Here is a 288,358-nt window from a genome sequence, read left to right as displayed (position 1 = left end):
AGTATTTTCAATATGTAAGAGGAATCGAGGGTTAGTTGATACACATTTTGTATTTTTGTTTCCCATTCTATTTTCCTTCAAAATTATATATTGTTGACAGCCACTGTTGTGAAATAATTGCTTCCCGATGTTTGCCAAATCGATTGCAATATTATTACCTATTTTAGGATAAAGGCTTTGGATATATAATAAATAACAATGTATTGAAGATTATCTAACATTTTGTAACTATGACCTTCTTTTTCTCAGCTCAGGTTTTTTAGCGTAATAGAAAAATATAGGGAATAAGAAAAAAATGGGTCTGTCTATTGTCAACTCTGAGGGATGGCTTCTGTGCTGATTCAATAGCAAATATAACTCTCAAGACCTATTGAATCTCTCAAAACAGTTAAAGTAGTAAAACTTTCGAGGCATCTAAAACTTCCAAGACTTTTAAAACTTTCAGGACTTAAGGCCATTCAAGATTCAAAACTTATCAAGACATACAAGGCTTAAGATTTTTCAAAATACAAAACTGATCAATACTTTCAAGAGTTTTAAGCTTCGAAACATATTCGAAGCGATTCGAAGCTTTCGTCATATAAGTACATGTACATACAGATTCAAAGCTATTCGATACGCTTCAGCTGCCATCACTAGATATGCATAAAATAGAGTTACTAAACGTTCTGATCTTTTGGAATCTGTCCCTATTTTGGGTTTAACGTTCTACTGTCTCAGAGATACATTTTTGGAGCTATTGTTTGTACCAAATTTGAAATATTCATAAGTTTATAACTATAAGCGACTTTTCCATTAATAATTACTGGGCTAAAGTACGAAATCGTTTAAATTTCGAAACTGCGAATGCAATAATTTTGTACAATTTTAATATGGATACGATAATTATTTGAAGGAGAAAAACATATAATTGCAACTTCTTTTATCAATAAGAACTTGGTTTTTTGTGTATAATTTCGAAATTGTAAAGCATATAATGTGATATTATAGTTTAAAATATAAATTTAAAAATTCCTTTAACTGATATTTATTTAGAAGATACGATTTTGTATTTGCAATGTTGTATAGAAAACTGTGTGTTTGTTTATTGCAAATATTAAATATACGTGCTCTTAAAGAAAAAGAATTATTTTTTTTACAGTCGTGATATCCTAATACAGACTGTAGTCTGACTAGAATATATAAATTAGGTATAAAGTATAAAAATAAAAACTTTTCTGTAATAAAAATACATATTTCGTTCGTCAATATTAAATATATTATAAAAAGATATGTTATATCGGTATTATTTTTTATAAGTTCCTTTTTGTCTTCAATACTTCTTATGAAAGTATTAGACAATTACTTATGTTCTGATTTTCATATTTCTTATCATAATTAAACATACTAATATATGTATTACATCACATTGATAAATAAAACTAGAATTTATATAATAACTTAGTAACTTTATTTATCTTATAGAACCTTTTCTAATAAATGTTCTCAAATAAATTGTTTCCAGAGAAATTTTATCATATGTATTCTAAACTATCTGTTCCATAAGAACACTTTTTATGAGTTTCTAATAGTACCACTTTCTTTCATCAAAATTTCGTACCAACAAATATTCTCTTAAACGAAACATATTGTTTTCATTTTCATTTTTTTCAAAAACGAAAGGTGACTGTTTATTTCAATTCCTGTTTCTAATCTCTGGTTAGCTACCCTGTTCCTCACTAACCTCTCCTTACATTCTCATCGGTAGGACGCATGCGTCGTCGATGCCGGTTTTTCCAGAGAAAACTCTTTTTTTCAAAAAAATCGGAGTAGAGTTGGAAAAATTTTGTTTGTAAGAATTAAGTATTCGAAATAATATTCAAATAGGGAAAAGATTGATCTATTTGAGAAAATACCGATATTCGAAAAATAGTTTTTATAAAAACCCTTGATTTTATGCAAATACGAGGTATCACGTGAAAACTAAAAAGTTAAGTCGAAAGTTATAATATTTTCTGCTTTTGAATGTCAACGAATGACTGTTAAAGTTTAAAAAAATGCCAAAGTACAGAACACATCAATTTATGGACTTTCACAATCGAACGTCGCAATCCAACTGTTTTACCGATCTAGTTAAGTTAAGGCTGATTTTAGCGACCTCTGTTCGTAAATGGCGGTTAATTTAAAAGCTATTCCATTCACCAAAATAGGTATTACTACAGAAAAGTATACAGGAAGGGCTGGACAGCTTATGGACTTATAGACTTTCATGTCTCGTGTTCTGAAATGCCGACTTCTTGAAAAAGTAGTAACTACAAAAAAGTAGTAACTTTCTGAGTGCCTTGTACAATTTTTGAGAGGTGGATGTAGAAAATACATTGTGTTTTCGTTACTAACGTTGGTAATGCCAGTAAGCATTACTGGAGAAAATAATTCTATCATACCACTCAATACATGTACAAGGATTCCCACTAAACTATCCTCATTCATCCTTGTAATTTCAAGTGATAAGCGAAAGTGTTATTTACAAAAGATATATTGTACCAGAGTAGCAATATATATTGTAAATAAGATGCTTAATTTTTTATGGTTAAATTCAGTGAAATAAGGAATTCTAAGTAAAAGTATTAAGGTACATACATACACTTATTCCGAAATTCATAACTTCTGAAATATTCAGGTGTATCTATGCTCTACTAATCAAGATATGCTTCGAATTAGTTAGTACATCCGAAAAATACATAACGAATGCCAACAGATACGTAAATAATAAATTCTAGCAATGAATACGAATGTGAAAACGTATACCACATATCGCTTAGTACATGTGGTACATAAAGAGAAATGATTAAGAATAATAATAAATAGTCTAATAAACAGTTAATATTTTAGCATAACTCAAAAATGATAATGGGAATCAAAGTCCCATCGATCTTCTTTCACAAAAGTCTTAAAGTCTAAAACTTAAACTAAGGTAGGTGACCCTAATTTCGCTATGCTGACATCTAAACTTATAATATTTCTAAATGTAGTGAAATTATTGAATGTTTCATAAAGTTTAAGGTCTTACCTGATAGCTATAACACTTATCCATAAAAGAGAGTTTTAATTGTAGTTTAGAACAAAATAATAAAAGGCTACAACTGGCAGAATACCATACTCGAGGTACGCAATTTCGCCATATCGTAGCAGAAAAAGTTGTCAACTTAGCCTAAGAACTTTTTTCAGCGTTTACTAATCAAACTGAAAGAATTATCTGCCTAATATCAAATTTGCTTACAAGACTTACTAAATAAACAGCTTTATGTAAGTCATCTTAAACCCCTTATGCGACCATGTCACGTTTCACAAAAATGTTTATTATTAATCAGCATATTACAATTTTTGGTTAAAACGCTGTTAAACAAAGGTCATTCTCTTTACAAACCTTATATTAATGTTATTTTCCGATTATAATTATGGATTAATGAATTTTTCATAGGTAGTGAATTTGAAAATACTGATGACATTGGGGTCACCTATTTTAGTAAACTAAAAACACCTGACCACAGGTCAAGTTGTTCACTATCCAGGATAGTCCAGAATAGCCCACAGGAGTTCAGGATAATCTAGGCCCTAGACTCTAGAGAGTTTCTCCAGATAATCGTCAGGACGATCTACACCATTTGGAGACGATTCAGACCGAGTGATCGGAAGAGTGAGAACCAATCACTGAATTGTGAGATTACCAAGTGATGATCAAGCTTCTACTAAACCCCCAGACATGCTATCCGTTTTATTCCCAAACCAAAAGTCCAAATTAACGTGCTTATACTACAAGTTAACTCGTGTTTGAAATAGGAGGTCGGTAATCGACACACAATTATACTCGCCGTTGGTTTGTGAGGCTCATATACCAACTATACACGTAGTAGTTAATGAAACGAAGAATATTTCAGGAAAATTAATACTTCCCATTAAATAAACATCGCAACAACAATTGCTGCTATATACATGTTGTTAATAACAATCGCACGCAGTGATTAGTGCAAATTATTAACACTAATTAATCGTTAGGTAACGAAACGTCAAAGAATTTGTCAAAAATTACGAGATTAATGAAACGAAGAATAATTTCCAAAAATTGATATTTCTCATAAAATAATCATTGCAGCAACAATTCTTGCCACATATTATTAATAGCGATCACTTACACAGTTATGCTAGTCACTTACACAATACACAGTGACTCATGTTAATTATCAAGATTTATAATTGTTAGTTAATGAGATACAAAGTAATTTGCAACTTTGTAGTATCTGAATAATTTTTCTGCTCAGGGAAAATGTAACAAATTTCATTGTATCTCGTTAAGTAATAATTATACATGTTAATAATTTGGACAAGTTACGGTATTCAGTAGTTATTAACACTACATGTAGCAGAAATTGTTGCTACGATAATTATTTTATGGAAAATAGTAAAATTTTGCAAATTATTCATCATTCGATTAATCTAGCAATACCCATCATCGAAGAACTTTTCTCATTGGTTTCCTTCTTCTGGTTAGAATGTATAAATATACCTGGAGACCACGAGTGTCTCACTCATCGCGGATTCTTCAGCGGATGCGGATCCTCCTGGGGATCTATTAGAGGGACTCCTAGTCCTCAGATCACCCTGACTAATGAGCAGATTGACTACTGAAAAGTTTTGTTTAAACTTTAAGTTTATTTTTTCTGTTTCTCCTATTATATATGTACCTTGGTCCACCCCGACCCTTAACGTCAATTTTTCCTTCACTCATTCCCACCGATAGATTTCATTAATATTTCTAATTCTTACACTTATCTTCCATCCATGTCTCTGACTTACTAGTCTTAAGTTAAGATTTTTATAAAGGGAGGTCAATGGAACTTTGATTGCATTTGTGATCTCCCTATGGGTCTCCACTCTCCAGCACAACAACCTCTATGTGGTGAGACCTGGGCAACTGGTTCTGTCCGGGCCAATGTCTGTGCATTTTGGCTAGGTGTAAGGGTAGATAGCTAGGCTCATGTTATTAATTTGTTCGCTCCAATTTACCGATCTTCAAGGTGGCAGGTCTCGCACCATCGATTGTCAATTTTGTGGTTGCAGTGTACTGCAACGTACACGCGTTTAAGCTTCAAACTTTTCTTTAATGGTAACTTGGTGATTTCTTACTCTTTAAAGTCTAAGTTGAAGACATGAATGGAACTTGACATCCATGTATGTTTTTGGCTTACTAGTTCAAAGTTAAATTTTGAAATTTTTATAAAAGGAGATCTTACTGTAAAATTCACAGTTGAAATCAGTACAAGCTATTAGTTTATCCTTTATTATTTATACTATGTAGTTTATCCATGTTGTTATTAATCTTTTTATTACTATAGTTCCTATTACTGCTATTATTGCTATTATTAATTATTTATTCAGTTCATCAATTTTCTGAGTTATCGCTTTGAAAATACATGTATCCATAATTCTAGTTATTTTAAATTTTCTATTCACCTCTGTGACAATTTTGGACTTATTTCTGTATTTTTTTGTATTTATGTCACCATTATCTATTAAAGAAACAAGCGTCGAAATAATCATATAAAATTAGGTAAAATTGCCTCCACTGAGGCAACAACGAGTAACATTTTGTTGCCGTTCCATCATGGAAAAAACTTTCTATGTCCCCAGAAAATAACATTTTCAACCGAGCAGTGAGCCAAGCATACACTGCTTCCTTCACTTTTGATGACAGCTCTTTGATGCTTCTTTGAGTGGTCTACACATGTGATAGTCAAAAGGGGCAAAGCGACTCCACAGGTGTGACTTCTCCTTGTTAGACAGAATGATCGTTATTGAGGAAACATGAACCTGTTATTACAAGCCCAAGAGTAAATGGCAGAGCATGTAATAGAAATGTCCATAATCACCTAGCAAGAAAATGTTTAAAAGGCAATTAACCGCAAAAAATTGATGTTTACAATTTTTGGGACTCATATGGCCCAGTACTGCCTCATTTTGCCCCTTTTGACTATCACATGTTTAGACTACTCAAAGAAATATCAAGGAGTTGTTGATTCACCTTATTACTATATCAAAAAGAGAAGGAAGTGGTGCATGCGTGGCTCACAGCTCTGTCAAAAATTTTCTGAGGGCATAAGAAAGCTTTTTGAACGATGGACAAGGTGAGTTTAAAACCAAAAGCATTATGTCAAAAAATGATGTTAATGTCGATTTTTTATTTGTATTGAAATAAAAATTATAATTACATTGAGGATAATTATTGACTCTCCTTCGTACATCGAAAACAAACTAAAGTTCTCAAGTTCAGGTACAGCACAAGAACACGGTCAGCAGTTGCGTGGGAGTCTAGAACTTCCAGGAAATGTCTGTTCGTATTCGCGTGCAGAATCTCGGGCATAACGTTCGAACCTATCCTTCCGACTGCGGTTCAGCGACCCTAATACAATATCGCTGAATTTGGAAAGCCAATAAACAAAACTAAGGTGATGGCATGCTCCTGTCGCGCTAGCTTTACTTCCAGCTCTTCAAATGGTTTGACCTCAGAGACAAGTCATCACGCGAGAGCGTGTCTACCCGATACAAGAAACTGTGATGACCTGTCCTGGCCCTGCCTATTTACATCTAGCATTTGCGTAAGAAACTAAGCTACTTATCTACCTAAACCTATATTTAAAAATGGTAAACAAACAAACGTTCTAGGACAGTTCCATCACCCGAGGTTGGTATACAACAATCACGCTCTAAAGTACGTACCATTTTTCTGAAATCGACAGAGAAGGATTAGTGACAATTGCGTGTATGTTTAGACTATAGACAAAGAAACACTGATGTATGACATGAAGATTTCAATTGAACGGCAATACACATAATTACTTCAGGTACATTACATAGCACTGATGGTCAAAGCCTAGCGTGATAGGAGCCATATTTCGTTTATCAGAAATGCTCGAAAGCCACATCCTCTATTGGAACAGTATTTTATATATATGAGTATTAATTCGCTTAGGCATATACAACCGACAATTTTGTCGGTCTAATTAAAAACCGATTACAGACTGATCAACTCTTCTTTTCCAATCCAATGAATAAAAAGACAGTCATATAAAATTCTCTTCAGGCTGTAATTGGTCTTTAGTTAGACCGATAATTTTGTGTTGAATCCGCTTAGGATTATTATACAGGTTGAGTCATACAATTGTATTATCTGAACCTTCTTTTAACCTATTTATTGTATGAAAAAAGGTTCCAAATGAAGGTTATTTGGTATGTAGAATATGCTCCTTCTTGATATGCTCCTCTCGATATCAAACAACTGTCGATTGAAACATTTTTTCATATAATAAATAGTTTAAAAGGAGATTCAGGTGATACCGTTGCGTGACTCACCCTGCACATATATTTCGTAGTAAAATTAAATAATCGCTAATTTTGTGCAAAAAAAATTATCGACCTTTAACTTACCGTATCTTTGTGAAATTTATTTTCAACCTTTGTTACATGTTCATTTGCACTAACGTACGTTCGCTTAATGCACTTTTTAAAAGACGAAGATAGGCTCGTTTTAAAAGGTAAAGTCTCTACTTTCTTATCTTTGAATTGAATTTTTGTAAAAATGTTTTTGTGCTGAGCTGTAGTATGAGAATGAGATGCTAGTTTTTCTCGAACTTTTTCGAATTGAAGTAACTTTGACCAACTTCATAAACTTTTTTGCGAATTGTTTTGCAATAGATCTCAAGGTGGAAGACTCCCCTTTCGAACAACACCTTAAAAATTGATGCACGATTTTTTGTCACCAATTTCTCGCACTTTGAATGGAAAGTATATCGCCGGCATAAGAATAATGCAACGATCCATAGATGGAAAAAAATTATGTATTTTTGAACCGTTATAACTTTATAATAAAAATCGTACAGCAGTGAGCCTGAGCTTATTTTTAATAAAGGGAAAAGTTTCTATTTTTTTATCCCTGAATTGAATATTCTTGGAGATATTTTGTACTCGGACGCGGGGCGAGAAAGTGAAGGTGGTTTTTCCCTTGAAAATTTTTCTACGAAAATTTCCAAAACATAGGATCCACAATATGTATCTAGAAGAACCATATACGGCTCACGAGCCATGGTTTGGCCATCGTTGTTATAGTATAGAATCGATGTGAGTATAATACACCGTATGTGATTCAAATTTAATGCACATACTCCACAATGAGTTTATCATACATATGATCACATATAGCAAAGAAATATTGTAATAGACGTAATTCCACGATCTAACTACATACATGCATACACACACAAAGTGCAATATACGTCGTGCACAATATACAGGGTGTCTCACCTGATTTTGACATCTTGATTTTCTCGCTATTGTTACTCGTAGCAAAAAATGTTTCAGGGGAGGCTTGAATGGTATCGAGTGGAGCATATTCTGATGTTATTAGTTTTTTCGTGAGTGGACGCGTAAAGGTCGCATAAAGGTCAACTTTGTTTTTTTAAATGGAATGATGTATTTTTTAATATATCAATCGATGCAGCTGGACATTCGTTATAAAAAAGTACTAACCTATGTATGTCGAAAAGTTAGTAGTTCAGCAGATATTTCAAAAAAAAAAATTGACCATCAACATCGATGGAGTTTGAACGTATGGGTTGGCATTATCGACACTCATATTATTGGTCCATATTTTATCGATGGGCCACTGACTGGACCGAAGTACAAACACTTCATAATGGAAATTTTACCCACATTATTGGAAGATGTGCCGCTACATGTTCGTTTAGGAATGTGGATGCAGCAAGACGGATGCCCTGCACATTATTCTTCAGTAGCAAGAAATGCTTTAAATCGACAATTTTCGAATCGCTGGATTGGAAGAGGTGGTCCCATTCATTTTCCAGCACGGTCACCTGATTTAACGCCCCTCGACTTTTTCTTATGGGGCGATTTAAAGAATAAAGTTTATGCTAAAGCTCCAACTACAGTAGCCGATATGAAGCAGCGTATTATCGCTGAGTGTCGTAAAATATCAGCCGATACATTAAACAATGTAAGCCAGTCATTACTTGATCGATTTAAAAAATGCCGTGATGTAAATGGTCGTTACATTGAACCATTCCTGTAAATAAACGCTAACGTCTTAGTACGACAGTAATGGTGTTTTAGAATTATTTAAATTGAAATATCTCCTGAACTACTAACTTTTCGACATACACAGGTTAGTACTTTTTTATAACGAATGTCCAGCTGCATCGATTGATGTATTAAAAAATACATCATTCCATTTAAAAAAACAAAGTTGACCTTTATGTGACCTTTACGCGTCCACTCACGAAAAAACTAATAACATCAGAATATGCTCCACTCGATATCATTCAAGCCTCCCCTGAAACATTTTTTGCTACGAGTAACAATAGCGAGAAAATCAAGATGTCAAAATCAAGTGAGACACCCTGTACTAGCACCATGGCAGTTACGAATAAATAATTATTAAAATCCTATGAACTAGGTCATCGAAGCTCATTGCCTGTACCCACCCAAGTAGCATCTGAGCATATGAATAAGTCAGAGGCAATACCTATGGCATTGTTATCTGAAAAGTCTCTGCTAAAAAGAATCATTAATGCAATAAATCTAGTGGTCTAGTATCCTGTTTCATTTTCGATTCAAGGGACTTGCTTTATGAAAATTCTTTGGTAAAAAAAATGTCGATTCTTCGTTGCATTCGGTAAGAAGAGTGACTATTTTTTATGATATTCAATAAGATAAAGGTTCGACTCGAAATTCTCTTTATGTACATATTAAAAAAACGAATTACTTGAAATTCTCTTCATCAAAAAAAGACTACTCAATATTCTAATCAAAATTCATTCGTTTCATATCAAATGAATATATTGTATATTTTTAATTTACAGTTTTTACTATACTGAAGTTGGAAGAAATTTCACTTCATTTTATTACCTTCTATTAATTGTGTATATGTATACATAAATCCAGATTAATACTTTTTCAATTTTGCAAGAGATATTAATGTTGTTAAAAAACATAATTTATGAGAAGATTCTAGTCTAAGCTAATAAATGTATAAAAATGGTTTTATTACTCACGGATACAAAATTATTCCCATGGTCACTATACTCGCAAAACTATAAAAAATACAATCAGTTACCCACGTCGTATTGCTTCGGACCTTTGTGTCCTATATGATTGTGTGACTGGAGGGATCAAAAACATGGTTACCCTCACACCCACAAAATGAAGGCAGCTCGACGAATTACTCACGGAGTGTCTGCTGGACTTGAAGCGAAAAAAATAAAAAGTAGTAGAAAAATATTTTCTAAAGTTCTAATCATACTTCTTCAGTTTTATTAAGGATTTTAACACAATAATACTTACATTATTCTTCACGTTTCGGCACTCAAATTTTTCAAGACAGAAACTCCTTTTCCTTGACATCGGTACATGTATATTAATCCCAATAAAAAATCTATAATAGAAGAGAACCACAAATGAAATGTAAATATGTGATTAATAAAGTATAATAAAATACAATAAAACAATTTTAAAAAGATATGGAAACTCAAAAAAGAAAACAATACGGTCACAAAAGCTGATTAAAATTTTATGGAAACATTGAACGAATTTGTAATAGAAAGTATACTACTGTTAGTTAAAAAAGATAATTAAGAGTAAACAAAAGTATTAGCAGTAAGTAGAAATAATCAGATGTCAATAAATATGTTATGCTTATACCAATACTCTTAGAGTTATAAGAACATCTTATCTTCCCGCTGTCCATTGAATAACTGACGAATTTTACGTCTGCATCAGGTACCTTATAAAATTGTTCTTGGGTGGAGAAATTCTAACCATCACTGTAAATTATACTACTTTGAAACTCCTGAAGAACATTTTTTAATATTTAGAATGCACGAGAGGTTCTAGTTTAGCAACAAACGTCATTGTGCAAACAAACAGTGCAAACAGAGCCATTAAAGCAACTCAAGAATAATAATCAGTTCATTTATCACAGGTTAAATGTACCAATTATTGCGCCATTAATATTAACTTTCCTAGATTTGATTAAATTAAACAGATATTTGACTACAATCTTAACGTATTAAAATTGTATTTTAATATTTTTACTACTAACAGGAATTTTGTTGTGTCTCATAATTTATTTGAATAAAATAATAAAATTAAATAAAATTAAATTTATTAATATTTAAAATTTTAAATATTTAAAATTTTTAATGCAGAACGGAATGAATTACCGTGTATTAATTACTGTACAGTTATTGTATTTTCAGTATGTTAGAAGTGTAAATATGTTATGTTTTCAATTCGAATACATAACTTAAAGGTTCGAGTTTATGAAAAAAAAGAGAATATTTTGAGTTTAGTAGTATTACATTTTGTTAGAAGTGATAATTAATAAAGGGTGGGACTTTTATTATACATATATTTGCCAGCATTTTTCCAATAATTTTGATACATTTGCGTTTTTAACGGTTGAAAGCCAAATCCAAACGTTTTATGCAATACAGAAATATGTATTTATCGTATATGTGCAATTCACAATGTAAATATAACTTATGAGTTGTATCATGTATCAATAGATTCTATTTATTTCTATAAAAGAAGCGAGATTGTTATTCGAATTTTTGTATCATTATTTATTTTACTCGCTTTGGGGTCTTTTATCATGGTCTTTTAGCAATTTGCTCCAAGCGATATAACAAGACGCGAAAAATAATAGACAGACAATATATCAGCTACACTTTAAAATTACTTAAGGTAGAAGAAAATATTGAAGCATGGTTGGATACTTGTATTATCAAGGTATAGAGTACAAATTTTTCAAGTACAAATTAATCATTATATATATCGAAATTAAGATAAATCTTCCGTTCAATACGTAATATTGTGTTAAAATTAAGGACACATACTTTTACAAATAGTTGGAAACTACCACGAACAAGATTAGGCATGTTCGACTCGACGAATGGTAGACACGTCTTACCCTCAGTGTGTCCAGGCGTGGAATGACGTCGCGCGCAATTTGAACTCAAAGATGGCTGCCGAATTCACCAATAATAGCGGGAAAAGATACGTGACAGATGTGTGACAAATATAAAACTAACGTTGCAGCATTCTCAATATAATATATTTTTGATATACTTAATCTATTACTTTAATTATTATGTTTCTTAAATGTTTAAGTAATTATCTTATGATAATTATTAGAAATATTAGAAAGTTTAAATATCATTTAAAATATTGCATAAGAGTTAGAAATTTTTCCGAATTCTTATAGTGTATAAAATAAATTATAAGTTTATATAGATTTGTATCGAAAAACGTAGTTGTTTAGTAAGCTCGCAGGCTATAGATATACGTAATTTTTAATTTTCTATTTTCCTATTTTACTTTTAATAGAATATTAAAGTAATTTAAAATTCTAAACTCCGATTGTGCTGATACATTTTACCACTTACATTCCAATTATTTAGAAAATATGTTTATTCAAAAATATCATCAATATGTTTATAAAAAAATATTTTCAAATAATTGGAAATACTTATGTCAATAATTGGCAGCAATTAATCAACAAAAATTCTATAATATTAATATACTGTACATTATTATAATGTATAGGTATTTCAATATTATATAAAAAGTTTGTTTAGAGCTATAGCTTTAATGAAAACATTAGATTTCGTAGATGTTTTATGAAATATTTACAAGTTGTTTAAACTTTTTGTTTAATTAGTTGAATATAATAACTATTTATATATCAGTTATGTAAAATATGTTAAAGAATTCCTAAACTTTAAAATGAATCATAATTCTATTCTCATTGAATCAGATTATACATGTTTCATCAAATATTGTATTTTCAACCCTATTATGTACTTATAGAGTTGCACTCTCATTTCAGATTGAATCAATAACGTTGGTTATGACACAATAATGAAAATCGTCTTACCCTCAGCGAGTGAAAAAAGTTGTAAGGTAATATAGGATGCAATAATCCATGACACTGTCGAAGTTGAAGTGCATTTTCAATGAATAACAGTAACAGTTGTGTATCGCACAGATGTTAAATTAGTCAACTTCTATTTTAAAACAGAAAGCAGAGAAAAGGAACAATATAATAAAGGATATATTTTAAAATGCAGCTTTCAGTAACTAACCACAGTCATCTACTATAATGAATTGTTAAAAAGATAATTAATTTTGTTTCTACGATCTTAAATTCTCGACTCAGAACTAAAAATTTGTCAAAATGGCTTCGAAAATGTACAAAATATTATTTACCACGCATATATACCTGCTTTTATTACTTTATGATAACAGATATAATTATGCAGATCAGTTTTTCGATTTCTGAACAGTTGATTACTAGTCACATGGTTTGGCGACAAAAATGAAATTAGTACAAAAGGTTGAGTTAATCAATTTGACTTCTGAAACGATTGTTACAGGAGATTACATAAATAGTACTTTATCATAATCTTACGGTTTGCACATGTGTATGTAACAGAAATTCTTAACACAAGTTATCGTATTTGTACATATGCTAAGAACAGTATGAAGCAATATTGCTTGCAACTCTTGATTACCCTAATCGTATAAGAATCTTTGCTCCATAACTTTTGAGAAACGTGTTCACGAGCTTTATCAGTAGCCAATTTCATGAGCTTTGCTTTTCAAGGAATCAACTATTTTCTTTGTTTTACAGATATCCTTCAACGACACGATATGCTCAAGGTCGTAGTAGGGTAGATATTCTAATTACTGCCAGTGTCCCTATAACTGCCACTCCAATTGCTTTACTTAATAGTGAAGTAATATGTAGAGAATTACGATTAACAAAATTTTAATACAAAATCTGGACTTCGTTTTAGGTAACAACAGAAAAACATTGCATATTTATTTATGTCTGTATTTAAAAATAAATATCAGAAGGCACACGTGCTGTTTGAGTGTCAGAAACACAACTGACTTAAATAGAAAGTAAAGAAAAAGTCATAACGCAAAAAGGGCAATAATTTTACTACTTGTCTTATATCTGTTCTACAAAATGAATTTCTAATATCTGTAAGAATGATTTCAATAATACAGCGAAGAAAAGAGTGATTTTTATCTGTTAACTTATAATAATTAACGATGATAGCAATGGAGACATTTCTTCGTTTGTTCATATCACTGCCTTCAGCAGTTGGTACAGCATATGTCTCGTACATGGTTCTGTACGCATATCTGTCACGTGCAATTTTAATCTTTATCTGCCTTTATTTAACGTTTGATTTGGCAATTTTTTTATCTTGTAAGTACCATTTTATAACTACCTAGTTCTTGTATTCGTAAGCTTCTTAAATTTATTAATTGTTTTTGTTATTTCATATTTACTTACCTGTAATAAAGATTGTCTATAATTGGGTCTCTGTATCAATAGTAGGGATTGTCAGTCATATAGTTAGTGGGACTGACAGTTATTGGGTGGTAGGTACACCGACACGACGATTTTTTAACTGACAGTAATAGAGACATTACCCTTCTTTGTACATTTTCAATTATTTAATTATTGATTTTTTTATAATTAAAATTTATTAATTAAAATTTTTTTTATAAAAGAAATATTAAGCAATATTATGCTTCAAATTGCAACGATTTATAGGTTAAACAACTACTAAAATAATTAAAGAGAGTTACGTGATAAGCTTAACGTGGCACTAATTGGGACACCTACTCTAGTTAGGGAGGGTCATATGAAGATCGCATCTTATTGATAGCGTGCTAAACGTTAGGCTAAGACATACCTAGAGATCTCCACGAAATTGTTATTTAGATAAAGCGCACCAACTCAACAATTAAGTGACTTCCAATTTTCTATTTTCTATTATTAATAGTATTTCTATTATGATAATGCCAGATCAAATCATAACGCTGCAACTACGTGAATAAGTAACTATCTAAATATTCTTAAATAAGAGTAAGTCAAAAATTGCTTTCCTTTGCAAAAAAGCACGTAATAGGCGAAAAAACTAATACATCTTTTTACTGAATAATTTAAGTAATGAATAATTAAATGTAATGAGGAAGAAAAGTTGAATTCAGACAGATTTGATACTTCAAAACAGAAAACTCACTCTTGAATTGACGATAAGTAGAGGTTCTGTCATAATACAGAAGCAGATATTTAATTTATTGTAAGCTAAATGAACAGTTGTAAATATAAGAATCTTAGTAATTAACAAATAGACAATCGTATCGCAACAATTTCTAGAAATGGTTTTACATTTCCGCAAGATTACGTTTTTGTGAATTTAATTTCTTATTTTATAATTAGGATAAAATAAAAATTCTGAAAACCATACAACTTATCTCTTGTACGAATATGAAAAAATAATTTAGTTTGACATAACTTCAATTAATTGCTTGTAAGAACAGAAAAACAAAAACTGGTAGAGATAAAATGTTAACACACTCCTTTAAAAAAACAGCAAAAATAAAAGAATCTATTAGTTTTATTTCAATTCGGATGTTTCATTGAGTATGTTTCATTTTTTATAACAGCAATATAAATCTGTTCCCATAGAGATTTAAAATACAACTTTGTATGGTTTCCTAACAACATTGTTGCGAAAGATACAAATCTTGCAGGTTTTTAGAGTATTAAATACATATTAAATACAGTATAAAATACGTATTTTTCTTTTTAAAATATTAATGTTCAAATTTTGAATCTCAATTTTGTATTTACACTTGCATGTTTCTAGAGACTCATTTTTAAAAGAAAAAAGTTCCTTTTGTTCCCTTTTTTCTGCTGAAAATATAAATTTAATTTTGTAAACTTCAATTAAGCTATAAATTCAAATCTTTTGAATGTTGAGTTATTTCATTTTGTATTATAGTCACAGATGTGTGATGGAAACAAAATGTCATCGCTAGTAATCTAGAAATCGATATGATATTATATTCTTATTGGAAAAATATTGCGTCTAAGTTTTATTTAACCTGAGTATGTAGTTTTGCGTCATAGAAATTGCATTTATACTGTACTTGACATCCTTTGAGTTCTGACTTTTACCTTCTATTTCTGAATTCATTGCCCTAATTGTCTTCAATCATACCGCAAGCTACAACACCACCTTTCACCTATACCCGACACGTATATTACTTAATGCTTCTTACTCGTTATCTCTTCGTTCCTTCGATTTTTGCGGTCACGCTACCCGCCACGGGCCACCCTTTTCAATCACTCATTCTTCCACCGTTTCTTGAATCCCACTGTACTCTCATCAACTGTGTCTTGTTCCAAATATAACGTTTAATCCCATTTTCTAACGGTTTCCTTACAAAATTGAAGGTCACTGGCAACCATTATTTTGAACCAAAGGGAAATTGAATTGATACTGATTGGATGGAAATCTCAAGAATAGGAAGAGGTCATGCTTTATGAAATCAAAAGTTACGAATCTCAGAAAAGTCAAAGTAAATAACTTTGAAAAGTTGATACGATTTAATTTGAAAAGTAGTTTGTTAGTATCACAAATTATCATTTGAAAATTGTACTTAATTAAAACTTATTTAATCACGAAAATTCTTTTAGACAACTCGTTTGGGACTCTCTATTTAAAAAAAATATAATATTTAGTTAAAACTTGATTAGGTAGACCTAATTTATCTAAGATTTCTACTAGAGGCGGAGTATATCCCCAGTCTCCGCACACCTGCTGATGCTATTGGTAATAGAAACGTAGTGAGGGATTCGCTCCGCCCCCAGTTCAATTCTTTCTATCCCTATTGGTCCATATCTGAATAATTTCTCCCAAGAAGACAGATCCTTCGCGATAATCATTCGAATCTTTTCTCTCTCAGCGAATATAACTCAAAAGTAACTCATCCAATCCCACAGATTATTTTCAGACAACATCTCTGCGTATTCAATCCAAGCGATTCAAATCAATTTACCCTATAAAATAGTATTTCTCTGAACTTCTGACCCCTCGGCATGTCGTTTCCACCTCCCACTGCGTTCACGACCTCACCGCGTTTCTCCACCCTCTGCACGCTTCCGTAAGGGCAAGTTTACCGGCGTGCGGGCCACGAGGAACACAAGGGAGCGCTTGCGAGAGGTCCGTGTCAGAAGGGGGCGAAGAAAGGCAGGGCGAAAGAGCGCAGGCCTCGACCTCCACCGCGTCGTTTCGAAGCCGAGGAGGTGAACCTGGCCGAGTCACGCAACCGGCGAGAACCGAGTGCTCCGGGTGAGGCCGCCTCGGGGAACCGCCGATTGTTTCCGAAGCAAATCAGTCAGTCTGCAGAATGGGGTGCCCAACGTGGCTGTTCTTCGCTCTGTTCCTCCGTTTTTTCCAAGGCATACCGGTCGCCGAATCGCAGAGGAGGACCTACGCGAGGCAAGGCCTGGGCCGCGAGCAGCCCGTCGTTCAGATCCAGGACCAGGGATCGGTTGCAGGCAAGGAGGTGCGACAATTCCACAGAGATCCCAACCATTCGCTCCCTCCTGCCTTGGCCTCGTGCCGTCGCGTACATCGGTTGCTACGCGATGAAACGAAAACGCTTTTTTTTAGAGTGCGTCAGTGTCACTGGATTCTATGTCGCTTGTCTGAGGGAATGGTTTTGGAGGGCAAGTGATTGGGATTGTGGATGGAGAACGTGCTTCTCAGATTTCAATTCGTTTTCGTAATGGACAGTGATAATGATAATTTAGAAAGTTGGATTGCATTGCATGTAGGAAAGGCTTGCTCCATTTAATATTTCACATTGAGAAACAATTTCGCTGTAAGAACTTGTTTAAAAAAGAGCGCCATTTCAATATTATTCCTTCGAACGTTCAATTTCAATCTTCGATGTTATTTCTTAGAAGAGTTTAAGTCAAATACAATTTCTGCACTTTTAATCATAATACTACAAAGTATAAGAAGTATACGCAAGGATTAAAACAGCTCAAATGCTAGGGATACATAAGGGTTAAAACGGCTCAAATGCTAGGGACTGAATAAAGTATTTGACATTTTGTTCACGCCAGGAGCAAAAACATGCAAGCACCGTAAGTTTCAATTGTTTGAATGAAATGCATGCAGATAACATGCAAAATGAATGCATAATCGGGGCAGTGGAAGGGGCATTTATGAATTTTAATACTATAGATTATTTTTTCTTCTTCTCTAACCATGAAGTTGAATCCACTAACGCATTCACGATCCGAAAGTATAACGAAAATCCTTCGAACATTACAGCGCTTGTGCCCTTCATTTTAAAGTATAATCGCAACCTTTACGTACCCTATATTTCCAAGAAAATTTTTTTATTGAAAACTTAATCCTCATTATAACAATTTCATTTTCCGAATCTTTCCTAGATTCCATGAATTATTCTCTATTACTGTATTAGACATGTTTTCAAGTTTTTTAATACACGATTCGTGAGAAATTACATGAAGAACGTTTCACTTTTTGCTGCCGCACATGTTGCCACGATAACAAATGAGAAAGTAATTTAGATAGATATCGCCATGAATTACATAGTGTATAAGTAATGTTATTTTAATTGCATCTGAGAATATAAAGGAACTGGCAATTGTTACAAAATGTTCAAACCTAGGTTTAAGTGTAAATGTTTTAGAACTACGATTGCAAGTCACTTTAAAGTATTACCGTTAATCATACTCGAGAACAATTCCATTAATGCTAAGCTTGCATTTTGTCGGGAAAAGTTTTTCAGAAGCTCAACCTTTTGCTGATCAACTAATTTGGTTTTGTTTTTTTCTTTTTCTAATGAACACTCACTTTAATTGCAAACCTTGAAAAGTTAAAAATCAAGAATTTCAGTTTTCTGTTAACTCCTGACTGATACAGTGAGATCATAGTACTTATATAAATTTAGGTTTTTATTTTTTGCATGAAAAATGTCCAAAAATAATACAAAGTGTCCCACCTAAATCGAATTTCTTATCTCACTCTTTTTTAATGGTATGAAAAAATGTTTCGGACAAAAGTGGAATGGTTTCGAAGTAGGCATAATTTAACCTAATTATGTAGTTCTTCGTAAGTGGATGTGCAGAAAACGTACGAAGGTCAACTTCGTTTTTCAAAAATAGAATCATATCTTTTTTGTACTATAATTAATGCGGTTTATCATTTCCCCTAAAAAAGCAGTAAGTCACCTATAGTAAAAAAATGTTAACTTAGAAGATATTCTAACTTCAATATTACAAAACGGCATTAGAACACTTACTTATGGGTACTTATATTCCTGATTGACATTTTACAAGTTACATAAGCTTCTATTTGTCTCATAAACATACCTCTTGAAAAGACGAATAAAATTAAATCATTCAGTTTTCATCTCAAACATTTTCCATTATCACCAAATACAAATGAAATATTTAAGGTATTCAAGTTGGGGCCTTCCTATACACAGTACTATGAGCTATTTTTTATGATAGAAATTCGATGATTCTATCGTATTATGATTTAATACGAAATGAATTTACCATTATTTGACTATTTTCATCAAAAATTTGAAGATGAATAATTTAAAGTTTTTTTGTTAATAATCTTCCCTAATAGCGTTAAAATTTTGTCTGTGTCCTACTTTAATAGTTTTTCTCTTAAGTTGAAAATGAAACATATAAAAGTCCTTTCAGAAATTTCTTGTTTTTTTTCCTGACCCACTTCCTAACAACCCCTTGCTTAATAATAACTCGTCACACTCGTAATACAAATTATGTGACCAAATATTGGTACAGAAACTGCTATATCATCGAACTTAAGGAGGAAAGCGAAATTGTAGGATCCGTGAATAATTAACGATTTGTGTATTTATCTTGCAGTAATGGTTTACCCACTAATTAGTCGTTTGATTTATTTACTTATTAGTCATTTATGTTTATATTTTCGTTTTGTATAAATTAACACTGATATGTACTCGTTAAGAAAAGTCATATTTGCAAAGGGTTATTTTGTTTAAGTAATATTTGAAGTAGGACGCCTTTTACTTTTTTGCAAACAGAAATCTTCGGAAAACTTTTTCTCGGTCTTTTCTGATGGCCAACAATTAAATTTGTGGTTATAAGGCAAAGTGACCTAAAGGTACGTTTTTACGTGACAGTAAAAGCCACGACTTCTGTTGTCATGACACTGTACGACAAATGTCATGATAACAAAAGACGTGACAGTTTTTTGCAACTCACGAAATTTAATGTCAAGAAATTGAGTTACTTTCAATCGTGGCATCTATTGTAATCAGTCTGGCTACTGTCCGCGTTATTGGCGAAAGTATAAATTTTGAAGCTAATAGAATGAATGGGAAATGGAGGAAGAAAGTTTAAATATGCAAATAAATGTTGCGACAGTTAAATTTAATGTCATGGCAACGCAATATCTAGCTTTCATGACGATAAAGTCATGACATTTAGGGTGCAAACACATTACTACCACGTCACGTCAAATCACGTTATATATTACATGTAGCAAATTAGTTTCATATTATAGCAAAATAGTTTTAAAACATGGGAAAAACGTTGACTCACACTATGGACGTGCTATACAGGGTGAGTCACCTAACGTTTGCACATCAAATAACTTTGCTATTTTTAAAGATACGTCAAATGTCTTAAAGATGAAGTTGAATGATTCAATGGAGCCAATAAAATTTTTGTTAACTTGTCATTTTTTTTTAGAGATATCAAGGTCATCTCCATTTTTTTAAATGAAACCACCTCTTTTTAAACACCTACAATGATAGTCCCTTTCATTAGGAATTTATTGCCTATTATTATTCAAGGTCATTCAAGGTCACGAACAGAGAAATATGTCGGATTTAAAATATAAAAGCGGAATGTTTCATAAATGTTCATAAATGTTCGAAATGATGGCTGTTTACGTCGATACATTACTGTAAACGGGCTCTGAAGGAATGTCGAACTGTGATAAGTACATATATCCGAGGTGATATTTGCACATGCTGCGATGACACGCTGATGCATATCTTCTACTGTTGTTGGAGCATTCGCGTACACGGTCTCTTTTAGCAGACCCCACAAAAAGAAATCCAGTGGATTTAAATCAAGCGAACGTGCTGGCCATGAAACAGTTCCACCTCGTCCAATCCATCAGTTTGGAAACATTGAATCTAACGTTTCTCTTGCTACTCGTGCATAATGAACAGAACAGCCGTCATGTTGGTACCACATATAACGGTTTCGTAAAGAGACATCTTCCAACAAAATTGGCAGATCCAATAACATTTAATAATATTGAATATGATCTTAATATGTTTACAAGTCTCACTCGTGATAAACGTATTTTGCTTTCATATTTTAAATCATGTACGTTTTTTCTGTCCGTGACCTTGAATGACCTTGAGTAATTATAGTCACTGAACTTCTAATAAAAGAAACTACCATTGTTGGTGTTTAGAAAGGGATGATCTGATTTAAAAAAAAATTGACCTGACCTTGATATCTCTAAAAAAATAACAAAAAAACAAAAATTCTTTTAGTATTTTATGAGCTCGATTGAACCATTCAACTTTTTTCTTTAGACATTTGATGTATTTTAAAAAATAATAAACATATTTCAGCTGCAAACGTTAGGCGACTCACCCTGTATATGTAACGTGATTTTACATGACGTGACAGTAACGTTTCGCATCATAACTGTCATGATCGTAAAAGTCATGATTTACACGTGAAATCATACTTCATGGATGTGAACGCGATCGTATTACACGTTAGTGCCACGTAACATATTATAATAAATCCTTAGTGTGAGTCAATGTTTTTCCTTTATTTTAAATCTATTTTACTATAATATGAAACAAATTTGCTATAATATGTGGCATGATAATAACGTGTTCACACCTTAAGTCACATGTTTTCGTTTCCAAGATACTGTTTAAAGTTTCCAATTTCAAGACCTACTATCTTATGAACTTATGTCTTCCTGAACCCTTATTTTTAAGTGAAACAATTTTTTTAATGCTCTTTTTTGCATCTGAAAGTATCAATTCTATATTCTAGATCTCAATTAAGACTTTAACCCGAATTTTTTGAAAATGTGAGGTAGATCGTTTTGTTTTACAATCACAGAACTATAACATTTTTGTTAAATACCTTTGCCATCAGCAATTTAATTTTCTCATTTGCGTATTTCATGCCCCCAGATATTCGTAAGCTCTATTCAAAAGGTGACACAGTACCTCGGGATACCTTACGCTCAACCGCCGCTGGGTAAACTACGTTTCTCTGCCCCTGTTACTGACACCCTTCCTTCCTGGAGTGGAATACGAAATGCAACGCAATTCGCGCCCTCCTGCCAGCAAGTGACCAACCGATTGAAGCTGCACGAGAAACTTTACAAAAGACTCCTGCCACCCGATCTGCCTGACCCTGGAGTCAGTGAGGACTGTCTTTACCTAAACATCTTCGTCCCAGACGGTGAGTTAAAGTAATACTTGCTGACTGAGAATTATAAACATTACACAGGGTGTCTAAGCTAAAACAGGTCATCCAAATCTAAAATCTAAAAAACTAAAAAAAATATGATCCTACGCAAAAGATTGTTTTTCCATGATATTCCTTCTTTGAAATCGTTCAAATTATATTATGAACAATTTTCGCGTTACTAAAAATAGAGGAAATATTTAGGTGATCTGTTTCAGCTTGGACACTCTGTAGAAAAATGTTTAAACATATACTTTCCAGAAGTTAACACTTTAAGTATTCAAAAAAATGACTTATTGCACTTGCAGTGTAGTTTTGATACAAGCTGTTTGACACATCCAATCAAAGCAATTTGTTCAAAATATATTAAAATGCTAGATATGTAAATTGTTTGCAAAGTGCATGATGACAATTTCGCAAGAGAAAGAACAAAATATTTAACATAATTTTTCGTATCTACTTGTGTACCTATCTATTTAATATAGTTTCTTAATTATGTGCAATCTTTTTGTTGCACCGATTTTGTGATACAGGGTGTTTGCCAAAAGATGTCAGAAATTGAGTATTCGTCTTAGAATTATGTATTAATTGTTGGAAAACCGTCTAAAATTCGAAATGTGTGTTTGAAATGTATCTGACTTGGAACTTATTCTAGTGCTGGTGCGCCCTAGTCAGGCCAGACACAGCAAAGTCAGTGGAATAAATCCCAAATCAGACATTTCACGCGTATTTCAAGCGTTTTTTCAAGAATTACCTAATAACTCAGAAACGAAGCTTAAACTGCAATTTTGTCTACATTTATTTGTGTTTTCTTGTAGCACTTTGCTAGGATCATCCCTTGAAATTTCTGACACCTGTTGTCAAACACCCTGTATGCTTGCATACCATAAATAAATAACTTTCGGTAATATGTATCTTCAAAATAAAATGTATACCTTATTGCTAATACCATTCCTGAAAATCAGGACTTTCTATGTGAATCATATTTTGAATTGCTATAGAATAGGTGCACTTTTTTCATTTTATTACAGGTCAACGACTTGATATGTTTTTTTATTTTTTTACCTACTTCGTTTTAACTATTTAAGATAGCTTAACCCATTAAGGTTCAAAGTTGCATAAACGCAACATTATTGAAAAACGTAAATGTATACATCTTATTTGTTATACACCTTATATAATATTTTACACTTATACACTAAATGAAATAGGTCTACAAAAAAAGTCTATGACTTACCAAAAATTGGTGTACTCTGCTGTTATAAATATTTCAATTCTTTCAATCATTAAAACGTTACAGAATCTAGATCAGATTGGACAAATAAAGAATGTCAAATTTGAGCATTTCTCAGGAAACTAAAATTTAGTTTTCAATATAATCAATATGAGTTTATAATATTTTCTCGTATATTAAAATAACACATAATTTGAAGTAATATATAAGATGTCTCAGTAAAAATGACCACGTTGATTATATTTTAAACTGTAGGAGTTATCCAGAAATTTTGTAAATAGAAATTGTTTGATAATAAAGGTGTCATCATATGGTTATGTCCACTTCGTTGTAGGTGGAGCCGCTGAAAACATGTGAAGATCACTTCTGTTTTTCTAAATGACATCCTACATGTTTTTGTTTAGTATCTGATAATAGCTCTCAAGACGAATACAAATACCTATAACACAAAATCATACAAGATCATGCAAGAGGGATTATGAATAATAAATAAACTCACTTTTTTTAGATGTAATGTTCGAAATGTCGACCATTAACATTAGTACAATGCTGCACACGTGTTGTTGGTGATGTAACTACTCTATGACATATTTGGAGACACATTTACACTTACTTCTTATGAAAAATATTGATGAACATGTACACAATCGCGATTTATTATACCATGTATTATTTTGAAAATTACATCTAAAAAAAGTGAATTTATTTATAATTCACAATCTCTCTTGCGTGACCTTGAATGACCTTATGTTATAGATGCTTGTATTCGTCTCAAAAGCTATTATCAGATACTAAACAGAAAAATGTAGGATGCTATTTAGAAAGACAAGAGTAACCTTCACATGTCTTCAGCAACTCCACCTACAAAAAAGTGGACATGACCACATGTCAACTTTAATATCAAACAATTTCTGTTTAAAAAATGTTTTTATTACTCTCACAGTTTAAAATATAATCAATGTGGTCATTTTTACTGGGACACCCTGTATAACACTGTAAACTTTAAAGAATGAAAACTATTCCAGCAATATTGTATGAAAAAGAGGATATGTCTGAAAAAATTGTTTTTATTACTTTCTCGTTTATTTTATCCCTTTTTTCTAACTTTGTATCGAAATTTTGATTAGAAATACTTAGAAAAATAGACTTAGGTTATTGTTAAAAAGATATATTTTCAAAAGTTAAGCAAGCTTATCTGCCGCTACTCTTTTTGGAGAGTGGTTTTGAAAACGCCAGTACTGAACATGTTAACAACTATTTAGGGCTCAAGACAATTTTTAAAATTCTAAAAAATAAATGAAAGGTTAAAAAAATTCAATTATTTCAAAAGAAAACTCAACTTTCTTTCTGTAGAACTAAAAGACGAGTAAAAATGCCTTCGTTGCCAGATGCACAATTTTATAATAAACTTGCATACAAAGTTTGAAATCGATTAGTCGAACGTAGCCTAAAATACCAGAGCCACCGTACTAAAAAATATGGTTTTAAGAAAAACGTGTTGGAATTCCTTGAACATGTTGCTAGGCTATTCGCATTTCATTCAAAACTCTATAATTTCACTAATTCTTCGAATTTTTTCATCATATTTAAAATATTCTTAAAATACCAGTTTATGTGAACACGTAAGAAAAGCGAATTCATTTTTTGAAACTTTAAACAGTTGTCCCCTTAAAGATAAAAATTACGTTTCGGGCAAAATTTACCCAAAGAGTACATTAATTAGTAATCATAAAACATGCACTTACATTTATTTTTAATAATACACATTTACATAAATTAAGGGGAATGAACATAGAAGTTACAAATGGCAGTCGAGGGATTAACTTTTCTCGAACCTATAATGTCTAGGTTTAACTGTAGTAACTCTAACCGCTTTGAAAGTAATATTGATTAGAGAAGATGATTAATTTTTTAGCAGAGAGCAAGTGGTAAGAGAATTCGATGAGTTAGATTACTTATTGACGCATTGTTAGCAATCGATTGATTTCAACGTAGTTGCACGTACAGAGTAACCTCGAACAATTCTAAGAACAGCATCGAACATAACGGTCATTTCTTTTTCAAAAAAATCTCACCAAAACATTTTTTTATATGAAAATGAGCGATATCAATCATTAGTTTAAAACGATAACAAATTGCAAGTTCTTTTGTCGAACTAGTTGACATTCCTGTGACTTTCATCAACTACTTAGCGTATCTGCGTCATTAGGGAGCGCCAGAAAATGCTAGGATTGTGTTCACCAGCGAAAGGTGCTTGTTTGACACAAAGACCAGCGGGTAGTCGTAATTTTCGCTTCCAACTGATAGTACTGCCGATGAAAATCCTCGATACACGTCACGACACAGCTTTCTAGCTAACTAATATTTAACTTTAAAAAACACGCAACCACCGAGTGATGATCGTTACTTCTGTTCCTTTTCTTCAATATTTTAAGGGGCTACGTGGCGCGACATGATCGCAATCTCATAGCAAAGAAACGGCTGCGATTATAACGTCGTCAGTTCGAGAAAAGTGGAGTTTTTTTTTATCGGACCAGAGGCTCGTGCGACGAATTAATAACCGTGGCTGCGCGAACGAATTGCAGAGACGATATTTTTGACAGAATCGTTTGAAGAACACATTAGACGTGGCAGATGACGTCGACTTTAATGTTCACTCGAAAGCGTGGAGTAGGTTTTAGGTATCATTTCAAAGTTTGAGTTGATTGATTTTGCAAATAAATGAAAAATAAAAATAAGCTTCTGCGTATTCATTAAACTTTTAAGAAAATTACATAATGATGCTTACTAGGCAATTGAAACGCTTGTATGCAGTCGATGGCGTCTACTTTAAATAATTTTAGGATATAGAAGATATGGTAACGAGCTTATAACAAAAGAAAATTATAGACATGAAAAACATATTACCTTAATACCAAGCCACAGGAAGTTCAATCGCTACGAAATTCATTATACTGGGATTAAATCATATAGCAGAGTTTCCTTCATCTGAATCAATAGAGAGAGAGATAACTTTGTCTGTGTGTGTATTCAAAAAAAGAAATTTTCGGAAAATAGAACTGTTAATTTTCTAACATCAAACTTCAGTTATTACAATAGGAATCAACAACGATGACAATTTTTATAATATTAAAGGAACTCATATCTCTTGCTTGCTATATTATATAGGGTTTTCAAGATAAATAATTGTTACATTTTTTTCTGCCTCAAAGCGTTGAAATCCCTTTTCAAATTCTCGAACGTTCCAACGTTAAAAAGCACACAAGGAATATGATTTTCAAATTAAGGCTATAAAACAGTTTAGTATAAAGTATATTTTGTCACTTTTTGTGGGCCCATATGTTTTCACTATTATTATATTTTCAGATTTAGCGAGTTTATTGCATATGGTACTTGGAAGAAAGAGTTCATATCGACGTCTGTTAAGAAAAGAAGCACGTCTTATTTGTTATTTGTCTTGCGAAACACATTTGTCTTCGGTGGGATTCAAAATATCACGTTCTGTTTCTCTTCGTAAAGAAAAGCACGTTTGTATGATTTATAGTGAAAAAAAGTATGATATTGTATATCATCAAATGTCCAAATGTGATCTTTTTCGTGGCAAGATGAGGAAATATATTGCTTCTCGTGGTAAAGTCGAAACATGCTCTTATTCGTAAGAAGAGATAAAATATATTCTTTTTGGTAGATAATCAAAATAGGTTACTTTTTGTAAGACAAATGAGATTTGCTACTTTTCTTAATGCAAGTAGCGATATTATTCATATGTAGTATTTATTAATTAAGAATTTAATTAAGAAGTGTCCTTTTATCTCTGAATCTCAATTTTGCAATTCTTCTAAAACATTTTGGGTGGGTAGGTGTCATGTTATTATCTAATCTTATTTGCATTCTGTCTGAAGACCTAATGAGGAGACTTAATGTCTCATGGGTATAGGAAAATATGATTCAGTTTTTCCTTCGATTACAGTTTATCAATGTAGAAGTATTTCCCCTTTTTTTCATGATGAATTTTAGAGTGACTGTGTATTAACCATCATAGCATCTCATCGTTAAGGAGTTACATGTACCTCAATGCATAAAAAAGCAATTTTTTGTTTTTTACGTATTTTGAAAGCTTCAGGTTCCAAGAATGTACGCAAGTATATAAAAAATATATGAAAATTTCATATCGATATCTCAAAAATTAATGAAATTATACAGCTTTCAACGACAAAGGGTTGCACGGTTGAGCACTGCTGTACTTATATGTATACAAAAAACTACAGGCTGATCTGTTTATCTATAAATTCTCCGAGTGTTAGCAGCATTTATTGTAATTGTTGTTAGCATTATAAGTGCTATCATACTCATAAGAGGGTTTCCAAATAAACTGTTCACTCTGTAGATGTAACCCTTTAAGAGCTTGCAGCTATCCTTACTTTTTTTTTAATTATTCCATAACTACTTTTTTCTTTAACTACACAAAATAAATGGTCTGTGTATATCCTACTTTTAGGAATTATGTCTTTGTTTATAATTCAAGTTGGTTGCTGATAATAAACCATAAATATATGAATTGAAGTATCTATTACTTTTTGTAAATAAATTAATGCATAAGTAAAGTATGCATGATGGAATCTTAAGTGAAACTCTGAGAAACCAACAAAATTGAGTAACAACTTAGATAACTTCTTCCAAACCGTAATGGGAGATCCGTCAATAGAAGAAACTAAGTCATCCTAACCAAAATTCGAATTGGCCATATTAGAATTGTACACGAACAAATAGTTTCTTACTGAAGAAATCACCTCTAACTTAATTTAACATATGTCAATATTCCCTATGCCTCGAATACATATTGATATCTTGTAAAGAATATAAAACTACTCAAAATAGGCTAAACTTCCTAATTCCGTAATACAAAAAATGTTAAGAATATTGTGGTTAAGAATACTAGGAATATTCTGGTTAAGAATGCTAGGAATGTTCTGGTTAAGAATATTAAGAATGTTCTCGTTAAGAATATTTAAGAATATTCTGGTTAAGAATATCAAGAATATTCAAAGTAGCAAACCCCTTTACGATTTCATTTAAATATTGTTAATTAACAATCCATGTCACCAATTACCTAGTTGTCGATGCGACGCTAATATTCTAATTACAAAAGAATATATGAATTTAAGAAAATATTAAACGTATACACACAGTGTTTCAATATTCTTGATAGTTAAGGCATAAGTACATGAAAATAAATACATAGTTCTTTTCAATATGTATCCTTCAAAATCATCTTGAGTCCACGTGAATATCCACGTGTAGAGACGCTGAGATATTTTGCCTTCCTCTCAATTTCATTTGACTCAAAAACAAGCTATAAGAAATCGTGCTAAAGCAATTTTTATGCAGTGATTCAAATGATATTTAGGCATTAATTCAAATGATATGTCATACTTTCACTGTGGAACATCTTTTCGAATAAAAAAGGATCCTGCAACTCCATCAGGAAACACGCTCTGCAGCATACCAATTTCACGTGTTTTATTTGGAATCCCTAATAACATTTGCCGACTCTTGTGTGATTAATAATAATTTCATATTTGCGTAATTTCCTGTCCCAATTTCTCGATTGACAATAAACGCGACCTCTGCGTGTCGACTGTACGTAAATCTCGTTGTTTAAGGATGTCGGTTAAGGACTAGGTTAACAGCGGCATTACCAGTATCATTTCGAACTAATTTTGGATGTCTCATGCATCGTCGCGATCGTAAACCCGCAGAACGAAGGAATCGTAAAAACTGCATTAGCAACCATTTCGATAATCAATACGAAAAGATATCGCAGTGACCGTGGTCGAAGGATATTCTATTATATAAAACCTTTGTATTGATTTCTGTTCCCGTTTCTTTAATCTTAATGTCTCAATTCGCCAACTCAGAAAAGTGCCCTTTACTGGTCTCACTCTGATAGTCCTAGCATAAAACGATTATCAAGATCAATGGTATAGCGCTACCAAGCGAACAGCTATCAGCAAGAAGTTTGACGTTATAATTTGTAGTACTTTAGGGAAATCCCTGATAACCTTCGACGAGGTGATTATGATATCATAATTTTTCTGAATCTTTAATATAGGTCAGGGACATAGCTCATTATGGGCTACCAGCAATTGCTTCAGTAACACCCGTTTTTTCCTGGGAAATTGCATCGATAAACGTAAATTAAAGCGATCGAAGTACTTGAATAACCCTTTCGTTGACTGCTAAAATATCGAAAAACGGTAGAAAAAAAGTTCAACCTTTTTCATGATTAAAAGGACTTCTATTTGCGTTGGTAATACCAAAAAACATCTTTTACCTGTGTCTCTTAAACAAAGAAAATGCTAAAAAAAATATTGGCTTTGCTCCGCCGCATGGACTAAACAGCAAAAGGATTAAATCTACAGCTGTAAGACAAAATGACCTGTCACATTTTCAAAAAATTTGAGTTGAAGCGTTTATTGAGATCTAGAAAATAGAATTGATATTTTCAAAAAGAGAAAAGAGTATTAAATAGGTCTTTTTCACTGAAAAATAAGGGTTGAAGAAGAGACAAGTCCATGGGATAGTATTGAATTTGAAAACTTTAAACAACAATATCTCGAAAACAATAACATATAAATTACAAGGAACATCACTCTAGTGTCATCTTCCAATTTTTATGAAACTTGGTATACCAGTAGAGCGTCGAAAAATGTTAGACACGTGTTTTTTTTGTAGCTGCTGATATTCATGTTTAGGGAATAAAAATCACTCTCAAAGTTAGAGTGGAAAATATATTTTCGTAAATATCTCGAAAACCAATGCAAGTAGAAAAAAATGACAAATGTACAAAATACGTGCTTTTTTCATAAGCAATAAGATGACGTAAACGAAATTCGGGATATTTACGAAAATGTAGTTTTCATCCCCTAAACACAAATATCAGTAACTAAAAAAAACTCTACTCGTATACCAGGTTTCATCAAACTCAGAAGATGACACTAAAGTGAGGTAATTTTGCCTTACAACCACAGAAATATCCCATTTGTGTTTTACAAACTGTGTTCTATATCTTATTCCTTACCTAGATTCTTCAGCTACGCTGTCGTTTGGTGGCCATTTTGAAGACGTACAGATGCACCCATAGTAGTACGTAATTAACAGATGGACATCGTTGATTAAACTATGTAAACGTTTCCTCTTCCCCGTTTCTGTCTATTCTTAGTTAAAACAGAGCTCAGGTTAGTTCCAGTTTTTAGAAGCACCCTGTAGAGACAGCAAGGAATAAGAGTAACAGTAACTGGCGCACGTCGTTGCACGCGATCTTTTAGGGTCGGTCGAGATGTTAAGATACTGGTGAGGCCGGTCACGAAACCACCCCTTTTACTCTGCCCAGTGCCACCCCTTTGTTTCTTTCACGTATGAGTGCCGAATTTGCTGGAATCAACTGTTCGAATACTTCGGCGAGTTTTCGCGAACCCTTCGTCCGCAGACGCACGCTATACACTTGAAGGAAGTCTGGCTTCCTGCGGATGAAGTATCGTAAACTTCGGGTTTGTTTTGGGGGGTGTACACCTCGTCCTCTGTGATTGCAAAACGAAGCAATAGAAGCCATAATATGTCAACAAATATGTGCCTATTGACGTTTAAAGTTTTGAATATTAATACTGTATTATGAAGTATATTTTATTATGCAAGGGTAGAATAGTTATTATTTTTTCTATATACATTGTTTACAGGCCAAGGTTTGTAGATCATTTTGAATTTTCGGTGAAGTAGCACCCTATATTTTCTTTTAGAAGCATTAGAAGAGCACTAACAACTAGATAGGTAAATATTTAAGCACGATAGATCAAAATGGGATATTTATGGCGACATTAACCCCTTTGAGTACAATAAGGAGTCTCATTGACTACAAGGAGTGGTCAAGATTTCAGGCCAAACATGAATATTTTCATGGTATTTTTCCACCATTTTGAACGCGCATTTTACCGAGCTAATCTGTACTGCAATGGATTAATAATAGAAATTTGTTGTAAAAGCTGTTACAACAGAGGAACATTATTTCCCTATTTGATCCAAGGACATCTTAACCTATGAGCAAACCTGGCGTTCGTCAGGGACCTCAAAATGATATTATAACATAATAATGATTATGAAGATGATAATAATAATAACAGCCTGTGAGAGAAGGTGATTTTTATCATCAACCTATATTTTACTAGTGATATTATTACTATAGCTTCTTTCATAGGGTTCAGAACTCATAAAGTCCAACCATGTCTTAATTTGTTTTTAATTCGAACGTATTCGAATTTGAATTTGAAAATTCGTTCATAACGAATTATTGAATTCACATATTCAAATTCTAACGATATTTAATATGTTAACAGAGGTAAATAACAGAAGAAAATAACTATAACCATTTTCATAATTAACCCTTACTCTGGAAACAGAAGCCATTCTTGTACCGCCATTACAGTACACTGTTGGTTTTCAATTTTACATATTATATTTACCATAATCACGTATTTAAACAAATTACTGCATAAGTTTTTTCATTCGAATCTTAATTTGGAATGTTTAAAGATGTTATATAAAACTTTTCAGATTTTTCTAACGAATCTTACCCACTCAAAAGCATGTCGGATACAAATGACTTATGTTTATAGAGTGAGGGTGAAGCAACCGAAAAACCATTTAATAATACACTACCAAAATTAATACAATAAACTGGAATGTCAGAAAGGTATTTCAGGAGCGAGTTGCGTGATAAGCCGGTTAATGAAACGTTTAGAAAGGCTTCTTTGAAAGCTACGTTTATTGCTAATATTTTAATAAATATCCACTTTAGATCTATTATGACTTCACATTTATTTACCGAGTTTTTCAGTATCTTTCTCTTTTCGCTGAAACATTCAGTACGTTTCATTAAAAAAATTGAAAGATTCTCTTTAAATTTATAATAAAAAAATTATACATAAAAAATAATTTGTTCTAACTTATGTCCCTCTTAAAATTGCGCAATCAGTGTTTTATGCACATTTTTTTCGTATAATAAATGACTGTCAGGCGTAAGGTAAATCCTATTTCATTTTTGTTTTAAAAAAAAGTAAACATTTGTTAAATTCCATCGCCATCGCTAGAGGTACAAGTTTTATTTTCTGGGCTTCGATTGAGGCATAATTTAAATTCGTTAAAAATTTGACTTACGTATGTATAGAATTCAATTTTAAACCTACAAATAGAAGATAGTGAATAATAATTCTAATGGAATTTTCTTGTCTTTTCTTCTATGAGAATAATTGAGTGCCATGGAAAAAAAGGAAGAAAAGAAAAATATAGAAATAGTGGAGAGCTCTTTTAATTCGAAGGTAGAGAAAAGTATTTTATTCAAGACCAAAATGGAATCCATTAAAATGGATTGACCCCAGCGGGAAGTCGTGAATTAATGAGATTTTTAAGTATTCGCATAATATTCTCATTCGTATCACATAATTTTTATAAAACCAATGTTTACATATCTTGCATTTTTTCCAGATAAATTAAATATGCTATAGAGTATTTTTTTATCATATTAGAACAATGCCTCTTTCTTTCTCTATAATAATGAGTAAATACTATTCATTACATATAGCTCAAGCTTTCTGTTCCGACTTGATGCTATCCAATATTTGGCAGATACCATCAGTAAGGGTAAAAATAAATCATTAATTCTTTTTTATCAAATTCGAATAATACTTTTTCAGGAAATTGTATTTCGTTTGCAATTCATATATTTAAGAAGACCAGAGAACTATTTAAAAATTATGTTTGAAAAATTTATATTTTAAAATGTATGAAAGTAGTAGAAATAATTATCAAAAAACTTGGGTTTATTTGTTACTTTTTAGCGTAAGTCACCATGGTGTGGATATCTTCCTTTTCTTTTCTGGAAACTTATAGTTTAACGATGAGACGTATTTCATAACATATCCTCTTGTTCCTAAAACCTCGCAGAAAAAGTGACCGTCACAATCGATGACTCACTTTATGAATCTACTAATCTATAAAAGCTGCATGTAAAACAGTTATTCAATAATTTTATGTGAGCCCAACACAGGTCAAAGTGATTAACTCTGCTTTTTCAATTTGTTTAAATTTTACTGCCCAAACGCTTAACTTTTTACATTTAAAAAAAAAATACATATACCTAACTATCTTTGTTTTGCGGAGTTAATCTGTTTGGCAAATGGACGGCTCATTTTATGATATCACGAGGCTTTTACTTCCCAATGAACTTGTACAAGGATCTTGAAACGTTTTAAAAAACACGTTACTCGTTAATATTACTTTTTATTCTTTCTTTTAAAAAATGTACACTAACATCTATAACGAAACGAAATCGGAGACAAGACCTAAATCCAGCGGAAGTCCATTATGCAAGGAACACCCATATGTAGTAGCTTAAAACTATTTGTCGTTCGCGAGGAGCGTACCGGAGAAAATCCGTGCTGGGTGCAATCACGATAAACTGGCTAATGAATTGTCCTGGCGGGGGTGTATCCCCAGGCAGCTATCCCTGGACGTTTCCAGACACCGTCGTGACCGATAACGAAGACCAGGCCGAATTTCCTGTTAGCTCACCGGTCTCTACCGTGTTTTCGCTATCGTGCCATCTAAAGCATCCCAACGACCTAAATTTCTATAACCTTGGCACGCTTCAAAAATCAACCTAGAGGACGCCGGATATGTCGAAGAAATCGCCGAAATTAATTATTCAAACTCTAATCAAGAGTAAAATTGGAGATACCATTCAGCGTATCTCATAAAATTTTCATCCTTTGAGGAAGGACAACGAGGAAGCGTTTAACAGTTTAATCCTTCTGAAATTGGAGCAATTTGTGTTTGAGTGAGAAATAAACGATTACTCGAGGATGAAATTTCTGAAGGTTATTTGACGAGATATCAATGTTCTGTTGTAATCGCTAATTTGATGTTAAATAGTAAGCAATTTGAATATTTGAATAGCTGTAGCTGTACTTGTTACTGTACGAGTTTTCCATAAACGGATAAAAGTTCAAAACTTCTTAGAGTCTTCGGGAACTTCTGAGTTAGAGTAATGTTTAGAGTGACTCGCGATCGTCATGAGTTCTAAGTGATTCCAGTGGTCTAGGGAGCTCATCGCCAGCAAGGGATAACGCTATGCAAATTCTGTCACGATCGATTCACCGGTTCAGCCGGAACCGGGGATGCATACTCGCGAGCACGCAGACTCATTTAGGTTGAATGCGAGTCCGTTAATTCCATGAATTCCACCTACGTGTGCTTCTTCAGTGACAAGTTTACTGTAAATCAAAGGAGACGAATAAATTTCCAAAAATTGTACGTTAGTGTATTTAAATTGATTTCTTCATTTTTACTAGAATAACAAATACTAGAACAGTTATTTCGAGTGGTATTGTTAAGTAGTTTAAATGGTACAGTTTAAATCCTTGAGTTTGGAAAGAGTCAAACATTTCAGATTTCAAAATTTAACCGTTGTAAATTGATTTTTTCATTCCTCTACTTTTTAACCATTCTTCTACAACAACAAACAATGAAACTACTATTCCAAGTGATATTATTAAGTAATATAATTCAACAGGCATGGTTTAAATTCTTAAGTTAAAAAGTGGTCAAGTATCCTGAGATACAAATACAAATGTTGTAAATGCACTTAAACCTACAATGATGGCCAAAAGAAAGCTTAAATGTTTAATAATAACAAAAATATTATAATCTGTCGGGAAGGAACTATATCCCTCACTTCGAGAAATTTTCATAAATTAGAGTAGTAACACCAACATTAATAAATAAACACTGTTACTAAACTTATATCTATAATACATACACATGCATTAGTATAGTTTTTAAACTTCCTTTTAACCACTATCGTATATCATAACGTGAACGTATAAACTTTTGTCTAGGAAATCGACCAGATGATGGATGGCCAGTGATGGTATGGTTCCATGGAGGAGATTTCAATACTGGTACTCCAGCAATTTGGGATGCATCCATCTTTGTCAGTAAGCAAAAGGTAAATTATCAAATATATTGTCAAAGAGCTGTTGAAATTACAATTTTTTAAATTCCACAAAAAGTATCTTGAAGAACTACAAATACGACAAGTTATCGCTAACTTACAAATGTTCAAGTTTCAAGTACTGTCTTGACTCGAGTTTCTATACTAAAAAAAAAATACTGCATATGATAACAAATGAATTCAAATATTTTACCTTTAACACATACTCTCAAAAAGAATTCATAATAGCAAATCAACGAAGCAAGTGTCAAAAATTAGACAGGAAATAGAACAAAATTAGAATACGACTCGAGTGCCATTTCCTTTCTTCAAGGTAAGTTCGACTTTTGGAATTACACGAATATTATTCGTTCGTAACATGTACTTCAGGCAACGCAATATGTAAATGCTCACTGAAAACTTTTATGAGTTCTTACTGACCATTACGGGTTCTATATTTAACATCAATAAAATAAAGGTAACGAATTCATCTCTCTTATCGAAAATGTTAACTTCTACCAAAAGAAACACACAGTAGTGGTCAAAAGAAACTTTAAAAATATGGATAACTAACTTTCGTATTAAACTTTATTTATTGTGTTGGTATTACTGGCCTGTATATTAGATTCTATTGTGTTGATACTAATAGTGTTTTTAGGAATCCCCTAATTGTGTATGACATAAAATAGGGATATAATTCCTGAACTTTCTTTTGACCACAAATGTACAACAATTCACCTATCGCTGACCTATCGTCTCAAAGAAGAACATCAAAAATTTTTTACAAAACTCTATTAGTATCTGACGTACATTTAGTAACAACTATTTAATTATTTCTCATAGGTCCTAGTGGTCACAGTAGCCTATCGCCTTAACATTCTTGGCTTCTTTACAACAACAGACGCCGAAGCGCCAGGAAACTACGGCATGTTCGATCAAATTGCAGCCCTAGACTGGGTGCAGAGTAAGATCCACCATTTCAACGGTTCCCCATCAAATGTGGTAATTTATGGTCACAGTTCTGGCGCCATCAGCGTTGGTCTGCACCTGATTAGCCCTCTGAGCAGAGGCAAGTTCTCCAAGGCGATCGCTATGAGCGGCGACGCAGTGACTTCAGTGGGCTCTCCTCAAAATGAACTCCCGGTGGTAGACATCATAGCTGAGAAATTCGGTTGCTACCGACGTCCCACATCAGCTCTGATGGAGTGTTTGCGTCGCGTTGACGTGAACATCCTTGTTCGCGAGTCTTCAGACATAGAAACCTGGGGACCAATAGTTGACTTTGAGACCAACAATTCTACAGATCCATTCCTACCCATGCTTCCTAGAGATGCTTTAGAGAGTGGCAACATAAACAGTGTTCCTCTGCTTGTTGGATACACAAATAATGAACAAGCGTTGGCCTATATGGAGTCTCTTGGCAAAGGAAATGCGGATGGCAAATTGTCGTTTGGGAAATTCGAGATGCTCATCACAGACGAGTTTGTTTCACTTGTACAGACCCCTGACAAAAATAGCACGTGCGAGATAAAGCCGGAGATGGTAGCTAACGCGGTGTTGTTCTTCTATAAACCACATCCACCGAGTAAGGATCAAGGAGTTCTTCGAGATAGATACTTGGACCTTCAAACGGAGAAGAACTTTGCTGCAGGGTTGACTCTGTTGGCTGGTAAAATATCCAAAGATAAGCTAGCCTTCGTTTACAGATTTGACTATAGGCCCAAGACACAATCCATTAATAAGGATGTGCCCGAATGGGCTGGTGTTCCGCATATGTTCGAGCTTCCATTTGTCTGGGGACTTCCTTTCGCTACTACTAGTAATTCTATTCAATGGAACTCCGCTGACAAGAAGATGGCTGAGGTGATCATGGCGATGCTGGCAAGTTTCGCCAGAGTTGGAAACCCTTCCTTGAACAACGTCAAGTGGGAACCTTACACCGAGGGACAGCCTGGAATCTTGATCATCGACAGGAACATTGATATGGGCAATGCTAACGCTGTTGATTACAAGGCACTCGCTTTCTGGAATGAGTACTATCCCATGGTTCTTGAGGAATCGATGGATAATTGTTGCAATGTAACCAGTTACTCCACTACGTGGAGTGAGGCTTCTCAGGGTGTTGTTCTGAGCAGCTTGGTCGCGGCTGTGGCAATAAAGTGCCTTCAATTGTAGTGAATGTTTGAAGACTCTTTAGATGTGCTCAATGAGGCCTTCTTTGTTTCATATTGTTGAGCGTACAATAGAATAAGGTATTTTGGTACACGAAGGAATGGGCCTTTTTGTGTAAACTATCTAGTTTCATTTAATGTCTGAAGATTTCCAAACGTATCTCAAGCCGATTTATTTCAAATTATTTAATAAACATACTCTGTATTGCTTGAATAATTTTGGTACATTTTTCCAACTTAGAATTTGAGGAGAACACTGCACAAAATGGACCATGTCCCAAACACAAATGACGTCTAAATAGATACAAAATATTGATAGGTACAAACATTTTACAAAAAAGAATTGAATAAATTTGACTTTATGGAAAGAAGCTTAAGATTATTAAGAATAACATACAATTAAACTGAAAGTCACTAAGCAGTTCGAAGACTACTTAGCATTCCTCGAATTTAGCCAACGAAGGAGAAAAAGGGACGCCTTGGTAGAGCAAGGAGGAGAACCACACAGCCTGGGCTTTTCGTTCCGTTTTTTTAACATTCGCTGAGAGATTTTTTATTATTTGCTTTAATACGGAGAGATATAGAAAAAACATATATTGTTCGAGAAACAAACGGTTGATATAACTTATGAATATTTTGATGCTTCGATAATAATTAATAATTAATAATAATAGTAATAATAATCATCGTGTGTGTGTGTGTCTGTGTGTGGCGTGTACCGTCTATGTATAATTATTATATTTATATTTATATATATATATACATATACATATATATATATAATATACATAAGAGAAAGGTGCGCGATGGTGATACACGCAAGATGAGAATCTGCGCACACGCACATTCAAAACATTGTTTTTTGCCTTTCTTCGTCATCCTTTTCTCCTAAATATATTTATATATTTATATATATATATATATATTTATTTATATATTTATATACTATCATTAATCATATTTTTTTTCTTTCCCTTCTTCGTTTTCTTCTTTAATGCAAAACTCCTACAATGATAACCGACGCCACGGGGTCTCGTTAACACTAAAAACTCTCTTTGTGCGCCTGTGTTTGCGCGTGCACACGAGCCACCCCGGGACCAACGTATATACAACATTATTAGTTTTCTTCGCTGTTTCTCTCCCACGTCTCTCTTTCTTTTTTTCTCCACCGTCCTCTTATGTATTTTTTTCCTTTCTCGTCCAGTGTCTCATTGTCACGTTCCTTCCAGTGTTTTATGTATTCCACTATGTTGCCTTTATTTAACTTGTGATTCCGTCAGCCCCCTCCTTGTCACCAGTATTTGCTCCCTAGTCGCCTGAACTTTTGTGTCCTTCCACTGGTATATCCTGGATTTTTTTAATATTTTTGTTCATGCAGGAGAGTAACGGGCTTCTAGTAGATATTTCTACCTTACAGAAGTAGGCACAGCGATTTCTTTTTCTGCTTCATCTTTTTCTCTGGTGATTTTTTATTGATTTGTCGCACCAGATCGTAGAAGATCTGAAACAGAAACGTTTTACATAGTTACTAAAGCTATGCGAGAGAAAATTCGGAATAATTAAATACCTCAGAGCATTGACGACACATGTATTTCAATACGTGTAAAGTTAGAAAATGCAAATAGAATTTATTTAATATAGTCATTAAGTAGGGCGCTGGTAACCGTTAAATTCTCTACTTGTTCTACCACTAAAGTTCAACTTCGTTTTCTCATTAGACCTTCTAGAAAATTGCCATAAAGTAACAAGATAGTACATATCCTATTTCTGCTTTAGCTGTGATAGTAAACATCCTTAACGATCTTTCAGCAGAAGAAATTTAATTGGATAATAAGAAGTGAAAATTTTATATAAAAAAAAAGAAAGATGAAGAAGGTAATCAATAGAAGATCGCAAAGTTAAACATTTTCTAGATACGCGTTTCAGAGTGAAAGTTGATATATAAATGTAAATAAAATTTATTTAAAATAATTGTTCTCTGTTGCTCTTTTAACAATCTCTTCGTATTTTTTAAAAACTTAATATTGTTTATCCCCCTTCATTTTCGTTGTTTCTTATGAATTGTTCTCATGTTCTCATGTTACACTGATGAATGGAATTTTAGTCATAGTCGATGCAACATTTACTTGGTTAATGCACAATATTTACCGTAATGCTCTTCTGACAAAAGCTAAAATCGTAAAGAAAACCGTGCTCCAATTATGCAATTGAATTACAATTCAGTACGAGTAGATTAACAGAAGCAATCAAATGTGGGAACGAGAGATAAATTCGCAATAGTACTTATACAAAATCGCTCGCAGTACGTTTCAGAAACCTTTAGACATGGGATTTTAGAAAGGCAGGCTATCATGAAAAAATAAAATGGAAAATGATCATTATATTGAAGTTATATTTTTTCATTTGGAGACTATACAAAATAAATCAGGTCCAAAAGGGTAATTCCCAACAGCTTTAGGATAAAAATCTACAAAATCCCACTCAAAGAACTCTCGTTGCAGGAATCCTTTCAGAATTGAAGATAAACATGTAGAAGGATTTCGAGCAGAGGAGTCTGTTTAGTGATGCAGGGGAAACAGGGATTCAAAAATAACAGAAACATTTTCTTTTGAGAGGAACGTAACTTCATTCCTTATTTCTGGTTTTTATAAGCACGTTATGATTTAAACCTTTCAGGAGCCAAATTATTCAACTAAATTTTTTGTAAAAAATAAAAAAAATTAAATTTTATCACCGAAGCACGTGATTGATAATCAAATTTCCACAATCTGACAAATTTACCTGCATAATTATTATATTTATTGTCATAGAATAGTATTACGTATAATTTCTAAATAACATTTAATATAGGTACCATTTTCGTAGCTATTTTGACCATTTCAAGTTCTTACAAGAATTTAATACTGCAGAAGTAAAACTTTGAAACAGTTAAGTGTATTATACAGAGTATTCAACAACATGATGTCAGAAATTTGAAGGAGCGATTCTATGTACCAAAATAGGATTTTTGCAGCTTCGTTGCAAAGTTATTAATTGTTGTAAATACGTCTCAAATTCACGTGAAATGTGTCTGACTTGGGACATATTCTACTACCGACGCGCACTAGCCAGGTCAGACGCAGCAAAATCAGTAGAATGAGTCTCAACTCCGGCACATTTTACGTGTATTTTAAGCGTTTCCTCAACAATTAATAACTCGAAAACGAAGTCTGAAACACAATTTCGTCTATCTTTATTTTCGTCTTATTTTAGCATTTTGAGTCAACCTTTAAAATTTATAACACTGATCGAACACCCTATATTACAACGTGGCTTGCGAGCCACGAGTGATTATCAGTATTGAACTTAATTTATAATAATGTTATTCTCTCAAGGAAGTATTTTCTTGATGGACTTCTTTTACATACATAATACATAAAATGTATATGTATACATGCGTTTTACATTTCAAAAACTATAATATTTTTAAGTAATTTCGTATTGTTGCATTCGATCAAAAAAATTTTGTTAAAGGTTGTAGTGGTATCTGTTATAACATTTTAACTGTACTCCAACTATATTGACTATATTCCAATAGAGGATGTGGCTTTCCAGTATTTTTGATAGGAGAAATATGACTCCTGTCATGGCAAGGTTTAGCTACCAGTGCTGTTTGTTTTTTTTTTAAGCTTAATTTTAAAATACATTATTTATTGTATCATCACTTTTCTCTGCTTCTTGTTTTATGGAGTTGATCAGTTTGCCATCTGAACGGCTCATTTATGAGTTGCAATCTATGCGTTAAAAGTTGCGTGTGCAAGTGTGAATGGTAAATGGTAGGTAGCAATGAATGCAAGTTACACTCCCACACACTTAACAGTCGCATTCCCACATTCAATTAGAATATCTCGGCCTTCGTAACGGTCTTGAACTCCCACACGTTACGTTAATTACTAGCCAACAATAGTCTCTTCAACGAACTACTGTTATTTTACAACAACGTGCAAACTGTCTTGAGGAATATGCGAGATTCAATGTTAACGTGCCACCGCCACTGAATAAGCAACATTTTAACACCTGAAGATTGGAAACTGTTGCAGTAGGTGCAAGTAATTTGCAACGGCTAAAATCCTTCTTTGCTGGTATGTTTTGTGTGACGCCAATGCACTGCATTAACTTACTTTTGAATGAACTATTCCTGCTAGTAACAAATATTCCATTCAAGTTTACTATATTTTATATTACTCTCGTTCGTGCGTGACTTGACTTTCCTTTATTTCTATCGATAGTATTCAAGAAACAAAAGACTATTCTACCCTATTGTGTGCTTCGCCACTACCCTCCACTATCTGAGTAATAAAAGCCTCTTTTTACTCTGTTCTACACTCTCAAGACACTCATGTACAAGAATCAGCTTCTACTGTCAACCAGAAGAGCCACTTTATATAAAAATGGAATTTTTTTAAAACAAGTACTCTTAGTGTATTCTTTTCTAATTAATGAATAAGAAGACAGTCGATATATGTACAAAATTTCTAACCATTGTATTCCAGTCTGCAACAGTCTAGACATACCATAAGACAAGTGCTCACAACCAAAGGATAAATGGGTTAATAAAAGGAAGTGACTTTTACTCACATCATAAACATTAATTTTGGCTTTGGCAGAGGTCTCCATGAACGCGCAGTTAAACTGCCGGGCAAGGTTGACACCATGCTCTTTGCCCACTACCCTCTCGTCCTCCAAGTCGCACTTGTTACCCACCAGCACCATTGGCACGTCATCTGTGTCCTTTACCCGCAGGATCTGTTCCCTGAGGTCTTGCAGGTCGTTGAACGTTGACTGCGCCGTTATCGAGTACACTAACACAAATCCCTGGCCATTCTTCATGTAAAGGTCCCTCATGGCTGTGAATTGTTCCTACAATAAAGGAGAATGATTTATTACTTCTCTATGCAACGATAATAAGTTCTATTATTAACCTTAGGAAATCCAAGGTGTTAGATATATCAGCCCTAATAGCTGATTTTAAAGAAATATCTAATAGAAAATATTCATTCCTTTATTTACGATTATTAAGTACAGGGATCATTCAATAAGTGAACAGACAAACTACTGCTGTTTTAATATGGTTTATTAAATGAATTCCATTATTTACCTATTTTTTAATATAACCCCTACTACAATAATGCACTTGTTCCACTATTCTACTAGCTTTTTTATTCCAGTAGTAAAAAATTGTTTATTATATTGTGTAGTCCAGTTTTGCACATTCGTTTTCATCTCTTCGCTTCTGCAAAACTTAACTTCACTTAATGATGGCTTCAGGGGGCCAAACACAAAGAAATCTATACAGCAGATGTAATAGAATCTCTCCCAGTTTAATTTTTCGGTAGTTTCAAGTGACGATTGTGCAGTAAGGTAAAGCAAGAAGAAAAAGCAATCTTTTTGTTTGGAAACGTCATCATTTTTTTTGTATTGTAGACTATACATTATTTTCAAGCATTACATAACATTATGACAATTTTTAACAATTTTTTTTGCCGTTAGTCGCATGTTGCCAAGAATAAGTTTATAAATGCAAGTTTCCAGAGCTGGAACTGACACTTCGATTCGTCAGTAAAATATCTGCTCTATCACCCTTAAAGAGATTTACCTCTGCAAAAATTTACACAATTTACGCAACTTATACCATACTGTTTAAATATTCTGGAATAAATTTCAAGTGACTCGGAAGGATTTGCCATCCTTAACTGACTGATAGAGATTAAGTATATTAAAATAATTGACAAATAACTATTCTAAACAAATTGCAAGGATACCCACTTATGATTTCGAAAGTACTACATTTCAGGAAATTCGGTAGAATCTCCTGCAAATACTTAAGTAAAAATGATTTAGATATTATTTGAACAAGAATGTTTGTTTATTTACTGATTGAATGATCCCCCTATAATTATTATTTATACATGAAATAAAATGAAATTCATAACATCGTGACCATTTTCGGACCCTTCTTTAAGCTTCGTAGGGTTAAAATATAATAGCACGCAATGGAATTAAATTCAATACTTCAGAAACTAAGAGATTGTGTTTTCTGGATAGAATATTCAAAAACATTGCAAAGAATGGTCCTGAATGGGGGCGGGCTGGAAAAATTACTACATTTAGTGACCTTGGAAAAAAAAACAACCACCCCAGTGTTGGGAGAACCCTATGTATATATTTTAATAAAATAACAAAAGATATATCAATTTCGTGCTGTGTCGGTTAATTTCTTGTTTTAGTGATAAAATTAAACCCTTAAACTAAAAGTTGAAATGAAATATTCAAAACTGAGAAAAGTCACTAAACTGCAGAAACACCCAAAATAACTTTGATTATAATTCTTAGATTTGAATAATCTTATTACATGGGTAGTTAAAGTTGAAATAAAGGATTGAGGAAATTGCGTAGATTGATCAAAAGAAAACTTTTGATTAATCAAAGAAAAAGAAGAAAAATATCATTTTTATGAGTACTAATAAAGCAAACTACCACAATAGACCAGAAATACCAATATGTTAAACAAAGTTTTGTATAAAACTCAAATATTCACTTATATCCTTGCAAATAGGGATGTGAATTACCTTTAGAAAATTAGTAAGAGGAACAGGTATATTTGAGAAATGAAAACTAGTGATTAATTAAGAAAAAAGCATTGTAGGATAAGAGGAAAGAGTCGGTGGAAATGTAAGAACTCACCGTTCCGGCTGTGTCTAGGATTTCTAACATACATTGTTGACCGTCGACCTCGACCTGTTTGCGGTAGCTGTCCTCGATCGTCGGATCGTACTTCTCTACGAAGATCCCCTGTACGAACTGGACAGTGAGGGCGGACTTGCCTACACCTCCACTGCCCAACACCACTATTTTATATTCACGCATCTCCTTGCCCTAATTCTCTGTGCGCCTGGTCACAGCCGAGGGGTCACCGAATCCGCCACGTTTTTGCTCCTCTTTGCTTTCTATCAAGCAGACCTAAAACATGAGAAACCCATCTTTGATTAAGCAGTTCGTTCTTCTACAATTTCAAATTACGCAGAATAGTTCTTAATGTCGATTTCAAATTCAATTTGAATATCAAGCTTAGTCGTAATTTCAAAATATGGAAACCAGTGTTTAGGTGCGTCCCGAAACGCTAAATTACGAATATAAAAAAATTTATTCCTGGCGAATAATAAAACCGAGAAGTGTCCGTGAACTATCGCGTAATTTTTCTCCATCTCTATTGTCTTCGCCACGAGAAACTTTTCTGCCCCCCCTAGAACCTTTGTTGTGAATGAAAGATAGCCGCCCGGAGGGGGGCTTCACCCACTTTTTCCCGCTAAAACCACGGCACAATATGTATAGTGATTGCGGTTACGTTTTCTCTTTCCAAAATGAATGCGTTATAATAGTCCCTGTAAATCACCGGAAATTACTTTTTTTAGACTTATTATTTTTCTTCTTTTTTCATGTATTAATTGCAACATCGAAGGTTATTCGGTATGTCTTGTATCATATATATCTTTTCTACTAAGATTTTATAATTCTCTGTTCTTACATTTTTAAATTTGTAGGTACTTATTGGGAATACTAATTTTCAACCGTTTTATACTGCATACTTTTGCTTACTTATTTGAAACCTTTAATGGAAAATGAGTATACCGACAAACAGAAATGTAGGAACTGTATTATAAGAAAAATGCAATAGTGTTACAGAAAGAGACTGTTGAAGTGTTTCGATACGTGCTGGAGGGTATATTTTTTCCTTGAAATTATTTTTTTTTATTTCGTCTCGTTTTCACCTTCATAAATTCAAATTCCTGGTTGATAAGTCATCTCTTAATTTATTCTAGCCAGCGAGCTTATATCGAAGCAGTAATAGTTTTAATTCACCTTTGTATACAAGTTACAGTGCTTCCCTTCATCTAAAAGGTTTTATTATAATTTTTAATTACTTACAAGGGAACTTTTTATTACTTGTTACTTCATCTGCTATTATCTATGTTAGAGGGGTGAGAACCACACCCCAAAATTGGGGGTGGGAAACACATTTTGAAACAACGAATCAATCTGTGTAAAGTTTTCAAAAATATCTATTTGTTCAACAAATATATTGAAAAATGACACGTTTAGGGTGATTTTTCAGATAAAATACAGACTTAAATACAGAACATATAGATTTTGAAATGTTTGCATTGTAAAAAAATTTATTTAATTACATTTTTCAATATATTTTTTAAATAAACAGATATTTTTAAAAACTGCTTACACAGATTGATTTATCGTTTCAAAATACGTAATTCTCCAATTTGCACTTTGCGTCTATATTGAATAGTTTCTAAAATATTAGGCGAAATTTGTTTTCCACTTCCAATATTAGGGATGGTTTTTACTTCTTTAACATGGATAATAGCAAATTAAAAAACATGTGTCTAATACTTTCTGGCTACTTTACGAATTTGCAAAATTTCACAAAAATCGGAAATTTACACTTTGAATAGTTCATTTGTTAGTATCATGCTAACCATGTAAATCAATGTTATTTATAATTACACAAAAAATCACAGCCACGTATGGGTGAATGTAGGTGTAAGTTTACATTGTAAGTTTAAACTTCTATGTCCACAGATAATTTAAAGATTTGCATTATTTTGGGGGATATTATTGCCGCAATCCATGCAGGATTTTCTAGTTTTTTGAAGATGAATGGCGCATTGCGTGCATGAAGCACAGGCGCAGTGCGCTAGTTGAACGACGAAAGGAAATATCGAATATACGATTTTAACACTATGAAATTCTACAAACTGTCGATACACAAGACGTGTGAATTTCAACTAGACATTATCCCAGTTGTCCAGAGATTTCCAACATACAACTGAAAATTGATTATCTCTTCAGCACTTTCTCGATTAATCAACGAAGAGGTCGTAATTAATGAGATCTGTTGATCGACTAATTATCGTTTGGATTAATTACTATTTGTATAAGGTACAATTCCCCAATATGCGTTGTTTCTGTGATGTCTGATCAGTAATACGGAGTGCCAAACGTGAACTTAAAATTGGTTGATCGATGGTTGGTTGATTCCTGAATCAAAATAAATTGCCACAGAAACATAACAGTAGAATTAAAATTGGAGAATTGGAATATTGCAACCGGTAAATGACGTTAATAATATTTTCTATTATTTGTTAAATTAATTATGAAACGGAATTTCAAACGTTAGTTTCCACGCATTTTTCAGGTAGAAATCCATCTCGCTAATAAGTCGTCAGAATTTTTCATCGCATTAACGCTGGCGATCTCGTAGGAATTCATGAAATATTCGTTACGAGTATGTCTATGTGCTTGGCTAGGCAATCTGTGCCGAAATTAAAATTGAATCATTCAGTTTGAATATACGAGCCGATAGGTTCGTATGTTGCTGTATGGTAAAAAATGATTGCGAAGAAAATTTTTATTTCAAAAATGTGAGACAGAGAAACAGAGAGACAGAGAGGAATTGGCCACGAGTACAGGAGTACACAAGAGAAAACAAGATGGGCACGCCGATTGGCCAGCGATGCCATCATGGCGACGGAACGCGACCAATCCACGGCCACGGATTTCTTTCCACCAATTCGTCATTGATTTTAGGTTTATGAATGGGACCAGCTTTACGCTACCGCGTCTCTTTCAAGATACTACGAGCACCATTGGGAAAAAGGATCGACTTAAAGAGAATCTTACGTTACGAGTAATTAATGCTTACATTTTCAGGAAAAATCTTTAAAGTTGGTGAACAAAATTCATTCATAATATATAGGAAAAGAAAGTGGAAACAATAAGTTACAAGTAAAAATTTTGGTTGTATAATTTTAATTTATCAATTTTTTAAAATTTGTATTTATTACTGAGGAGAAAAGTGCCGCCATTTTGTGCTAATTTTAAAAGTCACTTTTATGGTAATATAAATTGGGTTCTAAATAAGTAAGTAGAAATTGCGCTTTAAATGAAGTTATACTTGCACTAAAATTTTTATTAGAATATCTATAATGTTGTTTCACGTTTATTTTTCATTCCTTTCAATTGCCACCAGTAATAATAATATATGAAAATATGCTTGAAAATATATGATCATGTGAAATATTAAAAGACATAACAATTTTTTAGTTAATACCTACCAACGATTTAAAATATGAAAATAATCGCCATTCGCGCATAAAAAAGATACTAACCCTTTATGATCTTAACGTACTTTAAAACATTACTTTCATTAAGATGTTACTATAAATAAACTATGGTTTGAATCTTAAAATAATAACTGCTTAGAGATTCCACAATATTTTGTAAAACTAAATATTTTGAACTGTCTATCTAAAGATAACAGTAATAAACAAGAATGACACAATTTAAGATACAAGGGATTAATTAATAATCAAGAAAGCCCCAATAAAAAAAAAAAAAACTTCAAAAAAGTAAAAAAATTACGCTATGTACATAAGCAAGTCCAGGACGAAAAAATACCATAAAATAAATCTTGCTTCTTTATGAATCACAAAAAATTAAATGAAAATAATAATTAAAAGAGAAGTATTCATTTTCTTCAAAGTCATTTGTAACCCAACAATACACGCACAAAAAAAAGGTATGAAATAAAAATGAGGTACAAGTACATTTAATCATCCAAATTTGAAAGAGTATTTTCGTTAATAATCAAGACAAATACAACATTTTATATTTAATACTGTTTTTTCTTGCCAGATTTTTGTAGCAACATCAACAAGAGCTACGAAAACCCCAATTTTTACGAACGACAATTCACAAGTTAGCACAAATTTTCTACCTCTCTATCAATTTTTTATTTTTACACCCTCTGATTGTACTCTGGAGCAGTTCGTAATACAAGCAATAAAAGTACAGATATTTCGATGATTTTTCGGTTCGACCAACCCTCTTGATAAAAACACGCAGCCAATAGCCGTGGGGTTAAGCCTAAATCTCCAACCTCGAAGGGGTTTGTATCGACAGAGCTACTATCATCCGGGGAGGAAGACAGCTTCTATAGGTTCAACGATTCCATTTGCACGAGTCTGTACCGGAAGGGTGACGAGAATCGAATGTTAGGGTGATCATATTGAAGAACGAGATGGAACAATCTGGGGGAAAACTCGCGTTGAAATTCACGTGAAACTCACCATGGCACTCTGTAGATTTTCTTCCGATTCTAAATTAAAAAGGTTTTTCTTCGCGGAATGTGTCCGTTAGTCGTTACGGAGATTATAATTAAGGGATTGCATTAATCTAGAAATGCACCAGGGAATTTCTTGCGAAAAGTATGCGTAGAGAAAAAAGTAACAGATAAAATAAGAAAGCAAATATAGAAAAGTATAATACATGTAGATATGTTCATCGATCGTGTTTTCAATGTTTAGGTTAAAAAATATCAATAAATAAAAAAGATAATACTGCCAATAGAAGATATGTGCTTTTTAGTTGTTAGGCATTTTTTAGTTCAAAATGATTTATCTGAAAACGCACCATTAAATTGAAATAAAAAATGAAAAATGGATTTAAATTAAAAATTTTATATTCCATTTTGAAGATAAATTGAATGTTGAAGATCACTAGAGTTTTTGAAATTACATTTTTTACGAGAGGGCTGAACAAAGAATGAAAGTGCTATTATACAGACTTTATTATGTTGTGACTGTAAAAAAAAACTTAAGACAGAAATTACCTAAAAAAAAGACAAAATTGTGAAATATTCTTAGTCTTAATTCATTTTTTATCCTAAGACCAAATCATTTCTTTTTTAAATCAAGAATAACTTTGCCATAAATTAATATTTTTTAAATAAGATATTTGGGAAACCTAATTGAATCCATGCATTTTTTAGTGAAAAATGGCGAGAAAAGTCAGATCTTTTACATGAAAATGTAAACTGTACTTATTTTGGACTTTTAGCTAAGCAATTATTTTGAGTCCATTTCTTTGTTGAAATGTGAAAAATGAAAAGTAGATAAAGTAGAATAAGTCTTAGATGAACACTATTGTTTTATGTTCCACCATGAGCATGTAGGTGTATGTATGTTTCTATTTAGTAAACTGATTTATCAAATCGTGACAGGGATATAAAACTATAATTTCAGTCTAATAAAACTTATACCACTACGAATGTCACATAGTTCAATTGAATTTGCAGTTGAGAGACAAATGTACAAATTACCCGTCAGAAAATATAGGTAAATATATAGAATTTGTAAATCGTAAATCAAATCGTTATATTCCTTATTATTAAAAATAAAATTCTTGTCTAAAATCCTAAAATATACCAAATTAATATAAAAAGGTATTTATTCACTCGAAATTTCAATCCTTTGTAAGCAATCATATCGTCTGATAAACTCGGATAATCGAGATTGTACTATAACTTGACTTCCTGAATTTTAAAAGTAGAAACTGTCCAAAGAAAATTCAAGATGCGGCTGTAGGAAAATATCATAGTATTACGAGAGGAAATTTCACCCCAGAGTTTGTATTATATAGAGCAGGGGGATTACTCAGAATAGACTTGAGCGTGTATAAAAATATGAATGTTAAACTTTCTTTCCATCACAATGCCTTACTACAGATAAAACTGGAAAGAAAAGAATCGTGTCCCAAAATACCTACAGCATATCATTTGTATTTTAAACCCAAATATAAATAAAAACAAACACGGAAAATACAAATAAGAACCATCTCGTATAAAAGATTTCTGAAAAAGTAAAAGAAATTAGAAAAAAAATCGATGCAGCGAGTCTTTAGAGAAGATTGTCTCTAAAAAAAGTCTTGAACCGTGGGAACAGAGACCTACTTCGAGCGCTCCTTCCATGAAAACACTATTTTTAAAGAGATTGCTCCTTCACAGTCACGTGAATTTGTTTTTGAAAAAAGGAAGAAAGAATGAAAAGATGTTGGAAGACCCGAGGCTAATAAAAAATTCTTCTCTTTATGCTTCTTCTTATTTTACTGAATTTTAAATACCAACAAATTCCTTAATTGTAGAAATATTTCTTCTGGTTAAAACAAAAAGAAGAAAGTATATTATATAACATCTACCATATGGTAAGTATAACTCCCAATAAACCTTCTCGAAGCTTTATAAATAAATCCTGAATAATAAATACACTATTCATATAATGCCTTTTTGTTGTGGATATGACACCTTTTTATGTTACGCAATTTGTAATATACAGTTGTATAACAAATACAGCCTTGAATACTTTAAGGGGTGCTAGGGGACATAAATTACAGCACAAAATGTCCTACTACGTAATGTCCAATTTGCTTTCATTTTGCAATAATAATACCTTAAAGTGAACATACCTCTACGTTAAACTAATAGTAAAAAGAATTAATTTTACAGATGCATTGAAGGACAGGAATAAAGTAAAAAAGTCTTAATTCATTTTGTTGTATCTCTCACAGATTCACTTTCATGAAACTTTAAAAATCCGCAATCCATTTTGTACAACCACCTCGGATTTGGATAAAAATTAAAGAAGAGAAGTTGATAAAAATTAAAGTGTAAGACATGCAACAAAATGTATTAATACTTTTACTATTTCTGTCCTTCAATGTATCTGTGAAATTATTTTTTTTTATTGTTAGTTTAGCATATAGGTATGTTAACTACAAGGCATTATAGCAAATTGAAGACAGATCAGGAACTATGTCGTAGAATATTTTTTGCTCAAACTTCAACCTCCTGCTACTCCCTTAAAATATTCAAGATAAATATAAGTAAAAATTAAGTCAAAATTTACAACCCCTGCTACTGCAATATATTTCTAGTGATCTATATGTAGACCAAATCGAACGAAATAGTCTCGAGCTTACGCAGAAGACGCGTTATACAACAGGGAGGGTTGTATTAGATGGTGCAGTGAGGGACGATGCTTGCCAAACGACTTTGAGCGGTCAATTGAGCTAGTCCTTTCTCACAAAATAACGTTATTGGAACGAAAGCTTCGTGAACAGACACAGAGATCATGCAAATCAACCCAGAAAGCTTAAACAAAATACAGTATTGTCTATATATAGTCTAACAAAATTCTCTGTGCACTGTCACTGACAGTTTTTTGATAACGTCAAAGTGGGAGGTCATCAACGTTATGTGCTGGAATTGATTTTAAAAACGTGCTATATGTTATAAACTCGCTAGTGAGCAGTGAACCTATTTCGAGAAAATACTGTAGCCACAAGCTTGCGCAGAAGACGAGGTACACAATAATGGGAGTGGCCAGATAGATCAAACGACGTAGTGGGGGTTACACTCGCTAAATGACCTTGAGCGGTTATTTGCTCTCGTTCTCTTTGGAGAGCGCTACTCTGTCAAATGCTTTCTGAACAAACTCAAACTCAGATTAGTTATTTATTTATATACGGGAAACAAACCCATTACTTACTAATAAGAAAGATACACGCAAACGGAGCGTAGAAACATAGAAAAAAAAATGCTTGCAGACGAAAAATATGAGTAAACAATAAAAGACAATGAAATTAATATGTACATGCACTTAAAATAGCTTATAGATATCTAGCGCTCTTAAAGAAATGTATAGATAATATCTACAATAATTGTTTATGACCATACAATTAATAATATCCACAATAAATATCCACGAGGGAGAAATTTACGAGCAAACCGAAAAGACCTTGACAGAGCGTATGTTATAGTTCCAGATTATAGACTCTGGTTATTGAGTTTGGACCACATGTAGACATTATTTTCTCCTAACTATAATTATAAGTTATGAGATGAGTAGGGAGACTGTCAATGGTCGTTAGAAAAGCGAGGCAAATTCGAAGGAGCGTTCCTAGCGGTTAACTGTCGAACTATACGCACAATAGAAAGAGATCGTCCATGAAAAATAGAGAAATGTGTGTACGAAATTGTTTAAAAAGTCCCCACCATAATTTATCTTCCACTCGTACACATGTTTCTTTATTTTCACGTGCGGTTTCTTTTTAATATGCGTACAGTTCGACAATTAATCACTAGGAACGTCTCTATCGAATCTGCTTCGTTTTTCTAACAACACTTGTTCAAATTAGTCAAGTTACTAGAATTCAAGCAGCTTGAATGTAAGTGATTTGAAGGAACTTGACCAATGTGAACCTGTTATTTTACTTGACTTGAAACATCTCTTCAAGTTTTTATTTTGTCTAGGCGCGTTCAGATCAGTCATGTTAGTTGAATTCAAGTGATTTGGGGTAGTTTGACCAATGTGAACGTGTTATATTACTTGACTTGAAATATTTTTTCAAACTTCAGATGAAGTTGATGTCCTTTCAACTTTTCCTTGCCTTGAAATACACGTTAATTGATGATATACCATGACGAATGCCGTGCCAGACAGGACAAACTTCAAGTAAATCGACAAACGTATGAACGTCAAAGAAGCTGTCAAAGAAGCTGTCAAAATAGCATGTCTCATTTGGAAAATGCATAACCAAATAACCAGCATGCACCACCTCTTTCGAGGTCATTTTTGTTATTTTTGTATCACCGCTTAAATTCAAGTTACATTAAAATACAAATCACTTGAATTCAAGTAATTTGATTGTGTGAACAGAAACTTGACATCAAGCTACTTCAATCCAAGTGACTTGAATTCAAGTAACCCGACTACCCTGAGCGAAGCATACTCATCTGCGTTATTACTTGCCTTTGAAGCACTCAATCCTTAGTACTAATGTACACGAGCGATATTTTGACGCACGATTTTGTTGCAATCATAATATTTTTCTTTGTTTTCCGAATTACAATCAAGGAAAACATATACAATCGCAACGAAATCGTGTGTCAGAACATCGCTCGTGTGCATCGAGTCTAACAAAAAGTACAATGAAAACTCTTGGACGCATTCAGATATTCCCTAGGGAATTTCCTATTGTCTCTTACCTTTTCCTTGTTTAAATATATGTTAAATGAATAGATTAACAAAATAAAATACACTTATCCTATTTAGTCTTGAAAAAAATCTTCAAGAGGTTAAAGAGAAATTTATTATGAATTATATAAAACATAACTAAAATAATATCTTCTTTCGTTGTGGATTAAATACTAGACTTCTGTTATGAATGATTTCATGAACCAAAAATTAATATAGCGAATCAACGAAACATTTTGAATGAAAAAGTCATTTTAAATTTAAGAAACTGTGAATTCTATAAAGGTGAACACTTCACTGAAATCGAGAATACACTGGAAGGTTAAGCTAAGCTATTATCTGCTAACAACGGAGCTTTCCAAAGTGATAATTTCCCATTTTGCTGAAATATGACAGGTTTGTAGAGTAACTGAAAATATTCTACACGTATTTCTTTATATCCACGTTACGAAAGTGAAAATCGCTCCTAAACCTGAAATTCGAAATCTTACTTTACCAAATATTTCGAAAGCTATTTTATGTAGAAAAACGCTTTAAATTATGCATTTTGATTCTACATTTTTAAACGCTCAATCCATCTGTGTAAAGGGCTTTTGAAAATCTTAAACAATCTTTTTACAACATTATGTATATTGTTATGACATAGTACTGTTGACCAAAACACAAAATACGGATATTTTGGAATTTTGAATCTTTACGTTGCAAAGGAAATAATTGTGTTTATAGTTTGTCCGCATTTTGTGTAAAACTGTTCTGGAACGAATAATTTGAGGAAAATTAGCTTTCGAGAAAACAAAGCAAACCTTAGCTTAACCTTCGGTGAAAACAGTTCCATATATAGAGTGATCAGTTTATCTGGAAACCCTCCGAGTGTGGGCAGCATTTATTGTAATTGCTGTTAGCATTGTAAGTGCTGCCAACACTCGGAGGGTTTCCAGATAAACTGATCACCCTGTACATATGCACATACGTTATATTGAAGCAAAGATTTTTAAACTTAGCATAGCATAGCTTAGTTTGCCAGTGGACTCCCAGGTTAATACAGAAACATGTAACAATCCTAATTCAATAGCGAAGGTACAAGTATAGGTCGACTCAATAAACAATACCTGCTCCAAAACAGTGAAACGAAGCAAAAATCTAGAACAGAGAGTATTCTAGCGTCTCAGTCTCCCAATATCAGCAGAAAATGAAGACACACAACTTAGAAACCCGCAATAGGTAGTAGAATCGATTTCCAAATTTCATTCCATTGTTGCAGCGACGAAGGAGCTCCGACCCGTGAGTTTTCGTCATCGGCGAGGTCAATCGGAGGCTAATTAGATCAGGGCAGGGCATATCACAGCATATCAGCAACAAGTCGACGGGCCTTCGTGACACGGATCGAAGGCCCCCGACTGGCCAGCGTCCAAAAAACTTTTCCCGAGCCGAAAGGAAGGGGGAAATATATCGGTATCCGCATACGTCCGCAGAGGGAGAGAAGGCTCGGTGGGTGACCCAGTTATGGCGGCGAAGGGAGCTCGGCCTGCCGCCCTTCCTCGTCTTTTCCCGGCCGAATTTCCCCGTGGCTCCGCCCGCGGGAGTTGAAACATTCAGAATTCGACGCGCACACAGAGACACACAAATCACCCCCCGTCCTCGCGATCGAACCAACCACGGAGCATATAAATACGCGCTACGAGCTTTTTTTCGCATTATCGGCGCACGTTTCTGATGTAGACTAGAGCGTGAACGGTGGAAAAATGGAGCGCGATCGAAGCTCGCCTGGCAGTGGCGAATAGATGGGGGTAGGATTCGAGGGATGAACCTAATGGACGAGAGATCCTTGGTCTTTAAACTAAGCACTAACTTTAGCTCCTCTGAGTCCTTAACTATGTCATTCCAGTTTTTCAGTGACACCTTTGTAATAGATCATTTAAGACTGCTTAAGTAGTATGCCGTAATCGGAGTAACATTGGCATATCGTGTACCTAAATAGTAGTGTTTAATAGATGAAATCATACAAATTTGAGACAATATTAACACTCAAATTTGCTTTTTTTCCTTGTGTTTTCATTTATTAATTTTTTAAGTTTACTCTAATGCTCACTAAATAGTTTACTAATGAACTGAAAGATATGAAATGTCTAGCTTTATCAGTGGTTAACCTTTTATTCGTTTATTTACATCTTAATTAGCAAAATTGAATTATTCTCTAGCGTCTATCTACTTTCTTTAGTTTCATAATAGCCTATTCTCCAACTCCAATAAAGACACGTCATACACAAAAATTCAAATTTTTGAATCACTAAATTTTCAAATCTGTAAAACTTCAAATTTTTAAGTTCTTAAGTATTCAAATATTTAAATCTACAAATTTTCTGTACTTCAGATCTTTAAAAATATAAAAACCTAATATTGAAATTCATAAATCTTTCAACATTTAAATCTTCAAAAATTAGACGTAACCACATTAGAAACTATGCCAATGTTAAATAATTAGTAATGTTCTCCCAAATTATAGTATGCTAACTATCTGTTATTAATTATTAACACTATGAGTATTTCACAAATTATTGCATGGAAGCAGGAATTATAAGCTCCACCAGGGATCTTAGCATATTTGGTTCAGGGTAGCTATTAAGAGGGAATTTAACTCTTAAGTGATATAGTGCTAATATTATAACATAATACAATAGGTTCACTATGCTTTTATTAGAAAATATTAATAGTAACGTCATCAATGTTCCCTTCGTCAATTATTTTTTGTATGTCATCCACGACTACTTTTCATATCAAACATTAAAATTTGAGTTAGTATACGGTGACTCATACATTTGCTCAAAAGGTGTTATAAAATTGAAATATTTGTATTCTAGAAGTATTTTATTTTCAAGGGAACTGAATAAAGTCTGTCTATGGCATAATTGAAAAAAGCTGAATTCAGACCTAGTTCTATTGATCAGAACAATATTTTGGGTAGGGCAGTTTTGATGAAGAATATGTTCTCTTCCTTCTTTCTTTCCAAATCTTAATATATGCATACGTAACTAATGTAACACAGTATTTAGATTCATGGAAACTGCATATATTTTACATGTATTAATATAAATAGTATATTCAATATTTTTAGAAGAGGAGGTCAGATGAACCAGTAGTTTATGTGTTTTTCTGCAGAACTAATCAGATCTACTGACTACTTCTGAGCTCCCAACAGTACTTTATTTAGTATACTTTTTGTATATTTTTGTACTTTTTTAGTATAGTTTTTGCAGACTGCATGAACGACAGGGTTGTAAAAGCTAATAAAGCTATCACGAATATACTTACTAAATAGCTACATCAAAAACAGGCTAAACGTGTTGTACGTTATCTAATATTAAATAAACTACGCTAAGTTTTTTTTTTCGCTACTGCTAAACAATATTATATTATTCTGTTTTCTCGATTCTTTAATCGTGTATAAAAGTGCTGTAATATAGATACGCAGCTGTATGTTTATTTTCTTTTTGTAACTCAAAAGAAAAATAGTACTTGGTTAACAACGAAACTGTGTTCACTAGTGATCCTTTTTTAACGTTCTTCATAATTTTTCATGTTCAAGCTTTTTATGAAACACGTTTCTACTAATGGAAAAGAGAACCTTGATCTTTAAATTACTTTAAGGGGATATTCTACCTCAGATTTGTCAGACAAATGGAAGTCTCTTTTTCTGTTTTTCCAATATATTGTCAGACGCTCGAATTACTAATAAATTACAAGTACTAATGCTTATCTATGTTTGTTGTACTTTTAGGCGTACCTGAATTATACAACGCATTGTCACAACATTGTTGACATTACAGGCTAAAGCAAAGCAAATTTATCAATTCAATCATGTATTAATGTGCTAATGAAATGAACAGATCATCCCATTCTAGCAATTGGCAATATGTTAACACGCAAACTGTCACTGATTAATATATCTCTATTTTATTGGTTTTAAGTGGCTAATTCATATTATAATAAAATTACTTCTTTGATTCACTTATAAGAAACAGTAACTTTAACTGTATAAACCGTACCAGGAATTAGGAAAAGAAGCCACAAAGGAAAAACGAAAAAAGGTAAGTGAAAATGGTTACTTTGTAACAAACATTAAAGAAAAATTATTGATATGTTGCACTTGTACTCATTTGCCACCAACTAAATTTTTCACGATCAATTTTTTGTGAGAAAAATAAAAAGAAATATAAAATATATTTACTGTAAGGTCATGTTCGTGTAAACGTATTTATTATGAATACCAATAGTTAAAATTACAACTATATTGTAATAATATTCATCGTTATCTACGATAGTTTCGACAATACCACCTGTGTTGTGTGCGTAAATTGGTATTTATATTGCAGCATATGAGATAATAAATCACTTGCATCCCTCTTCCATTAACTTATTCTAATAATTTGCTTAGCAGCTAATCTTTCTGGCCTTTAAATGATACCTTTACGAAACAGGGAATTACTTACATTATTCACAACATATATTTTTAACGATTTAACCAACTATTTCTGTTCTTAACTCAAAAATTTCAAAAATGTCACTTGCATTCCTTGGGGTTTAATAGCCTCATATATTAGTAGAGCTAATAGTGAATATTGCAGTAAGTACATTACAAACGGAAGCCATTATTATTTGGCAGCTCGTTTGTTAATTAAATTCATTCTTCACAGTTATTATTCCAATTCTCAACATTTTGTGCACTGAAACGTATCTACTTTTTTTATCAGCTATCTTCCATACCGAAGTGATGAAAACGGTCCTTAAAGTTGAGAAATTGAAACCTTTTTGAAACAGGAAAAAATAAATGTACTCCTCTGCAGAAATTTTAAAATAATTTCTTTTCAACGCTATATTAGAAATTAAGATTTTTTATTTCTTGCAAACTGTCAACCAATTTTTACGTAAACTATAATTCGAAGTCGAAAATATGGGAATTTTGGATGTTAGATTTCTGGTCTTGCAATAATATTCAATAATTATTTACATATATACTTGCAGGACATTTTGCAGAAGATATTAAATACTTTCATCAGGGTTTGTGTTATAAATACCTACTATTCGAGTTAGTTTTGTTATTATATTCGTTATTATATTAATGTCACTTTACTAGATATACCTATCTACTATTGCTCTTCTATTTTACCAAATGTATGTATGTAACTCAGTACTATAATAATAAACTTAAAAATAAAAGTATAAATATTAAAACACTAAATTACAGATACAACCAATGCCACAAATTATTTGTGCAGATACTGAAAAATATTTTTTTGCAAAGCAACTGATTAATTAAAAATATCTAAATATTTATGGAACTCATATGGTATACTATTAGCAGAGCTCTTGTGCCTCTTAATGGAAGTTAATAGAAAAAAACTGTTCGAGTTATACAGGTTTACATATTAAAATATTCTTTTAGTAGTTTCAATAAAAAAGTTTCATCTTTTTCTTAATAATTTTTATAAAATGTACAGTTATTTTCCCCAATCTCAGTCATTTTGCAACTTTAACCAGGTCAATATACTATATGAAAATTCGGTGTGACCAGTCATGTTTTTGGTGAAATTGAAACTATGAACAATAGTTCGACGGGCAATTAACGAACGGCCTCTCCTTCGGCTATTCTCGAAACCAATTAACGGTTCATTGATTCGGGAACCGTGGGCATTATGAGCTCCTAAAGCTCTGATGAGGAGCTTCGATACTCTTCATGTTGAAGCTGCCATTATTGCAGTAAAAAATCGAACACGCAACAAAAAATCACCAATGTACCACGAAATTCGCTAGAGAAACTATTGTTGAGAGTGGATGAATTTTAATCTGGAAGGTACCATGAGACATGGGGAATATTTTTTAAATTTGTTACAAAGGGTACCTACTATACGCATAACTCATTGTTATTACTCATCAAAACCACCCAATTCGCTATTTGATTGTCCACTGTCTGGCTACTAATAATATTTCAATATTCAATATTTTTATTGAACTAAATAGTCTTTTTTGTGTTTTGATTGACGTATATTCAATGCTGCCTTACTAAAAGTATTCAAAATGCTCCCTGGTTCCTATGTATGTGTGTCTTCTTATTTGTGCTGTCATTACCTTATGTCCAACATACATATACGGGTGACCATCCTAAAAAATAATGTAGCATAATATATGCAGCACCGCGTTCAACACTTAGCCACTAGAAGAATTATCAAACTCACTCACACACATACTTCTTGAAAGTGGTCATTTAGTCGTTCGTTTCTACGAATATGCCCTATGACCTCACTTATTTCCGTCTGCTATACAGGGTGTTCGACAACAAGTGTCAACAATTTTAAAGGGTGATTCTATATATTAAAATAGGACAAAAATCAAGAATGACAAAATTGCTTTTGGGTCTTCATTTCAGACTTACTGATTCTTGAAGAAACGTTTAAAATCGAGAGAAATGTGACTTAGGAGTTATTCTACTGTCGGCGTGCATTAGGCCACCTGCAGCGAAGTCAGTAGACGAAGTTCCAAGTCAGATACATTTCACGTGTATTTTAGATGTTTTCTCAGCAATTAATAATTGGGGAACGAAGTCTGAGAAGCAATTTCGTCTTACGAGGAGAGGTTGCAATCTGAACAAGCGCTTTCTGGATGAGACACGAGTCAAGATGTAGAGGTTAATAAGTATAAACAAACTGTAGAACATTAGCCATATCTGGTCAGCCATTTTTATAAAAGAATTACTCTAAACATTTGGACGTCAATGTTGCTTACTCGTACTCCGGAGGTCGCTAGTTTGAATCCCGGTTGATCAAAGAATACTTTTCTTTTACTCTTTTTAAGTGGAGGAACAAAATTACAAAATTAAAAATAGTAAAAGAAAAATATTCTTTGATGAATCAGGATTCGAACCGACGACCTTCGAATTACGAGTCCATGGCGTTGACCTCTAAATGTTTAATCATTTTTATAGAAATAGCTGACCATAAACGACTAATATTCTACAGTTTATCTATGTTTATTGGTCTCTACATCTTAATTCATGTCTCATACAAAAAGCGCTCGTCCAGATCGTGACCTCTCCTTGTTACTTTAGCATATAGAATTACCCCATAAAATTTCTGATACCTGTCGTCGAACACTCTGTGTAGGTAGCTTTATTGACAAGTTTACTAGCAGACTCAGAACGGAATACTCTCTCTCCATTTCTCCTAGCATCATTTGTACATCTTTAGCTATCGTGTATAAATATATTAAAAACTGATTGCTATAATTATGACTTTTAAGAACAGCACTTTTCATACAATTTGGGCAAAAAGTCTGCAAGATGTATAGGTTCACGGTTGAAAATAATAAACACGCGCACAAATACGATGTTAAAACAAATCACGAATTGATTAATATTTCTCAGACAGACGATATTATGTATACACTTTTCCAAGATCTCAATTTTTACGTTTTATGTGTATATCAGTAAATATGTACAGTCGAACTTCTTTAACTCAAAAATCTGTATAAGACGAAATTTTGCTCATTCCCTTCCGCTCCGCTGTGAAAACCTCTATAAATCGAGAGAAAACTTACTTTAACTCGAATTATTTACCACATATTTAGGTATATTTTTTACCGAAGTTTACCTTTATAAGTCAAACTTTTATCGTTGCTGCCTCTATAATTCAAACTTATGGACTGTGACCTAATTCGTCAAACAAATAAATTCCGGAAAACAAGATGACACAGGTCGTGACCCTACCCCTCCATCTATGCATATCCATGTAAGTTGATTATCATTAATCGAACACATTATTCACATCATCGCCTTAAATTCTCGCCATCGTGACTATGTTGAACAAAATTCAGAGTAAAATGAGTAAAATGAATTCTAAGAAAAAACCTAAGACACTAACATTTTCTAAGTTAAAATTGAATTTTTCTTGTTTAAGTTATTACAATCAGCAAATTATTAATTTTAGTACAAACCCTCTGTAAATTGAATTTTCGTATGTTAAACATCCCTTACTCGAAAACTTTTTAGCTCTTTTAGCTAATCTTTATCTTTATAATCTTTAGCTAATTTTAGCTCTTCTCTTAACATTCGGGTTACCAAGGTTCAACTGTATTTTTTTAATCATAATGGAAAATCCTTAAATTTCAACAGTTAGGTACCTACAACTTTTAATCATGAAACTGTTCCTTCATCTGAGTCTGGTTAGATACGACACCACCATTCGTTTTCCTGTTGAGAATGATTTTATTTTTGATTTCTGAGTAGACATTATTAGGTGTCTTTACCCTATTTCAAGAGAGTAAAGCACACAGGAACAGATTTGAGTCAACTGCAGCGAGACCTTCCATCGATTTGGTCAGATTCAAACGATCAAGGTCCCTTCTTTGGACATTTCCAGTGACTCGAAGACATTTTTACGAGTGTGGAGATGTTGGCACACGTCCCGAACGTTTCTCGACCTCCCGCGACTCCTTTTCAGCACCGAACGAACCAAAAATAAATCGGACGAATCGCGAAAAGAACGATGATCGAGATTAAAGACAACGTTAAAGGATTTTAGTCTTGGTTCGACGACTTTGCTCGCATCTGAGAACATCTGTTGGCTATATTTATGTCGAATTCAGAGGTTTTGCCGTTTTTTCGTTCTTGGTTGCGAGATGCTTGGGCCGACAGCGAATAATCGATAAAACGACGACCTCATTGTGATTCTCTGCATTGTATCTATTTATTGAGGATATTGTTTATGGGATTATAGAATTCAATCGTATATTTATATTCTTGCGAATATTTGTCGAATATTTCCATTCTGCCAGTATTCATTACTTTTTCATTGTCCGAATTTACATTAATAACATTCTATTTTGAAATATTCGGTTTAAAACCGATGTGCAACGCTAACCCAATAAATATTTTCTTTCCTGACATTTTTCGAATGTTCTATACTTTAAAAGTAGATTTTTTAATAAAGATGGTATTGACAATTTAATAGAAAGATGAAACAAAAATATTATATTCCAAAACGCAGTAATCCATAATTATTAAACTGAATTATTATTAAAAACTATTTTTCGCTAAATTACATGTTAAAAACCAATGTCTTGAACAAAAATTTTCCATCGGAAATTGTACTTTTTATTTGTCAAGCTACTCTATTTTTCTTGCCTCTGTAATATTTATTTTGTAATTTTATTTGTAATGTTTGTAATTTTATTTTCTATTTAGTTATATTTGCAAAAGCATTTATTTATTCATTTTGTAACAATTACTTGCTTTATAATCAGTTACTTTATGTATTTATCTTTTTGTTTAATTAATTTTGACATGTACAGCCCAACAAAAACGCAAAGTAGGTTAATCTTTTACTACAGTTAAAATACTCAAAATGCACACAAGTGGTTGGTTGGACCATAAAAAGTAGAAACAAAAGAGAAAGTTCATTGTCCTATGCATGTTAAATTCGTTTATAGTGAGAAAAAATTCCAGCAGTGATAAAATACATATTGAAAAAAGTGGAGATAATATGTAAGTACTTATATAATCTCAAACAGCCATTTAATTGCATTTTGACTATAGCAGCGACAAAACTTTAAAAGTAACTAGACAAAACAGAAACTCTTACATTTTTCAAGTATCACTTAACCCATTGGTTGCCAACTAAAATTCTGCAATTTCATTGGTATTGCCATTTCGGTATGGCGTGTTACTTGTTGAGAGAAGACAAAATGGTAGAAGTTTTAAAGTTTACAACTACAAAATGGTTGAATATTCAAAACATATTTTCCAGGCAAAATATATTTTCCGTGATCCTCTACCACTGTCTATTCAATTAGTCTATAATTTTAAACTACCCTTCATATTTAATTTTCAACCACGTCGATTAAAAACAAAAAGACAGTACTTCCTTCTCATAAATTTGTTGCCATTTCTCTTATTTCTTAAAAATACCTTTTCATCTTCCTTTATTTTCACATTTGATAAGACAGAAACAGAAATCAATTGTCAACATAGAAATTGACCTGGGAAACATATTTCCTATTTTCCTCAAACTCGTTACCTGTACCAAATCCTCGAGCGTCTAGCGAGTAAATGCTTTATAGTGCGACAAAGAAGAGTGGTCGTTGTTCGTCACTGAAAATTACATAGTAATCTGGGAATCGAAGGCACAAGACTCTTTTGGGGCGAAGACATGCACCGTGCACAACGACACGACGCAGAAATCATTCGGAGATGAAAAATGGACGGCGAGAGCTCTCCTCGCGGCTCTTAGCGAGTACACCGAGCCCCTGTGACACAGTTTCGCACAATAGAGCGGTCTACTGCTTTTACCGAGCTACCAACGGCATTCTTTTCGTCATTCTTAAAGGCTGGTGTTCATTTTTAATCGTCGCGCTCTCCAACTGGACAACAATCCTCGATATTCCCCGACGCGTTGACTTTACACCGCATTCTTCAGAGCTGATCAACATTGAGAGGCAGTTGTTCAGAGTTCGAGTGGAAACCGCAGTTCAACGCTGTCGAAAAAGGTGCAGAAGTGAAATACAGGGTTTTCGTCTTCGCCATAGGTAAAAGTTAACCCTTTGTAGATCGAAGTCCTAAAACTCTTTCAGAAGTTGCCGTGCATCTACAGCTGTGTCTTTATTAGCAAACAAATGAAGAACATTGTTTGCTAACAATGTTCGCTCGTTAGTCAAATTTAATTTAATTTCTTATAGTGCGTTTAGACCAAGCCAGCGACTGCTCGTTCTTCTCCCATTTTCGGCAAAACCAAAGTTATTATGAATGAAAAAAGTCGACGAATGAATGAAAGAATGCTCGTGTCACTCGAATTTTGCTAAAGTGAAGAAAAACGAATATTGGCACCATTAGGAATCGTTTGTTCACGTACCTCTTCATATATTGTTTTCAAAAGTTCTTAAAAAGGAGGTTCGTAAAAGATCAAGTAATGGTTATAAAAAGTTTGTAAACTGTTGCAAAACATTGTGAACTGTTTGCTAGTGGAGACACTTTAACAAATACGGTAGGTACTTTAATATCCAACGAAGCAAACATTAAGCACTATCCCAGCAAGCTCAAGGGACAAACAATTATGGGTGTAAAAAAGATTAAAGGAAGAATATCAAACTTTGATTAAGTCGAGATTTCTAGATATCATGGAGATGCTATGAGCAAGGATTTACTCTGAAGGATGGCCTAAACCCGAGGTAACCTTATCATTGGACCATGAAAGGAACGAAAAACGAAAGCAAAAGAAACAGCAACCTTTGTAGTTAACATCACGCATTTCAACGGGCAAAGTTGTTGTTTCTAACAGGAAATTTTATAATTACTATTTTATATCAATGAAACAATAAACATTGGATTAACAAGACTTTCCTGATAAAAATAGGCTTAAGCACAGCTTAATATAGCTTAATAAAAAATTCACTATAGTGTTTTCGTATGACAGTCGTCAATTTTAGAAGGAATGTAGAAAAGGATGAATTAATTTCTTCCAATTAGATATACTTTTCATTGCGATATCACTCAAAATAATTCGCTTGAGGTTTGTCGTGTTTGAACTGATTTTTGCTAGCAAAGTCTTGCCAACCTAATAAGAATCTTCTCGTTGACACAAAATAGAAATTACAAAGAGTTTATTAGCCATAACTGGCTCGTCATCTGACCCAGTATACTTCGAATTGGCGAGGGGGTTGTCTAGTGCAAAGTGCAAGTGACCTGAACGATCCTTCAGTTGGTGTTCGCCCGCGACTGTTCGATACGATTGTTGAGTAATCACGGCGTTCGCGAACTGTCATCCACCTAATTAAATTTAGGTGTCTGAATAAAATAACAAGGATGGACCTCGGATGAATGAAGTAAATCGATGAATTATAAGTTGACGCTCCGAATGCCGAGCTGTGTTTTCAAGAGTTTACAATGCTCCGAAACGATGAGCGATTTTCTCTAATTGATCTTGTACGAACGTTGGATCGATTCTGGCTTCTCGCGTGTTCGAAGATAGTCATCCTCTGTCGCGACGTTGGAATTGTTTTTGTCCACGATTGGTCAGTGTCCCGAGGAAGAAGAACGCCTTCAGATTTTCACCCTTCGAATGGTGGTGGAAATTCCCCCCTCAGAACAGCTGACTCACGTGGGCCCGCTTGACCGCAATCAACTCGACAGTCTCCCAACGGAAGGGGCCTTTTTATTGCTCTATTGTTCCTAGCGTATACGTATAAGACTATATAGAACGTCGGAACTGTGTGCTGAAGATAAGATTGAAGGATAGAAATATATGAGAAACAGATAGCTCCATCTCTTTTATGTTCGTTTGAACGCCATGCGCATGTGTTATGAAAGCATGGAAATTTATGAGAAGTATTCAGGGTGTTACCTCTAACGCTACCTCTAATGCTATCTCTAAAATATGTATGTGGAAACCAACGAAGACTAACGAAGGAACCGAAATAACAAACTAACAATTGCTTCAAGCAACATTCCGTGTTTACATTCAGTAATCTCTTTAGTGTCAAATAATGTTTACACTGTCTTAAAGTTAAATACGACGAAAAGCTAAACATTTCACATTTCAACTACCGCAAATCGAGAAATATGTTAGTTAGTAAAAATATATAATATGTGGTCTGAATTCGTCTCTATGTCTTCTACAATATGATTAAAAAAAATGTATTCCTATTTATAAAACCCAAGGTGACCTTGATTTCATCATGAAAACGAACTGTTTTCGAGATTTTTTACTGATATCTATTGTACACCTCATACCTTGTAACTTTTGTTCTAAATTTTGTTTGTCAAGTGGCTGCAAATGGGTGAAACATCATGAGTTGCGTTAGAGGTAACACCCTGTATAGCTCCATCTCTTTTACGTTCTCTGGAGCGTAATGCGCATGCATCAGAAAGGTGACGAGAAGAGACAGAGATATGTATCTGTACTTTGATGTTGACTTCATTAGTCCCCTATTGGAAGTACACCCAATGTCCCATATAGTCTTATACATGTATAATCGCGGCAGGAACCACCTTAAGAGATTTTCGGGCCTGGTGCGGGACGAGCTCGAATGGCAACCAAATGTTAGGAAAATCCAAATGACAATCGGCCTCCAGACCTCTGGTCATAGCTCTTGTGCCACGACGGAACAGTTGGATACTAAGATTACAGTAAAACATAAATGAAGACTTAAACAGTGAAATAATAGTAGTTTACTGAAAAAAGTAAAACTATCAAGAGGATGCTTCAGGCTTCAATCTTGTTGTACTTGGGATAATCAAGGTCTTACTGTACTTTCGGGAATCTAATCCAACCCTGAGAAAGATTTTTAAATGGAGATCCAATTCAGAATCAAGTGGCCCGACCTGACCCGATATTATTAGGTTCCTATACACCCCTACTCCCACTTTCACGTGACTTTCCCATTAGGCCCCATGGACAAGTGGGACCTGGATTAGCCACATTATTGTATATATTTTCTTATACGAAATTACCAAGATGACTTTGTCACAAAGATCGATGGTCCAGCATTTAATACTTAAAATATTTTCTTCCTCCACCTTTAGTTAATCATCCTGTATATAAAATTTGCAACTGTTTATGCTTACTGTGTTTAGTGCTTATGTTAATGAAGAGTGGAGGAGAAACGTGGAACGACGTGGAAACATTGTTTCAGACACTCCAAGACGCAATTGGCCGCACTGCAGCGCTTTTCCCAAGGTAAAACGGAATTAATTCGAGGCCCCCTCGCGCTCTTCGCGAGGCGAGAACTCACTCGAACTTCTAACGAACCAGAATTAATGACAGAACTATATCGACTTTTCGCGACTTCGACGTATCCTTTCACGAGCCTGCTAAACCTTACACGGTCCTAGAGAACATCGATGCTCCTCCCGCCGTGTTTCGCCCCTTTTAATAGCGTCGACACCGTATTCCCGTTAGCTTTTAGCGCAGACGAGCTCTATACTCGTAAAAAAGAAAAAGAGTGAATGTGGAGGCAGAAGAACACTAGAAAAGAAAATCGTGCGATTTTGGTCGAGAGAGGTAAAGCATTTTGAGAAAAAGTAATTACAATTTTACGTAGCAATCAGGATCCGAGGATTGAAGCAAATGGAGAGTCTGGAAATTTGAAAGTGAAGAAACCATTCGAAAACTTGGATAAGTTTGGTGTATACCCAGCTCAAATGAATCTGGCTGCATCGATGAATCGATGCATCGAAAAGTTAAGTGTCAAGTGCTTTGCACACAAATTTCCAAAATTCAACATATGAAAGTAATTATTTTAGGCTGTGAACGGCTGGCTATCTTATAATGGCTATCTTACTAACAGCGTAACTATGCAAAATGGTAATGTATTTACATGCACCTAGGTAAGTTTGTTATGCTAATTTTGAACAGTGTACTGGGATTTGTTGTAGACATCTATTTAGTATATCATTAGCATGTGATGTAAATTAGAATATATATTAGTACCTAAATAATAAGTTAGTAGCTCAAAACTGATGTTAAGGTAAGTTGGAACAAAGATAGTAAAAATGTGTAATTATGTAATTAAATTGTCATATACGATGTATGCAGCTTCCGTATATTGCAAAATAGCATACAAAATTCGCTGCGAATGTACTAGCAAGTTATATTCCACAGAAAAAATATATACTATATAAAATAAGATGTAATAAAATGTAAACAAAATATGTTTATACACATACTGATACATTCAATTTTTTAGGTTGGATATAGAAGTATCTTTAGTATCATCTTCTACTACAGATTTTCTTTCGGAGATTATTTAAAAATTACTTTTATAGATATTCATATATTCCATGTATTAAACAAACACCTAAAAAGTATCGTATATAAAATATTCAATAAATTCATTAAATAATTATTTAGAAAAATAATACTCTAAAAATTAAAATCACAAACTGATGTGCGCATATTTTATCTGATATAAAAGAAACACATTCAGATTTTCCGTCTTGTCCGTGGAAAAAATGAAATCCATTGATTTCTCTGAACTCGTAATGAAAAGGTATAGATGCATGAAATCCAGCAGTACCTACAAGAGTTCAACAAATTGAATTTTGAGAAACAGAAGATTGAAGTCATGCAATTTTTTCAAAAGGCTCACATTTCTTTGTGAAGCATATTTTTCCTAGTAACTTTGTGTCGCGGCAAAAAATGATAGCCATATTTCCGAGCAAAGATTACTTCCGTGGGGGCTTACAGAGCGCAATCTATTTCAGCGACACAGAAAAAAAAGGAGAAAGAAAAATGTTGGATCAGCTGAGCGAATAAGTTGCTCTCTGGCTGTAATGCGAATGGTAATTCGAGTTCCGCAGCATGATAGAAATTGCTCCCAGGATTAAGTGATTTCTTCCGAGCTTAAGAGACTTGCAGACTTTCTTTTGATACATGGATGGAAGTGTTCGATGAAATAGATATTATTGATATAGTTGATAAAACTATATCGATAGGTGGATTTTGTTAACAAATTTCGTGCTGAGTAATTTTTATTTCAGATTTTCAACCTTGTCTATGTATGATTTCATCATTCTACTGTCTTTTACGAAACTATAATTACAACGGAGAACTGTGATCTACTATAACTACAACTCTAGTAATTATAAAATAATTAAACTATAGAAAAAACAGTAATTCTAAATGAACTTTCATAGATCACTAATATGCACTATCAATTCATTATCAATCCTGTAATACCAATATGCAAATATACTTAATTGATTTTGAATTATTAGTCCTTATTGCCAGCAGTGAAATAGTGACTTTGACAAAGCCTCTCAGTTATACTGTATATATTAGTATTTAACATCGATGTTAATTAATTCAATTGATTTTAATAAAATTGAACTAATGATTAGATTTAATGTACAAATATATTTGAACATTTAATTATGTTGACTATTTGCAAATAAGTTCTGATACAACTTTTGTCGAGATCAACATAAATTCAAGTTGTAATATCAGTAAATAATACGTTTGTCATATTAAAAATTAGGCTAAGTATGGGAGAGATGCAGCACTTTTTGAGAAACTGACATTGTCCTCGAAGTTCGTAACGAACTTTTAGGTAGATAGTTAATAGGACATTTTGTGCTATTATTTTCACTGAAATAAATTGAAGTTTCGGTACATACCATTTTTAAACAAATGAAAATTCAAATTGTCTTTATCTCATTTCCGACAGAGATGCCCTATTTCGAAAAATTTCTAGTTTGGCATTTAAACTCCTTAATTGAAAAATGAGTAAAAACAAAGTAATTGCAATTTCGTCTGGGAAATATTTTTCCTTTTGTAAAATATTTTCTGGAAACATGGAACGTAAACTTTTCGTATTTCTTTTTTTACCAACAAACTATACAATTTTTCGCTGCCACTATTCGTGCAGGTATATATTTATATGTCGACAGTTTCTACATTTTTAAGGGGAAAAACATTGAAATCAAAAGCAGTATGTACGAAATATCTTAGGACTTCTCTAACAGATTGACTCGAAATTTTACAGCGTCATGGTATGTCATTATAGCTCGTAGTCCATGAAAGAAACAAAAATGGAAAAAAAATATTAAATACCTATTCTAAAGTTTAAAGTATCGCTGTCTTTTTAATTATTCATTTTATTTCCTTTTATGCTATTATCTGTAATAATCAAATACATCTAATTTAAGAATCTTTTTACTTTGTTGTATTTCTAATGAACAGAATGGCTAGAACTACAGTAGCCATTAAAAGCTTTAATTTTGAATATTATCCTCTAAAAAATGATTGAATATTACTGAAATACAAAGTATAAACCTAAATATTGACAGGAGGAAAAACAGAAACCTAATAAGCACAATCTATAGGAAAAGAATTCCTTTAATAGGTGTTATTTCGATTGAAGCCCTAATAACATCATTGAAGAGTTTCTCCTCAAACAGTATTAAGGCCTTCTACGATAAAATTAATTTCACGTGACATTCTAAAGAACTCATTTCCAATGTTCACAAATCTGTTTATGGATATCTCTTAATATTTCTCATTAAAATATGCATATCATTTTTATCAAAATATGCATTAAAACCACTGCCTGCTAATATACATAGAACTTTATTATCTAATCATTTTAAATCCTTAAAAGTATTTTATGAAAAAAAAACTACACAAAACTGTTTTACAGCTTGTGGAAATAGTTACCTACCCAACAATGAGTCAAATTAATCAGAATTTCTAAAGGAGTCGAAGGAAACAAATTTAGCAATATAACAATAACTTTCTTTAACGAATAAAATAATTGGTGAGTAGTATGTGTGTTTTAAACTAGTTTACACTAATTAAACTTGTTATATTTGGTATGAAATTAAATTATTGTTTATAATAAACCCACACTTGCCCCTCTGCAATAACTACTTACGTATACATATCATGATACTGCTCCTACACTACATTGATATGCTGAGACTGCAATTAAAATTCAATGCTTTACAACTTCAATTTACTACGATTTCGATTTTTAGATATTGCAACTTGATGCAACTTTGTGCAGTTGCAATTTGTTTAAATCGCGATTCGTTGTGAGATGAAGTCTCTCCCAAATACACCTCATAACGCAGACGATTCAGATGAGTCGCTAAAAATTTAAGGGAGAACTCACCCTCAAGGAAAACGTTATCGATGAACCACTAAAGGAGTATTCGAGTCGAGTACCGCCACCACTCAACCTTTGCACCCTCTTTTCGTTAATCCACGCAACGCCACTTCTCTGAAAGAAAGATTACAAACACATGATAGAATTTGGCGATACAATTTTTTAGTTAAGAATATTATATTTAAATGAAAAGTGTTATTTAAATAAAGAGAATCGAAGATATATTGATTCGTAGAACTGCGATACGAGTAGAGCAATTATTGTACAATTACTACACTTTGCATACGTTCCAGACATGTTTGCGGAAGCAGATCACTGACGAGCAAATGTTTGCATAATCGAGATTTTATTTGATGTTCATATTCCTCTCGTTTGATAAAATTTTCGTTTTTATTCGTATTTTCCAACAATTTTTACAATTAAACTTCGTGATAAAGAGTAATGTTACATATGACGATATTAATTGGAAAGGATTGCTTAAACTAACTACCCTTATGTTACGAAAACTCAAAGAATTCAATATATTTTATTATTTAAATACTAATATTATAAATACCTCGAAATAATTCATATCGCGGAGGCATATCTGAAATACTTTAGAATCTCAAATACGTTTTTTGGTATTTGAATATCTTGATAAATAGTATGTATTAACTACCACATCAAGTGTTATACATTATAATGTGAGGTAGTCTCATACTTCTGTTCAGTGATTTTCATACTCATGGTCTCAAAGATTTCAATTGCATACCATTATACCTATCTTAACTATACTAATATCTCAGATATAGTAACATGAAAAAATATTCTATACCCTAAATACTTAATGTAGCTGTAGAAGGGAATTAAAAAAACTAGTACTCATATAACCGTATACTCTCTATTCGTCGACGGTCCAAGAGGGAATGTCTGCGCTTCGTCGTCGCACTCGATTCCTTTGTTCTGTTCAACGTTAGACGCACTTCTCGAAAAACCGTCGTCTGAGACGAACCAACCTTCAGCCGAAAGCAAGAACAGACATGCATCACACAATGCTGCCCTTACATTAAATACCTTGATTTTTTATTCAGTTACATGATTTATTCATGTACGAAATGTCAAAAAGAAGTACCTATGAAAAAGTACCTATGTGTACAAATGCCTAACAACTTTTAATATGCCAATACCTTAACATTATGACAATATTATTACCGATATACGAATACGCATCTCAGATACCAAAAATATTTCAAAATCATAAGATAGATATCAAATATTCTAATATGTGGCTACATAAATACGTAAATATATGTATCACATATTTGCATTACACACATCCTATTATCAGGGCTACTAGTCTCACTGATGTGTCACTTAATAATCCCAGAAGGACAAACCAAATTTGTTAGCTTTGGATCGCTGTTTCTGAACTAACTTTTTCAGAACCTGATTGCTCTTCTACAGGTAGTCTTCTTGATGAATTCTGACTTCTGATTGCTTCAATGTTTCATTAAATCTCTGAAGCCTCATTACTTCTTAAACTGACCACTGGTTGGTTAGTTTCGTTAATAATTATTAACCAATCAGTGGTTCAGAGGTCATCGCCTCCTTTCTTTCTGCTCGCCCTTTGATGCGCTTTTCTTGATTAAGGCGGGGACCGACACCTACGTCCTCAGAGGACACAGACGGAAGTATAACACCAATGGCAATTTCCTCAAGGTGAGATACCGATTTTTCACGTGTCTAAGACCGACACTCTAACTTACCCTTTGGAAATCCCGCGATTTATGACATGCCTTTGTTGCTGAGAAGGAGAAACGAAGGAACTAGATTATCTTTTATAATCTTTAATTTTTTTCACTTAAACGTGTTTTAAAGGAGTAAAAAAAGTCCAATCAGCATAAATACAAAGGTCAATCCTTTCGACAAAAAATCGTCTTTTAATATCTCTAAGAATATTCGATAACGTGAAAGAAATTTCCCGCGACGCATTGAATGTAGAGATGTCAATTGATTCAGAAATAAGTCCAAAGTTATTAATACAAGATTATTAGACTAGCATCAAGTAGGATTAGTTCATAAATAAATACAAATTTAGCATAAACCTTTTTTGTTACAGTAAATGTCCGATATGACTTCCTATTGTTGCAATGCAAAGGTCACATTTACTAGGCTCACTACTTCGCTCACAACTACGGCCAATACTAAATGAAAACTGAAAATTTATACTACATTTGAAGCTATGAAGCAATCTTTGTTGGTGCTAGTTTAGTAATCTTATTTTGACAACCTAAAAGATACTTCTGAATCAATTCTTCTATTTACATTCAATGCATTATGGAAAAACTCATTCGCGGTATCAAATATACATAGATAATAAAAGTCAATTTTTCGTCGAAAGGATTGTCTTTAGGACCTATGTTGATTGGACATTTTTTAATCCTCTCGCTGAATACTGAGTCCTTAAAGTCTTGATACTTTTTCTTTTTAACACCCTATATAATACTTAAAACATCCCGATACCTATTCAAATATATGATGCCTGAATGTCTCAGAAACTCTAGAATTTTAATATTACAGCACCGTTTTTTATGATACCCTAAATATAGGTATCCAAGTTTCATCATTTAAAATATCCAAATACATAGTACAGTTGAAAATGATTGAATTTTTTTCTAATTCTATTGCTCAGATTTCACGATCTGAGAAACAGTATCATTTATTCACTGATGCATTATCTAATATCACACGCATGAATGACTAATAGTATCACGTTGTACAGATACTTCCTAAAGATAAAAGAGAAATATTTTCCTTACGTCGTTTTACTTTTTAAATTCAAAGTCATCCCATCCTAGGTATACCTCATATATTCCACTACCTTTGTGTTTTAAATACTCCGATACGCCAATAGCCCAATAGTTCGGTCATCTGAAATACGTCAATATCTCGATGACCCGATATCCCAAGCATTTCAATACCCCATTATTCGAGCAAATTCGTACCAGAAACTAAATATAAAGGAAATAGTATATGCAGCTAAAAATGCAATGCAGTTCAACTGAAAACTCATTATTGTGCCTTTCCAAATACCCACGTTAACCATCGGAACAGTAATAAAAATAAATACGTACATCTAAAAAATAGCATCGAGAGCTACGTTTAGACATCTTCTGTAATTGCAATTCATTCTGTAATAGACACCTGTCTTCTGTTTGAATCTATATACAGGGTGTTCCAAAGCTGACGGTATAAGCGGAAAGATGGAGTGATTCTTCGTTAAAAATATAAGTTGAAAATATAGAATGCCATTTTTCCACATCCTACTTCGTTTTTTGAGAAAATCGAATTTGAAGAGTGCACAAGGTAAGGGAAATATTCGCGATCTGACCACTGACTTTCTCTACTGTAAGCTACAAATATTATCCTCTTCTCGTTCACCCCTGAAATGCTTAAAACTGTATGTTGGTCTTCGGCTAAAATTCGAAGTCGATTTTTTCAAAAACGAAGTATGACAGCAAAACACTTTATATTCTATATTTTCGACTTTGTTTATCATGTAAAATCACCAATTTTCTGTTTGTATCAGTTTGGGACACCTTGTATATTTACAATGTTTCCATGATACAATCTTCACAACTAACTGATAAGTTTCTAACGAAGGATAGATTGTAGATAAATTATTCACGTATTAACAGTATTCTCAAGAAACAAATTCATTCATTGCAACAATGATACGACTAAAAATTTATGATTTCCAGAAAAATATCATAATTTCGTTATTTAAAGCAAGAATCATTTTATCACGTTTTATGGTCATAACATAAAAATGATACATTTTTTAGTTATGTCATTACTGAAGCAAATGCACCATATGAGTAACACTGTATTGCAAGAAACACTTGTTTGCTTTAGATACTATACTTCCAAGTTAAAATGTATAGATACAGGGTGAACCACGAAACGTGATCAGATGTTGTACACTTTCCAGAGCTAAGAAAGAACTCAGCGGTCATTTCATTTTGAACATTGTTTCAATTAAGATAAATGATATTTTTTTAATATTTCTTTGATTTAGATGAAGAAAAAACATTTGTTATGATGCTTGCCGAATTCGTTTCAGTAACCTCTAAAAGATGGATGTAAAAAAAATTATAGGTTTGCCTAAAAAACTGAAAGTGACTTTGAAAACTCTGGAAATAAGGGTTGACAAAAAATTTGATACAATCATCTTAACACGCTCTTTGAAACATGTTATATTAGTCAAAAAAATGTTCCAATTGGACCAGCATCACAGTAATCTAATCTACGTTTCGTAGACCACCCTACATAATAAGAATCTTATAAGAAAAATACTGTAAAAGTGTTACTCGAGTACACGAACCAAAAATGCAATTTTAGTAACAATAAAAAATTATATTAATTCATTCTGTTACACTAGAAGGAAAATTGTAATAATCGTTGGAAGTACTCACTTCTATTTACAAGTATCTACTTTATCATAAAGTAGAATTTTAATAAGAATTACAAACTAATTCAAAACTTTTGACAGATATTTATAAATCTACAGATAACTCTTACCAAAGACAACAATAAGAAAAAAAGATTGAGTTTGTTGTAACCAAATACACGCAAGCTTATACTCAAAAAGATATGTGGGACATATATTTTTCACTTGTTTAGTGCGTAGATTCAGTGCCTGGAGTATTGACATGTATTTCTAACACTCTGTACAACAATTTTTTATTCTATATGTATCCTATACGCTAATATATGAAACCACATTTTAGTAAAAGTGTAAACATTGCTTGCAAATAAATGAATTAAAAAAATTGATAATAAACCCCATCTAAAAATTAAATTGTAGGATAAATTCACAATGACCAACATTATAAAAAGTAAATCAAGTAATCCCACTTTAGGTCAATAACGCAAGTCATTCGTAACGAAGGGATTAATTCCTGCAATGTACACATTGTACACTACTACCTAATTTTATTACAGCCTCCTATTAAAACTACTGAAACAGAAATAGGCTTTAAAAATTCATTATAAAAATGATAGATTAGGACAAATTTATAACGATTTCCGTAGGAATCGTATCGCGCTCAAGTGTGTACGTTCAGACCGGATAACAAGTTCACAGGATATGATGTAACGCCTTGATAACGAAAGCGGGCGACACAATTTCGCGCGTAACGCGCTCGTGGGCTCGCATTAATTTCTTTGAACTCTCGTTTCCCCACTCGTACGTCACACCTTCTCGCTTCTTATGGTTAACTGTACAATCGCTCATTACCGCGGTGAATAATTTCAAAGCAATTACGTCGTCCATCCTAAAAATACAGGGTACATGATTCTTAATACAGACGATTCGTATTACTCATTACTGGACAGGCAAAGATCATTTCACACTTTTAACATGATCTTTATTTAAATTAGTTTGAAATTACAGCTTTACTGTTTTTTCTACATTTGTTGAATGATTTATGGTGCTTTTACTGTGTTTTTAGGGTCCTTAATTATATTAATCATCTTATAAGCGTTTAAATAATTAGATACTCATTATCGTGAGACAATATACGATTTAATTTTTTCCACACAAATTTTTTCGCATGCAAAGGAATGCTTCTGAAAATATTTACCAATGTTGGCATTATGAACACAATACGAAAGTGAATAAGATAAACAAAACAACACTGTTAAGTAAGATTATAGCGAATGTAACGTGCACAGAAGCATATTCGAATCCCTGCTCAAATTGTTGCTAAAAAAACAAATGAAATATTTTCGCGATCCAATTTACTGCTTTCACTACATTCACATTAACATATTTATCGCGCAATAAAGTGCCATAGTGGAATTCGCTATTCCATGCATGGATGAAAAATTACTAACGCCATATTTCATTTTTTACGTAACAATAGCGCATACAATTCGCTTTTACGAAACCTGAAGCAGTGGGAAGTTGTGTTTAACATTTAATTATATCGACATTAAACATTAATTCTTTGCGGACAATTGACATCATTTTATTCTGAGACCAACATAAATGAAAAATATCAATTAAGTTACAATATCAATAAGTACTTATCTGTTGTAGATTTGTCATATCAAAGATTATGTGCAGTCTAATATATTACAGCACTAGTGTATTTAATGTCTTTAATATAGCTAAAGTGATTTCAAGGACTATTCATATGCATATAAGTATAAACATAATACTATTACAAACAGTAAAGTAATTTTCTAATATAGAACAATCTTTGTTAGCTTTTCCTATGCATTTATTTACCAACAAACTACGGAACTTTTTTCCACCAGAATTTGTGTAGATATCTGTACAGGATGTTCTACTTTAATGTTATAAATTACTCGTAAACTACTTGCTGTACAAATAAATGATTAAGGTAGGGTTGAATCATTACGAGGGGGACATATTTTAATTAATTTTCTGTAGATGTGTGCGTACAGGACATATAAAGGTCACACACACATGTTTTTCTAAATGAAAGCGTGTAATTTTTAATTCATCAATCGATACCATTTTTTATTTCCTATAAGAAAATATTAACCTTTCAGGGCTTAGACTCTCGAGGATATTTTTGCAATATGTCAAAGTTATAGATACTAGTTCAAGTTCAATTTAGTCTGTGATGCTTCAGAATAGTAAGAATGAGTACCAGTATCACTTTGAAATGTTACAGTTAAATTATCTCGTAGTCTAATGGTTTCTTACCATACATAGGTTAATACTTCTTTATAAGCAATTGCGTAGATAGGCACATTAACATTATGTCTTTCCATTTATAAAGGCATATATGACCTGTGGATGTCTTCTAATATGTGTCTCCCTTCGAAACTTTTCAACTCTACCTGAAGTTCTTCTTTCGTACATTCAGTCATTCGCGAATAATTACCAATACTAGATTAAAATGGATTATCCAATATACTGCATGTTCGACAAAGGTGTCAGAAAATGTGCAGGGTGATTTTTCACTCTAAAATAAGGGACAAATGAAGAATGATAAAAATACGTTTAATGTTTTGCAGTAGAGTTGTCAATTGCTGAGAAAACGCTTAAAACTCGCTTAAAATGTGTCTGACTTGGGACCTATACTACTGATTTTGTTTTATCTAATTTAGGACTTATTCTACTGATTTCACTGTATCTGACATGGGACTTATTCTAGCTATGCTAAGTCTGACTCGAAAGTTATTCTACTGATTTCAAGGTGTCTGGCTGTAGACTCATTCTACTGACTTTGGTTTGCCAGTCTTGAGACTTGTTCTACTGAGTTCGCTATGTCTGGCTTGGAACTTATTCTCCTGATTCCTTCGTGTCTTATCTGGCTAATGCACGTCAGCAGTAGAGTACATCCTAAGTCAGACAAATTGCACACATATTTTAGGTGTTTTCTCAACCATTAATAACTCGGAAACGAACCTTTCAACGCAATTTTATCATTCTTGATTTTCGTCCTATTTTGTCAAGTAGAGTTACTCTATAAAATTGCTGACACCTGTATGTATATTTCACAAAATAATATTCACACACCTTTCGCATGAGAAACAATCAAGATCGAAGGCAGAGTGATATTTTACGATTTATCTAACCGACTGATACCATTTTCTGTGTACACCTTTATGCTTGTGTTATCATATCAGATCACCAATCTGATATCACAATATCAGAAGTAATTCAGAATCATGATTTTTCTCCTTTTCTTATGAAGCACCTTGGCTCAATGCGTTACACTATGAAAGGGCAAAAAATTACAAACGTTATATTTCACCTTTTGCTCAACAATAACGCATAAAATTCGCTTTATGGAAACGTGAAGTAGTGAGAAATTATGTTAACGAAAATGATGCCGAACATTTTTCCTTCAAACGAATCGAAAAAAAAAATCTTGCTAGAGGCCCTAAAAAATTCAGTAAGGCCTTTGTAGCTGAATTACGAGCTACGAAATCTCGTGGGTAGAGTGCAAATATTTGCACGGGCCTTCGCAAATTGAGTGGCGCGTGCATACATTTTCCCGCGTAGCCGCAGAAAAAGAAAGAGAAAAAATCCTCGTCGACATTCATTTCTGTGCTCCTTGAAAACGCACGCTCTTTCGCTTATTTGTGTTAACTCTAAACAATGAGAAAGAAAAAACTGTTCAAATTCAGGAAAGCTTTAGTTCTAAAACGATGCCCTGCAAATGCTGAGAAGAGATTCTTGCATTTGAAATCTCTTGGACGGCCAGATATTTGTTCTTTCAACAGATGATTGCATCATTATGGCACATATTGAATTCGCTAAAGTATCTAATAAGAGTAAGGATAACAATTATATTCCCTCTCTTCCCCCCTCAATTTCACATACAACAACATGCAGAACTATTAACCTAAAACTTAAACTATATTTTCAGTTAATAAAAATATTTTCAATTTGATGAAGGTATCTTTTTACATGGCAGCAGTAGTTGCATAACATTTTTTATAGCAAGGCACATGCAATAACATTTTTTCCATTATCTTCCAAATATTAAAAATATTTTATTACGAAGGTAGAGTAAAGATGTTTTAGAGGTTTATATTCAGCAACACTCTTCTATTGTAAAGTGAATAGGCGTACAAATATTTTAAAAATCTTATTGTTAGTTCACTTAAAGAACATACTTATTTTTTGCAAAATCATGTCAACCAACTTATTTCGAGAAAGTGTTTACCATTTGGATTATCTTCGTTGTAGTTAATTAACTTTTTCTATTTATAAAAATTTGAATGATAGGTATTTAACCGCTTACAACATAGACTCATCTACAAACAGACCTCATTAAAATAATTTGAAAATGAAATTCTATAAATTGAGTAAATAACCATTAAGACCCCACATGAGTGATTAAGAAATCATTCAAGAAAGAATTACGTGCATCAATATTCTTAGCAATACATGATATAAATATAAAATAAAATCAAATGGTACCTAATAAAGAAACTAAAGAAATTACAAAAATCTTTACCACAATGGTTTAAAACTTAAATTTTCAAAATTGAATAAAGAACCATTAAGATACCTGTCAGTGATTGCGGCATCAAGAAAAAATACCATCAGTTTTCCTCATTTTTGATAACATCTATCTTAAAAAATGTCGATTTGAATTCCCGATTTCAAGAAGGAATTTATTCAAAGCATCGTCGAAGGTGCGTCCTTAATCAATATCGATATATCCACGGTCATAGCGGTTCGACCAACCATCCGGCTTCCGCACAATCTTACTGACACGGCTTCCGGTTCCAGACGGCAGCTTCCGGCACCGATTGGCCGCGGGGCCTCCACTACTCGCTTCTGGGACACGGATTGACCCAGTTCTCCGCGGAATCCAGAGATTCACGGGCGCACGAACGCACCGACAGTGAAATAATGTATTTCTCTGACATTTCGCGGATCGCTGGCAGGCAGCCGGTTTAATTTACTGAAACCTGGCGTTTTATTTCTATTCCCTGCGACGAGCAAAATGAATTCGTGCTGTGTCACAGTGATCAGCGAGTACGTATCAGTTCATCCTCTTGAGGGGAGAACTCGATGATTCTTTCAAGAAGAGTCTTTGGATTTACCATGGTGATTGAAAGTCATTTCGAACTTTCTTTTGAGCTTTACTTAATCGAGTGACTGATGTAAGTTCCCTCAGTATGAAATACTTTCCTTTTTATTTCATTACATTTTTCTTTTGATATTTATTAATACTTTTTTCAGAATTTCTTTTAGAAATACGAGCTGATGTATGTGTCATGGAATTTCTTGAAATACTTTTTAATTAATATAAATGCAAAATTCTAGTTAATTACATTATTCAATAGATAACACTGCCTTCCCCTAATACATATAGGTATCTAAACAAGTTTATTATTATAAGCAGCTTATAAGTTTGAACAATAACGATAGTAGAGTTGTATGCTTTTAAAAACAAAATAACAAGTAAAAAGAAGAAACACATACTTCAAATAAAATCGCAAGTTTATTTGAAAATAAAGGTACACAATAAATTCTGAAATCTTATTTCCAAATAAACTATTTTAAGCTACTTATTCTGCAAATATTTAGTTACTACAAATAATAATATAAAGTAACAAAAAGAGCCGTGGTAGCGTTCGTCAATTTTGTTGAATCTCGTACGATACTGATATGAAAGAGTATTCTAAGTTTCTAAGTAGCTAAAAATACCCTTCCTGGTGGGTCCTTATTTGTTTAAAGTGTTTTAACCCTTTCAGCCCTAGTAAAGTATACACACCCTCGTCCAAAAGTATTAGAACATCTACTATTTTCAATAAACCTACTATTCCAATTATTATTCTACGATATAAATTGTTAATATCGCCACTTATTCTTCGTAAATTCCATTTCGAATATACATTTAATATACTCTAATTGCATAAATGTAAATCATTTATAGGATGTGTCCTCACTGCATTTTGTTCTATGATATCCAGTTAGTTATTACAAATTCATGTGATACAAAACAAAATACTATACAACGATCGCAAGTTAATACTTGGAAGGAATGCGGGTCTGATTGGTCGGATCTTTGTGTAGGGTCACACGCATTTTCGCTATTGGCCCAATTGGTTATACTGCTGTAATCCGTGCCTGTAGTAGCATCGCATGCTCTTGTCCCTGTGTCGCCCAGGGTCTGAACTTATGATCAAACTTACGATCGTAGTACCTACTTAACATGAAGTAGAATTCACTACTGGTTTTATACATTTTTTTAAATACATATAATCTGAGCAAGCAAATGCATTTGGATGGTAATGTATAGGCCAAAACAACATACAAACAGAAAAAAGATTGAAAAGCTTGAAATATCCCTTTTTACTTAAGTGTTAAATGTCTTGAATTGTGAATAAAAGAGACAGGTAGGTTTTAAATATTTGGTAATAATTAACAAAGTAGGTACAAATAAATCGAGATTAAAAACCTAGACTAAACCTTTGATATAATGAAAAAACTAATAATTCATCTATCTGTCTGCGATTTGTGATTCAAATTTCGCGTATCTCGGATATCATGTTAGAACAGTACCAGCCATACTGATTGTGAAAAACGAAATTTTCGTCGACTTCATATCCAACTAGACGTTCTTCGATCGTTTCCACAGGATCATTCGCACATACAAGTATATAAGTTAATATTTAGAGTTTATTAACACGTCGCCCAGCGCGATTCGGTTGAGCTTCTCACCGAGCCCAACTGAAAATCCTATAAACTTCAACAAGAACAGCGTCAGCCATATTTGGGTAATGGAGCCCCCACGGAAGCATACCCCTCACCCAGATATGGGTGACGTGGCGACGAACGTGTTAAGGTAATTTCATCGTCTCACAAATTCAACTGGTTTTTATATCAGTCTGTTATTAATCTAGGTTTATCGACCGCGAAATGCTGATACGTCTGTCAGCAATTTTGATTGTTCGACTTGCACGGCTTACGGAATTTGAGTTTACGTAACATAAATGTACTCATTTTTGCAATGTAACATTATTCGTTTTTTCAATATGTTTATTTTATGAATTATCAGCATTCGTCGCTACACAAACTATCACACTTGTTAATGAAATTTTACATACTATAGGTACTGCATATACGTACATATTACAACTGACGAATAGAAACTGAATAAAGTCGAAAGACTAACTACACTAATCGTAAGATCTCAAAATATAACCATTGCGATAAAAGTAAACATTGCTGATGATACACATCAGAAGCCTGGTATTAGAATAGAAGCTCAACACATACAATAAAACATTTTTACTATTCTGGTACAATTAAATAGCAAAAATTAGTTTTTAAATCAAATAGATAATAGAATGTTATTTGTCAAAAAGATTATTGTTCAAATAACATTAACTTAGATAAATAAATAGTGCAAATAATGAATAAAATAATTTGATTTCAATAATTATCTGTATAATAATTTATTTCCATAACACTCAATCTTGGCTGACAATTACTTGGACAATTAGAGCTATGGAGGAACTCTGTTAAATGTTAACGAGCTGTTCATCATGTTAAAATTACAAGTATCTATGTATTATCACGTACATTCTTAGCTACCTATAATGGTAGTCATATTTATGTACCGATGAAGGGTTAAGTTAGTCTAAGAACATGAAGACAGTTTAAGTAGAAGTACTATGAAAAAGATTGAACTTAATCCTAGTTTTTCTTCAGATCCTAACCTACTATAATTAACATTAATAATTAGGTATAATCGCAAGTAACTATCTCTATATTGCATTTAAACTATTTAAGTTTTAGGTCATTTTGAAGAAAGCAAATTCTTTGAAAGATTTGACACAGAGTAAGATAATCTTTAACACATTTTCGATACAAACACTAGTTAAAAAACTCCATGACGTTTATAACGTAAAAATAAAAGTGACTAACGCTCCACGTAAGCCTACTCAACGTGAATCATAATAGTTTTTCAAAATACACCCACCTTGGGACTATTTTCTAAGTTTCTAAAAATGTATCATTTCAAATCAATTTCGACAACTGAGAATCTCTGATAAAGTAGACATTAAGATTCTGAGATTACTGTTACATATTGCAAACTCTGCACTAATTTCTAAAATGTCAATCAGACATCAGTGATTAATCAACGAGCGTCCAAATCAGCTGCTTAAATAATCTTCGTGTTCCTGATTATGACCAGGAAGTCCCTTCCGCGTGTTCTAGGTTAAATAAAACGAGATTTAACACAGTCGCGCCGGACACGATCTAATTCTCGTATTCTCAAAATATCTACGCGAGATGGACGAACAGACGTGAATTCATCTATGTTAAAACCGAGAAGACGTGTGAATATCCACTGCCATCTAAACATACAAAGCGTATGTTGAAACCGAGAAAACGAATGAATATTCATTGACATCTAGCAACATATATGGGAAAAGATTTTAGAATATACAAAATACAAATCGAGGAATTCTTTTTCAGAATTACAGTATGTACATAGTCAACCTTTCCAGGGATTTTTATGCAAGCCTGTACTTTCATAAACATAGCTAAAAAAAAAATGGAACTTAAATAAAAATGTGTTTCACCCTTCAAATATGTACTATAATCAATACTTTATCTTTTATATTCTGTATATTTCTTTCATATTTAATGTATCTTATTATTTTTGTCTATTTTTTGTTTTTTAAATTCCCATAACTGCATGCAAATTCACAGTTTAAGTACTTACACATCACGTTAGAAAAGAAAGAAGAGATACGTATAAAAAGATTACACGATCAAAGGAAAGACGTAACTGAACAAAATTTGAATTCCAGTTACAAATTTTCCTACTGGAGTGACGTTTCCGCATAAAAAACTTTACTTAGTCAAGAATTCGAGACTCATTCATTATTCCGAGGTTGTATAGCAAGTTTCAAGGGAACAGCCGCGCTTGTGTTTAGCGATGGTTTTGCCCGCCGTGCAAAAAGTAAACACGTTTGAAAAGTAGCCTTTATCCGACTGTCGCGCGGCTGTGCAACACTTTTTAAGTTAAACATGTAACTTTCGCGCGGGTCAACGTCACAGTAAATAGAAAAATTTGTAAAGGATGAGGCACATAAAGCGTGACAATGGAATATGTACTTTAAAGTGTCACTGTATGTACAAAGTTTAAACTTTTTCTGGTTGCTTCATTGAAAAGGTTTCAGGGGTTCAAGGACATTATTTATTGCTTAAGTGAAGTTATTTTAGTGCGCATATGTGTGGTATATCTTCAGAAAAATTTAATTAAAATTGCCACTTGTCTAAGGTCAATCAAAACCATAGGTAAATCAGAGGAAAAATTTAAAATTGATAATTTGTGAAATTTTTAGCTTAGAAAATGTAATTTTTGTTTTCGCTAACTTTCAATAATGTTTATCTTAAAAAAATAAAATTTTGAGAAATTCACAAAGTGGGATATGGTAAAATACTGATTGGAAAATAACTTTAATACGTAAGTAAATAATGATGGCGGTAAAAATCGGTTAAAAATATTCAGTTGATACATTGCTTCATATTTTTCATCTGTTTTTTTTCATTATTAATTTTAAATCTTTTTTTTTTGTCTTTGTTATTTTAATTATCCAACTGTGTAAATGGAAAGAAAATGTTCTTTTATCGTGTAAATTATAGATAATACAGAAACAAAATCAATTATCTACTTCAAGTAATATGATCTTCAGATGACTTCAGAAGACGAGTTAACTGGTTAAATCGTCATGTAAAAATTTCTTTACGTGAACCAACTAAATTCGTTCGTCTCTAATATGTTATACTAACATTCGCACGAAAATAGAAGACAGTGTCAGATTGCATATCATTCTTACTGTGATCAAAATTAGTTAATTCGTCTTTGATTATTTTGAAATACTTTGAAAGAGTTTGGACGACTCGGTTAACGAACTAAATAAAGCGTAGGTAATGCATACATATGTTGAAATCCAATTGACTTAGAACAACAAATAGACAACTGTAGAAATAACAGAAGCGTCAATTTTTTAAAATTATTTGAAGGTCATATAATTGAATCATATGTATAATTGAAGTCTAGAATGTTCCTGGTGAAAAATTCGATTTTTTTCTTTAATAAAAATTGTAACTGAATTTGAAATAGCGATACTGAGTAAAGCCAAATAAAGCAAAGAAATCTTTTAAAGCGTTCATTTTTAGTAAATTATGTATTTAAATTATTCACTTATTTCGAGCATGCATTTGATTTTTACAAAATTAATTAACATGGAGTCAAAGTCGACATATTTTTTATGTCCACAAATTCTTTCCAAACTCTGACTTCCGTTTCAAACCATGTACACGTATCTAAACCAATTTTCTTTAAAATTATTAGGTATTTACGGAGTTATGTTATATAAGTGATTTCAAGCTCACATAGAATCTACGTCAGAGATTTTGAATCCCAGCTCAAAATTATCGAGTTACTACAAGCTATATTCTACTTTCAATACGAAACCGTTTTTAGCCAGTGCAGAGACTGAACATAATCTGACACATTCTTGCACAGTATTATCGTCGTTCACGCGGAGGACCAGTTACTATTATTGACTTTTTCATCTGGCTGGTAATTAAGAACGCTGTCAGTGGTCCATTAAAGCATTACGAACCGCTTTGGCGATGTTAAGAAGCAAGTTTCAGTTCGTGTCGCGGCCTGTTAAGCTTCTGAGGACTTTTAACAGTGATGACAGCATCGTAGACACTTGTAGACATACTTATTGAGTTACGTTACAATAGATTACCCCAAGGAAAAATCAAGGAACGTGATATTAATTATGTTCGTAGTCGAAACAATTTGTATCAAGCGTTTATGAACCTCTTACCTCTGATATGTACCTTTATTAACCTTTAAAAAGTAAGCTCGTGCACATGTGTATGTTTAGATTTTCTTAAATCTATGCGGAATTACAAAAGATACAATGAAAACTCTTGGGGGTATATATTCCTCAAGAAATTCCATATGTATTTGTTTTTTTCCTTGTTTGAACGTAATGTAAGGCAGTTTGGGCCGAAATCGAGTTTCTTAAGAATGTCTTGCAATTTTAATCACATGTTAATATATTATAAGTCTCATTTACGTTTGGTTAAAATTTTAAAGAACTTCATTAATTTTTTAAAGAGTTTGACATGTGATCGTTACTGCCAAGAATTCGCTAAATTGACATTTTTAGCTCTATCGCCGACAATTTCCACAGGAATTTGATAAAAAAACTAATATATGATGCAAAGCATCCATAAGAATTTAATAAAAGAAGAAACAGAACACTGTACCATTATTTACTGAATTATAGCAATGTGAAGTTCATAATTTAATGAAATTCCGAAGAATTTCCAAAACATGGTGTCATAGCAACGTTACCATATCGTCAGTTTTTCCTGTCCGTGTCAATATTTCTTTGTATGTATAGAGAGTAAATATGTGTGTAGGTGTAAACGATAGGCAAAAAGCGTACAGACAGATTGAGAAGTTTTGTCATACACTGAGAAATAAAATACTCTTGAATCATGAATAATGAAGTCATGAATTTTCTTTCAAAGCCAAATGCTGTAGGATTAAAAATAAAGAGTAAATCTATGTACTGGAAGATTTTTTGGCAATTAAGAAAAAATTAAAGATATTTGATTTGTAACAGTTTCCTTTGGCGGGGTGCAATATGCAATGACTACCATGAATCTTCGAAAACCCTGATATAATTTCGATTTCCAGGATTAATGCCTTGAATAAATATAATAGTGGCAATGAAAATATATTACATCACATTATAGCACAATAGTATTATACAGAATATTCAACGACAGTTCACAACAGAACGAAAATCAAGAATAACAAAATTGCGTTTATGGCTTCGTTTCCGAGTTACTAACTGTTGAGAAAACAAAAAATACGCGTGAAGTGTGTCTGACTTGGGACTTATTCTACGAACTTTACTGTGTCTAGTGTGACTAATTCACATCGACATTCGAGTAAGTTCCAAGTGAGAGATATTTGACGCGAATTATAGACATTTTTGCAATAATTAATAATTCTGAAACGAAACATACTTTTGTCACTTTTTATTTTCGGTTTATTTTAGCGTGTAAAATCACCTTTTAAAATTTCTCATACTTGTCGTCGAACACTGTTTACGATTGTTTAAATGTTAGAACGAAGACTATAAAGAAGAGCGAATTTTGAAGTGATAAAAATATTCGAACATACTGCGTTTAAGTAGACTAAAATAATAATATTTTTACAAATATTTAAGATTTAATTAAATACCACTTTTATTCGATGACACGTTTTAGACAGTTTGGCATGTCAAAAACTATTGTTTGGAAATAATCAATAGCTCATTTTATTTCATATAACAGAAGTGAACACACCTTTATAGAAAGACCCATTAATTTAACTTCAAGATTTAAATTTCTGAAGTATTTGAATATTTGTGTACCTAATATTAGAACCAGTACATGTCTTCTTCTATCTATTTATTTTTCTTCTAATATTTAAGTAATAGCAACTACAATAAACAACAAGCTAATACTATTTTTCCTTCTAGGTACCTGTGTGTTGTATTGTAATGTGGTGCAATATATTTTCCTAATCAACTTATACTAATGCCTGAATACTAACAAAAATCATTGTGGTTGAAATCTTTGAAGAAAATTTCTTTTCTTACCATGAAATTTTACAAATTGTCCAATCCTTCGAACACAGTCTCAGCTACAAACTAGTTCCTTTCACTAATGACTAATAATAACCTGTATACGCTGAGGCACGCGATAAATCTATGGTTATCTCGACTCTAAACGGAACCACACCGCCCCCATAAATCGTTGACAATGAATTTTCGTTCGACTAGAACGCTAGGATTTTTCTCATAAATAAAACATTAGCTGTGATAAATTCGAGCAAGAAAAATATAGGCAGCATTTACGACGCTTAAGACGGAACAACCGAACTGCAAGCACGCTTGTTCAGCGATGATTAAACGCTGAGAGAATCAGCTTGCTCTTGGTGTCGCATCATAATACGGGGAATATGGTGTCCTTCAGACAGACGATTATTCTCGAGAAATTCTATTCAGAGAAACTGAAGAGAATCTGAAGAAAAGTATTTATCAGTTTTACAGACATATTTATACGTTTAAAAGAATTGGGAAAAAGATCACATGAAAATTTAGAAAATATTATTATTTCTTTATTGCGGTATGTTCCGTTTGAAGAAAAAGTAAGAAGGTTAGGAAGAATCATATCTTTAAAATCCAGAACTAGTTCGCTCATAATAAAGTTTTAAAGTTTTGATCAGTTAGATTGCGTCGTTTACGGACAGAGATGGAAGAGGGAAAAAGCTCTTCAAAAATTCAAATAATGCAAATATTAACACGTTTTTATGAGAAAGTTAAGTACGTGTGACGGATGTAGTTTCTTTTATGTGTTTGTGAATAAGAACATGTAAACACAACGCAATTGATATTAAGAGTTAAATGCTCATGTCCGTTTTTAACAAGATTTATGGATCCAACTTACTGAATATTTTTCTACACTACGTAGGAACATTTTTACTTCACTTGTTACCATTTTCCACTACATAAATATTAGACATTGTCAAGCCAAACAATGGCAATGCACGTACACGATATTCAATATCACTACATATTACTAATTTTCATAATTTCAAAATCTCCTCTAAAATAAGCTGAATATGTATTCTTTCCTTTTTATTTTATCAACGTAAAGCACTTGAAAATATCACCTGCTGTTGGAGTTCTCTCTATCGTTCAAGAGCAGCTGAGGCAACGCGTAGAAATTTGGAAAGCCTGCTGTGAACAGTTGCCCGTGGAAAAAGGTACACAAAGTAGGGTGGTTTTACCCTCCTATTGGCTAGAGATTACTCGACCCTCTTAAGAGAACATTAGTCCGCGATTAACGTCTTCCGCAATGGCGAAGTAGGAGTACAGAACTGTTTGTACACACTTAACCCAGTTAATGTGTACATAGACCGTGGAAAATCGACGTATCTGACGAAAATAGAACTTTCATAACTTTAATTTCAGTATTGTTGATCGTACAATTCTCAGGTCTGGCAATTTTACTAGAATGGCTAGCCAACAAGTAGAATAATTTTTGGAAACTTGTCTGGTAACGAGAACGTTATGTTACCAGTAACACATACTACGTAAAGTTGGTCAAATGAAAATCCATTAATTAAGTGCTGACAGATACACCACAATTTAATAATGAAGTTCTGTATTCTCTATTTTCTGTTACATAGAGCCAAGAAATATCACACAAAGAAGAGTAGACTGTTTTCTAAATTTTTGCTTATACACATTACATTTTTCCTAAAATGTATAAAATAATGTCGATATTATTTTTTTATTGAATTTATTCAAATGAATATTTTACTTCATTTATTTTTACACTAATAAACATTGCTTCTACAGAGAAATTATAAAATTTTCAATTTTTACACCAATAAAAATTTGTATATTACTATACTATTATTCCATCATATGTTATTCAGGTTATGATTTGTATAAAAATTATTTCTAATTGGTCATAACGTAATATCTCGATAAAAGTCTAATTGGCTGCTAAAAAATATTGTATTAACATCTTTTTAGATTAGTAACTAAATTAAATCTTAAAGGTTACTTAAGAACGCTAAAATTAATTTCAGATTTCTAAATTAATAAAGCACTCAACTTAGGTTATGTTAATAAATCTATTCTTACAACTAATCTAGCTATTATTGCAAAATAGAATCTTATTAAAAATTACAGAATACATATTTTGCATCACCTGAATTCACCTACCCACCCCGTAAATAAATCAAATTAATTATTACTATCTCATTTTCTCTCACAATCAGTTAACTAAATAAGGTCGAATTATCATTGTATGGAAGTGACCTTGAAAACATAGATACATATTTGTTATACTCTACACTCTACAAGCTCTTTGCTGGTAAAAAGACAGATTATAGCGTGATGTCTGTAGCTAAGAAACGTGATAGTATTCTAAAATCAGAAATTGAACATCCCAGCGTATTTTTTCGACCTGAATGTAAAAATGCAACAGTCGAGGCGAAAAGAATTCAATTTGCCATATCCTAACTTCGCCATTTGTACAGCATAAAAGTGGCGCGGCTTTTAATTAAAATAGTTTACGGAAAACCGAGTCCACCGAAGTCTGATCGAGCAAAGTTTACAGGTGCACAATGTGTTAATTACTCCCAGCTCTCCTGCGAGTTCCCATCGAGTCGATTCGCTCCCTCGAGAACACCCTGCCCGACGCAGCTCCCTCCAAATTTGTTTCCACCTAGCGAACAATCAAATTAGAGGATATTTCCCATCCACTGTAACGAACGTTTTAGCCAAAGGCGTACTTCGATTACAGCAGTTCAAGAAAAATCGAGAGTGTTCCGAAAGTTGATCGAGTAATCTAGTACTCTGCTAAGCAGAGCAAAGTAACAAAAAGCTATTTGGAGCAATTAACCCTCCTTAGTACTGAAATTTGATGCTTAGAGAACATGTACCGCGTGTGGGAATTCTGTAATCGTAGTGGAGACTGGGGCTAACAAGGGAACTCTGCGATGAATCCTTCTAGGTTATGTTAAAATGTTATAGAATGTATCTAGAAGATATATGATGACATCGTATAGAATATTTTGCGCCAATGTGCATTTCTTACAAACAATTAAAGCATACACAGTAAGTTGAAGATGTGATTACACAAATTCGGTAGACGAGTGAAGAATTAGCATGATATATAAGCAAAAAATCTTGACTACAAAATCCCTCTACTACATTTTGCGTATTTCATTCAAATTTTATTTCGTATATTTTAATTTAAGATATACTTACGTACCTATGTGTTTTATTTGTATATTTATTTTAAAATATCGTTCCTATAATCTTCCACGTATTACTAGCAAAGTAAACTGGCGCATTGTCATGCCAAAAGCATATTTTTCTTGTGTCATCTTATGTCCCATAGAATATTTTCCAAAATATAGAAAATTTCTCGTCGTAACTCTTTAACTATAATAAATGAAATTGTTCAAGCAAATATTGTTCAGTTTATTAAAAACTATTCAAATAAAAAAAATTAAAACCACTTTTCACTTTAAAAAATCTAAGGTACTCTCGCCCAACACTCGTTCGCCCAAAAGAAATTTGTCACACACTAACAGATTAGTTCCCCTGAATCATTTAATTAAAAAAGAGGAAGTCCATTTTTCACTCGTTTTCGAGAAAATAGCTTGTAACATTTTATTCGGACCACTCATAACATATTCTGCGAGATGCTCATAAATTATGGTTACTAATACTGCGGATCTTCATGCATTTACAGAAAATTTAAATGCGTAAGAAAGTACAAAATGCACACTCTACACAAAAATATATAAAATATCAAAAACAAAGTAGACATCACGAATGAAACAGATTTTTATTCAGATTCTGTTTTTTTAAAATGTATCTATAAAAGCGTGATCTTGCATAAAAATCCGCTATCTAATTAGTAAATCAGTTATTCACAAACAATCAGCTATGTACAGGTATTTGTGTGGTCGAACTTGTGTACATGCTTGTATTAGAACATTAACGTGCATCACTTCGATATATTGTGTGTATTGTCTAAATATCTGGTTACTATCGCCAGTTAACGGCAATTTTTTGGCTTCGGTCTCTGTTAGCCCACGACAACAAAGGACGTCTAACAATAGCCCATTACACGACAGATAAAAGTAAGAATAGGATGTAAAATATTACACAAGAAGCAATAAGAAATAAAAAAGGTATTTGGTAGTTGTAACTGAACCCTACTCCACCACTTTTATATCGATTCATATTTTAACTTCTCAAGCAATTACATCATCCCAGTAGCCTACCATGCCCCAGCCCTACATCATCCCAAAGCCATCGTTAATTTTAGTTAATTTTCAGTTTCAATTCTAATATACCTAATAAAAAAACGAGAAATAGTTTCATGAAATAGTAAGGCCCGTTTTAGAGTTGCTCCCGTTACGGGCACGGAGGAAATTATTTATATTCCATAGAAGTATTCACAGTTTCGCGGATGATAACACAGCGCGCGTGATAACATAAGACATAGGGCATAAGGTAACATCATCCGCGCAGAAATGGGCCTAAGTATATTCAGCTACTGACAAGGGGAGGCCGCCAAAATGATGTCTCAGATTTTTATGAAAGTTTGCGTGATACAAGAAAATCCGCCTTTTTCTCCCATAAGCTTTCGTTAATGAGAAAAACAATAAAAAAAATTTGAAAGCTTGTTATAACAGATAGTATCAAGCATCATTTCAGGTAAGACTGTGACTGAAGACGGTAAGGCAGATGTTTCACGTGGCTAAGGTTTTTGGAGTTCATTTTCAGTTGCGGATCATTTTTAATTCTTTTCCTATTTTTTTATTTTCGCATGCTGCTTCTTTCTTTTAAATGTAAATTACAAAAATAGTAATTTATAAAACATTTTTAAAATTTAACTATTTTATTTGTACTAATAGTATATGCTTCCTATAAATTTAATAGACATTTTTGCAAGATTTTTTGCTTTTATTCGTCTAACCTTGAAATAAGAAACAAGTACTTACTCTAAGAATAATATCCTATAGGCTCCTTGAATATTTCCATTCAATATTTTTCTTTATATGAACCGTTCAAATGCAACAGAAACTAAATAAATTTTTTAATTCATATAACGATAGGGTAACTTCTAAAATAAGCAAATGTCAACAAAAGTATTCTGTTCGTGCGTATAAAATTACAGCTTTGAGCTTAAAAGTTCAAATATGTAGATAATAAAATGTTTGCCCTTAACTTTTTTATGTAATCGTTTGACTGAAAATGACAAATCTCACCTACATTTGTATAACTACAATTAATAAAGACTAAATAGTGTAAAAAATTAACTATATATTCCAAGAATCACTTTGAACACTACCTGAAACTGGTAATTTTATGTGCAGTCAACCAGTAATAAAATATAAATTAATCTAAAATTGTCACCAAATTATGAGAAATTATTAAACGATTTCACATATTTATATATATTAAACGTAACCGTGTATTATTTCATGTTTATTTTAGTACAGGTGTATTAACGTATCCGTAAAATGATCTTTTCGTTCCAAAAATCACTTCAGTAAATGTATTTACATACTCCTATATTCATGTATTAAAATTACACAAATTATAATCTACACTACCTTACTACCGAATTATGTGTGAAATATTATACGTTCATTTTTTGGTATTTAAATACATGTAACATATTACATGGATATTCATGTGTATATTTAACACACTTGTACGCGTGTCTTTCTAATACACGTTCCAGATCCTTGACCTCTAGGGACTATCGGCTTCATTCAATATCAGTTCCATTCACGTTTTTCCTTTGTCACACCTTGAGTTCCTATCATAAATTCATAACTCTCTCAAAAGGTGAAACAACCTCGCCTTCAGGACTCCTCGAAAATAAACTGCCGCTAACATGCTGACTTGCGATACTGTAGATATTGGCTAGATTTTTACAAAATTGCAAAATCTAGATTAGCAATGAAAAATTCGTGTGACTGCGGACTTTGGTGAACCATAATGCTCGTAGACTTAAGAAACTATTGGGATGGTGATCTTGATCACACCTTCCCTATGCATCGCTCAAACTCGGTTCTAGTTAGAGAAGAGATTTTTGGTTTTTTTTCCAGCAGAGCAAAAAGAGCTTTTGTATCTTTAATTCTTGTTAAATAGATTACTTAAGTTTTTCTTAACAATGTATTCGTTATATTACACGTGTGTATTAAGTTTCTGATGGTATACATTACGCTATGTTGCGAGCCTCCTTTCTGATCATTAAAATATAGCATTTTTGTAAAAACAACTGTAAAATCTGCGGAACACAGTTTTCGTTATGAGCCACAATTTCTATATTTCAGAGCTGAACTATGACTAAAATAGAAAAATTGCACATAAACTCAAATTGATAAGAACACGATTTTTGTCTCAAATAAGATATTTCATTAGTTCTGAAAACGGGAACTTGATCATTGATTGATGTTCATTATGACTTCAGACAAGAAGGCATTCAAGCATTAATTGGTCAGACCTGATTGCACGGGAAGTGAATCGCCCCCATGTGGCTAGCATCTAGGACACATTCAATGTAATCATCACCAGGAATGGTTTGAAAGTATCTTCAACGATGTACAAACGTCATTGCACAGGTCTATATTTCAGTTTCCTTTGCTCATCGAAAAAAAGTATAATAAAAAGAAAAAATTGACCATCTAATTTCAAATTAAATGCTTAGCAAATATTTCGCTCGCTCCTAACTTTGTTGTTCGGATTGCATTAATGGAAGATCAAACGTTGTATGCAAATAAAGATCCTTAGAAGCAGAAGTCCTTGAGTCTAGTGATTCTTTCATCTACAATCTACAATATTTATGGGCGCTTGGACCTATTATCCCTTGATTTGTTCTACGATTTGGGCTATTAGCGTTGAAATAAATGAAATAAACGCGACTGAAAAATAATTGAATGAACAACGGCACAAAAAATAGCCTACTGAAATTGATAGACTAAAATATGTATAGCTTCCGTGTGTCAAATCATTTTGTATAATGAGATTAAAGTGGCTCCACTAAAATGCTTCCGTTACAATGACACTGCCCCAATTGGGAGCTAAGATTCTCATAGACAGTAGATTTAAAACTATACACTTTCACGTATCGAATAAGCTGTTATTTATGAAACTGTCAAATTCTTTATGTTCCATAAAAGTTAAATTACCCTACAATATACAACTTCCTCTCAATTATAAGTTTCTCGATAAATGTGAGAAATTATAGGGCTTCCCAACTTCACTACCGGCCAAATGTTGGGAAGTACTTGCTAATTTCTATTAGGGTCGCTCTACACAGCAAAGTATTTGCGACTTGAAGTTAGTACTTTCAGTAATATTCACTTCACGATACTCTTTATTTAATTACAATGGGGAAAACTCATAGAATGATTGTTACTTGAATTATGTGCTTAATAAGGGAACATTTGATCTCTTAAGTTAGAAAGTGCTTTCAAACTTTTTGCCAGTAATGTGTTAGTATAGTATGTTAACTTCAAGACATTAGAGTACCAAAACGAAGGCAGATCAAATATTTTTCATTACGTTTATATTCCTCTAAAATTCCTATAAAAATTTTAGCGTATACTGAAGACAACTTGCCTTTTTGTATCCAGAACATCATCCCAAAACTAAAGTCGTTTTTTGTTTCATATTACAGCATGGAAGAGTAGAACGTCTATAAATAGAATGTTGAAAAGTTAATTAAACGATGGAAAAAGTTTCGAACAAAAATCTATTGTGGTTGTAGAGTAACCTCAGATTTTCACGATACTGATGTATGTACGTATCAAATATCTTTACTTCAAATAAGTACAATTCTTCGGTATAGACTCCCTGACAACGAATTTATATCAAAGGTTATGAAGTTAATTAATATGATAGCAATGTACTTTATATTGTCAAACACTTGAAAATGTATAAAAGTAAATTTTGTCTGTAGTAAATATTTTCAAAATGTGATGAAGGTAGCAAGGAGCTTATAAAGAAGAAACACTGTACTCTATGATTTTAGCTATCCAAGACTAAAGATCCCTTGAAATGGAGGACGATTCAGCCTTAGTCGCCACGACACCATGCCAACGGATATAATTAACGTCTAATTAACATCGTGACAATGATTGTCACTCGTTCAAACTCGCAGTTCAAACGGAGAAGAATAATCTTAATTAGAATTTTGAACTTCTGCGTCGGAACAGGGACAGATATTGATCCTCCAACGACATGGAAAGCAGAACAGATTCATTAATGGAAATTCATTGTGATAATAAGATTAATGAACTAATAAAATGATTCGAGGGTAGTCAATAAATAATAACAATAAGTGGGAGTTTAATTAATAAATAACAAGTTTAATTAATGAATCGACATTTTACGAATAATTAGGAAATACGAGATATTATAATAATGTACTTGTTGAATCATTAATGCCACGAAACAGATAGACGCGCTTCGACGTTCCACTATATTTTTTTACGAAGAGATGAATCGACTCTCCAATAATTTCTAATTCAGCCAATAAAGTCGACAGCACCATGCTGGATCTATCACAGCAACGAATACTGTATTTGGTTGTTCTGTTTGATTTATTGCTATTATTTTGTGTTTTTGATAACAGCTAAACTGTATTTTGTAACCCTCATTTATCACTCTGGGTCGAGACGATCCATATCTACATTAAAAATAAAAAAAGTGTGGTACTGCTTCTGCCAATAATTGTTGTGAATATAATTACAACACTTTTCACATTCAAAAATTTCTCTTTTTCAATATGCCAAATAAATATTTTCTTTGAAACATGCACTAAAAAAAAAAAACTACTTTTTTTTCTTAACCTACACTACATTATAATAGCATCTACCTAAATTGTTAGTTACACCGATTAAAATATGAAAACGTTACAATTTTTTTTATAAAACTGTTTTTCCTCGGAACTTACAGTCCTAAGACTTTTCTTTTAGCATGTCACTTGATTTGTTCATTTTTTATCGCCAGAATATATTCCACAATATTTAAACTACAGTTCAAAATTGTTTCGTTTCAATATCACTGTTACTTTTTTAACAGCAGCTGTGTGAAAATTGAACCGGACCTAGATAATCCAGTGTGACAACCGTACGCTGCGCCACAGAATAAGTGCGACAACCGAGAGTTAATTAAAAGTATCAGGGTAAAAAAACTGATACTCTATATCTTGATGAAAATTCATATAATTGGTCTTTAGTTTCAATTATTTTGACTGGACTGACAAATTTTTTACAAATAAAAATATCAACTTACAAATGTGCTCAGTTAGTTACGATTTTTATTCTAGACTGTGTTCAGTTACATTTGGCATACCCGCATATGGATCTCACACGCTGGTTATATTCGATATCAATTGACTTGTTACTTAACCAGATTTATTATTATTCGATAATCGGTTATTAATATTCGATAACCGTTTAATTCCCTTTCTTTCGTAAATACGGAACCGAAACTGAAATCATTGATTCGATGGCTCGGATACCAAACCGATCAACTGCATGAAACAGAAAGCAGAGAAAAGAGACAGCACGATAAATAGTATATTTTAAAATTCAATTTAAAGTAAATACCCTTCCATAGTGAATTATTTATGAAATGACTGACTTTGTTCCGAATTTATTGAACTCTTAACTGAGAATTTAAAGTTTGTGAAAATGGCTCTGAAAATATGTTAACGTTATTTACCTACTACACAGTGGTAAAAAGTGGAATTAATCAATGGAGTCCTATTAAAAGACTTATTTATTATGTATATTATGTGAGAATTTGACTGCGTGAAATTTGATTTTCAAAAAATAAGAAATGCGCCTTCGACTAGTTAACTGACGTAATTATTTATAGGTAAACAAATGTGACTTTTAAAAAAAACTTTTACTTGCTTTTGTACATTAGTTATATTACCAATTGGTTAAAATTACTTATGTTATTGATAGAAACATTGCAATTAATCGAGTAAGCGCGATTTTATTATACTATTTTCTATAAGTCAATAAATTCATCAGTCAACCGATCATTTAATACAAAATATTCGAAAAATCGAAGTGATTTCTGGTTTACAAGTTTTTACGTGTTCCAATATCTCGATTGTTAAATATTCTAATGTTTAAATATTTCGATATTCAAATTTTCCCATGTTCCAATAATTGTATAATATTTAAACTTTCTAATATTCCAATATTAAAAGTTTCTAGTATTCAAATATTGCAACATAAAAGTTTTTGGATAGAGGGAGTTCCCCTAGCGTCGCGAGCCGCGTCAGACAGCATCTAAAACCAAACATTAACTATATCTTTAAAAAATGAAACGTGACAAATCGACCAAACTACAAAAGTGATAAAGAGAAATCTCCTCTTCACCGTTGCAATTTGGTCGCCTTGACGCATTTCATTTTTTAAAGATATAGCTAAAGTCTGATATTAGGTGTCCGGTGCTAGGGGAACTTCCCTTACTTTAATCTTCAAGCTTGTCCACAATTTAATATTCACATTTTCTACTATTTAAGTTTCCCAGTATTTCAGTATTCAATATTCGAATTTCTGAATATTCTAATATTCACATTTACTAATATTTAAATATTTAAGTTTTCGAGGCCTTTGTTTGTTCCAATTTACAAAGTCTCATTTCTGAGATGAGATCTAAGCTTTCTGGGTGTTTTCTGAATATTTTATAAGGTATTACATTTTAGTAAAATTAAATGAGTAAAATATGAGAGAAATCTGGAACATTCGTGAGTAATTTGATGGAGAAGTACGGCAGTATCGGCTTAATTAAGTACGTATTCTGCAACCTGATCACTTTAGGATACAAAATCGATAGGGCCTACCCGCTAACCGCATTAAGCTTTGCATTATCAAAATTGCTGTCTCCATACCACGTTTAATATTGTCATAGCACAGCATCTACTTACTGCGGGTATTATACAGGATGGGCAGAATTTGCTCGATGAAATTACATTGAGAAAACTTCGCATGACGTCGCGTACATACTGTGCAGAGTTGGAAAGAAGTCTCATAAAGCGTGATAGTAGTCTCATTGACAAATACTGACTATGTAAATCGAGGCACGCTCAAGTGTTTTACTGTATGATAGCTTTAAACACACACAAGTCATTGAATGTGTCATTTACTACTTGATACTGAGGTTGTACACTTCTTTTATTTTATTATACGCTTGGCAAATTTTTCACACTCTTCAAATTCGACTTTTCCTTTCTCGCTAACGATGTAAAATATATGTATAGTCCTGCAGGGGTTAAGATCCTAGAAATTCTTTTTGAGGTCTTAATGTATCTGACAGATACAGTAATTTGAAATCTGTTTTGTACAACTCATTTTTGTAAACAGAATATGATTATTTAATTGTATTAAAGTAAGTACAATTTATAATTATTAAATAAAGTGTAGTATTAAATAAAGTAAAAATGTTCTTTTAGCACAAGGAAGGAAATACACTGTGAAGGAACGTATACATGTACTATGTTGACAAGTTTTGGGATTTGGCTAATTATTTAGCGAATAAACTATTATACTAAATAAATAATACTGATAAAAAATAAAATTATCTAAAGAAAGTTATCTTACTTAAATAATTCGTCTGAAGAATAGTTACTCGTCATTAGCAAATAATTTCTTTGAATAGATTACAAACTGTTCAAAGTTCAGCAGATAGTCCCTGGAAATAATGCAAATCTAATTAGGTCTAGGGACCATCTCCTGAGCTCTGAACAATACTTATAGTCTAACTCAAAAATTGTTTTTTCTTCTTTTATTTGCATTACTTATGAAATATCTACATGTGCAATATATTTATTCATCTTTTGGCGTTTAATTTATAATCGAAACTTCAAAGCCGTGAAAGATTTAAATCCTTCTTGCTTTTATGAAGTCAGTATTTCTCGTCGAGACACTATGTATACTTCGCTGACTCTGCATGGCCCAGTCCGTGACATTCAGCATACAAATTAGTGACGATTCTCTTATCTCTTAAGAATACATATATGCTTGATCACACTGACAAGACAAAAGAACATGCTGAGGTATCCAATTTAAGAAAAGATGAGTTATCAAAAGATTACAGTGTTTCCTTAATAAATGTTCATGATACACTGACGAATTTACACCTGAATCTCTTTTTACGGATTCATGTAAGATCACCGACAATGTTTTTATCAACACATTTGACCGATACTAATTTCGCCGACTCTATTTAAGGTAAATGTCCCAGTAGTCGACCATGTCCAATACCTAAACACTAACGTTAATTTTATCCAATTTTAGGCTTAAATTCTAGTGTATTAGGTAATCTAATCAAAAATAAAAACTAGTGTCATAAAATGGTATCCACAGTTTCTGGAACCTCATAATTACAATATCAGGACATACAGTTTTAGGTTATTTACTTGCTGGGACATTTGACGTCTTAAGCATTTAGGTATTGGGACATTTACCTTATTCAGTGACAATGTGTTCATCAACATTCATATCATTGACTTCAACTTTGTATTTACCTATAATGATAACAATATACCTATATAAATGAGATATAACCCTTTATTTACAAGGAAATTCGCGTGTCTTTGAAAAATCACCGTTGATAATTACATTATACATGTACCTATACATGAGTAAGTAAACACAAAGTTAATGCCTGTGACATAAATGTCAATGAAAACTGTCGGTGATTTCACAGCAACCCCTTCTAACACAGTAAATGTATATCATATAAAAAATCATATAAACAGTTATTTGTAAACTGTGAAGTGGCAAGTAGCAATATGTAAATCAATTCTGATACGACTCTAGATGATCTTTTTACAGATCCATTGTATAAAAAGGGACCCAGGTGTATAACAAAAGACGTTTCTGAGCTCAGTTGTTCGTAGCAGTGTACGTAATCTTACAAAAGCTGCGAGTGTCAGTACATAAACCTAAAACTTTATCATTTTAAATAATTCCACATAGCACTAAGGACTCAGTTCCTGATCACTTTGATGTATTTGAAGAGTAAAGAGCATGGTTTTCCTAAGGTATTCACGGAAAAATTAACCAAATCAAAAAAATTGTTTGTTATTCATATAAATCTATGTCATTTTCAATTTATTATTGAAAAAATGCGAAAATAATTAAATCATAGTTCAATTCTTAAGTAAAACATATAAAGGGAACAATATCTGATTGATCATAAAGTATGTCTTACTGCCAGTTATTAAATTTCGTGTATAAATATAAAAATAGGTAACAATTACTTGCTAATTTTTTGCAACAAATTTTTATCAAAATATATATTATGTACATATGTATTTAACTACTAAACTGATCAGGACCTGAGTTCTGATCAGCAAGTGGATCCTTGACACTACTATACTATAACCAATCAAACCCATATTCCTCTAAACTTCTTCCCAGCTCTGCATAGAATTCTCGTACAATTCTTTAAAAGGTACACGTTCACTGACGCAAATTAAAAAATAATTCGTAGACCTCGACTTTGTCGAAATAATCAGTGGAGTCAATGGACTCCACGAAGGAACAAACAAACGTGGAATCCTATTTTCTTCGACAATCGGGCAAGGTTGCGAGAATAAAAACCGAGGAGAGGCAAGTGCTTCTGTTCTCACAGAACCATCAACCGATTAAGGGGTTATCGCCACGAAAAGTCCAAATGAAAAACATAAGAGAAGAAGGGAACGACGATATCGTCGGTTTCTTGGAAGCACCGTCGATGCATTACACGGTTAGTAAGTAGGAAAATTGTGGGGCTTACATGCTTGGTGTCACTGCGTGATGCGAAATGAGTCATGGGTTCGTGAACCTTATGGCGAGCAATGGGGCCTCCCTTCGGTCCCCACCCTTTTCGATAACTCGACGTTGTCGAACATTTACTTTTGCATTTTTCATTTCCGCCAAGGTTCGAGACGTTCACTGCCTTCAACTCGCCTTGATAAAGTTTTTTTTTATATAATGTAGTCAAATGCATCACCCTCTAGATATAGCAGCAACTATGTTTCGACAGAAAGCTTCGTAAGCAATGAACTGTAGATGGTTTATTTTTGTTTGGAATTATAAGTGAATAAAAATAAAATAGTGTCTACTGTGTTTGAGTTATAATTTTAAAATGGTGTTTAATTAAAATTAGCATTTCATTTGAACAGTATTCAAGGGGATACAGGTTTATTTTGAAACATTTTACTCATTTAAATTTATTTTCAATGAGTTTGTAAATAAAATATTTGATTTTAGACAGTCTGAAATATAAAATAAAACGTTTTACTTTGATATTTTCAATATGTAAATAAATACCCTTTGAATATAAGAAAAAGTAGGAATTGATATATGAATTGTCATGTTTATGTTATTTTGATATGTCATGGTTTCTTGGATTTTCGCTGTCAAGCTATGTTGAAGGCAGCAGCTTAAACTATTTTACTTTATTTGATCCCTGTATAACCTCTGTTCTTTGAGATAATGTTTCACATGCGTATCTTCTCTTGAATTTTATTTAGCTTTACTTCAACATCTCAATAAATCCCGCTTTAAACGATTTTTTAGCTTTAGATTTAAAGAAAAATTGTCTTCTATATATTTTTGAAATGTTCGGTGTGGAATCTTGTGTTTTAATTAAAAGTTTAAAAAGATAAAGTGCTAATAGCCAAGCACAAAAGTCAGAAAGTTTAGCCTGTTTTAAAATTACTTTCCCTGAAAGCTCTAATATGCGATATTAATAAATAAATCTTTAAGTTTGATACCCACATTTTGATTTCGTTTGATTTCCATATCTTTAATAGATAAATAACCATACTAATCATGAATACAAAATTTCAGCATTTATTTATTTTGAATGGAAAAGATTTTAATTTAATCCTTATGCACTGTTCATTTAAATTTGATTCATAACTTAATTTTAATCTTTAATGCTTTTTCAATTAAAATTTCATTACCACAAAATTGGTAAAATTTTAATAATAACATATAGGGTACATACATGTACCTACATAAAAACACAATTTACATTGTTTTATGTGATAGAAATTAATTGTGTCTGTTTAATTCGCACTTAGCTTCTATGTAATAACACATACACCTCAAATTCCATATTAAGTACATATATCGTTCGATGAATAAAAAAATCTAATCCAACTGATCGTTTACACACTATCTTTCTTCCGTTTATTCCTTCCTACACCTCACATTCGTGCTATCACGAAGATTTTGAGATGATTACTTTCGAACCCATTTCTAAACAGGAGCCACGATAAGGCACTCCTTGATCGAAACTCGATTATAAAATTTCTCGACATAGTCTCCTCGCCCCTTGACATAGGGAAAATTCGCATCCTTCGATCGCTGAAAGGCCTTCCATTCAAACGTGCCGATTAAAAATTAAATACCCCTCGAGGGAAACTCGCGTGTTCGTTTTCCCATTAGCGGAGGAGGACGGAGGTCAAGGGTTGCGTAACGTTATTCCTTCAATTTTAATTACTCGCGTTCTGGCTCGACAATGAAACTATCGAGAGCGGTGGTAACTTTTCCAACGTAACCCCTGTTTCTTCGTTAAAAATCACGCGACTCTGTTCGGAAAACGAGTTTCCTTTGAACTGGCCGCGCTTCAAACGCGACGTGAAAGGATAGCTATTAAAATTTTGATTGCTTCCATTCCGCTTTTAATTTTAACGCGGCGTCAGCGATTCGTGGTGGGAAAATTCTGATACACCCTTAAAATGTCGAAGTATTCACTGCGTAGTCGATCCATTTCTAAACGTTCACGTGTTATGTAAATAAAGGCGTCTTGTCGGTGTGTATCGTCGTCTTACACGCCTAGTTAGTTACGTAAATCAAACTTTAGCACAGAAGATTCTGACAGATAAATGTATTAGGGGATTAGGCCACCCTGGCAACGTCAAAACGAAGGCTCTTTTACTAATTTATACTAGGGAAACTAAACATGAAATTTTTACAATGAATAGGATACATAATAAGCTGCACAAAGATATAGTTTCGATTGCAAATATAAGAAATGAAAATAGTTGAAGTTGAAGTCAACATGTTGAAGTCAATGTTTTCGCTAATGCTAGTAGGTATATTAGCATAAAAAATGAATTAATATTTGTGAAAAGTATACATTTCAATCAATATTCTCTTTTTAACATTTCGAAAATTAATTACGATGTTTGTAGAATCGTATTTTACATTATAAAGAATTTACTTGAGAATGTTACATAGTACGAAATTTTATGAAAATGAATGAAGCAGTACGTAGTTGAAATATTCTTGACACTGCGACAAAAAGTACAGTTTCGGGAAACAGATGTTTAAACCCTTATGTTAATCATTATACATATTCTTACTACTATGAGTATTATCATTTCGTAAAAAAATCAGGAAAATGTAACTCCTTTAAAAAGTCGATTTCTCGTCCAATAATAAAGTAATAAATTAGAAACAGATTTCTTTCTTAGAAAACCCTTAATTTCCCGAAATATCAGGACTAAAATTGCAGCAGTCGCGCGCATACTTAACTTCATTTTTGAAGTCATTTTTCACGAAAATGAATCTTCCAACGAAAAAATTTCACTGTACACTTTCGCCTCGTTTCATCAACAATTTTAAATGCACTCGTTCACGAGCATTTTCACAATTCAGAATCACTTTTGTTAGACTATAACCGCATAATCTGTATCCACTTTCTAAGGTAGATGACCACAATTCTGCCTGTACTTTCAAATTCGCCACCCATGAAAAATTCATGAATTAATAATTAAAGTCGTAAAATAACATTAGTGTTTTAAGCCTCAAATAAGACCCTAAACCAAATGAGATGTTTAATAACTTCACTAAATAGGTATTTAGAAACATTATTAAAACGCTTTAAATGTTAGCATTTCGAAATTATGGACACCTATTCGAATTACTATTTCCATAAATTCTGTTTTGCGCCTTCGTTCTTTTAAATGTGCCACTGGATGGGGCACACAGGCGAGCGGCAGTGTATCAAAGAAAATTCAATGATGTGGGGAGGGAAGAAGCGCTCGGTGACCTTGAGCGGCCAGCACTTCTTGCGCAGAGTATAATTACCATGAAAGAATCGACCGAGATCTACGCGCAACGTGATATCAGATTTCCACGCCAAGACAAATCGATACTTGCCGCTGTATCATCATTGCGCGGAACGTAACGAAGGAATCGTATGGATTTTAACCTGCAGTCTGCGGTGTTGGGTTCAAAGTCGCGCCTGGTATCGTTTTCAGAGTTGAGTCATTCCCGCTGGTTAAAGGCGTCATTGACTGGAAACTAAATATACGATGCTTTTTACAGCGATTTAGACAGATATTTACGCACGTTTTAGCTATACGATGCACTGGGTGATCAAATACTATAGATTAGATTTAACCTTTCCAGGATGGTGTCTTTACATCACACTCACTCACATTTTTCATGTGTTACTATTGACTTCTTGAAAGAAGAATTCTTTTCAAAACCAAATAGAACAGATAATTGTATTTTATTTTGTAAATGTGTTCATTTAAGATATATTCAAACAAATAAATAGTAACAGACAATAGAGAAGTTTCTAGAGAATATTTACTCCCAAGAGGTTTCATTGTATTCTTTGTAACTATGCAGGAATTTAAAAAAAAATAAATGTACACATATGCACCAGTCTCTTTCAAGTTAAATGTAACAATGGTCAGAAAGCCGTGATTTTTCTAGACACGTACTACATCTTGGCTCACACTATTAAAATTAGTATATAATAAACTTATTCTTCAGAAAGGTTATTTTTTTTATAAATTTTATTATTGAAATATGATTTATATTTTAATTATATGTATAAAATATTGTTTTAACAGAAGACATGAATGTCAAGTATTTCTGATAGACGCAATATGGCTCCTACAATGACAACGTTTGGCTACCACTGACATGAACTTAGATTCATGTTTAAGAAAATCTTTCTAATAATTCTGCAATGATTTTTAAATGTATACATATCATTTAATTTTAGAAACACAATCTTTCTAAATTTCTATTTGTACCGTGCATTTGCAGCTGAAAATGCTCCAGTCCTGTAAGACTGAAGAACAATTGCTTAAGTGTAGCTCACGTTTCATACTTTAATTGTAATTGTAATACAGTGCGTTTGCCTCAGCAATAAAGGCAATACATTTCGTTGAACCTGCAGATTAGTCAAGCCACAGCTGATTTCGATGATCTTTGGACATATTATAGACGACAACAAACTTTTTTAACAACTTTTTCCTATTCATATAATAGGAGATCAGCCTTAGTTTTAAAGTTATAAGCAAAAATCGAAATCGGTGATGATGTGAATAAGTTGACCCAGTGAACAAGTCCAAAGAAATCTCCCAGGCAATCCAACACCCAAGGACCCAGTGGGTCTAAGTTGACCCAGTGGACAAGTACTATAGCCATCCCATGAGTAGTCCCTTGGAAGGAATGCAGCTCGTATTGGCCAAAGTAGCAGAAGCACGTCTCGTCTCACACGCATTTTTAGCTGTAGCATGTTCTTGGACAAAATGGTCACACATGCTTAACTGGATTGAGGGACAGGCGAGGCAAGTGAGAGACCCGTCTTGCCCCTGTGTCGTCTCGAGGGACTAACTCATTGGAAGGCTACAATACACACAAAAAAGAATCTCCTGGGCGACCTAACACTTTATAAAGTCCCAGTGGGTCTAAGTTGACCCAGTGGAAAAGGGTAACGCACACTGAACTATCCTGGAAACATCGAAAACAAGATAGATTTAGGTTACCTTTGTTCACTTGGTCAACTTAGACCCACTGGGTCAACTTAATCCACTAAGTAAAGGTTTCGAAAACAATGCTCGAGATCGATAATTAAAGCTAAGTACTCCACCCCTTATGATATTAGTTGTCGGGCACGTGTTATATTTGTAGAAAAAGCAGAAGAGCGAGCGCCACGTCGCATAGCGCTGCCACGGGCGTGTAATAATTTTTTCAAATATCTCAGATACTAAACCCTACCGCCTAATACGAATAGGAAAAAGTTCAGAGTGATGAACTTAACAATATATCCAAAAATCATCGAAAACGGTGGTAGTATGACTAATTTGCAGGTTCACCTAAATTTGTCACTGCATATAAAGCAAAACAGCATAAGCCACATTTTCGAACAAATCGAATTTATATTTTGAGATTTACGAAATAAAATTTGTATTATTAGGGCTAAAGACTAAATTGAAAGCGTGAATACAATAAAATTTAAATTCATAATATAGAATAGAAATTCAAAGCTTTTAATGTAAATTCCTTAAAATAAACATGAGATTTCTATTATTTTCCATTACAACCACAGTATTGTTATCGCGACAATCAGCTTTATGTCTGTTTTGAATACGTTCTAGATTTCTGTAATTTTCGGAATAGAAATTAGACATCTCTTTAAAGTTGCTTTTATCTGAAATCTACAGTTAATAACACGATGAAATAATCTGTTGAGAGCAAATGTACGTGTTCGCGTTGAAACTGAGTAAAATCATAACGGTAAGGTAAATTGAAACTTTCAAAACTATCGATTACAGGGCATAATACCGTGTATCTATATCAACCCTTTTGGTGGAGAACAGCGATATATCGCCCTGTGAAACGTAGCAGAAGTGTAACGGACAATATCTATCGTCGTTTCCGCAACTGTTTAAACCGTAGGTCTCTTGTAATTTACTGCCCTTTATTGGATCATTCGCCAACGAGGCCTTGGATTCGAGAAACGAAAGGATTGCAATTTCCTCTCTTGTCATAGATCTTCAACTTTTTTTTGTCTCTCTTTTTGCACAATACCTGCAGAACGTCAGTTCTGCCACTAGATTCTTGCTTTTTCAATTACAAAGTAATTACACCTGCGTCTCTCTTTACACGATGGATCTGTATAGGAAAGATCGTGTAAAGATTGATTTGAAATTGATTCTACAAATTGCAAATCAATTTTTACATGCATCTATTTATATGATCTTTTTTACATGATACAAATCCACCGTGTGAAGACTCAGGTGTAGCAATACTTCTGTGCTGAATATGGAAAAACGATGTACGGTTGAAATCGTTATAAACGTGCGCGTGTAAAAATGAAATTAATTTAAATTTGCGTCTGAACGTGGAATTTTTTCCTCGTGACGCTATGGTATGCAAGCTAATTAAGAAATAAAATTAACGGAATCGCGGTTGGTAAAGTGTAAATTGTACAGTAGATAAGACTGGATCGTGGCAAGTGCCACTGTCGAGCGATTAAATTTACAAAAATAATACTAGAATAATGCGGATATGACGCGATACGCTTTCGTTACGTCATTTCTTGTACATTCAGCATTACAAATGATTGCATTAGTTTGTGAGTCATTCGCGCCTGGTCGAATGAACGTAATAGCAATTTCGCACGGAACTATCGAAACTGATGCACCAGCAAAAATACATTTCTCGATCAGTATTGCAAAATATACATATACAGGTATATTTTCAGCTTTACACATTTGATCTCCTGCTGTACTTTTGCATAGGTACCTAAATTTGATAAGAGATAATACACATCGCCCGTAAAAAATAAAGAAATTTTTCGTTCCAAAATTTTTTGATGTGTAGTTTCTTAAAAAGTACAAACCTGCAGCGATTCGACAGATTTTAGTAATTCCAACGAGCAACAAACGGAAAACTGACACTGCAAATAATTCTTTTTTTGTTTGCCAAAGTCTGTGTCACAAAACTCAAATATGTAACGTCAAGAAAGAAAAATATATTGCCGAAAAACTTCAACAAATAATAACGAAAATTATACGGTTCGTCCCTTGAGAGATATCGATACCGAATATCGCATACAAACACGTACTGCGAAGTATGACGAAACAGCAAAAAAAAAAAACAAATAAGGAAATTCAACAACGCGAAAGTATGAATCTAAATAATTCCAATCATTCAATTTTACGTGCAATGAATCTTCCATAACAAACACTTAAACTGATGCAGCATAAATGTGCCGATATTTTGAGTGTTTGGCTAACAATAACACCTGTAAAAATAAAAATAAAAAAAGAATTGAATATAACGCTTATTTCATAATATAAATCAATGTAACACAAAATAAGCGATAGATTTTATTTTTTTGAAATTTTCGATTTAAATCACTTTCATAGTTACCGGCACAAATGACCATCGATTCAAATAGAAAGTCTTTTACAAATTCATAATTAAATAGGTCGATATGAAGAGAAATATAATTATAAAGACATTTCTCCCTAATTCAATTGTGAAAAGAATTCGAAGTCTATTAAAATACAAGAGGTATTTGCAGGATTAACCTGAACTAATTTTTCTGCAGAAATGAACGAAGTGCTTTGTGCGCGGAAAAACAAGGCAGCTTCCATGAAACGAGAAAACGATCGTTCCCCGCCTATCAGCAGCAGAATTTACAGGTCACGTGACACGCGGCACTATTCTTCGTCGCAACGATTCAATGGGCGACAGCAATTAGCCACGCTTCCAGTACTATCGTTGATCCGTGTCAACAGTAAATCCGCATAGCGGTTTATCTTCGCCGATTCAGCGACAGAGTACACCAAGCATGACCGATAAATATAAGAAAAAAAGTAAGCTGAAGCGATGTCAAGGTTTAAACCTTCCCACGGACCACAACGCCGATAGTACATGCAAAATTTGCCTCAAAACGCAAGATGGATTAGACGACAGCTAATGTACGCGAGAATTCCAAGCGTGGCGTTAACTTCGTACACGAGAGAAACAAATATTCGAGGCACAAGCGTTGCACGTTGCCGGGTTTCTTTCTACTCGAGTCACTTCCTGCGCAGCCAGTGACTCACGTGAATCACCGACCAGTCAGGAAGACAAAACGGGAAAGGTTTTGAGAATGAAGACAGTTGGATGAAGTTTGCGATGGAGGGGATTAAAATATCGTTTTGAACTATAAATAACAAAATAAAGATTTTTATTTTGAAGAATTTTAACATTTCAACATAGTGTAGATTGAAGAGAAATACTTTGAAATATTTTGTTCTTTGTTTCATAGTATTTGGAACATTTGAAGCACCTTGTGACATTAGAAAATAATTTGAGCGATCGCTGGATCCTATCTGAATATTATTTGGAAGATAGAACTGGAAATATTATTTTGAATAATGAATGTCAAAGTGATTACAATTAAATCAATGTCACTGGTATAATACAAAGGCTTAGGAAAATAACTGTGTCTGAATAATAAGCAAACAGCAGAAAGAAATGAAAGGACTGTGGATTTATGGATATGCATGTAGCTAACTCACAGAAGTTATCAAATAAAACGGTTTCTCTTAAAGATCCATGGCATAACTAAGTTTCCAACTTGACTTTATTTAAATATCCATGAATACTTAGTATATTTGCATTTGAACCGATACAAAGAGAAGATTCTTCAGGATGAGACTTAAAGTAAAAGCAAGGGAGATAAGAAATTCATATGGCCTTGATATATCAGAATTACTGTTTGTTAATTTTTGATTCTGCATAAAACAAGCAATATGTCAATACCAAGGATGTACTCTTTACTTTTGTATTTACATTTAATACACTTATTTTTCCAAGGTGCGAACTTCAAGAAGATACAAATTACAAAGCTCTTTATAACTCACTATAAATACTTCTAAAGTATAACACGTTAAAAACCATGATCAACTTGCACATACTTGTACTACACTAAATGAGTACTAAATAAACCTTGTAAGTTTATAGTCCACAAAGTACTTCAACTACAGATTTCACCTAACTTTAACTATCCTAAGAAGCCTACTTCTTGTTTACACTTTCACACTATGCTCACTACCTTCACAATCTATTTGTAGTTCACTAACAAGCAAACCTTCAAGAATACAACAAATATAACAAATCCATGAAACTGAGGCACTAACTTAAAAAATAAAGCGAAGATGAAAGCACAGTCAACGTCTCCTAACCACAACGAATCCTAAAACTAAACTGAAACTAAAATAACCTATTTCCCTTTCTAAACCGACATTACCCACTTCTGCCTCGCGATGCCCGCCCTTGTCAACGTGCTCTCCCATTTCCGCACGAACGACACAACTTCCTTTATCGCGGATTCTCGATAAACGAATCCACTGATAGGCGAACCTAACCTGCACAGGGACTCTGCCCATTTTCGAGGTCTCGAGCGACACGGTTTGACACGACCGGTGTGCGTGGATCAGTCATACCGATGTGCTCGTCAGACAGCACACGATCAGCGGTCACGTTCGAAGCGGCGAGGAAAAACAGGCGAGAAAATGGACGGCGGTTTCTCTAATCGCGAAAAATCCGCACAGTGGATCGCGGGCACCGCCTGAGAAAAACGCGCGGGCGGTCACCGTGCACGATTTCCGGCGGCGTTCGGCTAGCGTGCCACGCCACAAAGACCTCACACGGATCGGCCATGCAGTGTTCTGTTTTTCGAAAACACAAGTACCCCCATAGAGACGTCGGTATTCCCCTTACCTTGCGCCTTCAAAATATTCGTCGAAATCCTGTACTCCGTGTGTGATCCCTCTCGGCCTCTCTAATGGCCCTCTAGTCGCGCACTCTACCCGTCCCTCTCTATCCCTCTTGAGCACTGGTTCGCCTCACTGTCCGTATCTCGCTCCCTCCTGCCGTCCTCGTCCACGGCCCACCGTATCCCAATCTATCCAAGAGATTCTCTCCGGCGATTACTCGCTTCCTATCGCTGTGCTCGGCTCGTCGTCCCGTCGGCGTGGCGGACACATCGAACGTCAAGGGGAGGATCCGGTGCACGGCGGACACGAGACGGGGAACGAAGGAATACGAACGTGTCACTGGCCGAGGAATTCCGCACTTGATCCGAGTGTCGCGCGGCGCGGCGCGGGTGCACCAAAGAGAGCTCCTCGGAGGCCACGGGTCTCCTCTCTCGATCGCCTCCGAACAGCGGGATACTCACTGGGCTCGGAAGGCGGCCACAACCGACCACCCGGGGAACGAGCTCGGTCCGCGAGAGACGCTTATTCTCCTTGCGCGAAAACGAAGCTCGCACGGCGCGTTCGCTCCCTCGATTAGATTCGTAGCGCTCTCGCGAAAACCAGCCCAACGCGAGCCCACGATTCTACCGTTATCTAGGGCGATGCCTCTCTGCTCGCTCACCGCTTCGCCCTCTGCCTGTGGTTATGCGCTCGCTGAGCTGCTGGTGGCGCGCTCGATGCGACGATTGCGACACGCGACTGCTTTACCGACTGGACCCCTGCCATCGCCATTTCTCGCTAGCCGGCGATAGGTGCGATAACATTAGATTGGTGCGTGAAAATTTACCTTTTTTCGAAGATACTCCGATTCTTAAACATTTCGTGACCAGTGGGACGTATATGTTTTACTTATTTTCTTTTTCTTATCGCGCCTGCAATGACGGTGAAAGTCTAGTTCGCAAGAAAAATAAGAGTAAAAGATACTGAAAAATTATTTAGCCAGGTAAGGGTAGAGTATTAGGCATTAGGTGGTGGATTAAGGGGCGAAGCGAGGGGTAGAGTTTATTTTTTTTAGACTTTAGTGTGGATTGTAAAATAAGTAGACTATAGTTTACTGTATATATATATATTACTACAATAGTCTACTATATATATTATATTACTATACTATGTATATAATTTTATAATCTCACGCTTAGTATTAAGAATAAGCTTAGGAAGTTAAGGTAGAGTTTTGGAAGATCTTTAATTTCAATTTAAAAATGTAAAATTAAAGGTGAGTTTATAGAGAGTGAACTATACATCCGAGTAGATTGTACATAATCGATACTAGAAACTATAATCGATTATGGATGACGTAATGTATTTGAATTTTATTGTTTGACATTCGATAGTTATGGCAATTTTAATAGTTTGAAACGGCTTTTAAAATGATTGTAATTGTAAGTTAAGATAAAATGCAGAATAAATGAAACAGTCCTTACTATGAACATTGGTTAAAAACTGTTTGAAAACGAATCTTGTTAAACAGTAATGCAATAGGATAGAAAGTAGTGTATATAATTTATACGTTTAAACGTTATTTAATGTTAACTAAATAAGTTAAATAAGTTAATAATAAAAATATTAAATATTTTTTCATATATTTTTAAAAATTCATCTTTGAGTTGTAATGCCAAATATTACACCACTTTTTAATTTCATCCATAATAATTATTATTTCCACAAATATTTCCTTAAGAAAGAAAATAAATTCGAAAAAATATCAAATAAAGTATTCTACAAAAATATTTAATAATACATGAAAGACGAAATAGAAGGAAATTATTTTTAATAATTGCTTCTAATAAAATCTGTAGAAAGTTTAAATCGCATTTGCGCATAAAGCAGTGTCATGTTGTTACCTAAAGAACTTTGGCGCCTTATTTTAATTCTAACCTTTGTACGGTTTCTTAACTTCTTTAGATTCATCAGATAGTAAATACTTGTTGTTTTTGTGTGGTGTAATGTTAAAAGTCGACAAGTAGAATTGTGATAAAATTTATTACAATATTTGAGGTTATGTTCGAATTATTGAAAAGTTCTGTTTATGAATATTCATCTACCTTGAATCTTTATAATTTTGTAACGTTTTATGTTTGAGATCGTGCATTTTGGGTTCAGTTTACTACGAAAGTATACATAATTTTACACTTAGATTATTACAATTAGACACTTAGGAGAAAAAGTAGTTTTTCGAAATGGAAATAACCAAAAAACATCGAAAATTGAAAAGTGCAAGTCCTGCAGAAATTTTACGATCGCATCAAAGAGACGATGATTTTATAACGCAGTTACGAGACAAAATTATAGATCTACTACAAATAGTTGGAAGACAAAGAGGTTTCTTGCCTTTTGTCTACTCTGACATTCCATTTAAGTTAATCTATTTCTTTGTCACTTCGGGAATGGGGAATCAAACTTTAGGGGAAGAATATACTGGAATTGTACAAGCCAATTTGGAAGCTCGTAAAGTTCCATCAGTGTTTGTACGTGTTTGCACTAGTATTATGAAATGTATAGGGATGTTTCATCAATGTTTGATATTTATATATTATTTGTAGGCAAGGATAATGTCTGTAATTTTGGAATGTTTTGGAGAAGCTGCATTATTGAAAATGTTAAAAAGATTACAATTATTAGTTAACCATCCCCAGAGTAAATTGACCCCAGAAGCTGTCAGATTTTTCAATGTATTTATACCAAATATGTGTAGTATGATACCTATTCTTATATTAGTGCATAAAGGATTATTCTATATATTTGGTCGATATTATAGTTTAGGTAAAAGATTAACAGGAATAGATTATGCGAAGGTAATTTTCATTTAATGTTTCTATAAAGTTCTTCTGAAGTTTAATCAATTCACCTTTTATTACTTTCTCATTGAAATTTGAAGGTATATGGTCATCGTCCAACTGATAGTATTAGTTGGGGATTAAGGTTACTAGGAATTGCAACACTTGTACAATGCGCATTAAAAATTTGGCAAAACAGCAACAGTAAAGATCAGAATAACAAGTATACAGCATTGGATGAAAAACACACTAAAAACACATGTCAGTTGTGTCTTGAGAATGTGCCAAATACTACTACACCCTGTGGTCATTTATTTTGCTGGTTTTGCCTTACGGATTGGCTAAATTCTAAACCTCAATGTCCTGTATGCAGAACACATGTTGCACCCTCTAGAATTGTATATATAATGAATTTGTAAATTTTAGATAATCAAAAGATACATTATGAAACAAACACACAAAAGTTGTTTCTGTTTCATTTGACCAAACAGTAAGTTAAGGGTAAATAATTCACTAGAGTTATTTTTTTATATGTTTCAACATATTTATAATTTTTGTTCAAACATTAATTACTACACATCTGTGCTAGTAATAATTTCATACAGATGGTAGTAACAAATACAGGTGTGATAAACTGTAAAGCAAATGACATACCAGTACTTACATACATATATACATGTAAATATATATATATATATATACAAAAATATCAAGTTTTTTATTTATGACATGCGTATACACGCCGTTTCTGGTATAACAATGTGTTATTCACATAAACGATAATGTACAATTATATCATTTTCATTGCATGGCGCTTTATAAAATTCTCAATCGAATAAAGGAATCAATAACAATTGAACTCATGATTGCAAGAAGTTAAATGACGTGTTATAGTCACAAAGATGTGCGCTGAACTGAAAGAATTCCTACTTTCTCTGCAAAATTACCGAGCAATTGTCCAAAACCACTCGATTCTGAATTATCTTTCATTCGAAACCCAACTGTATGACTATAAGCATTATAAAATATTCTTCTCAGGCATTGTAATTTTTCTCTGCGAGATCTAGAACAAATTACAAAGTATATAAAATTTTACCAACTGTAATAACTGTAGAAACGAATTTTAATATACATTTCATAAAAATGACATCACACATCTGGTACTTACTGCGCTAATGACGCGCATGCTTCATCTTCAATGATGGTTGTGCTTGACTCTTGAGATGCATGTCCTGTACAAGTTTCACAAAGGGGTTTGCAAACTAAACTAGAAGACGTTAAACCGTCCGTGAGCGGAGCATTGGCAGTTGTAGAACCGCGTAGACTTCCGGTTCCCGATATCATCTGCCAAGAACCGCCAGACGATGACGATTCGTTTCGTTGTCGAAGACGTCCGGGTACAGGAACTGCCACAGGAGAAGTCCTATTCGCAGGGAGGGGTGATCTTGACCCATGAGCCATGCCTTCTTTATTTGGAGAAGGATAAAATGACCATGGTACAACATTCCTGTAAAATGAATTAATATGAAGAACTGATTACTTAAATATGAATAAAAAAACTGATTCACTGAAAATGAACATACCCATTACTGTGACAATCGTCTTGACTTTCCGTGGAAGCACAATGAAACACCGCTGGTGGATTATTATCTTGACTATCTCTGCTATTTTGACTAACAGAGCTACACCAACTATTCAGACTTAAGTTAGAACTGACTGAACTCAGCGTCACTACCGATTCACTATCAAACATTACATTATCTAACTGTGAGTCACTGTCATTGCGTAGAACTGCATGCCTAGATCTGTTGTGACGTGAATGAATGCTAAACTCTTCATCATGAATATGTTTCAGAAAATAAAAACAAAAAAAGAATATTTCTTCTCCTTTGCTTAATCGGTCCTCCAAATCATGACCAAATAACATCCAGTCATATGCTATTGTATAATAGAGAATCTGATACGCATTTAGTGACGTGTGTATTACACCATCAGCCCATAAGCTTATTCTCAATAACGAAATAAATAACGGTGTACGATCCCAACCTGTAAAATAGTATTCATTAGTTACTCTAAATATCTATTAGATTCATTAATAAATATAGGTACCTGAGATACAATGTATCAATATTCCACTACTGCTATCACTTAAATATCTTAATATCAGTTTTAAATAATTTTGAGTAAGCTTGACTAGATCCCAGACTTGATACTGTTCCCAATTGATTCGTAACTGGGTAGAAATTGAATCCTCTGGGACACCTATTTGTGCATCTACGTGAGTCTGAGACCAATCAAACACTAAACCCTTAGCCAGGTAATCGTTCTCTCTAAACTCCTTGAAGAATTCGCATCCAGGATACGGCAGTGAAATCAAGGTGAAGTCTGAGTACCTCTTCTCTTTGTCTACTTTCTCCGATGAAGTCACGCTGAGTACCGAACAAAAGATCAGCTGTTTAAGGTCCTCTAAAAGTGGATTCATAAAATAAAAAAAACTGATCATGCTATTAACTAATATGAAATTTCACTGAATCTGTGAAGAATCCAAAAACTATTTGAATAATTATTTTATAGTTTTTCTTCATTTTATTATACAATGTTTATAAACGTAAAAAATCTGGACAATATATTTAAAATTTAAAATTTCTGGAAATAAAAAAGTAAAAAGAACTGAAAAGTTTTAAATAAATAACTATACCATTTTTGCTAATATCAAATAGTATTATTATTAATAGGATCATTATTTAATGCGTAAAGAAAAACTGAAATAATGTTTTAGAACAAATTTATTCAGAGTCACTAATGTTGTCAGACACATGCAGAAAGAAATACTATTAAAAATTATTTACTTACTTCATTCCAAACTTGACTTTTTTCTTTTCAACCATGAAATCGATAATTGTTCCTACATTAAGCGTCTTCAGGAGTTTGATGTCTTGATGTCTAACTTTATCAAATAATTGCCAGTCACTAAGTACAGAATCACCACCACGAGCTTCATCTACTTGTTGTTGAATAGAGACTATTCCTTCACTACCAGCAAATAAATAATCTAGTCCAGATCTACCATAAATTTCTGGTCCTCCAGACAATGTAGCTGATCTGCATACATGTCTACCTTTATACAGTATTACTGGCAGTGGAAATCTCGAACGACACCTGGCAAATCTAGCACTTTTTATCAATTCCTTTAATTTATTAGGGTCATACATGCTCTCGTATATAGTTTCTGTTGTGCGTGGCAGTGGTGGTGGTGTATCACACATGTTTGGGTTTCTATACTTCTCATATTCTAAAATAATAAGATGGCTGGGATAGTGTGCGCTGAGATCACCTCCATTATTATTTATTATAGAATGAGTATAGTCTAAATCAGTGAGCAGTAGGCATCTTTGCATAATTGCTTGACTCTAAAAGAAAAACATCTTTAATATTATAAAATTTGGTATTCAATTATAATGATACATAAATAAAAAATTACCGTGCTATCTGCATCCTTTGCCCTGTACGTATTTTTTGAGAAGTATATGAGAAGTTTTTGTAAGTCTTGAAGAGTAATATCTGTCATGATTGAAGTAAATTTCTGTGGTATGTGTTACCCAAATTTTAACTAAAAAGCAACTTTTTCTAGGGAGGTCCTAAATTTCTATAATTCTCATGAGCATGTTCATGAGACATTAACTGTGGCCAATGTCTTGCATATGAAAGGAATGGCACGAACACTATGTTTAAAATACACCACATAACATCACAGCTTAACATTTGTTATTTTTTACTCGTCATGATTTGTTTTTAAGTGTAAGTAACATAACTTTTGATATAAATACAATAAGATCATAGGTCTCCAAGAACATAATATCAGCTGTTAAATATATAAGATTTTAATACCAAACGATACTGAAGATTTTATTTGTAGTATTCTCATAAAATAAACTTATACTGATTTAAGAAATAAATATAGCAATGATTAAAACTTTTACATTTAAAAGTACGAGTTCCTTTTAATATCTTTACAATATTTTAAAATAAATATAAATCATTATGGAAAATATTATCAAACAAACAATATACAATTATTATTATTCTAACAGCACCAGACTTGGAAGAATAAACCTTTTATTGCTTTCAATTCTTATTTAATAGAAAGAAATAGTTCTTGTGATTGATATTAATCTATTATAACAAAGTTGTATCCATCGTGTAAACTAATTTTAAAATCAATCTAAGTCAACAAACTGTGTATAACAGGTTTTACTTCTCAAGGAAAAATTATAACAATGAAGCAGTTGATAATATCATGATCATCAGAATTTGAACATTTCGTTCAGATCAACACTTCAAATTTATCGTTTCACTACATTTTTTTGTATTTGTTTGTTTCTTTTAAAGATTTTTTTTATATTCAAAGATAGATTAAATTTAAATTCTCTTCCTTATACAGCAACAAATTTTCAAATTAATCAAGGAGTTGTGAGACGAAAAATATTCCGTTCATAAAATTTTCGCAAAAATTTTGCGAAGGCAACAATGCGGTCAACACTTTAGGGAATGACTTAACCTGACTCAAGTCATCCACGCCGCATTCATTGTCACGAACGCATCAGCTACGTTCGAGAAGATCTTGTAAAAGTTCTGTCAGACAAAAATGGGCCGCGAAATTAGAAAGTTTGTCGCGATAAATATCCATGGTACTTCATCGTGTGCCGATTTCGCTGATAATCCAATCAGATAACCTAAACATCACTCCGGAGAAAATATGTTTCACATTACTCGTAGCAATTCGAACCTGTCCTGAGCGCACTGTCATTCTCTTTCCTCGAGTATACAACGATTTTATCCTGTGTGTACGCCGTAAAATCTGTTATCTTCCTATCGCGTGCTTGCGACGTATGTATTTAAAGGTCGCTCTTGATAAAAGACAGTCGGTGGTGTCCCTTTTCTTCGGTTGTCGATCTCTTGTCGCGAATAATCCGTCGTCCTTGATTTTTGTCCTTTCACCCACGCAGCAATGGGACGCGAGAAAAAATAACGTCGATTTATTATAATGAAGCAACGATATTTCTCTTCCTACGTTCCACGAGCGAAACGTGAACCAGGCCCCTGCCAGGACGAAAGTACGAGTACGAAGTGAAACGCGACGTAGAAAGATAACCTATTTTTGCAATGCGGAGAACGCGTGCTTTGCTCAGATGGTATTGCGAAATTTTCGCAAATTTTTCGTAAATATGTAGAATAATGGAAACTTTGCTATGATAGTACAATTTGAAATTTATTCTAATATTAATTTAATTTCTTACGTACTGATTATTAACTGTAAAGAATTGTTAACCTTTAAGATAAAAATTTTGTTTCGAAGGTAAAAAGGAAGGAAGGTTTATGGTAAAATACTATGTTATTTTGGAAATCGTTGAGTTTGCATGATGATACGTATAGGACAAAAATATAAAAAATTCACATTTACTTTTTACTAAAACATTTTAATTTAAAAGTTTGTTATACAACTACATGTGCACAATACTTCTTAAAAAAATGAATAAGTCAGCAAATTTGATAGTATAAAAAAAATAAGAATCCTCATTATCGAAGAAAGAATGTAGAAAGTTTGAAAACAAGCATGCTATTCGCCGTTCGTAAAGCTATTAAACTGTTCGCCAATCAGATCGTTTGAAATTGCTCGCGAAGGCGGAGCGTTTCTCCCACTGCAGCGAAAAGGGAAACAAAGTGGGACAAAGTACCGCCCTGAAAAACAACTTTACATAATACTCACTTCCTCGACTGCTTTATTACGTTTATCATCGAAAAAACAGAAACACTGTTCTCTAATCTTCCGAATCAGTAGCTCGAAACAAATTGAAAAGAAAATGAAACGTCCTTATCCCATTTATTGACACCATACAAAACGCACGCGAGAATACGAACAGTTTCTCCGCTCGGCGTCAAGATGGCTCTGATTCGGCGCTGCCGCCAAGCGGCCGCTCCAGGTCCAGTTTGCCGCGCATGCGCGGCCGGCGAAGTATATCTGGACAAACGATCCAGTGGAATTGGAACAGGAACGGTCGTGAATCGGGACTGGCAGGAGCGCGAGAGGTGGCACGAGACGCAAGATGGCGAGTACGCGATGAAACGGTGTTGCATCGTTGCATGGATTTTCGTCGACTTTCCGCGGGCAAACCGTTCGGTTCTGTGTGGTATTCGCGTTAGTATGGGGCCGAGGGCGTTGTTGCGTGCGCCGCGTGCTGATGGACGACGCGCGTGCCATTCGTGATCCCGCTGACCGCTGAGAGAGAGAAAAAAATAAAAAGAAAAGCGATTCTCTGCGAGCGAGCCAGCCACCGAATACGAGAGACAGCACCGAAAACGTGTGTGCGTGAGTGCGTGTGTGCGCGACCGCGCGGCCTCTCAGTGAAAGTAAACAAACGGTATGAGCGCGGTACTGGGCAGTGTCGGTGACCCGGCCGGTCTGCTGGACCCCGACGTTGAGAGCATCCTCGAGGAGAAGAATCAACTGATCAGCCGGCAGTATGCAGAGATCGAGAGATTGCAGCGTGAGCTCAACGAGGTCATCGGCGAACGCGACGCCTTGCTCTGCGAGGTGTCAAAGTTCAAGTTTGAGCGCGAGATGACCGACCTGAAACGTCTTCACGATGACAGGTATTTATACTCTCTTTCGTCTCTCTCTACCTCTTCCTGCGTTTCGTCGGTTTTCGTACGTTCTCGCGCGGGGTCGTTCGACCGACGAATTCTATGCTTGCCAGGCCAGAACTACGTAAGTCGTATTTGGACGAATTCGAGTTTGGCTCAGTTGCAGGGAGAAGGGGAATATTTCTATTTGAGATTGAGCTTGTGGATACTGAATGTGACACGAATTTATGGAGTTTGCGTTTGGTTTCTGTAAAAATGTAAACAGACGCGATGTTGTTGGGAGAAATTTGCGTATGAGAGTTTAGAGTTTGAAGGAAACGAAGGGAAACCATCAGTTTTGTTAGAGGGACTGTGTACGTGCCGATGTCATTGAAGTTTCCGTGTTTTAAATTGTTTTATAAAGCATTCTTTGCTTGCTATTACGCGTATCGGTGAAATGTGAAAACGCAATGCTGTATTAATAATGTATCAGTGAGGTTTTTTTGTTGACGTCTTTCACGTGCTACGTATCGACACCTCGAAGTATGTATCGCCTTTTGAAGACACTGCTACGGTCGCACGAGTGTTACTTGAACCCTCGTGCAGTTCATTTCACGTTTTCGAGGCTATCAGTTTATTACTCGCGATGTTGTGTTATGTATTAGCTTCCACGTAATTTATGTAGAAGTTTATTGGCCTGTAAAATCCTACGTTAGGTATGGCAAAAGTATATTAGGTCTTTATAAGCTGTTGAATGAGCCTTAGTCGACTTTTCTAGATGATTCTTTATAGAAGTCATAAATAAGAAATGTAGAATAAAGTTTTTGATTGCTTGATTATTTTCTAGAAAAATTATTTTTCACGTAAAAATAGTACAGTACAACATAAATAAAAATGAACAAATGAATATGAATTTTTGGTCGATGCTTTATCTTTGTCCTGGAAAAATAAGAAATCTGGAGTAATTAGAAAAAAGAATTATTTTACTTTTAAATAACTTAGAAATTAAAACATTACGATTAATTAGAAATAAGGTAATACGCAGAATACAATTTTGTTTACAACATATCTGCTAAATAATCCTTTTGGTAATTTTAATTTTTATAATATGATTACCTACTTACTTCTTATAACTGAAAGCAATAACTTCATATTAATTTATGAAACAAATCGACAATATTATCAGTTTAATATTTGACTGGTTTCATTTAATTTAATTTAATCGTGTTGCATTACAATTTCATGTTCGAAGTTATTCTCCATAACTGGATGAGTAATAAAACAGTTCTATATTACTCATGTATTGTTTTTATAACGGATCATCTTATCGTCTGCATTACGATTTATCTAACACCTTGTATTATATTTGTGTTCTGTAAAAACGAAGTCGAATCTATTTGTGTCGCATTTAAAACATTCTAGAAATTCAAGTACATATTTCCATTCTATAATTGGTTATTCGTATTTTGGAATCGTGAAAAAGATGTTAAACTTTTTTACTCGATATGGAGCGTCTTTCAAGGCGTGAAATTTAAAATAACATTTAGAAATGAAAATAACGTCATTCTTATAAAAATAATGGTACATATTTCGTTACTATTACATTTAATCATAATGAAAATAAATTTGTTAATTCTACAGTATACATGATATGACAATATCTAAAATTCTAATAATTCTTGCGTATCATAGGAAAGCAGACAGATGATAAAACATTAGAATAGTTTAAAATTTGAAACCATAAAGTTGAACCATAAACACTTTTCATTCTTCTTGTTAAGTGCTATAATCATCTAGACCTAATTCTTCAAATCCCTTTTTACGTACCATCCTGTGTATTCGTTAAAACTACTCCAATTTGCAATCAGTAAGTAAAATATTTACAAAACTACGCTGCATTATTTGCTGAAAATAATGATTAACCATTCATTTTCATTTACAAATAAATTGTCTGTATCAATGGAACTGTTGTATTAAATTTTAACGAAGTAGCAAGTTCGTTATCATTGGAATTTGTTATTTACTGTTTTTAATTAATTTTCGTAACTGATATCGAACAAGTTCGCCATACACGAGGATTTATTGTGGAAATATTACAAACTTGGAACATTTCAAATTAATTTGTTACCTCTTCGATAGAAAGAACTGTTTCCAACATAATTATCTGAAAACTTTTATTTCTACTGTCTCACATTGTTCACTATCAGTGAAATTATTAATTCATTGCTCCATTCGTTGTAAGGAACTTTTACAATATAACGATATAATGAGCATGAAATTTCTGATAAAGGAAAGTTGTTTGCCGCCAGTTTCCTTGGCCAAACTTCATCGCAGCGATTATTATGTTACATAATTACGCGCTTTGGGAGGAATTATGCGTATCCAGTGAATGTTTTTAATTACATAAATGTTGGAACAACGTGAAAGAATGCACATTGTGCTTTCCAGATGAGAAATGTTCTCTTGCATAATAATCGACTTTGAAGCAGTGCAATATACTAATTGCAATTATAAGATTACTTTGCTTTAACAAAAAATATTCAAATATGAATGATAATTTAACGGGAAAAATTAATTATTAACATTTCTTGATGTGCAATAAACTTTTCACAACGGAGGAATTCACCTACAGTAGTGGTCAATAAAATTGCAATATTCGCTAAAAAATAGTATAAGTGTAAAAATTGAAAAATTTTGCCTTTTTGTTTAAAAAAGTGTATTTATCACATAGAACTATGTATGTATTACTTTCCATACGAACGCTTCAGTTATGAATGTACCTGATGTGATCAAAATTGCTATATACATAAATGAAAATTACAAGTATCAAAAAGGAAATTTGATTAATGACAAATAACAAAGACGATTATGTACTTCTTATGTGACAGTTAAACCAAAAACATTGATATTTGTAAGATGCTGCAATTTCAATGACCACTGTTGTATTTACAACATTGTCAGCGAAATATTATTCAAATTTTAAACGAGCAGTGTCCTCATTAATAAACAAAGTTTTAATGCAACAGCAAATTTCTCAATTCTATGAAATTTTCATTCATTGATTCGTCAGTTTTTCCGTGAATACTGTTTCAAGAAGGTGATTCAACATGACACCATCGTTTTGTATTATTACGTTGGTATCTACCAGTGACAAGCTAGACACCTCTGTTGTCTAAACACTAGAACGATAACTGAAGTAGAAGAACAACACGCGGTGTATTTTTCACAGATAACAGTGACTAATACTCGGACTCGATAATTAACCTTGATGCAGCACGCCGTTTCTATTGATTGTTGAGTCGTGAGAACACAGGAAACCTCTTATGCCATATTGTAATTCGTCTCCGAAATTGGGTCGATCATTAAATCGCGCGGCGTTATCTGAAATCGTGGTACTCGAACAATCGATGCGACGTAACGTGTTTAGGAAATATTAACACCACTGTTGTCTCACTTTCCAGGAAATGATAAAATCAATTTCAATGTAGGGAATTACCATTCAGTTATCGTTCGAAATAATTTTTCAAAACAAGAATCTGGAGAAAGAATAAACTGATGAGTTTAGAGTGAGTGATACGTTTCAAAGGTCAAGTCATGTCATATAATCCATTGTAGTCTTTCCAGAAATATGAATGACTGTACATGACAGGCAAAACTTGTTTGTTATTATAATTTTAAGATATGTATAGCGAATACAGCAATGAACTGTAATGGGGGATACTCTAAAAGTCAAGGGAAATATGTTCTATACATTCAAAATTTATATTATTTCTTCGACTGCTGAGTACAACTGAGGTTATGTTCTTTGATTTTCAAGATCCTTTGTCATTTTCCTAAGAATTTGAAGAATTTGTATCTTTCAAGATACAAAGATATTGCAGATATGTTCTCTAGCAGCAATGGTAAATAACTATAAAATTCACAAAAAATACTAAATGTTCATTTTTCTTTTTAAAAATCGTCTAAAGTAGTACTCAATAGTAGTGACAAAATTAATACATTCCTATCTAATTTCCAAAATCGACTCTCCAATGTATGATATTAAAATTTGTAACTTCTAAATAACAGTAGAACATTTCTTCTAAACAATTTTAAATATGCAAACCCTCGTACAAAATTTCAAATAAAACCAACCCTACACAGTAATCTTTGATAGTAAGCAAGTATCTCAAGTTATTTCTTTCCTAATATTTGAGAGCCAGACTGACTCAAATCCATTTTTTCTAAAATCAAATTTTATACAGCATCTTACTGCTTTCTTCATTTTATTAGCGTAATAGGAATCTATTTCAGTTACGATTATTATGTTGATAGTATCAGAAGTACTATGTTAAGAAATGATTAATCGTATAAGTTAAAAAAGACTAAATAAGTAAAAAAGACTTGGGTCAGGTTGGCTCTCAGGTACAGAAACATTCTTTGCTCTCTAGTAAATCATCACGCTATTCCTAACTATAGCAGCCATCGCTAATAACCACAGTATGCAGTTGATGCAACGTAAAAATTCATAAAAGAATAAAAAAAAAAAGAAATCTTCCAAGTTACTTAGAAAGAAAATGAATTTTTATGTAAAAAGCTTCAAATATAAACGAGGCTTGCGAATAATAAACTACTAGTGGAAATATCTCCATTTTCTCTTTACCTAGAAGTGCACCTATTCTAGGGAGGACCTGTGAATTCGTAGAATAGGATCCTGGAGCAGTATCCACCGTTTACGTTCATCAGGTAGATCCCTCGCCCAGGTCATAAAATCTACAGTGGTTGGTTCGGCGAAGGTTTAGTGTGCCTCGGAGCTTGCATAAAGGTATTCCTGAGTATAAAAAGTTCGTTCCTGGTTTAGACAGAGCTGGTGCAAGAGTAGCTAACGCTTCCAGGGAAGATTGAAGCGCCTCTATACACAAATTAAATTAAAATACTAAATATATTTATTGATAATAATGAAATATTTATTTCATATTAAATTAAACAGTATTTTGCTAGAATTGCAGATCGAAAAGATTTAAGAATCTATCTTATCTTTGTTTATGAGTTAGGTTAGCGCCCCTAGGCGATCACCTAGGTAATGGTAGAACCATCCCTGGGCACAGACTGACCATCCATTGTTTTCGGTTATTAATAACATGGGATACCAGGCGTCCAATGCTAGTGTTCCATTGTGCCTTCCGCAAAATGATTAATTGTATTTGCAACAGTATGCACATGCCAGGGACACGGATTACGGTTGCGTCCGTCTGAGTCAATCTGTGGGAACGACTTCTGCGATTTTTCGCTTTCAGATTGGACGATATACGCGCATTGAACCTTGCTCACTTTGCTTTATGAGAAATCTTAAGGTCGGTGTATGGGGTTGTGAATGCAGACAGGCGTGAACGCGCCATATTTAGAAGTCACTGCTCGCATCTAGCTAACATCCTCTGGGCAAATGTAATTCGCAGCTTGTATGAAACCTAGCATCCTAAGTAAGGGTTGCACTATTCAATTCTAATACTTGAAAAATTGGAGTAACTTGGCTTGGAAAGCTGGAACAGCACAACGTTTCAATTATGCAAACCTTACACTTTAATATTACCTAGATATTAAGCTGATATAAGGTTATAGGTCTTTATGGATGAATGAGTTTCTAGTCTTTCTAGGCTTCGATGAATACTTGCAAGTTCATGAAAAGAAATTATCGCACACCCGTGAGGATAGTGACACAACTCAAAACACTCAGTATTTGAGTTAAAACCATAAAGGGGTTTCGTGAACATACTTCTGTTGATTGTCAACAAATCTAATAACTGCTCTTTGAAAGCAACAGAAAAAATTCGACAGTATTCAGTTGTATGTGAATTAAAAACTCATAAAAATTGTTCGATACTAGTGACGGAGGATTATGAAAGGTTGTGGATTAGAAAATGAACATGAATTTTACCATTTTTTCCTAAAATTTAATTTTTCAAAGTATATTATTTTGCCTAGTAATTTATTTTGTTTAATGCTCACAAACAGTTTTATGTTCCTCCTGGAAAATTTAGGTACTTTCTTGAATTTATGTCACGTTCCTTGCAGGTGTGCGATTTTGTAGCTGCGTGTAATTCTGTATGCATGAGGAGTTTTGATTACCCAGTGAGTTTTGAAAAACGATAGAAATTTAGTGACCTGAATACATTGAGTGAATTGATGACCTGTAACAATACTTTTGTGTTTGAACACATGGATAATAGTAATAGGTATTTAGGAGTAATAATATTTCTAAGTTTAACAAATTTGTTTGTTGAGAAGAAGAATATAAACGAAATATAAAAAATTTGTGATAATAAGTTGTGACATTTTGATTGAAGAAGATACTATACGCATTGTTAGGTACAAGAAGCAAAAAAGCCTAGATTATTGAACTATTTTGGTAATAGTGGTTTTAAGTGTTTTTAGGAGTAGTAATATTCCAATTACTAGATTTTTATGAAAATGAAAATGATCTGTCAATATTTGTTAAAAAATGAAGATATTTTGATTGTTACTATACTGAACAAGATGTTTAGATTATTAAACTTGTTCGATAATAGTAATTCTAGGTTTTTATAAAATGTACAAATGTTTCAGAAATTACAGAAAATAGTGATCGTTCAGCGTGAACTTTAAATTAATATATTAATTCAGTGACCTCCATTCTTTAGAAGAGTTATTGACCTGAGTACCTGGGATGCTTCAACAGTAATCTAGTTTCTAGACATATCAGATGTTTTATCTTACCAACACTTGTGATATTTAACTTTAACATCTTAGTAATCCAAGTAAATAATTTATTCATAGTAAAAAATGATTAACTAAGATGCCAAGGTCACTGAACTGTTTAGCTAAGAGTAATACTAGGTTACTAAAAAAATTTGCCGATGTTTTAGAAATAATTGTAGCGAAGTATATAAGTGCTAGTGATCATCCAGCGTGAAGTTTGAATTAATTCATCAATTCAGTGACCTCTATACATCAGACAAGTTATTGACCTGAGTACTTATCCGGGCTATTTCAACAATAAATACTATTAGAGTTTTTACACCTTCGAGATTTTTGTTTTATTAAAAATCGTAATGTTTTACTGCTAAGCTTCCTTAATCCAAGTACATACATAGATATAATATGCATCCATTGTCAGGAGTTAGAAGCTAGACTACCTGAATCATTGAACTGATCAAATAATGATTCCATTGCGAATTTTTAATAAATCTGTATAATAACTCTATGACTCCAACACTTTAAAAGATGCGTTTACCTGAGTTTTTAGGTTGCTTAAACAATATGTAGACTAATATCGATGTAGATTAGTAGTTAGAGAAAATATCAACTAATCACAGTATTGTGATTTTTGAATTCAAAGAGTCAGTGATACAAACACCATATCTACTGACAGATAATTAGAGATCTATTTAGACGGTAGAGAATCGAGAAAGGTAGTACCTAACGACTGTAGATTAAAGGTTCGCGTGTGGAAAGAGTTGCACGCTTTCGGTCGCAATATTGTGCAAGTTGCGCAGCCGAGGTTAACCGGTCACGCCAAATATATCCAACGCTTCGTAATTGCCCCGTCCACGATTGGAAACTCGGAGAAATTTGACACACATTCGTCCCTTTTATCTTTATTTTTTGCTCCCCTCTGTGTCGGTGCATTCAATGTCAACTTTTTTCCACAATGGGGAATTGTTACGTGGTTGCTCCATCGTATCGACATGGCTCAGACCGAAAGTCTCGAGGCGCCTGCTTTAAAGTTCTAAATGGCAATTTTATCGGTGGTATGCTTCATTGCGGCTCAATTGATCGTTCTACGAGCAGACGGGTAAAAATAGATGGAATATTAAAGATCTGCTTTTCGTAACTGATAGTTATCAGGTCATTTTATGAGGAATGGCGTTTCTTGTTTTCTGTTGTGATCTGAAAGAATAGGATTCATTGGATAGAGTTTCAAAATTAGTTGGAAGACTAATTTGAAAATAACCATGGAAACTCATAGTAAATGAAGGATCGAATATTCGTGACAGATGGTAGTACCTTTTACAACACTAGAACTACCGAAACTAACGCTACATCTATTTAGTTTTATTAGAGTGTCAAAATAGCAGGTCTTTGACAAAATATATAATTTATAGGAACATATTTCTTTATACTTGTCAGTTACATACTTCTTTAGTTTTAGTAATATTAAAAGAGGAAAAGTATAATGTCTTTATAGAATAAAATGTTTATAAGAAATAATCATACAAGTCATCTTGACCGCTGTGATAGTTTCGGTGTTAATAATTAAATCATTTTTGAAAACGACAGTATTTATAAAATATATATTGCAGTTAGGAGACAAAAGTAGAAAATTTACCATAGAGTTCATAGAAAATTCTGATTGGCTTTTTTTTTTTGAGTGAGAATGGTTCTTTTGTGTAAACAGTCTCAGATATAAATCTGTAAATTGTCTGTAAGTTATATTTTTAGAAAATTTGAGTTTACATCTTAAGTGAAATCTAAAAAATAGAATTTGCATTCAACGCAGAAACTTTTCATTAAAGAAATGGGAATATAATAAAACACAAATCTGTAACGCAGAATTAGGATTAAGAATTTCTAACGTCACCTCCTCGAACATAAAAGTGTGCTTTACAATCACAAAAATAACGTTTGTGAATAAGTCTGATATGACTCTGATTCAAACGTAGTTGCTATCTAATCGTAATATGTTCTTAAGTTTTTCAAATTTCCTATCAAATGATAATCTACTTTTTGTAAACCACAATTTTTATTTACATAGAAACGTATATATTCTAGAAAATGCTTGCGTTTGATAAATTTATCAAACAGCCATTGCAAGTAAAAAGTTTTTGCAACTTCGACCGAGGTAATTAGCATAACGAAAACGAACACTCTTATCGTTATGGTAAACAGTATTTTACAGTCATGCAAACGTAACAGCGTTGTACTTTGAAGCTCCTAGATAATAAATGTAAAACGGTTTGTGTAGTGATAATATGAAAACTAGTATCGCAGAGTATCTTTCTCGATACTAGTTTTCATATTAACTAGTTTTCATATTAACTAGTATCGAGATAGATACTCTGCGATACTAGTTTTCATATTAACTCTATGGAGATTTAGGGGAGCGGGAAGACAATGGTGAATTCGTTCGAAAGAGACTACGGTAAAATGGGAAATTCATGAAGAGAAGTCGACGCTTTGCACGTCGAAACAACCACCGAGGGGGCTGGATAAGGAAATGGTGTGAAAGGGAGAGAGAGAAAGAAAGGGAGGGAGAAAGGTGTACACTCAGCTTTAAAAATCTAAAGTTCTCTTTGCAGTGGTCCACAGAGAAATGAACTATTTTTATCCTCGTCGGTAGCACGAGACTCGAAGAGTCGTCGCTCGAGGAAAGAAAATGAAAGAGGCTTCGTGACGGTGCAACGAGAATTACTTATGACGACGTTTCTAATTAATTTCGTGGCGGTTCGGCAGCTTTAACAAGTCCCAAAGACGCTTGCCCGGTCAAGGAAAGAGAGACAAGATTATTATCGGTGGTACCTTCTATTTTTTATTTTAAAAAATTCAATAACTTCGTGGATCTTCAAATAGTGACCCTTGCTCTTTGTTAAAGAAGTATAATATTCACGACTTCAAAGGTATACATTTTACAGTAGAGACTCGAGAATTCATTCTGCGGTGATTTAAAAAGTGCAGACCTGAATATTCTGTGAAACCATGAAAGAAATTATTAACGAATAAAATTAGAGAATAATTAGGAGCCAAACTGAGAATGTGCAAAGTGTAGAGAGAGAAATGATCACACACCACTCCTAAAATTCATTTCGAATGTTAGATTAGATAACATTTTTTCTCTTTTTACATATTTTACTTTATCTAAAGAAGTCAAGTTTAAAAGAAGCTGCATCATAAGTCAAGCATTCTTTTAAGATTAAAGTCCTGACCAATCAGAAAGCATAGACTAGCTTTTGTGGGTGGAGCGTTTCCCCCATTTTGTGTCTATGACCCGCATTGGAGAGAAAAAACACAGTGGGCGTAACTCTTGATGAATCATGTTCTTCCAATTACCAAAAGCTGTAATAATTTATTCAGAAATAATCGTTAATTCATAAAATATGGTTTCGTTTGAACTTCTCATTCGAAAATAAGACATAAATAAATGAGAAAAAATAATTTTCAAACTTTTAATTAGAGTCGATTTTTGAAAAGGTAAAAAATGGATTTGGATGTGTATTAAGGTTCTTCTGCAAAAATCGAAAGTTTTATTTTCTCACGTCCTCTGCGCAACCTACTTGCCATTCGAAAAGTAAAAGAATCAGATAAGACAGGAGTTGTTAATGAACTTCTGCGTCTGTTTCACGGGTCGAAGCAATTGAAACGGCCAAGAACACATGTGTTGGACGCGTGCAGGTTGTCGACCGTGCGAAACTGCGATCACTATAGGCTATTCCGCAGAGAGGAATCGTCGAGTGAGCAGAATCGCACCGCTGCGCCGGGTCGACACGTTCTTTCCAGATGTAGAACTACGTACTCGTGAAAAATATGTAGGACAGCTCCGTCCACGAGTTCTTAGAACCCGTAAATCTCCTCTCGACCACCACGTGGTGGATCTTCGGAAAATTGTGGCTTTGTTTCGCTTCCCCCCCTTTACTCCTCCCTCGGTTCAGGCTTCACTTTCTTTACGGAAAGGGAAACTGGCAGACACGTGCTTCACCGGTTTGAGGGAACAGTTTATCTCGTATTTCAGTCACTTTTACATTTTGCTTGTGTAAAGATTAAATGGCGAGTTTTATTTCGTGGAAGTAAGAAATATTTTGACGATTTTGTAATAGTAGTTCTGCCGAAGATTTTGGTTTTATTAAATCCTTTGAGGACATCTGAGCTGTTGGCAAGTGAAAGTGATCAACTACACTTGTTGAATTTTTAAAAATTTTAGCGCCAAAGAACTTCATTGATGTTTAACTTTTTATATTAAGTGAATAGGTATAAATACTTTTGTTTTGTGGCGTTAATCGATTTGACAAATGAGCACTTGGTGAGGTTTGTGAATTTTGGTTAACAGCTAAAGAGTTTTTGCTCCGTTTACTGAGTAAATAAATAACGAGCAAACGTTTGGATTTTTGTTGTAGTAAGAGAGTTATCAAAATCGTATTGCTTTTAATATACTTCTTATTCCATCGTATCTTGTAAGTCAAGAGTTAGAAACGTAAGTTGACCTTTAATGAAAAGTTAAACATTAGGTACAATTAAGAGACTGTACAGTTTGCTACAAAATACATTTTGGTAAAAGACGTATTATTGATAAGTTAAATCATTTAATGTTAAGATAGACGTATATTCTGCATTGAGATTACAAAGGTTAAAGTGACTCTTTCCCTTTAGTGACCTCACGTGTGACCTTACCGTGCCTCGATCGAAGGATCGATGTGTGGCAGAGCTCCAAAAATGTTCAGGACTGTGCTGTTGTATCTTTCTCCGGCAGGGAGGATCGTAAAGACGAGACCTACTCCCAAAGTAGGCTACCAATGCATCTGATTACAACTCCAATGCAGCGTTTTATGTAATTCCTTTCCTCCTAGCCATTAACGAGTAATATCTTGAAATTCGCTTAGGAGCCTACATGTAAGAATGGAAATTTGGTTTCAAATAAAGTCATTTCAGTTACAAATTTATACACAATTTATACAAAATTTGAAAAGCAAGTGACAGTTATATTAATACAATTTTTGTTTCATCCAGTTCTACCTACTTCTATTGCTGATTGTGATGACGATGATTTATTTTGAGGCTTTTCTACTTTTGTATCGATGAATGGGGAGAAAGTTTTTTCTTATGTTTAGGCATTTCTGTTAAGGCTCTCACAGCCAGTGCGAATTTCCTGCAGCAGCAGCGAATTTGTGGCGAATTGAGAAAACAGATATAGAAATTGCTATTGATGCAAAGATGATGTCATCAAGAATTCATCGTGAATTCGCTGCCACCGCAGAAAAATCGCGTTGGTCTGTGAATGCCTTTGTCATTTGGATGTTAAACTAACTTTGTGCAGTACTGTGTATCTATACATATAGAGGGTGAGTCACCTAACGTTTGCACCTCAATATCTTTATTGTTTTTTAAAATACACGTCAAATGTTTTAAAGAAAAAGTTGAATGGTTCAATGGAGTTCATACAATATCAAAAGAATTTTTGTTTTTTTTTCTCATTTTTTTTTTTTTTAGAGATATCAAGATCAGCTCACAGTTCAACATTGCTTCAGAGCCTGTTTACAATAATGTATCGACGTAAACGGTCATTATTTCGAACATTTGTGAAACACAGGTATTTCGTGTTTATATTTTAAATCCTAATACATTTTCTCTCTCCGTGACCTTGAATGACCTTGAACAATAATGGTCATCGAATTCCTAATGAAAGGGACTATCATAGTAGGTGTTTAAAAAGAGGTGGTTCTATTTAAAAAAATGGAGGTGATCTTGATATCTCTAAAAAAAATGACAAAAAAAAAAACAAAAAATTTTTGGCATTGTGTAAGCTCTATTGAACCATTCAACTTCGTCCTTAAGACATTTAACGTATCTTTAAAAGTAACAAAGGTATTTGAGGTGCAGACGTTAGGTGACTCCACCCTGTACATAGTATTATCAATTGTCAAGTAGGGTAACTTTAACCACAGAAGTAGATTTTAAAAGTAAAAACTAGATTATAAAATATGTACGAATTATTTAATTTAGAAAACACAAGCTTTCTTATGGTGTACTTTTTACTTTCGTTTGCACAATGTTCTTCCAGGAAAAAATGTGCTGGCCGTAGTGTACTAACCTGTAAATGCAGTTGGTTAGAAGATAGAGAAATGGGTTTTGAAAATTAGAAAAATGATAAAGTGTAATATTACAAGTTAAAGAAAAAGCGATACATATGTATATTTTCTACAGGGAGAAATATTTCAGTATCTAAGAAAAATAATTGTGCTTTTGATTATTGGAAGCTCTTAGTAGTGGAATTTTACTTTTTTAATTTTATCATTATCTTCTTCGTAATTTCTTTAGAATTTTATCATGATTTGTCGTTTGTATTTCTTAAGGGTATTATCTTAATCTACTTTAAATAACTTGTTTTTGTGTTTTTCCACATTATAAAATTTTAATTATAATGTTTACTCGTAATAATGCTGTGATTTGTGCCCATAAAAGAAATGTGTTGAAATGAAATGATACAACGATTTAAAGAAATAGTAAAGTAACTAGCTTATAAGAAATATTTAAAAGCTGCACATAAGATAAGTAGAAATGTTTACAACAAGTAGCCAAAGTTACCCTATTTGATGGTACTACTGTGTATAAGTACTTCTTTCTTTTAGTTTTTGAAGGATTGTCGTTGCCCCGGAAAACTTCTTGATACTTCAAACATAACTTTTTCTGAACTTCTGAGTACTCGAGCGTTTTTTAACATCTTCACTTCATTTTTCCACGACATTCTACGTTATTAATGCCCTTTTGCTCAACTATGTTTGTAAAGTCTTCTAGTTTAGTACAACACTTATTTTATTATTTTACAGTTACTTTTAATGACATTAAACGCGAGTTAAAAATTCATAACCCCAAAGATTTATGTACTAATTGTAAGAAATGTAAGCACAACAATATTATTAATTAGTAGATTGCGGATGTTCGTACAAATTCATGTTGTTACAAGGAATAATCAAGAAATGAACATTAAATAAAGATGTCCAAATACTATCATATTAGAATAGGTACAGATACATATTTAAATATCTTTTAAGTATTATAACATGCAGTATTGAATATTCCCTGGTTATAAGCTCGTTATGATATTTACTCTATCTTAAAATTATTTATGGCAAAAGAGCTGGCAAACACTGTTGCTCATATTTTTTATGAAACTGACTTAAATAAAACTTTATGAAATTTTAAACTACTATAAACGTAAGTGGAATTCCGAAACATTTCCTCTCTGCAAAAATAATTATTTTCTGCTACTTTTTTAACTTCTTCTTTATAATTATGTGGTAGTTGTGGCTAGAAACGCATAATTTGGTTTTTGAAAAATGAGGTGAGGAATAATTGAAAAATATTTTTTGTGGCTTTTCTTGAAGACTGTGGCATATTGTTTAGTTTGATCCTAAAGATCAATAATTAATTAAGGGCAAAATTTCTTCTTTGTTGTCAAAAGATCAATTCTTGTCTATTAAGGGTAGAATTTCTTCTTTGTTGTCAATAGATCGATTTCTTTAAGATTTATTTTTATTAATGGAACTATGTGTTAAATTACTTTCGGTTTTTCTGCATGTTTTTATTATGTGTTCATGTAGCTCTAATGTTGTTTTCGAGAAGATTTTATTAGATACTTCACCTATATTTCTCCTCAACCACTATATTTCTTTTTTCGTTAATTGTCATGATTATAAATAAACTATTCAATGATTAACTTCAAATGTTTACGGTATGTTCAGAAAGTATCCCTTATCGTTTGATGAAAGAGAAAAATGATAGTTTGTAGTTTGTATATTTTTTTTATTACAAACATATTGGATCATTTTTCAGAGTGAAATTGACTACATTTAGCAAGTCGCCATTTTCTGAAATATTGTTTTTTCATAAGAAGATAAGAAGTCATCTTACTTCGTTGTTTTACATGTTCTGAAGGAGTAATATTATTTATTATGCCAATCCGCAAAAATAGGACATAATGGTTGAAGAGCAATATCTGGCTGTAAGGCGATCTATGTCACATTTTAAAAAAAAAGATTCGAATTAAAGTCTTAATTGAGATCTAGGATATCGAATTTATATTTTCAGAAAGGAGAAAGGATATTAAAAGAACTTTTCCACTTAAAAATGAGAGTTGAAGAAAACACAAGTTTGTATGATAATATTGAAGTTGAAAATTTGAAATGCGAATGTCTCAAAAACAGAATGTAGGTATGTGACTTAGGTCATTTCGCCTTTCAACCACAGATGCAATTGGAACGTCTAATAGAATTTTCTGTAAAAAATATTATAACTATTTTAACATATAAAGGCTGCAGGAGAAGAACTTAATAAATTCATTTTTGTTCATTGTTGATTTTGTATGTTATCTGGTAAGAAGGAAGAAGTACTTGTATGTCAGAATTGAAAAAACAAAAATCTTGACATATTCTAAGATATAAATGTTTTCATGATGAGTGTACAGAGACATAACTTAACAAATACATATGAAATAGGAAAAGAATTTCATAAATTAACAAGAAACTCAAAGTTATTAAATAGTTCGTTTTTATTATTTTGTAGCATCCTGTTCAACTTTTAAAATTGTTCTGCAAAATTTAGAAAAAAGAGACTTATCAAATTTTTTTCCTATGGCCTTCATATAATATAAACATAGAAAGACTGAAAATCGTGTACCATACAGTTTGTTTGCTAAAGAATCTCAAACAAATCGATGTTTTACCAAGAGAAAAAGAAATTCCTCCCTCAATTACAAAACCTAGCGAAGAAATGTTTCAAGAACTGTAAACCAGAAATTCCTGAAAATTGGAAGCGAAGTGAACCCGACCCAGACCTTCGTGCCAGAAGCATCGACGCGAACGAACCGAAACAAAGCGCTCCGATCACTCGAAGTCGAACGCCGGCTGTCTCGAAGGGGGCGCGTCTAAAATTAACCCCGCTTCGATAGCCGTGCGCTTCATCCCCACCGACGCTTAATCGAATATTTTTCCCTCGTCGAGGTGAGATTACCCGTAAAAAGGCTGCTTCTTAGCGGAGCGACGGTTTCCGTCGAGCAATCTCCTCCTGGCGAACTGATTATATTCCTCCGCGGATTATCCGTATCTCGGTAGCAGTCGCTCGTCTCCGACAGAAGATAGCTGAAAATGCGCCACGGTCGAGAGTACGCGTTCTGAAGTGACGGTCGCGGATGCAGTCGCACCTGAGTGCATCGACGCGCTCTTGCTCCGCAATCGTCATCGCTTAATGAGAGTCGTAACGACGGTGATGGTTCTCGATAGACGGTGAAACCACTGAGACTCGTTTCCGACGGTGATTAACACTTTGTTGATCAATGGGCCGTTATTCGAAGAGCTTTTTACTAGAACGCACCCTTTGAGACGGGAGCTGATTGTTTCCGCTTGATTCCGGCGTTTTCTTGGTTCGATTAGAGCGATTAACTTTTATGCCGCGTTAGTCTTGCTGGGATGACTGACTGCGTCATTTGAACGCTTGCTTTTGTGAGCATTATTGACACCGTGGTGACTTTTGCGGACATAATCATGGCGAAGAAAGAGATGCAAGGGTACTGTTAAATGTAGAAGGTAATAGAGTTAGCAATGTGATATACTCATTTTGCTTTTTGATCTAGAGAATCTCAGTAAATTAATGAAAAAGTAAGCGAATGAGATTAGGGAATTTTACATACTTAGAATATTACATGTGGATATTACCACTTTTGAATTTTTTATTTCTTCTCTTGGAAACTGACAGATATAGAAACAGAATATCAATGTCATGTTTTTTGGACGTTTTATGCATATTGGTGTATCTACCTATGGAAATTTGAAAATATTGTTTGCAACCAAAGATATCATTTTTGAAACTATTGTTTGTTTTCTTTCAATTTTTAATCAAAGACGTTATTAGTAATGAGACAAGTAGGATACCATGAAAATCAGATATCAATTTGATTTCAATAAGTTGTGGAATTTTTGAAATAAATGTACATACGGTTGATAAATGTGGAATAAATAATGTAGACCTTTCTAGGTATCCTTAAATTCTTTGACACTTGCATTTAGTACTAACATGAGTAAGTAAAATTATGAGTGAAGAATTCACAATCATGGTGATTCTTTCTCTTAAGAAAGGAAATAAATAACAATTTTATTGCAAGAAATAATAATGATTGAAGTTACCTTAAAATAAGATAATGTGAAGTACCTCATCATCAAGAATTTTTAGAGATTGATTCTTAGAGAAGAAAAATTATCCTTGTTTTAGTATGAGTTCAAATGGATATAAACTTGAGAAGTATGTTCACTTTTCATTCTTATTATGTATATAACTTACAATTAGTCCTCATTGTTAGATACGTATCTCTGTCTGGTAGAGCAGTTTCACTTATCAATTTTTCCACAACATGCAGTATTTGCTTCAACATCCTTTTAGCTTTCAGCAAATGTTATTCTATCTTTTAAACAAATATACTTTCAGGCAGATAATTAAATTTGATTTTCAAATAATTTTATTTTAAAATCTGTCTGATATGAAAGTAATTTTTCATATCTAGAATCATTAGCTTTCTGTTTATACCACCAGTTCGGGGACACTCTGTATGCATGTGTTCCAGAACTGGTGGTACAAGCAGAATGCTAATAATTCTATATATGAAAGATTACTTTCATATCAAACAGATTTTAAAATAAAATTATTTCATTTCGAGGACACTCTGTATTTATGTGTCCCAGAACTGGTGGTACAAACAGAAAGCTAATGATTCTACATGAAAAAATAAATCAAAAGTATAGAATAAAATGTTTCATTGGAAGAGCTAAAAAATTAAACAAATTGATAGTCAAAACAGTTTATTAGAAAACATGCGGTTATATATGTGATATCTAAGAAACGAACAGTTATAATCATTAACTTTTGAATTATTTCGCAATTCCAATATCTGTCTTTTCTTATATCGCTGTCTTAATCTAGATAGCTTTTATTACGTTTCTGTTACGTAAATTTAAACATCACTCGTACACTGCTTTCAAAATATCAGGAGATTAACGGAAGTAGGTAAATAATTGAGCTGATAAAGTACACTCTTACCAGATAAGGACACGTGCAGTCACGATATCAATTGAATATTACCAGAGTGAATAAGTTTATTGATTATATTATAACATCCACAGTATATGAAAAGTAAAATGGAATTTTAACGAAGTAAAGCTTATAATTCATGAAACTTCCAGGACTTATACTTCTATTCTTTTAACGGCAATTCGTAGAAGTTATTTGATTTTTGTGCACTTTTAGCTGGAAGTGTCCCACTTACCCAATTCTAAAGTTAGATGAAAGATTAGACGGGCAGGAAACAGATCTAAGGGCCATGCCACCCAGTTTTAATATTGCCCTAAGTTTAGCTAGGGCTATTCTATAAGTGCTTCAAAAATATCTCCCTACATTATTATCAGGAAGCTTTGTATACATAGGTATACGTATGTACATTGAAATTAATGATGATACTCGCGTAAAAACAGCTCCTTTTATTTAAACACAAGTACAAATATATCAATCAATTTCGTAAATCACATATAGGGAAAACGTTTTCCCTGGTGTGCATTTATAGTTGCATGACCAGAATCAAGTCAATCTAATCTTCCTAATGGCGAAAGGCTAAATTGGACGCAACCCAGTCCATTTCAATCAACGCTAGTTAAAATTTGAGTGAAAAATATTGTAGATGTGCATATTCCAAATATTGTTTTAGGTAATTGACGCTATATAGAGTTCCAAATGGTAAAATACTTTTTTAAATAGAAAGTGATATTTTTATTTTAATATAACTTGAACTATAACATAGTTCAAATAAACTTAATCAACTTAAATCAACTTAAGTGAGTTGATATTTCAAGTACTGTTGCTGATTTAATGGTTCTTGCATTATTCTATTTAGATACTGTTTCTATGCTTATATTATTCCCAGTGTGAAATAAATATTTGAAATGTATATGTATATTTATCATAGCAGTTTCAAATATTCTATTTTACCTCTCAGACATATTAAAATAAAACAGTTACATTTACAAACAAATTGAAAATACATTAAAAATTAAAGTATATCAAAAGTAAACGAAAATGTTTATAATTTTTAGTAAAACACTGTCTCATTTTTATACTTTTATATCAATTTCAAAATAGATAATAAAAAACTTGAACATGTATTTTTACTTCAGCTTGGATTTACTTTATAACTAGCTTTTACCCACAACTTCGATTGCGTGGATGTCGTGAATTGACTGAAACTCTGTTTAATGTTTTAAAAACAGCACAGATATATTAAAAGCGTGTTTAAAATGTTCATCAACGTGGGGTTTCATTCAAACGCTTAATCTATGAATTGATATGAGAACTCATTTAGGTCATTCTATAGTCCCTCGGAATATACCATATTTTTTGTTTTGCAGCCCTGTCGTATTAAAATATATTGATTTTCAGTTTCCAGCTCTAGATAAACCAACACATAGTTAGTCGTGATAAAACAATGGGGTGATTGCTGCCATCCGATACGCGACGCATGATACGTGGGTGGGTGCTAGGTCCTAAATATTTGCTTTTTTGCATCAATATTTCTCTCTTAATACAGTGTACTACAATATAATACATAGTTTATGCCATTCGGGTAAAATTAACCTTTTAAATAGCGAAAGAATTTTCTAAATCGGTTCAGTAGTTTCAGAGTTTACGCTGAAAAGACAAAGAAATTTTAACCCCTTTATACCTGTAATAGTATAGATATCTAAACTTGAGTGGTAGACCTAGCCTACGTCTATTTACACTTAATATATACCTAGTATGTACAACTTAATTCATTCTATAACTCTGATCTATCTCATGTGGGGCCTACTTCGACTCACAACAGACCAGATCCAGTCTATACACAATGAAGCTATCCTATAAATGAGACTCGAACCAGTCTAAACGACGAATTGAAATCGCCATCGCACACACGTAAACCCGTTACATGAGCCTTTCTGCGTGAATTTGCGCTCACCTTTGGATTCGTAGGTTGGTTGTGCACAGGGGTGCAGCGTCTAGAGGGGAGAGAAAGGTCGTGAGAAAGAGTGAAGTGCACCCTCTGTCGCCGCACGTAATTACGCGACCACTTAAATGCCTTTGGACACGCGAGTTGCTGAGGTCGCCGACCTTTTTTTTAATTCTCTCTCTCTTTCTCTTTGGTTTATCGAAACGCTATCACGGGGCAAACAACGCCCTGGCACTTTCTTTTATATCGAATATCGCCTTCTGCTTCCTTTGAGTTCATTGAAAACCAATAGTTACCACTCTTCGGTGGTACAACAAATGGAATTTCTGAGCGAGAAATGACGGAAGCTAAGCCAACTTTGTGTTCAAGAATATTCCTGTAAACTTTTTTACGATTCTGTACAAGAAATATTGGTTTTTTTAAAAAAGAAGCTGGAAACCTATTATTATTCGAGAAGGATGGTTTCATTATCCTACAAGAATCGAAAGGATGGTAAAGTTTAAATTTCTTGTACTGAAAATAGTAAATTTTGTTTATCTCTAGTTTAACTAAAATATAACACAGCATTCTCTCGTTATAAGTTTATTCATTCCTATATTTTTTCTATTTTGAAACTATTCGAAATATACGAGCTTTGCTTTATTATCCGCTAGAGTGAAACGAAAAATATCAAAAATGTATGATTATTTTCTAATAGTGAACGAAGTTTGCATTTAGTCTTTAACGTTACATTTATTAAAACTAGTTTTTGTCGAAACAATTTCTGAGGTACGACAAGATCCTTCAGGATCTAATTTTTTGTTATATGAATTGACTTTCGATATCTAACCATCGCTATAGTGATGAGTATGTACACTGTACATCTCGCTGCTTCTCATAGTACTCTTCGGCAAACAAAAATAGAGAATCATTAAGAACATGTAAGCCAGTCTTTAGGGGCAACAATTTAAAGACCTCCATCCTGTTCCATCATCCGTGACGTTACTTATTCTTGGCGTTGCTTTTGACTATGCTCGCGAGAAACCACAAGTGATCTTGCTGTTGAGATCCCAGTTGAACAGGTTAGCATTTGCTCATCATTTGCTGTTGCAATAATAACAATTAAAAAAAATTTGTCCTTGAGTTTTTATTATGCAAAAAACGGTTTTTGCTTTAACGAAAATAGCGATATTATCTCGCTTTACTGATAATCATAATTTTTCTTATATCATTACGTACATTGCTTCGAATCTTGTACGAAATTTGTAACAAGCAATGGTTTACTTTCAACGACATTTCTTTGCTCAAATTTTAATCTTCTTTCATTTGCTTGAAGTGATGCATTTATGCTCGTTTTCCCCCCACTTCAACAAAATTCAAGTGACACAAGTATTCTTTCTTTCATTTATTTGTCGATTTTATTCATTCATGATAATTTGAATTTTGCTGAAGCGAGAGAAGCAGGAGCATTCGCTCACTTGGTTTAAATGTACCATAGAATGGAAGAAAATTGAGAATAGTTCAAACATAAAATTTATAGTGCTCTCACGTAATAAGCTCATTGCTATGTTCATTGTAATATTTGTCTATCGAATTGATTAGATCGAAGTATTATAGTTTTGCGCCCATGCACTTTCATTCGCATCTTGGATAAGATAAAAGTGTGAGCTATCAGTACATGTGTTGACTTTAGGAAGCTTCCTTGTTATAAAGCTTATTGTGAGTGAATTGTGAGCATGTAGCAATGGAGCACCATAGCTTCAGAGTTAGATTTCTTAGAACAATTAATTATTTATTTTGAATCATCTTTTCAACCGCCTGCCATCGATTACAGTTATCTTCATTTATCTTTAATTTTATTTCATTTTAAGAAACCCTATTATTATATTAATTTGTGAACGAACATTGATATTTATTATAAAAACAGATTCTTAATAGAGCTCAAAGTAATCCAAATTACTTCTTTGATTCCACGATTCTCGATGAAATTTCGTCACTGTGTTTAAGTTTCCTTCTTAAGACAGACCTAAAAATTAAATGTTTTACTAGTGGAAGATTCATGTTACACGCCTGTCGCACACACGGTCTCTTTTAAGAGCCTGCCAGTGGGTGGTCGCAAAGGGTCACTTGCTTCCGCGCGGTCCCACAAATGGAGGGGAAAGCGATTCAAGTGTCGATGTTTCTAGGAAGGACAGGAATCCTAGAAAAACTGCAGTCGCTGTCAAAACCATCAGCGAAGACTACAAAGAGCTATAAAGATGAAAAGCGTGTTCAATCCATAGTAAGTTTCAGTCGAGCTCACACGTGCTGTGTCGACGCAAAGTGTCGGCGTTGTTCATGTGGAAAGCGATATTTTGCAATCTCGATCTATTTTTCCCTAAAGAGTTGGTCTGTGCACAGAAGCCGATGCTCGAGATCACCGAATATGAACCAACGCAGCCAATACGGGCTGGCTTGCATGTACAGTCGAGTAGGCGAGCACGCTGAACCCTTTTGGGTCACGAGCCACTCGAATAAAAAGGGTTAAAACCATGGCACCGTAAATATTTGCGCGATTGCTCCTACGAGAATTGCCTGGCGAGCTGAGGGGCGACGAGTGTTTCGCGAATACATACTCGCCTATCATGACGATCGATCTGCCATCGGTCCTTTCATTACCACCGACGTGGTATTAGCGACCGACGAGGAAAGGTTTTGTGCTTTTTAGACGAACCACTGCCGAATGCTTTTTGTTTCGTGACAATGCATTGCACTGAGGTAATGAAAGACAGATTAATGTTCTATACAGTTTTGGAATTTTTTATTTTGCTGTGATAATAACAAACTTAGCGAAGATGGCTAAAAATGATACATTTTGTCAGTTAAAATTATGGCAAACTTACAAGTTGTGAAATAATATCGAAAGAAATGTTCAGAATTAAAGTAATTAAAATTTTGCGTTACAAAAGAATTGTTTGAGTCGTATGTGGTTTAATGCTGAAGGCTTTCAAACCAGGGACTCTTGGACAACTGCATACCAGATGTGCCTGAAACGAGTTAAAATTTATCATCAGTCGATGACAATACCCAGGAATTTCCTATAAATACAGAAGGAATTTCGAGAGATATTTTTCCTCTCTCAAAGAATCTGAGTTCACTAATGGGATAAAACTGACCACACCTAACTCTTGGAAAGGTAACCAATTAAATCGTGTCGATAAACAGTCCTAACGCTCATTTTGTCAGTTACTATTTACGTGAAGAACGTTGAAAAAATATACATAAATGCTATGAAACATCAACTGGGAAATTCAACTTTGATCGGAGGTTTGTGTTAGCATATACGTTAGTATATCCATCTTCTTGTATGTACATATGCTAAGAGGAGTAACATTTTATCGATGAAACAAAAGAGATATGAGAATGGTTTATTGCTCTTTTGTTGCACTGCTTTCTTCCTTATATATTTATTTTTGTTCTTCTGGCACTGTACTCTTTTGTTATACATGCTAATTTCGTCACCCACAAACGCAACAGCAAATCCTCTACCACTAGTGTTGTAGAGCTTTATCATCTTCCATTGTTTTGATTTAAATATAAATTTGTGTAATGAGCTTGTTATTCAAGATTTAGTTTCTTCTGTGCAAAAGTATAGTAAGAGTTTAGTTAAAACTCGAAGAATGATTTAGAAAAATAATATTGTACTGAAAATAAAATATGATAATCTCTCGTATTCAATTTAATAAGGAGATTATTGGAATAATCGTTTTTGAGATACTGAATTTCAATAGAAATTGAGATTGATAATTTTTTAAATACATTCTAGGTATTCAAGGTTTTATGCAATTATCCATAAAGTGGGTGTTTCAGTCTAGAATATGTTGTTAAGACAATTATTCATAAATGTGTTCTTGCTTTAATTAACGATGATTGAATTTTAAATCCCTTTGCTTTAACTTGGAATTTTGATTTTATAAACTGTAGATAATTTTATGATTTTGTATGCGTTCTAACTTTGCACGCGCCTGCAGGAGCACGCAGCTGTGCAATGCAGGAGACATGCAACTATCCTCGATGTGGGGAGAATCAAGTCGCAGACCTATAGTTAAACTCAGCCCAGATATGTTTGAAATTTGGATGTCATGTAGACCTCAGATGTATCGATCGTTGAGAAATGATGAGAAATCCTTTGCATTCTAATTACTGTATTCAACTTTTCTAGTTAAAAATAAGGAACGAATCAGATTCGTGAATGTATCTTTTTTTGCTCTGTCATTCTATGTAATTTTAGTAATATTGGATGGAAAGTATTTAGTTTCGTCTGCTTTAAGATAAGCTGTAAATTTCAGTATCTGATGATGAGTCTTAGAAACAGGGAAGAAGTTACAATTGATATAGTCTCATTCTTGAGTACGTGTAGTTTTAAGATACTGATTTTGAAATGTTGAAGTTACTTTACACCTCTTAAACTTAAAACCTTTTGCTGTTAAGTCTCATTAGCCAATTTAGAAACAGAGAAGTCATATTTGTTGTCCTGTTCTCGAACACAGCTTTTAGCATAACGCTTTTCAAAACTTTTTTAGAGTTACTTACCATTTCCAGAAAAAAGTATTGGTATTCTGTGGTCATAAATGCAACTATTAATTGCAATTATGAATTAAACCTATAGTTTTTGTTCTCAATTCTAATGATTGCCACCCATTATTAGGGATCATGGATTAGAATCGATATATCTAGGCTTCTTAGGACAGCTTCTGATTAAAAATCAGAAGCCTCCTCCTTTCACATTACCTATACCTAAATATTAAAACAGTAGACGAAGCTACTTAAATAAACAACACTATATTTAAAAATAACGTTTCATAATCTTATTAAATTATTTATGAAACATTTATTAAAAATAGATTCCAAGTTATTTTCTTTTCTATTGATGTATATCTATACGGAACACATGCAAACAGCTAGCGTACTAAAGCATACTTGAATGACCAACTCTATAAATAATTCTATGCAAACTAATGGTCCATTTTACGGTGCAAGCTCCATTTGCACCATAAACTCAGTTTCATTTACTAACACACGAATTTCTAAATACTTTCCACGAGCATTAAGTCACTACTTATTACGCTCTCTATTAAACAATCATAGAAGTGTCAAATTCTCGTCTGCCCCTAATGACAAAACCACCAAACCTCTCATCTGTCTCACTCTGAGCCTACTTCATCCTCAGTGCCGTTATTCCTAACTACCGGTAGTCAACTGGACCACCTAGCCACAAGGTCCTAGCGCATCACCAGAGGCAACGCTGCCCACTTGAGCGCAGCTCGTTGAAACCTCATCTCATCCTCCCACCGTTGATGCGAGACTCTGCATATCTACATGGCAGTCTCCGTGGGGCCACAAAGGCCGGTGTTCGCGTTGAATTACAGCAGGGCAGAGGCAGCAGAGTGCGACGAGGCCTCTGTTCTCGTCGTAGGCAGAGTGCACCTCCCTGGGAGCGTCCCGGTTTCGGTCGGAGGGAGCCGGAGCGACAAAGGGAAAAGAGCGAACCAGGGAGACTTGGTGGCGATGCGTGGACACCATGGACCAAACGGGGGAAGGGGCGGAATCGGCGGGGGATAAAGGGACGTCGCGACGGCGCAGACTCAGGGTATGGGCGTCGCGACGCTTTCTCGTCCCCTTTGCGCCGTGTGCAGTTCCAGTGCCTGGCTCTAACGATTCACGGGCTGTCGTGTCTTCGCTATTCACGCGCACCGCGAAAAACTGGCGTCTATCCTCTCTTTCTCGACCCCTCTTCCCTCTTGCTCCACCCTGGAACGCGCTCGAGTTCACGGCTTCTTCCCCCCTCGTCGCCTATTCTTTTCCACGCACACGCTCAGTGTTTCGTGGATCGCGAGGCACACCTGTGCACACACAGGGCACACCTGCAAAGCGTGTCTCTGGCCGCGCGCGCGCCAAGTCGCACGTGCAGCTAAGCGTAGGCGTGCATAGGACGTTCCTCCAGCGATACCCCGTCCTTCTCTTCGCCCGCTGGAGCGATCACGTATGTACGCATCCTCGGAACTGTGTCGAAATGCTTGTCTTTCGTTCTCTGTCGCTCTGTCCCGTGTGCAAGTCAGCCTGCGATGAAATGTCGCCGTCCTGACTCCTGACAGGAAGAGGCGCCTTTGCGTCCCTTTGCCCGCTGTCGCCCAGAGGAATTTCGAGCATGTTCAGTGAACGGCCGTAATGGAGCGATCACAAAGGGAACGGCTACTGAACACCTCGCAGACTGCGCCTGTTACCTGTCTACGTTGGTTCATGTCGCTTTTGCTTGGTCTGTTGTCGGTTGATGGGATTCGCAGCTTCCTTGGAATTCCTCAGGACCCATTGCTTTTGTCTTGCCTTGTTGTTTGACGATGGACGGGATTTGTATGTTCTATGTATTTTTGTATAGTATGTACTGTTTTATCTGTTGAGGCTTGCCGGTGCTGCCGTGTCCTTCTGGCGGAATAGCGTAACGTTTTGCAAGCCTTGCTTCGTTAAAAGGTTCAATTTGTGGTTGTAAGGCGAAAGGACCTAAGTCGCATGTTATCGTTTTTTGGCGTTTAATACTAGAACCAGCAAGGCTAACGTATGTCGGATCTTGAGCAAAATACCTAATTCATAAAAACAATAATCAGTTATATATTTCTTTAGTTTTATTGAATATTAACGGGAAAAGGATAATCTGTTTACGGGATAAAATGTTTATAAAGAGTGATTGTACCAGTCATTTGACTGGTCTGTTAATTTTAGAATTAAAGTTTTTAGTTTCAATATTGACTTAGGGACTTGTCTTTATGAATCCTTGTTTTTAAATGAAAAAGTTCTTTTTATACTCTTCTTTCTTTCCAAAAATATAACTTCTATATTCTAGATCCCAATTAAGGTTTTAACTCGAATTTTTTGAAAATGTGACCTAAGTCGTTTAGCTCTACAGATATGTAAATAACACACTGATACTAACGTTAGGAGATTTCGTCTAACGGGTCATGATTTACACCTGAAAGCCTCAATAGTATTGTCTCGATATACGCTTAATGGCTCATTAAAATTTCTGTGAAAATGTGTACTTGAGAAAGTAAACAGAGAAGTCTATTTGGTTCTTATTTTGGAGAAGGCACACTCAAAATGTTAGTATGTAAACTGGTTTGACAATCCAGTTTTATTCGTCGTTTAATTCCTTATTTTATCTTGTAATTGGTCTTCTAACTCCTAACACTAATTAACTTCTGTCTAATTCCAAGTCGCGATTTGTATCAAGACAACACTGTAGTGAGAATTGTATAGTGCTGATCCCTGAAAGTATTAAATCTCTAATGAAAAATAAGGTTTTTGGTTTCTGTTACTTTTGTCTTGTTTGTTGTTGGCTTGCGTTGATGGGATCCATGTGTCTGTGTATTGTTTAGAGGCATCTTTTGTGATCTGTTGTGGAGGAAGTCGAATTTTCTTTCCTTCGAAGGAGACCCCACAGGTCTCAGTCATGCTAAAGCGCTGTCGAGCACGCGTGCGTTAAATGGCGACCAGATACAGAAACTGGTTTATTCGCGTGATTACACGAGTTGCCATTTAATGCCGCGTGGGTCGTGCTTACGATTAGGTAAAAGGATTGCTGGTTCATTCTTGGTGACTGTAATTGAAAGAATGCGAAACAAGATTGAGGTGTCGCTATGCGGCAAGTGTTTGTCAATTTTCGTGTTCATTCACTTAATATGTAGGTGCTTTCAGTCAGCTGAAAGTTCCAACGCGTATGAGTTAGGTTAGGATATAGGGAAAGGCGATTGAATTAAAACTGTTATTCACTTCGCATTAGTATTAATACGACTTTGAATGTTATGCTGTACATACTTGGTTTCATTTTCTTTGTTTCTGTTTCTAAATAAAATGAGAGATCTTAATGCAATAGTGGGTGTTGCAGTGCTCAGAAATGGAATGATGGGGTTAATTGTTACAGAGTAATTTAAGAAATATTCTTTGTAGTTCAGTTTCTTCATACATTATTTTACGAAGCTACACGTTTCAAAGAGATTTCCAAATGAGCGATTACGAAGTATAAAGTAGTATTTAAGTAAAGAACTACATATACGTTATGTACAAAAATATTTATATTTATTTTAGATATAAGACATCAAACTAGAATCGAGTGCTTTGGCATTAAAATTTCACAAAATATGAATTTTGTCCTTTATTTTGATGTCTGCAATTTGTTCTGTGAAAGCGTTCAAAAGGTTTATTTATAACACCTTGTGTGATTCTTCAAAGTATGTATAGTTATTTAACTTTTTGAATGACTTTCACTTTACCATTCAGAATTAATCATTTCACTGAAAATATATTTTCTCCCATGTTTCATGGGCACACAGTGCTACAGACTTCTGCCAATAGCTGTTAATGTTAACTTCACTTCCTGCATCCTGTGCAGATCCATTGATTGGCTATTGTCCGCGCTTTTTCTGGGAATAATAAAGAGGCGCGGTCCAATTTTCCCTAAGCGTCTCGTGTCGAAAGTACGTGGAAAAGCACTTTAAACATTAATCTGTTTTTTGTTAACTATACAATGTTGACTAGATAGTAACTTGAGTAATCATACTAATAGGATTTGTTTACATGTAGATTGTGAAATCTACTGTGGTGTATTTCTTTTTTCTGTGTATCTCATTTTCAGATATTTCATCCAGTTTTTATTCAGTTACCACTACATATTTTAACCCACTAGTGTGGGTAAAAAATATTCCTGCTATTGCACGGGTAAGATTTTAGAGGTCCATCATTTTGTCTATATTTTAATAGTAAATATATTTTTATTAAGAACTGAGTATGGTTACGTAAAATAGAATTAAAAATGAAAGTTCTGGACCATTCCAGGACTCCATAGTCGATCTGATTAAAGATTTCGTATCGAAGATTAGCGATCTACTGTGGTTTCATGAAAGGTGGAGCAACCTTGCGGTTGGTATGCAAAGCATTAGGCGAACGTACGATTTGATATCTTTCACCGATACCTTCGAAGATCGAATTTGTAGTTTAAAGAAGTTGCTAAGTTTTATAATGGCGTGGTCCTATTATTTTAATGCAAATCATGCTACTGTACAGTAATGTATAAATATTTATTATTACGATAATGTATTATTATGTGGAATATCCTTCGTTCCCACATTAAGAGCGATTATGCGTAGAATGGTGTTATTATACTTGCGCAATTATAGTATGATGTATAATACAATCTCTTAAAACAAAGGATAATATTAACGTCAGACAGTCTCTTAAAATTTTAAGATTCTATTATAGTAGTAAAATTGTTATTTCTGAGATCGCCAGGAAGGGATACAGTATTTAATAAATAAACGAAACAGTACGTAATGGATAGTGGGTTACAGTCTACTTGAAGTAGAGTACTTTTTCCAATGTCAGGGATATTTGTGAAATTAAAATATGACATTCTTAGTTCACATGAAATTATTTATTTTTGATTTAAATTCATTTGCAAGGATAATATACTGATACACTGTGAAACCTATTTTCGCATAAACGGATTATCTAAACGAAGTTGTATTTTCGTAACCATAAACTATGTGGAATTCAATTATCCTATTTGAATTAAAAAAAATTGTTTTTAAGTGAAATGTTTTTCAACGCTGAGAAATTATACTTTCATTACAAGTGTTGGAAACAAAATTTTATTTAGTTGAGATTCTTACTTCTGAAATGTTTATAAAAACGGAAAATTTGGATATTCATTGCTGCACTGCAAATTTTTATGCATGTATGGAAATTTGAGATGTGTATAAAGTTACACAATATATATAATATTTGAAAATATTGAAAATGTGAAAAATAATTGCTAATTATAGTATTTGAAGCAAATCTTTAATTTGGTTCTATTTCTTTAACTCTGTTTATAAAAATATGAAATTGCGTTAAAATTCGCAGTATATTTATTACAATACTTAGAGTTTATTGGTTTTGTTTCCAAGGTCAGGAGACGGGCCTACTCCCATCATAGCGTTTAATTATACCCTTCCACTTTTTTTCTGAGTATTTTGCATGACCATAGAAACAAATCTGAGTTTTTGCTAAACTGTTTTATATTCTCTTTCAGTAACTCAGTTAAAAAAAATTCAAATTTTGTCAAATGACAAAAATATAAGTATCTAGGTATACATATATTCTTGTTCAAAGTTATTGCGATACCAATACAATTTGAATAGTCGTGTGTCCAATGTCAAAAACACAGGAAGCTAGAAACGAAGATGTCGAATTTTTCCGTGTTAACAGTGTTGAAAAAATATCCAAAAAAGTAATAAAGAACGATATAATCTTAATATTTTTGAATATTTTATATTTATGGAAATTGTCAAAATAATGTGATTTATGTGATATGATTTAACTCTTTCAAATCTTACAATGACTTAATGATATCTGAAAATGAAAAAGAGCCGTAAATTAATTTTCAATAGACAATTCCTTGAAAGTAATCTTGTGTAACATATTCAATATACAGCGTAGAAAACAGTTCAGAAAAGTACTTTCATCTCGAATTATATACTATACTTAAAAAACTTAATAATATAAGAATATGTTTTCATTTATCAGTTTCTAACAAATGCACGCATTTTCTGTAGTTTACTAAACTTTTTGTCTTTCTGGATCATGAAGCGCCGATGCAACATATAGAATACATATCTGATCATATTATTTTCTTTAACTCTTTCGCGATTCATGTTGCCTATATGCAACATTGTGTTTTAACTCACAAAACCTAGCAAACTAAAAATACTAAATGCATTTGCTTTTGTGATTACTACTTAATAAATGGTAATGAAAAAGAGTTTCTTTCGCAACCAGAAAACATCTGCATCTGAAAAGCTTAATTCAGAGAATGATTCCAAAATATATTCGATAGAGAATGTTATACATCGTTGGTGGCCAAACCTTGTCATGATAGGAGCCATATTTCGCCTATCAGAAACACCTACTCGAAAACCACACCTTTTATTAGAACAGTATTTTATACAAATGAATATTAATTATATTATTATAAATATACTCAAAATATTATACCAGATATCACTATTACATTAAGTTCACAATGTATCCTCTTATGTAGGTATACAAAAGAAATCTATTTAAAAAAAAAAACTACATATATTATATTTTTGATGGAATAGCTCCGTTGTACAATAAAATAATTTTACTACTGACAATCAGAACCTAGAAGCAACAGTAGGTACGTATTTAGAAGAGCTGGTTATGGTTTGTGATCCACAGTTTGGCCATCGTCATGTAGGTACAATGGTGACCCGTGATATCAGGATAGTTTACAGAGTCTTCAATTACAGTCATTTATACGCGCACGTGTAGATGTCAATCTGAAACTTTGTTCCACCCATGCGTCGTGTGTTTGGATAACAACTGCAGAGAAGTCGGTGTTTACTAAATGATGTTTTGCTGCGATCATGGTACAACGCACCGCGAGTCTCGGAACAGGAATAACGGAGCGCAGGCTGGGGCGGCGCTTTTTACCGATACAGAGCCGAGACAGCCAAGTTACCACACGCGTGCTTAGTTAGACGCGTGTGGCGTGGTTTGCGGCTTCAGAATGACCGTAGAAGGCGGCATCACGTGGGTTGAAACATCACCCACCGACGCTCGAGAACGAGCACGTCGACTTTTTCGTCCCGCGTGCTCGTTCTGCCTCGATGAAAACCACCACTCTAGCGTTGACCGGACGCGTTTCTGCACGCTAATACGATCGGTGGAATTGGTCGCACCTGCTGCCGATCGATTCCCCTGTCTCTACCATGGTGGACAGAATTTTGTGATATTGTCCCTGCGAAAGTCGAGTCTCTGACCTATCTTTTCGAAGAAAGACGAAATATCGGGGTTCAGAATTACAATTAGGACGTAGGCTGAGGTATCACTAATTTGTGTATATTTATATTTATGTATGCTTTTTTAGAAAAGTATGGTAATTTGTGGTTGAAGTATTGGTACATGTAGGAAGATCCCGATTGAACACCTTAATCCTTGTATAGTATCGTATACTAGATAAAGAATTATTACACTCCGTGGCCAGGTCTTCCAGTAACAATCATATCATGTATTATCAGAAATAAGGCGCCGAGTTATTTGTTATCTCTAAACATCCTCTATTCCTAGGTCATACACTCTAGGGCTCTTATCATGAATTCCTCAAAAGTGGAATAGCCTCGTCTAATTGCAATTGAACGTCCTTGGAAATGAGCTGTCGTTAACATATACATGGATTTAGTATATGCTGTCTCGAAATGTGATCAGATCTCTGTATTTGATACGTGGTCATGATTGGTCTCAAAATTCGACCATATTTGAAGACATAATTGTATACTAAATTTCGCCTATGTAGGTAATCATTTTTAGTGAATTAGAATCTACCTCCTAATATAATAAAATGCCAATAGCATATGAATCGGCGAGTTGGAGAACAGTATAAGTTCAAAATTAGTCATTTTTAAATAATGTCAAAATTATATCTGGACCCCAGAATGAAAGTAGATCCATTAAATCACACAGAAAACTAGTAGATTTAATATATTTGGATTCTGGGGTCTAGATATATAAAATGTATAGAATTACACGTTGAGATCAAACATCTCACAATGTGGTTTTTTGAACTTGCACTGTTCTTCAATTTACCGATTTATACATGGTAATACGTTATGTAACCAAGTTTGGACATTATGTACAAATTCTATCTTAATTTATATAAGTTATTCTAAATTCAATTAAAACTATAAATTGAATTCTCATTAAAGTGGTATTAAAAATTCAAATTAAACTTCGAGTTAAATAGACTCGAAGAGTGGACAAGGTTGAAAACTGAAGACATTTCTCTAGATGACTATTTTATCTTTATTGCATGATTATTTACTAATTATTCAATTTTAAATTGAGTTTTCACTGTACCTTTATCTTTAGTACATTGAATAATTAAAACGCTGCCTAAATGATGGAAATTGCAAGAGGTTCAGGTGGTTAATTAACTGTACATTGAGATTTAGAGAACTGCAACCGAAACAAAATTAGCGATCCTTCAGGGATTTTCCTCTAACCACCTACTCTTTCTTCTCACCACCTACTCTTTCTTCTTTCTTCTTAATAAATGTATTAATATACGTTTCTTCATATTCCTCAAATTGTGTAGGTAGTTGCTATGTTTAAGTCTAATAGAAAGTTGGATTTGGGTTTCACGCGATCCAAAGTGTAGTGGTGATGTGACTTTGAACGGCCAGTTGATTTTGTTACTACTTAGTAAGTGTGTGGCGACCTCTTTAGCCTAATTTAGTAACTAGATGTTGTAACAGTCCTCGATAACAGTTTCTCATCGCATAATAGAGGAAACGTTGTAATTTATTTAATGGAGAAATATATAATCATTGCGTTGATACAGTTTTTAATACCTAAAAAGTGTACTTTGACTTATTATTGTGATGTACATAATTTCAAGTTAAAATATCATAATTTGAAAGACCATTATTTTTGTGAAAGTCCTGTATTTGACTCCATAAGCAATGTTATAGCGATATCTATAATATGAACCAGAATTCACTCTTTCATTCGTTACTTCGCTAAATAATACGTTTTAATTTTCTTCAGTGATAGATAGAAAAATGTTTTAAAGCTATTGATAGGTTATATTACAAAATTAGCTCAGGAGGAAAGAGGTTAATTTGTTATTTAGAGTACAGTATGTAGTACTTATTCTACATAAATTCATCTTTATCCCCATTACGTCTTTGAATTATTGTTTAATTTTTTCCATTCTCGATATTGCTCAGATAAAATGAGCTATTAACGAATTAGTCGATGTCAGAATCCCTAACTTTCACGATGCTAGTAATGACTAAGCATTTCAGTTAATTTTTAGTTTTCAGAGCTACAATCATAACCTCTAATGCTACGGTTACAGTGGATGCGTTTCTGACGAACTAATACTTATTCTTTCGAATATGCTCGAATTGTTCATTGGACAAACGCGACACGCAATGGTTATAGTAGATGTGTGTTCTGAGATATTGTCATTCTGACGAACTCAACGTAATTATAAAAAGGCAGTAACGTATGATAGAATGTTATTCTGTTAGAGCATTCAACATTTTGAGTTTCTAAGAAATAAAGATCGCATATACCATGCTATCTACGTTGAATGTCATGGCAAAATAACATTTTATCAGACCTTGCAACCTTTTCATAACTATCTCGAGTTCTTCAGAATGCCAATTCAAATAAACAATCCTTCGATATTAAACCTACCATTCTGATATCTAAAATCTACTTTATTTCAATTCAAACCCTAAAATTCGGTTAACTAGATGTCTCATACGCATCTTTGTCTCTTGAATCTATAACCAGTTCTTGGTCTTTGCCAACGATCGTTTCTTAGTTGTCTACCTGAATAATGTCCCTCTATTCACCATGATTTTTCAGTTGTTAACTATCAAGAACTTCAATAATGTACAGCTTTTTGCAAGATGTACTGCAAACAAAATTTGACCATCTTTTAATCCCATGAAAAGGAATCTTTCGCTCCAGATTCTCGAGTCTGGAGGCTGAAGAGTCCGCAAAAGACGGCTATTGGCCCCTGAATTATGCATTTATCGACCTTGAAGGATTCCTTTCTAACGAGGGGTGCATGTTCCGTGTAACCTGAAATCACACGTGCGACTACTATTGATTGCGAGCATGTGGCTGGGCGGGGTGGTGGGGCTTGCGTCGTATTGTCAGTTCTCGTCAACCCTCTTCCCTCTCGGACTTGCTACATGATGTCTACGAAAATAGCAGGCTGCACGTCACGAAAATAGTACGCGGGAAAGTGCTGGGCTCTCCCGCGGCTGGTGAAATCCTCGAACCCCCAACCCTTCCAGCTCTTCAGGAAAGAGCCCGCGGCGAAGTACATCGCTCTCAGTGCAGAAGAATAAAAAATGCGATTCGTCGTTTCGGTTTAACTATTCTGTAGACTTCTTAAACTCGATTAATAACTTCGTTCGATTTCACGAAGCAACGGTTTGTGTGAGCTTCTTCTGAAGTTGTTTACACGTTCTGAGGTTTATGAACATACAGTGATTCCTGTTAATATTTAGACACTTTCTAACTTCTGTGTTTTATACCTTGAATAAATATAAAACAAACAACAAAAATGTATTATATTAAAATAAAAAAATTGTTGATTTATTATAGTTGTTTAAATTTCAGAAAATACACCAAAGAAAAGAGAATTATAGCATTATACAAATATTCGAAAAATTTGTATTTAAGTTATCAAACTAAAATATCGATATTTTAGAAGTTTTTTTTTTGGTAAATAATCAATACTAAATGTTATTCTCCTGAGGAACGATTTTTTCTTTACTAAATGTTTCTTTCCTATTTATTGTTGTGTTTTGCGAATATTACTATTCGCGAATCATATTACTATGATTCAGTTCATTCCATAAGAGGGATCATGGTTTTACAAAAAATTATTATTTTAATTCTGAGACCTAGAACTGGACTTATGAAAAACAAATCATCATAGTGTGTTGCAAATCAACACTATTTCTTCTTTTAGTTATCTATGTCCTGTCTCTCATGTGATGCAATATAGTTTTGTTGTACTTATTCACGATATAGAGCTCAGAAGTAAAAATTACATGGCTACTTGAATATTAATGGGAATCACTATATCTGTTTGTATACAGTTATCAGATTTGTATGTTTCATGTATTAGCATGATCTACTTTTTATTTATTCTCCCGAGGTTGAGCGCTTTATCTCGTATGGATTTATGATTCTGTGATTGCAATGCAGAACAGCATAAGGCACGTATTTTTATTTTCGAAATATTGGCTTCGAAGTTTTCGGTATTGTGGGTTTGCATTTTGCAGTATTCAATTAAGATAGAAACTTAGTTTCTTTTCCTTTTATATAATCTCGTAAGGTAGGTCGTGTTCATAAAACTTATGTTTGGATTAATTGTACCTGAAAGCCAAACTGACCCAAATCCTTTTTGTTATTTTTCCGGAAAGTAGAAAAGCGTAATCACATTTGTTAACATTATACTTAAAGTAGTTTGTACCATTATCTCTTTATTAATTATACAGTGTAAATAAATTCTTATTATTCTGATAACATAAGGAAGAAGCAGTAAGGTGGTTTGGAAAATTTAATTAAAAAAAAACGTATTTGGGTTAGTCGGGCTTTCATATATAGAATTATTTTATGTATTTAGTTTTTTAGTATTCCAGTATGTAGTGATTTAGTTTTTTTAGTATTTCAATATGTATTTATATTTTATGTATGTTTCGGGTAAAGTATCTATTATAAAACAAATTTGATTGACGTCTTTCAATTATGTACTTGATACTGTAGTAGTATTGATTAGGTACCTGTCACCTTTAAATACTGAAGGTGACATTTCATTGTGAAAGTTCAATTGGAAGAGAACATTTTTGCGTCAAAAATACGTAATACATATTATTTTAAAATTCTTCCACATATACATATTTATATACATGTATCTTAAGTGTGTTCTAGTATTCTTTTTTTTTTTTATAATAATGTTATATAACAATTTAAATACTTCTTCAGATTGAATCTGTATGGTATGTATAACTGATATGATTGCAATCAGTAATGTATCACATTAAATAGGTATATCATTTGCACTAAAAATTACAAATTTTTCAATGGTTGTACATGCAAAATACAATATCGTACTTTTTTTTATAAAAAATTGTGTGCTTTCAACCATTTTGATTTTATTTCTTAGAACATCTTGTTGTTTTTCTTTATATTTTATGTGACCTCTTTGACCTAGTTTAAACAATAGATACATTTATCTAAATTAATAATTTTTTTGTATTTTCTGGTCCCAAAAATCTATTGCTCGTGAATATAAGAGGATCGCTTTCAGAAAGCTTCAATAATTCATGCTACTAAATGATAAATTATTGTATATGAAAAAATTTCAAAGGTCCACTTACTCTTAATGGGGATACCATTTTAGAGGAATATTCCAAGTATTTTATAAAACTTTTAGAGTTTCCTATTTAGAATTTCAGTTATAAATTTGTATTTAAAATACTATACTTTCTATCTCCATATGCATGTTGGTGGTTGTTTTTTGAATATTGAGAAATACTAAAATGGAGGCACTTTCAAGTTTGGTTTACAATTTTGACCTGAAAATAAAGATTATTTTTTATTTAATGTTTGTAAACCTTATAACGAGTTAAAAAATGTTTACAAATATGAGTCTTATTCGGAGTATAAATTTCCAATTTATGGGGAATCGCTGTATGTAACAACATCACATAATGCTATAGACCATTGTTTGAAACAAAAAACTAGCTCTAAAATACTTAAAAGCATTTTTGTGCTTTACAAATACTGTATACCCAGTTATTAACAAGCATACATTTTCAAAAATACAATTCAAAATTCCATAAATATTGTAGGTCCTTAATCTGAGTTATCTTCTACTCTACTCAAATAAACAATTTCTTGAAAGATTTACGAAGTGAAAAGAGTTTCCAGGGAGGTGCAAAATCGATTCGCTGAAACGAAAAAGCATTAGACCAAATCAAGACAACGGCACAAATGATCTCATTACTTGATTCATTAACTTTCTTGTTTTTTATTTTCGTCTAAAATTGCAACAGTGGTCTGACTATTCGCTGCTAAAAGAACGCGAAACAGGTAGAAAATGCGGTTCATGAATGAACCCACGCGCACCGCGTATGAGATATTGACATTGGCCCTTTTCCACAACGCTCAATTGTTTTATTATGCAGCGGTGGAATTCGGTTTCGAGGATTGGCACAGTTTCAAGTTTCCATTGGGTTGTTAGACGTTCGTCGTTCAGTTGTTGCAAACGTTGCCGAGTATGGGTTCCAGTGACCCTTTTCGTCGATCATCGAGACCTCGAAGTCGAACGAATTCAAGCAATAAGAATGGAGTCACGAAAATTGAGCACTTACCTTTCCACTTTTGTTGGACAACTAACAAAATTCGTGCAGTGTTTTGTAGTGTAGATTAAACAAGTGCAGAAATTTTTATAAAATGTTTCATTTTTTAAAATAAAAAAATTTATATTTGTTAAATCCTGTACAACAATTTTATAGTATTTTCACTTTGATTTCACTGAAGGATAAAACTGATTGAAACAATTGAAAAGTGTATATGTTTACAGCACTTGAAATTTATTTTTATTATTAATAATTATTAGCCAGTAAATTAATGACCAACAACGGTTAAATGCTTAGACAGCAAATGGTAATATAATCATTGCTACGTAAATAATTATGTTAACATATATAGGAATTCTGACACAGCTCGTGGATTTCTAACTTAATGATCATAGGTTGTTCATATCGCATCCTTGCAAAAACAACTATCACAAGTTAAAGATTTCCATCTTTTATCTTTATCTTTAACTTCTGTGTTCTTTGAATAAATTCTATAATGTTGATCTTTAACTAGTAAATTTTTTATAGTGCATGGAGGTGCATTTACCAAACTGATTTGTAGTTGTATTTCAAGAATTACGTTTTCTTTAGTTGTATCAAAGAAATTTTCTTTTTCATTTTTCCTCAAAATTTTATATTTCGACTTTGGACAGTTTTTTGCAGAATTGATATCTCGTTAGAAATGAGTTGTAGATTACAAAATTGCTTCATATAATAATGAATAATACAGTAAGTAGAACATTTCGTAAATATTCTTGCACTTCTTTAATTTTCATCATAAAAACTAAAGAGCTCATAACTAACACAACTTTTGCCTTTTTCTAGGAGAGTAAAAAACTGTGGTGTCTTTAATTGTTGTTCAATCGATTATTGTTCTTCTTAACAAAATGCTTAACATATTACACATTATGTTTTTGAGGAAATAGGTTTCATTATGTTATGAATCTCGTTTTTCACTCTTAGTGAAAATGTGTTCTTGTAAAAAAATCGTATAATTTCTAGAGCTGTTTTTGTTACGAGCTCTTCAATTTACACGAACCTTGTCAACTTTTTCTGAAAACGCAAACAAAATACAGGAAATGTCGAAGCCGGGGCACAGAGTTTTGCCTAAAATTTTCATTGAGCGTACCTTTGTTAGGTACTTTGTTATCAATTTATTCGCTCACGAGAATGCTCGAAACAATGGGAGGAAATTGAGGAGGGAGCTCGGCAATGTTTGGCCATAGTGGCTGCAGGAAGCACGTGGAAAAGTTGCAGGAATGGGTACTATTGATTTTCGGCTGCTCCTTTTTCGCCCCCGTCCGTCTGCGATTCTGTCCCCTCGAATCATTCGCCATTGCTTTCCTTGCACCCCTACCGTTACGTGCATTTTATACACCGCTGTGCGTTATTCCGTCACGTTTGGCAAATGGCGGCGAAATAAGTGGCTTGGAAAGAGCGGCGTCTTTAATTGCTAGCTGCTGCCTCGCACACGTCCCTCCCTTCAGAATGATAGATCGGTTTGCCAATTTTTATTGCTTCCCGTTTTTGGTCCAATAGTCTAAACAATTTATTACTGTGGTTTGGTATTGAAAGTTCGATCTATGGTATCTGCTCGTTTTTTTTTTTTATTTTTTAAATAAAGGTATATCTGGCGTTGTACATATAGTAACATAGAACCGTTGACGCTAACGATCCATAAATTTTTAACTGCTCGTGGAAAAAAATGTTGCAGGAACGTTATCAGCAAGAATTTATTTGGATCCAGTGGCAACATGGAGCAGATACAAATATTTCGGGAGTATTTCTTTTTGAAAAGTTCGGTGATCTTGGGTTTTTAAATGGAATCGTATGCTTTTGGAAAAAATTGCAGGCGATATTAAAACGAATAGAATATTACATTTTTGTTCTTGTGCGATATGAGTCTATATGTAATTCTGTCTTGCGTTGTGAACTCTACAAGCTTTTACGGTTAGAGAGTTATGGTAGTTATTCATTAATAATTTGCTAATTAAAATTGCTTATAAATGGGTAAGAATAATTATAGGTGAATGTACATGATCACATTTAACCAATTTGAAACAATTAGTTTTGATTTTCAGTGATTATTGTGCACGACTATGTATGATAAAAACAGTATAGATTGTTATAAAATAATTAGCCGAAACTATTTTCAGGATATAATTAATAACTATTGTATGTGGTTACAAGTAGCTACACATGATAGTGCATCGAAACTTTCAGTTAATTCGATTAATTTCAGCCAATAAAAATCCTACATACCTAGCTTTGTAAACTGATTTCTTACATTTATATTCCAGAAATCGTTGATCACTATACCACAATCTAGTATGTGTAACAATATCTACACCCAAAAGTTTAATTAATTAAATTTAATTATTATGTTGCCAATGTTCATGTAAATTCATATCTTTTTTAACCACTATAAAAAGAACTGAAGTCTAAGTAGAGATTATTTTTATCTTCTAAATATCATAATGTAGGTATACGTATTTTACTTTAGACAATTTTAGATTCTGCTCTTTCGAACATCTAAATTCCTCTTAAATGCATAAATATATCTGACGTATTAATTACAGTTGATTAGGTACGTATATATGTGGTTATAACTAACTACTATGCAAATATAACATTCAATTCATCAATTTATTTGTGTTTGCCTATTAACGTGCTACGTAATTGCTATTATTGGATTTCAATCACCTCAACCACAAATGTAAACTGTTATACACTGGATTTGTAACATCACGCAAAAAATCATTAATCCTCCCCAAGGCCACTATAGAAATGCTATTACCTATTAGAAAACGAACTGAAGAAACTGAATTATTATTTTATAATATCATACCGAATTTAGCAAAGCATTGAATTACAATAAAATCAGTGAATTAAAAAACAGTACAAGTCGAAAAATCACATTTCGAAATATTTTAGCCCAACAGGTAAGTCTGTACATTTTAGATACCTGGGTCCTAGAGTTTCTCTGTGTGACTTAATACTTTTTGCCTCTGGGGTTCAGATATAGTCTTAAGATTACTTGAAAATGGCTAATTTTGTATTTCTACTGTTTCTTAACTCACTGATTCATTTAATTAAAACATAATAGATTATTAATAGTAAAATTTTCACGCAATAGATCCGAAACAATTTTATGGTAATGTATGAGCAACTCGATATAAAATACATGGAGAGTCATTTCGACTTTGCTCGGACAACGCGATGAAATTTCGAAGCAAATCGAATCGAAAACTTTCGAGGAACTCCGGTGCACAGTGCGCGCGACGAAGTTCATAGGAAACAAATCGACAGACGGAGGAACACCATGGTGGTATATTGATCGACGAAGGCTTTATAACCCTCCGTACGCACTCGTGTTTCATGGCAGGCAGGGGGTGGCAACATATAATTTTCACGAAACAGCCACGCGACGCGCTTCCCGTCAAACGCACAAAGTTATCTCGCCTGATCGAAACAGCTAACCGATTATTCACTGCAATTACCATTTGCTTCTTTCCCCTCGTGCATTACCAATCGAAGTCCATTTTCGAATGCATATTGGGTTCATCAAAGAGTTTTAGCGAATACGTTTTATTCAAGTTTTAGTCAGTTTGTTTCTTCAAAGGAATTTATTCGTCACTACTGTGACGAATTATCAATTTAGTGTGTATTTATTTATATTTGTTATTATAAGTATGTAGGCGTAACATATATTCTCTGGAAAAAAAGAAAAGAAATGAAATTGGGAAAGAGAAAATTAATTGATAAAATTTATCAGTGAATAGTGCACTAGAAGTCACGGAAAATCTCGGAAAACGGAATAATTGTTACAAAAAGTTCCAAGGTGACTATTTGAACTAAATATTTTTGCATTTTTTTTTATTTTTATTTTTAAATTGACTGTCTCATATTTCTCTCATATTGTGCTCTAGGCGCAGACGACCGACAATTTCGTCGGTGTAAGTAAAGACTGATTACAGCCTTAGCAGAATTTTATATATCGATTGTCTTCTGACCCACTAGATAGGAAAAGAATTGTTTAGTTTGCAATCAGCTTTTCATCAAACCGACAAAATTGTCGGTCGTGTGAGAATATATTTACTGTGTTTATTTGAGTGGTAAGAAATAACCATGTCAGTGTTTATGGAAATAAATACGTTGAAAAATAGTTGAGAATTGAGAAAATTGAGAAAATTAAACGTGTCGGTACCTAGTAGTATCGTTAAAAAAATTCAATTCAAAATTATTTTGATGACTTTAAATTATTCTCATCTAGTAAAATTCAATAATTAATGTTAGTGAAAATTTATAAAAATCTTCTTAAAATGAAATTAAATATTTTCTTTATTAGAAGTTTTTCGATATTTACAGTTAATTTTTAAAGCGTTCTTACGATAATTGTCTTCAGATAACAAAATGCACATATTTTATGAATTAAGTGTGAAATTTACAGCGAATAACCTGAAAATTACATCATATAAAAGATTTATTTTACAAGATTAAATATTTATTATTTTCCTTAAATATATTTCTGATACAAAGTCTAAAAATCGAAAAATTTCCAAAATGAATAATAATTCGATATTTTGTGCTAAAATAGAGGTGGTAACTATTTTAATCTGTGTGCATCAGTGACATTTGAACATAGTTTCCATGTTTTCTTTACGATTACACGTGAGTATCACATGATCAAAGAATCGGAATAATATTTACCGATTAAAGTCAGCTTGAAACACAATGCTTTGTATGTCATTGTCACCGTGAAGCATTCTGGGTCATTGATATGTAACCAACGTCTGTAAGTACCATGAATCGACTTTAATATTTCCTCTCACTATTATTGCCGCTTATCAATTATTCTCATCAAACAAACAGTAATAATAGATGTCAAAATTCTTGAGAATTGAGTTATCTCATGTGATATGTGTGGACAATCTATCGAAATACCAACATTCGAGACTTCAAATGAGATTCTAACGTATTCATAGGTTTATCAGTGACAATAGTGATATATTATTTTTAGGTTAGGAAGCTACTGTACTCCTTAGCGTTTAAACAAAAACGTGTGACAAAATTACCGCAAAGTAAAAACAGAATATTTTAAAAGAGGAAGAAATAGAGAAGAATTTTTATTTCCAAAATTTCTTAAGTATAGCATTATAAAACATACTCTAGTTAAAGTTTACTTGAAAATCTGTTGCTTAAAATTCAAATAGTAAAACAGATATATTAGAAGATAAGTACTTCATTCCATTAAATGAAAACTGAACATTTTTAACTTGTGATAGTTTTCTCGTCGAGTGCAATATGCATGTCAAATAATTAATTACATTCTATATCAGGACTAGAATTTTCACACAAAGTGTGCTGCAAAGTGTTCGAACTTTCATACAAAACAGACAATCTCTCATATATCTACATGTATTACAACGTCTTTGGTATTTCATGGCAATCTTATAACAGTTAAATATTTTATTTCTTCTATCTAAAGAATAAAGAAAAACTGTTACTTTTTATATACAAAAACTTTGTATACTTTTGTATACTTTTGTATACTCAACAGTATTTGCTAATCTACCCAGTATGTATCTTATCTATACATATCTGAATATGGTATAACATTTCATTCATCACGACTCGTCGCCATATAATATTATTTGCCGACAGACATTTGGCGATAATTATTCGATTTACGTCACAAGTGGGAGGAGGATGAACTGGGGGCGTAATTATCTATATTGTATTTATCAGTGACGATACAGCGTGTTGAATGACACTCGATCTCCATACACCAGGAATAATGCAATATCACGGATCAGTAAGTTGATAATTTCATCGTAGTGGGAGGCATTTGAAAACGTACTTCAATAATTCGACGCGTGGGATGTTTCAGTTGGAGTGAAAAATGAATTGGTTCTTTGATGCTCTTCAAATTCTGTGAAGTTATTTTCTGTTTGGTATTTGAGTAGAATTATTCTGTAGTTTTTGTATTATAAATTTTATTGGTGTGACATTACAGACATCGTTGAATAAAGGTTTAGAACTTATAAAACTGAACTATAAAACTGCTTGAACTATAAAAGGAATGTGGGGGTTTTGATAGGGTAATTTAGTATTTTCTTTTATTTGTGTGCAACATACACAGAGTTTCGAAGTTTAACCACTTTATAGTGAAAATGATCAGTATGAATGACACCAAAGTAGTGCAATCATTAATTCCCATTATTTATGTCATGATGTTTTTACGAAATTTTTATTATTAAAAACGGAACGAGAATACTGAAAGTATCATGAATAAAAATCGTGTTTTATTTAGATAATTTTAACTCTTCGACTTGTATTCATAAAACATTCTTGTCTTTGCTCAATTTTTTTGGGTATGATTTGTCATACAAACTTTCAGTGAGTACTTGTATAAAAGAAAGATTAGTGAGTTAATGAACAAATGTTTGTCAAAACCATAATCTAAGTGTATATTATTTTAAAAGTTTCCTGTTAACTTATTTATACTTCAAGTAGGTCTAGAATTTTCTTGTATATTATTATTGTATTATATTATATATTAATATATTTATACGAATATTTTGGATTCAAAACAAAAGAAAACTGAAAAAATGATAGCTTTAAATGAATGGGGTTGTTGCTTATATGAAAATAGAATAGGTAAATAGTTTTGTTTTATAAGTTGATAAATTATTTAAATTAAGAAAAAAATCGTTCGGATAATTATTCATCTAGATTGATGACTTTTTAAAGTTTTTTTACTACTTCAAGACTTCTATTGACAGTGTTTACTCAATTCTAACACGTTCTTTAAACTTTTTTGACTCAATCATGGTTTTTATATTTTCTAATAAGTTTCTTAATTTCAAAAAATGTGAAATAATTATTATTGAGTCCTACATTCTTGATAAATATTTTTCCACACAAGGTGTTTCAAAGGGACGTTACAAGACTAATTATGTGAGTTTGAATAACAACACGAATACAAATATCTTCTTTTTCTGAATCATTATTTCTAATTGCAAGATCGACACCTACTAACTTTTACCCATTGTAATTTGAAACCATATTCTATCCATGATTATCATACACTTCAGAGTGGATATTACCCAATAAGTATAAAGTAATTTACAGCCTAAGTACCCAAGCGGTTAATCCTCTTTTAATCTTCTACAATTAAAGTGTGCCTCTAATTACACGCAGTACTAAACATGTTGAAAAGTAAACTACCTGTATCCCTTTCAGTTTCAATCAGAATTTGATGAAATTTCAATGAGTTTTCATTGGAATAAAATGTAGTACAAATTCTTCAGATAAATTTAATTACTTGTAAACAATGAATAAGTTTTGATTCGAGTAAACATACAAATAAAAGTATTGGATTGAACATTATACACACACAACACATTCAGAACTGGTAGTAAAAGCGGAAAGCTACTGATTCTACATGAAAAAATAAATTAGAAATATACAATATAATATTTTGGTATCATACTTCGTTTTCGAGAAATTTGAGTTAGAGTACAAGAGTATGGAAGCTGACCTGATTGTTTTTGCGATAAAGTAAAAGCATTCTATTTTTCCTTTTTACCCGTCAAATGCCTAAAACTCTATTTTGGTACACTCGTCCTCGATTAAAATTCAGAATCAGTTTTATTCTACATTTTCGACTTATTTTTTCATATAGAATTACTCCCTTTCCATTTGTACCATCCGTTGTGGGACAACCTGTACATGTATTTCATGTTCATTTTTTATTCAAATAAAAACTTACTCGTTATTTCTACCGAATTATTAGTCAAATGCTGCGCTTACTGAAAAAATAGATTCGTACAATCCCCAACTCTAATTCCAATTTACTTTAATTATTGTAATCTCATGTGTATGTACTATTTTGTAGAGGACAAAAGATATATCACACACAAGAGTTGAAGGAACACTTATTACATCTTCAAACCCAACTTCCATATTTCAGTACTTCGGCCCCCAGTACGTTCACAGCAGATTACTCCCAATACTCCAAAGCTCAACTCAGAGAATCCACATCCAAACAAATGGCTACGTATCCCACTGTTATCAGGCTCCATCGTACTCCCACGTGTGTCCAAAATACGTATCGATTTCACCAACCATTCAAGATATAGCGAGGAATCTCGTGCTCCTCTGACGATCCTCTCATGATCCTCTGACCTGGATCTCTCGGCTCGATGGCCTCCCCCACGTCAGACGCGGAACTGAGAGCGATCTTCCCAGCGGCAAAACTCTGTACGCGAGGACAATATGTATCGTCGTCGCGATAAAGCAGATAAGATAAAAGGCGTCGCGTAACGTGCTTCACCTCTTTCCTGCATCGTTATTTTTTCCCGGAAGACACAAGTCCCGCGACGACGCGCGCACAGAATTGCCACGATCTTCGTCGCGCCTCGCGTTCCTGCTCCCCCACTGTTCTTCGATTGTTTTCGCATGTCTCGTTGCCGTTCGATCGACCAACTTCCGTGCGTCGGCCGGGTTTTCGCTATCATGTGCTTCCTGGACGTGTCCCAGCGGAAATGCAGCTACAGGTAAACCGTTCTTTCACCTTCCCAGAGACACTCTGTTATCTCTCGAACAAGCGTCACTGATCGACGATCAGTCATGGATAGGGTAATTGTTTTATTCTTGGCAGTTTGTGCGTTCGGGGGGCTTATCAGCGAGGCGAGTGTGTTTTTGTGTATAATTGTTCTGGACACGAGAATGGAGAAATCGTGTTTGTAGCGATGAATCGTTCGAGTGGCTATTTTTCTAAATGAATCGCAGGCGAAACTGTTTATTTGTATTTCAGTCTCCTATCTACTTACAGAGTAGAGCTTTAATGTCGAAATTGGATTATTGAGAATCGATCATTTTAGGTGTTTCGGTGACTTCGTGTCGAGCAACGCAATTGATGTTATTTGTATTTTGAATTTTGAGCTATAGGAAGTCTTAAAGATTTTAATTGTTATCACGGAGTAATTGTATGCAAGGGGCTACATTTGGCTCGTTGTCTCCGTATTGGAAAGAGTAAAATGTGACAATGAAAACTGTATCATTGTTAATTTTATGCTTTATTGACGAGTTCGATTTAGGTTACTCTATATATTTATTTCTTATTTCAAATTTCGCGTCATGAAGCATTTAAACTGAATATTTACCCCCCTGCTGAGTGATCAGAGTCATATGATCCAATTTGTTTTGCAAGTTTTCGTCTTCTTTGATTTGTCGCATGCGCTGAAAGTCACAGTATGATATTACTGCAACGACATCGTTAAGAAATTAAATATTTAATATTACTATGAAATATAAATAGATACATCAACTTCCAAATAAATATACAAAAATGTACAAATTGTAATAGTTTCAGCAAAGGTTCTATCTTGAAGTATCAATTTTGTGTTAAAGTTGCTAAGGTGACTACATAATTCAATCACATTTATGTTGTAATCGACTTAGATAGGTGAAAGTGTTTGCGTAATTGAATATCACCAGTAATTCTCTATTACTCTATCTAATCATTCCTTTTTTTGTGCTGTTACAGGTAAGCCTTCGACGAGTTCAATAGAATATAGACCCTTACGATGACACAAGCGTGCATGATGAGGTAAACTGCTAAAAAATCAGCGTGTAAAGTGAGTAGTGGTCTCAGATACAATGTTTCTTCAAAGGTAAAATGAAACCGTGCAGCTCCACTCTGTTCTGTGTCCTAACTTGAAATCGGTCTCCGTGCTTAGTCCTAATGGCAACATGTCATGGACAAGTCATTTATAAAGTTTATAGTGAAAATCATGGTTAGATATCTCTGGTTTCAATTCGTATTCGAATAGTTCCTATTTTTTCTGATAAATCACAAGTAAAGTAAATTCATGTGTTTTTATATTACAATTATAAGGCATATGTTACTAAAGAAAGAGCCATAATTAAAGATATATCGCACTCCACCGAGAAAAGTGTTACGAGGCAAGAATTTTCACTTTTCATTTAGTTGCATGGAACATTATTTATTTAGCAATTAATTTGAAACAATAACATTTTTTCTAGAATCTTCTTCCAATCGTAATACACATAGGAATAGGTATATATCCATAATTTCGATTGGATTGAAGTCGTAAAGGTTTGAATATATAACTCAAATATAAGTCCTTCTGAGCATCAATATCATTCCTGTATACTTTATGTCAATCTATTTCTGATGCTTTGCAAAGGACTTCTCATCGGATATGAAACTTTTTAATTTTTAAGAAAATGGAAAATAGTTATTATTAATAACCACAACTTTAATTCCTTAATATTTTATGTATATTAAAATCTCATTAATTACATTCATAACATATTGGTAATAAATATCGTTTTACATAAGGTTTTCAAAAAGAAGGTAGTAGAGGTGATTAGGTTGCATTAAGTGTCCAAATATTTATAAACAATAGTGTACTAAATAGATACATGCCAAACAAAATGTATGTTCCGCGAATCTTAAAAGAAAACTTAAAAATCGTATTTATATTACCTAGTGCATACAGATATGTATTTTTAGTGGCAGACTTCATTTGTTTTCTTGACATCTCTGGTAGGTACAAAGTAATGAACCCTCAATCCTGCATCATCTAAATGAAAACATAGTTCTCCCTTTGCAAAAATACGACATTTCATTGTTTGTCCTTTAATTTTTCTTTTGATCACTGCTATATATATTTGTACGCATTAGTATGTCATCTTTACTTTGTTAGGTTTACGTTCAGACGTGCTTTGTCACATCAATCTTTTAATATCAATAGAACTCTTCATGTGTTGTTGCTCCAAATATTGAAGGACATTGTTCGAAATTAAAGTACTCTTTTGATATATACGATGGATAATCCAATATATTTTCGTCGGACTATTATCAAATCGTAGTTCGAATTTTAATCCAGGCCCTATTGTACTTTTATCGCTAGCACACCAAATAACTGAAGACCTGGATAACCGAGAAAGATAATATTTGAAACACGGTTAATCGCGAATCCTACTAAACTTTACAGTTAGTCTATTTTTTTTAAATATATTGTCAGGTTTAATGGCGATGACATTTTTCTTTACAATACGATTTACACTATTTTTAAAAAATCCAATATCTTTATTCTCAAAATATTTGAATAAGTTTTATATTATATTAGGTCTATCGGAAAGTTCTGTTCAATTTCTACATTCTGTCTTTATTTACAATTATTTACAATTCTACATACTGTTTTTACTTGCATATCTATATTTGAATATTTTTAGATAGGTTATATTTAATGATTGCGTCAACAATACGTATTGATTACAGGTATTGTATAATTATAATTTACAATCGTAACTTTATTACACGTGTAATTTTTTTATAACATGTATAAATGTTTAAATATTAATTAGTATTTCAATTTATTTACTACGTACCTATTGAAATAAATGGAGCATTCAGATATTCAAAGACGCGAAAGGTCAATACGTGGTTTTATTTTTATTTTAGACACTTTTTAAAATTAGCCATGACAACCGAACCTGTAAACTAGGTCGTTATCGATTATGAAAGAATACCTTAAATGCATTGAAAATACATATTTAAAATATTTAAGGATAAATTCATTCAATTCGGCCATATAAAAATATTGTTTATAACATAATACTCTATTCTCCTTTTTTGTTCTAAAAGGTATTACATACTATTTATAACTCCTTTGAATTTATTCGAAATGAATACTTCTTCTTATGTCTCAAAGAACAACAGGGATGAATTTTATGAAACAGTATCTATTACGTCTGTTTTGTATTCTTTTTTCTTATAAAACTGTTATTGCGCAAATGTTTAACATGTTATCGTATTAAGGGCTTACCTAAAATTGAAATACAGAGTTCTAGTAATTAGAATTCAGAAACTCGAATAAATATTCAGACTTTGAAGATTTAAAACTTTAAATTAAAATTAAATTAAATTAAAAAAATTAAAAATTGGAACTTTATGACTAAAGCATTTAAGAAATTGTAGGATTTGTATTTTGAATTTCCAAAAATTTGAAATCTTCCGAACTTCGAACATTGTGTTCTTTTGTTATTTGAGGAACTAAAGATTTACCTTTTATATGTTCAATAAATTAAAAGTTCATAATTTGAGTAAGTATTTGAGAGATTGAAGATTTGCATTAGAGTATTCGAAAATTTGAAAGTTTGGAATAACTAAAGATTCAAAATTTGAAGATTTGAGAAATTTGAAATCTGAAACATATAAAATCACTCATATTAGAAAAAGCTATTGAGATCTACCACCTTAATACGCTCAGAATTAAAAAAACTTTACTTTAACTTCACATAAATCATGTATAAGATTCATTTCACATTGACTAGATCTATTTCATCCAATATAAAAGAATTCTCGCATAACTTGATCCGTCTGCTTCGGTTAACAGGTCAAGAACAGATCAAATAACGGGGGTGTAGTTTTCGACGTAGACATAGCACTCAAGCTAACCAGTAATATTCCTCGTAAAAAGACCTAGTATCATGACTAACGCAAAGCCAGACAAACATTATACGTCTATTTGATATTCGAACCCGAGCTATTTGGAAACACTTGGTACCACAGTTCGTTGAACTTTCATAGGAAAATCATCTGGTGTAACCCTAAAAATAGGGGGTTACGAGGGGAGGATGATGAAGTTAGGTTCGCATGGGGGCGAACGGAGGCGAGAATCGCTCGCGGGAGAAAGGGAACATTACGATTTAACCAGGCTCGCGTCGGCGGCTCGGTTACGATTCAGCGTGCGTGAACGCGTAATACAATGAGCGGGGGCCCGCGAACTCGACGTTACGTGTTATAATTTCGTGGGAAAGACGGAATTAGTTTAGTCGGGGAAGCTTAATTACGCCGAGAGCCCGCGGGCAACGCAGCCCGTGGCTGTCGCGTCGGTTCACCAGTTCATTTGCTTCGGCTGCTGTTCCCCGCAACCCGCTCTTGTTCGTTGCGCAATGCTACCCGCGATACGTCGATCTCAGTCCTTTGTTGTTGTTTACGGGGAACTTAACAGTCGGCTGGCTGCGCGACCTAGGCAGGAGAAAGAGAAACGATTGTAGCGCGTTGTCGGTGTGATACTGTTGATGGCCGGAAAATAGAAGAAAGAGTAATTGGTTCTTACGCAATCGGGGCCATTCACGTGCCACTGTCTTTTTTGTTGGTATTTGCTCTCTAAGGTACGTACCGACGTGGCAGTACTGTCATATCTGAGTGGACGATTGTTAGTGACTACTTAGTCTTTGACTTCTGGATAGGTTTGAACTTAGGGAGCAATAAACTAGTTTCTTAAATGCCGGGAACATTCAAATTGCTGGTTTGTTGTTTTATATTTGATAGAAATTCTTGGAGAAAACATTCTCAATCGATGATTTTTAGGTGGCCGTGGGTCAGTTCTCTTACCAAAAGGCATAGTTTTCTACATTCCGTGGCCAGATCCTCTAGGAACAATATTCTTATTCTTTGGTAATACGGGTTCAGCTTCTTGTCATTCCCAAACACTCTCTTCTTCTAAAAGTCTAAATAATCCTGACATTCGATATCTGGGAGACCCAATGTAGCCATCAGCCATCGTACAACAGGATTGCTTAGTTTCATTCACCTTCTTGCATGGCTACATAGCTTACATCCCTATCGTGAATCCCTCAAAAGTGAAATAGCCTCGGCTAACTGCCTTCAAAGCCCTTTGATAATAAGCTGTTGCATACAGTATAGGTAAACTAGGTGTCAGAAATTTTGAGAGGTGATTCAACATCATGAAGTTGCGTTTTAAGCTTCATTTCTGAGTTATTGGTTGTTGAGAAAACGTTTAAAATACGCGTAAAATGTGTCTGACTTGGGACTTATTCTACGGACTTCGCTGTATCTGAGTCTTTCCTGAGTAACCTACATTGATAGTCAAAAAAATCCCAAGTCAAATACGTGATATACGAATTGTAGACGTTTTTGCAACAATTAATAACTCTGAAATGGAGTACCAAACGTAATTTTATTATTCTTAATTTTTGTCCTATTTTGATATATAAGATTAACTCTTAAAATTTGTGACACTTATTGTCGAACACCATATATTGTATAACCTGTGGAAACGCACTTAGGGGACTCAGCGGTACGCGTAGACTTACATATTTTAGGAGCAGAAAGATCCAGCAATGGGCGACTCTGTGCATATTGATGAAGATTTGGAAATAACCAATACATACTAAATTTGGTACTTTGTACTTTATGTCTAGTCGAACTTTCCTGCGTGAAATGAAACACCAAAAATAGTAAATTTTTGTCAAAATTTGTAAAAGACTATTTTCGGTTCAGTATAAATAACACTAAGCACATAAGTCAAGTAATAATAAATAATTACATGAATTTTTTTCCACCGTATTCAGATAAAGAATACTATAACTGTTGCTTGAGTAAGAATATGCAAATGATTGAAGTGATTTGAAATGATAATGTTTGGCCTGTATCGTTCATTTGATACTCTTTTTTCTTAGTGTAGGATGTTGCATTTTGTTGTAGGCATTTGTGTGACAAAGTAATATACGTCGAGATTTTCTTGATGGACGAATGTACAATATTTACTTGCTATAAACTCATCGCCAGCTTTACTGTCCTTTTAAATTACTTAGGAATGAGTGTTATTTTCTTTCAGTCTTATTTCTGACTAAAATGGAAACTCGTTGTTAATAGGAATAGATAGATAATTAACTTCGAAAATAAGTATTTTAACTTTATTAACTCGTTATCGATAATGAGGCTCGTGGCTATAACGAATAACATTTGCATTGATGATGTCTTACTATGATATCACGATTGTTATTGATAATCTAAAATCTAAAGTGTGAGTTAGCAAATGTAGTATTAACGAACAAGTTATCTCAAAACTATTAGGTCTTCTGATTCTTTATAAGCTTTCGGGTTCTGTCAAGTCGTGATCTTATAACACGTGGATACTGTATTATGTTAGAAGCTTTCAAAACAAACAACTAACAACTTCTACAACTGAAAGAATACATTGCTGTATGTTATACTTTTCCTTTATAATATCATAGCTGACTCAGTTTCTAGCTAGAACAACAGCTTTTAAATTTATTTCTTATAGCGGAGCTTACAGTGAATGAACCCTATACGTCATTCCAGGAATGCCAGTAAATCTATTGCTTATCGATCGTTTCAGTTAATGTTTCTAGGTTAGCTGAAAAATCGTCACAGGAAATCGAAGTTCCAATTAAGCGGGACTCCTACAGGGATTTAAATCACGATATCTAAATTTCAAATTAGATTGAAGGTTTTTCACGGAGTTTCAAGTTGAGCGATACCATATCGGCGAGATCTAGCTGCGGTTTCATACCTGCATCCGCCACGATTCTCGTCTATAGGTAATCAGATCGGTGAATGGTCTGCTTAGACTAGGTCACTCTATAGTCGTCGCACTATTACAGGCAAGGTCGTTTTCCCGCCTTGCGCTTTCGAAAATTGACGCTGCTAGAAGTAAGAACTAGATCTTTTACTACTCAATTCGCTAAGTACACGAGCACTTGAAAAATAGTCAGAAGAATGAATAATATCCAAATATGTTTTATCTGGGTATATGATCCGTGTCATTATCTGGATAATTAATATAGTGTCGGTAATTTCTCTCTTTTTATAAGGTAATAAAAATATGCTCATAATGTTCGTGTAATATGTCGCGGCTTATGACAGTGTATGTAAATCGTTTATCTTTGGTTTCGAGATATTTCGAAATATTTTAGATTTTTTATCAATATTCAAATATATATTAGAATATTTAAATATACGTAAAGTAGAGAACTCTACTGACAATGAAAAAATAACATATTTACTAAAATGTAATCATCGTAAACATTATATAGGTACTCGTACATACATGTAAGTGTTAGCAAATTTCACATTAAGCAGATTAAAGGAAGAATATAACAAATTGGAAATATAGTTTTGTAATCGATAGAAGTTTATTATTACCCGATGTATAAGTAGATACTAGTTATGTCTGACTTTTCCTAGTCTTTAAGATGTTCAATAATAGGTGTTAGAAATTTCAAGAGAATATTTCACATGCCACTATACACAAAGCAAAAATTAAGAATAATAAAATGGCGTTTAAAGCTTCGTTCCAGAGTTATTAATTGTTAAAGAGCCATTTAAAATACGTGTGAAATATTGTCTGACCTCGGAGCTTATGTTACTGCTAGTGGGTACTATCAGAATAACCACAGCGCTAGCAGTACAATTCTGTAGTCGAGTTAGATACATTTGACGAGTACTTTGGCGAATTTTAAGAACTAATAATTTAGAACCGAAGCCTCGAATGTAATTTTGATATTTTTATTTTCGTCTTACCGTACTTTGCCAGTAGATAACAAAAATTTGTCAAATGAATTTGAACCGAATATTCTAAATATATGGATTGTCTGTAACAATACTATTAAGAACTGCTTCACGCAACGCAGTCTTTGACGAAAGACTGTCGCCATCGAGACATCGTTCTAGAAAGCGGCGGATTTGCTGGAAATGCGGCGATATTTTATTCGTGTCACAGCGTGTACCGTTGTCGCTGTCGCGATCGATCTGACGACGTAACAGGATTTCGACGATGGAATCGAAATTCGATTCTTTCATGTTTAAGCTGTAGGGAAACCAATGAAAAAAGTAAATGAACCTTTTGGGAAATTTGGCACCATGAAGCTTTAGAATTTGGTAGATAGTATCGAACGCAGAAATTGAGCACTGTCGAGCTTAAGAATTTGGTACCGCCGAGTTTAGGAATTTGATACATTTTTTAAGGCTTGAAAAGCTGCACAGGGTGATAGACTAAAAAATAGAACAATTTTTTAAATGTTTTTCTTTTTTGTTAGAAATGTATAATGCTACCAGAGCATTATGTGCAAGGTCATTTGAAATTTTCGTAGTATTTGTTAGAAATGAAATGCGACATAAAATGTGTTTTACTGTGATTTATTTCAACCTCTCAACACGTGTGTCTGTGAAATATCGGTCATAACTGACTGACCAAGCACGAGTTACAACAATCACAAGCAACATCAACTATGGTAAAAATATGTTGTATGTTACTGAAAGTGGAGAAATATGGGCATGAAGAAATATGTATAGTGCATATAAAAGAACATTATTCTTGAACACTATTCTTTTTCGGAAATTTAGGTATTCTTTTTGATTACTTGGGACTTAGAAGATTCGTCAATGATGCAGTTACCATTTTGTCTACTGCCGTTTCCTGTTTTAATATTATTTTAAGTGATATCGTTTTTGTAAAAGAACTGATTTCTAAAATTGAAACATAAAAAATACAATGAAGTTTTAGGACGATTTAATTTAATGTTACCCAAAAATGCATACAATAAACTAAGTTTTATCAAAATGGAATATCTTGAAAAGAGTCTAATTTATTAACAAAAAGTGTGCCTAAATTTTATAACTAAATCATCTTAAATAAAACAAGAATATTTTGAACTCTCCATTAGTGCTACATCATTAACGATGCAAAATTTTTCCTTCTTTTTAAATTGATATTATACTTACTTAATCAAGAAAGTACCAAAAATATAGCATAAAAATCTAACGTTCAATTTCCTTAGTTTGCGTTACACTTCTATAAAGTACCTAAGTCTTATCTTTACGTAACAATCTGGATGCAATTCATTTTACTGCAAATAGCATTATCTAATTAAGGATTTTGACAAATTTGCATTCCGTTATTTATAAGATTTTGGTACGTCAAGCATTTAGAACTCTTAAGGACAAGATGGGATGCTATGGGAACCAGGAAACATAGTCTACCCCTTTTTTGTAAGAAAAGTGAGATGCGTAATACATTAAGGTCCAGATGCTCAGCGCTGGATTTCAGATCAAATTCCACTTTTTACGACCGGGTCGAAAGTGAGAAAGCATCTTTCTTTGGGAATATAGTCTGTATTACGTCGAAACTCGACGCATCGAAAGAATTTTGCTTCCATATGTCCAACACGTAATAATAAATACATCAAAATTTTAACTCGAATTTTCATATGTAGCTTTGAATAAGAAAGAATTATCATAAATAGAATTATACTAGATAAATAGAATTAATACTAGAATTATCATAAATATTGAAATCGTAGGTTACGTTTTTATAGTTTCAATGAAGAAGAAGAATTACGCTTAATAGTGTACTTCCATGTAGGTTTTATGCTATAATTGTATACATAACTTAAGCTGCGTTTTCACCTGTATTATCGTTCGTATTTCCCCGCGAAATGGTTCTGAACGCAGTTAAAGCATTTAAAAATGATTATTTCCTAAAAGGATGGCGCGTTGAAAAGGCATCTTAATTGTACTCTGTATTATGCATTGCACACATAAAATCGCGTTCTATGCTCCTTCTTCAAATCACGTCGTACCTAAAGAGTGCCTTTCTCTAATAATAATAATAATAATTTAGAAAAAGAAAAGAGAAAAAGAAGGTTCTGAACTCGAAAGTTTTGGAACACGGTGGCAACTTTTTCGACAGATCAAAAGAATTTTCTCATGGAAAGTCTAAGTGCAAACTAAACCAAACTTCTTCTATTGTCAGCTACAATAGAATTTCGGCTGTATGAACTTCATTTGCACGAGTGAAGTCATAGTTAATGCCTACTTAACTGAAGCCTAGTTGAGTGCGTGTTATCTGAACCAGATTTGGACATTACCGAAATAAATTATTTGGAAAATGATCATAAAAATAGTATACCATCTCATGTGGTTAGATTTTATTTACAATGATCAGGTGTTAGTTTATCTGAATAGCCAGTGATTTTTCTTCAGATTATTTTGTTATTAGACTCTCACACTTATTTGATCAGATATTTCTTTAGAGACTGTTTCATCCTTTAAAATATTACCACGTATATTGTTTCCATACTGTACATAAACTTCCTTGGAATCCCTTAAAAGAAAGTATTCACCAGTCAATCGATCATTCTTTCGATGAGCAAACTGAACACGGGAAACACGGTAACGGGTCGTACACGTAGCTTTCAAACACGCGATTGCACGTTTTTACGGCGCCCCCGGAGTCCAACGATGTGTAAACGGTGTGGGAATCGCTCGTTTACACGCGGATCAACGTTGTACCGGTAGGAAGCGGATAATAGAGCAGAAAGTGAGACAGTTCTCTTCCTTAAACAGCGGTAGAACCGCAATCTTCGCGGAACGATCGCCTAGAATCGTCCCGCTAAGAGATCTCGCCGTCGGTTCAATTGTTACTGATATTTATGGTCTACAAGTTGCTGGTTTGTTAAGAGGAGGCTTCACGTGCTTAAAGAGATGGCAAGGGCTTGAGGGAGACGAGATTTCGATCAGGTTCGTGATAGCTTAGAAAGAGAAATATTCGCGAACCTTGACAGGAAATATTTAGGGTAAAACTAGACAATACACTCCATCATTGTATTATACATTCAACTAAGAATACACCATCTCAAATGATGTAGAATTGTAGGTATCCAAATCAGCTTCAAACGTCTGTAATGGCTGGTTCAGACATGTTCAGTAATTTAGTCGAATCGTGAATAATTTAATAACTTACTGTGTATGGACACTAAGAATTACTCGAATCATTTAGTTAAACTACTTAGTCGAGTAAATTCATTTTGTTGGATTTTCCTAGTCTAGTACGCATCCTCTACCAATCACTAAACGGTAACTAAATAAACCTATCTGGATGCATTTGTTCTGTAGAGTTTATTAATAATTTTGAAAACTCGACTGTTCTAATTCAGACACTTTTTGTGTCATATCGTCGTGTCGTACACTAAAATGTGTAGTACCTACTAAGTAACTACTCATCAACTAAATTACTGTACGTGTCTGCAGTCTGCACCAGCTTTTAATTCTACTGAAATATAAGTAAGATCATTATCTACATTTCTTCGAAAAATATCTACAGGCTGCTTGACAAGAGGTATTAGAACTTTTAAGATAATTGTATCTTTCAAAATAGAATGAAAACCAGGTATGACAAAATTGCGTTTGGAGCCTCGTTTTCGAATTATTAATTGCTGCAAAAATGTCTAAAATTCGCCCTCAAATTTTTCCTTGCCCTGGAAGAAAAATGAAGAATTAATAATATTTGATAGGTAAAAGAAGAACTCATTAAGAAACAGTTCGTTTGATGGTTCTTTTCGTAAGAAGTGAAACGTATTGTCTGGTTTTATCCTGTAGAAATTTAACGTGTCAAGTTAGGTCCTTGAATTACGTAATTACATTTATTTACATATACCTATTGAGTACGTCGCTTGTCGAATTAACTTTACTGGCTTGTCCACTTTATGGTTATTTCATTGCGAAGAGGCGAAATATACATCCTCGTAACGCGAAGATTGACGCAATTTATTATGCATTCGGATTCACGGTCAACGATCAATTACATTTCCATTACTTCTCTTCGTTACCTTCGCCTGTCGGTATTCTGTCTGCAATTTATTCGGCACTGATTTATAGTGGGCAGTAGCAACGAGGGGTACAAAAAATTCAAGCGCAGTTAAAATCTTTATGTGGAACAGGAAGAGAAAGTGCTTTCGTATTCTTATGTTTGACTTAATCTTCCAGACCGCTTGATTTCTGTTAATTCGTCTGGAATTATCAACCGGTCAGTTCGCTCTTATCCTGCAACTTTAGTCCACAGTTAATTACGAAAGAAGAAAGAAGCTTATTACTTATACACAGTTTTTTTGGTTGACACATTTTCATATCACTGGCAGATCTCGTCTGAATATCCTCATCAAGATAAAAATAATTTCCAACAAGGTAGATTTCATAAAGCTTATTAATTATACAATCTCCTTGATACTCAACTAAAATTTGCAATATTAATGAAAATAATAGCATAGATTACAGGAGAACTGTAAGATCTACTTATTAGTAATACACCAAATTACATAGTAAAATTTGAAACTTTCCTTCTATTTCTCTTTGTTTCGATAATAATTCATGTATGGAGTTACAATGAAACAACTCTGCGCTCGTTTGTAGGTACTAGAGGTTTTTTAAATTCTAGTTCCAAATTACATACCTACTACAAATTCTAACAAACAACAAATTGTTCTGACTATAACTCACTAATTATAGTAGAACATATATCCATTATTCTACTGCCTGAAGTTGCTTTAAAATTAAACCACTACTAAAAAATAGTTTCCACAAAGAGGACATAAAAAACCTCATCAAGTTTTTAAAACAATCCAGATCAATGTCCAAAATAGTCTAAAATAGTTTGCAGTCGTCAATAACCAAGAATTTGATGCGACTTCCAAACACAAAGAAAAAAAAATTCCGCATATAGCTGATGCGACAATAAATAACAGAAATAACAGAAGATAGTCTAGGCTCAGAGGATTCAAATTTTGAGTACCTGACAGGTAGAGAGACGATTCCTTCAGGAACGTTGGAATTCTTTGAACAAAGCGACGATATTCCCCAAAAGTTGGCGCGCAGTCAACTTTGGACAATTTTAGCCATGTTTCCAGCCACAAGCCCTCACAGTCTCTCAGCGTTTTCTCTTTTCGTATTAAAATAGAGCGCCATGAGTCCGCCGTCAACGATGATCATCGGGATATCGGGGATTTGCATCGGCGAGAGCAAAATACTAATCGGAATTTCGCTGCTAGTTTTGTGTCTGAGAATTCAGAACGAGGATAACATGCAGGCATGAATAAAAAAATAGTAAAAAAAGAAGGATGCAAAGTAACGTTTCGTGTTATGCATAATACATTTGTTTACTGGACCTTTTGTAGGCCGCTCTTTCTAACCGTGACGATGAAAAACGCGACCACCGGGGATGAAACTCGCGTTACACTAACTTTTTAGAACAAAACGAAACGCGAACCAGATGGTGGAAATGCTTCCTCTGCGTGCTACGAAAAATAGCAGCGAGAGATTTTACAGATGAATACGTGTGTTTTAATCTGAAAACTTACTGGCAGAGTGTTATTCTGCTTTACAAGAAGACACAAAGTTAAAGGGAACATTAAGGCACAAAGGAATCGTTTTTCATAAAGGAGTGTCAAAGATTTAACCAATTAGAACGCGCAACTGCTTTAGAGGCGGAGCGTATCTCCCACTTTACAACCACCTGTAGACAGTACGTTGTACATATTGGTAATGTGAGACAGAGTGGGGGAAGTGCTCCGCCCTGAACGGCAACGTTACGTTACTTCATTGGTCGAAAATTGACCAATTCGTAACGAAGGTACGATTTGTTTTGTATCGCTACTGCATTTTGAATTATTAATTCTTGCAAAAAGACTTTGTAACAAAAATTGCTTACAAAATTTTCTCACAAGTATACATTTTTTACAGTTAGTGCAAGGCAGGGTGAATATTTTTCCTACGCCCTACATAGTGGAAATTTCTCGATAGAATGCTTGACTCGGTATCATAAGTCGCAATGGGCGTAGATACTTTCGTTGGGAAAATAGCGTCTATCGTAGGAGGCCCGGAAATTGCGTATATTATTGTCATTACAGTTTTCCACGCTGTGTGTAACTTTCACTCGTTGCACGTGACGCTGAAGTCAACATATCCACGCACGATAACAATGATCATTCTTTAAACACGGAGAAAACAGTTTACCGCTGTGCCTGATAAATTTGTCGGTCTTTCTTCTTGCGTGCTGCTATTTATACAGCGTTTGCATATGCTGGAATATTGCCTGCTACGTATCGTCAGTTGTAGTGTATTATCTTCATATTTTAAAATAAACCGTTTGTCTGTGCGAAAAAGAAGATCTAAATTTTGTGCGTAATTTGTTTGAAATAACGATATTTCGATTAAAAATTTTTTAAACCAAGAAGTTGAAACCTCTCTTTTGAAGATTATTGAAACTAAAAGGATTTTTGTAATGTATTTTGGTATAGAATTGTTAAGTTTGTCATGCTTTGTCAAGGAAAAAAATAAATTAAAGCAAAGATGGGGAAAATATAAAGTAGATGTAATAAAAATTTTGAAAATAACATGTGTACATAAATACATAGTACTTATTAATTGAAAATATTGTCTTACTTGTTGTTCATATTAGAAATATACATTGTGTGATATTTACATTCAAATTTGACAGAAGTAAAATATTCATTTTTCCTTTAAATGTAATAGTTTGCTACAGTATTTTAAGGTGTAACTTTTGTAGTTACGCTGTTTGAAATATTTATTCAAATAGTTATTAAAAAAATATTTCTTCGGGATATTGGTAATGTATCAGTTAATCAAATAATCAAATAGGTATTAGTCAAGAATAAGATAAAAACTTGAAGGTATTTTTATCAAGAGTATTACTTCTGTGGCTGTAAAACAAGATGAATATCTAGAAACATATCTAGAATATAGAATTTATATTTTTAGAAGAAAAGAGCATTGAAAGAACTTTTTCAATTAAAAATAAGTGTCCAAGAAGACGCAGGTTCATAAGACAGTGTTGAGGTTGAGAAATGTAACTTGGTCATTTTGCTATTCAACCACAGATTTACTCACTCGAAAAGGAAAAGATTTCACAGGTCACATGACAAGTCTGCCGACCGCATTCGATTTATCTTTCTGAAGCTCGTTTTGCTATATGTAATAGTGCATTCATTTAAACCCCCCACCAGTCCCTCCCTAGACGGTTTTTCAATTATCACAGCCGAGCAGACGGCGACACGGTCGTTGCGATTGCGCCTTAAAGCTTGTTTCACAGCTCGCGTACCACGACCTCGATTCCATTCCACCTGGCTGAGCGAGCTTCCTTGTTTCTGGCTTTTCCTATCTTCGTTTACGCCAATTTATCCAATCGATCGAACGTCTCATTCCATTTTGCATTTGGAGTCTTAGCAGCGAAAAGTAATATTCAGAGTCTTTTACGAACACTTCTTTATCCGTCTCACTCAGGTTTGCTCGTTTAGGTTTGAACTTAGTTCCTTCGTCAAAAGTGGTGTGCACTTTCGAGTTGTGCGCAATCGTGAACGACCTTTGGAGTTATGTCTTACGGACAGTTCGTTGCCCGAGGTAAATGTAAACGATGAAGGATGGAGGATCGCGTCCCTGACACAATTGAGAAATTAAATTAAGGCGGTTTCTTGAACACGCTCAATGAGATCAGTTAGGGGAGATCACTTTATTTACTGAAATTAATTTCGAGAATCTGATTCCTTGATTTCTGGAGTGTCACAAGGCGCAGTAAGGAATTTACCAATTAGGTTTCATCGTACAAAATTCTGGGTTCATAGATCAAAATAAAAAGTACATTTAAAGAAAACTTTTGTTTATTTAATCGAAATATGCAGCATTAATATTAATAATTTTCTCTTAATTAAATGTTAATTAGTATATTCTACTTCTACAAAAACTTTCATTTTTAGTCTCAATCAATTTTTGAAAGGTTACAGGTTACAGACCATTGGTGAAAGATCTGGTAACTATGATAGATGTGACCAAATTTCAGTTTTGTTAGCTCTCTTATGGTGGTTATTGATATGTTCTGTGAATTATTATTCTACAGTAATATAGATGTTTGTTTATTAACTATATAATGAAGGTTGTTTTTGAGTACATTTTGAAAGCATAATTTCAATTTCCTAGTAGTACTTTGCTACAGGTATTATTCGTCCTAAATTGAAAAAAGAATATAGTCAAATCTCATTAACTCCAATCTTTATAATTCAGAAAGTTCTATAAAATTATAACTATATTCATTTCCTTCAACTGCAAAAATATAAACTTATTTTAATTTGGACTATTTGTCGTGTGTGTAGGTGCGTTATTTTACCTCTGTAAGTTGAATTTAGAGAAACTCGACCTCAGAAACTCAAAGTTTACCTCTAGAAGTCAAACAGTTCGCAATGTTGAATCTTTCAAGTGTAAGCCATGCCCTTTTGGAAGAAATTTCCCAACGTCCCACAAGCATTTCAATTACCTTTATTAGGAGGTCAAATGACATTAACTGTATACTATAGTCTTGTTTCTAATTCTACTATTTATTAGTTTTGTTTAAAATCTTATAGTATTTAATTGAATAATATCAAGTATTTTATTTATGTGGAAGTGTTTCGTTACAAAGGCGAGCTATTTTACCCAAGTACTGTGTTGCAAAATGCACCACATAAGGTGTAAAAAAAATAATTCTTTTCTACTACTTTTTGTTGCGTTTTATTCATAATTAAGGGATATTCGAAGAGCTCATAACGAAGCAGTCTTTATACAATTTCATAATTTGTTAAATAAAAATACATTTTAGTAGTCAAAAACGAGATTTACAATATATATATACATAATGGAACCTATCCCATTGAAAACGTAATATGTGTACTATAATGAATACTTTACCAAAAAAAAACGTTAATCAATTGAATAAGAATTAAAGATGCTACAGTATTTTCTTTGATCTTCTAGAAAAAATGCAAAAATTGACAAGAATCGTTTTTGATATGAACTCTTCGATTACAAGGAAAAATGAACATTTATTGATATATTTGGACAGATTCAATATTGAATTACTGTAAAATACTTTTTCAATGATTTTGCTGAAAAGTAGGACATACTGCATACTTTTACCTCATAATACATTTGGAAGCTCTAAAACGGATCTTCTAAAAGGATTTCATTTAGATAGCAGTTGTTCGCAATGCAAAAAAGCGAAGTGAGAAGGAGCAAATCATAGTGTCATGGTTTCGCCTCATGTTCTCGCCTGTTCAGATGGAAAGGATAGGATCAAGTTCCTTTTTCTGCCGCAATCCATTAACCTCTACGAATGCAAATGGTCGCTGAGCAAAGGCCAGGCTCTCCCGTTCTTCGAGATATTCTAATTCGAAGCGAAAGTCGACTCGTGTCTTTGTCTCTCCTTATCTTCGACTCTGCACCGTTTCCCTCGGTTCTTCGAACTTTTTATTTATATGTTTTCTGTATTTCGAATGTTCCTATGTTCGCGGCACACGGGGATACGGATCTTTCCTGTCGTTGGAGTTTGCGGAATACTGGTCGACGTTTCTTTTGCCGCGAGATGACGAACCGTCTCTGCCTGGTACGAGCTAATCAGAACTTGTTACGTAAAGGCTCGCGGCGATGCTAGTTGATTTTCCACGAGTGAAAGACGCAAAGATACTTTTTCATGGAATGCGCTTTTGGGTCACGATTTTGTATGCGCATGGAACACTTCTTATTAGAATAATATGGAATATTTGCATAGCTTCGGAACAGTTAGCGTAATTAGAAGTGTGAGTACCTACTTAGGGCTACTTTAATGTAATTGAAGTACTTAGGAATAATTTATGCTACACAAAGTATTTTAAGCCAGAGGATGTTTAAGTGTATTCTATAATATTTGAAGTGCATAATTAAAAGTATATTAACGTATGTGGAAGTACTACGGGTTATTTGAAATCACTTCATAAAATTTGGTTTATTTGGTATCCTTTGGAGTAAAAGTGTAAAAATACTTGAAAATTATTGTGAGTAATTAAGATATATTCAAGTATTTAAGAGAACTCAAAACAGGGACAGTAAAAGCAGGAAAGAAACGAGTAGAAATGCCAGAGATATTCATGATTCTTTAACATTTTTTTTAGTATTTCAGAGATTTATGAAAATATTTTAAAATATATTATAATGTATCGACGTATGTATTTAGGTTGATCGGAAAGTATGTACTGACAAATTTATCTATTAAAAATGATGAATTAATTATTTCAATTTATTAAAATAAAACAGTCTATTATCAAACAATTATAAAAAACAGTAATAGAAAATTAGGGAAACATTTTAGACTTTAAAGTTAGTGAAAATATTTCTAAGTGCTTTACAGAAGCACTTAGAATTCTTGTATCGCAGGTTACTCAAGCTGTTTCATTGTATTTAAAGCATTTTGAAATCTTTTGAGGATTTCAGAACATTCAGAGTAGGATTTAAACACGTAGAAATACTTGCGAAATAATTATACAATAATTTATTAATTTAAAAAAGTAAATGATTTTTCTGAAATTATTTCAGTTTTTAACTATGATATGAAATTTTTAATTTATTTTGTATTTGTATACATGCTTCCACCATATTGCTAATTATTTAATTTGTACGAATTAACTAAAATAACCAGTTATTTAAAAACAAGGTTTTGACATAAAAAAAATTAGTCTCCATAAATTATACATATGTATATACAAAAGAAATATCTTAAGTAGTTTGTTATTTGAATCGGTTATGTTCCATCTTCATTTTAAAGTAAAGTTTGTTGTGATCAATTTAAATCTCTATCTACAATCTGCACACTGGGTTGTTTACCATTTCGTGTCTCTTACAACTGATTCCTTCTACTTATAAAGTTTCAAAACTTCATTACATAAACAAGGTTGTGCTCATCATTTGACAGATTCCTATACCTTCATCATTTCTCGCTTTCTGCAGTTCCCCTTAAATGGCACTATAATCAGGCAAATACAATTCATACCGATTCAATAACGGTACGTCACGCGAGATTCCGTGAATTCATTCTCGGGCATCGACGTGGAAATGATCGATGTACCACGGGATCTCTTTCGAAACGCTTTTTTCCCTTTACGCAACTGTCTGAAACAGCAGTCGGATCGAGACCAAGCAAGATGTCCACACGACGAATTCGAGCGTGAAGCCAGCAACAATGAGTGAAAGTCACAACCGGCGAAAGCAAATGGGAAACACGACTGGTGTCCTCGCCTCTATGTCTACTCATCGCAATGTTCATGTTTTACTGCTATCTTCGATCTTGCCGCGCCACTACTGTCTGCTTCCAGCCAGTAGTTGCGAACAGTTTTCCAATCGATCAGCGCTTTTCTTTAAAATAGAAATAGAAGTGAGTAATACATATATCTGATATGTCTCTTCCTTTGAAACTTAGTGACAATGTTGACTGTGTGCGTTACTAAAAGAAATTACCATTTATGTAAGAGTATCAGAGAAAACACTATCTTCTACCCTAAAAACGTTACATCAAAATGTGGTAGTCTTAATCCAATTCACTGTATTGTGAGCTTTGCGAATGGTTTGGATAGCTGGCTTTATGTCTTCTATGGAACGATTTCATCACTGATAAAAGCTTTACCTGAACTTTTAACCCTTTTAGTACCAAGACACTGATCTGTCGGTAGTAAGACGCGGTCCAATCCCACGGACCAATCCCTTGATACTTATTTTAAAACTCTTCTAACTTCTAATTTATTTTACTGTTAAACGTATGGAAAAAGTACAACTTTCTTTTGATTGGTATACTTTGAAAGGGTTTGTCGACGTACGAAAAGAATTTCGACTCCCAATAGTGAGTGCAGGATTTTTTCTTGATGTATGAAAGCTAGGTAATTATTGGCTTGGAAATTTTCACTGAACCTGTGGTTAGAGGGTTGGCACTAAAAGGGTTAAGTTAGTTCGTTAGTCTTACGTAATTTATATTTATGCTCTGTCTGTCTTGTATCATACATATTGGACATTACCCATTAATAAACTGTGACGATAACTAGAAAATAAGTGGTGTTAAAAACTGAACTAGCATCAGGGCGTACTCGATATGTATGTAGAACAAACAGAGTCGATAGGATCAGTCATTAAACTCTCGAAAAGCGGTGCTCGTCGGTAATTGAATCTGACCGAGTCGATTTGCGATTAAAAGCGACTGAAATGATTCCGATCGAGGTTCCAGCCGCGCAATCACGAAAAAGAAATCACCGTTGTCATTGTGAACCGAGAAAACGTTTTAACTCGGGGGATGGGAAAGGAAGAGGGGGGCGAATCGATAGCGTGACCTCCGTGTGTCACGAACACGAGGAGATTTTCCGGTCGTTCATCGTCACCCGATATTCATTGCATTTGATGGTTCTGTTATCAAGTGAACCATCAAATAGAACAGGCTTCAACGGCGTTTAAATATTCATTTTGGTTCTTTATTGGATTGCATTGTATTGACTGTATTGATTGTATTTTTTTATTGTATTGATAAAAATTGAACACATTGTAGTTTAACTTCATTATACTAGATGTAGGTACTTGTTGCTAAATATTGAATGTGCTTTATTGTATAGAAATAATAATAGTAACAAACTGAGAATCTGACATGAAGTGGCTGAAACCTAGCCAGTTTCTACTGTTTGTTCTGTTTATACTATACAATACTGAGACCTCAAACTCTACTGGACTGACTTCTCAAGAGAGAGCTCTGTTTGCTAGCTCGAGTAATTTACATTTCCAAAGTTTCCATGCCATCGATTGTACATTGAATGTACCAAGTGGATTGCGTACCTTGAGTATTTTGAACATAGTGTCTTTCTTCGATTCCTTGCACAATTTCTGTATATCTGGTACTTTGAATAGGTGCTTCAACTTTATTTTACAATTTCAAGTAATTAACAGTTCGACAGAAAATGTGTTTCTGTTGAAATTTAAAATAATGTCCATTGTTTAGCAATTCTCTTGATCATATAGCTACAGTGGAACCTTCTTTAATTCTTCCAATTTAGCTAATGCTTTCAGCATAAGGTCAATAAGTACGTATGTTGACGCAAATGCTGTCTTTCGTGTCCACCTCGTACTGAACGTACTAAACAATTAATACATAAATGGATAAATAAATTGAATACAGTACTGTGCTAATAAATTTAGACACAGGTTATTTTACTGAAATTTAATATGTTATATTGACTGTTTAATAAAAAATATGTTCTCTTTTGACGCAACATAGAATCAATTAATGTTTGTCATTAATTTATATAATATAATTGTCACATAATTGAATATTATTTGTCACGGGTAAAAATTCCAAAGAATGGCTTTATTAACGTTCACATTAATTCCCACAATATTGTATTTAGCGAAAATCAAGGGTGAAATAATGAAAAGGAAGTGTAAAATACACGTTTTCGTATTACTTTTTAATAAGTACAACCAATTTAAATAATAAAATAGGTAAATGTTACTTTTACCAGACTTTCTTATTTTAATGAGAAATCAGAGATTTATTCAGCTTAAAACAAGACTGAAGAGCGAGACCTCAAGTATTTCTGAGTTGCTTTTAAAAGTTAATTTTATTTACATCCATAAATTTATGGTGCGTTACTTTTCCTCTTTTTTATGCATCAAAAATATATTCTTCTATGCTATAAAATAGTTATACTTTCTAGTTTGTACTTCTGGTATATTATATCGGTATCTTTTATTTGTTGCAACAATGACATAACTCGAAGATTATAACTTTTCGAGAAATAAGGCAATAATTTCATTTCACGCAAAAACTGTGTTTTTTTTATATACGAATAACTCAGAATCCGTTATTCTTTGAGTTATATCACTATCGCAGTAAATTAGCGATAGGTTATAATAACATATTTCAATGGGAAAAAAAGAGATATGATACGACACGAATCCATGCATCAACCTAATATTATTTCCAGTAACTTGTTTACATTCTCATTAAAACACAAAAATAATCCAATCTTTTTCACCTGTCCAGTTGCTGCGAAGACCTCTTAAACCTAGACTCCCTGAGCATAATAAATAGCAAACAGGTCCACGCTTCTCTAAGCACTCCTTAATCACCCAAAGTTCGTAAATTCATCGTCCCGCCGCCCACGCAAAATCAGCGCTCGCGCTTAAGCCAGGAAACCGTAGTTTCCGCGGCTAGAACTCGTACAATGCCGCGTACAAGACCGCGTAAGACCCACGTCACGTCGTGTCCACCGAGGTGGGGTTCAGCCGCTCGTTCCTTCGTCCGTCGGTCTCGCGAGCATCCGAGCGCGCGAACGAGCGGCCGGCTGAGCGAGCCAGTCAACCTGAAACCGCGAGCAGCCGCAACACCGTGTGCCTCGTCGCTCTGTGCGCTGCCGATGGCGCCAGGCTACTCGCCACCTTCGAATAAACACCGAAAGTCCGTGACATCGCCGCGGAGACCGCCTCTGACAGTCTGAGTCAAGCAGCGTTACCAAATCGCGCGCGACCTCCAACTTGTCCGAACCTCTCCCGAGTTGCGATAAGAATCGCGCGCAGACGGTCTGAGGATACTGGACCTGAAGCTGCTGAAGGGTACGTCAAGTGTGTGATCGGTGTTGTGCGTGGAATCGCGATCAGTGGACTCTGGAAGAGCTGATAGTGGGAGTGAGGTGCAGAGATAGGTGGGAATCGCACGGGAAAGACGGTACAGTGGGCTGAATTTGGTTCAAGGGAATTGCCGTGGCTCGAATTCTGTGCACGTAGGAGTCGCGATACGGGGGATAGGAAGTGCGACGAATTCGGTTACGGAGGAATCTCGATGTGTTGAATATGGGTACGGGGGAAGTGATTTGAGTTTGGCTTTGAGGAACTGCGAGGGTTTGGGATTCCTTGGAATTAGGAGGCTTCGAGCTTTGATTAGGGAGAACTGATTTGGGTTTGGATTTGAGGAACTACGAAGGGTTGGAATTCGTTGGAATTACGAGACTTCGAGGTTTGATTAAAAAGGATACACATGGACTGTGATTCCAGGAAAAACGTTCAATTTGGGTTTGAGAAATTGTGAGGTCCTGAGTTCGATTTTTGAAGCAGTCAAGTGCTAGGAGTTTAATTCTGCTAAAACTGCAACGCTCCAAGTTTGTATGGGAAGGGATTGCTAGGCGTTGAATATAGTAACATAGAAAACGCATTCAATTTGGGTTTGATGAATTGCAAGCTTTTGAGTTGGATTTCTACATAAGTAGTTAAGTGTTAAGAAGCTAGCTCTGCTGGAAATGCAGCGCTTTAAAAGTAATTAAGAAAAAATTGCTCCACTTTGAACTGCAACGTTCTTATTCTATTTTTAAGATAGTTGCAAAGATACTACGTTTTATTCGAAGGACATGAAACATGACAAGCTCAGCTTCAGAGAAATTTGGATGCGTTGAATACAGCTAAGACAGATTCTGGCGCATTATAGTACATTCTAAGGAATTGCAGTAGATACCTATTCCAAATTCCAAATAAAAATTGTAACGCGTCAAATATAACTTTAAGAATATTTTAACACATCAAGCTCAATTGCAATAGGTTGCTATGCATTATATTGAATAATTTAAATTCAATTCAACATAATTTATGATGCTCTGCTTTGAATTTCAAAGAAATTTTAACTGCCCTAATGCCAAAAGACTCGTCGATTTAAAAAATATAAAACGCGCTAAATTTAACTCTAGTGAAATCAATCATAACAGGTTACGATGTACTATCGTAAACTCTGAAAAACTAGAATACTGCTAATTCAATTCTAAAAGGCTCACCATTCTCCGACATCAGCTCTAAAGAAATTACAACTACTCAATTTCACCTGGAAAGAATCGTAACACCCTACTTTTAACCCCGAAAGATTAAAACACATTAGTGTTAATTGTAAACTGTTACACTGAACTCTAGAGCAGTTCTATCACATCAAATACAACTATCAGCAAGACCACAACCTCCCAGATCTAACTTCAAATGCTTAACATCTATTGATCTAGATATCAAGTACCTGCTTTCTATCTTGAAACTGTTTGAAACCACCGATCGTGAAATTCTCCAATCGCAAAGCTCCAACACCTTCAAGAACCATCTCAAGTCCCAAGTCCGGTTAGCGACTGAATTTCTTGAAATTCCTACGTGAAATCTGTCAAAGACCGAAGCTTCGCGCTCTGCCCGACCGTAAGCCTCTTACACAGCGTAGAATCCGTATGGAAAGCGAGCAGAGTCGCGTTTAATATTTGAAACCGCGACGAGGGAACGGGCTGGAGCGGTGAAATCGAAGATGCAGCGAAAGCTTGATTGGAAGTTCAAAGGATACGCCGGCTAAGTCTCTATCAAGCGTTTTGCTCTCGCGTTACACGCCCGTGGAAAGTCTCGGCGAGGAGGAGAGGGACGCTGTTCACTCGCGACTTTCACGTCGAGAACCGTTTCTGCTCGATCGCGTTACGAAAATCGCGTCGCGCCGTCTCTACTCGAGGGAAGCTCATCGACTCGACTCGTTCAGGGTGTTGGGGATCGAAAACGAGGCAGAAAAGTGGAGGATAAACGACGTGGAAATTCGAAAAGTGGTCAGCGAGCGCTCTCCTGCCTGCTCGTGTAATATTTGGAGCAAGTGGGCCCCCCAGAGCTTCCTGCCAGTTAGTCTTCGAAAGGAAGCCATTCGTTGAAGATAAGGCAGACTTTTACTGGTGAAACTGGGGTGCTGAGTTGCCTCGCGACTGGAGATTAGAGTGACACTTGTCTTTTTTGTTTTTGTGTGGTTACGTGGAGAAGGTCGGTTGCGGGAGCTGGAAAGTGAAGGATACAGTCGGTTAAAGCGCGAATGTGAGTGGGATGCGAAATCGAATCGGTGAGTAAGAAAGTGAAGGATACGAGTGTACACGCGCGGCAGATGAAGGAATGAGATTAGCATGGTCGATATGGTGCCACGAGATAAGTCTCTTACAACCTTTTGTGCAATTATTCTGTGTTAGAATGGTTAGTGGAGCTTGGATATAATAGGCGACGAGACAAAGCGTGGAATTTGTTTGGAGAAATAAGTGGATGAAATTGGAGTTATCGAAGATCAAACTTTACTGGTGCGATTTAGCAACAAGTGAACAGCAGTGTGATCTCTTGAGTGGAGAACTATTTTGAAAAAAAAATCGAGTGTTCATATTGAAAGGCTTTGGTTAAAGGGACGAGAAATATTAAATTCCGATTTCCTACTAAAAGGAACGAAATTAATTTCATGGTATAAGGTAGAGCTATTATTATCCTCTTCATTGTCATAGTAAGAGAAGAGGACAAAAAAGAAGCTTTCTGTCGTTCGAAACTTTTCAAGGAAGATCTGGCGTTCAACAGAATAGGTCAAGAAACAGGAAATAAAATTGTGGAAGATAAAATTGGCGAGCTAAAAAGGAATAAGAAAAACAGTACGAAGCTTGTTCCGTTATTGATTATCGAACGCAGTATTGTCCGCTAACTATATCGTAGGCACATGGACTTTGAATCGAAGAACGAGGTAGAAGTGGACTCTAATTGAATTCTCGTTCACAACGATACCAAATAAAACAATCGCTCGTTTCGTTACATCACAGACAAGGAAAACACAAAGCATCTTTTAGGACCTGTGAAATAATCCTCAAGAAGCCAAACATATAAGATCAGTTCATCTGTATTTCTGAAACGAACACAGGAGAAAGAAAAGCCAAAGAAAAATTTGTCGGATTCTCCGAGGAAAATTATTATTAAATGATCAGAGAGACAAAAAAATAAACAAATGCTAAGTTAACAAATTTAATATTAGAAACTAAGAAGACCTAGACAAGAAGAATCCTTCATTTTTCAAAGGAAAAAGAGCCATCTTCGAAACACCGAATTTTCTCCATCTGCCCAAGGAACTACCACCAAAGAATCAAAACTGCCAAATACAAACCATTTCCTCCAATTTTCTCAGAAAGAGAAATTCCTTAAAAAAACCGACACAGTCCTACGAAGAAGTCTCGTAAATCCTTCGGAACCGCCCTTTCAGGAAAAATTAGAAAGGCGGCTATTTCGCAGGGTAGGAGATCGGAGTCGATCGATCAAGGAAAATTTATTGGCCTCCGTGACCACAAAGTAACTATAATGGCGTGCATTATATTCGCGACTCGTGCGTCATCGGGCTTCGACGAGACCGACGTCAATTTAGAAATTGTCCGTCGCGACCAAATCTAATTATTTAACGAGCCGTGTGTGGGTGTAGCGCGCCTAGAGTGACGCAAAATCACGCGGGAGATCACCGTGCTTTCACGCTTCTGATTTTTCGCGCTGGTGAGTTTTTCCTTGCTGAGACCTGGTCATTTACTCTACAGAATTCCGCAACGTGATGGTGGCGATTGTATGATTAATTTGGTGATCGATTTTTCGATAATCCTCCGTTTGCCGATGATCGTTGGACACTCGAAGCAGACGGGTTAAGTAAGTTTGATCGATGTCATGATGGTTGGAAGAGAAATGTTTGGCACTTTTAAAAAAGTTCGAGTATATTGATGGAGAATAAGAGTACAGGGTGCTGGGAGGTCGATACGCATTCATGATTGATCTTAGTCAAATTTTTGCTTGTCTTTTATTGTGATGAGGGGATTGAGTAGATTTTGATGCTCGTTTTGTCTATGATTAGTTGAAGAATTGGATATGTTTTGCAAACAATTTTTCTTTTTAACTGTGAATAGTTGGAGGTTTCTACGAGCTGTATTTTTCTCCGGAAGTATTAGCTTGGGTAGACCGAGGAGAATCGGATTATTTTTGTTTGATGGTAAAAAACTAATAGTTAAATATTAAAAAGTGATTTTTTTTTATAAATTCATAATCAGTACTTATTTAGCTTGAACAGTGATAAGAAAAAATAAAAATAAATTTAAAAATCTTTCTTCTGCAAGCAAAAAACCAAAAAGTAGGATATATCCGATTCGTCCCAAAATGCAGGGTGAATCGCATCACCCATAAATTTCTGAATAAAACTGAAATTATGATAAAAAAAATCTTAGGATACAATTCATAAAAATATCATTCAATTGCAATGAGCTCTCAACCGATATTAGTTTTCACATAGGTTGCACACATATTGTCCTTTTTCACTCATCACAGACACTGCACTTTATCCTATTTTTTTTTTTCATTTTTCGGGACACCATGATCAAATTTTATGCACATACGAACCTGTTATATATAAATAATTATCACACGTACAATAATGAATCTATTTACATGAAAAAAATGTGTGCTCCAATTCACTTCATATGACGTGATCCGAGTAGCCCCATATGTAAGGATTTCAAAGTGAGCAGATTACCTAAATACATTATTATATAATAAAATCTAAAACATATCAAATACTAAATTTGGACATCGTTTAAATTAGTCATCATAAACAGATTTGAATTTTTAAGCTTAATTTTTGTTTTAAATATGAAACTCCAGATTACGTATCTTAGATTCGCACCAAAATTGTAACCTTCGCACGCGTCCATCTAGCCTGCAAAGTGTGCCGGTACTAAATAACGATTAAAAATAATCAACGAGCTACTGTAGCACGTATGGAAGAGAGGGATGAAGCAATATGAACGATCAGAATGCTCGTTTCTATCGTGATGGGACAAACATGGCCAAAATTCTTATTTTGATCCGATACGCTCTGTGATTCGATTCGCCTCGGTCTACTCTATATTGAAATTTCAGGGTTTAAGTCATTTTCATTGGTATTAGTGTGGTAATTGCAATAGTCTATAGAAAAATAGAAATGACTTGAAATTTAAATCTATTTAAATTATATCTTTGAAGATAAAATATTTCTTTGTGTTGAAACATTTAGGTTAGTCATTTGAAATTAGTTCTGATAAGGAAAATAGTAACCTAGAGCTTGGTCACGTGAGTGTTGATATAACGAACGTCGTGTACGTGGTATGTCTTTCCTCGTTTTTCCAGTTGAAAATAACAAAGACACAAATATAATTATCCGTCAATATTCGTGTGACACCAGGCTCTTAAACTGTTTTAATTTCTATAATAGAATGTAAAAATATTAAAACTGGTATAAAATATCATAAGCAACACATTTTTTGAAATGATAAATTTTCAAGCAAATAATATTTTAAATATAATGTATATGTATCTCTGGTAATTAACACAAATATAATACATTTTATGGTATTTTATTGAAATTTAAAGACCTAGTATTTCAAATGAGTAAATCAGTTATGAACTAAATCTATACAAGTAAATATTGATGTAGAGGGTGTTCGACAATAGGTGTTAGAAATTTTAAGGGTCAATACTACACGCTATAATAAGACGAAAATTAAGAATGTTGAAAATGGGGTTCAAGCTTCGTTTCACAGTTATTAATCCTTGACAAACCACCTAATATGAAATATATCTGACTTAGGATTTCTTGCACTGCTGGCATACATTAGCCATGTTAGATATAGTGAAATCAGCAGAATAAGTCCCAAGTCAGATACATTTCCTCCAAATTTTAAGCGATTTCTCAAGAATTAATAACTATGAAACGAAATTTTAAACGCAGTTTTATTATTCTTGAATTTCGTTCTAGTTTGAGATATAGAATAACACCTCGAAACTTCTGACAACTGTTGTGGAGCGCCCTGTATACAATAACAATTAAATCTAACATTTCTGACTTATTTACAAACTTCATTTTTGGTTCCTAAAAGAAAAATAGAAAATAATGAATAAAGAAGTATTAAACAAAAGATAGTTGCCTTCGTTTTTCATGATACTTACAAAAGCATACAAATAATTATTTAAATGCAAGTATTAAACAATGTTTGTTCATATGCATATTTTATTTGTATTATTTATATTAAATCTACTTTAAATTTTTTACATCTCTGGAATGCATTGATGCTATTTTCCTTAATTTACATTAGAAAAAGCAATAGCAATAAGATGATACATTTTAAATAAAAAAACTTTCTACTATAAATTTATCTCAGAGAAGAAGAAAAATAGGATTTCTATTAGAATCATAATGTACGTGTAAAAAAAGGGTTTGGACAGAAACATAATGGAAATTTTATTGGATCAGTCCCTTCATTCTTCCTTCAACAATTTTGTGTTTTATAACATCACGATCGTGTTACGTGTCAATGATTGCTTTTTTTCTCTCTCTCTCTCTTTTTTAATAATTGCGTAAATGTCACTTTGACATTTCGCGTTGTCATCAGTGGAACTCTTTATTAAAGTTTAATTACATCACATGGCAGACGCAACACTATTTTTGCAACAATTTACATACGACGATTTTTGATCACGAATGCAAATAAATTTATTTAACATTCCAATTCGTCGATTTCATAACCAGTGTTCCTTTTTGATAAACGATATTCATATGTTATTTCGTATTTCACGATCACTGGCTCGTATATCAAATTTAATTAAATTTTAAATATCTCCATAAAATGACCATAAGGAAATCAGTGCAAATTTAAACGGGCACACATACAAATAAAACACTCCACAAACTTTTCACTCCGCAAGACGTTCATTTTCTAAATTCTATGGACACGAATATTTATACCAAATACTTTTAGTATCCATCGTACGTACACGTTTCAAAGTTAAATTTTAAACTTCGAAGACAATTCTCTAGCGATGTTTGCAAATTTGTACTCTGTGGACATCGCCTCATTTTCAATTTGTTTTGGTGATTTTCAATCGATTTGCCGCGCAATCGTCACGAAGATAACAAAACTCCGTCATGCTACAAAACCGTGCTCCAATAATCGCGCTCAATAGTGCAAAAATGATCTCTCTACGGAAGCAGGGAATTCGAGCGCTCAAGATTGTTCTCCTCTGAGGAATTAGTTTCGCGAAATTTACCGTGAAACACAGAAACTTACAGGGGCCAAATTCCAAGCCGTTTCTAGCCCAGAGATAGATAGAGGCTCACGTTTCATACCGAGTAACCCCTTTCTCATCCATTTACTTCTTTCTGTAACTGTTTTTCATTCTGATTCGTGTTTTAGAATTAGAAAGCGATCAAGAATTCTTTTTTCACCATTAACCTTAATCAACTCGCACAAACGAACCTCAATTTTATCAATTAGAAATGCTGTTTTTTCAAAACTGCTGATCAAATATATTTGATAAGGATATCCAGTTCAACGGTTACTTTTTTATCGTTCAGTCTTGTTTTTTCCATAAAATAAGATGGGAACTTTCCTTTTGACGGTACCTTCGGCGAGAAGGATCACAAAAGTAGTAAATATAAGTATTGAAATGAAAGTATAACTGATATGAAAAGTAAGAAGAAAGGTTTGTTTTAAACTAAACGGAATTTTAGTTTAAAATTTAATCATTATAAAAATCTAGAAAGAGTTTTCAAACCTGACAAACTGCTTACTTGCCAAACCGGTTAACTCTACAAAACAAGAATATATATATTTTTTTAAATACACAAAGTTAAGTATCAATCATGTGCTTTGACACTAAAATTAAAAAATTAAAAAAGTGGAGTTAATCACTTTGGTTTCAGAACAGCTTAAAAGTCAACTGTCTATAAGAAAAGTAGAACTAACAGGGAAATTTTACGTACGTTAATAAAATATTTATTTCACGTTCAGGTAGATCAGTGCATTTTACATTTACTATTTCATATTTTTCAGTTATAATTCTTTCTGTTGCTTTTAAAAATGATAAATAAACAATAATGGGCAAGAAGCACAAAATAGAAAGAAAATATTTTAGAAAAAGAATCGATTGTTACAGTATTTTAAGTAATTAGTACAACAAATTAGGTATTAAAAGTATCACTAAAAAATAAAATAGTTTTAGTACTATGTAAAAATTTAACTATTTATTTGAAATACTATTTACACAAATTTCAGTAAAATACATATTTAAAAACAATAATTATTCTTATGTGTCATTTCTAAAATGTATATTTGAAATATTAGTACTTAAGCAGCCACTATGTTACAAAATAATTAATTTCTAACTAAAAACAGATAACTAATTTCTCAGCATTCGTATTAATTACATAGCTATCGATTCAGTTTCGAAAAAAGTTCGATACCGATCAAATCCAATTTTAGCGACCCTAATTCTAATATCGATCTATCTCAGCCACAAGAAAAACAACACATTCTATCTCATAATTCATTACCATAAATAAACAAATAGAAAAAAAGTAATAGAAGAAAACAGTAGTAAATTGCTACAAATGATCATATTCACTAAATAATTCCACGGTATAATAGTACTGGTACAAACACTGCATGGCACATGAAATTCATCAGATGCACCTATTGCAGGTACTTAAAATTCCAACGTTCATTCAGTGAACGTGATGATTGTAAAAGGAATTCTTCCGAAGCAGATCTGTTTCCTTCTTCTTCTTTTTTTGAAATGCAATTTGCAACAGTTGTGCCAGGTGTGCCGCGAGCGGGACAGGAAGAGACGGGGCTCGACGACAGAGCGCATTATTGATAGCCGAACGCGATAACTATGTTAACAACAGGCCTACCACACGCAACGAACACGTGGCGAGTAAACGAACGCCAGTAGTTACGGATAGCATTGCTGTTATACCGTTAACCGTACAGTACCGTTCACGAAGTCGGTGTCCCGCGATATGTGCTCAGATTTCCGTTCGAACGTGTTGTTTGCATAGAGAAATTCGCTCCACAAACGTGAATGGCACGGGACAGGAATAACTCGCGATGACTAGACGTCGTTCCAATGAAAGTTGCACGGTGACAAATTTTTTTATACGATTATAGGATTAGAATCTTATTGCAAAGTCTCTTTGCCTATAAAGTCGTTAGAATATGCTTTTTTCAGTGAAATAGAAAGCATGAACTTTTTATTCTTTTTGCAAACCTACAGAGTGCTTCCGAAATCAGGGTACAAGCAAGAGTAAGATGACTCCTCGTGTAAAAATAAGTTGCAAATGTAGAATAAAATTAGTTCGTATGAGACTCTGGTTTTTGTATAGATTTGAGTTTGAAAGTTCGATACATCATCTGCTTCATTTCTTCAATCTTTATTAAATCATCGTTATTTCTCTTTGTGTTTATTAACAATATCAGTCAGAATTTGACATAATTTTTGAAAGTAACGAACAATAGATTTGAATAATTTATTTTTATAGCTTACAAGATGCTAAAAATCCTGCTCTTAATGTTGTTTCATGACCAAGAATAATTTGGCGTCCGCGTTTACCAGATCTCATTTTAGATTTACCTCAGATTTCACCCTAGACTTTTAATGTTAAAGTTACATGAAAGATATAGTTTATTTCTAAAAATAACCAAAATCTTGAGGAACTTAAATACTGTCTTTAGACATTTCAAGAAGTAACAAATTTGAATACTTACATTATCTTCAGTTTACGCTTTTGTAACTTCTGAGTTGAGTTCAATATCAAAAGCGATGTTTTCAGCATCTTGTAAAAACTAAACCAAATAAATTACAGTCAAATTTTGGTAACTCGAATCTCGAATGAATAGCTGGAATCTTCAAGTTAGGGGCGTCTTATTTTTTCCAAGTTTTTGGGGGACAGGATTAATAAACGAAAATTGGACATACAGAGGCTCTGATCGAGGGTTTATATTTTTTAATTGTTAGGGTTCAAAGGCCAATATTATGCTATTCTGTCCTATTACTCGTTATTATTAAAAAGGTCGGTAACTTCATTACGTATTACTGTGTGCAGACATTGTTTTGGTCATTAACATTTTCCCATTGTTACCAAGATAGAGAATACGTGATTTTCTCACTATTCTTACATCTTTTTATGAAAGTTCGTAGGACGTCAACTGTTCGAGGGTTCAAAGATAGGGTGTGGTCTTATATTTCTGGGTATTCGAAACAATTGTAATAGGTGAAAGGAGGAAGGAAGAAAACAGTATTTAATGTTTCGTCATTAGGTTGAGATCATTAATTACTTCGAGTTATAATGGCAGCGGTGATAAAAGTTTGACTAATAGAGGTAAACATCGACTTGCAGAGGTCTCGTTTCTTGAAATTCGAGTTGCAGAGGTAAAATAATTCACCTAAGCATGTGGTAATTTAAGTTAAAGTAAATTTATATTTCGACTTGTAGAAACATTCACAGCAGAGCGAAATGGAATGAAAAAAGTTGTGGTCTTACAGAAGTTTTTGAATTATAGAGTTTCAAGGTGTTGAAGTTCAACTGTATCGTAAAATACTTACTACAGGTTATAACTTATTCTAAAAAGTCAAGATTCTCCCTACAATTGCAGTATCTTAATTCAAAATATTCTATTCTCTTTAAAATAAGATAAAAATCATGAAGAAAAGATGAACGCTTGTTTTACGAAGGAGCTAGATTATTCTTGTTTTCGTCGAGCTTCCTCTTGTATGAATAATCTTCGACCAGAAAATTTTAAGCATAGAGATTAAGTTTAGATCGCTAATCAAACATCGTGTCGTCGTAAAAGTTAAACCTTTGTTTGCGCACAGGTGGAAGTTCTCCATTTATGAACAACGGTGTACGACACCGATAAGTTGCACTTACAAACGTGTGTGAGGAGTATCGGTGACGCCATCACCGTTTTCCTTGAGAACAGCCTCGGGCACGATGCACGGAGTGAACAATTGGCTTCGTGCTTTCGTTTTAAACACAATCCCATGCGATCGTTTATCTTCGAAATGCAGAGCTCCCTCGTAGCCTGATTTATTTTCAGGAATCTCGACGAAAGCTGAATTCTGATAGCGAGAAACTGATGGACACGTTTACGCAATTTATTTCTTCCTTGGTCTTTTATTTTCGCGTGTTGTGCAGGATTATATTTTAGTTTGATCCGTTCTGTACTGTCATATTTTATTTTAGTCTGTTTACAGGGTTTATTATATTCCATTTTATTTCATACAGTTTTGTTGAATTCTACTATATTTCACGTACACTGCTGTTGAAGAACTGGGGGTGTTCTTTGTTGCTTAAACAAAACACATTTTTTCTTCCATGTACAATTATTTTATTAGAAATATTACGTTTAATTAGAATTATATGACGATCATTTTTGACAAATAAAATTAGAATCCATAAAAACAAGAAAATAATCTATAAAATTATACTATATTACTTCAATTGTTTTGAAGTGTACATTACGTTATAAACAATTGAAGAATTGCTTATTAAGTTGTCGCAATCTTTTTGTGTTATCATAAAAGAAAGAGATTCTTTTGCAAAATGATATTTTCATAAGTTTGTACTTTTTTCCAAAAAATAATTATAATATACTTAAGTACAATGTCATTACTACAGACGAATAATATTTTCAATAACACGCTCATTCACTTACATAAAATTTGATTAGCTTCGAAGTCATAGTATGGTCTGAGTCTAAAGTTTTGAGCGGCAGTGTATACAGTTTCATTACATTGCAATTTCATCTTGTTCTATTAAATTCTAGCTAGACTTCCAGTCAGTCACTTTCTGGAGTTTCCAGCATGTCAGTCTATTCGATTCGATTCTTCCCAATTCAATGGCATTTACTCGATTCTTTCCTTTCCTCGTTCTTTTTATTCGGTTTTCCTCGATTTTGCAGGGTTCTCCTCCATTTTATCTGTTCTTTCCTAACCTTATTCTATTTTCCCTAATGTTACTCTAATTCTTCTAGGTTTGAAATATCAAGTTTTCTCTACTTTCTATTCAAATCTTCTATTCAAATTTCGGTTCTATTCCATGTGACTTGAATCCACTTTATTATAGTGAATCAGACGTAGAAATTCAGTGTATAGTATTTTACTTATCGCTATTTTCTTTATTTTCTGAAATGTTCTACTTTGCTCATTTCTTCATTTAATGGGACAAAAGTGAATTGCTGCTCGTTACTGCTACCAAATCGGAGAATCATACGAAGTAAAAACTGTGAACAGAATTTTAGTAGCATTAGATTTCAGTATAATAGAATAGGTTTTGTATAGTTCGTGGAACAGGTGCATTCTATTCTTACTTTTATTTCACCCTATTTGACTACATTCCTGTGCATACAGTTGTAATTTACTTGATTGAAGTTTACTTTCTCTTATTCAATCAATCTTCTTTTACTCTATCATAGCATACAAAGTTGCATGCCCCTTGAATCGACTCCACTCTCTATTTTATTCCATGTGACCCAAATCTACTCTATTATAATAATTTAGATAGACGTATGGATATAACTCAACTGTACTGCTGGTCAAAAGTTTAAAATCACTTGGTAATTTCTGTTCAAATTACACTATGTAGCAAAGTACATTTTGCTGGAAGTTGTTACCTATTTGTTGCAATAATTACAACTTACTATTATTAGTCAACAATATATTTAAAAAAGCAATCTTTACTTTCATAAATTTACACAATAACTCGAAACTTTTGACCCATAGTGTAGACTTAGAATTCAGTAGTAAAATGGTGTTAAGTGAATTGTGGGAAATTAAATTTTACTCAATTTTAACCCATTTCACAGTCACTTTTACCTTCTACCTTTTCCCATTCGATTACACTCCATTCTTCGCAATTTGGCTCTATTCTACGAAAATCTATTCTTCCTTACTCAATCGATCTTCCTTCTACTCCACCATACCAAATATAGCTATATTCTGCTAAAACTCATTCTACTTCACACGCTCCCACACCACTGTTCCCAGTGTCTATTCTTCACGATCCTACTTCGTTCCATTGCATTCTAAATTCAGTTTCGCATCATAGTCGCGTCAGACTTGCGCCGCAAGAGCGTTTAGACAAATGAGTCGGTGACTCATCGAGACTTTCGCAAGCCGCCGATGGAAAACTTGTGGAAAAGACAGGTTTAGCTCGATAACCGCGTTAAAACAGTAGAGAGAAATGGCATTCCACGATCAGCATGCGTAAATACTGCTACGGAGTGTTCGTGGTTCGCGAAATTTACAAATTGCCTTGTTGCGCGCTGTTTAAGTGCATCTTGATGTCTTCTTCAGCAGCGACACTTGAGTGCATAATCCCGCGTATAAAATCTGGACAAAGGATGCTTTTTCGCGTGGCAGTTGACGCCTCTTTGAACCGCTCTGCTTTGTCCTTGACTGAATCTGGTTGCGTTTGATGGCATTAGAGATTGTCCCTTGTCCTTTTTCGGACACGGCTCACTAATTGCGGCCTGGTGACACTTTTGTCGACTGTCGAGACTCTAAAAAGGCGTTTCGACGTTTCCTTTTCTGCAGCTCGTTTTCCATGTATCTGGCACGTCGAACGGGAACATATGCAGAAATTCTGAGTCGAGGGACCACGTAATCACACACAAACGAGTTCTTTACTCGCGGGCCACGCAAGACACGGTGCAATTGAAACCGTTGGATTTTTGCTTTGACAAAAAAAGTGTCACGCATGCTTGGACGCGTTTGTATGGGTTTCTTTTGAATAGAAATCATTCCAGAGGTTGAAGAAGCTATTGGGTTGATGCATATGAAGTGTTATACATATACTCAAGTAGAACTTCAGATAGGTACTTTCTTGAAAACACTACATATATACTTGATCAAAATAAGTTCCATGTGATTCTATGCATTCTTATTAATGATTAACTAATTTTGCTAGTTCAAGTTTATAAAAATGAAAAGAATTCGTGAATGTTGCTTTCATAGCCTCCTCGTTTCGATACAGTTTCTTCATTAACAAATTGTTTACATATTTTAAAAAATAGTAGTCAGTGATGGAAAGGATGGTGCAAAATTCCCTCGTTTACTCCATGAAGTTTTCCTATGGGTCGTCTTTAACACTTTATTTACGAAGCGTGTCATTTTGACGCATTTCGAATTGTATGAAGAAAAGTACATAAACCATTTATATTTTTTTCCTGGAATTTTTTTCAACGACACAAATATATATCCAAATTCATTTTGTTTGAAACCTTCTAATTTTGAAATTCTCTGTGTGATATATCTATCTCTACGGATATGCATCAATTTGACGAAATAGTAAAATAAGCATTGATACTAATAGATTGGCTTCACTCAATAAAGCATTACTGCAGTAATAAATCTAAATGTAATAAAAGGAGTTGATTCTCCAAGAAAGTAACCGTCAAAAATAAAATAAATAATGTGGCGAGCGACGATACCTTGAGAAGTCGATACCTCACACCTGATAGGAAAGATCCCGCAGCCTGGTTCTGCAAATATAATAAGTTTAAAATAAATAATTTAATATTTCATTTCATTTGTTATTTATCAGTTTCATGTTTAAGTTAATAGCGTATAATTATGTTGTTTTTTGAAGAAAATGTATGGTTTTGTTCGTGCATTAAATTGACGCGTATTCATAGAGATAGGGACATAAAATAGGATACAAAAAACATTCATAAACGGAGTGTTAATATGCTATTTTCTTTGCCTTTTTACATGACTTCAACTGACGAAGAGTGATAGAATCCTCTGCTATGGTTTGAAATGCAGTTTTTCTTACCATTTACTACATATCTACTATTTTCTATAATCTCTCTTGAAACATTACTGCCTATGGTATTTTACATCCTTTTCGTTGGTACATTTTTAAATAAAAAATCTCCAATTTGTAATTTTAGAAAGAAACGATGAACTGTGTTTACATTAATACAAACTCCTAAAAATGTTAAAATATTCTCATCAAATTTTGTTCTTTTCCCAACTTGAAATCTGCGAAAAAATTTCGAACATTCTTATTATTGAAAATGCATAAAATACACTTTATGTAAAACTACAGATATTATTTCAGACGACATACCGATGAGAATGTAATCTGATATTAGTATAATTAAAAAAATGCATTTCATGTATTGTCAGAAATGTGGAAGTGCCCAAATGCTTATATACATATAGTGCTGTACATCAGACAATGCCTCCTTATTTAAAGTACCATCAGTTTACCTAATTTAAGCTTCGAAAAAGAATGATATTTCATGTCCATCAACATGACATTATTTGACCAGCATATTCTCCTTTTGTATCAGCGATCTAGTCTAAGCGCAAAACCACTATCTTTTTAAATGGCTAATGAATACCAGCTCTATGAGTAGAGTCAATCAACTCATACAATGAACCCTCTTCTCCGATTTTTCAACTAGAAATCGACCGATGGGTGATGTCGTTGCTCGTTACAGACCGATTGAGTCGTTGTAACGCGCAAAAGCTAAAAGGCGGATCGTCGGAATCGTCCAGCTTTCTTAGATCGCGTGTCCGTTTCTTATTAGCCTACATCGAACAAGGCGGCTGCAACTTCTTATTAGAGTGTGACGTATCGTCCAAGTGAACTTGAACGGCGTTAATTCATCGTATCTGCATCGGGCGAGGGAAACGAGAAGGAACTGTGAAGTCGTTCAACAGCCACTTTGCTGTCAATTCGATTAGCTTCTGCGCACTACAACTGTAAGAAATGTTTTCGGTTCAAGTTCTTCGAACCGCAACTGAGTCTCCTTATTTGAGTCTTTAAGTAGGTATCTAGTTATTGGAAATCCTTAGAAGGCTTACTAAAGCTTGAAGCTCTTAGAGATAGTAGACTTCATAAGATTTTTAGTAAAAAACATTTAAGGAATTTTATGGGACAAGATTCTTGCATTACAGTTGAGGAATCTTGGAAAATTTAGGAACTTTAGGCATAAAACGTATAAATTTATGAATACTGTTAATATTTCCCTTATTTCCCGAAATTCTAAGGGAAATCATCTTATTATATATGTTTCTAAATATTAAGAAACAATATTTATTGAGATATCAATGTATAAGAATCCACAGCTTATTCGATTATAAAGAAACAGCAACGGTAGAACTGTTTCCTGGATTTCCTATAAAATGTTCGATGCGACCAGGTAGTTTATGACACGGGAAATCTAGGGTCGTTTATGGTATTGTAACGCAGTAAGAATTCTGACTAGTACCAATACGTTTTCGGTCGACAGAGACGATATTCAAGAAGATTTTTATTTGCTAACAGAGCCGCATTAATACTTTCGGAGAAAACTAAAATCTAAAAGAATATCGTTTGCTTGCTCAAAATTTCTTTCACACCGTTTATGCGCTAACACTTGAAGAAGTGACTTTCTTTAGAAATGGTAGGACCTCCAAGGGCCCAACAAGGGGTTCATGGGTAGGGATGTGCTCGGGAGTGACAGAGCCAATAACTAATGAGCGTAGGCGTGAACTGCGCAAAGGGTACGAAAACTCGTCAACCGACAACTGCGTTCTCCCAGTGAACGAAGTATAGGTAAAGTAAAACGTGGACGATTAAGACATTACATGATCCAGTAAGGTAGACAACCTAAACGTGCATGTCTCGACACTTGAATGAATAGCATTCCACTAATTGAATATTTATTTTTTTATTGTTCTTTTTAGGTACATTAGAATTTAAACTTAAAATTAAATAAAATTAGAAATAGTGTTCAGCTACCAGGATCTGATCGGTTACTGAGCCCTTTACTTTATTACTTGAAAATCTGGAAAAAATAAAACATGGCTTATAGTTGTAGATCTTACGAATGTTGAGTTTATGTATACAAATCTAGGGAAAAATAGCCTTACTGCACTCATCTAGAGAAACCAAATTATAAATCTATAAAACGTCTACCGAATATTTTAAAATCACATTTGCAGTATTTTATCATCGACAGTAGCAGAGTACCATATCGATTCAATTAATATCATTGGCGTACCACATTAAACGTTATAATAGGAAGGTTAATCGAAATGACCGTCCAAATATTCTCGGTGGGAACTATGAGTGTTCTCAAAGCTTTACTTCGATAACAAGTAGATATTATTAAACGTTCTAAATATCTAGTTACTTTATGTGATCTTTAGGCAGATCTAAATTGTACGATGATTTCATAAACACACGACCAGTGATCATTTCGATGATAGTAGGATGAACGGTTTTGCATCTATAAAACTTTCCTTATTTTTTGACAGTGTGTAGGTTGGCATCATGACGAAGCGTAAACCTGTTTTCTATTTATACGATCCGGTTGCTACTTTATTAATTCTTCATTTGGTACGTTCAACTAGTTTACAAACACACACCAAAGCTGTTCTAGAATTGCTTACTTAAATGTTACCTAAGCCACCCGATATCAATTTAGTTTTTGGTTATTTTAATCTAGGAATTTTTTCTGTATTCTAAATTAAATTGTAATATTTTATGCATGTGCTTCTCTAGTAATTTAGTTAAAAATTTCTACAATTTGTGTAACAATATTTGTTGGAATTATTATTAGGCCATCTTCAAAGTAATAAAGTTTTTTTGTTACTTTTACAGTTCCACAGTTTGATTGTGGAAGAATGATCTAAAAGTTGCAAAATGTCTATAGAAATAATATTCTGCATATAAATACTTAAATATAACTGTAATCATTAACTCATTTAGAAATAAAATAATCTTTGGTGACATTACTTATACAATATCTTAATATAGGTACCTAATAATTTGTCCCCTAATATTCGAATTTATTCCTAGATCTTCGACTCTATTCAATAAACTTCGTTGAACTAGATATTTGAATTCGTTTTCGGTACACAAATTATTCCCAAACTTACGAATTCTTAGCCAAAAAATATGTTACACATGCACTGCTAGTAACATAATCTACAATTGATCTTACGTATTTCTTCTAAGCGTGCTATTGGTCAAATTCACGATCCATCCATGTAAGAGCACAAAGTACCTTTGTTTGCAGAATCCTATTCACGAATCCTTGCGCTAGCTTGTCCTCGAAATTTCTAGAATCTATTTTATCCCTGAAACCAGCAACTTCCACGAATTTCCCTTTGGACTCACAATATACGATTTTAATTTCCCTCCAAGCTAGGACAATTTGCTTGAAACTTCCGTATCTCGCGAGGACACGCTGTCGAAAGCGGGCCAAACGTCATTTGCCTGGGATAATCGCGTTTCGAGGAAGTGACTGAACGCCGGAGGTGTGACGCGAAACGGGTTAACCTTTGGTGAGCCGCTGTTAACCTCTCCCGTGGTTGGGATGTCTAGGCCGTGTGTATATAGTCACCAAAGCTTTCTCCTGATGCCTGACTTTTACTTTTGCCACGGGCATATTGAAGATCTCTGCGCGATGGCTAGGCACCGTACGTCTGCAGCGAACGTGACCGCTGCGCAGCTATCCTTGTGTTGTGGTTACGCCAGCGTTAACGCTGTTCCCAGAATCGCTTGTGCGAGCACAAATTTGGCAGAGTTTATAAGGACAGTGTCAGGTTCTGGATTGGTAACGCGAAATTTACTTTGACCCTTTCTTCCCCTGCGTAAGCAGGTGGTTATGTATCAGTTTAATAAAAATCGTATTTAAGTCCCTTATTTACTAGTGCTAGAAAATAATTAACGAATGGAAGGAAGACTTGAATGCTTTCAAAATGTTAGAATATTTTCATGAAGCACATATATCTGGAACTTATTTTACACGATGGATCTAAACTGTGTAAAAACAAATCATGTAAAAAGAGTCGTGTAAAAATTGATTTGCTAGTTAGAAAGTGGCAAGTTGTAAGTTGTAAATCAATCTCTACACGATTCTTTTTTATACGATTTAGATACACCGTGTAAAGTGATTTCGAGATGTATTTGATATGCAAAGTACTCCAAATATAAATATTTCAGTGTAGTCGTCAAATAATTTATGTAAAAGGCGTTAATAAATCAAATATTTAATCTTAACAAAAAACTTGAGGAGTCATAAAGACGCATTGATAATGTATTCGTAGTAATGTACATTTCTAGGGTGCTAATGGTGGTATCTAATGTTGCTCGCAGATTTTCAACAGGAAGCCTCAATCTAGCTCTTACGAATGAAATTTGGTAGAGTGATAGGTGTTGTGTACGCGTAAACTCTCACAATTGAAGAATGGATTGCGTATCTCCTCGCACACCGAACTAATTTTGTGCAGATTGGTTAAATAATAATTGCAAATAGATCTTCAATAATAAGAAATATATTTAACAATGTGGGTATACATGAACTGTGTGATTATTTGATTGACACGGTGTAAAAGATCGATGCATATTTACTTCTCGTTAGTATTGAATGTACCTGCACATTACACATACATATACAATGTATTATACATACGTATCGCATACTCTATATATACTTACATTGTTATATATACTTTCCATTGTTAAAGATCTTTTTATAATTATTATTGTAATTACATGTGAAAATTATTTATTATCGTATACACATCGGAGTGTAGCCAGAGGGTAGATTGTACATGATCCATTACTTTGAAAACCAGCATAGAGTAAACTTCCCTGCAACCAGTCGGTCAAGTGAAATCTTTTGAACCTTCGTCTGTGATTCCTATTGTGTTTGAAGACTAATTCGCTTGATGGTATGTAGTAGCTACTGGGAAGTCTGTAGTTTAGTGCAGTATCTCTACTATAGACTATAGACAATGTCTGAGAGCAGAAAAGTTTCTCAGGGTACAGAATTTCTAGAGTAAAACGCTAAATTGTCCGATTAGATTATTTGATATTTTGAGTATGAACAGATGTGTTATCATAAAGTATATCGTAACAAGTATTTTTGTGGAGTAAATAACTTATTGCTTGATTGATACATAATTATTTTTAGTCATAAAGTGGTTATTATGTTGTGTATCAACGATGATACACGCAGCCTGAATGTAAAGCCAGAAAAAAATTATGTGATGTATAAAGTATAGCTATTAATTAGGTTTAAATACGCAGTATTAGATTAAATATTTAGGAAGTTTAAAAATTGTAGTTTACTTTAAAAAGGAATTTATAAAAGAGAATATATTCCTTAAACGTATTACTATAGTTAAAAGTTTCGAATCGTTTACTAAATTTAAAAAAAAAAACAGTTCTTGTTGAAACTGTTAACTTTAACTCAAAAGCACTATCGTATAATAAAATTTGTAATGGAAATTCCCAAGTGACTTCGAAATATATTTTCGACTGTATAAGTACAGATGCAAAGTTGACTTGTTTATTACGCATTCAGGATAAAGGTGACTTTTCGAAATATAATTCATGTGTGAATGATTCATGTTGTCATGTGAGAGGTGAAACTGAAAGAAAATGACAGTAATTTCAAGAAAGAAAACATAGACGACGGAGACATTACTCTTGATTTCCAGACTGGAGAGCACAACGAAACCTTAATAAAAAAATTTCCAAATCATAAACCATAACTTCTTTCTGTAAATTGTTGCATGTTTACATTGACGAAGCACATGTTCTAGCTCTAATCATTTTTATGACCTAATTCACATCTTACACGACTGTGTAAGTCGTTTTAATAGTTCAGTCCAGAAATGTAATAGCTCATGAGAAGGGGTAACAACGCAGGGGTAGGAGCATAAAGTTTTTAAAGAAAAGAAGGAATACCAAAAGAGGAAATTTACAAAACAGTACCTTAAACAGAACAAAATCCTTCTACGACATGTATAAAGCTGCGAGAGAAATGAGAACTAAAATTGTCGATTCCGAGCACAAATTATCGAGCAGGAAGCAGCTGTGAAATCGCGTCGCGCGATGTCGAAACGGAAGTCCGTGTGACGAAATCACAGTTGAACGATGCTGTTGCTTCGATAACGTAAAACAAGCGCTCGAACGAGTGACAAGATGTGTTCCAAGAGGTCGATTCGAAAACGAACAATTTGTCGAATGCTCTTTCGCGTAAACGTGAAATCCTTATCGGTTGGCATTACCATACGTGAAAGTGCAGCACCGGTTAGTGGAACGTGATAATTTTTCTATCCACAGTTCAGTTGCCAGTTAGCAAGCGACATTTGGTGGCTCTCGAAAATATTCTCGAATCGAACTGGGTTCGATAAACCTGCTGAACTCGATGCGCTTGTATTAAAGCTCTCCTTGCTGTTATCGGTCGAATTCTTCCTGGACAGCGATGATTTTTTACTCCACTACCGACCAGAGATAAAGGACGATTTCTCTTTTGCGAGGTCACATGGAATACAATTTTATTGGTGAAATTGAATTTATAAGCGTTCGCCAATCACGTTTTTGCGGTTAGTATGACGGTAGAAAAATTCACAGTTTCCGGAGTGAACGAGGGGAGTTGTGCAGTTTTATTTCATGGGGTGAAAGCGGATTTTCCAGTTGACCGAAAAAGCAAGCTCAAAGTTAGTGTCTTGATAGGTCTGTCTTGATTTTGGAGAATGGAGCTAAGCAGAATGCAGTGGGTGATCAAACTATTATGATCAGATGAAAATTTTGCATTCAAATTCTCTCATTTTCTAATTTTAAACTTTTGAAAATTTGTAGCCTTAAAATTCTCAAATATTTCTAATACAAATCTTCAACTTCTTAAATTTTTCAATTTTGCAACTTTCAAATTTATTAAGCTTCAAATTTTTTATTTATCTGTTTTCCAGATCTTGCTAAGTAAGAGAACAGATGTTGAAAGTAATGACTCATTACAGCTAGTTTGGACGATGCGATTTTTTGACAAATTTGGTAATTTTTCCCAATGGATAATACGGCAGCGTTCACACAACTATGTTAATATATTTTCCTCCACGTGGATTCTTCTAAATCTATATCTTTACATGTGCTTAATTTTTTGTCTCATATAGAGAGCCTCTGTTTCTCCAAAATTACTAATAAATCTGTATTTATTTATTCACCGATTCCGTCAAAAAACCGCATCGTCTGAACTAGCTATTATTGAATAATAGTGAACATGTACAGCTGATTTTGTCGTACCGTAGAATTTCACTTGAGAATCTCTCACAAACGGAGGAGTGATCTGTAATGGGTGATCAAGTTACTATAATTAGATGAAAATACAACATACTTAAAAAGTAACAATAGTTTTAGTACAAAATAATTTCATTTTAAGCTTATTTTTAATTCCATTCTTTATATTTCAAATATATGATCATTCAAAGTGATCATAATAATTTAAGTGATCAGTTATTGTAGTTCTCTGTCGAATAAATCCTAGATGCATTTGACAGTTTTATAAAATTAAATTTTAGTTTCTTTCGCACGAAATATATTATACATCAATTTCTGTTTCTACTTAACTATATCATTTCTTACTTTGCTCAAAATCGCAACATTTCATTGTAAATAATACCAAATAGTAACATGTTTATCTAAAGATGTTTCGCCACATGAATGAAACATTCTACTCAAATAATGTTACAACACCCCCATTTAAGGATTGAAAAAATTTTAATATATTTCCTCTCGTGTCTTCTTCATAATTAAGAAGCATTTATGGAAAAAAACAAACGACTAATGCTACTTAATAGGTAAACTAAAATATTATCAGATATATGAACTTTCTTTTAAAGTGGGCTCTACGCTGCGCTGTACTGTCTAGTTTTACCATATTAAACCTACAAATACTATATCAATGAAAAGTTAAAAAGGTCCTGACATCAGACAAAATTCAGTATCCACCTGAATTGCCTGAATTCTTCAACCAAAAGTTATTGGTTAAAAGCTGTATCAAAACGAGCGTAGAAACGTATTGCCAGCATAGAAAAGGTCTCAATCGTCCACGCGGATTGAACTATACAGGAACCCCTGGTTTTTAAATGAAACGGAGCGCGGGAATTCCTCCTATGTAAACTGACCTCTATTCAGGAAGGCGGGTGGAGCATCGACACAGGAACAACGCGGGCTCGCAGTACACGCGTTGAAATCATCGGTGGGAGGCACACGTTCCACCTTTCGTTTGACTTTGACAGTTCCATTATGGTATCGAGAAGCTAACGGCAAACACAGTACCGTGCCCGACGTCATAGCGAGCCGACGCGCGCCGCGGCGATATGTCGAGGTACTTTCCTCGTTATTTCCTTCATAACCGCGATGTATATCGACTTCTCGATAACCCATATCGAACGGTCCTCGCGATCCGCGGGAGAACGCGTTGCAATCGCGATTTTGATAACGTGAGCCATGTCGTGGGCTCAAGGCAGATAATAATTAAACAGAGCTCAATGTTGTTGAAGCTTCGATATTGAACGTTGTGTCACGAAATTGTTTAAATAACATCTTTTCTTATGGTAGTTTTGTTGAATATTTTCCTGTAATTGGAAACTGTTTTTGGATATTTTGTGTTGGCAAGTGTTACGTGATTGAAGAATTGTTTATCATATTGGTAGAGCCTTTTTGCGATGAAAAGATGTCTGTTTTTGGAGAAGTTTATTTGCACAAGGTGTTTGGTGACAAGTGTCATATATTTAATAATATTTTATTTTAATTATCAAGTACCATCAACTTTTTGTCCTTTTCTGTTACTGCTTCTTGATTATGAAGAAGAAACAGCAGAAAATATATAATGACTTTTTTAACCCATAAATGGAAAGTGTAACAGAGTATTTGAGTAAAATATTTTACCGATGTAGCAAAATATCTCTATATAAACATGTTGTTATTTGAACAAAATAAAACGAGAAAATCAAGAACAACAAAAATGTGTTTAACTTTTCGTTTCAGAGGTAGTAATTGTTGACAGAAACGCTTGAAATTCGTGTAAAGTATATCTAACTTGGAATTTATTCTACTGCTACAAGTTAGACAGGTTTCGTGTAAATTTTAAGCGTTTTCTTAACAATCAGTAATTCTGAAACGAAATTTTAAATGAAATTTTGTTATTCTTGATTTTTGTCCCATGTTTACTGGTCATTTGAACCACGAGATAAAAGGTGTCCTCTTTTACAATTTTTCTTCAAAAAATTACTGACCCAACTAAGTTAAAATTTTACATATATTTCGTACATACTAAATATTTGCATTAGTGTGAAACGAGAATATGAATTAGGAAATGAGACGGAATATTAATTAGTATCAGTTCGACCATGTAGTCAATCTAAAAGAAAGTAGAATCAGAATTAGGTAAAATAATATTGATAAAAAAATGCGTTTTACGTTTTTTCCGAAATTTCTTTGCAAAGAAATAGTACTACTTTTAAAAAATTGTTCATTTCTGAGTTTTAGTATATACAGAGATATGTTTTTTATTGTTTAAAATTCCCGCTCACCCTAACTTTGTTCTACATAAAGAGATAACGTTCTACAGCTTTGGAATAATAGTTGTACATTCGAAATATCGAAAACAAAAAATCGATTTTTTTGATCATCCAAATGACCCAGGATCTTTAAAATTTGGAGCACCTGTTATCGAATATCTTGTATTTTACACGATGGTTTAAAAATTTATTATTAGTAACTATCGTCAAGTTCTGTGAAGAATAGTGTCGTTGAAAGGAATTGTAAGTGTCATGAATTGTTTGTAGTCTTCGTATCGAATAGTGAAAAACCGTATTGGAAGAATTGAATTGATGAAGGTGATTACAGAGAAAGATTTCTAAAGACGATAGATCGGATGTGACTACTCAACTCGTTTCGGTGACCGACAGAATAACAACTTGTGGCCACTTGTTTGAAATCGATTAATCCCTCTCGGGTTTAACAGAATGGGAACACGCTGATTTATTCAGTCGGCCTTTCAAAGAATCGAGGAAAGAGAGGCAACCGTTGAAGGGTTCATCAGTCGTCTCAATTGTCCATAGGCGAGGCGCAACCTAATTTTTCAAGCAACGGTGTCTGATTAACGATCAAAAGGAAGAATGTTAGTTAATACCACAGCGGTTAGTGGTTTTTAATGACAGCATTAGTGTTCGTTGACCGTTTCAATGACGCAATCATCAGCAGTTACGTTCAATTTTGAGACAAAACTCGATTCGACAAAAAGTTTGGCGAGCCTGCTTTAATGTTCCTTCGCTCGAGGTTGTTAGTTATTCGCTTTTTACTTTCATGATGAGTTCAGTTTGAACTGTTTGCTTTGTTATTAACTTTAGCATTGATTCAATGAATCAGGAAAATATGAAATCGCTCACACGATCGCAGGTTTAATAAACATAATAAGGAACGTTTGGAAGATTTGTTGGTGGACTTGTTTTTTGACGTTTCTTCTCTTCGAGTTATTGATAGCTGTGTACTCACGTAAGAAGTCGAATCGAAATTCTTCGTATTACCTGGACTTAGTACCATGTTTTTCTTAATGGAAGCTATTGGATATTTGATTTTCAGAAATGTTGAATTAGAAATCGTTTCTTTCAAACAGAGAACGCGTGATTTAATGGGATTACTTTGTAAGCAGCTTTTAACTTTCTTTCGAAGAATGAACAAAAACATTCATATTTCAGTTTATGAAACTTTTACTTTGCCGAAAGCAAATGTAGATAGGAGACATATTTTAATATAGGAGAAATTGGAAGGATTCGATTCTCCAAGTAGATCCTCACTGCCCACAGAATTAATTTAACAAATAAAAACATGTTTATTTTAAAAGATATAACAAATGCCTACTGATGAAAACTATAATTTTAGCATGAACTATGTAATATTGAAAGATATTGACTTAAGACCACTTTTAAATTATTAATAAGAGAGAGTTGCTTACTAATTTAATTTTTTATTAATATATGTATAGAGTAAATGAACTTTAAAAAACATAAAAACAAAATGCACAGATTACATCTTGTATTGTATGTGCCATATTCTGAAGAATTAGGAGCAATTGATGTAATTTTCGACATTGTAATTAATTTAATTACATAGTAGTCGATGTTAACTTTATGCTATATTATACTTACAGTCTTAACTTACATTTATGTTTTTACAAAAGTAGATGTATTATAAAACACTACTACTCATGAAACAACAGCTCATGAATTTGTATTTATCTATAATTCCCCTTTTTAAAGTTATCATTAAATGAGTTAAATCGTACTTTTTATACTGCACTATAACATACATTAATTTGTGACACATTAACTCGCCTATTTGTTTTTAATAAATTAAAATTATATTAGTGAGTATCTTATTTATACAAAGACACAAAACTTATGTGAAAATAAGTTTCAAATGGAGAGTATTAAATAAAAGAATCTAATTAAAATTAGAATCTAATATATCATCTTAATTTCTAATAATGCAAAAAAATGTTAAGTAGATATTTTTTTTGAAAGAATATTGTGTTAAAATATTTTTTCATCAATTGAAGCATCTGAAATAATACAATTTAAGAATTCTCTCTTATTTGCTTTCGTTTGATCAACTTTAATTGCAACGTGGGTATTTAAAAGACAGAACGTACTGTGTCGTGTGAAATAATTTTCAATCGATCGTCGAGTGTGAAGAGAAGCTCGAGGTCTCGAACAAGGAAGGCTCATCGTTATTCAGAAGCTTTTTCGTACGTGAGTCCTCGATATCGTCGCGCCAAAGAGGAACAAACGGTATTCACTGACACGTTCTAGTTGCGCGAGCATAAACTAATTACGAGCCGAACGATTTTTTCGTCCCAATGACGATCGAAAAGAACCTACTACCCTCCATTTCGTTTCTACTTCGTTTTATCAAAGTGAGAGCGTATTGTCATCATTGTCAGTGTTCTATTTTCGCTTATGTGCATACATTTAATATCGTTGCTCGAATCAATTCTTAATATTGCAAAGGAATAGAAGATATGGAAACATTTGTATTATTTAGAGCAAAAAAAAGATATTTATTCAGCGTTAAAAGTTTTTCGGGCATTACAAAACGTACAGTAAATAAAAGGTAGTATAAAAATATAAAACCTATCTACATGTAGTACCTATATGAAGTGACACAGAAAAGTGAAAGTAAAAATAAATATCATTTTTCGAAGTGAAATTAAATAATGACTGGACTTGGAAGTGCAGAAAAGCTTCGTTTCTTTGGTGTTAGTGTTTGACCTCATGATAAAGGTATAAAAATTTTGAAGCAATACAAATTTCTAGTTAACGAAGGATGTCTAGTTATAAGTGTCATCACAGAGGAAAGAAATAAAGTATGTTCTTCAAATTAGAGAAACTGAATTGGCTCGGTCATTATTTGAATCTTCATCATTAATTCTGTAATAAAAATTGTGTTTTTTTCTACATAAAAGCCACACAGATCAGGAAAACGAGTATTAAAACTACGAGAACAAAAAAAATTAGTAGCTTTTTTCTATCTAAACTTCATCAATGTAGTGCAGTGTAGCGAAATGAATATAATACCGAGAATGTAATTGTGTAGCGGTAATTACAACTTTAACGACAAGCACAATGAATGCAGTAATAAGGATTATAATTACATAGTAGGTATATAGATAGACACTAGACAGTAGATATTAGCGAAGATGCCTCTGCAGTGTTTACTAGATAAGTGTTTAATTCGCACGTTGCGAACGTAGTTTGTAAATTACGATTAATTACTATTGTATAACTTATATCACAAATAACAGGTTCAGGGGTAATTAATTCAGAAAATCTTACTTACTTTTTTCGATATTTTTGTTCAAAATTGCAAGCTTTCGTTACAATTCTATCCTCTTAATATTTCAAAAAAAGTAGAACTAACTCCAAGGCAAGAGAAAGAATAACTGAAATCAAATTAAATGTCTTGAGGTCTTCGCTACTCGGTCATCAATGTAAATAACGTTATTTAAAGAAGTTACATTTGCTCAATTAAAATAATCTTCACTGGGAGAAGAATTATTCATCGTTGAACTTTATTCAGGATAAGAAGAGGTTCTTGCATTAATATTAACTTCTGTGAATAATTTGCGGTAAATTATACATACTTGGTTAACGAACGAGTGAATAATAATTACTAAGGCAAGTGACGGCAGAGGAAGAAAAACAGTTTCATTTTCTGCATTCAGAGTTACTCGTTACAAAGAATCTCACACGTATTTGGTTCGAGTCGTGCACTCGGGAATATTAATAGACCGTCATTAGAAAGTCGCGATCGGTTGTCAATTAACCGGAAAAGACGAACGAGTGAAAACGCTGGGTGGTGTCGTTTATCCATGTCAGTTATCGAGCTGTGAAATATCTGAGAACCAAGACGAAACATCAATTATCAGCATCTAGAGCATCGTTAGAGATATCAATTCATTGTATATTAATAATACATAGTATATTAAATACTCGAGACTTTCTTTGAGTTAATTAGTGAGCATTAAACAGGATTCTATCAAAATTGCTTTAAAACATTTGTATTTCACTTTCCTTTTATGTTAAAGAGAGTATTGAAGTATATCCTAGGTGAAGAACAAAATTTATGAGTTACCTAAATCGACAGAACATTTTCAAGTATTTTGAGTCATAAGTTTAGGAAAAATTAGGAAGACCAGATAATTCTTCAGATGTCTTTTATTCATTTTTGAATCGAATTACTAGTGCTTCTCTTCTTGTAGCAATTTCTAGTATAAAATCTTGTTAATGTTATTCATAGTCGTGTAAAATGACATTACTCACTATTGTGTGATAAAAGTGTCACCCAGATATGAGATGTGATAGTTCAAATATTCAGTGTATTTATTTTACACTGAAATCCAAGTTTAGAAAAATAAGTTAGAAACAAGTTAGAAAAATAAACAAGGCAATACTATGCATAACGCGGATACCCCGTTATAAGTTATACTCACTGGAAGTTGAAATTAATTAAAGCAAACAATTTGTATTTGTTACACGCTATGACTTACATCTTTGAGCATATATTGAAACACTTTATACCTAATAAAGTTCGCTATAATGCTTCCCTCTAAGCAATCCTCTTGCTATACGCTCATGGAACATATTTCTAAAGGTGGGTCTACATTACATGCTATGTAATAAAGTAACAAAGTTATATAACGTGTAATGTAAACCCACTTTAAGGTAAATTTATGTGTTAATAACTTGTTTTGACCTTATTAAACATATGAATGATAGAGCATGAAACTAAAAATCATTTTTGTTCTAAATAATTTTGAAATTCAGTGAATAGGTATATTAAGTTTGCAAGTTCATTCCATAATTTTATACGGACAATTTATGTTTCTTTTTTAAATCACGTAATACTTATCACTCTATGAAGTATTATAAAATACCGTAAAAATGATATTTTTAAAAACTCTTTAAAAAAACTCTTTTTAAAAGCAGGAAAATATTTAAATTTAAGATAATTACGAGAAAAGGGGTAAATGTATAGACATTAAACTAGTGCATACAGAGTAACGAGTCTATAACAAGACAATACTATACAATAGACATATTCTCTGCACCTCTTCAGACTTCAGAACTCTATAAAGCTACTGGATATACAAAAAAAATTCTTATTTTTCCAAATATGAATGATTCAAATATTCTTTAATACAATATAAAAGTGCCAGACATTTCGCTTAAGCCTCCAAGGGATCCTTAATTCCTCAAAGAAAACTCTAGAAGCAGCTTCTTTAAATTCTCTTCTTGTTCCAAAAATTCAGGTCTATTGGGTATCGAAATGTACCTCGGATAATAAGACAATATCGACACTGCCAGACAAACCAAAGAGCACTGTGATAACCGAAGGCCACGGTGATCGAGTTCAGTTGTTCGATCGTGATGAAAATGGTCCGTGAAACCGTGCGCGAATACAACGTGGGCCCGTTTGACGATAGTGATCGGTTCGACTGTGATCAGTGAAAGCGATCATGTTCACGATGATCGAGCCGAGGAGCGACAGAGTGTCCAACACTCAGACTAAACACCATTGTTATCAAGTGATAAGGACCACCAGGGTGCACCAGAGTTCGAGAAGCTCAAGGATGGTCACTGTGCAGGAGAAGGTCATCAGGTCACGGCTACAGCTGGGCTACTCCACCCCCACGAACTTCATCAATCGGTATCTACTGTCCATATACTAGAGGAGAGGGTAGGAATATGAGATAAGATAGAAATATGAGACACCAAGGTTTTGATCTGTGCACACTACTAACATCTCGCTAATTTCTGACATTTTTGACAATAATTGGATATTAGGTATTATGATTACATTAGATAACCAAAAAGGTACTGCCAGTTTTCAAGTTGAAAGGTTACTTATACATATATTTTAATAAAAACTCTGACGAGGCAACTTTATGAAGTGTACACCGAGTTTTTTGTTTAATTTTTTGTCAGATGTAGGGGAAACAAACAAAATCCTTTCACAAGGTAGGAAAGAGCATCTACGCCTCGTTTGCGAGAAACTGGCTACTGAAAGTGTGAACATTTCTATATCCTTCGATATATTTCTAAAACTAATAATTTTTTGAGGAAATAGTTTAATACTTTTTTATAAAGAACAACGAGATGCAATAAATAATGCATTAAAAAATATATGGCTCTATTTTTATTTTTTCAAAATAAAACAATATTTCGGAAATCTAAATTATTGAACTTTATTAATGACAGAATATCAATTTATTTTTTATATTAACTTTTCTTGTCAAGTCATTGGATAACGTATAGATATTTTCACACTGTCAGTAATTAATTTCTCGAAAATGAGACAAAGGTGCTCCTTCCTACTTTATAAAAGTGTTCTTTTGTTCTCTCTTTTTCTAAAAAAAAATTGAACAAAGGAACTCGGTGTACACTTCGCGAAAACCCCTCAAATGCATGGATTAAAGGGTAGTTCAATGTGAATTCGCGGAAATAAAATTACTGTATTTAAAAAATACAAGAGATTTTACTGTAACTACAAGAGCCACAGAACTTTTTTGTTTATCTGATAATATTCTCTCGTATCAGCTCTTCTCGTTCATTATTGTTTTTCTGCATAATGAACGATTTTTGTTTAGGTCCCAACGACAAGTTCTTGTGTGTTCATATTAAAGTAGAATTTACTTCAAACTAGTTTATGATTTTCAAAGAATCGGAGAAAGTAATTTATTAGCTTACTTCTCTCAAAACTAACACTGTTTCATATTACTACATCATTTATACTTGTCTCATTTTGCTTTAATTTAGAAAAAGTAGAAGTTCAGAAATTTTGTAAGGCCCACAATATTTATATTTGCAGATCATATTTTACGTGAAATTCTTTAAAGTTAAACAACTGATTTTTCATTTACAGCTATTTTAAAAGCCCTTAAGTGAAAAGAAAATATTATCTCATATTATACCTTCTCCTGTATACACAATTTTACGTTTATTAGCTTTTTAATTGCCTACACAGTGAGGGTGGGAATCTGATATAGATTGATAATTGAAGTGATTTACTACTGTAATTTGAAAATCGGGAAATATGAAGCGATTTACAGATGTTTATGAATTTGCAAAATATTAACGTAAAAGAAATAAGAATATAAAAACACGTCGTTACCTGTGTCGATTATAAATACACGTAACTACATTTTACCAGTAACATTGTATCTATGTTGTGCCACAAACGTACACGTAGAAGTTAAAAAATAAATTGGACAACAACAATCCAGCGTAATATGTATAGCATAATATAGCATAATACACAATTGTGTCACACAATGCTATTGTAACACACCAGTAGATACTTGTTTTGTTTATTAATCATTATGTTTATGGGTACTTACTATCTATTGCATAATCTTTGAAAGCATGACACGTAAATAAAATTAGTAGGTCATATAAAAGAATGTGAAATTTTAGTTCCTCAATTTAACAAAAACTCGAAGTGTTACTATGTATTAAAACGCTCCCATACGTTATAATTTTTCGTATGATTCGATACATGATGTAAATATACTTAATTAATAGGTAGTATTAAAGTAAATTGTAGTATCTCTTTTTATAATGTTATTATTCAATTCAGAAAAAATGGTTACAAAAACTGCTTTTATATTTAAAAAAATAATCATAATAATATTCACACCACAATTAATTTTAAGAACAAGGTCTGTATATATGTTTTAACACCTTGTACATATATCATGTCAGTCTACTTATTCGCCACATACTATAAAAGAAAGTCAGAAGCTAAGAACCTTAATTTAAAACACACAGTAAATGTAATCTAAATTTTATAGTTTCATCTCGTGCTTCGTAACAATATGCCCTAATTCTTAGTGACTTCCGGGAGTAGGTACACGTTCTTCGAGTTACGCAAACAGCTTCCGGCTATTTTATGGAAATTCTTTATCCGAAGAACCCTCTCAGACTGACTATATCGTGGCTTATTTTGCGTTAATTGTATGCGCAAAACGGAGCAGAATATCTTTGGCGCACAGATTTCGTTCCCACATGACTGTCTGCTTAAATCTTTTCTTGAATCATGGGGAAACTTTCATATAGTACTAGATTAACGACAAAAGAAGATAAAATGAGATTTAATATCTTGATGATAGCCTAAGGAGGACAAGAGAGAATCTATTTACTTTAATTATAACATATGTTACATTCAGAGATTTATTATAATAGACTGTAAAAATTCAATCGTTTGGAGCGTGGAATTGGATAAAATGTACGAATTAGTAGTTTTCACTTACTAATGGATCTGCGAACTGAAAGAAATTATTAAATTATGTTTGCTTAACCCTTAATAGGTCAAGTTGGGGCAGTAATTCTATTTCTTAAATAAATTCTCAAACTTCCAGATCTACAAATTTTCGAAAACCTGAAATACAGATTTTAAAAGTTTTAATTTAAAACATAAATCTTTAGTTCCTCAATTTTTCAATTTTAAACTTGTAAATATTTAAACATTCAAAGCATTTAAATTTTCAAATATTCAAATGTTTTATTATCGAATCCCTGAAGTTTTTTTTATATACGTCTTTTTTATTCCCATTTTTAGTTTCCAGTACTTACAACTCTGTATTTTAGCTCTGATTCATTTTAACGTGGTATAAATTTGAATGCAATATGTCTATATATTTAGAATATATAATAATTTCAACTCATATGTCTATAAATAAACTTGTATCTATTTAATTTTACCCACTATGAAACATATAGCAACAAGTTTATTCTACAAATGTTTATTCTATTCGAAAAATTAATGTTAATACTGTAGACGACAAATGAATATCCTTTTGAGCTAACGTTGATAAAATTTAATGTGTATTATTGGAATATGGGATAACGATTTAAAATAAAAGAAATTTAATTTTAACACATAACGCACGGAAGAAGTCTGTACGATATCGGATCCCACATGAATATAACCAAAAGTAAATAAAATACCATAGAAACAAGACAGAACACTTTCCGTATCCTTCGATATTTGACTTGTTTTTGTTCCTTGATTATTTCCAGATAATCTAACATGTACGGTATATTTACTAGCAGCTGCACTGGAAAAACCCAGAACGTACATAGTAAATACAACCGACCAAAAAAGATGTTTTTTGGTTTTGGATTGTACATCGTTTCAATGTAAATTTGTTAAGTCTAAGTTAAATTTTATCATGTATACAGAAGCACAACATGAACTACTGAAGGTCACTGAACAGTTGCTGAACTCCCTGTTGGACTTCCTAACTGTTCTATTCTGCTATCCTCACCCTTCATTCAATTCTCCCACCTTTCAGTCTTCTACTTTCTTGCTCTGCTCACCCATCTACTTGTAAAAGACATTAATATAGTACATAAATGAGAAGTCCAACGAAAGAAATGTGGGGACGATTGGCTCTGGTTTAATCTCTGGTTTAATCTCTGGTTTTATTTACCATGGTCTGCTTTTATTGAAAGAGATACGTCAGCATGTTCTTTTGTGTTTATCTCGATTAACCGAGTCATGACTACTCATAATATTTGGTATCAAGATAAAATAAAGAAATTAGCAACTAAGAAAGGTATTCCAGTTTTGAATATTGCGTTCAGCTCATTAGTCAAGATTCTAGTATAATTATGAGATTAGGAATTTGTCGTTAATTTATAAGCATAACAATACAAACAGGACTAAGTAGGATAAGAGACCCTATTACATTTATATAGATTTTGTATGGAAAGCACAGCAATAGGTTCTCTTACCCTATGTAGAGCTAGCAAAATACTTTTCTTGCCCCTACGCTGTCCTATTAAATTTCTCGTCTTCACGCTATATTCATTCTCAGCTTTCTAACCATCGAAAGAACATTAGACTGAATCTCGAAGAGTGAATTGTGCGTGGACCAATCTCTCGAAGTCCAATCCGGAATAAAATTTCATGGAGTCAAGAAGTCAAATGAATTCTTTTGAACCCTCCGCAGATGATACCTTCTCGAATAAGAACTAATTTGCTCTTGTCCAGTCACTTAATACTAATGGTTACTGGGGTAGATACTAAGGATGACACACTAGTTATATTCGATACCGATTAATCGGTTATTGGACCAGATTTATTATTATTCGATAGTCGATTTTTCATATCCAGTAACCGATTAATTCCTTTTTCTTGAGTAGATACAGAACTGAACTAATCACTAATCCAATGGCTCTGATGCCGAACTAATTAATTCCATATGATAGAAAGCAAAGAGAAATGTCGATACGATAAATAATATATTTTAAAATTTGGCTTGAAATAAACAATCTAATTAAACTCTTTAAGCGACGATTGGATTTATTTTTGATAAGATATTGAATTCTTGACTCGGAATATAAAATTTGTTAAAATGGCTTCGGAAATATGTTAAACATTATTTACGAATCTTACAGTGTTGGTAAAAAGTGGAGTTGATTACTTTGGTCCTTTTAAAGAGCTCATTTATTACATAGATACATATGTGAGAATTTTGTTTTTGTAAAATATTGACTTAATTGTTATAATAATTTCTAAGTAAAGAAATATAATTAAAAAAATTCTTTTACTTATTTTTGTATAATTGCCAATTTGTTTAAATTCTTCATGTTTTTTTTTACTATTCTTTGTGAATTAAAAGAAAATGCCTCGGTTAACCTGTTATCTAGTATAAAACCAATCACAAAATCGGTTATTAAAAAACTCCAATTATTTAAAATTCCTAGTAGATACTCATTGCAGTATCATTAATAAGTACAGATTAAGTCTCTTAAGAAAGGTGAGGGATGGTCTCGTGCCACATTGCTACGCCCATTGCCAAAAGAACGTGTTTGCCCACACATTTTGTGCCGAAGAGGTATCGAACGAAAGAACAGTGGTTCGTTAATTTTCATCACACGGAAGAGGCTACGCACGGTGTCTCGAATTCATTAAAGGAATTGGTAAAGTGTGCTCCATTACCAGCGTGGCCGTTTCCCCGCTCTTGACTAATTATCATCGAGCAATTAACAACCGTTGATTGCCGTTAACGGTGCGAGCGCGCGAGCGTGTTAGACTCGGTCGAACCCCGCGCCGCGTGAAATAATTTCCTCCTGTTTGCGCTGTTGCAGCACGCGAGGGAGCATGCTCCTCGAGCATGGAGAAGGAAAAACTGAGGGAAACTGGCGGGAAAACCGGAGGATCTAATTTTGATACAAAGAACTTAGACAAGAAATTTTCGTTGGCACCTTTGATGTTTGCCCCCAGAGTTTGATGTGCTTTGTACAGCCAGTGTTGTCAGTTCTCTGGAAACATGCAGAGTGTTCAGGGTGCTACAGGTGGGGAAAAATTAAGGGCAGGGTTTATCAATTTATTTTGGCTTGTGACTTTCTTTCGAACATCGGCTACTTCTATGGCCACCTTCTCCCTTTCTTGTTTTCCCATCTCCATTTTTTTCTCTTATCGTATTATCGTCTTATCATATCGTCCCCATTGATAAATTCTGATTTAAGGGACAATTTTAGATCTCGAAATAAGACGTAAATCTAGAATGATAAAGTTGTGATTGGGCACGGTAGTTCGTAGAACAGGATATAATTTTGCTAATAACAATCCTGCCAGTTTATTAGTCCTACTTTTATATCATATAGTGAAATGTGTCTGACTTGGGACTTATTCTACTGTCGACGTACATTAGGCAGGTCAGAGTATGGTCAGACACAGCGAAATCAGTAGAATATGTAAGTCTCGAGTCAGGAATATATCACGTGCATTTTAGCTGTTTTCCTGACTCGAAAATAAAGTATCAAACACAACTTCGTCTATCTTCGTTTTCGTCTTTTTTTTATACTACCCTTGGCAAAAGTTTTCTACCAAACGCAATAATACAAAACTATTTACAAATGTTGTAGTGTTTTAAATATTTTTAAAATGCTATCGTATCAAATCCATCTAATATTTCCATACGTTTTATATTCATAGCGTGAAACTAGCTTTACTTTAAACTAGCGTGATTTTTTTTATTCAAGATCATTTAAAGGTAATAATGTCATAGTTATTATTCGTTTTGATGTGCACTATAATGCTGCATCACAAAAAGTACATGTTAATGTGCATAAAAATGGCGGCGATGACTTACAAAACTCGAAGAAAAAAAAAGAACATACGACTCAAACGATTTTGAGACAAAAAAAATAATATTCTTAGCTCTGAACTAAACAAATAACAAAGATATTAGGATATGCAAGATGAAACACCATTTATTCTGTAATTTCATAATATGTCATTTCACAATCCATTTTTAAAACTTACTATATACTTTAAAGATTCCTTTTTGAGCCTTCGTTTGTTAATTACAAACTTTTAAGGGCTAGTAAGGTTCGTTTGAAATTCAACGAACGAAGTAGCATCATTGTCAGCGCGAATTCCGTGACTGAGGTCAGACAATAGGGAGCAATGATCATCGTAACCACTGTCTGGGTCGAATATTGTAGAATTCTACCACAGCCACACGAGGCGATTACCCTCTTATGTTAGTGATAATGATAGTCATCGTCTTTTTTAAACACCTATAGTTAACAAACAGAGACTCAACTGCATTTTCATTATCCCTGAGTGTCAGCGTATTTTGAAGTACAGAATTTGTAGTGGAAAATCTTGTGAACCTATAAGATGAAAAGAAAAAGGGGGACATTATCTACTACTTACTTAACAATATTTACTCTGTATAAATCTTATCAATAATCATTCAGGGATGTCGTATTAGAATTGTAAGAAGAAAGTATTGATTTGGTGCAAGGAAGTATGTAATATTATACTTATTGTACATACATGTACAGTTTCATCATATATTAAGTTGTAATGACCAAAAAGTCGAGGGTTACATATCTTTGGAGAATATTCCTCATAAGAATTGTAAATACTCAGAATTAACAAATAATACTGTATTGATACTATTATTTTTTAATTTATAACTATAATTATTATTTACTCATACATTTATTATTGAAAATTAGAAATAATAGTAAATTTATGTATTTAAAAATACTGCATGCAATTAAATGAAAATCAAACATTTTTGGCTTGTGACGATATGCTTTCGAGAAGATCATTTCCATCACTAATCATATCCTAAATCAGAAATCATCAATCTTCTTTTCATTTATTTTCCTCGTTTTTCTCAAGAAGACATTGTTTTCACGGAATAATTATGCTGCGTTTGAATGAAATGTTAGTTTTCCCTTGTGTATTGTTACCTTTATGTTCCTTGGAGGAAACAACACAGTAGAGATGAAAATCAACAGTGTACGTGTTGCTCGTTAATTTTTCTTATTTTTCTTCCTTTCTTCCTTCTTCATTCTATAAGAAGCAACATTGTTATCAGGGCGATTACATGGAGGTAACAGCCTGATGCGGGCATGAATAATGCATACGCATGTAGTTTTCATATTTTAATCAAGCCTCTGGCATGTAACTTCCATGACAATGTTTCAAACGCATGTACACTTTTCTCGACGATGATAATGATTTCTGGCCAGTGGAGAGATTTTCCTTTTCGCGAGAAATGTTTAAATCGTAATGATAGAAAAGTATGCGTCGTTACAGATCAGCGAGTCAAGCTTTGCGACCTTAATTGCCGAGTTAATTTATTTTTATGGAAATGATAATTGAAGTTAAGTCGATTTCTAATATCCTCTGTTGCATTTACTCTTAATTAACTTGAAAGTCGGTTTTTTAAAAAAACGATAAGAAACGTATTCGTTTCAGCGATAAGGTCAGTCTTGTGGAATAATATTAAAGAATCCAAAGAAGGAAAGAAAAGTTAATTTTGATACATATTTATTACTGTACACAAATATTCTTCATTTATAAGTATTAAACAGATGAGATCGATAAATGTTAATGGATTAATTATAGTCCAAGGGTAGTTGATTGTAACATTCAGCATATATGTATATGTCTTTTGTGCCCTTTAACGAGGGTAAAATCGATATTTAAGGGATATACTCAAAGCTCCTGACATCTCGATTACTAACAAACTTCCTTGCATACAAAAATTTAAAACAGTAATGTTATTACTGATCACTTATGCAAGGTGGGCCAAAAATAATTCTGACTTCTTTGAATTATAAATTTTGTAAAAATAAATAAATACACAAACTTTAATTAGATAGTATTTTTTCTAAAGATACGTGGAAGATTATGTTCATGAAATGGTCCTTTCTTATCGTTTAGAAATTAGAATTTTTTTCATAGTATTTATCATTATTTCACGCAGTTTGAAAATTTAAGTGATAATTAATTTTCTTCTGTAGTATTATTTAGTTTTGACTTTCGCAAAATGCATAAATTATCAGTAAATTGTGAATCTAAGAATTAATATCTAACTGCAGGGCAAACAAAACATTTGTAATGTTAAAATTGCGTCATAATTGTCTTTGAATTAAAATAACTGAGCAATTGCTTTTGAAGTAAATTTCCAGAATTCTCGCACTCTGATAAGCTGAATTCTTATCCATCATAAACTTTTTGGGTTAAACTTCGTATTCGACGAAAAAAACAGTGGTAAAATTATTACAAGGAAAATATACAATTTTTCAGAACAAGAAACTGACATACGAGCCACCCTGTATAATTTATCAATTAATTTAAGCAAAAGTATAACTTTACTAAAACATAATCCTAAAAATAAACATCTAGATACTATAATACCAGCAGAAAAGAACATCTACCTACTACTCTATGCAAAAACCTACTCATTTTTCTTATTACAACTTTCTCATGAAACAACTTTTTCTGCTTTCGACATAGAAACTGTAGAAAGGTCTTTCTAATTCCAAAATAGCCTCCGCCTCATTCTCTGTAATATGAAATACACCGCCGTCTCGATGAAGCAAAAACTACCCTTTTCTGGAGCATTTTCCGATTGCATTTCCCCTTTAAAATTCCCCATGCTCGGTTTTTTTTGTTATCAAAGCCTTCCCTTTTGATTCTGTCTCGTCGACTCGTCGATTTTTCTGCGCAACAGAGGGTTTCTAGGATCGCAAAAAAATCGCACTTTGGCAGCGACTTCTCACGAACGAACGAAAGCCACCGTATGCACCGAGCCGAGTGCACAGACGAATGCACTCGGCTGCGCGAGCGTTGCACGCGGCGCCATTTAATTACGTGACGTTAATCTCGCTCTGTGCAACGTAACGAGCTGTACGATTTCGCGAAAAATTTCCGGCGTCTAACGGCGAACACACGACGAGACGCCTATCGTTGCTTTCGACGAGCAGCCCTTAAGATCTTGGGTGCATTGTACCGAAATCAAAAGTAACCGAATCGCGCGAATATTCCAATTAAAAAGTAATTAAAAGCGAGCATTCAACGTTGTTTCCTTTGTCGATGATATTTAGTTTGGCAACTTTGGCAACACTTTTTTAACGTGATTAAAGGTCATCCTATAAACAATGTCGCTGAAGACGAATGTACTACTCAAAAAATTAGTATTTATAATTATATTTAATCGTTGAAGCGTAGAATACTATTTTGTACTATTATTCGTCATTTGTTTAGAAATTATTTTTAACCCTTTTCTGTTAAAACTATTTTGTAGAGACTCATTTGAGATACAGCATGAAGTGAGAAATGATATCATTTATTTGATGACCTATTACTGTGGGATATGATTAAACTGCGGATTTTCATAACAATAATAGTAATGTGATATAATGAAAAAATAATATAATAGTAAGCCCTTTGGTATCTCCTATAAATATACAATAAAAACAGCAAATGAGGTTAATAACAGTATTTTAAACATAGTTTGAAATAGTTGATAACAAAGAATTTCTGAAAGAGGATATTGTTTCGTGAAAGATTTATGCGTATAGATATCGAAAATTCATAAATGCAAAAAAGGAAAGAATGCGCATAACATACAAAAACGTACAAAATATGAAAAGTAAAATACAGGTTGAACTAGTTGAAGAATGAAACAAATTTCTACTTATTGTTAGATTCTACTTCATGACATATTTTTATGAAGATAAATATCCGCAATCTAGATATGAAATACTACTAAAGAATTAATATTATTACATATGCCTTCATCATAAGCTCGCTATATCTGACTTATCTTAGAATTATTTGGAGCAAACGAGACTTGCTTTCAAGGACTCTTACTTATATCTTTGAGGAGATAGAAGTAAAGCATCAAGACATAAGTAGATCTCAGAAACAGGTCTCTCGTTATAAGTTCATCATCAAGCAGTTGTGAGTTTGTAGGGAGGACACCTGTACATTCCTGTTTTGAACACCTGTCTGTGAAAGAAATTAATAATAGGTTCACCTATGATATATAAATCTATAGTACATTTTGTGATACTTTTGGTTAGTAGATAATATTGTATAATAATTGAGTTTTAAATAGATATTTATTTATTTGTCATCAGAAAACCATAGAAATTATTGATGTAGACGGAGATGGCAAAATTGAGATTTAAGAAACTATGTATTGCTTTAAAGCATGAAGTCAAGTAATTGTGAAAAACAGTCAAAAATTTTTATATTCTTATTTGATTCTAGTACATAAAAGAACCACTCGTATTTAAAGTAGTCTTTTTTATTTAAATATTTCAGTTTTAGTTACTAGAAAATGAAGAATGCGCATACTTTAAATACACACCTTAAAAAACAAAAATTTTAAGTTTTACTAAAATTTGAAAGTAGAAATTAAAAACATTCTTCGTCAATTGAAGTCCACGTTTTAACTTCAGGATAATAGTAACTAAAATACATTGCAGTCTATAAAAAATGATTAATTTATTTACATACAAAGAATTGAATTTATTTAACAATTAAGGTTTAGAAATACTTACTTAAAAAGTAAATTAAAAATGAAAGTCCTTGCCTGAAAACTTTGAATCTTTTTATATGCATACTTTATTTCCACAGGAATAAAGAATAATATAATACGGATTAGCGTTTAATGATTGATTATTTTAATAAAGTTATACAGTCATGAAATTAAAACTAACGTCATGCGAAATATTTTCTTCGAAGTGACACAGGAGCATACGATTGTTATAATAGTTATAACAATAGCTTTTTCACATAAATCATTGATATAACATTATAAGTATAACGGTGCTTTGATGGGCTATGACTCTATATAGAATTGTAAATGTAACAAAATTGTCAATACAATAATGCTTTCAGGGTTTCTGGCTTCAGAATTTATGCATACAAATGCTAGTGTACTCTTACCAGCAACTGAATATTTATAATCGTTCAACTATGTATGTATAAAAATGGAAACGATCATTAAAAATGGAAATATACACGAAATGGATAGTGAATTTAAAATCAAGCTGTGAAAAAAAAATTAAAAAATGTAAAAGGCTGCTTTCATCCCTCTATTTTTTTCTGCATCTACAAGTAGACATTTTTGTGAACTTTTTTAAATGAAATTTACAAAATAAAAAATTTATTTTATAAATAGAAAAATTTTAAGTTTACAATTTAAAATAAGATTAAAGTTGAGTGTGGAATTTGTAACAATTCTACTAGTTTCGTGTTATTAAATTTGTAGAATCCTTTGAAATTTCAACGTTTTTAAGAGAAAAGTTAATTCTCTACAGAAAAGTTAACAATCCTCAGTCATCACTATACTCAGTTGTATGAATTGTGAAATGTATGAGAAATGTAAAAAAATGTTGAGATCTTTAAATCACTTTGATTTGTCATAAATTGAATTCTAAAATAATTGAACTTTGTAAACCTATAGAATTTTTTGCACTTCTAAAACCTTTAAATTTCTGGAGTACTCAAAAATAGAAGGATCTTGAAATCGCTTATAAAAAATTACTATTATCATGTTGTGGTCCCCTCTGTGTCATAAAATTTTTATAAACAAAGTTTCTTCTTCACATCTCCAAAAATAACAGATATATTTAAGGTGGTCAAAATTATTCCACTCTATGTGTAAAATAACCCAATGTGGTCAAATACATAACCCAATTGTGGCCCAAATACATACTTATAAATGAGCTTCTAACGAAAAGATACTCTAATATAAATTTTTACAATTCGTCCTACTACTAAAAAAATTCCCCAAATACTTCAAAATGGTTTCTGATATCTTCAGTCTCAAATTGATCGAACCTCTTCATTTTCTTGAATTGTCTAAAAGTTCCATAGTACTTCACAATGGCTTCTAGCATCTTGATTCCCAAATTGATCGAATGACCCATCTTCTTAAATTCTCTATAATCCTCAAATAACCCTATTCAGTAATGAAGTACTGAGCTGTAGGAACTTCTAGCACTCTTTCAATTCCACCCTCAAAACAGAGTTACAGATGACTCTATGGAATATGGAAACAGTGATATCTCACAAAACTCGTCGCATCGTCGCGTCCATTCTACGTGAAAGAGTTCAAAGCGGACGTGCATCGCTGCAGGAGAAATAAAAGAAGCCAGAAAGGAAGAACGGCGCTAGGAAAGGGAAAAGAGAAAAAAAAAGGGAAGGAAACATAGTGGAGGCTTCCGTGGCGCGTGTCCAAGTGGCAGCTGATGCACTTGGTCCGAAGCCTATGCGTCTGAGGGTTTTGTCTTCGTATAAACGCACGAGTGGCCCATGCTAGACTATCTCTTTCAACCCTCCTCCCTACTCCCATTGTCTCACCCCTTCCTCGTGGACGCGTTGAAGTCAAACGGCTCTCGTCGCTGCCGAGACAATGGCAGAAGTCTCCGTCGAGGATTTATCGAGAGCGCGAACAGCGAGCCGGCTCGCTTTTAAAGGGTATTTGTTCCTTGCGACGACCAGCAGACGCTGACGATGAATGTCCCATTCGTTATCTTGCGAAATTTCAACAGATTCGGTCGTTGCTTTGTGTCAAACCATTTCAAATACTATGAGGATCTTATGTCCTTAGGTGTAAGGCAAAATGACCTACGTCTAATGCTTCTATTGTTAACATATTGGCGTTTAAGGACTTTAACTTCAGTATTGTCTTATGAACTCGTCTCTTCTGGAATCCTTATTCTTAGGTGAACTAATTCTTTTCTCTTTTCTTGGTTTGATGTAGAATAGGATCCAAATCAGACACAATAAAGTCAGTAGAATAAGTCTCAAGTTAGACACAGCAAGGGTTAGTTAATAGAATAAGTCCTAAGTCAGACACGTTTCATGGGAACTTCAGAAATTTTTTAAACAATTAATAACTTTGAAATAAAGTCTCAAACGCAATTTTGTCATTCTTGGTTTTTGTTCTATTTTGGCATGTAGAATCATCCTTTACAGTTTCTGATATTTAATGTTGAACAACTTGTACTATTACTATCATAAGGTTTAGCCACCACACTGGTCTATTATAGTAGATCTCAATTAAGAAGTTGCAGTATCTTAAAAATATGTGTTTTTGTTTTAACTTTGTGTATTGTTTGCGTAACTTTCGCATAAAAATTTGATTCCATTCATCTTTGTGATACTTCATCTTTATATTTATTTGTTTAATATAGTCTAACAGTTTTCTTTTTTGTTAACTGTATTTAACTTTTCGCAACTCTAATTACTACAAAAACAGGTTTACCTACTCAATTGCTTACTTGCTTATTTTTGCCGTTATAAGTAAATATTTTGTCAAAAACGTAGCTATAACCGTACGACTCATTTGCACTTATAACTATGTACATAAATTAATGTAAGAATTTTAACTTTATAAGCTTGATGCTCACACTAAGCCGTGAGCTTATAACGAATAAACATAGCTCTATAAATATAGGTGGCATCTCTCCCCGAACTGAAAACTAAATGAACAGTTGATATACTAAAAGTCGAACATTGGAAATTCATTATTTGTCAATATTTTTTTCTCAATCAATTTGAATTATGATAGTATTAATTGAAAGAAACTTCATTAATAAACGTCAGAATTTAGAATATGTCATTGACATGTGTAACATTTCATTCAATGAAATTATTAATTATTTGTATCTACTATTATTTTAACGCCAAGGACATAAGAAATTATACAGTACTACTTTGTAAATGTCAGAATTGAATAAGTTGATCGATTTCTTTGTAAGCCTATTGCTTCGGGAATAAGCTATCTGAATATTGGAATACTTACGTACTTTACATTGTCTAGGTCACGACATTTTAGATTGTCTTCAAGTTTAACCGAATACTTGGCCTAGAATTCGAGTGTAAAGCACTTGATGTAAGGAGCTGAACTGTAGAGGAGTATTTTTACTGTTGCAATCAACCAGTTAACATGTATTAAAGATGACATAAACAAGATTCATTCTGTAAATTTTTTATTATGAAAACATAAATGTTACATTACATACATGTGGATATGTATTTGAAGATTCTGTTGTTTTACAAATCTATTAGATGATCTGTTAATACGCTTTTGAAGCGCTAGAATAGTTCTGTGGTTGTAATGTAAAACAGTATAAATTACATATTTTTATTTTCATGGAATTAATTATATGTGCAGTAATTAATAATGTTTGAAGTTTTGTGATTCAATTCATCATGTACATACAGTGATAAACTGCGTTTTGTTATATTCTCGTTTTCAAGGAAAATGTTACTTTAATCTAATTTTCCTTTGCTAAAAATATCTTGTACTTCAATTCAGATATAGACTAAAATTAGTTGAACATATTATTTATATCATGTTACTTTATAATCATAGAGTTATTTCGACTATCTAAGTCATGAGATCTTTAAGTTTTTTCGAAACTTAGTATGCATTTAACTTAAAGTTTAGAGCTGAAACTCCTGATACATGAAGCCTGCTGCATGATGTCAATTTTTATTATTGAAATCATGAAAGTAGCTTTTATTGCAAATAATTTTATGCGAAAGCAAAATTCAATATTTTAAAAAGTAACAATAAACAAATTGACTTTATTGGAATCTCCAAATTCATTAAATGTCTACAAAAGTACAACTTCATACAATTTAATTGTTTTTTGTGTATTAATCTATAATCTAGACGTTTCCTGAAGCAGTGCATTAGAAGTAGTGACAAGAGGGTGTGAGAAGTCAGTTACTATTCAGCTGTTGCTCTAAATTCTAAGCATATGGGGTGTGTGAATGAACATTGCGTGAAGTTGCTTTCACAGATGCTTTCACACAAAAAATAAATTAGACATGAATCTTATCAAAAACTTATGACGTATTTTTGACAAACTTCAAAAAGTAAATTATCAATCTACAAAAGTTTATTGAAAATCAGAAAAGTGAAATAATTATTGTTTATGACTTAAATATTTAATAATTTACACACTTCTAAAAACTAAATAAGAAATTCACTATGATGCCCAATTTTAATCAACGATCTTAATCTGAATATTTACGTTGAAATTTAAATAGTCGTTTACTTTAAGTTCAAACAAAACAATAGATATACTCTTACTAAACTCAATGATATTTTACAAAGATAAGATATTAGATTGATTTTTTAATTATGTGATCCAAAATTTAGTAAAATTCATTACTTTTATATCTTTTTCCAACTACATATTTGTTATAATCAAGCAAGTGTCCTAATATTTACTTTTAAACAGAGATGCATTTATATGTATATGAAAGAATGTATAAGATTCTCCACTCCCCATCTCAGTGTTCTACGATTAAATAATCCAAATATACTCTAATAACAAAGATTACAGAAAGCATCCCACTTGATACCATCCGCAAATTTCTAGCATCGCGAAGCAACACGAAAACATGTTCGGAGAAACTTCAGCTTTGTAGAGGAGGGAAAACGAATAAACTGATGCCTAAGGTGGCATCAAAGCCTCCCAAGAGGCGAAACATCTGCCTGTCGGCTGTTCGAAACTCGTGCCACGCTGCACGCGTGCTATTGCCCACGCACACATATTCGAGGTGCCTCGAAACGTGCACCTGGCTTCACATTTTTTACCCCTTGGGAGCAGCCCCGGCTGCCTGGTCGAATGCTTTCTTTCTTCTTCAATGAGCTACACTTTGCGAGGATACCTACTGCAAATATTCAAGCCCTTCCTCTCGCGATAAAGTGCCAGTGAATAGGGCGCTGAAGCGCATTTGACAACTTGTTAATTCAACGAAAGAAGCATCAAATTAGGACACGAGTGAGAGAAATTTTCTTTCATTCCCTTGGGAGCTAAAATGCAGTACAGTATACCCTTGCTATAAGCTCGTTGCTAAATTCAGTACAACTCAAGATTATTTTGAGCCAGCGAATGGTGCTTACAGATATATCTTCGATGAGATCAAAGTGAGCTACCGATCCATGGATTGAATTGCATGAAATCATATGAAATTAATTAAAGTCATCAATTTGTTGTGTACTCGTTCATATTTGCACACAAGCACATGATATTCGAAATAGCCAAAATCGGTTATTATTTATACAAATTTGCACAAATTCGTACGAAAACAACGAAAATTAGGTTCGTTAATCATTCGTGCAAATGTGCATGAAAGAGCCCGAAGTAGCTGAAATTGCTAAATTCAATAATTAATTATACAAACCTACGCAGAACGAGATGGGATTAACCAAAATCGTTAAATTTGCTTATTATTCCCACCAAGTTGCATAAAGTAATAAGGAATTAATTAAAAATATGAAATTCGTCTGTTATAACTTTGTAACATGACTCTGCTATGGAATGGGCAACAGTGGGCGTTCTTTTGAAAGAAATATTTCATTAAAAGTGTATTCGACAGGGGCATTAATTTTTCACCGCTAGCATAGATAGTACACCTGTAGCTATAAGGCAAAACAACCTACACTACATTTTCAAAAAATTCGAATTAAAGCCTTAATTGAAATCTATAATGTAGAACTTATGTTTTCAGAAAGAAACAAAATGGGCATTAAAAGAATTTTTTCACTTAAAAACAAGAAGTGAAAGAGTCACAGTCCATAAGATAGTACTGAAATTGAAAATTTTAAACGCCAATATCTCGAAAATAAAATCATGTGATTTAGGTCATTTTGTTTTACAGCCACAGATATGTCGTAAGCAGTAAATATGCGGAAGTAACTCATACATCATAAGCATTTCTTGAAAAAGTATTCTGTTCTGCAGTCTCTGCATCAATGTCGTGATTCCCTGGAAATACCATTTTAATAACATACCACACATTGTTTCGTAGACTTTTATTTAGTTATGGGTTGAACAATTGACGGAAAATGTTTTTTTTAGTAAACGAGAGGGTTTAAAGTTCGAAATTTTCTTAAATTTACGTGTCTTCTTTCACATTTTTCTATAATTCTTTCTGTGTGATCCAGTATAAAATTCAAACTAGCCAAAATCCAACATGAATTCAAACCAGTCATTTACTATATTATGGAATGTCGTTTCATCATCTGATGAAGCTAGTTGCAATGCTTGCAAAATGTTGCGATATTTCTTCCGAAAGATCATGATTTATATTTGAAAGCCTCAACAGGCTCTAAAAACTTCAAATCCCTGATTGTTACCTAATGTTCACACCTAACGACTGTGCGTGTCTGTTTTGGTTTCAGAAACCACAAAACTATACACTGTATTCTCTTTGTCAAATCGATAAACACAGTACAAAACAGAAAGATCCATATTTTAAAGAGATTCTATAATTTTTAAAAATTCAAGAGGTGGAGTTAATCACTTTGGCTTGTCAGTGGCTTAGTTATTAATTATAGAAAAGCTATCATTTCAGTCATTCAGTAATATATCATGAACGTAATAAATTTACTTCAGCGATGCTTGCTAAGTCTTCTGTTCCATCTTCCCTTATTCGCAAGAATTAAAGAACATGTTCCAAGCTATCAACATTATTCATTTCTTTTCTCATTTAAATAAGATCAAGCTTCCAAGGGGTCCGTAGTCTGTTAGAGCAACGTTGAAGGAATATCCTGGATGAATTGTCCTCACACAGACCCGATCCTCCTGTCCTGCAACGTCCCTTTTGCCACATACGGTTGCGTATTCTACAAAAGAAAGCTTCCTTTTTCATCCAGCAAATCCGACAGTTTTGTTCCCAATGCCCACTTTTATCGCTCCAGTTCTTCACAATGAGGTCCTGTGGGACTCTTAGTAACTTCAGGTACATTCAGCTCCTTCTACTATAAAGTATAGAGGTCATTACAATCTTGGAGTGCAAACTCGGCGGTTTCCTCGTGGGTTAAGCTTCCGCTTCCTAAATTCTTAAATGAAAAATTGGAAAATGGAAGATTCAGTACTTCTCAATCTCTCGTATCGAGGAGTGGATGCAGCCCCTTTCAGTTGCGTGACGTGGTTCCCTTCCTCTTGAAAGCCAATCAGCGTACTTTTTAGGCCTCTCCACGCAGCCTGTAAACACTATTTGCTTATCCTGTACATCTTGGCCCTTACGTCAGACGCTTAATTGACGAGCATTGCATAAGGTGTGGAAGGTTGAGTGTCACGGCCATCATCATCATTGGCAGTAGCCGCCGTATACCTGCTGACACGCATGTGAAAGTCGATACATGGTTTCTTCAGGGCTGTTTTGCGAGAGAGCCCTCTCCTTTCAAGAAACAATGCATTTCGTTGAGGGGTGTCTCTTAATTTATTTCAGAATTAATATTTAATTTGGTGTAATTAACATGTTTGTAAGATAGACAAATGTACATTTAGTCTACTTTATTAAAACAGTTAGAATACCTAATTTAATTAGGTAACAGCGATTCTTGCTGTATTTTGTTTTCTGTACATTATCTGTTTTCTTTATTTTCATGTTATTTTCACATTACTGTTCATATTACTATTATTTTTTGATTTTTATCGCATTTGTGTTTGTAAAATTCAACAAAATTGTATTATTTTATTTAGAAATATTATATATGCTTCACGAAGTAATGTAGAAGTATATTTACAATTTAGAGTGATTATCGATTTTAATTCCGTTCTATTTTTTTTATCAGTTTGTTTTTGTTGAATTGCTCTTTCATCTCCTCTTCAATTAATAACCGAGTATCTGAGCACTCATGTATAATTTTCCTTGCGTTAACTTTTCGTGTTTTTCTGAAAGTATCATCAAACTGTTGCAGATTCACGTTATTTGCACATTTTTATGTAAATTCATGTTTTGTAGAAAAATTTATACTGAAAGTTTTACATAATTATACTTCGAGAAACCTGGGAATCCAGTTGTACATATAAGGGTTAACATGTTCTATATTGCAACACAAGTTTAAGTCATTGGTAGTCTAGTAACATTATTGTATTTAATCTCGTAACATAACAACGCTTTAGTGGAATATTTGGAATATAATTCTTTTTACTAATGTGACTCATTGATCAACGATAAGACTTAAAAAGACGATCAATAACAAATCTTTATCTCAAGTTATTTATTGTAATATTTGATGTGGATTAGATTATCAGTAAATTCAATTTTATCTTCATTGTCATATTTTTGGTATTTTGCGCGGCTGATTTATCTACAACAATTGTATATGATACAGTATTTACTTACTATAAGCTCGTGGCTTATTTCGTTGAATTACTGTTGTTTTCTGTTTACGTCACCTCTGATAAGATAAATATGAACCATTGATACCCAAATTAACGTTAGAAGTGTGTTGTTTGCATTTTATAAGCTCGTTATTTGTAGCAAATCGTGCGATCATAGCAAGTAAGTACTATACATCGTATCTATATGTATCTAGTTTTTCGTAACAGGACTTTTTCATGTAAATGTCTAGAGATATCGAACAATTTTATAAAACAATAACTATTCAAGATATCAATTTTAAACTTTGAGCATTTGCCTATACACATTTTACCTTTCCATATGATTTTTTTATGCGAAAGTACTTAATAATTACTAATATATGTATATAGTACTATCTTTGTTCTTTTCAGAAATTTCAATAAAATTCTTTAGATAACGTATTTTGCAAACCCAACATTCTCAAAAAAATTTGGAAAGAAAAAAATTGATAATTTCAAAGTACTACATAAAATGAGTCTTAAATTTCTTATATGCTTTATGTACAATAATGCACAGATTCAGTGACATATGTTCAAAACAATTATTAATTATAATATATAATTATTACGTATATTAATTTTATAAACTATTTTAGGATATTTCTTCTTTTACCTGCTTCATGTTCAATTAAATCATGGAGGGCTTGTTTTTCTTTTAAATCTTGTTCCAAGAAACAGAATATCTAAGTTCTTTGTGAACAAATTCATAGTATTTTGTTCAGATTAACTAACTTGTAGTTACAAGTGAATTCACGTAATTTAAGACCACTTTACTACTCTGAATTTATTATTTACTATTCTTGAAATGTCCTGCCAAGTTGCTGTTCTCGTCCTTGTTAGTCAAATTGCTTAGCTTCAAGTCACTTGTACTCAAGTTACTTGAGACCATTTCATCAATTTGAACCTGCTATTTTACCAGATTTGAAATACCTTTTCAAATTAGAAGTGAAGTTGAGACTCTCCCAACTTTTCCTAAATTGAAATAACATATCTTGAATGGTATGAATTTGTATAATGTACACTTTGTATAGTGTACTCTGTAAAAAATAATTATTATCATCCCTTTTCAATACAATTTTAGGTGTCTACTGTTTTAAGTTAAAGTAATTGAATTCAAGAGGCCTAAATTCAAGTAATACTTGACTAACCTCAACCAAACATAAACCACTATAATAGTTGAACATTAACTGACGCGTTTCGTCTCAATATGACTACCACTACCTCTAATCCATTACTCAAACGAACACCCAAACCACGAATCAGTACCTCCAATAATGTGACGCCCCTTCCAAAACATCGTCCCGAGTCTAATAATTCGCACAGCTCTTTATCTAAATCAAACAAACAAACAAAAGAAATGAAAGGTAGCCAATCTCAGTCTGACCTCCTCCAATCCTCAAGACCACTTCCTCCTCCCCAACAACAAAAATTCCTCTTGAAAGATCTCCGTGTAACCTTCACACAGTTCTTCGACAGAAGAAGGGAGAGGGGGTTTAAATCGATCCTCTCGGAGAAGGTTGCTCGCCAGCTTCGAGGCCGGTGTGCACGTGCTCCCACCTTCTTCCCCCTTTCCTCCTGTTCACTGATTCCCGATCCTCGTGTCGAGGACGAAGAATGCCTCCAGCTGCCAGCTGCTCACCGAGCTCCTTCTCGATCGGTCGATCCTGCGATCAGAGTGCCAGGGTCCTTCCTGCAGTTCGGACCTTCCCCGAGTTCAAGTTCCTTCAACCCTCGAATCCTCCCTCTTCGACCTCAAACTCTTCTTTGTCAGTCAGTGGAACATCGCGGTCTCGTTGCGTGTCAGTGACGTGAAAGGGCACTTCCTGCTGAATACTCAGTGAAGTTTCGTGGGTGGAGACCTTAAATGAAATTGTGGTGGCGCGAAAAGGAGGCTCAACATGGTCGTCTGCGTTCCTGGCTTTCTCACGGGGTGCGTAGCCCCGTGCTGGTTGCACGGGGGTGAATTTCGATCGACTCGGTGACTCATCGCGTGATTCACAGCCGCGAAAACGGTTTTACGAATCGGTGATTGCTGGCAGCTGGTGGACAAACACTGGCGCTGTTTTACGGCTGTCGAAGGTTGCACATGACGCGAAGGACAGTTTTCTCTTCGCAACTTGTGCCTTGAAATTCGATCACTCTTAAAGCGAGTGTTCAAATCCTGGGCCCCCTAATATCTCTGTGCCAAATTAAGGTGGGATTTTCTGTACGCGTTGGATTCCGCAGCTAAGTGTAACATTCAACGCAAGCAATGTTTTTGAGTATCCGGGTGATTTACTGTGTTTGTATTACTGCGTGACTCGTGTGTTTAAGGCATTCAGTTTGTGGTTGTTCTCTCGACATGTTTTTATTACACTGTAATAATTTCGTACTGGCCATTGCGTTCGCCAAATGTTGATTCTTTGATCAAAAACGTGATTTGCAAGGGAAGGGCCTTAACTTGTCGATTTCGATTTTAATGTGCTGTTAGTAGTATCTTTACACGATTTTTGTACATGGTACAGATCCACCGTGTAAAAAGAGACCCAGAAGTACTTAGTCGATAACTTTGAAGATATAAACAATTCAATTCTACATAAATATACATATACATATACATATACTGTATAAGTACTAAAGTGACAAAGTAGAATTTTTTAAATAAGATCATCAAAGTTAGATGATGTTAATACTGAAGAATATAACCAATCCTTAATCAATCATACAGTTGTACTTTCGCTGCAATTCAACCTTTGTCTATTCCAAATTTGCAATCGGGGTGGCAATGCATAAGTTTTATTTTCGTATTAATTTTACGATGTGTACGAAAATCTCACCTTAACCCCTTACAACCCAGTAATATTAGACGGATACATTGTCAAATTGATTTAGATACAAAATCAAAGGTGTTTATTTTATTATGAAATCACTTTGTCTAATTTATCCCCCGTGTTTTATCTCTCAAATTAGCTTACCAAAGTTTTTTTAAAAGAAAATTGTTTTTTATGTTATACTATATTATATTATATTATATTATATATTATTATAAGTAATATATATACTATAATATATATTATTATATATTTCTAAGATATTTCTAAGTGTGTTTATGGTTCATATATATTTTATATTGGTTTTTATTTATATTTTAATAATGTTCGAAAATTGTTGAATTAAAACTATGTTCTTAAGGGTTAATAGAATTGGTTTGTTCTTGTAGCAGATTGACAAGGTAGTACTTGTGAGAGATATGGTAGTAGCAGTGAAACTTTTACGGAAAGCTGAGTATAAAATGTCAGTAATAAGTGTACTACTAATTATGGCGGTGATAGTACGTCAACAGCCTGAAAGTTTGTTAAATTTTTGTTTTAATTTACTTATTTTACACAAATTTGATACATGTTATTTCGTTTAGTTTATTTTTAGTTCAGTTTAAAGCAAAATGTTAAAATATTATGTCTGCTAATATTTACAAAAAATATTATGCTTTCTACTTCATGTTATCAAAATAAAAGTATTTTATTGATCAACATTTCGATCTGTATTTGTAACAATTTTTATTTGAACAGTTTTTATTTGAACAATTTTTATTTTATTTAAACTCTCTATCACACCATAATATTTGAAATTTTATTTCATGTATGTTTCTCTTCTCAAAAATACCGTAGCGAAATCACTGTAACCGTATTATAAAAAGTAGTTTAACAAAGAGAAAGGCACATAATACTTACTTTAATTGAAGAATTTCTATAACTTATTTTTTATACCACTGTCGATTCAATCACTTTATAACTACATGGAGTGTAATAATAAATAAGAGTTGTGAATAACCGAAGTAACTGTAAAGCTACTATTATATCAGCTAAGACATAAATTTTCACACCTGATATTTCATATTAAATATTTTCATTCAATCTTGAATATCAGAATGCTCTAATACATAACAGTTTCTTTAAATTCCCGTTACACAATATTTTTATCAAATCCTTATAGAATTGTACCACTCAACTTTAAAATCTCTCATCGTTCGGCGTAGACCTTCATCTACCTTTAAGGCGATTCTTATTGATAAAACTCGTGGGTGGTATTTAAACGACTTGCAATGAGCAATGCTCCGGAAGAAGAAACCGTTCGTTTGCTTTTCTATTTTGCGTGTCAATGACTTCTACGGTGCAATGAAATGAAATACACGAAGTTACATAAAATAAAATATTTACAAATAATGGAATATATAAATTAAATATTTCTCTTGCAATAAAACGTAGATTTTCTTTATAGTCATAAAAATGTCAGAAAATGAAGCAATTTTAGAAAACAAATTTATCTCGCTTACAAAAAATTTAGTGTAATGACAGTCTTAAGGTGTAACTTATTTTTTTGTACTTGCATAAATATTAATTTATTAAATACACCTACAAATTAACTTGGTACTGTTAAACTACACAATCTAGCAATGTTTCCATTTTACATATAAATTCCTTCCCGCCCTTTTACAATTTTAAATATAGACTTCTAAAATGATAAATGTGGACACTTTTGGAGATGATTTCAAACATTAAAATTGTTCTTAATTTTCCGTGAATAAATATTAAATTTTGTGAAAGAATGCACCAAACTAACTTTATACATAATAATCAAATAATAAGTACGTATATTATGCAACAACTGTGCATAAGAATAATATTATTAATAACAATGGAGCAATACAAAATTATTTTCAAACGATACATTTGAATAATAGTTATTTCAGTTAAACTGCTACCATATAGCTCTACAAACGCATTTCGGTGGAAATCGTAGGCCTATCTTCTCTTCCTCCTTCTCCACCTCCCCTCGATAAGTGAAATCTCCGGAAATCACGTTTGGCAATCACGTGCTGACCGGATATTGAATAAAGCGGCGGCGCTGCTCTCAAATATAATGAAAAACAAGATGAGTGCTCGAAATTACCTTACCAATTGCTCCCTCTGAATCCGTTGCAGCTTATTCGTTATTCTGCTGGCAAAGCTAGCCACGATTTTATAGTTCCACTTATATGAAAATATTATCTAAAGTATTGCTACAGTCTATAAATGGTTAAATCGTTTATGAATCTTTATGTTAATAGTGAACTTTACGTGGACGCTCTTAAAGAATCTTTCATCCTATTTTAGCATTACTTGTGACTTAAACAGTTTTAAAAACAATTGATGTTTTATTCTGTTTAAGTCTTTATTTGTCACTAGAATTGAAATTGTGGGTTTTTGTAAGGATATGTAACTTGGGACGATGTTTCTGCTTTTTTACTTTTTTGTTTAATTTTATTCTACATTAAACTGAAATAAATTTTACATGGTACAACAGGACTTCGATTAATTAGATTTCAGTTATTCGCAGTATTTTTTATTCACAATTAGTGTTATTCGATGTAACAATAATAAGAAGACAGTAGAATATCAATTACCTAATCTACTGAAAATAATAAAATCAGTGGCAATTGGTAAGCTAATTAATCGAGGTCTCCCTGTATACGTAAAAGATGAAATAAGTATGCCCAAATTAATTAACTTTATAAAGTAGACAGTAAACAAATTTGATATTACAAACATAAAATTATTCTTCAAAACGTAAAAAATAGAAAAAGTGGAATGAGTCTCACAATGAGTGTTTTAACTGCTGCTTTAGTACTTAGTTAGTAGGTGTAACATTAAACTAAATGTCCAGATAAAATATACCTCTTGGATTAAATCTGACTACGATCTTTACTCGCTATAATCACGCACGCGACTTGTTACAAGTAACGATCTTATAGACCGCAAAATGTTAATTAAGTCTTGACGGTAGATAAGATTATAAAGAGAATATTTTCTAGTTATGGATTTTGAGATTCGTTAGAACAGACAATTAGTTTTTTATCGCAATGTTATCAAGTGAATGTAAATTATATTTACAAGTCGTTCGCGCTATGAAAGCAGTACACTTTCTTTGCCAAATCGGGACTTCCCTCGACAAAGAAGTTAATAGCCATCGTGAAATCTAAGGGAAAGGTAGTCGATAGAAGTAGCTTAAACGTTAGTTGCTTTTTACAATCAACTCGTTCTTCGCGTGCAATATCATTAGCGTGAAAGTAGTCTCCCTCGAAGGGATTGAGTGCAGTGAACGTACGACAATGCTCCTGCAACATAATTCCTTTAAATGATTTATCAAAATCAATATGACTTTACTGAAAATAATAGACTTTTTGTTCAGGAAAAAAAAACATGTTACGTTGTACATTAGATATATATATTCTAAGGTCGAACATACTTGATAAAAAAATGTTCAGTATCTTTTCGTTTTGCAATACTAATGTCTTAAAGCTAACACATGTATATACTACATTAAATAGGTGACAAGATGTTATACTTTAAGTGATACATACGTTGGAAAAGGGCAGTATAACAAAGAAGATTTAATACATTTTACTGTACATATCTTTTATAGCGCAAAGTTTAGAAAGCTTTAAACATTCACGATGGTTGTAAGAAACAGCGGGACTGATCTAAGTTAGCACTAAATCCAGAATATTCATCTAGCGGTAACTTAATTTAATTTTTTATTTGTTCATTGCATTCGAAAGTACACTATAAACATCCAAAATATTTATTCAATATAGATTTTTCATTTATATAGAGAATGTATTTTTCCATCGAAATTATACTGCAAACTTTAACACATTCACCGCCATGATAGTCATGAGTGACTGATGTATTCAGTTGATAATGGTTTTGGATTCCCATTATTAATACTCATAAAGCATAGATAAAAATATAAAGAAATGAAATAAAAGAATGTAAATATATGAATATATGTAAGTATCTATAAACAAGGAAGTCCAGCGTGACTACTATAGTGATTATACTGCTTAATAATAATATGCAGTCTTCATTATATTCACATCGTTCTGCAATTGAAATAGAATATTACATCGCTAAAAAATAGCAACAAATAGTAGAGTACAAAAGTATGCAATATTATACACCTGGGATATAATGTAATAGATGAGACTAAAAATAATCAGCTGCTGTTAAATCAAATATATTTCAATAACCATTTGCGACACCCTATACGCAGGATATTTCAAAACTAGTGGTACAAGCGAGAAGGTGCTGATTCTCTATGCAAAAATAGATCGGAAATATAAAATAAATTTATTTGATACCATTTTCGAGAAAATTGACTGAATTTTAGACGAAGTACAGTTTCAGGCATTTGAGGGATAAATAGGGAGAGGGGAATGTTTCTAACTTGCAATAGAGAAAATCAGTGATCATACCGCGAGTGTTCCCCCCACCTTATATACTCTTCAAATTCAATTTTCTCAAAAACGAAATGCAACGCCAAAATATTTTATTCTATATTTTCAACTTATTTTTGTACGTAGAATTACTACCTTTCTGCTTATGCCACCAATTCTAGGACACCCTGTATATATATTCTACCTTCTACAGCGCATGTCGATACTCGCACGTTCTACTCCATTGTTCACTGCTACAACAAATTTCTGTTTTTTGTTACAGTTTCCCGTCGAAGATGGAGAGGCCGTCGCAGCACACCTCGAACGTCAGCCAGGTCCATGGGACTGGGATGCACGGGGTGTACTCTTCTGGCAGTCAGACGTCCCTCATGACGTCGTACATCACGGGCCAGTCGTACGTTCAAAACCAAAACTACGGACACGGCCCCTACAATTCGTCGTCGAACGTGCGAGTGTACTCCCACACGGGATACAATCAACCGCAGAGTTATGGCACCATGGTTCAGGGCTACGGTGGTCAACCTCAGACAGGGTATCAGCAGAATCACCTTAAAAAAGGACCCGTACGTAACGGAGACGTGCTGAAGAGATGCCGGCTGCAGACTGCGTAAGATTCCATTGGTTTAATCGACTGTCTCTTTGTATGCGGAATTCCGATTCGATAATAGTGGCCTAAAGTTTGAATTCACTTCGGCTTCTCTGTCAGTTTGCTTATTACTCTGGACTTCATCTCCAATCCTGTTTGGTTGCTCTTGGAACAACGTTATATGTTGACTTTTGCGTTGTTTTAAACTTGAAATTGGATCTGAAGCCACTCGGCTCAGCTTCACTATGTCGAAAGCATGGAGCGCACGTCTTCGTTGCTGAAATTGCATTTCAATACCTCACACTGCAAACAACTGTTTATAGTTCGAACACTATACTCCACTAACAACTGTGACTATAATTAACTCCACTCACCACTCACACGAAACATCCAATCTTTCACGAGCTACAGACATCTGCCCCGAATCCTATAGCAAAAAGCATATTGTATCATCATTCTTTGCTTCTTAAACAGGTACGAGCTGTCACAGGACCTCTTGGACAAGCAGATCGAAATGCTGGAACGGAAGTACGGCGGTGTGAAGGCGAGGAATGCCGCGTTGACCATACAACGAGCGTTCCGTAGATATACTTTGCTGAAGAAATTCGCAGCGATCACTGCGATGGCCAAAGCAGAGAAGAGACTGAGCAGAAAGCTGCAAGAAACACAGGATCGTTCGGGGAACATGAACGAGCATGAGAGAATGGTCTACCATAGTCAGATTTATATTCAACAACCGCAGACAGCAAACAGGCCGATGCCCATCAGAAGCATGTCTCTGAGAGAAAGGAGGCACGTGGAGAACTCTCAGTCGCCCATACCGAGAAGCCAAAGCGGCAGGTGCGAGGTTCAAGTTGTTGGCCATCAGCACGCGAATCATAATATCCATCAGAGCGGCAGGCACACGCCCTCTCTGGCGCCTAGCCCTTGCAACAGACATCAACAGTTGCCTCCGAGTCCATGCTGGGAATCCAGCTCCCAAGAGAGTGGGTCTAGCATTCACTATTATAATCCACAGGTATTGAAACTTTCTTTGGTGATATTGAATATCTTTATTGGCGTTATTTATATTTCACGTTGATATGATTCAATTATTGGGGAATTCAAGGAAATTTAGAATTGGAAATAATAGTCCTTTCCGTTTTCTTGAGATGATTATAAATGATTTTCTGTAGATAGTACCTGGAAATGAAGAATTAATTTATGGAATGAAATGTGAGGGATATTAAGGAGGGTTACTGTGATAATTGAAAAGTTCATACAAATAATGAGCTCTTAATTATAACATTATTGTGTTTCTTCGTTTTACTTGATTTTTAAACTTTATGTTTTTCTATTATTGTACATAATTTACTGATAGTAAGAACTAAACTGATTTATAGAGTATTGCGAAGTTTGCTGAATCCTTAAATAGTCATAGGAAAAACATCAAGCACTATTTGTAAATAGTGCAATTTCTTGTTTACGAAATATTGCGGTCTACGAATAGAAAGGGCAGGCAGAGTTTGCTCTGCTTACAATTTTTCTTCATTCAAGCAACTTTAAGGTTTATGGTTTAAGCTCCAAGAAATTATTCTGCAAGTTTGCAAAATTCATTACATCTCATAAACGAAGAGAGATAGAACATATGTTTGTATAAACTTTTTTCATTATTTTTAGGCGTACAATGAGCTTCTGAAGTGAGTCCCACATATTATGAAGCGCCCTGTATAATTCTTGTATCCTTTCAATTAAAAATCCCTTTAACCATAATTTCCATCACTAAGTATGTTTCAGAACTTAAAGCAATAACTGTCCTAATTATCCTAGTACTGTAATGATAAACAAAATTTATGTAACTGTTTTCAGGAAACTCTTTGTGGGATCAGGCAAGAGACACCTCCGCGAGATTTATTGAGGACACCTTGCACATCACCGTCAACCCCTCATAATCTTCAGACGTCTGTGCCTCAGAATTGGAGCAATGCCAGTCATCTGGGCTCCGGCGGTAGATCCAGAGGCTCTGCGAAAAAGGTCCCGCCGGAAGTGCCAAAGAGAACGTCTTCCATCACCTCCAGATCCATGGAGCCACGTCATAATGGCCTTAGCAAGAGCGTCGAAAATGGCAGCCTTAGCTCTGTGCAGAGTTCTGGCAGCGATTCCACTAATTGTGAGAGTTCCGAGGGTGACGCTCAAAGGGGATCACCTGTCTGGAAGCACAAAGGAATCGTAAGTTCCCCCTTCTAGCCTTTGTTCCACTCTTTCTTGCCCTTCTATTGACTATTGTGCTTAAGAAATTAATGAAAATAGATGTATCTGATGACTGCTGACAGTCATTTGCTTAATTCCTATTATTTTGTTACAAAGAAGTTGGAGATCATAGACACTAATTGCAAGAAAGAATGATGAGTACAACCAAAGAAGCAATAGTAATGATAGCCTGTTTCGAAGCTTAAGAAACTTGGAATAATTGATGAAAGTAAGAGGAATATTGTAAAATTATGCATATTAATTAGAATAATTGTCTGTCCTTTAGTCAAGTTCACCAGAACACCAGGAATGTGCAAACCACACCGCTGATTCCACCAACATGATGAATAGTGTAAAAGATCTCAGTCATTCGCACGCAAGTTCCGGTTATCAGTTGCCACTGATGGACCATCAAGAAAATATGCCTCAAACCAGCTACAAAGTGTCAGAGACAGTCAGAAAACGTCAATACAGAGTCGGCCTAAATCTCTTCAACAAGAAGCCAGAGAGGGGAATCAGTTATCTAATCAGAAGAGGATTCTTAGAGAACAGTCCCCAGGGCGTTGCAAGATTCTTAATTAGCAGAAAAGGACTGTCCAAACAGATGATTGGAGAATATCTTGGGAATCTGCAAAATACCTTCAACATGGCTGTGCTTGAGTGAGTGACTTACTGCCGTTTCATATTTCTTCTACTTCGATAGAGGAAAGTAACAAACCCAACTGATGTAGCGTTACACTCGGTGAAAGCTAATGTATTTATTTATCACTAGTGATCAGTGATCAACGTAGCGGAAATGGACTATTTAGTACCGTTGTTCACTTTTATTTGCCATAGAAAGTACATCGTTTTCACTTGTCGCTATTTTTGTCGGAGTGCTATTGTTTCGATAGGATCATTACTTACTTTCCTCTGCTTTGCTAACTTTTTGTACAGTACTGTAAGAAAATATAGATCCAAAGGAAAGAAAAATTAGTCATGTTACTCTCCAAGTAACATATTAATCGTACAATAAATAAAATTTATTTCAAAGAATCGTACTAAAATAACGACATAATCTTTCAGATGCTTCTCCCAAGAGTTAGACCTCTCAGGTATGCAAGTAGACGTAGCCTTGAGAAAATTCCAAGCATATTTTAGAATGCCTGGAGAGGCTCAGAAGATAGAACGACTAATGGAAGTCTTTAGTCAGCGTTATTGCCAATGTAATCCCGATGTGGTAGCCAGGCTAAGGTCTGCAGACACTGTGTTTGTCCTAGCCTTTGCCATCATAATGTTAAATACCGATTTACATACGCCAAACTTGAAACCAGAACGTAGAATGAGATTGGAAGATTTCGTAAAGAATCTTAGAGGCATTGACGATTGTGGAGATATAGACAGAGATATACTAGTTGGCATTTATGAAAGAGTGAAGGAAAACGAATTCAAACCTGGTTCAGACCATGTGTCTCAGGTAATGAAGGTCCAAGCTACGATTGTTGGAAAGAAACCTAATATGGCCTTGCCACACAGAAGATTAGTGTGCTACTGTAGATTATATGAAATCCCTGACATTCATAAGAAAGAAAGGCCTGGTGTGCACCAAAGAGAGGTATTCCTCTTCAACGACCTCCTTGTTGTGACGAAAATTTTGAGCAAAAAGAAGAACAGCGTTACCTACACCTTCAGGCAGAGCTTCCCACTTTGCGGAATGGTTGTCACACTGTTCGAAGTTCCTCGTAAGTTTTCATTACTTAGCATTTATTTTAGCATTTACTGCATTTACTTTTTATAACAGAATACATCTAAAATTCCACAATTATTTTTTTAGCAGTCTATATCTAGTCTTTTCGTCTTTCAGATTATCCGTATGGAATTAGACTCTCTCAACGTGTGGATGGAAAAGTATTGGTCACGTTTAACGCGAGAAATGAACACGACAGGTGCAAATTTGTGGAGGACCTTAGAGAATCCATCAGTGAAATGGATGAGATGGAAACTTTACGGATTGAGACGGAACTGGAACGACAGAAAAGTAGTAGAAGCGCTAGGGGAGGCACCGAGAATAGGGACTCAGGCGTGGCGGATGTCGAAATATGTCCTTGTCCCGGCCCTTGCTCTGATAGATCAGAGACAACTGATATGGACACGCAGTTAAAACGCTCAGCACTTAGCAATTCACTGCTTGACATACATGAACAATGTAAGTTAAGTTCTTTGAAACTCTCGCAACGAATGACCAAATGTTTCCTCGCAGTATAAACTATATATCAAGAAATTTTCAAGATACCCAAAATTTATTCATTGATAGATTTGAACTAGAAATATGAATTATAGTACTTATTAATTGAGGTGAAACGTAGCAAGCAAAATCAAAGAATTTTCAAAGTTCAAATATTTAAGTTCTGAAGTCACTCAACAATTTTAGAATTAAATCAGTTTCCTAGCACGAAATGTTATCAGTTACATCTTCCTACTTTTCTATCCTGGCTTAACAAAAAAACTTTTGTTTGATCTGTTCACAGTCGCCGGCGAGAAACCGCAGCGCCGTGGAAGCGTGGGTTCGCTAGATAGTGGTATGTCGATTTCTTTTCAATCTACATCTGCCAGCTCAATGAGCCAAGGCATTAAACATCCTGGACAAGTTCATCCTATACATCCAGGGTCTACGATCCCTGGTGGTGCTAAGGGACTGGCTCAGCAGCCATCTTTTTTAGGGGGTCTGTTTGCCAAACGGGAACGAAAACTATCACAGTCGGAGGAATCCGGACCTTACAGTCGCACCACGGAAGTATAACCACTTCCTGTGGTACCTAAGGGATCTTTCTGTATATTCGATTTTCTTCTAGTACGCTTCTTGATTACGTAACGTGTTCTAAAGGCATTCAAACAGCACGACATTTCAATTTTAGACAATTTTGCACGTACGTTAGCGTACACCTTCTATAAATAATATAGTAGACATAAAAAACACTACTCGAAATTCGCGAGGAAATCTTATCTAAAAAAATTGGTAGTTTCCATATACTTAGCAGATAGGATAGAGTACTAGTTTAATCTACCTGAAAGTATTTCTACAATTGTGAAATTTGTTTAAAAATATTTGCTCGTTCGCTTCCTGATTCATCATAGTTAAGCTTCAACATAAATTGATTACCTGTGGTGAAAACCGTTATCTTTTCAAAGTCGAACAGGCACCGTTTGGCTATGATTAACAAGTTTATATGGCACTTCAATAATGTTATGTAATATTATTTGCAAAAACTGTATAATAGAGAGAAAAAACATGACACAATAATCATAGTCTTTTCAAACAACTTTTATACATGACATAATTTAGTTTGCCAAATGATTGTAGACTCTTCAGGTGGATGAAGTTGTTACTCTCCACCATATGTAATTATGCATACATAGTACCATATTAGGTACAAGTATAGAATAGTGCACAGTGCTCTAACTATGTGCATAATTTAAGTAAAATGTCGTGCAGTTACCTTGTCAACTAGAACACGTATACTTTGTCGCTTTTCCTCAAACTTTGAGGCAGTGTGCGCAAGCACACTTGACTCGAAGCCAATGCACCTTGAAGCTTCAAGAAACAGAATAAGTTACCCACTTAAAACTGATGAAAAGAAGAAGTGTGCATCTGGAAACGACGCAACGTAGTAAAACAAGGAGGAAGTTAAAAGGAGGTAACTGATCACGCATGATGTAAATTTATTGGATTGGGCAGGATCCAATCACTGTCGTTTGAATGGAGGAATAAAGTTTGGTGAGATCGGACACGAAGTAAATCCGTACTGACACGTGTATAGTATTTATTCATCCAAAAAATTAAATCGATACGTTCTTTCTTATGGTATTTATAATTTCTAATGCGGAGAACTTGGATGATCCGCTTGTATGTAGATAAACTTTCCGTTCAACATAATAGGCCTCATGAACCGGTTTTAAAAATGAGATGTTTATTCATCAAAAAGAAATAGAAAAAGACGGTTCGTGGAAAGTGCTCTGATAATGTGTTTTGCAAGTATTGTCGACGTAGTTATACTTAAATGATTGTACATAATAGATAGATATATATACGTATGTATATGTAACGATAACTGTATGATTATAATGATTCTGTAACAAAACATAGTCTAAGAAAACGCAATAAGCAATCCCTCTCAATGTTAGGTGCATGTTGATGTTTAACAAGTTTTTAATATCACAGCAATGAAGTTTGAACGTAGCAGTGGCGTAATGATTAACATTTACGGAAAGAAAAAGCAGCGTTTTCCATTGTTATAATCTAATTCATGACTCACTGCAAATTGTAGATTCTGCTTGTGTGTTCAAACTTGAATGATTTTTTCCAAAGCAGCGTATTAAAAGAAGTTTCATCAAAATTGGTTTGTTTCTCGTCTCATAGTACGTAGACGACTTTAACATCATTTTAGTGATGTCATAAGGATCAATACAAGCCTTGGAGGCTTTCGAAGAGAAGAAGACAACTTGTATGCCTTATATACTGCCACAACTTATCATCTAGAGACGAGAAACTTATTTGTAAGTTCATGGATTACATAGTAGGACATTTGAGGGCTGCAGAGTTACATGGAAAACTGGATATTATGTACATATATATTAATGCTCATAATACCAAGTAATCATTAATTTTGATTTGAAGCGACTAATCAGTGGAGTTTAATACACTGTGAATTACAATTCATTTCGGACTATGGGAGTTTCCTTACATTTTGTGAGAAGCATGAGTAGTGTTTATATAAAATTCTAAATTTATTTTCTTAATTCTTTAATATTCTTGCAATTAGAGTGATCTGACCCTTTACCTTTATACTGCACTGTATGTGATTAACAGTTGGTATAAAAGCTGAATTTTTAAAAGCTTTTATATTTAATTGGCCTGTATGCTAAACCTTCAGCTGCATACGTTTTTGGAATATTAGTTTATCTTTTTGCGCAAAGGATTTCAAAAAGAAGTAGTTGTTCGCATTTTTAGAGTGAAACTAATAGAACTGATTAACGCAGCTAAGAGTTCTTACATTTTATTATCTTCTATACCAACTTTTCAGCTGCTATAATATAGATCATCCTGTCCAAAATAATCGTCTAACATTCTTTAAATAAAAGAACGGAACGTGATAATGTATTAAATATACATTATTCTAGTTCTAATTATTATAAAATTGAGACAGTAATTCAAATTCTTAAAGTGCTTGTAAAAATTTTGCAAAGACATATGTCTGTCCTTCGCAGCTGAAGGATTAAGGAAACGAAAGAAAGCATTGAGAGATTGGAAAGTGTTCATGATGAATGTATATAGACTCCCATCTATTCCCAATAGTCCGTAGTATTCAGCGTTATTAATTCTAGTCTTTCTCATCAGGAGAGTTCTGCGGTACGCTCTAATCGTGAGAGAAACAATTCCATGAAAACTTAAAACTTGTCAAAAGAATCTTGACCTAGTTAGTAAGAGTGTGGATATAATAAGAATGTGAGAAAAATCGATCGATAATTGAAATGTCTCTGTGAAACTAGGATCGCGTCAATTTGCTAGTTCGAATTCCCAAGAAACAACAAATCACTTAACAGAAATTCTGTGATAATCTTACGAACGAAAAAGAAAAGACTGATTAGGAAGACCACCTCTAAGTCGCCGTATTTACCAGGGACACTTACAGAAGTGAAATTGTTCTTCATAAGTAATCTTGTGTATTCGTCCTTACCATCATTAAAAATGTAGTTATAATAAGAAAAGTGATAATTTCCACCAATTTCTAACTCTTGGGCAAGGACAAGCGAGATGAGCTTTCTAGCTTAATAACAGCGTATAATGTACATCAATGTTTCCCGAATGATTATCATGTATGTAATGAATATAATTTATGCAATTAGATTTACTCTTATTTTGTGTATACGAAATCATGTATGGTTAAGATTTCAGTTGAAAATTAAAGGGAAGATACAATTTTGCTTTGATGTTAATAAGGAAAATCGGAGTAACGTAAAATTTGTAACTGATTGAACCGTAGAAATAGTGTTATGTGCATTTTGATGTATAATTTGAAAATCACGGATCAGATAAGTAGTAGTTACGTACGACATCGAAGCAATATGTTGTGTCAAATGTAATTACCCGAATTATCACGAATCTACGGTGACTAGATTCGATTCAATTTGACGCGATCTTCCGAGACTTAACGCAGTTTATTATTTGATGAGAAAGTAAAATAACTACGTTATTAATTAAAGGATAACAGTTGCTCCCCCATACGAAAGTATCGTCTCCTTTGTTAATCTAACAAACGCTGTATGCACATTGTGTTAATAAAGAACTATGAGTCTGAAAGGTATGAATTTAACCAGCCTCATTGTTTTAAATACAAAGAGCAAGCGTAGCAACAACCACGTAAATAATAAAATACTTAACATACGTAAAAACAGACTTAAGTCTTCATTTTACTAAATCGTAATATATTTAGTATTAATTTTGTATACATCCTGAAATTCCTTGTAAAGATAAAACTTATACTTCTATCGTGCAATACAGAGATGTAGAAAATAATGCATACCTCGCCTTTCATAAGGCTTTACATCTATTTAATTCTGTTCATAATTCTTCATATTACAGTATTAAAATTATTCAATTCATTTGAAACTACTAATAGCTTCAAAACTCATGTGTTACTTTATATCTTAATCCAACGTTCCAATTAGTAACGTTTCAATTATAGAACCTTTTCAAATCTGGTAGCTCTTTTTACGAATTTATTTATTATCTGCAGAAAACTCTTTTCTAGTAAAATCATTATATAGCCTTAGCAAAATCAATCCTAGTCGAATAACTGCAAATACATTATCAATCCAATAAACCAAATATAGAATGTAACGCTTAAAACTGTCTACACTGAGGCAACAACGAGGAACATTTTGTCGGCTCTTACTGCTTGTAGCGTACAACTAAAGAACTATATTTTCGGATCATATCGTTTTCGGGCATATGTGCATTTGATCTTTTCATTGTTTATGTGTCTAGAACCTATCCTTCAAATCTGTTCTACATTTTAATTAGTTTTTACACAAGAGGCGACAAAATATTCCTTGCTGTTACGCTCGTGTAGATATAGTTCTAGATTCGTTCTACGTATTTTTGTCTATACGTGACTAGTTAGATTGGTGATGGATTTGTAATTTTATGATCAGAATTAATTCCACTATATTGAGTTACAACTTTTCCGTCCACGCTTGAAAATAGTGACAGAAAAGTCTAACACTGCCAGAGATTGAAACTAAGACATCGAACAAATTCAACACTACCGATTAAAGTATTAACTGAATTAGAGTTTACTTTACTTGAAGAAGAAAATAGAAGAAAAAAATAAAGATGTTTTAAAATAATAAGAACAAGTAAATAAGAAAAATTAATGTTTCCTTCGTTTATCACGATCATCTCTTCTTTGTTCACGTTCATCCTTGCGCTTCGTGGTAGTGGTGGTAGAACTGCTGGCACGTTTGGCCTGTTTCAAGAACTGGTCCAAACCGAAAGGATCCTCTTCATCCTTTTCAAATTGTACTGGTCCAGAACGTGTTACTGACCTATCAGTTCCACTAAATTCTTTGTCCGGAACAAATCTAAAAAAACAAAAATAATTTCTTCGCTAATTTTGAGAAAATTATGCAATTTGAAAAAAATGGAATTGTACTAAATGTAAACTATCCATGCTAGAAAACATCTGACCTTAATGAAATAAATCTAAGATATCGATCCAATTAATATTTATGAATGTACAATAAATCTAATTCTACTACTTCGAAGAACTAAAGAATACCACACTGACCTGTTTGTTTTAACAAGCTTCTCCAAATCATCCCCATATGTGTCTTTATCAATATTTTTGCTAGGACGGTATATGTGTGAACCAATAGAATTAGAATCTTTCCATGGTTTATCGTAAACATTATATTCATCATCGTGCCCGTAACCACTATCCATTCCTTTGCTAGTATTGAAAAGTCGCTGATCAAATTGTGCTTCTCCAGTACTAGGAATGCTCTTTGCTGGTAAACCAAGCGCAATTTGTTCACTAATATCACGTTCACGTTCACGTTGCAGCCTTGAACGTTTATCAGGCGCAGCACGTGCTAAATTACGCTCTCGAGCACGATCCTTGTGTCGTTCTTGTCTGAGCTGATCTCTTTCTCGTGAATCTTCTGATTTATCTAAGTAATATTAAACACCTGATATTAGCGCACAATATATATTATATTAGGCCTATTCTAAGTATATTTAAATGATGAATTCAATTTACAAACGAAATTTAGAGAAATAAATAAAATACATAATGTGTATAAGATTCATATACAAACCCATTGCAACTGATTTTAAACCAGCACGCTCTTCTCTGGCCTTTTGCGCCAGTTGTCTTAAGTGGTCCTCTTTCTTTTCCTTTTCCTTTTGAGCTAACTTCTTTTCAAGCTGTGCTCGCATCTCTACAGCTTCACGAGCTTTTCTATCAGCTATATAAAGAGCTTCTGCCAATTTGGCAAAATTCTCATTGATATGAACTTGCTGCAAACCTCGACCATCTGCAGCCAAACGTTTGTCAAGCGGAATTGTGTAACCCTAGAAACAAAGTACTTTGTAATATTTTGATTTAAATATGTATCATTTTGTTCAAGCATTAATAATCTCAATTACTAAGAGTATAATTGTTCTTCTACATAAAACATCTACGTAACTGCAGGATTCTATCAAAATTACCTTTGCGTTCTTCCAATTACTGATACAAGGTGGTATTTTCCATTCCTTCTGTTCCTTTACAGTAACTTTTCTAGTAGGTGAATGCATAACTGGTGCTGGAGGGGAAGGAGGACCTCTCGGTATTTTCTTATTAATCCTATGATTAGATTATTCAATACTAAATTATTCAATGTAATGTTTCTTACTTAGGATATAGCATATTTAATGCTTTATTTACAATAAATTCGTAATTGTTAAAACACTTACTTAAATTTTGGTGGTTCCAAAGGGTCTATTTGTGCTTCCACCATTCTAATAACCCTTTGCTTTGCTCCAGAATTAAATGATTGTCCCTGCTGCGAAGGTGTATATCGAATGTACTGAGCTGGTGCCTGTTTTTCTGCACATCTTACTGGCATGGCTGCAGCAATTTTTGATGTTGTTATTTTTTCTAAAGCTTTTTTAGTTTTTTCAGTGAGTTCTTCAATCTCTTCACTTGATGGACGTTGTAAACTGGGATCCTCTTCACTTGTTATTTCCGAAGGCAACAAATCGCTCAGTTTACTGTAGACAATCTACAAAAATAACACAATCATACAGAAATATATATCAATAATTACATAAATAAAAAGACATTGACTTACCTTGTCTTTAGAATGTCCTTGTCTTGCTATCACATCATATTTCACTTTTCCATGTGCATCTAGCTGGACTGCTAAAGCATTGCTAGTGGTTTCTTTTCCCTTCATTCCCATACCAAGTGGATATTGTGCCACATGAATCTCTGGAAATGCACCACCATCTCCAAAATCCTAGAATATTCAAATAAATCATTGAACTCATAAATATGAACAATTTAGTAGTTATACAGAAAAAAATAAGATTAGCTAATAATTACGTTGTGTATATTGGTCTTTAATCAGGGAGAAATATTAAATGTCTTATGCCTATAATAATAATATTCACTAGTACTCACTTCTGGATTTCGTGGTACCCATCCTTTACGTTGTCCATATGGAGGAGCAGTGACAACTGCTTTAACAAGGGCAGATACAGGTCTTTGACGTAATTTTTGTTCACGAGCTTCATCTTCTCTGTCCCACACCACCTGCGATGGTGCAGGTAACAAACTGTAAAAAAAGAAATATATTATACATATTAATCATATGTTTGTTACTTATACATAAGTAACTAATGCAAACATAAATAACAAATGTTACACAAATTAAAGTAAATACAATCGTTTTGAAGTAATTTCAAAACAATTAGAATTAATAGATATTATGTTGGTTAATAATTGCTTGTTTAATTTTCAGGAAATATGCTAATGTATACTATTTACAAGATATTACTTAGCGTACAACGAAGAACAGAATAAAGATATAGTATACAAATTTTACACAGAACTAAATTTTTACTAATTATTGTAGACACTAACCTTGCTAACGACATTTTATTACTCATGAAACGCAACTACACCTCCACCTACGACATTTATGCTTTATGCATTCGCCATAACAACGAAGGTAGGCATCTATCGAAATCGAAACGTAAAATTATTTATCGTTATAAAAATTCCCTTGTAACATTACCATTACCACTGCTAGCTATAGTTCAACCGCTGTTTAGTAATATTGATGTACACCAATCGATGTAATGTAACTATTACGTGATTGGATCATACAATTTTAGAGAATTCACTTCAACAACTTTTTAACTAGTATGTAATACACTATCAAAGTGAAAACACACTGCTGTAATAATAAAATTGGTAGTAACAATTACAGAATCTTTTTTATTTTAAAAATTACGCATTCTCGGAGCAAATGTAGCGCTCCATGAACATCACTTGTCTACTCAATTCTCAAAATTTTACCACTTATAACTACCTTCATATTGGTGACAATAAAATGTTCCTATATAGAAATTAATTGTTCATTTTTGTTTATTTATGTTCTAATAAAAATATTTATTCGTGAGACTCTGGGAAACTCTCGGAAATTGATGTTTCTAAATATTAAAAGAATATTACCTTAGTCTAAAAAAAGCTATGAGGAGAAAATTAAATTAATCGTTAATCGTCAATTGCAACTCATAGTAGAAAATTTAAATTGTTCCATTTCAAATTTAATTAAAAGTGGGAAAGTGTAGGAACGGGTGTGATTATATAGCCTGAATTTAACATATATTTCCAAAAGGGTAAAAGCAGAAAGTGAGAAAAAAATAAAGGACATATATCAGAATAAATATTTATTTATATGATAGTAATAATAATTACTTTAAAGAGGAACATAAGAAACAGTATTATATAGGTAATATTTAACTACTTTATTTACAATTGGTACATTCTTCATATTGATTATTTATTGCATAAATTTTTGAAAGTATTTCACCACATCTACCTTCAACCTTAATGTCTGCAAGATCATCTCCTCTGGTTTTGCCAATATTTAAAATGGCAATTGGTTTCCCTGCACTATTGGCCTGTAGTACTATTCGGTAACCAGAATATGTACTCAATGAAGTTCCCAGAATCAGTAAAGAGTCAGAATGCTCAACATTATATTTGACACTCTCTACTGTCTGACGTGGTACATTGTCTCCAAAGAATATAATATCAGGCTTTAGAATTCCACCACAATTCTCACATGGTGGGACATTAAATCCATCAACTTGTTCCTATTGTAATTTTTATTTGTATTATTTAATTTATATTACTATTAGTTACATGTATACTTATACAGATTTATAAAAAGGATTCATAATTTTTAAGGTAGATAGTATTTGCCAAATGAAGCAGAAAACAATAAACATGGAGTAAAAATCTAATATCTTCAAAGTTATAAAAAATGAAATACCTATACATATGTCTTTCCAATCTACACATGTATCATAATACAATAATTGTTTTATTATGAGATATTGTATTGGTAAAGAAATGTTAGTTACATATCTTAATTAACGGTACAATAGTTTCTAAAGCAAATCACTCACTCAAACAGAAACAAAAAAATGTCGACAACTTTATACATAGTAATTTTTCTATTCATATTTATTACGATTTTTTTGCTCCATTTGGCGAATACTGTCAAGCCCAAATGTTATTAACCCTTTTTTTTCACTCTATACGTACTTGAGACAGATCTACATCTCCATCTGGTCTTATCATCTGAGCAGTTGCTGTTATGTTTGGATTGAGTTTATTTAAAACGTCTTGTAAGTGATACCTACATATTTTGTTATCACAATTAAGACACATTACTTTAAATGCTGTTCCATGTAATTCTATGACTTTCCTACTACCTGCCTTCGAATGTAAGTTATCCACATTTTGAGTAACGATACATCTCAATTTCTTTGCACTTTCTAAATTGCTTAGTATTTTGTGAGTATTATTTGGTTGTATGGAAGAAAATCTATTAAATTAGTTGCAAATTGTAAGTCGTAATTATAGTTTACCATTGTTTTTACTAAAATAATTACAACCTTGGCCAACCTATATAATTTCTAGCCCAATAACGTCTTCTAATAGCTTCACTTTTGCAAAAATCTTTGTAAAGTACTGGTCTGCGATTGCTTTTTGCATAAAGTCCAACACCTTGAGATCTATAATCAGGAATGCCACTTTCAGTAGAAATTCCTGCTCCAGTTAAGACGCATATGTTATTATGATTATTGATGAAGCCTTTTAATTTCAAAACATCCAAATTATTTACTGGTTCACACTTTGGTACAAAAGTCAAATTTGATAAGCACATTTTACCTGTAAAAAACTTTTAGTAGTAACATATGATAATTTTAATAGAAGAAGTATAATTGATATTTAGAATGATATAACTCACATATTGTTGAAGTATCAAACTTCTGTAAAGTTTTCTGCATTTTTATTCTAATAAAATTCATTTTAAAGTTATAATTATATTTTCGATATTTACATTAAAAAAATTAACTAATATGGTACATGACATAAAATGTTTAATTTCACTTAAGGTTAACTCATTCTAACCTTATTTTAGACATTTCCTTATTTCTTGTGGATACAGTTTTTTGACATTTAACTATTTGCATATTTACGTCACTTCAGGTATATATAGGTAATATACATAGGTAATTACATAAGCTATAATATAAATAATATTACATTACATTAATTATTTACTTATAACAACCAAATATTGTACTAGTCAGAGAACTTTTACAATTTAATAAATTTCTCAAAAAACAATAAAACGAAAGAGTTTGAATTTGTTTTATGTAAATCAAAATGTTTGTAAAAAAAGAGCATAATCAAATTAATGTAATTGTACATATACAGATTCATTGTTAGATAGATGAGAATTGAATAATCGTTACCATTTCAGTATAAATATTGATCTATACGGTTTTCGACGGCAGGTGCCAGAAATTTTAAAAGGGATGTTTTTACATACGAATCTTGGCACAAAGTTTTTGACCAAGCGCAACAATACGAAATTAAATAAAAATATTGTATAGACAGTTTCTGAAATGTGAAATGTTATCGTATGAATATAAAACGTATGGAAAATCTCCATTGGAAATATTACACGGATTTGATAAGATAACATTTTACACTTCAAGAACTACAATATTTTTGAACGACTTTGTATTGTTACGTTTGGTCGAAAACTTTTTGGCAGGGATAGTATCAGATAGTACTAAAATAAGACGAAATTGTATTTGGGGCTTCGTTTTCAAATTAAGAAAACCCCTAAAACGCACGTGATGTGTGCCTGACTCGGGACATATTCTACTGTCTGATCTTACTATTTAATACACGTTCACAGTAGAATAAGTCTCAAGTCAAACAATTTCTCGCGAATTTTTGCAACAAAACCTTGAAACGAAGCCGCAAACGTGGCTTTTGTCATTCCTGATTTTCGTTCTATTTTGACACGTAGACTCATCTCTTAAAATTTCTGATACCTGTCGTTGAATACCCCGTGTAACTCTCGGACAATTTACGACTTTGAATTTTCTCTACTATCAACTGTAGATCTCATGAACTGCACATTACTTACTTTCTACTTAAAACGCAAAAATAGGAATAGTTTGACAGTTTCAAAACAATCGTAAACATATGGGCCAAGTCTTAAACATAGAGACCTTTGTCTTTGAATTGGATAATAATCGTTATTACGACGCACAATATTTCAATAAATAAGAGTTCTCAACTTGCGAAAAAAAAAACAGAAATTTGATTATTACCGATTATATTTAATTTTTGGTTTCGTTAAATTCTTAAATTTTTGAGAACCCTTATTTGGAATGTTATTTGTCTATAGAAATTGATTAAATGAAGTAACTTTTAATAGAAATTTCTGAACGTTACGGCCTTTAAAAATACCATTTAACGGTTCATGTTCCCCTTTTTCTTTTAAATAATGATACTACCTGCGAATCATTTTACGCCTTATGAATTTTCTGCAGGAAGATACGTATTTCATTATTGCATTAAAAAAAATTGAAAATTTTATAATAGGTCTGAGTAGACGCGCTAAAAAATAATCAATTTTTTAGTGCAGTTGTATTAGTTTTTGAAATAGAAGTCGTATTTGTTAGAAATTCTTTTAAAATGCGTTCCCAATCGACTGTTCTGGAGTAAGTACTGTAGGGTCATCACAGTCCTCTTCAGAGTAATTAAATGCCGGGACAAAATGTTTTCCAGTGACGTCATAAAGTAGAAGGTGGACCTTAACATATTAGTACGATTTAAATAAAATTTTACTATCAATTTCTAGTTTAACTTAACTGTTAAATTAGCAATTGTGAGCAAAAAAAGTTTGTTAGCAAAATAGTCTATAATTGGTTTGGTAATCTATTTGGTGATTGGTAATCTATATTGCACATTCACGAGGAAAGTGACACAGCTCGAAAAATTGTTTACCAAAATGTCCTTTATACCAAACTGTTTTATTGATACAATTTTAAAATTATATTTTTGAGTTGTGTCATTTTTCTTACCGATTTGCGATATGTCGACTGCACAGATAATACAAGACATTTTGAAAACGTCTATTTTATGTACATTTTATCCCTAAACGTCTTACGACATAATTTGAACGTCTTAAAAACATTCGACAGCGTACATCTTAAAGATTTCCGAGATTTACGTCCATAAGGCGCTTAAAGACACACTACATGGACGTTTAAAGCTTACGCTTTTAGACGTCTTTAAGATGTCTATTTTTTGTCTGAATGTCTTATAGACATAATTTGGATGTCTTTAAGACGTCTTATGAATGTTTTTTAAAACGCCCTGAAGACATACTAATTTGAAAATTTCAAACACGTCTTTTGAACATTTTTAGGACTTTACTCAATACCTCTAAGACGTTTTTAAGACGTTTCTGTGTTATATGGATGCACACGAACAGAGAGTGTTAGATTATTCTCAAAGAATTACTGTTTATAATCTCATTATATTAGAACAATTTCTATTGTAAACAAATTAGTGGTGAATATTCAACATTAATTTTACAGAGATCTATTTAAAACTCTTTAAAAATAGTTTAAACAGCAATAATAAATTATTAGAGACGGGTAACTGTAAAGTTTTCAGAATTTTCATTTTCTTAGTTCAGTAATTAAGTTCTTACTTTAAACATCTCAAATTCATAAAAAAAATAATTAAGAAAAGTCTTGATAATAAATAAACTAATTTATTTTCAATCATTTGTACATATACTTTTAAAATACGATTTTTCATGGCCAGACAATCGACAAACGTGCCTTCGATCGTTTAGCGTGAGTCGACTATTCCAAATCGATTACTCGCTCGCAGACGAGAAATGTGTTCGATTTCAACTGGCAGAATCGACTACTAGGAGCTCACGCGATGGTGTAGTGCAGTAGTTTTTAATAGTAAGCTAATTTGGAAATGCCCGAAGCTTCTGTAAACTGTACACCCAAACGTTAGTGCAGAGTGATTCTTATCTTCGCGGTGTCTCGTGGATCGTGTCGACTGTGCAAAGTGAAAGATTTTGTGTAGCATGCCGCAGTTTCATAAAATTGAAATAAATAGGACCGAATGGGAGGTCCCGGAACGTTATCAAATGCTCACGCCAGTGGGATCAGGAGCTTACGGTCAAGTGTGGTGAGGAAGGAATATATCCGTACAATAATTATCGTACTGCAATCAGATTTCTTAACGATCATTATCGATTCCATGCAGTGTTAATGTAATACCCGACGTGTTATGAATTATCGATGGAGTTCGAACGATCTTGCTTTAATCTTTGTAAATAATCCAGTATTCCATGTTACGACCATGAACCAATCATAACCTTGACATTTCTATCGCCTCTATCTGCTTTTTCCATTATTTGTGCAAGGATTATCTTTGATTTATTTAATTTTTCATACGATTAAATTATCGACCAAGTTAGGATTGCCGCTATTCACGTAGACTCATCATTGCACAGTTTCATTCTCTATATCAAGAGGGGAACTAAATTTAGACCGTTTGACAATGCTTTTCTGTGAAGATGATTTGAATGAAGTCATTTGTTATGATAAACATATTTTTCAGACAAATATTTTTAGATGTCTTATTTTACAGTTCTTGGAATTATCCAGTATATGTATAGAGTTACTGTCAATAAGCAGAGGTCACTAAGGTAAATGTCCCAATACATAAACGCTTAAGATGCAAGTGGCCCAGTAAGTAAACAACCTAAAACTGTATGTCCTGATATTTTAACTATGAGGTTTCAGAAACTGTGGATATTATTTTATGACACTAGTTTTTATTTTCAATTAGATTATCTAATATATTAGAATTTAAGCTTAAAATTAGATAAAATAAACATTAGTGTTCAGGTATTGGGACATTTACGTTACATATAATATTTTTCCGATAAAGTTTTACACATTAGAAGAATTATAACAGAGACAATTATTAATGGTTAACAAAATATTCAACATCAAATTTTTGTGAGATTTACTGTAATAAAAACTATAATTTTATTGAAAAAATATTTCACAACATATCTTATTGCTATCATTTGTTATTTATTTATCATATGATTGTTATATTTAGAGGTATTTCTTTGTTAATAAAATTTGTTACAACAGCTACAAATTTTCAAATGTATCAATTATGTTTCAGTTCTGCAGTTGACACAACCACTGGTCAAAAAGTAGCAATAAAAAAGTTAGCCAGACCATTCCAGTCTGCTGTACATGCGAAGCGAACATACAGAGAGCTTCGTATGTTGAAACATATGAATCACGAAAATGTGAGTGAAGAAAAGTGAATTATGTGTATAATACATTCTTGAAGTTGGCACTGTAGAAATTAGAGGAATTTAGAAACTTTGTCTTGGCACTTGAAATTAAGAACTATATTGTTCTGCTCTTGAGGTATATTTTTACTCACAATGGTGCAAGACTTTAAAGCTGATCATTAAATTGAAAAGTTTTTAATTATTTAAATTTTCTTATCTTATATTTATTTTTTAATTAATGGGTTTTGTATTTGTTGTAGGTGATTGGCCTACTAGATGTATTTCATCCCTCTTCCTCTTTGGAAGATTTTCAACAGGTGTATGTACCTTTATAGAATCTGTAATATCATTGAACAAGAAATTTGTCAACTTCGATCATCATGTTTTTAGTAATATCATGTGCTTTTAATAGATATTTAGTCACGCATCTGATGGGTGCAGATCTCAATAATATTGTAAGGACACAAAAGCTTTCGGATGATCATGTACAATTTCTTGTTTATCAAATCCTTCGGGGTCTGAAATACATTCATTCTGCGGGTATAATACATAGGGTAAGGTACTATGCACTATATTGTTAATGTAAAATTAAGATGCTTTAATTACATTATTTATTATATTCAGGATTTGAAACCCTCTAATATAGCTGTAAATGAGGATTGTGAGCTAAAAATATTAGATTTTGGATTAGCTAGACCTACAGAAAATGAAATGACTGGGTATGTTGCTACAAGGTGGTATAGAGCTCCAGAAATTATGCTCAATTGGATGCATTATAATCAAACAGGTGCCTAATCTGTATTTTTTATTTTTATGAAGTACTGTACAGAGATGAGGAGTCACAGAAAAAATATGAATGTAATTGATCTTAGCATATATAATTCCCACCTTTTCTTGAACGGGATGTGCCAGTACATTTGTTTATTTTGATAACTGATAGTGTGTGTATACTTACAATTTAGAGATTTGTCATTAATTCATAGAATCATAACATGAAGTTAGTGAAGTCCTCTTGCACTTTGGTCATTCAATCCGACTTCTCATTTCTACATTATACTTTTTGATTCACTGTTGACAAGGTTAAAATATAATTTTTATACATTTTAGTGGATATTTGGTCAGTTGGATGTATCATGGCTGAATTATTAACAGGACGAACGTTATTCCCTGGAACAGATCGTATCCTTTTTTATAATTATGCTTTTTAATTTGTTTAAATACTGACACTCTATAACCCTAATCAAATAATTATTTGTGCTTTCTGTTTAATTTCATTTTATAATGTGTACTAAGTAGTATGGATCTTTAATTGTCTTGAAACTAAAATATGTGCTTTCTGCTAAGACTTTCCATGGCTTTTTTTTGCTTTAACATTTCTCTATGCATAAACATTAACATACTTCAGTTTTATTTGCCTTGTGGCACACATTGCTTTAATTTAGTTTTGATTTTGTAGGAATAGGAAAACATTTTTCAATAAGCTTTAACAAATCAAATCGCGTTACGTGTTATGTAATAAATAAAATATGTAGACAAAGTAGAAAAAGGTGTAGTGGAACCTTAGCAAGAGCAGATATACATCAACTAAATTTAATAATGGAGATATTGGGTACTCCACGAGATGAATTTATGAAAAAAATATCATCTGAATCGGTGAGTAACTTTTAAATTCTTATAAAATAATTGATCTATACAAATACTTAATAGCGCATGCTGTTCACATATAATATATTATAAATTAAATGTTGTGCATGTTATATATTTTTTATTGCATTTTTTCTGGCAATAATATATATACAAAATTTATATTTTTCAATTGGTCAGCTTAACTAAATGCAACTAAAAAAAGAAATATCTTTAGGAATTTTACAATTTCATATCTGGTGAGTATATGTCTTTTTGCATAAAGCATTTTTGTTTGTTTTTCTTTAACTCTTGATATGATAAATGCTTTAAATAGTCATGATACTAACAAGTTTCATGTAAACAAAATTGTATCTATTTGCAAATAATGAATTATGCTTTGAGCATACCTTAACTTTAAGCAGACATTGATCATCTAACACGAGTCTTAGTACTCTGTGGTACACCCACAGAAGAAACTTTAAGCAAAATTACCAGCCAAGAGGTAATCTTTTTGGAACAAATATTTTTATATATATAATAGTTTAATAGTATTAACAAACAGTTTTATTTTTTTAAACCGATCGAATCAAGTAATTTTGTGTTTAATAAAATGATTTTGCTTTGAGTTTACATTGTGTTATATGCATAAGATTAATAAGCAATATTTCGTGCAAACAAAATACTTTAAAATATGTAAAGCAATAAAGTAACATAATTTCATAAGCAATTTTTTATTTCGACGTTATCAGAAAACTATACAATTGTTTTAGGCAAGAAATTATATACAAAGTTTACCTCCCTTGAAGAAAAAGAATTTCAAAGATGTTTTTCGTGGAGCCAATCCTTTAGGTACACAAATGAAAAATGTATAAATTACATATTATTTTCATTAATTAAAATAACGAAATCAATGTATTATGTTGTTTTACAGCTATAGATTTACTTGAATTAATGCTGGAATTGGATGCAGAGAAACGTATCACAGCAGAACAAGCTTTGGCACATCCATATCTTGCACAATATGCAGATCCAACAGACGAACCAGTGTCATTACCATATGATCAAAGCTTCGAGGATATGGATCTACCAGTAGAAAAATGGAAAGGTATAATTCTTCGTTACTTTTGGAATATTCATGGAAAGTAACCAAATATTACGTAAGTGGTATTGTTTTCAGAACTTGTTTATCATGAAGTTATAAACTTTATACCTCAACAGTTACCTTCGTTATCTTCGACAATTGAATCCGCTTCATAAAACTATTTTAATAGCGTCAATTATATAGATCTAAGCGCAGTAAGATAACATTAACAATGACTAGTTACAAAGAAAATATGTATAATTGTTATATACAAAAATGGTGTTGTATATAATGTTACATAAGTAACAAAAATTAATCAAACTTACGCGTATTAAAGGCATAATGTATATTTTTGTTAATGACATATGATATAAGGAAGCGCTAATATTTTTTACACGTAGATCGTTTTAATAATGCAAATGCACCGATCGTGCAATTATTCATCTTCATTGTTATATGTAAACATTACATTATGTATCTACATATTTAAATCTTTAAATGCTTTGAAGCTACGATTATATTGCATAGATTCATTATGCATTTGATGAATATATTTACAAGTATAATTTAATCGTATAGTATTTTTGTTTTATTAAATTATATTTTAATGTATGATAAAACAACCTAATATGAATTTTTAATAAAACAGTAGCTTCAAAGTATTAGGTTTTGTTACATTCACTGCTGGTTCTAGTCTGTAACAGAAAACGTACATCGAATTTATTGAAAGTAATTCTATGATTTCATATATATAAGTAATTTAATATCATTTCATTTCTATAATAATGCGATAGTGATGCTTTTAACAAAAAAATGGTTGAATAAATTTTTTGATCTTTGTATATTGCTTCTAACTTCTGTTTTGAGGAATTTATTTTATTATTCTTAACAAGAATTGTTTAAATATAAAATAGATCATTTATTAAAATAACATTAGAAAAAAATCAATAACTATGTGTACTTTCTGTATACTTCATGTGTGTACTCTCACTTTTTTTATGCATATTTTCTAAATTCTAGTAACTTTTTATAACTTGTACATGTATAATGAATAATCTAAACATAATTCGTTCATTGCACTCTTTTAAAAAAAAATTTTTTACAGCAGATTTTAATAAGAACTCAAGAAATGTAAATATAAAGTTTCAATAACGCGTAATAATGGCATCTATGCAAATGAAAGTTTAAATAACCTGCTATCATATTAAAATAATCGAAGCATTTTATGATGCCAATTGTATGGACTGAAAGTCAAACTTTAAAATTAGTTATCCTTTATAGTAGACACGAATGTTTAAGGAATCCTTTTCATCCTGATTTTAAAAACATACTTTGTCGCTACAAAGCTTACAAACAGATTGTAGACTCTATGAATATTTGTGGTCTGATAGTTTGCGATTGTATTAAGAGGATTACATATTTGAAGACACAATATTGTTATGAATTGTCGAAAATCAGTGCAGCAATATCTTGTGAGAAATTTTATAAACCTAAAGCAAGCTGGTTCCCAATAATGCACGAAATATTTTTTCCGTTTATTAAATCATATGGTTACGTAGACAATTCCTGGAAGGTATATTAATAAAACTATTACATTTCTGTTAAAAATTGCAATATAATTAATATATTATTACATTTAGGCACGTGAAGGTAAAAACGATACATTTAACGATTGCTACGATAATGAAACATGCAATCACTTAATGTATTCAAATGCAGTGGAATTAAAAAAAACGCCAAACAAAGATTATAACTGTACTTATCCAAATTGTTGTTGTCATTTATGCGGGACAAAGTCTGCAATACGTTCTAAGTAATTCATTTAATCTACATAGATTACGTACATATATTGTTCAAACAAAATTATTTTTTTAATATTTTCTTAGGAAAGTTTCGGTAAAATCAAAAACCGACGAAATCACAGATTCAGTTCCTATAAATTACTTGCTTTTGCGTTCACAAAAGACTCGAATCGATACTGGAAGCAATATCGAAAAATCTATCACTGTAGAACACGAAACACAAACCGATGTACCTTCTTTCAAAAGTGAATGTGTAACATGTTCAATATGTGCAGGAGGTGATAACACAACTGTTAAAAGTGATTTGGTAAATAGTATTCTTTTTAGAATTACAGAAGATAAAAGAAGCTGGCATTTATTAGAATTGTTAAAGATTAAAATATACACCGTGACTTAGTACAATCTTTCTACGCGATTATTTTTCAAATTATTCGTTATTGGAAAAAACGTTTCAAGTACTTGCGTTACATATAATATAATACATATAAATATTATATGTATATGCGTTACTTGAAACATTTTCATAAATGTTGACTAATTTATGAGCTAGCTGTGAACAAAGATTATAATGGGCTATTTTGGATATGTAAAATATTTTGTAGAGGGATATTAAAGTAAATAAGGATATCAAAGAAAAGAAGAAAATTGATGATGAGTTTGATGTATTTGGAAAAAATATTGCATCTCAGTTGCGAAGTATAAATTTCGGTAAATATTAAATAATATACTTCTGTTTAGTGTATAGATTGTTGTTAATATAGCATCATTTTAGAAGTTGCAGTTAAATTAAAGAAACGGATACAGGATCTAATAACAGAAAAGCAGCTTGGTAATATTACATCGAAGTCTGTGTCTCATACTATTCGTCTAGATTGCTGTAGTTCTAGCTGTAGCGACTGTAAAGTTAAACGCATGGAAATGATTTGTAGCTGTGGTTTACCATTGATCATGATCAAGGCTGATCAATCTGATGAATAGAATTATAAATAACAAATGTGAAGATATTTTATACAATGTTCATTGGTTTTCTGTATTTTTCTATTATTTAGAATTTTGTGTAGAAAAAAGATTTTATATAAAAAAAAAAATATTTATTCGATAGCACTCAGTAAATACGGTCAACGCGTGTAGTATCGATAAAGATTTTAATAAATGCAACTTGAAATAATTTGACAAACGCTTTCGTTCGATATATCGTACAATCAAGTTCACTCGTGTACCATAACCGATATTAACTGGATCATGTCAATATAATCATAAAATTTTTAATGTATAAAGATACACCCGCTAGTATCATTGAAACCACTGTATCAAACGTTTAAACAACAATGTCATTCAAGTGGAATGAAAAATTAGTAACGAATTTTTTGAAACAGTACAGACAACACCCATGTTTATGGAACCCTTATCATAAAGATTATTACAATTGTAAAGAAAAGAACGATGCGTTGCAGAAAATTATCGATAGTCTCAATACACCTGGACTTACTGTAATGGACTATCTACATCAAATTAAGATAATTAGAGAAAAGTAACGTACGACTGGTGATTTTAGAAATGAATACAGTTTTGCCTCAAAATAATAAAACAATTGTTTCAAAATCAAAAAAAAAAAATTACAGGAATGTCTCAATTATTATGTTTGCTTCAAATATCTCTCCTACTTCTTGATGATAAGAAAAAGTATCAGAGGAAGTTGCTTTGAATAAGAACATTTTTCTGACTCATTTCCAGTTAACTTAAAAAAATATCTGACTCATAAAAGTGAAAGAAAAAATGTTGATGTTTTTTCTAACTACTCAAAGTAAGAAAATATTTGAAACGATCGCAATAAATGAGACACCTCAGAAATGCGAGAGAAAGATAATTTTCATTGGCATAGGTACAAAAGGGAGCAATCACGAATGATCAAAGGGTTGCAATCGCAGAAACATTACAAATCGCCATTCCCTTGGTACAACATAGTAGCCGATATGTTAACAAAAGTAATTAGTGATGAAGAAAAAGCAAATTCTGAGACAACTTTGAATAGTAGATATCGTGACTTGTCTGTACTTAAATCTTTAAGCAGCGACAACATACGGAAACCACGAAAAAAGGAAGCGAAATTGTTGAAAAATTCTCCGTGCACCGACGCTACTTGCGAGAGTGCATCTAAAAGAAGCAAATCTGCGGAAAAGTCGACACGTGCAAGTCTTAAACGAAATGCAACAAAATTAGACAAAACCGCTGAAACTAGATCAAAAATTCAGGTGAAACATGTTTCATGCCCACAAGTAAGAGCAATTGCAAGCATTTCAACAAATCTAGAAGAGGATGTAGTTTCAAGTCAGACTCCTACTAGAGATACCGAATCTAAAGTCAGAGGTAAAAATCTTTTTAAAATTAAAAATCGAGTGATTCTATAATTAATTTTTAAACAGGATACCCTATTGTTTCATTCTTACTTAATACTTTAGCTGAAGCAAGTTATAAAAACAGTAAAATAGGATTTCTACAGTGTCCCTTATGTGGCTGGGAAGATAAAACGTATAAAGAAATAGAAGAAAATTTAAAGAAACCTCGGCAAGAACAAATGTATTCTATTCCCTGTTTGGATTATAATAGCAATCCCTCTTGTGTGAATTATACAATGTGCACAGGATGTAATAAAGGTGCGTAATATGGTAATCTCTCCAAGGTTGAGCTAGTGATGATTCCAATCCCAATAAAAATCTGAGAAATTTCACACCCAGATTCATGGATTTAAAACTTGAGAATATGGAGTCATAAAAGCAAAGATAACACTAACTACTAAAGTACAAAAAAGATTAAGTTCTACATTTATAAATTAAATAGATGTCAGTTAATATACAAATTGGATTATTTGTAATGAAACTGATTTTAAATCTTGCAAATCAATTTTTATACAGTTTTATTAATTGCAGTTATTTCATGTTTGGTACTTTCTTTATGAATATCTGGTTAAAAATAAAGAATATTTCATTCCCTAATTGCTTATCCTGTCCTTGTTTTTTATGGCCCCATTGTTCTCAGGTACACTAACAAACACTATTTTGAATAATATTTCAATCCTATTAAATTATTTACAATGTACAAAAAGAAAATGTATAACTTTTCTAATTTTTTTTATTTATTATAAGAAATAGTATATAATTTAAGCAGAAATATTTTGTCAGATATAATTCATTGTCCAGATTATTTAGAGAAACCCACAAATGATTCCGGGGATTGCGATATTTTACGAGGCATTCCAAAAAAAATACCTTGTCCTTTGCTAAATAAATTCACTGAAGATTTGATCGAATGTCGTTGCGAATCCTATAGTTCACCTGTTAAGCCTGTTGTACCATCAAAAAACGACGTAGATGTTGGCATACAGTATGATAAATTGAAAGATATGACAAAGGACGATGTATCTGCACGTAGTCCGATTCAAATGCAATTTGTACAACTTAATCCCGAACTGGCAAGTAAACTGCAAGGTAGTACCATAGAGGCTTGCACTCGTTTTAAAATTATTTTGACAGATTCCAAAAAGGATTCAAGAGACAATGGTATCACATTGCAAAGTGTTCCTCAGACTACACAAGGTATCCAATGTAATAGACCAGAATCTTGTACCAAAGAAACACAGCATTCTCCTCAACATATTCTTCCTGAATATAAGAAAAATGAAGCAAGCATTAATGCTACACATTATAATGACCAAGGGATACAAACTACAGTCTGCACATCAGTATTAAAACGTTGTGTTTCCCTTCAGACCTTTGAAAAACAAGAAGATATATATTGTGAAAAAGATTTAATTTGTTCAATGAAATCAAAGGGAGTGGAAGCGAATATAGTAGATCAAGCATCAAAAGGGATTCAGAGCATAGCTTGTGTATCAAAGGGAAATTTGACTTGCTGTTTATCCGCTGCGAACATGAAAGATACTGGGACTACACCATCTATTCATCAGGTTCCTACCATTTACATGTCCTCAGAAAATCTTAGAAAGGATGAGACGAATACTATTCCATGCATTGCTGAATGTCAGACACCTACAGAGTATTACATTCAGGACTCAAAAGCAACAGTAGAGAGAGGAAGTAAGATACTTAAATGATTATTTTACAGTACCATAATTATATAACAGTGTAAAATGTTAGGACATATATGTACAACACTGTAGAACAATGAATTAGTATTTTTAATATGTAAGACCACTTTAAATTAAAATATCTTTTTTATAGTACAAGGATGCGAAAACACATGTCCATACAACCTTTACCAAATCGTCAAAGAAGATCCTTCTGTAGCATTTATGTTACACCAACTTCTTGCCAAAATCCTCTCTCGCAAATCTGAGCATGGTACTCAGAGCACAAAATTATCAAAATCTTCATGTGTACAAAGTGATTGTAAGTTAGTATAATCTCTAATTATTTTAAAATACTTCTTGCATTCCATCGATATAAATAACAATAATTTCAGATGAATACACATGCAATACAAAAGACAATTGTAGACTTGATGTACAAAAGATGGTCAACAAAATCAAAGAACATACAATTAAAATATTAGAGGCAAATAAAAAAAGTGTTTCTAAAGACCAAGTGAAAGAATTGAATGTAAAGTTCAAAAAGTCTACAGTCTCGCCAGATGTTAAAGACAAAGAAACATTACCAGAAACTGGAAGTTATGATACTAGCACAAATAGATCAACTATGATCCAAGAAAACGACTTTGAGCCACTATTTGAATCGACACACATTGAAGACGATAAAACTTCAGAAATTCTTAAAGATGAAGCAATATTATTTCAAGAAATGAAAAAGTTTTCAAGTGTAGACAAAGGAGTTTCTACATATTTAGAAAGTCGAGATATTGGAATCAATGGATCATTATCACAGTTACCTGCTCGTGATTTAGGAATTCAAAGTGATTCAAAATCGTTGGACGATCTTTCAACTAAACATAAGAAATACGAACAAAGAAGGATAAACGTTGGTACTCAGAAGAGAGATCCTATATTAGTTAGAGTGATTAAATGTAATGAAGGTCAGATGATTGTGAAGTCAGATAAAGAAACATCAACTATGGGAACTACTACAGATCTTGACAAGATCTGTATCAATAAACATATCGAAACGTGCGGAAGATCGACTTGTATGCCATATACTATTTGCAAGCATTCAAAAGGGGAGAATTTAGAATATGCTGCTCAGAAAGAACATGAGAATCAAGCGGACAGATTGAAAGAGTTTAAGAATTTCACATGCGATAAACGCTGCAAAGATAAAGCATGTTGTGAATGGGATTGGACAGATGTCACTAACATCGATCCATTTCGTAATTTCAATCAGTTTAAAATTCCATTTTGTGTAAAACCACGTAAATGTACGTATGTATGTAACAAATGAGTACTGATTTGGTGTACAATGCAAATAGGATATAGTTGATATTATTTATTTAAAACTATTAATATTATGCCTGTAAAGTAACATTGAACTTCGTTCATTTTCAACTAAACTACAAACGTGACTTTACATAAAATTTTATCGTTTGGTTTATAAAGTCAGGAAATTTAATAACATGCAAATGCAACTTTATAAATAATACAAATAAATATCAAAGAAAAGTGAATATGTAGATAATTTCATTGCTAAAGTGTTTAAACTGAGAGTACTTATTTATAATCATATGTACAAAATGGAAAAGTAATACATCTGAAGCATAAAAGAACAAATTTCATTTTATTATATGAAAATGTACAACGTTCTGATAAATGGAACATTATATGAAAATTAAATAATTTAATTAAATAATTGTTGATTATTTATTTAAATTAAATAATTTAATTTTCATAGTAAAGTATGTTCACATTGAGATAAAAGGAAACACTTGACACATGTACGTATAGTAAGTATTATAGTCATTGGTAATTGAATTGTAATAAAATAGTATAAAAGAAGTTCATGTTTCCTTGTTGTCCACTCTTTTTACATTCTTTATTAATACACTCTTAAATTGATTACTTGGTTTGATATATTTTATCTATTACGATATTATCGCTCAAATATGTCTCAAAATTATGTAATGTTCCACTTTGTTAACCTGAGTGTATTTATTTGTAGTTTTTGTTTTTCTTTACGATAAATAATGCATGATAAATCGCAAAATGCATGCCAGAATTAGGATACTTTAAATTAGCCTTATTATCAAGGGCTTAGGTATATCTTAACATGCGTTAGGAAATTTGCATTTCACACTACAAAATTTTATATCAAGAATTTTTTAATTCGATTGCTAAAATATTATGTGAGGTATATATGTATATAATATATATTATCAAAAAATCGGCAACAAGGGACATATGTCTAGGTATTTGCGCAATGGTTTTTGCATGTCTTATCAGATGTAACAATCATTCTTATGAAAGATAAAAGTCCATGTGTTAAGTGTGTTGAAACTAACAAACACAATGATATGAAAGATACGTTTGTTTTTGCCTTATAAAATCGTCAAATTGAATAATTTCGAGCGTGTGCTTAAGAGCTACGTTCTTAAGTTACATGGCCAAGTTTTCATTAATGGATATATAATACTGTTGATTTTTCTCAGCAATTTAAGTAACACGCTCCAGTATACATCATTCATCATTATTAAAATATGTATAATAATAAATTATTGTACTTCTCGTATTTAATGATTTGTCGATGGTCGCTCTTTTAATATGAGGGTATTGTATGACTAGTTGAAATTCATTCCATTCATTACTTTTTTTAGCAAGTCACTGCTAATATTACAATTAACTTCTTTGGATGTTATGTACCTGTTGAAGAACCAAAAGAAAGAGGATACATGTATCGTTCTATACAAAAATTATGTAATACTTAAACACGGTATATTACTTAAAAACATATACGCACAAACTGTATAAACAATCTTCAATCCTTTTTCTTGGCATCCGCTTTCTCGTCTTTGACTTGGCCTCGGCCCAGCAATTTAGTTAACCAATCCCAAATTCCTCCGAGGAACAACGCGCAGAACAGATTTTCAAAAGGTACAAATGGATCATGAATACCCAATAAAATTGATGACAACTGAAATGAAATCAATTATAGTAATTTCTATCGAAGAGAAAATGCTAAACTACGAATAAAAAGATTTCTATACCTTGAAATATACACAGAAGATAACAATACCAAAGTAAACCAATGCATGAGGTGCAGAGATGAGATCAGTCTTCTTGTCTAGGACGAATATAATGGATGCCACCATTGAAGCCTTTGTTGGGCTAGAGAAGTCAATTTTTACATAAAATATAAACATACAAAGATATTTCACATATAAAGAGAAGAAGGATTAGACATACAAGCTGGGTTGCATGAATTCCATAGCAGTTGGAGTCCATGCTCCTCGTATAAGGCGTTCAAATAATTTTGTGAAACCAGCACCATTTCCTACAAAAAATAAAGATATGTAAGTTGATTTTATAATTCTTCTTGTGTAGATGTTACTTTTTTCATCGAATTTTTAATATTAAAACGCACCTTTAAGTGTCCCAATTAATATCATGATAAGATATGCATTTGGATAAAGTTTTCCTGCGTGAGTTACTCCATCATATATTTTTTTACACCTTTCAAAATGAGAAGAATTACACAAGTATAGCAAATACTAATTTAACAATAAACAAATATTTACTTACCTATATATTTCTTTTAGAGTTGCACATACGACTTTTACTGGTAAAAATTTGGCTATTTTGTATCCAATGTCAAAGGGTGTATAAAATATCACATACCTGCATAATTAACAAATTAATTTCATATTTAAATATTTCTTTTATACTAATAGTATGTACTTATTCATGTACCAATATTATGCAAATCAGTTTATAAACACAATGTTTACAAACATTATTTTTATTATTATCGCAAAGTATATACTGACCAAACAATAGTTGCAACCACCACCTGTGGTGTATTTTTTAAAGGTGCAAGGATTGGTTCTCCTAGAAGCCCGTTGCACAGCATACCACCGGCAAATACTACCAACATTGTTGAAAGCCAACATGATAAAGGATGTTTCCTTGAAAATGCTTGGGCACCTATTTGACAGAATTATAGAAATGTAAAATGACAAATAATTTTAGAAGTTCATAACTGGATGCAGTTTAATAATTTTACTAACGATATTCTTTTATTTAACTTTTATTTATTAATTAGACAATCCATACATTTAAACAAAAACCTAGACAATTACACATAAGAAATTTTGAAGAAGATATATTGAATAAAAGAAAAACACTAAAAACTTACATTCAGTACAATATAAAAGATCAAAAGGGTATGCTATTTCAAGTAGGTCGCTTAGAACCCTTATAAGTACACTGCATTACATAGATACATACAAACGTATTGCTGCTTTCCACAAACATAAAAATAATGTTTGCCTAGCAGATATTTCTGTAATTCGATGGATATGTAATATAAAAATGTTTAAAAAATATATATATAAATTTTTGATTAATAAATTCTGTTTTAAACAATATTTTTTAATGTAATGTTACAAATATTCCACTGAACTATTAATACAGTTTAAAAACTGCAAGTCTTTACAGTAGTTATGCCAGAACAAAGATTTGTCTTTCATGCTTCACTGAATAACAGAGTCATTGAAAGGGAAATTTCACTAACAGTGAAATTACTGTTATCACTGTTTGAATCTTATCTATTTATTTGTCCATTAGCTTGAGAAAATAAGATATCTCTGCATGTAACATAAGGAGTTATAAGAGACAATATGTACATAAAACTTAAATATAAACTAAATTTTGAATAAATCTGATCTGCCTACTACAGTGTATACTGAAATAGATTAGCTGGGTTGTTTCAGGCAATGTCACAAAATAAGATTATCATAATTGCACACAAGGCAATAATTTTCACACTTATTCTTCAGCTAAATGCTACAAATAAAAAAAGGTATATTTGTTATTTAACATAATCTATATTATGTCATCAATATCCAATCTCCACAATTAAAAATTTAAATTTTAAGTTAAAAATAAATGTGAATTTTATTGCAGTAAAATACATGAAATTTTATTTAACGAAACAATTAAACATTACTGCTATATATTCAGAAAAAAGCAGTAATTATTAGATACATGAGAAAAATAATTCGTGTTCTATTAATTGAATAAAAATAAATAACTTATCATTCTTAACAAGGAAATACAAGGGGTTGCACGCAGTCTAGCTTAAATGTTTTAAGAAAATAATAGTATCTGTAAAATCGGGAAGAGAGTTTGATAGAAATAAACGATCGAAGGAATTAAAAAAAGAAACACATGAAGACATTTTCGGGAGCGAAACGTAATCTTAGAAAAGATATAAGCTGGCTCTGGTTGGATTAAATTTAGAATCGGTCGGGTGGGCTTGAGCTTACCGGGTCCTAAATCTTCTCTGACGTGTAACGCGCAGAGAACGCTGTGCGCGATGTCGAAGTACGGGAACATTTTCAATTTGATGACCTGATTGGCCATGTCCAGGAATGCTTCGGGATCCATTTTTTCACCGATTATTCACACGATTTTGCAAAATAACACGGCTGACCCTCCTTCGCGACAGGCGTGCTTTCGGTGCACGACACTGATTCGATTGATAATTATTCAATTTAAAACGAAGTCCCGAACGCCCGCGAACGACGCTAGCTATGCGCCGTCTGCTAGACTTGGTCGTCTGCTAGTCGTGAAACCCGGTCATCTACAATTATAATACGAAAAAACTCTTATCGTCGAATGAGAGGAAATTTGCTAACTCTTTGAAATAGTGTCCTACAGATGGCAGTAAATTATTGCATTTGAACTGTACGCGCCAAGTGAAATTTGCGGAGGACAGACTTGCTAATTACTATCGGCATATCAGTCATTATAATTTTTGGGGACGTTCGTCAATTTCTGCTTCTCTTTCTATAATTCTTTTTCACTTTTCTGTTTCTACAAATTCTACTCACGGGAGAGATTGTCAATTCAGAATGGAACATGATTGCAACGCTATAAGTGGCTAGAACTAAAACTAAACAGAAGAAAGTAGAAAAGAATATTTGTGACAACAGGAAACGTTTTATTTTATATTTTATTCTTGATTTTATTTGTAATTGTTTAGGTCTGGTATACGAATATTTAGACCTCATATTTCTGTGGTTCTCCTTTTTGAGGCTCCAGAATACCATTTACAATTTTCATGTTATTGATAATGTTATCAACAAATTATACAAAGCGAATGAAATCAATTATACGGGTATTATATACATATTTGTGCGTATTTATTTGATAAATTTCAATTTCAATAGAATTATCAATTCACGATCGATTAATAATAGAAGATAAACGAACGTGAAACATAAATATGTATATACAAATTATGAATTGATAGTCGTATTTGTATCTTTGAAAACTTCCTATAAATTATTTGTTCCTTTTTTTATAAATTGGTGAAAAAATATCATGCATTCTATGTTACATTAAATATTTTAAATTTACCGATTCAATTACTTTTGATCATAGAGAAACAATTGATTATCTAACATCTTTATAGCTGAATTTTAATCTTGTTGAGTTTGATTATGTTAAGTAAACATAATAATCCTCAGTAAAAATTAGATTTCTTAGATAAAAGTTTCTATTTATTCAACTCTACCGGTAATACTGATAGTGAATAAAATACAGCATTTTTTAGTCACAGAATTGACATGTTCTTAAATATTTTGCGTATAAAAGGATCATATACATTTGAATGATAATCTTTTATCTTCTACAATTTTATTGCTAACTTTCTTTGAAAGCTATATTCAGGTCCATAGAACGGAGATTTGTGGTAACATATATGTATGTATATGTAGAGTAAATGAGTGCCTACACGAATCTTTGCTCAAAAAATGTGATATACTTATCTAATCGCAGTGGCATATGATTATATATACGTAGGTGTAATCTAAAAGCTTTATTCGGATTAAATTATAGATTGAGATTAAATTAATTGATTACAATAACTCAAAATATTAACGTAGAACTATGTAAAGGATAGATCGAAATAATGAGTAATTATTAATTAAAAGCAGATAAAAGGAATTAGAACAACGAAAGGTGGGGGTCGTTTACGTTTGAATATTACATTTACAATCAGTTTTTCAACACGAGTTCTCGTTTTCAAAACGATCTTTTTATCATTTCGGTTCTGTCGCAAACACGAGTATTACCTTTGACCAAAAGCAAGATAAAAAGATTAATAAGAAGTATTTGAGTTCATTTCTTCGATTTGCATAAGAAGTCAATAAATATTGGAACTTTCATTTCCACAAAGTGCACTTTGTGATATACGTATCGATGTGTGGAACGAAGCTAAACAACGCGACGTTACTTCTAGTCTACTTCTGATCTGATCTTTTAATTCTTTCTTTCAAGTGCCTTTCATCTTTAAATCCAAACAATGGTAAGATATTTAATTATGATATTTTATACTATTTCTTTATTTCTTTCTTTCTTTGTATCAATAACAATTATTTTTAGAGAGACGGAGTGAGACTACGTCAACATGTCACAAAAAGATCTAGTGACATATTGTATGAAGACAAAATTTCTTCAAAGAAGAAAGAAGTACTGCCAAATGAAACGCAACATTTATTTTTCCTCTTTACATTTTTTCTTTTGCTATCCATTACCATAATTGCAATCGAGAAGAAACTACCAGAGCCATTAACACTACAAAAAGAAGGATTATATCCAGGAAGATTTATAGCAGAAAGAGCACATAATCATCTCTTAAATCTTACATCTATTGGTCCACGAATTGTTGGAAGCTATGAAAATGAAGTGTTAGCTATTAAATATTTAACGAACATCATCAACAATATAATTAAAGATGCTAATGAAAATCACAAGATTCTAGTCGACGTAACCAAGCATAGTGGAGCTTTTCCCCTGAAATTTCTTGATGGAATGACAAATGCTTATAGAAATGTTCAAAATGTTATTGTTAAAATTGGTCCGAATAGGCCTATCCAAAGTAGTTTACTTATAAATTGCCATTTTGACACTTTTCCAGATAGTCCTGGTAAAAGGGTATTTCATATATATATTTAATATCTTGTTTTTAAATGAATGGGTTTTGTATTGAAAGATGTTGTATTGTAGGTGGATCTGATGATGGTGCAGGTTGTGCAGTAATGTTAGAAATTTTACATGTGATCGCACATAGTTCAAAATTGTTGAAGCACAATATTATATTTTTATTTAATGGCGCAGAAGAAAACTTATTACAGGTACATTATACTGAACAATAATACAATATTTATGAACTGTGTATGTATTAACATTTATAATTGTATTTTGTAGGCTTCTCATGGCTTTATAACGCAACATCCTTGGGCTAAGGAAGTGCGTGCGTTTATAAATTTAGAAGCTTGTGGTGCAGGTGGTCGCGAATTATTGTTTCAAGCTGGACCCGATAGTTCTTGGATTCTTCAGGTATTATTAAATCCTATTTTTATACATAAATTTTATTGTTTATATTATATCATTGATTTTTCTTTTATAGGTATATTCTAAGTCTGTACCCTATCCATATGCATCATCTTTAGCTCAAGAAATTTTTGAAAGTGGAATTGTACCTGGAGAGACTGATTTTCGAATATTTAGAGATTTTGGAAATGTTTCTGGTACTATATGTTTACATATTAACGATTTTAATTAATTGCTTTTATCTAATTTATAATTGTATTTCTAAATAAACACAGGTCTTGATTTTGCATGGGCAACTAATGGCTATGTATACCACACAAAATACGACAATATCAATCAAATACCATTAGGATCTTTACAAAGGACTGGAGATAATATTCTTGCCTTATTGCAAGGAATATTATTGGACGATTTCTTGGCTGAAGTAACTATTCAAGATAAAGTAGAAAAACTTGTATTCTTTGACTTCTTAGGCATATTTGTTGTTCGGTGGCCACAGTATGTGGCAAGTATAATTAATATCATTAGCATAATTGCTGCAGCGTATTCTATATATCTGAATACTCAAAATGCAAGAAGAGGTACGTACATATTTTTTATAAAAATCTATTTATGGTGTTAATTAAATTTTAAGTTACATTTCATTGATGTTAATTTAGATGTAAAAAGATCGACATACTTAAAGCATCTATTAGTGTGTACTGGAGCAATATTTGTTTCCTGGTTGGTATCTATAATTTCATGTACAATGATTGCTCTTGTTCTTACCAAATTTGGGAAAGTTATGAGTTGGTATGCAAGACCAGCATGGTTATTTTTCTTATATGTATGTCCAACCATTTTTGTGTCTATGATATTCTTTTTGTATGTTGGATCACGCCAGAAAAAGGCAAGTAACGTCACGATAACATATAATTGTTTAAAATTTTACTCAGTGCTTTTAACTCAATGAATTAAATTTAATACAATTAACTCAGTTTTAAATAACATTTTGTAGGAAGTTAAATCCACATGGATTTTATATCAAATATACTCTGATGCATATTCAGTAATATGGATGTTGACCCTTTTTGCTTGCGTTTTCTTTGAAATTCGATCAGGTTTTATACCACTACTTTGGGTTGTATTTCCTACTGTCGGAAATATAGTTAGATATAATTTCTTTAACAAATGGAAAGGTACAATTGCTATAAATGTTTTAATATGAGTGAATCAACAAACTATTCTTTTTAATTCCTCTTATCTTTTAGGCTGGAAGTGGCTTCTCTACTATTTAAGTACAATACTTTTACCCTACACGCAATCATTTTATTTAGTAATTGGAGCTCTTTATCTTTTCATTCCTATAATGGGACGATCTGGCAGTAGTATAAATTCAGAAGTTGTCATGGCTAATACGCTATGTATACTATTTTGTTTACTACTTAGTTTTAGTGTAAGTTACAAAAGAAGTTATTAAAATATACTGTCAATAGTTATCAACATATACCTCCTACGTTAATTGAAATTTTTGTTTCAGTTACCAATTGTGCTTTTAGTTAAAAACGCAGAACGAGTTTTAAGTGTGCTACTTGGGATATTTTTATTAACTGTAGGTGTATTGATTTTGACTCCACTCGGTTTTCCTTACAGTGGTGATTTGTCATCATTGGCACCAGAACGTTTTATGATTGCGGTAATAATTTTTAAAATTATTTGTAATCATATATTATGAAATATAAAATATATTATAACATTAAGTAACTATTAAATTTCTAGCATACACAGAGACAGTATTACGACATTGATGGTAACTTACGATATTCTGGCACTGGATATTGGATAGCCGACTTGGATATGAACAGTCCACATAGTGTGGAAGCTACAGTACCTGAAATAGCTGCTGCAACATCAACAGCAAAAGATTGTGAACAAGAGTTATATTGTGGCCTACCATATTTTGTGCCAGTTACAACCTTTTTATGGTAAATAAAAATAAATAGTGAATGATAATTCATGCATTTCATCCAATGTTAAAATATTCATCTAATGTATAAAATACACCTAACACATATAAAAATGTGTTTGGTAGGAAAACAAGTTGGATTCCAGGCCCTGCTCCTCTTATCACGGCTCCAACAAAGCTTGATGTTATTTCAAAATCCATTAAACAAAATACTGTCAGTTTTACGTTTAACATTACAGGTAATTTTCAAATATTTAGTAAACATATTACTACATGATAGAAAATTATACGAAAATTTTATTTTCAGGTCCTGATCACATTAGTATTATTTTGTCTCCATATAAAGGTGTTCATTTAGAAAAATGGTCTATTTTAGAAGGAAAACCACTAGAAGGACCCAAATGGAATGATAGGGAAACATACTTTGTTTATTATTCCTGTGCGTCTGATTGTACGCCCTTCACATTTTCTGTTGAATTGAACGTGAGTGAAAACTAATTAATTAAATACAAATAATTAAGATTTTTAGGGATTGTATACAACATTTGTTTGTTCCTTTAGGTGCCTGCTGTACAGAAAACTCCATGCTTGACAGTAGCTGTAGGTGGTCATTTCTTACATGGTGAACATCAAAAATCTTTAAGATTTAAACGGTTTTTGGCACAATTTCCGCCTTGGACGGTAGTCACTCCATGGACAGCGATGTATACTTCTTGGCAATTTTAATACGACATTGAATGATTATATGAAATGCATTTTTACTAGGATAGTCAGTGAGAGTTTAAAAAAAACGATTCTGTACTATATACATAGTTTTCAAAGACATATAAGAATGCAATTTATAAGCTTAAGATTTAGAGCAATTCTATACTCTCTGCTAATTCGTTGCAGTCGCAATTTAGCGAAGGTACATCAGCCAACAGTAAATGAGAATATTGATGAATGAAACCGTCATTCTATTTATATAAATTTTTTACTAGCGTGCCATTGATATGGATGCAATTTTGGAGTAGTATTGATCAAATATTGATCAAAAAACGATGCATAAAATTGAACTTCCAAATAATCGCAGTTATCTATCATAGAAAGTCAGGATGACGTAGCATATCAAATTATATGTCTTAGAGTAATAACAGCTACAATTTAATTTTTAAAAAATTAGATGCGTAATCATTATTACAGATCAATTAGTCTGTAATAATAGGTAGACGAGTTTATGGAAAGATTCAACTCTTACAAAATTGTCAGTATGCAAACGATTACTTTTTTATCTTACAATCTTTATGTTAGGGAATATATTTTGAATAATTATTCCCTTCATTTAATAAATAAATTCATATCCACTTACGTAAACTATAAGCATATGTGAATAATAGTGATAAAACATACAAAGTTTAAAAGCACAAATATAACAGTCTGCTTTACTATACAAACGTTCTAAGAGAAAAATTTTAGATACTGTTTAATATTAAAGCTTTAATTTTAATTTAAACTTAATTCAAACTTAATGTGACTTTGGTACATAGAATTCCAACTTTTCCACAATGAAAAACTATATAGTGAACAGAGCTTTATGAATATTTATTATAGAATTTGAAATACAATATATTACTATGTGTTAGTATTTTTAATGAGTCATTTAAAAATATCTTATTTTTAATTATTTAATTTGTTTGTTATCACAAAGAAAACAAAAATGTATTAAGTTTTTTTGATTTGTGGTTGTTAACATACAACATCAACAAATGTATGTATGTAATATCCACAACTTGTTGAATAACATTATACAATTCAATATGCATAGTATACTATTCAATGAACGATAGTTCACCTAATCAAAAATATACCTTCGATTAAGAAATAGTTTCACAGAACATGCAGTTTAGTTAGAATATTTATTATCACAATACACTTCAAAACTAATTGTAAGAAAATTTTGCCAATATCAATAGCCAATTTATGTAGCCTAAAAATAAGTCTAAAGTATTGATAAAAAATCATAGATACTACTTTTACATTGTACGTTCTGCTATTCAGAGAATTTAATTTTTTAAATCCCGTT

At 33.1% G+C, this 288,358-nt stretch overlaps 12 protein-coding genes across 19 annotated transcripts; 7 read left to right on the top strand and 5 right to left on the bottom strand.

Annotated features, from left to right (window-relative positions):
* Nucleotides 1-5,973: 5,973 nt before the first annotated feature.
* LOC143177251 (carboxylesterase 5A) lies at nucleotides 5,974-37,920 on the top strand. Its single transcript, XM_076375114.1, has 7 exons — nucleotides 5,974-6,161; nucleotides 6,252-6,363; nucleotides 8,531-9,114; nucleotides 13,739-13,844; nucleotides 22,189-22,462; nucleotides 35,651-35,760; nucleotides 36,589-37,920. Exons 1-7 carry the CDS (start codon nucleotides 5,974-5,976, stop codon nucleotides 37,918-37,920), a joined length of 2,706 nt encoding a protein of 901 aa, XP_076231229.1.
* On the bottom strand, nucleotides 34,019-112,833 carry Rap1 (RAS oncogene family member Rap1). Its single transcript, XM_076375683.1, has 5 exons — nucleotides 112,171-112,833; nucleotides 71,495-71,602; nucleotides 44,640-44,915; nucleotides 42,534-42,815; nucleotides 34,019-39,417 (listed from the first exon to the last, which is right to left on the bottom strand). Exons 3-5 carry the CDS (start codon nucleotides 44,820-44,822, stop codon nucleotides 39,328-39,330), a joined length of 555 nt encoding a protein of 184 aa, XP_076231798.1. The 5' UTR covers nucleotides 44,823-44,915; nucleotides 71,495-71,602; nucleotides 112,171-112,833; the 3' UTR covers nucleotides 34,019-39,327.
* A 1,187-nt stretch (nucleotides 112,834-114,020) lies between these two features.
* On the top strand, nucleotides 114,021-115,652 carry Pex10 (peroxisomal biogenesis factor 10). Its single transcript, XM_076374937.1, has 3 exons — nucleotides 114,021-114,673; nucleotides 114,749-115,000; nucleotides 115,084-115,652. The coding sequence occupies exons 1-3, from the start codon at nucleotides 114,386-114,388 to the stop codon at nucleotides 115,399-115,401; spliced, it is 858 nt and encodes a 285-aa protein (XP_076231052.1). The 5' UTR covers nucleotides 114,021-114,385; the 3' UTR covers nucleotides 115,402-115,652.
* Nucleotides 115,653-115,681: 29 nt separating this feature from the next.
* Nucleotides 115,682-118,847, bottom strand: Edtp (Egg-derived tyrosine phosphatase). The gene is made up of 6 exons (XM_076374936.1): nucleotides 118,464-118,847; nucleotides 117,836-118,392; nucleotides 117,092-117,411; nucleotides 116,566-117,028; nucleotides 116,151-116,489; nucleotides 115,682-116,045 (listed from the first exon to the last, which is right to left on the bottom strand). Exons 1-6 carry the CDS (start codon nucleotides 118,548-118,550, stop codon nucleotides 115,877-115,879), a joined length of 1,935 nt encoding a protein of 644 aa, XP_076231051.1. The 5' UTR covers nucleotides 118,551-118,847; the 3' UTR covers nucleotides 115,682-115,876.
* A 2,143-nt stretch (nucleotides 118,848-120,990) lies between these two features.
* Nucleotides 120,991-256,692, top strand: Siz (Brefeldin-resistant Arf-GEF family protein schizo). 6 transcript variants are annotated; one of them, XM_076375761.1, is made up of 10 exons: nucleotides 190,158-190,394; nucleotides 194,156-194,261; nucleotides 220,082-220,479; nucleotides 247,799-248,143; nucleotides 248,597-249,140; nucleotides 249,971-250,330; nucleotides 250,638-251,011; nucleotides 251,417-252,072; nucleotides 252,195-252,536; nucleotides 252,859-256,692. In XM_076375761.1, the coding sequence occupies exons 3-10, from the start codon at nucleotides 220,289-220,291 to the stop codon at nucleotides 253,128-253,130; spliced, it is 3,084 nt and encodes a 1,027-aa protein (XP_076231876.1). In that variant the 5' UTR covers nucleotides 190,158-190,394; nucleotides 194,156-194,261; nucleotides 220,082-220,288; the 3' UTR covers nucleotides 253,131-256,692. The 6 variants fall into 6 exon arrangements, with proteins under 6 accessions (XP_076231879.1, XP_076231875.1, XP_076231876.1 ...); XM_076375763.1 differs by lacking the exons at nucleotides 190,158-190,394; nucleotides 194,156-194,261 and adding an exon at nucleotides 190,430-190,635; XM_076375762.1 differs by lacking the exons at nucleotides 190,158-190,394; nucleotides 194,156-194,261 and adding an exon at nucleotides 192,379-194,114.
* Nucleotides 256,693-256,792: 100 nt separating this feature from the next.
* Nucleotides 256,793-260,851, bottom strand: Bx42 (Puff-specific protein Bx42). The gene is made up of 9 exons (XM_076375766.1): nucleotides 260,672-260,851; nucleotides 260,518-260,564; nucleotides 260,056-260,209; nucleotides 259,724-259,891; nucleotides 259,347-259,654; nucleotides 259,101-259,236; nucleotides 258,707-258,962; nucleotides 258,178-258,559; nucleotides 256,793-257,971 (listed from the first exon to the last, which is right to left on the bottom strand). The coding sequence occupies exons 2-9, from the start codon at nucleotides 260,541-260,543 to the stop codon at nucleotides 257,761-257,763; spliced, it is 1,641 nt and encodes a 546-aa protein (XP_076231881.1). The 5' UTR covers nucleotides 260,544-260,564; nucleotides 260,672-260,851; the 3' UTR covers nucleotides 256,793-257,760.
* A 469-nt stretch (nucleotides 260,852-261,320) lies between these two features.
* LOC143188914 (NAD-dependent protein deacylase Sirt4) lies at nucleotides 261,321-263,524 on the bottom strand. Its single transcript, XM_076393433.1, has 5 exons — nucleotides 263,433-263,524; nucleotides 262,922-263,199; nucleotides 262,566-262,842; nucleotides 262,213-262,495; nucleotides 261,321-261,758 (listed from the first exon to the last, which is right to left on the bottom strand). Exons 2-5 carry the CDS (start codon nucleotides 262,980-262,982, stop codon nucleotides 261,408-261,410), a joined length of 972 nt encoding a protein of 323 aa, XP_076249548.1. The 5' UTR covers nucleotides 262,983-263,199; nucleotides 263,433-263,524; the 3' UTR covers nucleotides 261,321-261,407.
* A 2,405-nt stretch (nucleotides 263,525-265,929) lies between these two features.
* Nucleotides 265,930-270,866, top strand: LOC143188774 (mitogen-activated protein kinase p38a). 3 transcript variants are annotated; one of them, XM_076393213.1, is made up of 10 exons: nucleotides 265,930-266,193; nucleotides 267,208-267,337; nucleotides 267,586-267,644; nucleotides 267,738-267,879; nucleotides 267,950-268,112; nucleotides 268,433-268,504; nucleotides 269,374-269,453; nucleotides 269,722-269,800; nucleotides 269,883-270,056; nucleotides 270,129-270,866. In XM_076393213.1, exons 1-10 carry the CDS (start codon nucleotides 266,090-266,092, stop codon nucleotides 270,206-270,208), a joined length of 1,083 nt encoding a protein of 360 aa, XP_076249328.1. In that variant the 5' UTR covers nucleotides 265,930-266,089; the 3' UTR covers nucleotides 270,209-270,866. The 3 variants fall into 3 exon arrangements, with proteins under 3 accessions (XP_076249328.1, XP_076249327.1, XP_076249330.1); XM_076393212.1 differs by lacking the exon at nucleotides 269,374-269,453 and adding an exon at nucleotides 268,899-268,978 and having other exon boundaries at nucleotides 270,129-270,865; XM_076393215.1 differs by lacking the exons at nucleotides 265,930-266,193; nucleotides 269,374-269,453 and adding exons at nucleotides 266,232-266,337; nucleotides 268,899-268,978.
* A 108-nt stretch (nucleotides 270,867-270,974) lies between these two features.
* On the top strand, nucleotides 270,975-273,551 carry LOC143188775 (uncharacterized). The gene is made up of 5 exons (XM_076393216.1): nucleotides 270,975-271,605; nucleotides 271,673-271,845; nucleotides 271,919-272,141; nucleotides 272,437-272,542; nucleotides 272,607-273,551. The coding sequence occupies exons 1-5, from the start codon at nucleotides 271,258-271,260 to the stop codon at nucleotides 272,810-272,812; spliced, it is 1,056 nt and encodes a 351-aa protein (XP_076249331.1). The 5' UTR covers nucleotides 270,975-271,257; the 3' UTR covers nucleotides 272,813-273,551.
* A 133-nt stretch (nucleotides 273,552-273,684) lies between these two features.
* LOC143177250 (uncharacterized) lies at nucleotides 273,685-277,365 on the top strand. The gene is made up of 5 exons (XM_076375113.1): nucleotides 273,685-274,201; nucleotides 274,294-274,488; nucleotides 275,032-275,940; nucleotides 276,073-276,240; nucleotides 276,314-277,365. The coding sequence occupies exons 1-5, from the start codon at nucleotides 273,685-273,687 to the stop codon at nucleotides 277,240-277,242; spliced, it is 2,718 nt and encodes a 905-aa protein (XP_076231228.1). The 3' UTR covers nucleotides 277,243-277,365.
* Nucleotides 277,366-277,556: 191 nt separating this feature from the next.
* Nucleotides 277,557-281,584, bottom strand: LOC143177194 (trimeric intracellular cation channel type 1B.1). The gene is made up of 8 exons (XM_076375018.1): nucleotides 281,279-281,584; nucleotides 279,779-279,935; nucleotides 279,534-279,629; nucleotides 279,376-279,464; nucleotides 279,198-279,285; nucleotides 278,999-279,119; nucleotides 278,752-278,925; nucleotides 277,557-278,654 (listed from the first exon to the last, which is right to left on the bottom strand). The coding sequence occupies exons 1-7, from the start codon at nucleotides 281,397-281,399 to the stop codon at nucleotides 278,770-278,772; spliced, it is 828 nt and encodes a 275-aa protein (XP_076231133.1). The 5' UTR covers nucleotides 281,400-281,584; the 3' UTR covers nucleotides 277,557-278,654; nucleotides 278,752-278,769.
* Nucleotides 281,585-282,835: 1,251 nt separating this feature from the next.
* Nucleotides 282,836-287,683, top strand: LOC143188764 (endoplasmic reticulum metallopeptidase 1). The gene is made up of 14 exons (XM_076393197.1): nucleotides 282,836-283,323; nucleotides 283,401-283,944; nucleotides 284,025-284,152; nucleotides 284,226-284,357; nucleotides 284,428-284,548; nucleotides 284,627-284,932; nucleotides 285,011-285,240; nucleotides 285,349-285,529; nucleotides 285,602-285,786; nucleotides 285,871-286,026; nucleotides 286,110-286,315; nucleotides 286,423-286,535; nucleotides 286,604-286,779; nucleotides 286,858-287,683. Exons 1-14 carry the CDS (start codon nucleotides 283,321-283,323, stop codon nucleotides 287,020-287,022), a joined length of 2,646 nt encoding a protein of 881 aa, XP_076249312.1. The 5' UTR covers nucleotides 282,836-283,320; the 3' UTR covers nucleotides 287,023-287,683.
* Nucleotides 287,684-288,358: the final 675 nt, after the last annotated feature.

The sequence above is a fragment of the Calliopsis andreniformis genome, chromosome 3, assembly GCF_051401765.1.
Source record: "Calliopsis andreniformis isolate RMS-2024a chromosome 3, iyCalAndr_principal, whole genome shotgun sequence".
Taxonomy (NCBI): Eukaryota; Metazoa; Arthropoda; class Insecta; order Hymenoptera; family Andrenidae; genus Calliopsis; species Calliopsis andreniformis.
Note: the sequence above shows the minus strand (reverse complement) of the source record. Positions and strands in the feature narration are given on the sequence as shown.

Coding starts and splice junctions, on each gene's coding strand:
- LOC143188774 (XM_076393213.1), top strand. CDS start 266,090: ATGCCGCAGTTTCATAAAATTGAAATAAATAGGACCGAATGGGAGGTC. Junction 267,880..267,949: donor CTGCGGGTATAATACATAGG/GTAAGGTACTAT, acceptor TATTATATTCAG/GATTTGAAACCCTCTAATAT. Junction 268,113..268,432: donor GATGCATTATAATCAAACAG/GTGCCTAATCTG, acceptor TATACATTTTAG/TGGATATTTGGTCAGTTGGA.
- LOC143177250 (XM_076375113.1), top strand. CDS start 273,685: ATGCGAGAGAAAGATAATTTTCATTGGCATAGGTACAAAAGGGAGCAA. Junction 274,489..275,031: donor GTGCACAGGATGTAATAAAG/GTGCGTAATATG, acceptor TTCATTGTCCAG/ATTATTTAGAGAAACCCACA. Junction 275,941..276,072: donor GAGAGGAAGTAAGATACTTA/AATGATTATTTT, acceptor TCTTTTTTATAG/TACAAGGATGCGAAAACACA.
- LOC143188764 (XM_076393197.1), top strand. Junction 285,530..285,601: donor TTTCTTTAACAAATGGAAAG/GTACAATTGCTA, acceptor CTTATCTTTTAG/GCTGGAAGTGGCTTCTCTAC. Junction 286,780..286,857: donor CATTTTCTGTTGAATTGAAC/GTGAGTGAAAAC, acceptor TTGTTCCTTTAG/GTGCCTGCTGTACAGAAAAC.
- LOC143177194 (XM_076375018.1), bottom strand. CDS start 281,399: ATGGATCCCGAAGCATTCCTGGACATGGCCAATCAGGTCATCAAATTG. Junction 279,465..279,533: donor ACTCTAAAAGAAATATATAG/GTAAGTAAATAT, acceptor TCATTTTGAAAG/GTGTAAAAAAATATATGATG. Junction 279,286..279,375: donor ATTAATTGGGACACTTAAAG/GTGCGTTTTAAT, acceptor TATTTTTTGTAG/GAAATGGTGCTGGTTTCACA.
- LOC143188914 (XM_076393433.1), bottom strand. CDS start 262,982: ATGAATTTTATTAGAATAAAAATGCAGAAAACTTTACAGAAGTTTGAT. Junction 262,496..262,565: donor AATTATATAGGTTGGCCAAG/GTTGTAATTATT, acceptor CTAATTTAATAG/ATTTTCTTCCATACAACCAA. Junction 261,759..262,212: donor GAGATGTAGATCTGTCTCAA/GTACGTATAGAG, acceptor AAATTACAATAG/GAACAAGTTGATGGATTTAA.
- LOC143188775 (XM_076393216.1), top strand. CDS start 271,258: ATGATGCCAATTGTATGGACTGAAAGTCAAACTTTAAAATTAGTTATC. Junction 271,606..271,672: donor ACGTAGACAATTCCTGGAAG/GTATATTAATAA, acceptor TATTACATTTAG/GCACGTGAAGGTAAAAACGA. Junction 272,543..272,606: donor GTTGCGAAGTATAAATTTCG/GTAAATATTAAA, acceptor GCATCATTTTAG/AAGTTGCAGTTAAATTAAAG.
- Edtp (XM_076374936.1), bottom strand. CDS start 118,550: ATGACAGATATTACTCTTCAAGACTTACAAAAACTTCTCATATACTTC. Junction 117,412..117,835: donor AAAGTCAAGTTTGGAATGAA/GTAAGTAAATAA, acceptor TTCGGTACTCAG/CGTGACTTCATCGGAGAAAG. Junction 116,046..116,150: donor GCATGCGCGTCATTAGCGCA/GTAAGTACCAGA, acceptor AATTTGTTCTAG/ATCTCGCAGAGAAAAATTAC.
- LOC143177251 (XM_076375114.1), top strand. CDS start 5,974: ATGGCCCAGTACTGCCTCATTTTGCCCCTTTTGACTATCACATGTTTA. Junction 6,364..8,530: donor GTCTAGAACTTCCAGGAAAT/GTCTGTTCGTAT, acceptor CAATCGATGCAG/CTGGACATTCGTTATAAAAA. Junction 35,761..36,588: donor TCTTTGTCAGTAAGCAAAAG/GTAAATTATCAA, acceptor TATTTCTCATAG/GTCCTAGTGGTCACAGTAGC.
- Siz (XM_076375760.1), top strand. CDS start 121,404: ATGAGCGCGGTACTGGGCAGTGTCGGTGACCCGGCCGGTCTGCTGGAC. Junction 121,634..247,798: donor AAACGTCTTCACGATGACAG/GTATTTATACTC, acceptor TTTTTGTTACAG/TTTCCCGTCGAAGATGGAGA. Junction 250,331..250,637: donor TCTGGAAGCACAAAGGAATC/GTAAGTTCCCCC, acceptor TCTGTCCTTTAG/TCAAGTTCACCAGAACACCA.
- Bx42 (XM_076375766.1), bottom strand. CDS start 260,543: ATGAGTAATAAAATGTCGTTAGCAAG. Junction 260,210..260,517: donor AATAAAATGTCGTTAGCAAG/GTTAGTGTCTAC, acceptor CTTTTTTTACAG/TTTGTTACCTGCACCATCGC. Junction 259,655..259,723: donor AAGGACATTCTAAAGACAAG/GTAAGTCAATGT, acceptor TTATTTTTGTAG/ATTGTCTACAGTAAACTGAG.
- Rap1 (XM_076375683.1), bottom strand. CDS start 44,822: ATGCGTGAATATAAAATAGTGGTGTTGGGCAGTGGAGGTGTAGGCAAG. Junction 42,816..44,639: donor TCCTAGACACAGCCGGAACG/GTGAGTTCTTAC, acceptor CCTTTATTGTAG/GAACAATTCACAGCCATGAG. Junction 39,418..42,533: donor CCAAAATTAATGTTTATGAT/GTGAGTAAAAGT, acceptor TTTCTGTTTCAG/ATCTTCTACGATCTGGTGCG.
- Pex10 (XM_076374937.1), top strand. CDS start 114,386: ATGGAAATAACCAAAAAACATCGAAAATTGAAAAGTGCAAGTCCTGCA. Junction 114,674..114,748: donor GTAAAGTTCCATCAGTGTTT/GTACGTGTTTGC, acceptor TATTATTTGTAG/GCAAGGATAATGTCTGTAAT. Junction 115,001..115,083: donor CAGGAATAGATTATGCGAAG/GTAATTTTCATT, acceptor TGAAATTTGAAG/GTATATGGTCATCGTCCAAC.